The sequence below is a fragment of the Pipistrellus kuhlii genome, unplaced genomic scaffold (genome assembly GCF_014108245.1).
Source record: "Pipistrellus kuhlii isolate mPipKuh1 unplaced genomic scaffold, mPipKuh1.p scaffold_m20_p_23, whole genome shotgun sequence".
NCBI classification, from domain to species: Eukaryota; Metazoa; Chordata; class Mammalia; order Chiroptera; family Vespertilionidae; genus Pipistrellus; species Pipistrellus kuhlii.
In genome coordinates, this window is record NW_023425522.1 from 12,226,234 (window position 1) to 12,472,842 (window position 246,609).

Consider the following 246,609-nt stretch of genomic DNA (forward strand, 5'->3'; position numbering starts at 1 on the left):
ACTAGAGCCCAGTGCATGAAATATATATGCATAAATATTTATATATATATTTATATATATTGATTTGTGTGTGCATATATATATATATATATATATATATATATTGATTTCAGAGAGGAAGGGAGAGAGAGATAGAAACATCAATGATGACAGAGAATCATTGATCAGCTGCCTCCTATACGCTCCACACTGAGGATCAAGTCCACAACCTGGGTGTTCCCTGACCGGGAATTGAACCGTGACCTCCTGGTTCATAGGTCGATGCTCAACCACTGAGCCATGCCAGCCAGGCCAGGAAGCTTCTCTTTAAGGCAAATCTGACCCCATCTCTTCATTACTCAGAAAGCCTTCAGTACAAAATCCAGGCTACTATAGAGCAATCAAGTTCTCAGTGCCCTAGCCGTGCCTCTCTGACCTGCTCCTGATCCTGTGCTCATGCTCCTTGTGGTCCAGCTGTGCTGAGGAACTGAATCACTGTCCCTGGCACATAGCTGAGGTTTCCCACTTTCATCCCAGGCTGCTTTTTCTGCCTGCAACCCCTTCATCTTCCTGCGTCCCAATCTTTCCAGGGAAGAGCTAGCTAGCTGTGCCCCCATGCTCCACCCTGGCCCCCTCAGGTGAGGTGCCCTATGCCAGAGAGAGGGTAAGTTTCACCACCACCTGTTCTGTGAGGAAGTTGGAAAGAGCTGGGATGGGGTTTCAAGCTTGCAGCCCTCTGTATATGGCAGTGGGGAGGGGGAAAGATAGAATGCCCTTTGGACAGCACGTCCGGGGCCGTGTCACGCTGGCCACCAACTATGTGTCCAAGTACAGAGAGAGGCCACCAGCAACTAGACAGGTGGCTTGAGTGTGACATGACCGAGTGTGATTCTGTGGAGCTTGGAGGCACGCCCAGAAATCGTCATGAGGGCAGCCAAGCAGGTGGGCATGCTGACAGGTGTGTGAGCCTGCCAGGTGGGGGCTACCGTTTGCCCTGGGTGTGGTGGTTTGGAGGCAGAGTGGGCTGGGGTGGGCTGGGGTGGGGTGGACCAGAGAAAGGGAACGTAGGCTAGCCTGCCAGAGCAAACAGGCAGCCGACCGGCCCTACCTTCTAGCACACACCCTCAAACCTGAGCGTAGGGTATATGGGAAAGGCTTAGGGTTAAGGTGCCTGGGCCGGCCAAGGGGCTTCGGCCCCAGGATGTGTCTGGAGGAGGGGCATTGGGCTCCCACCTGCTTGAATTTCCTGGGACAGAGACTCTGGTGGGAGCCACAGGGCCCTGTCCTCACCCAGCCCTGGCTAACAGTTTTTCCTGGCAACTGGGGAATGCAGGTGGGGCTGTAGGGACTGAGTGGGGAGAGAAGAGAGGGACAGGGGGAAATGACAGGGATATTGGACTGGAAGGAGCCTCAGCCAAAAAACCAGCATTCCCCTACCTCCCAGGCGCAGGCCGACACCCAGCGGGGCCCTGGGAGTCAGTCTGGGTGACCCCACCAAGGCAGAGCGAAAGGCAGGGTCATTCTGTCCACCAGCCCCATGGAGTGTCTGTGCTCAAGGAGGCGTGGCCAAGGGGACACAGTGAGCCCTGCAGCCCTGGCCTGCAAGGAGGAGGTCAGAATCGGGGCACACACAGCTGGGCAGTCAGCAACAGGGCCAGGCTGGTGCATGTGTGTGTGTGGGGGGAGGGGGGAGGTATGTATGTGGTGTGCATGAAGTATGTGTTGTGTGTGTGTCATATGTGCATGCATGAGGTGTGTGGAGTGTGAGTGTGAGGTGTGTGCATATTGTGTGTGTATGTATGTTGTGCATGTGTGGTGTGTGTATGTGGTGTGTGTAGTTGCTGTGTCGGGGAAGGCTTTCTGGCTGCAGAGGCACTGAAGGGTTTGGGTTTTGAACAGCTGGCCGGGTGGGCTCAGTCCTGGAATCTCTGACCCTGTGCCGCCAGGGCGGACAGCAGAGGCCAGCTGGTGGGGGTAAGACTGCCCCTGGGTGAGGGCTGGGTCTCTCACCCTGGAGGGGTGCCAAGCAGACTGTTCTCTGCTTCCCTGACCTGCAGCCCTGGACCTAGGAGCTCAGGGGCGCCGGAGGTCCTGCTGGCCCCCCTCTCCCGGCCAGAGGCCTCCACCCGCCCTCAGCTCTCCAGGGAGCCCCACCCACCCGCAGCCACATTTCCTGCTGGGATGAGGGTGTGTGTCTGGGGTGACAAGACTGGTCTGCATTCTCACGTACTGGCTCATTGTTAGAGGTCTGCTTGTAGGGGGGACCCGCCAATCACTGGACGTTTGGAGAAGAAGGGGAAAGCACAAACATCAAGGAGGAGGAGACGGGCTTGTTCTCGGCCTCTGGGTTTCCTCCAGACCTGCCTGCAGAGTTCGGGGGTGGGGGAGTGGGGGGAGGGAACCCCGCTAAGGACAACTCCATTTGGCAACCTCCCAGGGCAGAGAGGACTCAGAGCCCCGTGCTCCGAAGCCCACCGGCGTTTGGCCCTTGGAGGCGCCCTGAGCCCTACGACTTGGGCCAGGGTGCCTCGGGCCACGCTCGGGGCGATCCCCTGCGGCGGCCTCGGTTCCCTCTTCTGCGGAATGGGCGGGCGGCGGCCTGGGCGCCCCTGGGCGCCGCGGGGGCGGGGCGCGGGCTCGGCGGGCGGCCGGAAGGGGTGTCAGTGCGGGGGCGGGCCCCGCGCCGCCCCGCCCCGGGAGGGAGGCAGCCCAGCCCCGGGCGCAGCATCCTGGCGCGGCCTCGGCGGCCGCTGTCACTGCCGTCGGGGAAGGTCCCGGCGCGGACATGGCCCTTCGCGGCGGCCGCCCGGGCCGCAGCCGCCGCTGCTCCGCGCAGTAGCCCCGCAGCCCCGCACGGAGGCCGCCTCGACGGAGCCCGCGGCGCGGACGGCCGGGCGGGCGGGCGGCATGGAGGCGGCGCACCTGCTCCCGGCCGCCGACGTGCTGCGCCGCTTCTCGGTGACGGCGGAGGGCGGCCTGAGCCCCGCGCAGGTGACCAGCGCGCGGGAGCGCTACGGCCCCAATGGTGAGCGCGGGCCGGGGCCGGGGCCGGGGCCGGGGCCGGGGCCGGGGGGCCGGGGGGCCGGGGCCGGGGCCGCCCAGGTCTCCCCAGCCCCGCAGCGGCCGCGGGGGCCCCCACCCCACCCCACCCCACCCCCAGCTCTCGGCCTCCGCGGGCGGGCAGGAAGCGAGGGCTCCGGAAACCCCTGCAGATGTTCTTGGGGCGCCCGGCGGGGCTGCGAGGCCACCTTCGCGGCGGGTTCCGGGTCTGGAGCCCGGACGGCAGGCTCCCCTCTCTCCGCGTCCCCCTCCCTGCAGCCCCGGACCCACACCGTCCTCCCCGCCAGCCCCCAGCCCCATGCGCCCCTGCACGCTCACCCCGCCGGCCGCCAGCGACGGTCCCGCGCGGCAGGGCACCCCCCCTCCCCATAGTGCAGGTGCACCCCCAGACCGGGGCGAGGGGCCCGCGGGGACTCAGCCTGCCGCCGCCCAGCGTCCCCAGAGCCTCCTCCGAGGGCTCCATAAAGTGCCCAGAGGGTGCAGCATGTCAGCTGGCGGCCGCGGGGGCCCCCGCCCCCACGCCACCCCCGCCCCCACACCCAGGTCTTCCTCTTTCTGCACCCGAGGCGGATGTGGCTGGCGGGAGCTGGTGGGGGCTTTGAACTGCCGAGGCGAGATCCTCCCCCTGAGGGTGGCAGGTTCAAGTCCTCACTTCAGGGAGCTTGCCTGGAGCCTTTCACGCCTCCTGGACCCCAAGGCGGGGACCCCAAGCCGTGCTGCCCACCGCTGGGCAGGGAGGGAGCCTTCCGCTGTTGCTGTCTGCAGGGGGGTGGCATGGGGGGGGAAGAGGTATCATTTCTTCCTCGTCTTCAAAGGAATGTGGGGTTCTCCATCTACCCCAAGGCACAGCAAGTGCCAGGGGCGGTGTGCCCCCGCCCTCGGAGGCCTGGGTACAGGTGGCAGGTGCTTGCCGGGCAGGGCTGTGCACACCTTCCCCGCAGGCTGCTGGAGGCCCATGTGGACATGGCCCCGACCCCAAAGCTCGTGCTGGAGCCCCTCGGGGCTTGGAGCTCGCCCTCCCGGGACTCCCCTCGCTCTCCCGGGGTTCCCAGGCGGCCAGAGGGGAAGGCGCCCCGGCCTGAGTGCCTCGCTGCTCCCAACTGGCTGCAGATTAAGAAGAGCTGTCAGGAAGGGAGCTGGGGGTTTTGTATTGGTTTATAGAAACCACCTCTTACATAAATATTATCTTTCTGGAGCAGAAATCCTTTTTCAAAAAAAATTAGTTGCTATATTTAGTGGCGCTGTGGGAGGAACTGGGGAGATAAATATTATTTAATGCCCCCATTAGTGACTTGGCAGGGAGGGTGTCCGCTGCCGCGGGACGGAGGGCGGCAGGGAGGGGTGGAGGTGGAGGCAGAGGTGGGGTCCGGGGGTCCACAGCCTCTTCTGTGCTGCTGTGGCCCCCGAGAGCGAGTCCCGAGTCCCAGCGGAAACTGGAGACCCAGCCCTTGGTTCTGCCTCCAGAGTCGCACAGATTCTGTCCGGTGGGACCCTGGCCGCTACCCCTCTCCTTTCTGACCCCATGGCTTTGTTGGCAGAGGAGGGTGTGCACTGGGGGCAGGGGTGTGTGTGCCTCTCGGGGTATATGCATTAGGAAAATTTGGGGGGCCACCGAGGGCTCCCCTGCTTCTTCTGTGCGTGGACAGCAGTCATGGTGAAAGCTAATGTTCGCTGAGCACTCCTATGTGCCAGGCTCTGTCCTCAGGACTTGCCGCTCCCATTTCTTCCTGAGAACAGCTGTTGCCACCCGCATGCCACTGAGGAGCAGCTGAGGCACCAGGAGCGCAGTCCGCTTGCCCCAGGCCACGGAGCAGTGCTGGAGCTGGGACTGGGTGCCTGTCCCCGTCGGGGGACGGCGGGGGGCCTGGCTTTCCCTATCTGTACAAGGGGCTCATAGTTTCTGGGACCTGGCGGGGGTGCCTGTGCTAGGAGTTGGGGTCAGTTAGGCAGGAGCTATTCCAGCTTGTCCCCCAGCCCCTGCCGAGCCCCAGAGGGCTCTCCTGATGACTTTTCCCAGGAGGCCTCAGGGCCCTGGACATGGTCAGGTGAGGAGTGGAGAGCCAGCTGCCCCTTCCCGCCTCCTGCTTTCCCTGCCCAGCTGCCGCCTGAGGGGGTGTCCTGCTGCCTCTCCCGGCACAGCCTCTGAAGGGGGACCGCTAGGGGCTTGGACCCTGTCTCTGCCCCTTCATAGCTGTGGGACTCTGGATAAGACTCTGCCTCTCGGTGCCTCCCTTTATTCATCCTGAGTGAGGCTGCACTAGGCTCCACGTCTCGGCGTTGTTTGTGGGTGTTCGTTACACCAAACCATCCCTCTTTGTAGCAGAAGAGGCTGCCTGGCTTTGGGCCAGAAACTGGATGGCAGGGGGGGGGGGGGCCTGAGCCTGCTGGTGGAGGGGAACACCCCGGGGACTAGCGTCCCCACAACCCCAGGAATCTATGCACCTGCAAGGTCGTTAGCGCTAGAAACCACAAGGAAGTCATTTGCTTACGTCCTGAAGTTTGCAAATTCTGCCAGCGGGAGGCAGGGCCTGGGGATCCCGCCCTCCGGCCTCAGAGCTGGGGGAGGGGGCCTCCGCTGTGCCCTCAGCGAGTACACCAGCCAGGAGCCTGCCATGCACACAAACACCGCCTGTCCCGACCGCAGCCTGGCGGGGTGTCCTCTGAGGCCCAGCCGGGCGGTGAGCGGCAGGCTCCATGCCCACGGCCGCTCTCTGCAGGTCCCAGGGGTGCTCAGGACTCGGCGTCCTCAGGGGAAGGATTTTCTACATCCTCTCAGCTTACTTTTTGAATAAAAATGAAAGTGTGCACACAGGAGGACACATGCTCAGAGGGGGAAAAGGATACACCGTCATGCCTCCCCAGCCCTGTCCCCACACAGGAACTCCCGGTGTCCCCGGGTCTTAGGCCTCCTTCCCAGGACATTCTGCGCATCTAGACCTGCGGTCCATGTCTTTTTACACGGAAGAGCCATTGCTGCGGCTGCTTCGCCCCTGCTTCCCCCGGGGCCGTGCCGCGCGGAGCTTCCTTGGGGTCCCCGTGGCTTTATCGTGTGGCCGTTCTAGCGCCTCCTGTCCGGCCCCTGACGGGCGCTGGGGCTGTCCGCAGCCTCTGCAGTCTCACACGTTCCAAGGCCCCGTGTCATTTCCCTCCTGAGAACATCACCCAAGGACAGGTTCCTAGAAGTGGAACTGCTGGGTTTAACGTTCGCCGGTTGTTGCCAAACGGTTCTCCGTAGAGTCGCACCGGCTGACCCGCCGGCTGCCACCTCCCGGAGGCGGCGGCATGCTGCTGGCCATTGCCGCCGCGCCAGCCCGCCGAGAAACGCGTCCTCTCGCGGCCTCACGTTACATGTCTCTGCTTCCGAGTCCGCTTGGGCGTTTTCTCCGGCGGAGACGTAGGAGCCACCTGATTTCCTAATGTCCATGAACCCGCTGCCCTTCGCCTTTCTGGGCGTGGGAGGCAGGAGGCAGGAGCCAAGGCCGGGCATGTCCTGTTACGTGGTCCCGGGAAAGCCCAGTGACGTGGGCATCGGGAGGGGTCCCGGGTCCCAGGGTTGGTATCTTTTTAGGGACACTAACTTCCTGGGTGCAGGCAGCCATCTGTGCGGTGGGTGTGCCAGCCAGCCGGCCGCAGGGCTGCCAGATGGAACGGCCGGTTCCGAGTCAGATTCCCGCCTGCGCGCGGTGTCAGCTGCGGCCTTCTCTCCTGCCCCGAGCCCAGGCCCCAGGTGGCCGCTGGAGTTTTTCGGAAACCCGCAGAAACCAGGCCAGGAGGGCTGGGGCCAGGCAGGAGGAGGAGGGAGGGAGATCCGAGTTGCCAGCCTCCCGCAGATATGTCCTCCGTGGTCTCCGCGTCAGAGGCAGAGCAGAGATGGACTCTGAGACCCCCTCAGGGCCTGGCGGGGTGGGGGGTGGGGGAGCAGGACTCCTGGATCTGAGGGGCGCGGCTCTGCAGGGATTTACAAGCTCCAAGTCTCTCGGGCTTCACTCTGGTTTCCACAGCCTCATTGGGCAAACTCAGTGCCCCCTTCCAGGGATGGCCTCAGGCCCAGTCCCCTCCGAGCTCCCCAGCCCCCTGCACCAGGAGCTGCCTGAGGTGGGGCAGGTCTGCCCACAGCACAGCTGGCACCCGATGCTGAGCAAAGCCTTCCCCGGTACGTTAGTGCCAGGTCAGCCTGGCGGGCGTGGGCCCCCGGAGAGCAGGCTGCGCACCCAGGCCCCCCGCAGTGCAGGGCCAGGCTGCCCTCTCTAGGGGGGCCCTGGAGACCGGGCAGGGCCAGGTGGGTTGGGCGGGGCGGCCGGGCAAGGTCTCTCCTTTATTCTGCAGGTGACAATTTAATTGCTCTGTAAATTTACCTTTGAGGAAGACCTCGGTGAGCACTGGCCTCTCCCAGCTGGAACTGACATTTAGAAGCTGAAATACCAGTTTCCAATGTTGTGAGAAGGAAGGAGTCCAGAGAGGGGTGATGAAGGGAGCAGGTGGTACTTGGAGCATGGGGGCAGCCCTGGCCCTGAACCCCCTTCTCTGGGGCTCTGGGCTGTGGGTAACTGAGTAAACAGTCTGACAGCTGTGTGGACGCAGGGGTGACTCAGTGCCTGGGGCCCCAAAGGTGCTCAGCCAGGCCCGGCCAGGCGGGGCGGCTCCCTCACCGAGGACTGGCCAGGGCAGGGTGATCCCGGGAGGGGACTTTTCCCTGGAAGCCCTCCTGGAAGGCCGAGTTCAGATGAGGAGATGGGAAGGGCACCCTGCACAGAAGGAACGGCCCCAGCAACATCTTGGAGGCGGCCCCAGCGGAGGTGGTGGCAATGCCGAGGTACCTCACTTGGCTGGCGGATGGATGTCTAAGATACGGGGTGATTCCGGAAGCTGGCTGGGCGGATCGAGGCAGGCCTTGAAGACCAGGCTCAGGGTGGTCTTTGTTCTGCAGGCCAGGGACAGCCACTGACCTATAAACCAGGCAGAGATGGGGTCATTCATTCGCTTATAGAAGTTAAGTTAATGGAGCGCCGACACATTATTCCAGGTGCTGGGAACACAGACCGTCACAAAGCCCACAATCTAATACCTATTATGGCTGATGTTTCCTGAGCATGTACTGTGCGCCGTGCATAGTCTAAGTATAATATTTCATGCGTAGCATGCCATTTCATCTCCACACCACCCCTCGGACATAGCTACTGCGATGATCCATTCCCATTGTGCAGATGGTGAAACTGAGGCACAGAAGGGGTCACAGAACTGCCAAGAGATAGAACAGGATTTGAATTCAAGTCCTCTGGACCAGACTCCTTGCTCTAACCCTGACGTTTCTCTGATCACATTCTCTTTTGCCCCCTAGGACCCACAGCTAACTCCCAACATCTCCTTCACCCCCCTACCCCCGCCTCCTCCGGCAGCCCAGCCCCACATCAGGCACCTGTGGGCATGGGCCAGAGCAGAGGCCGGTGAAGAGGCCGTCAGTGGGCGGACCAGAGGTCCATTCCAGAAGGGCAGTGGGGCTGCGTGCCCCAGGCTGGCCCAGCCGGGGGCCTTGGAGGGAGCACTCCTCCTGTGCAGCCTGGCAGGGGGCACCTCCAGGTGGGCAGGGTGGGGCATTCTCCTCACTTAACAAATGGGCATCTGGCACTGCCGAGAGCCCAATGCCACCATCTCAGGGGGAACTGGTCCAGCCCTCCCCCACTATGTGCAGCCTGGTCGGACAGCAACGGGGAGCCAGCATCATGCAGGGATGCCTGGGGAGGGGCTAGGTGCTCCATGGCCCCTGGACTCGGTCACATGAGAGGAGAATTGGTCGTCTAAGGCAGTGGTCACCAAACTGCGGCTCAAGAGCCACATGTGGCTCTTTGGCCCCTTGAGGGTGGCTCTTCCACAAAATACCATGGCCTGGGAGAGTCTATGTTGAAGAAGTAGCGTTAGAAGAAATTTAAGTTTAAAAGATTTGACTCTCCAAAGAAATTTCAATCGTTGTTGATACTTGGCTCTGTTGACTAATGAGTTTGCCGACCACTGGTCTAGGGTTTTGGCAGGATTGGAGTTTGGAACAGACCAGGCCTGAGCTGGCAGAACCTAGTAACCCCCAGACAATCCCTGTGAGGAAGGACAGCAGAGCCTTGGGGCAGGGATGGTTTTGGCTGGTGGCTCTGGGGCCACAGTAGAGGGATAAGTCCATTGATAGAAGGACATGAGACACCAAGTTTTCCCAGGTGACCTTGGCTGGGAGAGGCAGAGGGCCCAGGAAGGCAGGACAGCCTAGGAGTTAGTGCAGGAGGTCCTGTGTAGAGGGTTGAGAACCAGACTACCTGAGCTCAAAACCCTTCTTGCCACTCCCACTTCCTGCTGGGTGACCATAGACTGGTCACCCAACCTCTCTGGGCTCCAGTTGTCTCTCTGTAAAACGGGAATAATCATTGAATGCTCCTTCTCAGGTTGTTGGAGAGTCACAGGAGTAATGCACATGAGGCGTTAGCATGGCATCTGGCGTGTGGCGAGCCAGCACGGCCATGGCATACTCAGCCCCACGTTGGGCGACGTATGTGCCGAGCCAGCTAGCTCAGCCAGGTTCGGTGAGCCTGAGAGGGGGCGGTGGAGGATTGAGAAAAGACAGACAAGAGAAGAAAGCTGGGTCTCGGCGGGTCGCTGTCCTCTCTGATGGAGAGCTAGCGACAGCGCCACAGCCCCGAAGCCGTGTCTTTATTTTACAGCCAGATTCCGAGGCAAAGTACGTAAGGGCAAGTGGTCAAGATGTTCACAGCATTCTCGTGGGTTTCAAACCTGCTCAATGACATGCACCTGAATTCTATCAAGCCCACATCACTCAGCCACGTGGGGCCACAGGTTCGACCATAGGTTCAAGCTGACAGCGATAGCCTTTGGCTATGATTGTGCCGGAGGACTCTGCCCTCCAGGCTGGGACTGCACGTGGCCATGAGAGGACTGTGCCCTCTCATTAGTCCGAGGCTTGAACCTGTTGTCCAAACACTGTGGCCGCTCTCCACGCTGGCGCACTCAACTCTAATGGTCCTGCGGTGATTTATCGCTATCGTGAGCCTCCTCGTTGTGCTCGGCACACAGTGCCCTCCCACTGACCTTGGGAGATAATGGGGGGAAAGCACCTGGCTCGCTGCTTGGTACACACTAGGTGCCCAGTAAGTGGGGCTCTTATTAACATTAGCGACGGTCTTCACAGCAGCCCTCCAGGGTAGGGTGGACCCCATCTTCCAAACTTATTCGGGGTCCCCGGGGAGCCAGCTGCTCAGGCGGGACAGAAGCACACGTATGTGCATGTGCAGGGTAGGCAGGTTGTCCGCTGTGATTGCATGGCGGGCTGGGCCTCCCCCAGGGCCAGTGAGTGGGGGTGAAAGGGGAGCCTGTGGTAGAAGCCAGGTTTGGGGGGAAGAGGGTATCAGTCAGGCTGACTAGGCGGCTGTAACCACCCCCAGATCTCAATGGCTTAAAACAATGGGGGTCCTGTCGCACCTACTCTGAACATGTGTATGTCAGCGGCAGGCCCCCGGGGCTGTGTCTCCTGCACCCCGGGACTTGGGGGCACACACCAGACACATCTTGCCGGTTGCTGGTTTCTGCAGCAGAGGGACAAAGAGCGCCTGACCTGTGCCGTCCAGTACGGCAACCCCTGGCCTCTGTGGCTACTGAAATGTAAATGAATGAAAATTAGGTAAAATCTAAAAGTTAGCTCCTCAGTCACGCTAGCCAGCCGCCAGCCGCATTCCCAGTGCTCAGAGCTGCCTGTGGCGGGTGGCTGGTGGCTGCCGAGCGGGACAGCAGCTGCAGGACACTCGGTCTCAGAGAAGTTCTGGGAGCGCATGCTTCCCAAGTCCCTCACCACCGTTCAGTGCCGCAGCCTGGAACTGACGCAGGTCCCTCTTTTCCCACCTCCCGTGGAGGCCGGGAATGCCTACAGGTGGGAGAATCGGAAATGAGTTCTCACCTAACGATACGGGTTCTTGAAACAGTTGCAAAACGATTTATAACAAAACGAATTAGAGGCTCATGGACAGGAACTGGTTAAGTTCCTGCGGCATCTCATCAACATTATGAAGAAATGACACTGAGTGAAATGTTAGTTGAGGACCTGCTGTAGTTGGGGGACAGCATGGGTCCTGGGTCAGAGAGCGGAAGGGGGGACCCATATGGAGGGGTAGAGAGAGAACTCGAGAGGCAGGGAGAAGGTGGCTTGAGAGGAACTAGCTTCCCAACCCCAGGCCTTGCCCCTGAGGAATATGGTGGCAGAGGCGCCGAGTGCCTAGTGGAGGGGTGAGGGAGGCGGTGGAGGGGTTCAGGTGAGACTTCCAGGTGAGCTCCCTCTGGTCAGGGGCCCTGAAGACCCCCGGGGGTGAGGGCTGGGACTCTCGTGGGCGGGGCGCGGAGAGGCAGGCTGATGTGTGCCCAAGGCTGGCACTGTGCTGGGCTGAGGTGGGCATGGCTGAGCCGACCTCTCAAGGACCCTCGTCCATGAGGGACTTGGCCCAGAAACCCGCCTCGCCCTCCCCCCGCCTTTCCTGTCCACTCCGGCTAAATGGATCAGAAGGAAAACGTCTGTTTGATTTTAATCTCAACGCAGGACACTGGAGATTACATTTTCCACGGAAAATGTCAGCCGCTGCCTAAAATAGGACTTCGGTGAAAATGCTAGAAAGTGTATTTTTAGGTTCTATGTTTCCCTCCTGGGTTCCTGCAGCCAAACCATCCGGGGCTGCCTGATACTCTTCACGGTCTGGCTGCCAGGTGCAGGCCCCGGATCTTCCAAACAGGTGGTCTGCGAGGAAAATGGTGGGCGGGCACTTGAGCCCAAAACAGGTGGACAATGCAAAGACTGGTGTCCAGGAGGAGGGAGGGGGAGGAAGAGGAAGGGGAAGAGGAGGAGGGGAGGAGGAGAGCCAGCCTGGGGTGGAGCCTCAGAGTCTGACCCAGCTCCTGAGCGATGCTGATGCTGCTGGCCTAGCCTGTCCTCCAAGGAGCAGGGACAGGGAGGCAGGGCTTAGGCAGGCTGGGCCTCCGGGAGCTGAGTGTGCAGGGTCCCCCTTGCCTGGCTGCTGTGCTGTGTCCAGGGGAAGCCCTGGGGGTGTGGGGCTCAGACCTCGTCCTGGTGCAGCAGGTGCATCAGAGGCAGCCCAAGTCCATGTTCAAAATTCGAGGAGTCGGGGTGGGGGACATTGGTCAGGTCTGGGCAGCCATGGAGAAGGAGCCACCTCGGGGTCCCTATGTGACTGGGGGAGGGGCTAGCCTGGAGGCTCTGGAAGGACTCTCCTGGCTGGTCTTGTCCTGGGGGAGCCAGGCCACACCAGGCTGTGCTTAGAGGAGGCGTGGGGGGATGGGAGGTGGTGGTGGGGACATGGTGTGGGGGTTGTGGAGTCCATTCTATGACTCCGGAGAGCTGTGGGCATGTCTCAACCATCGTGGGGGTCCAGGCGGGCACAGAGGGAGGGGCCCCACTGCTTAACCCAATGTCTCTTGTCTCCGCATGGCTCCCACGGCTGCTGGATCCCACAGAGCTCCCGACCGAGGAAGGTGAGGCGTGCGCCAGGGCATTTGTGGGTGGCATCCTTGGGCCGTTCGTGGTCACGTGTGTCCTCCCCTCCCGGGCACAGTGAGGCCCTGCCGAGTCCCCGGGCGTCGCCCACCTGCGCCTCTCCCGGCCTCAGGCTCTGCCTCGGAATGGTGAGGGTGGGGGTGGGGGCGGGGAGAGCAGGCCAGGCGGTCTCCGAGGTTGTCCCAGCTCTGCGTGGGGGCAGGCCAGCTGGTCAGGGCCTGGGCCTCACACGTGTTCCTGTCCCAGGGAAGTCCCTGTGGGAACTGGTGCTGGAGCAGTTCGAGGACCTGCTGGTGCGGATCCTGCTGCTGGCCGCCCTGGTCTCCTTTGTAAGTGGGGCCCCGTCCCCCAGCCTCAGGCAGCCCGTGGGAGGCGGGGAGCCTGGCCGGGCCAGTGCCCAGAGTCCCAGGCTCCGAACACAGGGCTGTCCTCCCGGCCGCTGGCACCCCTGGGCCCCTGCCCGCCTGCCCTGCTCCGAGGTCACTTCCCCTGTGAATCCTCGCAGCCCCCACTGCGCCCCACTCCCATCTGTCCCCCCGGCTGCCAGCCCCTGCCCCCTTTAGCTCAGGTTCCTCAGCCTCAGCAGTACGGACATCTGGACCAGCTGATCTTTGCTTGGGGGCGGTCTTAGGCACCCCTGGCCTCCGCCCACCAGGTCCAGTGGCACCCTCTGTTGTGACAAGCGAGTCCCCAGAGATTGCCAAATGTCCCCAGGAGACACCGTCACCCTGGTTGAGAGCCCCTCTGGCTCCCTGTGCCCTCAGAGGACTTCAGGCCGGAACCTCTTGCCGCCCCCCAGGGCTGCTGCCTCCCTTTGCTCTTGCCCCTGCCCGCTGCCCGGGCCCCTCCTGGACCCACGGGGTCATGGGGTCGGGATGGAGTGGGGAGGGGACAGTGGCTGTCATTGGGGACTGAGCAGCAGAGTCCCAAGGGTGGTGCAGGCACATGGCTGCCCGGAGGGTAGACAGGACCCCTGCTCCCACCCAGGACCCAGCAGGGCCGGGGGGGGAGGGGTAAGGATGGGGGGGGACCTGGTCCTGTGACTGGGAGAGGAGGAGCAGCAGGGGCCCTTCCTCTCCAGCCAGCTGTGTCTGGCTCTCCTGGCCGCTCCCCGTGCCTGTGGAGACTGAGGACTCTTACTAGTAGAAAGTCTACCCTAAAACGGCTGAGCCGAATGGGTGCTGGTACCAACAGGCCCCCTTGAGGCAGTGGAGGGGAGTGACCAGGTCCCAGTTAGGCCGAGGGGTGGGAGTGAGACGTGAACCGGGCCTCCTGCTTCAGGCCCGGGCTCTGGCTGGAATCTGTGTCTGGCCACCGGCCTCTGGGTGGGTGGGAGCCTGAAGCGGGGTCAGCTGGGCTTGTTCAAACAGACTGGGGGGTTTCTGACTCCGGAGGTCTGGGGTGGAAATCCGAGAATCGCATTTCTAGCAAGTTCCCAGGTGGTGCTGCTGCTTGTAGGGGGGGGGGGGGGGGGGGGGGGCGGGAACCACGCTTGGAAAACCGCAGCGAGGCAGACAGTGGGGCCCGCCGCCGCTGTCAGCTGTGCAACGGGCCCACGTCCCTGAGAGCTGGCGGTGGGACTGGGCTGTGGTGGTCGCTACCCACAGAGGCTGCGCGCCCGAAGCCATGCCCTCTCCCAGCGGCCCTCTCCCAGGTCCCTCCCGCCCCGGGCATCTTCCCCCAAAGCAGGGAGCAGAAGGAGACCTGTGTACAGAGGAAGCGGTCAGCAGAGCCCCAGTTCACCAGCTTGGGTCCCGGCAGGTGCTGGCCTGGTTCGAGGAGGGCGAGGAGACCATGACGGCCTTCGTGGAGCCGCTGGTCATCGTGCTGATCCTGGTGGCCAACGCGGTCGTGGGCGTGTGGCAGGTGGGAGCCGCGGGGGTGGGGCTGGGCTGCAGGGGGTGACCTCTCCCCGGTGCTGGGGTCCTGCCTCCAGCTCCATCCCGAGCCCCGAGGGTGTCCCTCCAGGAGGGGGGCCTGCTGGGGCCGGGAGTACAGACCGCGCCTGCCCCCCGTGCTGCAGGAGCGCAACGCCGAGAGTGCCATCGAGGCCCTGAAGGAGTACGAGCCGGAGATGGGCAAGGTGCTGCGCTCGGACCGCGCCGGCGTGCAGAGGATCCGTGCGCGGGACATCGTCCCCGGGGACATCGTGGAGGTGGCGGGTACAGTGGGGTCCCTCTTCCCCAGGGGCGAGGCTCCGAGCCCATCCCCCTCTGCGCTCCCGTCTCTGGCTGTGTATGTAGATCTCTCCTCAGCTCTTGGCCCAAACCCTGCTGGACAGGTGAGGCCAGAGGCCAGAGGCCAGGGCCTCCCTCCCTGAGGAATCCCAGCTGGGTTCCTGCCTCCCAGCCCAGCCTTGAGTCCTGGGCGCCCTCCTGGCTTTTGGGGGGTGGTGCCCAAAGCCACCCTCAGCCCAGCTCTTCTCCCTCCGCAGTGGGAGACAAAGTGCCTGCCGATCTTCGCCTCGTGGAGATCAAGTCCACCGCGCTGAGAGTGGACCAGTCCATCCTGACAGGTGAGGCCGGGGGCCGTGCCGAGCGGGGCTGGGTCAGGGGGTGGGGGTGTCTGCACGTGGGGCTTCTCATCTTTTGATTCCATGAGCAGGTGAGTCCGTGTCCGTGACCAAGCACACAGATGCCATCCCGGACCCCAGAGCTGTGAACCAGGACAAGAAGAACATGCTGTTTTCTGTAAGTCCGCGGCCCTCTGCCTGGACAGTCTGTACTAATAAAAGGGTAATATACTAATGAGACTGGGAGACCTTGCAGGAGACCTTCCGGACATCCTTCCAGACAAAGCCACGGTGGCAGGACCGAGGCCAAGGAGGTTAGGGATGATCAGGCCAGGAGGGGAGGGCAATTAGGGGTGATCAGGCTGGTGGAGGGGCAGTTGGGGTGAGCATGCCAGCAGGGAGGGCAGTTGGGGGCAAGCAGGTCGGCAACAGGGGGAAATTGGGGGTGAGAAGGCTGGTGGAGGGGGGCAGTTGGGGGTGAGCAGGCTGGCAGGCAGAGTGGTTAGGGGCGATCAGGCAGGCAGGCAGGCAGGTGAGCAGTTAGGAGCCAGTGGTTCTGAATTGTGAGAGGGATGTCCAACTAAACCGGCAGTCAGACATCCCCCGAGGGGTCCCAGATTGCAGGCCAGGCAGAGGGACAACCCCCTCCCCACCCCACAATGCACAGATTTCATGCACTGGGCCACTAGTGATAATAGAAAGAATAACATTTAGATGAATCAGTTAAAGCCCTCATTGATTATCAACAACACGTATAAGTTTGTAGTGAAATAATAGCTGTGCCTGTATTAGTTTACTTAATCTTCACAAGACACCACCTTTGTTATCTGCGTTTTCCAGCAAGGAAACAGGCCCAGAGATGTTAGGTAAGTGGCCCAAGGTCACACAGCCAGTGACTGGCAGGGCTGGGATGTGAACTTAGACATTTCCAACTCCAGAGCGTTTCCTCTCACCTGCTAGGTTTATCCTGCCTTAAACCGGAGAGGGGTTGAGTTTGCCTATAGTCATTCAACGGAGAATCTTCTAGAGGAAGAGGGTTGCTAAAGTGGTGGAGGATGGCAGGAATAGTCATTTCTCCTCGGGGCAAACCAACCCCCCACATCACCATGTTAGCCGCTCTTCCCTCCCCATACCCCCCCCACCCTGCTCTTTTCAGGGGGATTGATGGATTCAACTCTGGGGAGTGGCCTTCCCCTGGGGCTCAGAGGGACTTAACTAGTGATGCTCCTGGGCTGCCCGGAAGCAGCCTGAGGCCGAGCACGGAAGCCACAGGGCAGGGATGGCTCAGGGATGGTGGGCAGGCCCAGGGCATCAAGTGGCAGAAGCCGGAGAATGACCTTCACCCAGCTCTCCGGAGGACAGTGCCCCGCCTCGAGGCAGTGAAGCCTTGGAGTGGGAGGGGACTCCGAGGGTGAACCCACTAGGATGTTAAGTGTTGAGTGTTAAGCAGGTCGCTGTGGCTCACTGCAGGCCATTTCCTCAGCGAAGGGCCTGCCCGTGGGGGCGGGGCTGCAGGCTCGGGGCAGAAGAGGGGCTGAGGCTGCGGCCAGCACCCCCTCGCTCCGTCCCCCGCACAGCCGCCCGCCTGAGGGGTACTGAGCCGTGAGCCTCCGGGAGCAGCCGCCTTGGGCCTCTGTCGAACCATTTTCCAGGAGAGGACATGGAAGGTCAAGGCTGGCCGCCCTGGCACCGGCCCCTGAAGTCCTGGCTGCCCAGGATTTGACGTGGGCCTTGAAAATGGGTGGACTTCTAAGGGTTGCATACTTTACTGGACTAAATCGGAATGACCCCACTCCTTGGGAACAAACAGTGCTTACTGGTTTCCAGGTGTATTTAGCTTTGGGTTGAAATTTGAAAAATGAAAACCTAAATAAAATAGGTTAAGTTCCCTGATGATGCAGGTGAACACACAACAACAACAACAACAACAACAACAAAAAACAAAACAAACAAACAAAAAAAGAAAATGGGCGGACGTAAGGCCAAGTTTTCCGGGTTCGTTCGTAAACGTGTACGGGAGGTTCACCTGTGACCACAGTCCGTCACATTCCCGCGTGGCCACTTGGTTGTGTGTGGATCTTACTTTGATGGGCTGCTGCTGTGCTGTGCTGTGCTGGTTGATCATACAGTCAACATTGGCCTGGCGCCCGGGAGGTGTGGCTCAGTGGCCCAGCGCCGACCCATAACCCAGGAGGCCATGGTTCGATTCCCGGTCAGAGTGATCCCCAGTAGAGGGTGTGAAGGAGGCAGGTGACCGATGATTTTTCTCTCATCGTTGATGTTTCCATCTCTCTCTCTCCTTCTCCCTTCCTCTCTCTGAAATAAAGAAAAGCATAGCTTTAACAGTATTGGCCTGGAGCTTTCTCTGTGCCAGGCCCCAGGATAGGCACTAGGGATATGGTGCTGAACAAAGCCCCTGGCATCGTGGAGATGGCACTGTCATGGAGGTGGCAGCAGTAACGGCACTGTATAGCTGCGCACGTCCAGGAGCGCTGAGCGACAGGGAGAAAGAGAGCCACTCGGGGGCTAGGAGCCCCACCCTGCAGGGGCAGGGGTGCTGGGCCTTTCCCGGGGGCTAACCAGCACTCCCCTCCTCCCTGGCAGGGCACCAACATCGCCTCGGGCAAGGCCGTGGGTGTGGCCGTGGCCACGGGCCTGAGCACGGAGCTGGGGAAGATCCGGAGCCAGATGGCGGCCGTGGAGCCCGAGCGGACGCCGCTGCAGCAGAAACTGGACGAGTTCGGGCGGCAGCTGTCCCACGCCATCTCCGTCATCTGCGTGGCCGTGTGGGTCATCAACATCGGCCACTTCGCCGACCCGGCGCACGGCGGCTCCTGGCTCCGGGGCGCCGTGTACTACTTCAAGATCGCCGTGGCCCTGGCCGTGGCCGCCATCCCCGAGGGCCTCCCGGCCGTCATCACCACGTGCCTGGCGCTGGGCACGCGGCGCATGGCGCGCAAGCACGCCATCGTGCGGAGCCTGCCCTCCGTGGAGACCCTGGGCTGCACCTCCGTCATCTGCTCCGACAAGACGGGCACGCTCACCACCAACCAGATGTCGGTCTGCCGGGTGAGTGTGCCCCGACCATGGAGCTGGTGCTGCTCTGTGGTGCTCAGCTCCTCTCTGGATTGTGTCCTGGCTCCTTGTTGGCTGGGGGGTGGAGGACAGAGCCTGTAGGATGCCCCCTGGTGGGGAACAGAGTCAGGTCTTCGAGGGGCAGAGCAGCATTGTCTGGCCGGACACGTGTCACCAGGCAGGTCATTGCCCACCTGGGAACCTCAGTTTCCTCCTCTGACGCCTGAGTATGTCAGCCCTGCCCCGTCACCATCAAGGACCCAGGCAAGGGTCAAGTACAGCCTTGAGGCGTCTGAGCCAGGCTGGGCCCGGACCCAGGCTCTATCCTGTTCTCCCGTGACTCGCTATGGGCAACGCCCGTCATCAGATCCGCCGGCTCCAGTGTCCTGGGAAGAGCCAGAGCAGGAATTATTCATTCCCTGCAACCCGATCCCAGATGCCGGCCCTGCTGCCCACATGCTCCCGGGATTCCGGCTGGGGCTCTGGCAGGTGCAGAGGGCAGACGGGTGGGTGAGGTGATGGAGAAGGTTGTGGATTTCCCACCTGTCTCAAGTCCGCCCCCCTTCCTCCCCCAACACTCCTGCCCCACCCCTCTGCTCCCACAGCCTGCCCACTGGGCCTTGGCCACCCAGGCTCTGAGTCTGAGACTTCAGAGCCCTATGGAAGCCCATCGGAGGCCGCCTCAGGGGAGGGGGCACCTGACACGCTAAAATCCCCAGTGGGACTTCATTGGAGCGGTGTCCTTGACTGAGAAGCACAGGGCAGGGCTCTGCTGGCTGGAGGGCTGCCCGGGAGCAGGGAGGGGCGTGTGAAGAAAGGGGCATTGATTGAGCACCTGCTGGATGCCAGGCTGGCCATTGGTGTGGGAATGTGCGGCGAGGCGGTTTCCAGGAAGCAGGAACTGTCTCCCTGGCAGAGCCGGCTGGCAGGCAGGAAATGGGCTGCCCAGGGCCGGGAGAGGCCCGTCTCCACGAGGCACAGGCAGGGGCTGGGGGACCCAGCTGGCCCTCTGGGTGGAGCTCACTGTGTGTGGACACCTTTGGGCAGAGGGTCTGTGCCCCAGAACAGGCTGTGGGGTTTCTCCCTTGGAGGCCAGGAACCCATCCCCTTCTGGAAGCTGGTCCCACTTTCTCTCCAAGTCACCCGTGGAGGGACAGGCTCAGTGCTCAGCCAGGGGTCACACTGCAAGACGGCAGGACCCGGGCCTCCTGCCCCAGCTCAGGGCATATCAAGCTCCCAGGGGCCCCCAGAACATTGAGGAGTCTGCTGTAAACCCCTCAGGGGTCTAGAGCCAGAGTTTGCCACTCTGTTGACTAACGAGTTTGCCGACGACTGGGAGAGGGGCTTAATCACAAGGAACAACAGCAGCCTGTAATTATTGGAATCGAAGGTCTAGGTCAGTGGCGGGCAAACTCATTAGTCAACAGAGAGGCAAACCGCGGCTCTCAAGCCTCATTGTGGCTCTGGAGCCACAGTTTGCCGACCGCTGCTCTGGACACACCTGGGCAGAGCAGAGGCTCCCGCCTCAGCCTGGACTCTGTACTACACACAGCACCTCTGTGAGCCTGTGGGGGGAAGGCGGTGGCTCCCATGGGGGCCCACAGGACCCCAGCCTGGGGCCAGGCTTTGTTCAGACTGGCTGCCGGGGAGGAGGGAGGAGGGAGGTGAGGGCCCTTCTCAGCAGGCCCCTGTGCTCCCGTCCTCAGATGTTCGTGGTCGCTGAGGCAGAAGCTGGCGCGTGCCGCCTGCACGAGTTCACCATCTCCGGCACCACCTACACCCCGGAGGGCCAAGTGTGAGTGCCGGGCGAGGGGCCGTGGGGGGGGCGGGGCTTCCCGGCGGCAGGGCCAGGCCCTGGTGCTGACCGCCCGGCTCCTCAGGCTGCAGGGGGAGCAGCCGGTGCGCTGCGGGCAGTTCGATGGGCTGGTGGAGCTGGCGACCATCTGTGCCCTGTGCAACGACTCTGCCCTGGACTACAACGAGGTGGGCCACTGCTCCGCGTTACGGTCTCCCCGGGACAGACCTCCTCCCAGGGTCTCAGCGCTCCCAGGACAGGTGGCACCTGCCCAGGAGCACTGCCACCCCTACACACACACACACACACACACACACACACACACCAACACACACCAACTGCTTTCTTGACTGGATGTGGAACCCTGGGCCTCTTGGACTGTGGGGGTCTGTAATGTCAGGGGCTGCAGGGCCAGGGAGGGTGTCGAAAGCAGAAGGAGCAGCTCAGAAAAGGAAACAGACCGACCACACCAGCCTGGAGAGATGTAGCGTGAGTGCCCCTCCCGGTGGCTGGCAGGCGGCTGATCCTGTTTGTGGGGAGGGACATGGCCACACCAGGCCAGGCCCAGTGCCAGGCTGAGGCCAGTCGGTAGCCACCGAAGGGCTTTCGCCAGGGGAGTGGCATGGTCAGATTTACCTTTACAAACGCCACCCATGCTTCTGTGTGGAGGATGGGACAAGCAGGGCAGGACTGGAGCCAGGGAGCCCGAGGCTGCAGCCTCAGGAAGAGGCGGGGGCCGGAGAGAGACTGAGGACCAAGGTCCTGGGACTTGGTCACTGGCTCGATGAACAAGAGGTGGAAGTCAGGACTTGCTTCCCGGCTGGGACTGTAACTATAGTGACTAAGGCAGCATCTCCAGGGAGAGAAGAGGTGGCCTGACGGTCCCCGAAGGGCTAAGTCCAGCAGGCAGCACCTGGACAGGTGGGCTGGGAGCTCAGGGGGGCTGAGAGCTTGGGGGCGGTCTCGGCTGGCTGGGCTCCAGCATTCGAGAGCACGTGAAGGGTGGTGGAGGCAGGGCCACGTGAGACCTCCGGGAGAAGTGAGAGGGAAGGAGCGCGATTGGAGAGCAGTATTTACAAGGAGGAAGGAATTGGGAAGGAGGCTGAGGAGAAGCCAGGAGAGAGGGGCGGAGGGCAGGGACGGTACAAGGTGGGGTTATGGCTCAGGGGAGAGGTCTTGGTGCCGGAGAAGGGAAGGTCGGAAGGGAAGGTGAGCGTCAGCGCCAGGTCCCACTCAGACCCCAGGCTAGCTGGGCTGGGAAGGGTCCACAGGTCTGATGCCAAAGAGGCTCCAGGTATCCGGCAGAGGGAGCTCCAGGGACAGGAAGTGGGGGGGGGGGGGTAAGGTTGCTAGCCCTCCGGGGGCCGCCCTTCCCTTACCCCTGTGCCCCGGGCCCCGCCAGGCCAAGGGCGTGTATGAGAAGGTGGGAGAGGCCACGGAGACGGCGCTGACGTGCCTGGTGGAGAAGATGAACGTGTTTGACACCAGCCTGCAGGGCCTGTCCCGGGTGGAGCGAGCCGGCGCCTGCAACGCGGTGAGCGGGGTGGGGCTGGGCCTCCTGGGCACCCGGGGAGGGGTGAGAGGCAGACATAGTCCTGGGAGGCTTCTGGGAGGAGGAAGGACCTCAGACCCTCGTGCTGCTTGGCCGGGAAGAAAATGGAGGAAAACGCCGAGTGAGGCCAGAGACTCGGGGTTGGGAAATGCACAGCCTGGCGGGGAAGTGGCAACTTGATGGCACTTCTGGGGCTTGAGAGGGAGGCCCCCGATGCCCGGTCAGAGGAGAGACGCCATCCCTCCACTGCAAGGGGCTCCATAGGGGGCTGAGCGGCTGGGGAGAAGGCGGGCCGTCGCTGGCTCTGCCCTCCCGCCCTGACCCGCCCGGGCCCCACAGGTCATCCGCCAGCTGATGCGGAAGGAGTTCACCCTGGAGTTCTCCCGAGACCGCAAGTCCATGTCGGTGTACTGCACGCCCACCCGCCCCGGCTCGGCGGCCCAGGGCAGCAAGATGTTTGTGAAGGTGCGAGCTGCCTGCCCGGCGGGGCCCTCTCCGTGCTGGGGACCCTGGTCTCCCGTCCTCTGAAGAGCACAGGCTGCAGCTGAGGGGGACTGAGGGAGGCCTGAGGCCCACCGTCCAGCAATGGACCCGGGACCAGGGTGGCTGCCTGCCTGGGGCGGGGGGGGGGGGGGGGGGGTGTGCTGGGAGCGGATCCAGACGAGGTGGAGCTGCAGCCAGGGACCGGGGCTGAGGCGTGCCCCTCGCCATGGTCCCCGCTCTGGGCTGAGAGGCACTGCTTGGCCACACGACCTTGGGGTCACCCAGGCTCTGCTGTGGAGCTCAGTCTCCCCATCTGAATAGCAGGGCTGGGCTGGAAGCCCCGTGCCTCTGACTGGGGTGTGGAGGTGGGTGGTGCTCCTTCCCAGAGGGAGAGGAACCCCCCCCATCCCACCCAGACCTCCTGTCGCCGCTTCGGAGCCTGGAGGAGGAATCGCAGCCCTGACTTCCCCTGCGGTGGCGCTCGGCCCCTGTGGGCGGCTTGGAGAACACAGCCCCGTCTTTGGGGAGAGGGAGAAGCACTGATGGAATGTTCAGCGTGATTCCCAGGCGTGGGGGGAGGTCTGAGGTGCAACCTCGGGATCACTGAGGAGCCTGCCACCCCCAGGTCACCTTCTCAGAGCCAGCCCTCCACACCCTCAGCGTGGCTCCATTCTGGCCGAGCAGGGCCCAGCCTGCCTCCTGCTGCTGAACCCCCTACAGAACTGGGGTCCCCCTTTCTCCCAAAATGCTGCAGTCAGTGCAGGCCCATGGCGGCCATGACCCGCCCATCCCCTTGGGGTCTTCTCACCAGGGGCCCCTCGGTCCCCACCCTGAGCTTCCAGGGGAGATTCTGGGCCTTGCTTGGCTGTGTGTCCCCTCGAGTGGCCTCTCCCCTTATCAGGGCCTCAGTTTCCTCGGTCGGCCGGTTGGTCGGTCGGTCGGTCGGTCGGAGGGGGTCCTGACTGACAGAGCTGCCCCTCCCCATGCTGCAGGGGGCTCCGGAGAGTGTGATCGAACGCTGCTCCTCAGTCCGAGTGGGGAGCCGCACAGTACCCCTGAGCGCCACCTCCAGGGAGCAGATTCTGGCCAAGATCCGGGACTGGGGCTCGGGCTCGGACACGCTGCGCTGCCTGGCGCTGGCCACGCGGGACGCGCCCCCGAGGAGGGAAGACATGCAGCTGGACGACTGCAGCAAGTTCGTGCAGTACGAGGTGCGTGCCCGCGGCCCGGAGCATGTGTGTGTGTGCAAAGGCGGGGGCAGGCGTCTGCCCGGGCAGCCAGGGGAGGAGGGGCCCGGCCCCACCGGCTTCTGCCCCTCCCTGCAGACGGACCTGACCTTCGTGGGCTGCGTGGGCATGCTGGACCCTCCGAGGCCGGAGGTGGCCGCCTGCATCGAACGCTGCCGCCGGGCGGGCATCCGTGTGGTCATGATCACAGGGGACAACAAGGGCACGGCCGTGGCCATCTGCCGCCGGCTGGGCATCTTCCAGGCCGCGGAGGACGTGGCGGGCAAGGCCTACACGGGCCGCGAGTTCGACGACCTCGGCCCCGAGCAGCAGCGCCACGCCTGCCGCACCGCCCGCTGCTTCGCCCGCGTGGAGCCCGCGCACAAGTCCCGCATCGTGGAGTTCCTGCAGTCCTTCAACGAGATCACCGCCATGGTGAGGCCTCCGCGGGCGCTGGGGGAGAGGGGCTGCTGGGGGGGGGGGGGGGGGAGGTGCGGGGGGAGCACAGGCCACGCGGCCGGAAGGAGCCACCGTGAACCCCTGCCTCGGCCTCATGCTTACTTTTCCCGGCGTTGTCTGACCCACACACACATCTCCACACAAAGGCACATGGAGGTGACGGGACCGCGGAGCTTCTCTGCCTGCCATCCAGATGCTGCCAGTCACCTTCTGCTATCGCGGCTCTAGCGCGTACCTGCCCGTCGGTCCCTCCTCAACCCATCTTGGTTAGACGCCTTTCTGAGTTGTAGGCATATCCGCACCCTTCGCCCTCGCGTGCTTCAGGACGCGTCCTCAGAGAGCAGTGCTTGCGGCTCCATCTCTCTCCTTTTTGAAGGTAAAACGTGCGTGCAGGGAAATGCACGCGTGTTAGGCAACGCCGTTCCTTTGGTGAGTGCTGGCAAATGACACGCCCGTGTCATCCAAACCCTTCCGGGGAGCACTGCCATCAGCGCTCCTCCCGCAGGCCCCTCTCCCGAAACAAGCAACAGGCAGCCGCTGCGCTGATTCCTCCGAGGTAGTTGGAGAATCTCCTGGGTTTTCACAGGAATGGAGTCACGCAGCATGGACCCCTCTGTGTCTGGCTTCTTCCTCTGGAGATTTATCCGTGTTGCTGAGGTTACAGTAGATGATTGCTTTTTTTTTAATTTTTATTGATTTTTTTACAGAGGAGAAAGGAGAGGGAGAGACTCAGAAACATGGATGAGAGAGAAACATCTATCAGCTACCTCCTGCACACCCCCTACTGGGGATGTGCCCGAAACCAAGGTACATGTGCCCTTGACCGGAATCGAACCTGGGATCCTTGAGTCTGCAGGCCGATGCTCTATCCACTGAGCCAAACTGGTTAGGGCAATGATTGCTTTTTAAATTGTTGAGTAGCATTCCATTGTGTGACTACACCACAGTTTATTCGTTCCCCTGTGCATGGACATGGGATGTGAGCCCAGTTTTCTCTCTCATTTTTTTTTAATATGTATTTTCATTGATTTCAGAGAGGAAGGAAAAGGGAGAGGGGGAGAGAGATAGAAACAGCCGTGATGAGAGAGAATCATTGACCAGCTGCCTCCTGCACGCCCCCTACTGGAGATCGAGCCTGCAATCTGGGCATGTGCCCCTCTCATTCTTAATTGCTGACCCATTCATCAACACTGTCTCACTTTTGACTGAAACCTTGTCCCTGACTTGGCCTCTGCTATTAATTTTGACCTCAGCCTAACCCAGTCCTTTACTTTCACCTTAATCCTGACCTGTGGCTCAGCCTGGACTTGGATATTGAACTGGGCACCAACCTTGACTTGAATACTGGAAGCCTTGCTCTTGACTGTATTCTTGACCTTGACCTTGACCATCTGAATCTGATTCTTTACTTTTAGCTCAACTCTGGTATGTGTTTCAGTTTTTACTTGAACCCTGACCTGATCCCTGACATTGATCTTGATTTCCCCAACCCAATACTTCATGTTGACTTCAACTTTGATCTGGCTTCCAATATTGGCTTTGACTAAATGCCAACTTCGGCCATCACATCACTCCTGATATGGGCCATAGCCTTGATTTGGCCTCTGACTTTGACTTGACCTCTACCTTAATCTAATTTTTAATCTTGAGCCTGAGTCCAGTCTTAACCCTGGCCTTCCCCTTGACTACAGTACTTACCTGGTCCTTGACCTGAGCCACAACCTTGACCTCATTCCTGACTTGCCCTTAACTTTGTCCTTAACAGAAACTTTATCTTCTGCTCTCCATCCAAACTAAATTTCATCCCCACCCTCATTGTTGACCCACCCTCCTGCCCATCCCCACCTCACCATCTCCTCTGGCCTTAGACCTGGTCTGCTCCCCAACTTTGCCCTTCCCTTCCCTTCAGCCTCATCCTCAGCCCCGTTTCTAAGCTCATGACCCCACATTTGTTCCGTCCAGCTGTCCGCTTCCGTGGGGACATCCTTTGAGCTTGGGGATAGGCTGAGTGGAAGGGAGCTGGGGAGATAGAAAGGAGCGGTCTCAGGTGTGAACCCCCCCTAACCTGGTCTCCAGACTGGAGATGGGGTGAATGACGCCCCAGCCCTGAAGAAAGCAGAGATCGGCATCGCCATGGGCTCCGGCACAGCCGTGGCCAAGTCGGCAGCAGAGATGGTCCTGTCAGATGACAACTTCGCCTCCATTGTGGCTGCGGTGGAGGAGGGCCGGGCCATCTACAGCAACATGAAGCAATTCATCCGCTACCTCATCTCCTCCAACGTGGGCGAGGTCGTCTGGTGAGGCCCCGCCCCCTCTTCCCAGCCCTCTAGACCCGGGAAAGGCCTGTTCCTGGGATGGGGCTGCTGGGACGGAGGAGCATGTGACTTGCCCCGGCTGGGGCCTTCTGGGTCTCCCCTCAGGTGAGCCAGGATGGGGACACCGAGTCACTCTCGAGGCCCTGGTGTACCCAGCCCCCAAGGAGGTGCCTGAAAAGTCCTCTGTCATCCCTCCAGCCCTAACCTTCCCACGTTCAGAGTCATGCAAATGGGAGAACTAGCCCCACCTCTGGGCAGTGATGTGTTTGTGTGTGTCCGTGGTGAGTGTGCATGCTGTGTGTGCCTTAGTGAGAAGTGTGTGTGTGTGTGTGTGCACCTGTGTTCTGTTGCATCTTTGGGGTGAGTACAAGCACAGGGACTTGTGCGGGTGTATAGCTGTGTACACGCTTAGGTTAGCATGTGAGAGATGGCTGTGGGGAATGGGAGCTCATGTTTGCCTGGACACGTGAATTCTGCATCTCTGTATGTGGGGCAAGCGTATAGGTGTATGCTTGTGTTTGTGGGGTTCTATAGGCTGTGCTGGGTGTTTGCTCGTGTCTGTGGACAAATGTGTCTATGCGTGGGCTTCACCGTCCACCTGTGTATGCCCCAAAGAGGACTCTGTCCTAGCAAAAGAGGCCTGAGGAGCAGCTATGCCCCGGCTCCAGAGCTGGGACGGGGGAAGCCAGGGGGGCCCAGGGCGAGGCAGAGCTGTGCACAACACACACACACACACACACACACACACACACACATGCACACACACACGTCAGCACTAGCAGGGCAAGGCTGGGCTGCTGAGGAGGGCGGGAGCTGGGCCCTCCATTGGCGGGGGCTGGAGCCTACGACTCTGGTTCCAGCATCTTCCTCACGGCCATCCTGGGCCTGCCCGAAGCCCTGATCCCCGTGCAGCTGCTCTGGGTGAACCTGGTGACGGACGGCTTGCCTGCCACCGCCCTGGGCTTCAACCCTCCAGACCTGGACATCATGGAGAAGCTGCCCCGCAACCCCCGAGAGGCCCTCATCAGCGGCTGGCTCTTCTTCCGGTATCTGGCTATTGGAGGTAAATGGGGGACCCCAGCTCGCAGTGGGGTTCCAGGAGTCTCCTAAGACCCTTTACCAAGGTAGGCTTGCAAACTGCAGACAGTATGACTCAGCCTGGCTTGTGCCAAAAGAAACTGTGTGAGCTCACCTAACTGAAAAGCCTGCTTCAGGCATGGCTGGACCCAGGCCTCAGGTTGTAGTAGCACTGGCATATTTTGGCTCTGCCTCAGCTCCACTCTCAGGCAGGTACCTCTGTGGTTGGCAGAATGGCTATGGCAGCTCCAGCCCTCGTGCTTGCTCCATTGCAACCCCAAATTCAATAGGAGAAAGAGCTCGTTATCATACCACTCCCTCGGTAGCAGGATAAAAGTCTGGCCTGTTCTCATTGGTCCACGATGGTTTACCTGCTTATCTCCTGTGGCCAGGGGTGTGACACGCCGATTGCCAGTCAGGGCCCACCACTGGCTCCTGTGGCCTAGAGAGGGGGAGATGGTGACGGGAAGTTATTGGGGAGGGGACAGGGATGCCGGAAAACCACAGCTGTCCGTTGTAGCTGGTTTCCTCCCTCCTTCCCTGCAGTGTACGTGGGCCTGGCCACCGTGGCCGCCGCCACCTGGTGGTTCCTGTATGATGCCGACGGACCTCACATCACCTTCTACCAGCTGGTGAGTGACAGCCAGGGAGCCTGTTGGGGGGATTTCCGAGTTGGAGTTTCAGGGGTAGGGGGTCCAGAACCCTGGGATGGCCCATGGCTATCCCTTCCCACCCCCATTCACACAGTCAGACATGCACCACCTGGGGAGCCACGCTCAGAGGGCAGCCCGGCCCCCGAGTGGACACGAGGCTGTTCCCTCTCTCAGGCTTTCAGTTAGGGGGGACCAGGGGCATGACTGCCCACGAGTGTCTTACCTTTATTGGGGAGCCCCCAAAATAGTGAAGGCTCAGAAAGATGAGCCCCTAAAGGATGCAACTTCAGGCAGAGGGTCAAACTGAGGAGGCCAGGAACCTGCCGGGTCCCCCCCCACCGAACCTATTTCTCAGAGAAGGGACCCCCTGGCCTCTCGAAGCCCCCTGGCTGGCAGGTGCACTCACAGGGCTCTCTTAGCTCAGCACAGTTCTGGAAGCAGGCAAGGAGACGCCTCAGCCTCTGTCCGTCAGTCTGGCCAGGGTATCTGCTCTGCTTGCGAGAGCCTTCCGGCGGTTCTGTGGGTTTGTCGCTGAAAGTCGAGAGCCGCGGGGACGCAGGATTTCCTCCTGAGCGCTGCCTGTGCTACTTCCCTGCAGACAGAAGATCCTGCGGGAGGGGCCATGACTCCTGCCCCCTCCCTGGAGTGGCAGCGGACCGCCCGAGGGCAGTGCCAGGGCTGGGCCACCATCACGGCCCTCCGTGGGGAGCCTGTGATTTCGGGGGCTCTCCGGTGTCCCCATCCAGGTTGGGGCAGCCCAGGGACATGTGGGCAGCAGTGTAGGGCATGGGCCCAGCTCTCACCCAGAGGCTGGTGCCCCCAGCCCTCAGCAGGTGGCAGATGCTCGGGCACCTCAGCCAGTGGGAGCTCCAGGGTGGAGATGGGGCTGTGCTGACCATCCCTCAGCTGCCTTCTCCCAGCCCCGTCTATTACCACCCTTACCACCCTTTATACTGCGGACCCCAAATCTCCAAGGACCTACATCCCCCCTCCCCACCTTCTGACCCAGACCCACATGTCCAGCTGGCTGTCTCCTCCAGGATATCCCACAGACCCATGACGCTCACCACTTCCAAAACCAGATCTGTCCTCCTCCCCCAAATAATCTCTCTCCTCCCTCCCCATCTCAGGTTCCCTCTCTGCCTGTCACCCAAGCCAGACACCTGGGAGTCACGCCAGGCACATGTTAATTACCCATCTTCTCGGTGACACCTTCCCCACAGTCCTCCCCCACCCCAGTTCTCACTATCCACGTTGCCAACTAATGGCTGGTGGGCTCCGCCTGTGCCGGGCACAGAGGCCCCAGGCCGTGGCGGTGCCCGAGCAGGCGGAGTCTGCGGAGAGCTCCTGCCTGCAGCGGGAGAGCCTTGGAAACAGGCAGTTACGTGTCAGGGCGGGCAGCCTTGCAGCAGAGACAAGGCAGTGGCAGTGGGACTGAGAGGCTAGACCTAAGCTAGAACTCTCAGCTCTGGTTGTTGGAGGTTCGGGAGAGGAGCTCAGAGCCCCCGACTTCCTGGAATAAGCCGCCCAAAGGCAGCAGGGTGGTTCGGAGCGCGGAGCACAGAGCATGGAGCACAGAGTGGTTTGGAGCGCGGAGCACGGAGCGCGGAGCCGGAGGCAGTCCCGCCGCACACCCTCCTGCTCCCACAGGCTGGCTGTGTGACGTGCACTGACGGCTCCTTAACCTCCAGCTGCCTTCCTAGTCTGCGAAGGGGAGAGCAGTCCCTGTCTCACAGCGTGGAGAGGATTGATGGCAAAGTGTTTAGACCCACAGAGCACATATATACATACGTGTTGATTACGTTTACAAAGCCCAGAGGAGCCTCGCAGGGGAAGGCAAAAGGGAAATAGAGGCAAAGGCAAGGGGGACGCAGGGCAGTGGCTTCACCCAAAGAAACAGGCCCCACTTCCCCAGGGGCTCCCTGCGAGCCTGTGTGAGAGTGCCAGGCCCAGGCACCTTCTGAGAAACGGTTTGGAGGCCTCCCTGTGACCCGGGTACCGTCACAAGTGCTTGCAGGTGAAACCCCGCAGGTCTGCACTGCCCCCCTCACCCCCCCCGTTGCTCTTGCCTTAAGTACCTCCCCTGTACTAAGGCAAGAGCAGCAGAGTCATTGAAACGTGTGCTGTGACCTGTTCCGGTTTCCTCCCTGCGCATGCACAGAAGGGCCAAGAGGGAGGCCGCACGTGTCCTGCCCGCGTGCACGTGTGCCCCTGGGCCACTGCGGTGGCCGGAGCGTCTGGCCCTCTTGGCCACTGGGTGGGTTAAGGTACTATATGTTCAAAGCAAGGAAAACATGCCCTTGTCCCAAATCCCGGAGCCAGCTTTTTGGGAAAATCACTTTTGACATAAGACTCTCTTTTTACTTATTTATTTTATTTTTTTTAAAAATTTGTTAATCCTCTCCCAAGGATATTTTTTTCCATTGAGCTTTTTTTTTTTTTTTTTTTTTGAGAGTAGAAGGGGGGAGGGGGAGAGAGAGAAACATGGTTGTAAGAGAGGCATGTGAATCGGTTGCCTCCTGCACGAGCCCTGAATGGGGTGGGGATCGAACCTGTGACCGAGGTACCTGCTCTTGACCGGATATCCAACCCTTGACCCTTTGGTGTGCAAGACCACGCCCTAACCACTTACCCACACCAGCCAGGGCTACCTCTTTTTACTAAACTAAGACATCTAGCCAGGCCACAGACGTTTGTCATTTCTCACCCTGCGGCAGCCAGTGCCTGCTGAGTCAGCTCCCCTGTGGTCGTGCAGTGTGGGAAAGTGGAGGTCAGACGGCTGTCATCTCACAGGTTTCTCTTTCTCTCTGAGGGTTATTCTCACAGCCATGGCCCCAGTTTCTAAACCCTTAGCTCCGAAGATCTGCATTCAGATGAAGCTCTGGAGGACAGACTTACGTTACAGGACACGCTTGTTCACACTCACGGGGACGGAAGGGGAGCGAGCCAGGCTCTCCCGGTGTGTGTGTGTATGGGGGGGGGGGAGTAGGAAGGTGTGTCGGGGGCGCCTCGGTTCTGCACCTGTCGCAGCGGCTCGGTGAGCGAGGTTTCGGGTGGAGGAAGCCCCCCGGGGGCCGCGCGGGCCAGGGCCACTTCCTTAGCCACCCTGAGCGCTTCTTGCCGATGACGAGGGGGGCAGACGGTGAGCCAATACCTTAGTTCAAAAGCCAAGGACAGGGCAGGCGGGGCCCAGTGCCAGTGGCATACATGGAGGAGGGATGGACGGAATCGAACGGATCAGTGCTGAACAGGGCACGTGCACTCGTTTCTACCCACCAAAGGTGGGCTCCGTTCAAGCATCATTTTACTCATTTCCCGAATGTTGACATGTTCGGTGTTCTCAGTTCATCGCCAGCCCCGCTCCCGGACCTCCTCCCCCTGAGCCCAGCTCCCTTCCCCCACTGTCCTCCCAGCCTCCTGCCACCCGCGCTCTCTGTCCCAGACGGTCTGCCCTTCTCCCTGGCACAGTGCTGGCCGTCTGCTCCCCCCCGCCCCCCGGGGCCAGCCTCCCTCCCTGAGCCGCCCTGGGGCAGCCCTTGCTCCCTGGTGGTGTGGACTCAGCCCTCAGATGTGGGCGAGAAGTGGGTGAGGCTTCCTTCTCCCCACCACCAGCGCCATCCGTCCCTGACCGCTGTTCTCCCAGACCCCGCCTGACCTCACCTGACCCCGCCTGACCTCACCTGACCCCGCCTGACCTCACCTGTCGACCCCGCCTGACCCCGCCTGACCCCACCACCGCTCCCCCAGCGGAACTTCCTGAAGTGCTCTGAGGACAACCCGCTCTTCGCCGGCATCGACTGCGAGGTTTTCGAGTCGCGCTTCCCCACGACCATGGCCTTGTCTGTGCTGGTGACCATCGAGATGTGCAACGCCCTCAACAGGTGAGTGGGCAGAGGGGCCCGGTGCTGGGGGTGAGGGTGTGGCGGCCGAGGCTTCAGACGAGGGGGCTGAGGGTCAGGTGAGGCCCAAGATTGGGGTCAGAGGTGTCCAGGATTGTAGCGTGAGGGCTAGGGGGCCCAGGATTGGGTCTGAGGGTCAGATTTGTCCAGGATTGGGGCCTGGGAGTCAGAGGGATCCAGAAGAGGGTTCTGCGAGTCAACAGGGCCGCAATTGGGACCCAGAGAACAAGTCTGGGGTCTGAAGAAACAGAGGGGCTGGAGTTGGGTTTGAGGGACAGAAAGGGGGATCCAGGCCCCTGTGGGCTGAGCGGGCAGCAGTGACTCACCCCGTTCGGGCGCACTGACCGCCCAGAAGTGCTCTGTCCTCAGACCCCGTTAGGGGCGCGTGGAGGCTCAGCCACCCCTGCACCCCCCGCCCCCCCGGGGTGGACGGTGCCCACGGCGGGGCTGCCTGCATCCTGGCCCCAGGTGAGCGCCCGTGTCCTCGGCAGCGTCTCCGAGAACCAGTCGCTGCTGCGGATGCCGCCCTGGCTGAACCCCTGGCTGCTGGCAGCTGTGATCATGTCCATGGCCCTGCACTTCCTCATCCTGCTCGTGCCGCCCCTGCCGGTGAGTGGGGTGCCCCCCGACTCCCTTCTGCGGCTCCCGGGGTGACCAGGTCCACGTCCTCGGACCTCCAGCCCGGGGCCGGGGGCCGGGCCTCCTGGGCCCTTTGCCCCGGAGCACTGGGTGGGGCGCGGGTCTGAGAGGGTCGCCGCGCGGGGCCTGTCTCAGCCCAGGACAAGCCCCGGTCCTCCAGAGAGGTCCCCACATCGGGGGCCACAGACTCGGGGAACAGAAGGGGCGGGGTCCCCCAAGGGAGGGGCAGGAAGGCAGATTACACTCTTCCCTGGTGTGGAACCCCTCTCACTGCCCACACGCCCAGGGGGATCGGTCCTGGGGGGGGTGGGGAGGAGGCTGGGAAGGCACTTCCAGCAGAGAAAGCGGGTCCGCGGGGGGCCTGGGGCGGGTCCTCGGGGGGAGGGAGTCCCCGCGGCCTGGGGGATGAGCCCTCCTCTAACCAGCCTCCCCCGCAGCTCATTTTCCAGGTGACCCCCCTGAGCGGGCGCCAGTGGGGGGTGGTGCTCCAGATATCTCTGCCCGTCATCCTGCTGGACGAGGCCCTCAAGTACCTGTCCCGGCACCACGTGGACGGTGAGCGGAGCCAGCCCCCCTCCCTGCCCTCCTCTGCCATCCGGCTGCCGCCAGCGGTGCCAGCGTCAGCCTCCGAGGCTGTGGGGGACCTGAGGGCTCTGATGGCTGGCCCGAGGGGTCTGCAGTGGGAGGGACCCTGGGACGCTGCCTCGCTCGCCTTCCTGCCGCCAGCCCTGCCCCGCCGGGCTCGCTGGGCCCTCCCTGGCCCGGCCTCGCCTCCGACGTCTCTGGACATGGCCTCGCTCTCTCCGGACGGCCTCCCGGCCTCTGTGGGCAGCTGCCGACCCACCAGACCCCACCCCGCACCGGGCTGGCCTCTCGGGTGCCACCTTGTGGGCGGGCAGAGGGTGGCTCTCTGTTTCCGAACTTACAGCTCTAGGTCTGCCTTTGCCTCTGAATGGAGGGCAGGCTGGCATGGTGAGGGTGGGGGCAGCGAGTAGAGGAGCAGCCCGGAGCCTGAGGGCCGCGGAGGGGGTGGCTCTGCCTTGGGTATCGCCTCGCTGCCCTCAGCCGGCCTGGAGAGCGAGGAAGCTGGAGCGAGAAATTCCTGGTTCCCGGGACCCGGAGCCAAGGAGGTAGTGGCCTGGCCAGGCCGCTGGAAGCCGGGGTTAGACCCCGCGATGGCAGTGGCCAGGCCTGGCTGGCAGCTGGGTCCCTGGGGCCACCCCGGCAGGAATGTGCCCCGGCCCCAGGGGAGGGATCCGGGAGGGCTAGAAATAGAGCTGTGCTGTCACGGCCGATCCCCCATCTCCCACGCCGCCCGCCCCCCTGGGTGGTGCTGCACATACTTCGTTTTATTAGAAAGGCTGAGACACGCTGTCCTCCTCTCCGGAGACGCTGGCCCCCCGCAGATCTGGGCAGAGGGGGGCCCGGCCTGTGGGGGGTGGGGGAGCCCGCGGGTGCTCAGACAATGGGGGAGGGGCAGCCGTGTCTGGGGTGGGAGGAGCCGTACGAGGCATTCTGCGCCTGGGGTAGGTCTTTCTGGCCCACCCTCCATGGGCACTCCTGGGGGGGGGGGGTGCAGATAGGGGAACGGGACTGTGGCCTAAAACCCGGTCCACGGGAGCCCATGGCTCCCCGGCTCTGGCCGCAGCACAGGGCGGTCTCACCAGGAGACCCTCGGGCCACCTGGACCACGGACTCCCCCGCGAAGCCTCACGTCCTGGGCCTGTGGCCGGCCCGGGCCGCTCCTCTGTCTTCCTCAAGAGCCTTCCCCGCTCGGCCACCGCGGCCCAGGGGCTCGGCACGCTTTCTTGACAAAACTCAAAGGTGAGAACACGCCTCGGCCGACAGGGACAGACAGCCGGGGTCCTGGGCACTGCCCGGCGCGGGCTGCTGGAGGAAGGACGCTGGGCCCAGGCCCAGGGAGCGGGGCCCTGGCCGAGGGGACGGGTTGGGAAGGACGGAGAGGGGGGAGGGCGGGAGGAGCAGGTCGGCGTCCCTCGTGGGGCTGGAGCTTGGAGAGCAGGGGAGAGAGGTGAGGCCAGAGGTGAGACACGGCCTCCAGTGCCGAGGGGAGGGCCCTGGACATTATCCTCTGGGCCCTGGGAGCCACGAGGGGGGCAGCACGGAAGGATGGGGCGAGCATGGAGGATGGGCGGACAGATGGTGAAACCAAAGGCAGGAGGGGTCGGTCAGGGGACAAGGCCAGGCCCAGCCCAGGACGAGCTAGTCCCAGGCCACAGCCCCATGTCCACCGTTAACCTGAGATGCTGGCCCCGGTCCCCGAGAGGCTTGGCTTTAAAAGGTGGTGCCTGCTGTCGCTGGAAGCCCAGACTGCTCTCCTTGGGCGGCTGCAGTCCCTGGGGCCTCCTCAAGCCGACGGGGCGGGGGTGAGAGAGGGGACCCTGTTACGTTCCCAAGCCAGGCTGGTGGCCTTTTAGGGAAATTTTGCTGAGGCCCGATGCTCATGGCTTCCCGTGGTTTGTGGGGTGTGTCCTGGGGAGAACTGTGGACCCTGGGTCAGCACCAGGGGTTGTGGGGGCGGGGGGGGGGGGTCTTGCGCCACCCACTGGCTCTCCCAGGTGTGGCTGAGCAGCTGTCAGGCAGAGGCCGCGGGTGGGGCTGAGGGGAGGGGACTCCTGAGAAGCCGAGTGGGTCTCACCTGGGAGGTCCCAGCAGCCTGGCCTTTGCTCTGAGGGCTGTGGGGAACCCCAAGGGGCTGATGGGGTGAATCTGAGGTGTGACGCCAGGGGTGGGGGGTTGGGGGGGTGGGGGTGAGGTAAGATGGCGGCTGAGGGCAGGCTGAGAGGCCTTGTACCTGGGGCAGCTAAGAGAGAGAGAGAGAGAGAGAGAGAGTGAGAGAGGGGAGCAGGTGAGATGAGGGTGGGGAAATCAGCAGGTCTGGGTTTATGAGCTAGGGAGGGTCAAGGCCGCCATGGTGTCATGATGCTGGACTGTGGTTCTTAAAATTAAAAACAAGAAGCGAAAAAAATAATAATTAAAAAAAATTAAAAACAAGAAGCGATGCACTGGGGTGGGCTGGGAGCTGATGGGACACGTGGCGTGCAGGCGCCAGGGCGTCCGGGGGAGCGTGGGCTGCAGCTCAGGAGACGCAGGGGCTGGGGCTGCTGAGCGGGGTGGTGGGGAATCGGAGGGTGGTGGGGGTGGTGGCGGAAAGGCAGAAAGAACCAGCTGGATGTATGCTCTCACCGCGCAGCCTAACACGCGCTCCGGCTTGTCTTCCAGAAGAGAAGGGCCGGCAGTGAGCCCGGGGCAGAGTGGAGAACTCCAGCGCGGACCTCAGACTGACGGCGCCCAAGCATTCGCCCGCTCCCGCCTGCACCACGCCGGCCACCACGCTCATGAGCCCCACCGACCGAGGCTGCGACGGCCAGGTCCCCTCTCCGTCTGCCCCTGAAGCTCTGGCCCAGAGTGCCCAGAAGCCAGAGCTGGTGGCCAATCCTGAGACGCAGAGCCCCGCACCCCAAACCCAGGAGCACCCCCTTGCTTGGCGGCTGGGCTTTCCGTGGTGCCAGGCTCTCCAGGCGGAGAGAGGACTCCTCCAGGCCCCGCCCTTGCTGTGACCTCTCCCTCAGTGCCTGGCCTGGGAGCTGGTCAGCTGGAGGGGGAGGGGGGACATCTGGGCCCAGCTGTGCACAGGCCACCCCCACACACACTCGGCTCCGCTTCCACCAAGTCGGCTCCTGAGAGCGCGGGCCTCTCTCTCTGTTTATGGCGCCGGGAGCTGAGGGGTCAGAGAGAGACAGGAGCGGGGGAAGGAGACCCGGCCAGGACCTCTCCTGGGAGACAGCCGGCCTGCCCGCCTCTGCTCGGCTCCCTCCTGGACTCGGTTCTCTGTCCTCAGCAGACGACGCGGGTCCTCTCGCCGCTGGGCCCGGGTCCGCCCTCTGTGTGCCTGGCAGCGGAGACCTCGGGAGGCCCTCCCACCCAGGCCCACGCCGCCGGCCCCTCTCGTGGTCCGCTCGGCTGGGTGATCCTGAGTCCCTGGGCTCTTGGCCCCCAAACCCACACGACGTGGCTCCGAATGGCTCTGAGCAAGGCCCTTCTCTCCCTCTGAGATCGGGCGAGGGAGAGCCTCTTATGGACAGAGTGTTCCTGTAACCCGGCTTGTGCCCCTCTGGCAAGAATTAGTTGTAGAAGAAAGCCCTGAGTAAATGACTGTGTCCTCTCCCCACGCCTGTACAAAGTGATTATTTATATGCAATCGAGACTCACATTCCTGTCCTGCCCGCTCACCGCCCCCCCCCCCCCACAACCCCAATCCAGCCCCTTGCCGGCCTTGATGACTAGTGGGCTCCAGGTTCTGTGGCCCCTTCCCCACCCCTTCCCTCGCTCCCAGGTTCTGGCGGGGCTGAGAGAGGCAGAGCTGGGTGGGCCCGCCTGGTGCTGGGAGGGCCGGGGGGGGGGGGGGTGGTGGTGGTGGTGGTGGTGGTGGTGGTGGTGGTGGTGAGGGAGATCTTAGCGGGAGGAGGGAGGGGGCAGGACTTTGCCTGCCTGCTGACGTGCAGTTTGGTGAAATAAAGGTTGAGTGCCTGGGACACAGGAGGACGTCGGTGTCTGTGTTCCCGGAAAGTGGTCCCACCATCTGCCCTCATCTACCCAAGGTCCCCCTCCTGTCACCCACCCCCACCCCCAGGAAGCCTCAGCGAAGGTCAGAGGCGCCCCTGTCACCAGCAGGGATCCTTGTCTTCCTCGGAAACCAGGCCCGGGAGAGGCTGGCTTCCCACGGCCTGCTCTTCCCTGGGGCTGCACCTGCCCAGTGTGTCCAAAGCCCTTCGCACAAACGACCGTTCCCAGGTCACCAGGGGGAGCCTGAGGCTGGGAGGCGCTCACAGCTTGCCTGGGGCAGGGCTGGGCCTGGAGCCTGACTATCGGGGACACAGAGGGCTCCAGGCTTGGCTGCTCTGTCGGCCTGTGACTCCCTGGGTTTTCTCTCACTCGGTTTCCTTGCCCTCCTCCTCCTCCTCCTCCTCCTCGAGTCCCGGATGCCATCGGCTTCTTGCCCTTCTGAGCCAGCTCAGCCCAGGGGCCTCCTCAGCCCAGAGTCTGGAGGCTCAGCTCCCGAGGCGGGAGGCCCACTCCTGACTCCGCGGGGCCTGCAAACAGCCTGCCCCCCATCCCCCGGGACCCCCTGCCAGGAGGACTCACTAGGGAAGGTTCCATTCCTTTTCAGCTGCCCTGGGAAGGGGACCCAGGTGCAGACGGACCACAGGATGTGCTGGGCTCAGTGCCCACTGAGAATGGGGAGCCCCTTGCTCCGAGAGGAGGAATCCCATGACTGACAGCGGCCAGCCAGCCAGGCGCAGGCCCTTCTGAGCACGGGGTCCCAGAGGCCACACGCCCACCAGGCCAGCTGTGCCCGCAGAAGACAGGCCGGCCCTCGGGGGTGCCCAGGGTTTTGTTGGGGGGGGGGGGCAGGCAGAAAGGCCCTCCAGACCTCTCCTACCACAACACCTCTCCATCCTCCTCGTCCAGCTCCACGCGACGGGCCAGGCAGGGTCAGGGCGCCCCTTACGGCCGGGGAGCCCGAGGCCCCCTGAGATCCTGGCGCTGGCCGGCCGCTCGGAGGGCACAGGCGGGCGTGGAGGTGAGAGGAGCCCTGGGGGCTTTGGGAGGCGGTGGGCCCCCTCGGGTGCTCCCAGCAGCCGCCGGGGCTCAGGGCCAGGCCGCCTGGGTCTGGCCTTGTCCAGCCCCAGCCCAGAGCCCGACGGGCCGGGACGGAGCAGCCAAGGTAAACAGAGGCTGCCCACCTCACCGCCGCGCCAGGGGCAGGAGGGAATTCCGGGGCAGGCCCGGCACGCTCCCGCAGGCTCAGAGGTGCAGCTGCCAAATCGCTCGCGGCCTCCCCCCACCCCTCAGCCGCCAGGACCTGGTGCTCCCCATGTCCCCACGCTGCTCCCTCACCGGTGGGAGGGACCCCAGGTGGCGCTGCACTGGGAGCAATGAAAGCACAAAAACAGAAAATGATGGCCGAAACTGGTTTGGCTCAGTGGAAAGAGCGTTGGCCTGCGGACTGAAAGGTCCCGGGTTCGATTCCGGTCAAGGACATGTACCTTGGTTGCGGGCACATCCCAGTAGGGGGTGTGCAAGAGGCAGCTGATCTATGATTCTCATCGATGTTTCTAACTCTCTATCCCTCTCTCTTCCTCTCTGTAAAAAAATCAATTATATATATATATATATATATATATATATATATATATATTTAAAAACAAAACAAAACAAAAAAAAACAGAAAATGAAGACCTATGCCCAGACTAGATCCAAATCCAGGTGACCTAGCAGCTTTCTTCACGGCAGCCCCAATCTGGAAACAGCCCAGATGTCTGTCCGCAGGGGAAGGACAGACGGACAGCCGCGTGTCCATGCCACGGAACGGGCGGCAATAAAAAGGAGCATGCCCATATATGCAGCGGTACGGAGGGCGCCGAAAACCCTGATGCTGAGTAAGAGAAGCCAGGCACCGGGAGAGCGGATCCTGTGCGAGTCCACCCCCTTGAGGGTCCAGAACAGCCTGCAGGAGCACGCAGACCCCGGGGGCTGGGGCTGGAGAGGGGCTGGCGGGGCAGAGGGAGCATCCAGGAGACGAGTAGGAGGGTCACATGCATTTGTCAAAACTCATGCCTTGTGCCAAAACCGGTTTGGCTCAGTGGATAGAGTTCAGCTTGGGGACTGAAGGGTCCCGGGTTCGATTCTGGTCACGGACATGTACCTTGGTTGCGGGCACATCCCCAGTGGGGGGTGTGCAAGAGGCAGCTGATCGATGACTCTCATCGATGTTTCTAACTCTCTATCTCTCTCCCTTCCTCTCTGTAAAAAAATCAATATTTTTAAAAAACACACACAAAAAAAACTCATGCCTTGTGTCTGAAATGCGCACTTTTAAGCTGCATGGGAAGTATCCCTTCAGACAGTTTGGTTTGGAAGAAAGAACAAGAGGAAGAGGGGGAGGTGGGGGAGGCCTGTGGGTGCCAGGGAGCTGGCATCCTCAGTCAACGGGAGGCCGCCAACCTCCCGAGGGAGCACAGTGTGTGAGGGGCAGTGAGGAACCCACACCCTGGGGCAGGAAGAGGCTGGGACCAAGAGGAGGAGCATTCCAGGGCTGGGTGGGGGGCGATGCCTCAGCCACTCAGGAGGAGAGGCTCCTGCCAGCCCTGGTCATGGTGGGGGCATAAAGGAAGCCAGAGAGGCAGTACAAGGTCTGAGCAACGGGGAGAAGTCAACCTTGGGGACCCCCGCTGCAGCCACACCTCCCAGGTGCCCACTCCCCCACCGCCCCCCGCAGTCTCTGTTAGGCTGGCTCGGGGTCCTGCTCCAGGCTGAGGGGTGCGGCACTGGGTGGTAACAGATGAAATAAAGAGGGCCGGAGACCGGGATGCCAGGACACAGGCTTTATTGAAGAGAAGAGGACCACTGCCGGCTGCTTCCACAGAGAGGGGCGGAGGAGAGCGAGGGCCGGGATACAAGCACCTTTAAGGACAGGGGACGGGGCTTAGGGCACTCAGCACATGCTGATTGGTGATTAGGGACCTAGGGACTTAGTAATGGGGGGGGGGCGGAGCTTAGGGTATTTGGCAGGTGCTGATTGGTGGTTCAGGGCTCAGGAATGTCTGGCTGCAGGTGCAGTTTACGTCTGTCCATCAATTGGAGGAAGGGAGGATCTATCAGGTGGCTCCCTGGGACAGGAGGGGAGGCCCAGGTGGTGGTGGGGGGCGGGGGTCGTTGCACTGAACTCTGCGGGCAGAGGTGTGGCCCCCGCAGCGATGGAGCTCTCCGAGGCTAAGGAGACCCGGTGGAGCCGGTGCTGACCCCCGAGGGCCCGGGCCGGCCTCCAGGAGGGCACACGGCCCGTCCACGCTCCCGGGGCCGCTAAATTTAGCCAGGCAGGGGAGGCTGTCCTGCGGCCGAGCGCTTGGCAGCACAGCCTTGTCTCCCTACAAGGCCTGGCCGGTGCCCAAGCTGGACACCCAGCCTTTGGGCTTATAAGGCTGGTCTGGAGACACCCAAGTGCCAGAGTCTTGGGGTGGGCTCCGGGCCAAGCTCTCAGACTTTGGGGAGCTTCCTTCGTGGCGACCAGCGGACACGGGAGCTACTTGCTGCGTGTTCGTGGGCCAGGCACTCGGCTTGCAGAGCCCCGGTTTCCTGGTCTGTGAAACGAGGGTCGTCGTGCCTGTCTCCCAGGGCTGGTTTTACAACACCTACTGGTGGTGAAGGAACCGTGTCCCCATAAACTCTACCCCCTGCCCAGGCTGCTCTTCCCCACGGCCAGAATAAGCACAGGTGTCTGACCTGGGGAGGCTGGGGCTGGGGCCAGAGGCAAGAAAGCACAGGCCTCAGACCGAAACATGCATCGTAGAACCAGTGAAGATAGCCGAAACCGGTGTGGCTCAGTGGATAGAGCATCGGCCTGTGGACTGAAGGGTCCCAGGTTCGATTCCTGTCAAGGGCATGTACCTTGGTTGTGGCCACATCCCCAGTAGGGGATGTGCAGGGGGCAGCTGATGGATGTTACTCTCTCATCAATGTTTCTAACTCTCTCTCCTTCTCCCTTCCTCTCTGTAAAAAATCAATAAAATATATTTTTTAAAAAAAAAGAACCAGTAAAGATAGACATTGATCTCATCAGTGACTCTTGAGACTTATTAGCAAGAAAATTAGTTTGTCCCTAGCTGGTTAGCTCAGTGGTTATAGCATCAGCCCGCAGACTGAAGGGTCTCGGGTTCCATTCCAGGTACCTAAGTTGTGGCTCAATCCCTGGTCTGGATCAGGATGGGTGTGGGAGGTAACCAATCGATGTGTCTCTCTCACATTAATGTACCTCTCCCTTCCACTCTCTCTAAAAATCAAGGAAAACATATCCTTGGGTGAGGATTAACAACAATAACAAACATTTTAAAAATATATTTAAAAAAAAAATTAAAAAGAAAACTAATGTGGGGAGAGAAAAGTTATTGCTTTTCTTTCTTTTTCCTCTGGGCGTGATAATATCCCGGATGAGACAGTCCTCCTTCCCAGTCTGTTGTGGGTTGTTTGTTGTTGTTGTTTTTTTGTTAATCCTCACCTGAGAATATTTTCATTGATTTAAAGAGAGTGGAGGGGAGATGGAGAGACAGAGGGTGACACATATCAATTGTTTGCCTCCCACACAACATCTCAACCAGGACTGGGATCGAGCCTGCAGCCAGGGTACGTGCCCTTGAACAGAATCGAACCCAGGACCCTTCAGTCCGCATGCCGATACTTTATCCACTGAGCCAAACCGGCTAGGGCCTTGCCAGTCTGTTTTCTGAGTGTCAGGGTCAGAACTGAGGCCATAACAGCAGCATGTGTGTGTGCCTCAAGCAAATATGTCTGAGTGGCTATGGGGCCCCCCTGGAGCCTGGGCCCACCCCCCCTTAAAGGCCTGGGCACAGGCCCCTCCACACTCCGCAGTGCTGTTAAATTTAGCCAGGCAGGGAGGCCGTCAGCCCATTTGTCCATCTGCCCATCAGCAAGCCTGGATCCTTGGAGGAGAAGGAGAAGGGGAAGAAGGAGGGGAGGGAGGAGGGGGGCAGAGGAGGAAGGGGGGAGGGAGGAGGAGGTGGTAGAGAAGAAGGAGGAGAAGGTGATAGAGGAGAAGGAGCAGGAGGTGGAGGTAATGGAGGAAGAGGAGGAGGAGGAGGAGGAGGAGGAGGAGGAGGAGGAGGAGGAGGGGGAGGCGGCGGCCAAGGTAATGGTATGAAAGGGACAGGCACAGATTGGAGGATGACTGCCTGACTTCCCTCCCTCTCCCCCTCCCCTTTGCCCCTTCCTCCCTTATTTAGCACCCGCCGCCCTCCAGAGCGTGGTGTGCCAGTGGGGACGTGAGTGGAGTGGGACACAGATGGCTCAGACACAGTGTCAGCTTCCTCCCCACTCCCCATTGCAAGCAGTTCGTGTCCTGAGCCTGCTCCTCCCAGTGCCATAGGGTCAGCTGGGAAGGCGACGGGCCCTTTTGTCCGGGGTCATGACCGGACCAAGGGGATGCGACCGCCACAGCTCTGACTCCCAGCATCTCTGGATTTTTTTCTTAGAAAAAAAAAACCCAGGATGTGGCTCTCGCTGGCCCTCTTGGAGATGGCGTCCGGCAGACTGTCGAGCTTGAGATGGGCAGGAACTCGGTGTGGGGTGAGGCGGAGCTAGTGGACAGGGTGACTGGCCCGGGGTGCGGGATGGGGCCCCTTGTTGCCCAGAAAGTAGCTCTGCTCAGACAGGCAGCTGGGGTTCCCAGCCCGGGCCTGGCTCCTCGCCCAGAGCAATTTCCCAGCTCCAGGCCTGCCAGGAAGAAGACTCCTATCAGCCTTCAGGCCGAGGCAGCTCAGACGTGGAGGACACAGCGGCTCCCAGGACACCCAGCCTCGCCTCCCAGCTTCCATGGAGGGAGCCCGGGGACCTGCGGGGCAGGCAGCGGGGATTGCAGGCTGGCCTGGAGGCTTTCTTGCTTCCAGCCGGGTCCTTCAGCACAGCCCGGGGTGAGCCTGGGCAACTCCCGTGTCCTCTCTGAGCTCCTTGCTCTTTGTTTCTTGTTCTTAAAATGTATGTTTATTAGCGTTAGAGACAGAGGAAGACCCGTTTGTGGTTTCACTTATTTATGCGTTCATGGGCCTGGCGGGGAATTGAACCAGCAGCACTTGGGGGCCCAGGGTGATGCCCAGCCAGCCGAGGCACCCCGGCCAGGGCAGCTCCACGTTCTTCATCTGCAACAGGAGGTGGGGATGAGGGAGGCCTCCGGTTCTAAGGACTCAGAGCTAACGGGGATCCCCCACCCTAACCCAGTCCTGGGGGCCCCTGCCTGCGGGGCCTGCACTGGGGTGAAGGGCGGAAGCTGAAGAGGGGCTGCACCCCAAGCTGCACAGTGGCCTCAGGCTCTCTGAACTCAGTGTCATCAGGACACATCCCCCCCGGGAAATCCCGTCATGGTCCCCATTTCTCAGATAAGGAAGCGGGCTCAGAGAGGGGCTCAGAGAGGACGGGCAAGCCCCCCAAGCCCCCCAGGCAGCACGTGGCAGAGCCAGGGATGGTAACCGAGCCCGTTTGATGCCAGGCTTTCTGGCTGGGTCTCGGGGCGCCCATGGCGGTGTGCACCAGATGTGGCCCTCGCCTGGCCTGGCCTGGCCCCTGCCCCTGCCCCCCTCTGCTCATCCGGGAGGTGGAGGTGTGGCTGGGGCAGGACCGACAGTGGAAGGGGCCAGGGGTGGAGATGCCAGCCTGACGCTGAGGGTGCCAGGGCCGGGCCAGGCTTGGATGCAGGGACGGGTGGATGGATAGCCGAGGACAGGGGTCGGGGGTCCTGCTGGGGGCACAGGAAGTGTCAGGCTGCTGGACCGGAAGGGCCCCCTTCCTCGTCTGCGGTCCTGCCTGCAGGCCCCGGGGCTGAAGGTGGGGAGGATGTTTGGCTCTGGGGCTGGGTCCCCGGTGTGGGGAGGGCTCGGCCTGCAGCCACTCCGCCCAGCCCGCCTCGCGGGGGGCTGACGGCTTATCTGCGCCTTGTGATGGGTGGCCGTGGTTTCCTGCCAACAGCTTCTGTTTCCGGAGGCCCCGCGGGGCCGGCGGGCCGGGGCGGAGCCAGCGGGGCAGCGCCGGGCCTGGTGACCCTGCCAGCTCCGCCCCCGTCCATCTTTGGGAATTTATTTGTCCACAGGCTCGGCTGTCCCTCAGACCATTGCCTGCCAGGGACCCAAAGCTGCTCTGGTCACCCAAGGGTCCTCCCTCCCAGCCCAAGCGCCTGCCGCTGACCTCTGACTCCTGACCTCCGGCCCCACCTGCCCGGCCTGCCCCTGGACACCGCGGGAGCCGTGGTGGTTGCGCACCCAGGGAGCCGGGGCTGCGCGGGGCCCGGCCCCCGCCCCGGCCGCCATGGCGCGGCGGCTGCAGGACGAGCTGGCCGCCTTCTTCTTCGAGTATGACACGCCCCGCATGGTGCTGGTGCGCAACAAGAAGGTGGGCATCATCTTCCGCCTCATCCAGCTCGTGGTGCTGGTCTACGTGGTCGGGTGAGTCCGGGCCCCTCCCTGCCGCCCTCTGTGCCAGGCCTGTGCCCTCTGGGCTCCGGGAGGCCCCCCCTGGGAACCCCCGGGAGCCCCTTGTCCTTTCCACTAGTGGTCATCCTTCCCGACAAACCTGGGCCGGCGAGATAGAATGGGAGCCAGTGGGAGACACTGAGTGAGGTACAGAGTGGGGGACCCCCCCCCAGGCCCCCAGTGCTGGGTCACCTGGGCAACGAGGGCAAACCCGCTGGATTCTGTGGGACAGACTCGCTAGGACCGGTTCCCTGAAGCGAGGTGTGTGTGTGTGTGTGTGTGTGTGTGTGTGTGTGGCTTCGGGGGCCAGGTCCCTCTACCCCGGACCCCACAGCGGAGCCAGGCCATCCTGAGGCAGAGACACTCCCACCGGCCCTGCCTCAAGGAGAGGCCCTGGGGCATGTGAGAACGCCTGTGCCTGAATGGGGGCATGCCAGGCAAAGGTTGGAGGTCATTCTGGCCCAGGGATGGCAGCTCCTTTCTGGGCCTCTTGGGCCTGTCCATTGTCCCAGGAGTTCAAGGGCGGAAGCAGGGGCAGCCCCCCCTGCAGCCTGGGTGTTCCAGGGGCCGTGCATGGCCGTCTTCCCGAAATCAGTTTGGCTGCCCGGGAGCCAAGGCCGGCTGGCAGGGGCTTGCACACATGTGTGCTTGTGTGAACACATGTGTGTGTGTGTGTGTGTGTGGATGCATGTGTCATACCCAGAGCTCTGTGTGGGTACATGTGCCCTCATGTGTCAGTGTGTGCCCAATGGGTGTGTCTGCTGGGTGTGTCCCTGGGACCAGGCGCCCACCTGTGCATGCCCCGTGGCTGAGGTGGCTGGATGCCTAGTGCATGTGCCCCTGATGGGGGTGGGGGGTGGCCATCATGTCAGTCTTCAGAGGGCTCTGAGGGGAACACAGCCTCTGCTGGGGAGTCTGGGGGCGCCTGGCAGCCCCGGCTGACTTTGCTGTGTGTCCGGAGGGCCCTGCCCCTCTGGGCTCCGTGTCCCCATGTTTGCTGGGACCAAACCAGGACTGCTGACTGAGCCCAGGAAGCTTAAGAGGCCCGTTCCCCCAGGGCCTCTGGCATCCAGCAGCCTTCCCTCTGCCCCACCCGGACCCCAAGGCCTGAGAGCCGTCAGGTGCAGCCAGGGCTGGCGAAGGACCCCTTCCGGCTCCTCGCTCCTGTTCCCACCAGTTTGGCATCTGCAGTGTCGTCTGAGCTTGTGGGGGAAATCAGAGAGGAGCAGTGGGGGTTCCTGTGAGAGCTGAGGCCTGCTGACCCCCGGGCCCAGCTTTGCCTCCCTGTTCCCACCTCCCAAGGGCCCCTTTCTAACGGGCCCTGATGGCGTGCTGCCCGGCACAAGCCGGGCCTGAGCATCCACCGCAGGGAAGAGAGCGGTGGCTTGCCCAGCCCTCACCCGGAGGCAGGGAGAATGCTGTCCGCTGTGGCCTGTGGCGCCCCCTGTCTGCCAGAACCCACTGGTGTGACTGTCAGAGGGAAAGGGACGGTCCTCCCACACCCCACACCCCATCCCTGATGCAGCGTACGCCTCAAGCCTCCCTCAGTCCTGAACACAGACCTCCAGTGATGGGGCCTCACCACCTCCCTCTCCCCTCCCCCCCTTTCCTGCTCCTAAGACAGGCGACTCCGTTTCCAAATAGGTGTGGCCTCGTCAGCAACAGTGAGGCTCAGAGACACTGAGTGACTTAGCCTGGACCTACCTCACGGCTAGAAAGGGCTGAACCAGGACATGAATCCAACTGTGTGATCCAAAGTCGGCCTTGATATCCTGGAAGGGAAACCCACTCAGGGACAGGGACTGACCACCGAGTCACAGAGCAGAGCAGGCAGGCAGGGTCCCCCCTGCATCCCTCAGGCCCACCCTCAAGTCCAGAGGTCCAGCCTTCCACCCTTCCACCAGCCCTGCTTGGGCTGGGGCTCCTGCTGTCTCTGGCGCCCTCGTCTGGCCAATGCCCACAGCTGCAGACTGAGGGCTCTGGATTTGGTTTTACGTACTCTCAGTCTTCAATTTCCCAACTGTCCCAGGGAGCTGGGGTGGGGAACACCCTTCTCAAGGCATGCACCGAGGTTCAACGGTTTCTCTCTCCTGAGAAAGGATGGACTTTCTTCAATCACACACACACACACACACACACACACACACACACCGCTCTCCAAGGCCCCTGTCTGTGTGTGTCTGGTCCTGAGGGTGTTGCAGGAGAAATGCCAGGCTCTGGACACCAGAGACAGCGACGCAGCCCGGGTGGGGGATGGGAGGCCACAGAGACAGAGCCAGACAGAGGGACCTTGGAGGACGACCACTCAGATGAAGAGAGAGGTTCTGAGCCTTAGAAACGGGGAGAGTTACTGAGAAACAGGCAGGGAGGCCGAGGTGCTGAGAAGCAGACCGGGAGCCGAGGTGCGGAACAGAGGCTGTGTTCTCTCTCCGGCACCCTGCTGGGGAAGCCCGGGGCAGGCGGAGGGAGCAGGTGGGCCTGAGGCCCCGAAAGGCTGTGCAAAGACTGGTTTGTGGGTTTTTTTGGTGTTTTTTTTTTTTGCTCAAATTTGGTTAATTGGTCGTAGCATTTCTCCTGGGCAGCAATGAGCGCTCCATAACTGGAGGTGTGCAGGCAGAGCGGCTGCCGTCCACGATCTCGCAGGCCCATAAAAGGGTGTGCTGAAACATGTCCCCGCCTGGGGTGTTCTGGTCAAGCGGGGAGAACGATCTTTCCGGGGCACACAGGACAGTCCGAGGGGACTTGTGAATGCTGCTTGGGGAGGGGAGCATGGAAAGCTTCCTGGAGGAGGTGACCCAGTGGTAGAACCAGCCTTGAACTTTTCCTCAGGCCCCCCCTGGGCCTCCTCTCACCTCAGCCCTCACCCCTTCCCTGTGCACCCACAGACAGCTCTTACGTCAAGCGCTCCTGAGACCCCCAAATGGATCCCGGAGCACACCGGCGAGGGGTGAGAGCAGATACCAACCCATACCGGGAGAAATGTGTCTGGAGACATTTCTTTTTTGTTGTTAGTCCTCCAAGGACATTTTTTTCTACTGGTTTTTTAGAGAGAGTGGAAGGGAAGGAGGGGAGAGAAAGAGAGAAAGGTGTGAAGAGGCAGCAGTGATGAGGTTGCCTCCCGTACACACCCTGGCCCAGGCTGGAGTCAGGCCTGCAACCCAGGTACATGCCCTTGACCAGGAATCAAACATGGAGCCTTCGGTCTGAGGGCCAACACTCTAACCACTGAGCAACCCAGCCAGGGCTGAAGACATTTCTGCAGCACCTTTTCCATGCCCGGTGCTGTGTCGGGCTTCCTGGGACGGAGGTGGGGGCAGGGCAGGCAGAGGGAGAACAAGGAGATGAACTGGGACTTACCGGTGAAAGGAACTAGCCAGAACTCCTTTGGTTCCTAGAGAGCGAAACGGATCCAGCTGTATGAGTGTAGCTGAGAAGTCGATGCGGGCTTCAGGCCTGCCGGGTCCTCCATGGAGGCCCCAGGGGGAGCAGGCTCTGCCTCTCCCATCCAGGAGGCGAGGCATTCAGGCTGGTCCCGTCTGGGCTCTCCAGGGAAGCTAGCCAGGACCCGCTCCTTCGGCCCCGGCTCTGCTCCCCTCCGCAGGCTTCAGCCTCAGCCGGCTCTGTCCTTCAGGCAGAACGGCCCCCAGCTGACATCCCAGCAGCTTAGCCTCCCCTGGGGCACATCTCCTTCCCCGAGTTCCAGCGCAAGTCCTGGGGCCTCCACTTCCTGGCCTCGGTTGGGTCATGACCCAACTCAGAAACAATTGCGGTGGCCAAGGGAGTGAATGCCCTGATTGGTGAGCCGGCTGTGTGCCCGCCGCATCCAAGCAGGGCTGCTGGGAAGTGTGACCAAAGGTCCTAGCGGCTCAGTAGCTAGAGTGTCAGCGGGAGGACTGAAGGGCCTGGGGTTTGATTCCCAGTCAAGGGCACCTACCTCAGCTGCAGGTTTGATCCCTGGCCCCAGTTGGGGTGTGATCAGGAAGCAGGAGGCAACCAATCGATGTTTCTCTCTCTCTCTCTCCCTCTCCTCTCCTCTCCCTTCCTCTCCTCTCCCTTGTCCTACCTCCCTTTCATTCTCTCTAAAAAATTAATGGGAAAAATATCCTCAGGTGAGGATTAAAAATAATAATAATAAAGAAAGGAGCTAAGGGAGAGGAAATGGAGGAATGAGTGGGGCCACTGGCTCAGGCCTCTGAACCCGGCTGAGCAGCGTGGGCTTTCTCCCGCCGGCAGCTTTCTCTGGACGGGGAAGGCCTGGGGTGGGCAGGTGCTGGGGCCCAGGTGGAGGCCAGAGGCAGGACAGCTGTGAAGAGGCAGCAGTGCTGAGAGGATGAGGCCAAGGCAGAGGCAGTGAGTGTGGACAACAGAGGTCATCACCCTGGCAGGCCCCACAGCGGGGTGGCCACACTCAGCCCCCTGCCCCTCGCTGCCGCAGGGGGCATGTGCCCAGCATGGCCAGAGTTTCCGCCTTCTTAGGAGCAGTGGGAAACTGGAACTTACAGGTGAAAGGAGCCTCTTTATTTTCGGAGGTTGGAAACTCATTCAAAAAATTAAAAACAAATTATCAGCATGACTTGCCTGTAGACTGCATGCTGATCAGCCTCTGAACCCCAGCTCGGGCCCCAGCTCTGAACTCAGCTCCTCCCCGGCTCAGAGTCTGCTCTGCCCCACGGCTCCTGTGAGGTCTGGTCAGCTGCTGCCTGTGGCTGAGCTACACCATGCCCTCCCAGCCCACAGCCAGAGCTGCCCCAGCTCCTCCCAGCTCCTCCCAGCTCCCACAACAAACCCCTCCGGCCCTCAGGGAAAAGCCAGGGGCGGCCAGGAGAGACCAGAGAATGGGCATGAAGGACAGGAAGGCGGGAGGATGATGCCTGGGTTTTGGGCCTGGGGACGGGGCACCAGAGGAGCAAGTTCTGTGGACGCATGAGGCATTCTCGTTGGTCCTTCTCGTTGAATTTTTACTTTGAGATATAATTCACATGCTATCACATTCACCATTTTTAAACCATACCGTTTGGTGGGTTTTAGCGTAGTCACCAATTTGTGCAGCCATCACCGCGATCCAATTCAGACATTTCCGCTATTCAACCTCCCCCCACCCCCGCCCCTGTGCCCCTCAGCAACCACTCCACTCCCCTCCCCTCCCATGCCCCTTGCCTACCCTGGACCTTCTCCAGAAGTACAGTCATACAATGCGCGGTCTTTTGTGCTGGCTCTGCCCCCTCGCGCTCCCTCTGGGAGGTCCGTCGGGTTGTAGGGTGAGTCGGTCCTCCCTTCCCGCTGCGGCTGGACGAGGTCCCACGGGCGGTGCCACGCGCCCGCGTTGTTTATCCACTCGTTGTGGGTCAAGGACATCTGGGTTGTTTCCCGCGAAGAATGTTGCTGTGAACATTCGTGTGCATGTTTTCGCTTGGCCATACGTTGTCAGGATACCTACAAATGGAAGGAACCGCTGGGTCAGGTGGAAATTCCATGTCGACCTTTACGAGGGAAAGCTGACTTTTCCAGAGGGTCGGCTTAGGTCGGAGGACGCTGTGCGGTGCCTGGGGTGGGGCCGGGGCAGAGGGGAGGGATGTGCGTCGCCCAGCAGGGAGTGCAGACTTTTGGGTTGTTTTGTTCACGTCTGTATTTTTAGCGCCTAGAGAAGTGCTTGGCACAGAGTAGGGCAGGGGTGGGGGTCCTCCCTCCTGCCGAGGGCCACGTGGACATTGACAGCGTCATTCGGGGGCCATGCAAATTTATCAGTGCAAACACTAGCCTGCTATAATGGGTCAGACATTAATTGGCTCGCCCCTAATGCCATGGCAGGGCCAGACAAAATGATTTACCGGCCTTACACGGCACGAGGGCCTGAGGTTCCGTGTCCGTCCCTTCCCCATACCCCCTCCCACCCCATAATAGGGGCTTCTGCTCCATAAGTAAATATTTGTCACAAATGAATGCGTGGCATTGCATTTCAGGGGAGAGTAAACAAGTGGAGGCGGGAACCCTGGGGCACGATGGGTCTGTGAGAGCTCGCAGGGGGTTCTGCCTGGGCTGGGGGTGGAGGCCAGGCCGATGGGGCAGGTGGACATTTAAAGAATGAGTGAGGGAAGAGCAGGGACCGTGAAGACGGGAGACTGGTTTGCTGTGTGCCTGTGCCTGCTAACTCATCGAACGGAACTCACGGGGATCCCCAAACAACCAAACAACCACCCCCTCAAGCGTGGCCGGGCCCTGCTTGTGTTTGCTGAATGAACCGTCTTGGTGGGAGGTGTCACCACCCCCGTTTTACGGAGGACGCCAGGGCTCAGCGAGGGTCCGTCTGCGGCCAGAAGCCACGCAGCGGCGAGTGGCAGAGCTGGTGCCGGAACCTCGGCCCCCAGGCCGTTCCCACGGGCGGCCTCTCCCATGAGCGGCCCCCGGAGGAGAGAGAGAGAGGGTGTTGCTGAGCTTGAGGTGGGTAGAACAGGAAAGAGGACTTCTGGGAGGGGAGGAGCTTCAAAAACTGCCCGAGTTTTGGGCATGAGGTGCCCATGGCTTCCCAGAGTGGAGACAGCAAGGCTGAGTGTGGGTTTGGGGGAGTAGGCCTGGCACCGAGGGCATTCTGCTCTCAGAACTGAGGTCACAGGTGCCAGGTTTTATCTTTCCCATTGACCCCCCAAGACTGACGGCCCCAGGGCATAAAACCAAGAGTGTCTGCACCAGCCCCAGCGTGCAGCCTCCTGTGCCTCTGCTTCCTCCCCCAGCCCCGCACTTCTGGCTCCTGGCCACACCTGACCCTCAGCGGAGGGGCAGAGTCCCGGGCTGCGGGCCCTGAGCCTGGGGCTCCCTCTGACGGGGGAGATGTTCCCCGGGCCTTCATTTTCTCATCTATGTTGTAAGGAGGTGGCGTGGGGCAAAGAGAGAAATGCTGCTGGACACTGGGGGTCCGGGTGCCCAGAGAGAGGCCAGAGGCCTCCGCTGCAGCTTGGGCACAAAGCCAGAGGCCATCCTGAAAGAAGCAGTCGGAGGAGGGCGGGGCCTAGGTGATGGAGGCAGTGAGACAGGTTCAGGACACAGAACTGGGAGGCTTTGTCATGTCCCTGTTGCCTCCTGGGACCTGCAGGGGGCAGCAGTGACCCTGCTTGGGCATGGGGTTGGGGAGGAGGGATTGGCTCCAGGGCCTGGCAGGGTGAGGGGCCTGCAGAGAGAGGAATGCACTATGGGAGGAGAGAGGAGGATGTTGGTGGGCTGCCTTCCTGCAGCCTGGATCAGGGAGCCAGCTCCTAGAGAACTAGCAGTGACCCTGGGACCAGGAGGCCTGGAGAATTCCGTTACCGGGCACGGGAGAGGGGCTTGGAGCTCTGCTTGGACAGGCAGACCGAGGGTAGAGTGATAGAGTGAGGGGTGAAGAAGGCTTAAATAGACCTGCCCATAGGTGCGCTCACAGATTTGTCCTGGGGATACGAAGCCACAAACTCTGATGGGCACCATGGACACCACACACACACACACACACACACACACACACACACACACACACACAGACACACAGACACACACACAGATACACAGACACACACAGACACACACACACACACAGACACACACACAGACACACACACACACAGACACACAGACACACACACACACACACACAGACACACACACAGACACACAGACACACACACAGACACACACACACAGACACACAGACACACACACAGAGACACACACACAGACACACACACACAGACAACCCCCCCCCTACAACCCCCCCTACACACACACACACACACACACACACACACACACACACGTGTACAGGAATCTGAGGAAGAGAACCACACTCCGGACACAAGTGTTTCCAGGACTGTTGGTTGTAAGATACAGAAGCCAAAACCAAACTGGCTTACATAAAGGAAGGGGATTTATTAGCTCATCTATAATAATAAAAGCGTAATATGCGGATGAAGCCAGGGCTGCGGGGGAAGCCCTGGTCCCGGGGGCCGGAGGGAAGCCGGTGCCGGCAGCCGGGGGAAGGAAGGCCTATGCTTGCACCCGGATTTTGTGCTTCGGGCCTCTCGTGCAACTGAAAAGTCCAGAAGTAGATGGCTCATGCTTTAGGTATGGCTGGGTCCAGGTGCTAAAACAACCTGGTAGGGGTCTGCCACCCCCCACCATCTCCTGGCCTGGCTTTCTCTACGTTGGCTTCATGCTCACGCTTGCTCTGTGAGGTAGCAGAGATAACTCACCACAGTTTGCTCTTGGAGCCACCTTGCTTAGCAGAGAGGATGTCTTTTCCCCAATAATTCTCAGAAAAAACCCTGGCCTCCCTGCTGGCACTCCCAGGGCACGTGCTCATCCTTAGACCCATCGCCGTTGCTAGGGTGACGGGACATGGATTGGCATGTGCCTACCCCTGGGGCTAAGAGGGAGGTGGGCCCCGCAGAACCTTCCGGATTGAAAGTGGAGAATGCATAGGAAGAGGGGTTTTCGGTGCTGGGAAGAGAAGGCAGGATTCCCCAGGAAAGCTGGGCGGCCTCCAGCCTGAGCCACTCCCAGGAGGTCCGTGACTGGGGCCGGAGGCTGCCAGGCGTTCCGTGTCACGCTCTGCTGTCTCTGGGGGAGGGCCTCAGGGAAGAAGGAGAACTCTCCTGAGGACTGGGGTTCAAGATGCTTGGCCTTCAGGCACCAGCAAATTCTGCTCTTGGAAAAGGACCTGACAGAGTCCTTCAGTGGGTCTCCGCCCGGGAATAAGTGTTTTCAGAATGAAAAGAATGGTGGAACTTAAAAAAAAAAAAATGCATCTTTTTAAAAATATAATTTTATTGATTTCAGAGAGGAAGGGGGAGGGAGAGAACCATCAATAATGAGAGAATCATTGATCAGCTGCCTCCCGCACAACTCACACTGGGGATTGAGCAACCCAAGATGTGCCCTCCTGGTTCATAGGTTGACGCTCAACCACTGGGCCACGCCGGCCATCTTGAGAGGCCAAGGGAAAGGCCTCGGCCTGTCCAGCTGGTGCCAGCTCATGCCGTCCTCGAGCGACCCCTTTGCCCCACTCTCCGCAGGTGGGTCTTTGTCTATGAGAAGGGCTACCAGACCTCGAGTGGCCTCATCAGCAGCGTGTCTGTGAAACTCAAGGGTATGGCCATGACGCAGCTCCCGGGCCTGGGCCCCCAGGTCTGGGACGTGGCTGACTACGTCTTCCCAGCCCAGGTGAGCTGGGTCGGTCCAGGGATGCACCTTCTGCCCAGAAGTCCTGGCTCAGAGCTGGGCTGGGCTCCCCCCCCGCCACCTCCCTCTTATCCCACCCCCACCCCCACCCCGTGGGACCATCAGATCCCACCTCGCTTGGGCTTCCATGTCCCTAAGGTGGATGCCGGGCACACGCAGCCTGCTCCACTCACCGCACGCTGATCGGGGGTGGGGGTGGGGGCAGTATGGAGGATTGTGCTGTGTGTGGTGTGGGCGCTGGGAGCTCTGGGCGGTGCTTGGTTCTTGGGGCCGTTCTCCCAGCTCAGAGCCCTGCCGCTCCCTTCCAGGGCGACAGCTCCTTCGTGGTCATGACCAATTTCATCGTGACCCCCCACCAGGCCCAAGGCCACTGTGCAGAGGTGAGGCGGCCGACCACCCCCCTCCTTCACCCCAAGGGGAAGGTCACCGGGAAGAGGAGGGGAAGCTGGGGGGGGGGGTCCCTGCGGGGGGGGGGGGGGCGCAGTGGGGGGGGGGGTCTCAGGCACAGGTTCACACAGAGGAACAGGCCACCTTTGACCCCGCCGGGGCTCCCCTCCCAGCTGCGTGCCCCGCAGGATGCTGAGCCTCTGTGCCGGCCCAACCCCAAGCCCCCTCCTCCCACCCCTGCCCGCTGGCATCAGCAGCTGGGCCTGAGCCCCGAGGGGGATGGAGGCCACCAGCCAGGGTCACCCCAAAGGTACCTTTGACGCCGCCCCACGCCCTCCCTAGGGCCCCGGGAGTGGGAGGGGCTCTTCTCAGGACCCCAGCCCAGGGGCCTGGAGCCAGTAGCTCTCCCCTCCCCCAGCATCCGGAAGTGGGCGTGTGCACGAGCGACAGTAACTGCACGTCAGGGAAGGCGGAAAGGAAGGCCCAGGGTAAGGAGCCTCCTCCCACCGCTCCTCAGCCCCTTCCAGCTCAGGGCTGCCCCCACCAGGCCGCCCTTTCCGCCCTCCCACGTCCCGCCATCCTGCCCTGGGCCTGCCCTGTCCCAGACCCCGCCGCACTTCTGTCCTCGGGCTTCTGCTTTGGGGAGCCTCATCCAGGGGGAGTCCTAGGGAGGGAGGCTGGGGGCGGGGGGGGAGTCTCCCCTGCCCCCAGCTGCACCCAGGACTTTCTCCCTCCCTCCAGGCATCCGCACAGGCAAGTGCGTGGCCTTCAATAACACCGTGAAGACGTGCGAGATCTTCGGCTGGTGCCCCGTGGAAGTGGATGACAGCATCCCACGGTAACGCCCGCTCCTTCCAGGGAGCTGGGAGCCCAGACAGAGGGGATCTGTACCCTCCAGAGGACCAGCCCCCCCCCCCCCCCCCTTCCAACCCTCCCCTCTCTCCGTCTGTGCAGCCCAGGCCAAAGACCCCCTTGGCCCCTGGTCAGAGGGCCTGAGAGTCCATCATTCCAGCACCCACCCCACCCCAAAGCCACTGGAGGGTGAACCCCCCCCCCCCCCCCACACACACACACACACCTTGCTAAGCTCTGCTGGGCGCACGGGGGTTCTGCTGGGGAGGGGTGGTGAGTAGGTGTGGTCTCCTTCAGCCCCGCCCTTCTCCGAGAGGCCGAGAACTTCACGCTCTTCATCAAGAACAGCATCAGCTTCCCGCGCTTCCAGGTCAACAGGTGCGTGGGAGAGCGAGCGGCGGGCAGGGGCCTCCAGGAGGCTGCGTCTGCCGGCCTCGGCCACCTGGCACCCCTGCCCCTGCCGCTTCCTCTCCGGGCCCCCGGGGTGGAAGGGGCCTTTCCTGGGCCCACTAGGGATCCGCGGGGCTTCGGGGAGCGGAGGGATCCGCGGGGCTTCGGGGAGCGGAGGGATCCGCCGGGCTTCGGGGAGCGGAGGGATCCGCAGGGCTTCGGAAGCGGTGGGCACCTCCCAGCTGGCACCGTGCTGCTGCCAACGCCCTCTGCCTCATAGGCGCAACCTGGTGGACGAGGTGAATGCCACCTACCTGAAGCACTGCCTCTACCACAAGACCTCCCACCCGCTGTGCCCCATCTTCCACCTCGGCTACGTGGCGCGCGAGTCGGGCCAGAGCTTCAGCACGCTGGCCGAGAAGGTACTGTGCCAGGCGAGCGGGGAGGGCTGGGCCCGGGATCGGCCAGCCAATCGAGGCTTCTCAGGCCCAGTTAACCCGCCCCCAGCTCCCTGTGTGGGATGAGGATGGTGGCTTATCCTTTAATGCCGGGAGGCAGGATCAGGCCTGTCTCCTCAGCGGGGCCTGGCGTGGGGTGGCACCAAGGAGGCGCCCAGAATGAACGGGCTTGGGCAGATGTGGACATTGGGGTGTCTGCTGAGGTCCCGCTGTTTTTAAATTAGCAGATTAAAGCAGCTTGAGCCGAAACTGGTTTGGCTCAGTGGATAGAGCATTGGCCTGCAGACTGAAAGGTCCCAGGTTCGATTCTGGTCAAGGGCATGTACCTTGGTTGCGAGCACGTCCCCAGTAGGGGGTGTGCAAGAGGCAGCTGATCGATGATTCTCTCTCATTGATGTTTCTAACTCTCTATCCCTCTCTTTTCCTCTCTGTAAAAAATCAATAAAATATATTTTTTAAAAAATGCAGCTCGAATCCCATGGCCCTTGGCCCTGGGAGACCCTGGGAATTCCAGAGGGCCAGCTCCCCACCGACCCCTGGTTCTGAGAAGCATGAGGAAGAGCCGGTCTCGTGGGAAACTGGGGGAACTGCTGTGCAAAGGCCCCAAAGTGGGGGAGACTCCGTGTGTTCTAGAAAAGCTGGAGGGTGGTGGGCGGGAGGCGGGGCCAGAGAGGGTGACAGGCCTCGCACGGAAGCCGTTTCTCAGCATCTCTTGCCAAGCCCTGGCACGTTCCCTCTTCAAGAGGCAGCGTCCCGCCCCGAACCCCCAGGGCTAAGCGCCGTGTCTCCGCAGGGCGGCGTCATCGGCATCACCATCGACTGGAACTGCGACCTGGACTGGCACGTGCGGCACTGCAAGCCAGTCTACCAGTTCCACGGGCTCTACGAAGAGAAGAACCTGTCTCAAGGCTTCAATTTCAGGTGCCGGCCCGCCCCCCTCCCCCCCGGGCACGTCCCTGGGGGTCCTCAGGGCGTTTCTGTTCCCAGAACCCTCAGGGCCAAGCAAGTGGGGGCCAGGAGCCCGGGGAGCTCCCGTCGTCCGGGGGGGGGGGCATGCAGGGAGCCGGCAGGGAGCAAGACCTCGGAGGCCTGAGCCCTGCCCTGCTCTTGGTCCCCAGGAGGCCCCCTGGGCAGGACCGGCTGGGGAAGTGGCTGCCCGAGGAGCCAGGGGGAGTGGGAGCACAGCATTCCTGGCACGAGGCCCGGGGTCCCCCTCTCTATAATGTGGGGGGACTATCCTCATGGGCCCCGAAGGCCCTGCATCCCTGATGCTCTGGGAGCTCCCCACCAAGGATGCTTCTCCATCATCCCCGCTGCACCCTCCCTTCTCCCCCAGGTTTGCCAGGTACTTCGTGGAGAACGGGACCAACCACCGGCACCTCTTCAAGGTGTTTGGGATTCGCTTCGACATCCTCGTGGACGGCAAGGTGAGTGGCGGGCAGAGTGAGGGACAGCCAGGACACGCTCCGGGCCCTGGGAGAGCCGGCTGGGCCTCTGTGGTTCCAGGCGACTGGAGGTGGTGGGCGGTCTTCGGCAGTTCTCCCAATAGCATATGGGTGGGTGCAGTTGATGGTGGCCTTCGGCTGTGACCACACCTCCCGCACTGTCTCCCTGAGTCCAGCTAGGCAGAGCCAAGGTCAACCCCAGGCCTCTGACCAGCCTCTGAGCCGCCATGTAGAGGCAGACCCTGGGCAGCAGGCAGTGGGCCAGCGGACAGTGGAAGGGACACCGCCTGACCCCAGGCCTGGCCTTAGGGCTTCTGAGAAAAGACCTTTCCACCTGGGCCCCTGCTGACTGCTAACCCTTCTCCCTCTCCCCCCAATCCCTGGCCCCCCACCAGGCTGGGAAGTTTGACATCATCCCCACAATGACTACCATCGGCTCTGGGATTGGCATCTTCGGGGTGGTAAGTGCTGGGGACACTGTGCTGGGGTCAGGTCCCCTCTTCCACATCTCAGTGGCAGCAACAAGTCGCTCACCCCATAACTTGACTGTAATTGTCCATCTTTACTGAGCCTGCCCCCCACCCCAGACACACAGTGTGTCTGAAGAAACTGAGGCCCACAGTGGGCAGGACCCAGGGGGGTGGGCAGTCTCGGCTCCCCGAGGGGCTTCAGGGCCTCACCCCCTCCAGGACCCAGTCTGGATAGGACAGGATTGGGTCAGGGCCTCACCCCCCTCCAGAACCCCCAGTCTGGATAGGACAGGATTGGTCAGGGCCTCACCCCCTCCAGGACCCAGTCTGGATAGGACAGGATTGGGTCAGGGCCTCACACCCCTCCAGAACCCCCGGTCTGGATAGGACAGGATTGGTCAGGGCCTCACCCTCTCCAGGACCCGGTCTGGATAGGGTAGGATTGGGTCAGGGCCTCATGGACAGTAGGGATTCCCACGCTCTAGCCACCACCTTCCTGCCCCCAGGCCACGGTTCTCTGTGACCTGCTGCTGCTCCACATCCTGCCCAAGAGGCACTACTACAAGCAGAAGAAGTTCAAGTACGCGGAGGACATGGGGCCAGAGGCGGTAAGAGGTGCCTCCCCTCCCCCCGAGTCAGGCCCTTCAGAGGCCTCGGCCCCTAAGTCTGCGGTGGGGAGGCAGCTGCTCCCCTGAGGCTGACTTTCACCCTCCTTTCCCCCCCAATGCTCACACAGCGGGAGCGGGACCCCGCGGCCACCAGCTCCACCCTGGGCCTGCAGGAGAACATGAGGACGTCCTGACCTCGGCCCCGCTCCTGACTGGATGCAGCCTGAGGCTTCAGGGGGGCCATGGTGGGGCCCCAGCCAGGGTAGAGGGGTCTCCCCTGCCCTCCCAGCCAGAAAGACACCCGTGTGCCGGCAGCTCAGGGTGGACCCGGGAGAGACCTGCGTAGCTCTGAGCTCTGGCTCCACCTCTGCACCCCGCCGAGCGCACCCCACCCAGCCCCAGCCTCTCTGGGCGCGGAGGGGGTGCGGGCGCTGGGTGGCCCTCGCACACTTCCCAGCTGGAGCTTCGTGCTTCCCTCTCTGGGTCCACATCCCCCTCTCTAGGCCTGTGCTCTCCCGTACGACACACACTAGCCACGGTGACTATTGAAATTTAAATTAATGAACATGGAATAAAATAAAGAGCAATTCCTCAGACCAGCCACATTATAACCATCAAGGAGACCCGGGCTGTGGCTGCCAAATGAGACAGTACAGACATTTCAGCACCACAGAGAGTTCTCTGGGACCGCCTGGTTCTCCCTGGGGAGCTTAGCCACCTGGCAGGCCCCTGGGCCATCCCAGAGCCCCCCTCACCAGTATCTCCAAGGCGAGCAAACTCCCCAGGCCGTTTTAAGGACCTTCGCTTAAAAGGTTCCTGATCAGGCATCAGACGTAGCCTGGGCCCGCAGCACCTGGCAGGTACCGGTAGCGAGCAGGTGTGTGGTGTGCTCACAAGCCCCCAGTGCGCCGTGCACACGCCTTCCTGTGCACACTCACCTGGATGCACACCCCCTTCTGCCCACACTCTGTATTGGAACAGCTTGGGCCTTGCAAACACAACCATCTGATCACACCCACATCCCCAGGCACAGACACCTGGTCCATACCGTGTCCCCTCCGCCCCACGCGGGTCAGGCCAGGACAGCCCTTCAGCCATGAACCCTTACTCAGCTACCTCTGGCCCGGAGGGAGCCTTGGCCAAACTCTGGGCTCCCTGCCCGTGGCCCAGCCCCAGCCCCCAAGGCCTGCCCGGCTCTGTCTGAACACGAGGTCTGGGGAAAGCGCGGGTGAGTACAATAAAAGGAATGAGGACGAACCTCTGCCTCTGTTCTTTCTTCTCGGCCCTCTCTGATCCCATCTGTGCCCTGTGGGTGGAGCTGGGTGACCTCGGAGGTCCTTCTGGGTCTGTCGGTGGGCAGTGGTGAGCCGATGCTTTGCCCTTAGACCAGCAGGGTCAGTGCTGGGGGCTAGCTCCCCCCTGAACATCAGAGCTCTCCCCAACCCCCCACAAGCCCCTCCCATGCACAGGAGGCCTGGCACTGGGACAAGCAGAGAACCAGGCTCAGGAGGGGCCTCATGAAAGCAGAGGTGAGGAGGGGGCTGGCTGCCCCAGGAGGGAGGGCTGCGGGAACCCCAAAGAGGGGAGGAAGGTCATGAGTGAAGGTCATGAGTGTGGAAGGATTCCCCAGGGCCCTGCTGTGGGCATGGCCACTAGTCTGAACTTGGAACCACGCAGGGTCTCTGGGGACCCCATCACCATGCTTTGTCTAGATCCGTGCCGTCCAACAGGCCAATACAGTGGTCACCAACCCATGTGGCCATTGAGGACTTAAAATGTGGCCAGTGCAACCAAGGAACGGAATGTTTTATTTTATCCACTTTTAATGAATTGAAATCACCACACATGGCTAGTGGCTACCACATTGGACAGGCTAGCCGATTGGCCTTCTGCTCTCTTCCCCAGCCAGGGACCATACGTCAGAGTTTGTAACACAGGAACTCGCTCTTCTTTCCTCTCTTCCTTCTCCAGCCCTCCCTGCTTCTGCACCCCCTGCCCCCTTCCCTCCCAGATGAGTAGAGGATTCCAACTTTGAACCCAACCCAATCCAGAGACCTCCCAGCAGAGGCCCCCTCTCCCCTCTCACTCCTGCACTTGCTCCCCTCTTGTGCCTCCTCCCTCCCATGGCCCATGTTCCCCTGCAGCTAGCTCTGCCTGCCCCTTCACTGCTACCTTTCCAGAAAGACCAGTTTCCCCTGTCCCACCCTCCGCGGTTGGCCTCCAGTCCCCGCCCCCACTTCTCGGAGATGCCCTTGCCAAGTTACCAGCAGCACCTTTGTTGCCAAATCCAAGTAGACACTTGGCTGTCTCCTGCTTGGCCTGTCTGCCTCTGATACTGTTGAGCAAGTCCTCCTTTATCGAAAGATTTCCTTCCAGCAGCTCCTAGGACTCACCCTCTCCTGACTTTCCAGTAAGCTTGGCGTGCAGGGTAAGTACAGGTTTCAACTGCAGCTCTGGCCTGGGTCACTGTGTGCCCTTGGGCAGGTTGCTTAACACTCTGAGCCTCCTCTTGTGTGTGTGTGTCAGGGACAATAATAGCCCTTACTCAGGTTGGGATAAGATAAGATGTGAACGTGCCTAGCACAGAGCCTGGCACACTAGTAATGCCCTATCTTCTCTTTCAATAGTGGAATCGCCTAGTTGTCCCCAGATATCTGTTCTCTCTACAGGGATACAGCACGGATCTGGAGATTATGTGGCTGCCTAGAATGAAAGCTGCATTTCCCAACCTCCTCTTGCAGCTGGGTCTGGTGTAACTAAGTTTCAGCTAATGAAATAAATATGAAAGTGTCAAGTGACACCTTCTGGGAACTTTTCTGAAAAGCAGCTGGTGCAAACCCTTTACCCTCTTCTTCCTCATCCTTGTCTTCATCCCACTGCCTGGAACATACGTGTGATGGCTGGAGCTCTAGCCACCATCCTGAGCCATGAAGACGAGTGTCATGCCCAGAGGCTGCTGGAGCAGTGAGTGGAAGGAGCCACGTCTGGAAGCCTGTGGAGCACATCGGACTTACCAGCTCAGGACTGTCTTCCCTGAGGTTCTTCTGTGGGATGTCTGTTCCCTAAGTCAAAACTCGTTCAGAAATCTTTCCTCCTTCAAATTGAATGTTCTGGCCCTCGCTGGTTTGGCTCAGTGGATAGAGAGTCAGCCTGCGGACTGATTTGATTCCGGTCAAGGGTACATGGCTGGGCTGCGGGCTTGATCCCCAGTAGATGGCATGCACGAGGCAGCTGATCAGTGATTCTCATCGCTGATGTTTCTATCTCTCCCTCTCCCTTCCTCTCTAAAATTATATATATATATATATATATATATATATATATATATATATATATATATTTAAGTGAATATTCTGTCCTTGGACCTTGCTTTATTTGCTCTGTGTTATCTCACCTTTTCCCATTGCTTTACTTACAGCTATGGATCCTTTTGGACAACTTCCAAAACTGTCTGCTGGCCCAACCCTCTTTCCTGAACTCCAAACCCACACATCCCTCCCCCTAATTATCATACCTAATTAGTTATGCACTTAACAAACATCTTTTGAGTGCTGCCTGAATCAGGCACAGCCCCCCCCCCCCCCCCCATGAAGCTCCCAGTCCAAATGGGGAACAGGCAGATAAACAGATGCTCATACAAGGAAGTCCCTCGCAGGGGCTGGTAACCCACACTGGGCCCTGGGTGGTGAGGAGGTCAGAGGGAAGGGTTCCAGACAGAGGGGTATTGAAATGAGGTAGGCAGATGGTTAGGACAGGTCATGGAGCGCTTGGTTGAACCTATTGGGATATTGGTGAGCCATGGACAATTCCTAAGCGGGAGCTGACGAGCTGGGTTTGTGTTTCTGAGAGGTCTCTGGCTGCCAGGTAGAGAAAGGCTCCTGGGATGGGGCAGTAAGACTGGACGGGGATGGGAGGCTAATGAGGATGCTGCTTGCAGCAATCCAGGTAGGTGCAGAGCCATGGTGGCCTGTGTTGAGGGAGGGGCAGAGAGGTGGGGAGAAGTGGCTGGGTTCCAGGGCCACTTAAGAGGCAGCATGGGCAGGGCTTGGTGATGGACTGGTTAGGCGGGAAAGGGGTAAGCCCTACAGCAACTCCCAAGTTTCTGGCTCCCAGATGGAAACAGAAACTCAAGAAGAAGCCAGGATTGGGGGAGATACGGGGCTGTGTCTTGGACAAAGTGGCAAGGTGAGGTGCCAGAGGATTCACATTTGGAGAACAGCATAACCGATCCAAGAGCTGGTGAGTTCGCCAGGTGAGAGTCCCCAGAAACAGCTGCCTTGAGGCTCAGGCTGCACTGGAGAGTCCCCTCCATCCCCTTCTGGCCCAGCGAAGCCGGTCCTGCCGGCTGCTCGGAGCCCTTCCCCAAATACGACATTGCTTCCGTGTCCCTGACGCACCCAGCAGATGGCTAACCCCTGGGCTGCCATTCAAGGCCTTTCTCCCCGGCTGTCAACCTCGACCCGGGTTCTAGTCGCCCACCTCTCCCGGACCCTCCCCTAGTGCGCACCTCGCTTCAGCCCCGCGCCCCCGGGAAGGAGGGGCGCTCGTGCCCAGGCCAGGTCGAAACTGCAGGGGACAAAGGGCTTTCTGGGGGAAGCACCGGCCCCCGATAGGAAGCCCAGGTTGCGGGCTGGAAGGATTTGGGGGGGACTCCAGCCAGACTGCTTCGGGGCGCCGGGGGCGTCGAAGGCTCGGCCCCGCTGCAGGGGGAAAGGCCCCTCGGGAGCCACCGGCCCGCCGCGGCCCCGCCCCTCCAGGAGCAGGGCGGGAATCCCTGGCTCTGATTGGGCGGCGCCGGGGAGGCCGCGCGGCCTGGCCAATGAGCGTGGGTCCGGTGCGGCGGTGGGCGGGGCAGCGAGCGCCGCCTGGAGCCCGGGCGCCGGCGGTCTGAGCTGGGCGATCCCGGCCCCGGCGTGGCGGGCAGGGCGGGGCGCGCGCCGCGGGAGCGAGCCTGGCCTCCCCCAGGGCCGCGGAGACCGTCGCCCGGCGGCGCCGAGGTAGGGGTCTGCTGGGGGGTGGGGGTGGGGGGGGACCTGGATCGGGGAGCGGGAGGAAAGGGGAAGCCCGGACGTCAGCTGGAAGCCTGCACGGGAGGGGGGGGCGGTGTCTGCGAGGCCGAGTCTACGAGGAAAGCTGGGACCTCTACCCTGCGGGGTCCCCCCACCCCCCGCTTCTATCTGCGGGGCCGGCCGTGGCTGCGCGGTGTCCCCCAGAACCTGCTTCTCTTGCACCGGCAGCAGGACCGCAGCTACGCGGGCGCCCCGCCATCTGCGTCCTCTCCCCGGCTCAGGTCTGCGGAGCTGCGTGCACGCCCGGCGCCCCACCCGCCGCCGCCCCAGTTCCTGGTGGGAGGCCGTGTCTCCGCGGGGTGGGCCCGGACGGGGCACCCACGTGTGGATCTGCGCGGAGCGCTCCTCCCACACGGCCCTCCCCTGTCTCTTCGTTCAAGAGCTGGGGGGTGTGGGGACGGGGCCTGAATGGGGCGGTTGGGGAGTGTGGCCTCAGCTGCGCAGTCCTCCCCGGCCCAGGGCGGGGTGGAAGGGGGTGGAGCAGGGCGGTGCCGGTGGGCGCTGCGGCTTCTGGGGCCCAGATGGGCACAGAACCATCGGCTCGGAGGGCGTACACGTGCGCGGGGACCTGTGTGTGGTGTTTGGAGGCGGGTGTGCGGGTGTCACGTGGACACGAGTGTGCCTCTGTATGTGTGTGTTGGGGAGGGGGGGAGTGGATTACAGGGATAAGTGGTGTGTGAGGGCTGGTTACAGGGATGTTGGCATCCCCTTCTCCCAGAGAGGGTGTGTGTGTCTTGAGGGTACAGGAGTGTGGAGAGAAAGTTAGGTCCCAGGTCCTAGGACTGCACCTCGGTGGGTGCAGAGGGGGGTTGCTGTCTGCCCAGTGGGCCGAGGAGCACAGGAGGAGCACACAGCTTGTGTCTTTGAGGGTCCCAGGGAAAATGCACTGGCTTCCCCCACAGCTCGCACTCCTTCATTCAGCACGTAAGATTGTGCACCCACTGTGTGCCAAACCGCGTCCTAGGCCCCCAGACTCTGGTGACACTTAACTCCTCTTGATCTCTCACCCTCAGCCCCACAGCAGGCAGAGGTATCATTTCGAAGCTCGTTGGACTGAGTCATTGCCCTGCTCAGAATCCTCCCCTGGCCTTAGAGACCCTTCTGGTTTCTGTCTTCCCCCCTCTCCCCCTCCTGCAGGCCAGCCCCTGAGTCCCAGCCAGGAAATGGCACTCTGTCTTGGACAGGGTGAACTTCCATCCTCTCCCCCTCTGAAATCCTTACTCCGTGTTCTTGAAAGAGCTGAAGTGCCACCTCTTCCAGGAAGCCATCCTGAGGCCAGGCACCGTGAATGAATGACGGGGCCTTTTCACCCAGGTGTAACTGATCGCTGCCAGGCCCCTCTCTCAGTGGCTTCAGACAGTGAGCTCTGTCCCCCTTCACAGCCTGTGTAGTTGCTGTTCCTCTGCCTGAAATGCCCTTCCAAGGTGCCCACACCGCTTTGTCCCTCACTTCAGATCCCGCTCAGACAGCGCATCAGAGAGGCCTTTCCTGACCACACTGCAAAAATACACCCCCAGCCCCTCACGATTTCCCTTGCGCTGTTGTACTGCTCCATAGCGGGTACCACTTGACGGGTCATCTGTTAATGGCAGGCTTTCTTGTTTGTTCCTTCTTGCCCTCAGTAGAAATGAAACTGCATGGAAGCAGGGCCTTGATCTTTTTGGTTCGCTGCTTTATTTCCCAGCAAGCTCAGTGAGTGTTGGCTGCATGAATGAATGGCTCTGGATTTGCATCCAGGAGTCTGTGTCCCTGGCTGCTCCCCAGCCTCTGAGCCCCCAGTCTGAGAGTCTCCTGCCCTTCTGTCCTCCAGATTCCAAGTTCCTGGTCCAGGAGAATGGTGACCATCTATCTGTATAAAAGGCTCCTATGCTAAGTTGTCCTTCCCTCTGTCCTGGTAAAGGACGTCACATAGCAACGCCCAGCTTCCTCTCCCTAGCGACCACTAGCCTTCTTGCAGGTCCTCAGCCCAGGAACACGACTTGCTTTATAACCAGGTGCAAACACTTTACACTTTAACCAAGTGTCTGTGGAATGTCTTCCCATGCCTCATCTCATTTGATCCTCACAGAAGTCCTGGAGTAGGTAGATAGGAGACTCGGTGGAATCCTATTTTCTTTTCATTAGCCGGAAAAATGGAGATTTAGAAAGCTTAGAAACTTGACCCCACTGAAAAGAGGTAAGAAATGGTGGACCTTGAAAATGACTTCAGATTTTCTCACTGTGCCGAATATAGTCAAACCCTGCTACAGATAAATATTTCACTCTTTGTTCTCCCTGCGTGATCTACAATAATAATCTGCTTTGGCTGATATTTACTGCTGTGTGGCAGACAATTACCTGAAAGAGAAGTTGGGTTGCTTCACTGGGCTGGAAAAAGTTTAGCTAAATCAGAAAGCAGGTATAATTAAGCAAGTTCTATATCTATAAAAGGCTAAGCTGACTCGCGCATGTGTGACATATATATATAAAACTCTTGCTGGCACCAGTAGCATGCATGTGTTTCCATCTGTCATTGTCGATTGTGAATTTGGTTGACACTTATAGAGAAAGGGCGAATAGCGATATTAAAATGTCGCTTCAATTCATTTCCTTTCGTGCACGCATTTGTGCACTGGGCCACTAGTATTTGCATGATAGAGATGTTCCCTCTAGGAACTGGTGCGGAGGATGGGATGGGGTTCGGTCAGGATGTGAACCTAGAGTGGGGAGACCTGTGTGGCCGAAGCAGTTGGGAAAGAAAGTGGAGGCTGGCTCTGGGTTTTTAGAGAGAATCACCTTGGTGACCTCCTCCCCCCGCAGTGGGGAGATTCGGGAGGGAGGACTCCCAGGGGACATGTCCGAGTTGTCCTCCGGCAACAAAGGAGGGGAGGTGTGCTGCTGGCAGAAGGCACAGCTTGTTCAAAGGCCTGGCAGCAGAGCCCGGTCTGCCGTTCAGGAAGCTGGGGGTAGCATGGTGCGGCCAGAGTGGAGTGTGAGTGGGGGTGGGTGATGGGGAGGGCTCCTGGGTTCCTGGCCTGGGAGAACTGGGAGGGTGGCAGTGCCATCACTGCAATGGGAACGGAGGAGAAAGGGCAGACTTGGGGGACATGCCGAGTTACATCGGGGCCCTGTGGAGTCTGAGCGGCCCAGGAGCATGGAGGGGAGGAGACAGCTGGTTGAGGAGAGCTGGGCTGGAGGAGGTGCACTGGCAGAGGGTGAGGTCTGGACACCATCAGCCGAGGGCACTGCGGCTGCGCTGAGGGCTGCTGTGCAGCATTGGGCAGAGCCCACCTCGGTGCGTGGGGCCTCCCCGGGGACGGTGCAAGGGGGTGTCCTCGCCGCAGGCATCCTCAAGCATGACTTGGCAGCCGATGACGCCCGGGCCTCCCTCGAGGGGAGTGAGTCATCCCAGGCAGAGGCGGGGAACGGGAGCCGCCAAGGGCACCCGTTCTGGGGCCATCCAAACACTCGTCAGGAGCATAAACACGGCTCGGGCGGACGAGGTCGGGGCCACCTTCTGTGTCTGGCCCCGGGTGGCTAGACCGCCTCCTCATATCTTTCCCATCTGGCTAGTCCTCTGCCCAGCAAGGCCCTGTGCTCTCTGGATTGCAGCTGGTCCCCTGCTCAACCTGGCCCTGGCGTCCACTGCAGCCTTCCAGGACTCAGACTGTGGCCGTCCCAGCCAGCGATGCTTACCCAGCTGTGATGAGGGCGGGAGCTGCCTGCTCTGTCCTGCTCTGGGCCTTCTCTCGGGGGCCCGGGTGAATGGGACTCATCTTAAGGAGGAGGTTTGGCCAAGCAGGATCTGGAGCCAGAGTCTGCATCCCTTGGGAATAGCCAGACACCTGGGGGGTGGGGGCATTTCCTGATGGGGGCAATGGGCCAGGCCTTGCCAGAGCCAGGGGGCAGAAAAGAGGCTCTTGCTTGGTGGCTTCCTGCCAGCAGCACATCCCAGTGCCATGTTGCCCGGGCACAAACTGCTTCATTTCCACGTCCTTCTATAGCTGTGGGAGTTGGCAGGATGGGAGCCGTCCATCTGGTTCACATATGGGGAAACTGAGGCTCTAACACCCTCAGTGACTTAAGACAGCACAGCCCCAGCCTGTGAGGACAGGATTGGGGTAGCTTTTCCCAGTGCGTGAAGGCCTGAGCCTGACCATTCGCAGCAGCGGGCCTAGGCTGGACCCCGGGAGGCTCCGCGTACCCAGAGGAGTCCTTGCTCTGACCTGGGCCTGGGTCCCAGCCACTCTTGTGTGTCTCTTTGCCCGTGTGGTGTCCCCTAGTTATCTGCCGAATCCGTTGCTACAAAGCATCTTTCAGGGCCCAAGGCTGGGGCGGGCCTGGAGTGACCCCTCAGGGGAGCCCCCAGAGAGACCTGGGGCCTCCCCAAGACACACAGCCCAGCCCAGCCCAGCCAGCAGCCTCAGGATGGCGAGCAGGTGACGGTGTGGGAAGTTCAAACGTGACCTGTCCTCAGGTTCCCATGGCCCCCACGGGGCACGTGGTCACATGTACACACCCATACAGACTGCATGGATGGATTTCTGTCTCCATGCAAATGTGTGCCTACGTGTGGGTCCCCAACCCCCCGCACACACAGACACACAGACACATGCCGCCGCCCCAGGCCCACAGCCCTGCTCGTGCACATCGTCTCACGTGTGGACACGTGCCCTCTGGTGCACAGGCTGGGGCGCCAGGCCCTGTCGCCTGGACACGAGGCAGGAGCCCGGGGCCTCCCTCCCCGGCCTCCTCCTGCACAGACGTGCTTAGTCACCTGAATGTGATCCAGGCGGGAGGGAGGGTGGAGGGCCTGACGTCAGCCCTCGCAGCCGCCCCGTGCCGCCCGCGCATCCATCTGGGCGACAGCGTGTGCCAGGCCATCACAACAGCAGCAGCAGCAGCAGCACAACTCGCTTTTACGGGGCTTCCTCCGTGGCAGGCCCCGCTCTGAGCCCCGCATGGCGTTCACTCCTTCCTGCTCACAGCCTCCGGCTCGGGGAGCTGGGACGGCGCGTCCCCCCCATTCTGCAGGAGAGGAAAACCCAGGCGCATGGTGCAGGCCCCGGCCCCTGGGCTTGCAGCCAAGAAGGTGCGGAGCCTAAACCGGGTCCAGGCCCCAGGCCGAGGCAAGAAGGCTCTGCCCTGACTGGCTGTGTGACCCCAGGGCCATCCCTGACCCTGGCTGGGCCTCTTTCCCCTCCGAGAAAAGGGAAAGGGAGATGACAGCAGGATGGCCTCAGGCTGGGACCACAGCCTCCCTCAGGAAAATCATGCAAATTATATGGGCGAGCGCCACCTTTGCCTCTGCCCTTTGCCCTCTGCCGGCGGGGGCTCGGTCCCACGGTGCCTGCCCTGGTCCGGAGGGCAGGAGCTCCTGAGGCCCATTCATTCCCTACTGTGGGCTGGGCCTTCGGTTGGTTGGGGTCCCTTCTCCGAGGCTGTTTCCCCATCAAATGGGGATGGGGCTGTCATGATCACTATGGCAACCATTCGTTCATTCATTCATTCAGCAGACACTTGCCAAGCTCCCGCTCTGTGCCAGGCACTGCTGCAGACACCCATGGTTTTACGGAGACAAGGCAGACAAGAGCCTCAGCGTATGGAGTTTGTGTTCTGATGGGAGGACGGGGGCCACAGAGTGAGGGGGACAGGCTTGGGGGGCTCCCTTCAACGCTGGCCTCTTCCTTCCTGTAAAGGGCCTGGTTCCCAAAGCCTCCCTGACACTGGAGCCCCATTCACTGCCCCCTTCCCTTCCTCCAGGGAGGCCTCTCGTGTCCCGACCACTCACTCATTCCTTCTCTGCTCTTCCAGCGAGCCGCCCTGATGCTCCAGCTCTTCTCCTTCCTCATCTCCTTAAGGGAGACCTGGGCCTCTAGCCTCCTCAGCACCCCCCCCCCCAGACCCCCTCCCCTGCACCCCCCTCCCCACACACACTCCCTCCTCCAAGTGCAGCCTCCTCTCTGCCTGTTACCAGCCTGGTTCCCTTCCCCCTTCCTTTCCGCATGTCAACAGCAGCTCCGCCTCCTCCAGGCTTCCACTCACCCCACCCGGGGTGCCAGGCACAGGGCTCTGGGATGCCCCCTTACCCACGATCCTTTCCCAAGCCTTGCTGTGTCCCTAGGGAATCTGGGAAGGGAGGGTCTGCATCCCTGGTACAGATGGAGAGACTGAGGCTCTGAGTCAGGAGGGAGCCTGCCCGCAGCCCCACAGGAGCTTGGCAAGGGGGACTGGAAGCCAGCCCGGGCTCCTCTGTGGCCAGTGGGCTCCGGTGAGCTCTGCCTCCTTGACAGCTGTCAAAGCAAGGTGCCGGCGGGGGGGCGGGGGGGGAATGAGGGGGTGAAACAGCGAGACCCGTGTTCTCCAAGTTGCTCTACTGGGTCAGAGGAAGTTACCGCCAAACAGGAAGGGCAGAGGGTCGGGGGTCACTCACTTCCTATTCTCGAGAAGATGCCTCTGCTTGGCCCAGGAAGGGGGTGGGGCGTCGAGCTGGGGTGGGGCCGGTGCTTGGCCTGAGGAGGAAATGGAGCCCCAGCCTGCGTGTCTGCGGCGTTCAGCTTGGGGTCCAGCTGCAGCCCAGGGCTGTGGTCAAGGGTAAGGGCGAGGGCTGGAGGTTGGAGGCTGATTCGGGGTTCAGGTTCTTGGCCTCCGGCCTGGTTTGGGGCCCAGACGGCAGGAGGGCCAGGGAGGGGAGGGGGTAAGGCCGGGCCAGGGGGAGCATCTCAGCCTGAGCAGGTGGCATACATTGTGGCCACACAAATAAACTGGGAAAAATAAGTGAAGTCTCTTGACAGCCACCAAAGCAGCAGCCCCTCCCCTGATGGGCCCTGTTCTGGGCCGCAGGCTCTGCGGGGCCGGAGAAGGGGCTGATGGGAGGCTTGCCCTGTGGGCCTGGAGAGGCCTCTCAGCAGGAACGAGAGAGGCTGGAGCCCCAGGGTGAGGGCTGAGGGTGAGGGGCTCGGATGTCCACAAGGCCTCCCTGGAGGAGGTGAGTGGGCCCGGAGCATCAGGGGGCCCCTGCATTTGCCAGCGCCCAGCTCAGCTTCCGGGCAGCAGCCTTGGAATGCTCTTCTGTCTACTGTCGAGGGGTGAGGCTGGTGAGTCACTGGGCTGTCGGCTGGATGCCGGCCTCAGCTGACCCTGCACTCTGCTTCTCCCGAGGCTGCTGGGCCTGCGGGGTTCTGCCCGGGTCCGTCTGTCCGGGCTCCAGACCATCAGATCCTCCCTGCTTCCCTGGGAAGCCAGCAAGGCGGACACGAATGTGCCTGTTTTGCGGGTGGGAACGCTGAGGTCTAGAGGGCTGGTGTGCAGCAGAGCCAGATTCCAGAGTTCCTGGAAATCCTCCCGTGTGCGGGGACGGGTCCACGTTTGGCTACTGGCAACCCAGGCAGAGGGAATAGGAATGGAGACGGGACTCCTAGGGTTGTGGCTACAGTGGGAGAAGGGCCTAGAAATCTGACCTCCTGGCTCCATGGCCGGAACGGAAGCCTTTTCCGCCCTCATTTCTCAGGTTCCCAGTAAGGCTGCACGGAGGACCCCCTTGACCGTGGCCATGGAGGGGGGGCCCGCGGTCTGCTGCCAGGATCCTCGGGCAGAGCTGGTGGAGCGAGTGGCAGCCATCGATGTGGCCCGCTTGGAGGAGGCGGACGGTGGCCCCGGGCCCGCCAGGAACGGTGTGGAGCCCCCACCACGGCCCAGAGCGGCCTCCGTGATCCCCGGCAGCGCCTCAGGACTCCCCCTGCCCCGACCCAGCCTCTCCGCCAGGAAGCTGTCCCTGCAGGAGCGGCCGGCGGGAAGCTGCCTGGAGGCCCAGGCTGGGCCTTACACCACCGGGCCTGCCAGCCACATCTCCCCGCGGGCCTGGCGGAGGCCCACCATCGAGTCCCACCACGTGGCCATCTCGGATGCAGAGGTCGGTGGGGCAGCGCTGGGGGGCGCTCACGAGCTTTTCGGCAGTCTTCCGGGAAGACCCTCACTATTCCTTTCCCTGGGGTAGCTTTTGGTTTTGCATACCCTCAGAGTGGAGGAGCTCACTACCTCACAATAAGGCCTCTTCCCACCCGGGGAAGCCCCAACTGAGCCAACCTCTGCAATCTATACCTCCCACCCTCCCCGGCCCCACCCAGTCCCGGCTCTGGACTGGGAGTAAACCCGCCCCTGTCCCCCCTGAGAGATCTGAGGACAGACACAGGGTCCTCCCACCCCGAGGCTTCCCCAGCTTGAACCCCGCCTGGAGTCCTGCCTTCTGGAGTCTACTCTGACTCAGAAGCCGCCAGGCTCTGCGCTCCCCCCGGCTCTGTCCTTGCCACTTAGATCTGAACGTGAACCTGAGGACGGAGCCATCTGTATCCTCCAGGGGCTGAGCCTTTTCTGCCTGAGCGAGGGCTCCGGCCTCTTGCCCCTCTTCCCATCCTTGTTCGTGCAGTCCAGACCTCCCCTTCAGCGCCCCCGGGAATGCTTGCTCGTGGCTTCCTTACAGACGCGGGTCTCCCAGACCTCGGCGTCCAGGCGGGAGTCCGTGCGTGTTTCCTTAGCCACGGCTCCCCATTCCTGAGGGTGCCTGTCCCTCTCGGTGGTCTTGTCACCACCAAGTTTCTGCCCTCCCAACTGGAAAGGTTGCTGAAAACGCCTGGGGTCTGGGAGTAAAGGGGCCTGGGCCCAGGATTGATTCCTAAACAGGATCCCGAGGTGAGAACAGTGCTGCCTCTGGTTCAAGCTTTACCTGATGCTTCCTCTCCCCCAGGACTGTGTGCAGTTGAACCAGTACAAGCTGCAGAGTGAGATTGGCAAGGTAGGACTGAGACTGGCCGGGAGCGGCAGGAGTTTAGTTCGGGATTTTGCGAAGGCAGGCTGCCAGGACACTCTGCTCGGGCAGTCCCTTGTCCTCTGGGAATGTGAGGCAGACAGGAAGGCCCAGGCCTGGGGGTGAGGAGAATATTGTCTCTTGTAGGAAATGACTGGTGTGGGTGGGGCAGATGGGAGATGAGTCCTGATTCCTGACTCCCCAGAATTGTGTTTTTTTTATTTTTTTTTATTTAAATATGTTTGTATTGACTTTTTTATTTTTATTTTTATTTTTTTTTAGAAAGAGAGGGAGAGAGAGGAAAAAAATAAAAAACAAAAAAAACATTGATTGGTTGCCTCCTGCATGCCTCCTACCAGATATTGAGCCCTTAACCTGGGCATATGTCCCTGACCAGGAGTCAAACTGGCGACCTCTCGGTACATGAGATGATGCTCAATCACCGAGCCACACTGGCCAGGGCTCCTCAGAGCTTTGATGGAAGACTAGAGGGGCTGGGGGAGGCATGGAGTGGCATTGAGGCAGGCAGGGGCAGTTACCAGGGCATAGAACCCCCTGTCTGTCTGAAATTTAAGCCCATTGGTGGTGGGAGTGGAGATAGAATGCAGGAGGAGGGGGCCAGCGCTGTTCAGACTCCCCTTAGCCTGAGCTAGCCCTGGAGGAGGGTGTCCACCCAGCGGGGCTGATCGGGGCCTATTCGCAGGGAGCCTACGGCGTGGTGAGGCTGGCCTATAACGAAAGTGAAGACAGGCACTACGTGAGTAAAGGGATGGGAGGGAGGTGTCGCCCGAGCCTGGCCCGAGGAACCTGGGGGGTGGGCAGGAGCTGTGCTGGGAAGACAGCGGACCACGCTGTCTCTGAAGGGAGTGGACTTCCTGTCCCTAGGGGCATGCAGAGGAAGTGACCTTCTTGACCCTGGTCACAGGCAGCCAGAGGCTGCTGCCTCTGCGGGGAGAGCTCCAGGAAGGCATTTCGGAGAGGAGGGGTAAGGCCCAGACTCAGATGTGGCCACCTGCTCACCCGGCTTCACCACTCCCAGCCACACCCTCGGTGGCCCTGCAGGTGCCCCATGTGGCCAGCCTGGACTGCCCCCTGGTGGCTGCACACCAGTGACATGCCTGCCCCTCCCTCCTCAGGCCATGAAAGTTCTTTCCAAAAAGAAGTTACTGAAGCAGTATGGCTTTCCACGTATGTACCTATTGGGTCCTTTTGCTTGGGGGCCCCCTAGCTGGGGTTGTGGGGGGCGGGCAGGGGGTGACAGAGGAGGAGGAGACCTCAGGCCCTAGCTAGTTTTTGGTAGGACTGGGAGTGGAGGTGGGACAGCGTGAGCAAAGGCCTGGTGGCGGGCATGTGCTTGGTGGGTTGGCGACAAGACCATGGTCTTGCAAGATTTTGCTTGAGGCTGGTTGCCGGGCGACAGTGAGGCCCAGACTCCTGCAGCTGAGGCCTGCCTCTCCTTCCTGGCCGCAGGTCGCCCTCCCCCGAGAGGGTCCCAGGCTGCCCAGGGAGGACCAGCCAAGCAGCTGCTGCCCCTGGAGCGGGTGTACCAGGAGATCGCCATCCTGAAGAAGCTGGACCACGTGAATGTGGTGAAGCTGATCGAGGTAGGAGGTGGCGGTGAGCGGGTGGGTACCCCTGCCAAGTCCCGTACAGCACAGACCCAGGGGTCCTGCCAAGAGACAGGTGTGGCTGAGGCCTCCACATCCTTGGGACAGGGACTGCAAGGAGGCTTCAGGGGTCAGTTCAGTTGGTCTGGAATATTCTTGAGGCCTCACGGAGGGTGAGCGTCCGTGATTCCTGAGGCCGCATCTGCCGGTGGATAGCTGCAAAGTATCCTGGGGGCGCTGGGGCTGGGGAGGACGAGGAGGCTTGGCGCTTCATGCCTCCTCAAGCCCTCCCCCCGTGTCCGCTCCCTCTGACCAGGTCCTGGATGACCCAGCGGAGGACAATCTCTATTTGGGTGAGTGACCCAGCTCATTCCCAAAGCAGCTTCCCTGGGGTGGGTCCACGGGCTCCTCGGGGAGAAAACGGCCTTCAGGGGGCCAGGGAGGAAATAACACATCTCCGCCCTGGACCCCCTTGCCCAGCCCCGCTGAGCCAGGCTCACAATATCCAGGTAGAGTCCAACTGACATCTCCAAGTCCCCGCTCTGCTGATCAGAGAGACCATGGGCCAAGTAGACTCAGGAAGCAGGCTCCCTGATGTGGGCTCCCAGGCCCTATCTGCTGGCTCTGTAGGTGATAATGGTACCTACCTCATGGAGTTGATGCGAGGAGCGAATGAGTCATCACATGCAAGAAGACGTGCTTGCCATGAATGCTAACGTTGCTGTTAAATTAAGTGCCTGGTGCCTGGTTCATGCTTGGGCTCCAGAGGCCACAGGAAAAGGGACAGAAGGAATGAGCACTGGCTTACAGATGAGAGGCCCAGGCTTTAGTCTCCACTCCCTCTTCTATGTGCCTATCGGTTAGGACCTTTAGGGACGTTTCTGCCCCTTCTGAGCCTCAGTTATCCCCCCTTTCCCCGTCAAAGGGGTCCATGTTGTATCAGATGAGGCAGGTCCATAGTAGACCCCACTCTTACCCGTTCACCTCCTCTCACACTATGGGCCCCCCATCCTGTCCCTCCCTCAAGGTTGCCTGCCCCCTCGCCCACCCTCCCGAGCAGGGAGGGGCCTTGGCATCACTTGCTCTGCTAGCCTGGCTGCAGCTTACCTTCTTCTCTTTTCTTTTCTTCCAGTGTTTGACCTCCTGAGAAAGGGGTGAGTTCCCCATTCCGATCAGGCAGGTCAAGTCTCACCCAGGCCTTCCTTTCCCTTCCTGTGTCCCTAGTCCCAGGGTCAGCTGCTCTGGGGGAAGGCGGAGGCCCAGGCCCTGCTTTGGGAAGCTCTGGCGTGAGGGGGGCGGGGGCTCGATGAGAGACCAAGAGGTCATTGAGGCCAGAATAGTCAGGGAGCCTCTGGAAGGGGGGCAGGCCCGGAAGAAGTGGAAAGAAGACTCTGATGGAAGAGGAGTAGAATGGAGTGTTTCTCAAGCAAAAGTGTAGAGAAGGGGCTCAACTCTAACCTCTCGTACCCGTATTCACATTGCACACAGTTTCCTCGGCTTGATACGTGTGTGAGCTGGGTGGGTGGGACTCCGTTCACTCCCGTTTACACGAGGGGAAGCTGAGGTTTTCAGAGCGGGGGAAGTGGCTTGCCCGGCAAGAGACCTGGCAAGTCACTGATGAAACCCAGGGATCTAACTCGTGTCTGCCTTACTTGGCCACAGGTTATTTGCAAAGCAGCAGCCATGGAACTGTGGCTGTGGGCCTGGGTGGTCTGGAAGCCCTAATTCCTGAGGCCTTGAACCCAGGCTATCACTTGTCGCTCTGCTGGGGGACTCCTAAAGACCTATTTGGGGAGGAGACAGGCAGGGGTGTCCCTTTAAGGCTCGGGGGCTTTCAAATGTGTGTGTTTTTGTAATTTATTGATCTGAGAGAGAGACATCAATTTGTTGCTCCACTTATTGATGCATTCATTGGTTGATTCTCGTATGTGCCCTGCCCGGGGAATCGAACCTGCCACCTTGGGGTATCGGGACAACTGAGCTGCTCGCCCAGGGCCTTTCATGTGTTTTTGACCTCCATTCCAATGTTTCACAATGCCATTTATATCTGTAACTGAAACCAAAGTTTTACAAAACAGCACCTCTCCTTATTACACGTGATATACTGGGCTATATTCTACTTCATCAGGGAAAAGGCAGTGTCAGGGTCCAGCTTGGGGTAGTCGCCCACTAAACTGACTTCATGACTCTCTATTGGGTCTGGACCTGCCATTTGAAAAAGGTTGCTCTCTATGGCATCTTTACAGCTGTTTGATGATAGACAATACAGTACTTAGAAGAAGGAATATGCCCATCAGAAATTAAGACAAAGCTAATTTGAAATTACAGTGACCGTGAAGGGGTCTTGGTGTCTGTGTATTTTTAAATGTTTATCACCTATGGGAGGAAAAGCTACTGTCTTAGGTTTTGGGGACCCGTTTGAGGATAGAGGGCTCCTGGGAGGACTCAAGTGGCCCGAAGGTCCCCGCCCCTGTTCCCCTTCACCTGCTGTCTGCCTCTGCTCAACACCCCTCGCCCCGCCCTCCGCAGGCCCGTCATGGAGGTGCCCTGCGACAAGCCCTTCCCCGAGGAACAAGCTCGCCTCTACCTGCGGGACATCATCCTGGGCCTGGAGTACTGTGAGTGAGGGCAGCCTGCCTGCTGCCTGGGACAGGGGACAGGGGACAGGGGACAGGGGACAGGGGACAGGGGACAGGGGGCAGGGGGCAGAGGTGGAAGACACCGGAGAGGGCGGAGCCCAAGCTGAGAAGGCTCTGAGCAGGTGTTGTCAGTCAGTGCTGATCTGCCAATCAGCTTCAGCTGGGGGTGAGGCCATGGACCTGGGGGCGGGGCCTAAACCTCCTTAAAGGCTAGTGGGGTGGCGTCAGACTTGACGTGGCTTGCGCCAGGTCTTTCCTGATGCCTGGTCGTCATCAAGTCATCCTGCGCCGCGGGTGTTCTGTCTGCATCTCTCCCCTGCTGAGTTCTCAGCCACGCCCAGCCTCTCTGCAGGGCCTCTAGAGGTTTGGGAGGGAAGAGATGTGTGTCCAGCCGCTCCTCCGAGCCTGTCTGTTATGGAGCCTGTGGGCGGTGGCCGTGTGGGTTTAAGGGACAAGAGCTCAGGAGGGAGGATGTTATCTTAGCCTCTAACTCCAAGTCCCTTTGTTCCTATCGACTCACTCCCTTAGGAGGACCTGCTGAGTGGCAGCTGGGGCAGGGGGTTGACAAGGACCTAGATGTGAGCTCTAGGATCTCATGGCCTAGCAGGAGGGACAGGAATCTAAGGAGGCAGCTGGTACAGTGCAGGGCCTGCCTAAGCTGGGGAGGCACGGGAGGCTTCTGGAGGATGCCACTTGGGACCAGGGCCCCGAAGATGAGGAGGAGTTCGTTGGCCAGGCTTGCGGGATGGGTGGGAGAAGTACAGCAGGCAGGGAGAACCAGGTGGGCAGAGGCAGGGAGACCGGGTGGGCAGAGGCACAGAGGGGGTGGGTGCGGACTCTTTGAGAAAGAGAGGAACTTCAGTCTGGTGGAGGCACGAGGGCCGGGAATGCCTCCATGGAGGACATTCGTGACTTCATCCTGGCGTGCTGTGAACTCGCAGGCTTTGAGTAGCAGAGAGGCGGGATAGGGTTACACCTCAGAAAGCTCTGTCCGGCAGCTGTGTGGTGGCCGGCGAAAAGGCGGGAGGCAGCCAGCTGGTCAGGTACGAGGCTGTTTCCGCAGCCAAGTGACAGATGGTGAGTCCTGGATTAGGGCAGTGGCGGTGGGGAGGAGACACGCAGGAGGTGGGGTGGCCAGCACCAGTCCTGGGGAGGGCCCCCAGACACCTGGGCTTCTGGCCTGGTTTGGGGAGCAGGAGTGGGACCCGTCTCTTTTAAGATCTTAGCTTGGTTTGTCAGGAGCATGGTCTTGCCCTGGGGGGGGACAGATGAGGGCCCAGTGGAGGTGACAGGAATCAGGACTGTCTTCATTGCATCTGGGCCACTCAGATGCCCCCAGATTAATATTCTCTTCATGCTGGACGGGTGAGCCCAGGGGCTGGACAGGCAGGAGAACGGAGCCTCGGGGTGCTGAGGACTGCCTCGTGGTTCTGGCCCCTCGAAGGCAGACTTGAGGCCGCCCAGGAAGGCTCTGGCGGGAGTGTCCAGCCTGGTGCTTCTGGATGGAGCACGTTCGGTGGTGCGGCTGTGAGAGCAGCTGGATCTGGAATAGATCTTAGCGTTGGCTCCATGGGACTTGCTGATGAGCTGGCTGTGGGGTCTGAGAGAGCGACCTGAGCAACGGGCAATACGCTGTTAACGGGAAGGAAAGGACTAGAGGAGGAGCAGGGGTCTTCTGTTTTGTTTGTTTGGTGGGGATTCCCGGCAGGGAAATGGAGTTCTGGATTAGACAGACGTCTTCTTGAGAAAGATTGAGGTGCCTACTGGATATCCATGTGGACAGGGAGCCTGCGTTCCGGGCAGAGGCCAGGGTTTGAGAGAAGGGTTTGAGACACTTTCCATGGCCAAATACACAGCCTCCTGAGACGGATAGGTATACGTCACATCCCTGTGCTCACCTGGTGCCATCACTGTGGGACCATTGGTGGTGTTGTTGTTACAGAACACTCTCTCACTCCGTCCCTTGGCCCCCAGCCTTCCTCCCCTCCTCCGCTCCCCTCTCCTGCTTCCCAGCATCCTGGGTCTGTCTGTCCAGGGGAAAGTGTTTGCCGAGGAAGGAGCCTTCAGTGCATGGCAGTGGGGCGGGCTCAGTGCCTTCTCCCAGCCTGAGCTGCCTGTCCCTTCCCAGCCGTGCTGAGCCCAAGAAGCAGGTTGAGTTCCCAGCCCACTAGAGAAGGCTGACTCTTCTCCAGCCATGTGCACCCTGCAGGCCCGAGGCCTGGGATGTCCCCTTCCCTGGATCTCCTTCAGCCCAGAGTCCATAGGGCTCAGGCAGTGCCTCTGCAGGATGCCCTGCAGTCCCACCCCGAGTCCAAGGAGGGAGCATCTCTGACCGTCTGGGCGGGGGGATGGGACTGGGAAAGACTGGTAGGCTTTGGGCCTGCAGACAGTACCCACGTTATCTCTGGGAGAGCCAGAGATGGCCTGTGAACTCCCCTCCCCCAGTTTCCTCTGACCTTCCCGCAGTAACAGGTGCCTTGATTGCCATAGAGAGAGCACTGGACTTGGGGTCCCAAGGCCCCTAAGAGTCCATTCCTGAGTCTGGACCGCCTGGCTTGGCCTCAGTGCCTTCCCTGCAGAGCAGAGCAGAGCAGAGCAGAGGGCCCTGCAGTCCTCCTCTGAGGTCCTCCGGCTTGAGACAGGCTTCCCAGGCCGGGCGGCAGGTTGTGGGCCGTGGGCCTGGGCCGCAGCCGGTCGGTCGGCGCTCCAGCTGCCTCTCTCTGCAGTGCACTGCCAGAAGATCGTGCACAGGGACATCAAGCCATCCAACCTGCTCCTGGGGGACGACGGGCACGTGAAGATCGCCGACTTCGGCGTCAGCAACCAGTTCGAGGGGAACGACGCCCAGCTGTCCAGCACGGCTGGCACCCCGGCGTTCATGGCCCCCGAGGCCATCTCCGATACCGGCCAGAGCTTCAGTGGCAAGGTGGCTCCCAGGGCCGGGGCTGGGGTGGGGCTCAATGGAAGGGGTGGAGTAGCTCGCAGCGAGGCCTCGTTTCCAAACTGAGGATGCCAGGGTTCTATATCTCGGGGGTGACACCGAACGCAGTCCCCGCCTTCATAAATACTCCTTCCTAGAGTCCGACAGACCCCCCAACTTTGGCCTCCTCTCGTGTCCCAGCAAAATGTCCCCAAGGCGCCCCGGCCAGCTGCTCTGCGCTGAGTTCTGGACGGGGCTGTGGAGCAGACAGAGCCCAGACAGCCAGCTCTCTGCCCTTCTGGACATGGCAGGGTTTGAACTAGGCTTTGAAGAATGGGGAGGACTTGAGGAGGAGGTGGGGCCCAGAGAACATGGGGACACAGGCTTAGGGCACCGTGGGGCTTGGGCAGTGCTAAGGCCTGGAAGTTCAGGTTTCCTCCTGAGTGAGAGGCAGCGGGCAAAGCTTTCTGAGCTGGGCCTGCAGTTCCGTGTGTCCCCAAACGTGCCCGTTCTCAGGGCATTTGGATGCCCGTGTGGGGGGTGGGTGTGGAGCTCAAGAGAGAGGTCAGGGGTGTAGTTGGAGATTTTTTTTTTAATTTAAAAAAACACACATATATTTATTTTAGAGAGAGAAGAAGGGAGAGGGAGAGGAGATAGGAACATCAATCAGCTGCCTCCTGCATGCCCCCAACTGGGGACCAAGCCTGCAACCCAGGCCTGTGCCCTGACCGGGAATCGAACCAGTAACCTCTTGGCCTGGGATAACGCTCAATCCACTGAGCCATGCCAGCTGGGCTAATTTTCAATTTTATGTAATTCCAAACTTACTGAAAAAAGTCACAAGAATAATACCATATATAATGTGTGTGTGTGTGTGTGTGTGTGTAATTTTTTACCCAGATTCACAAATTACTGACATTTTGACCTATATGCCTTCTCACCACTCTCCCTATAGTTATGTGGAAGTGAATGACATTCTTCTTAACCACTGGAGAGCTAAGTTGGAGACCTCCTCCTCCTTTATCGTTAAATACCTCAGCAAATATATATATATTTTTTAAGAACAAGGACATTCTCTTATATAACCTCAGTACAGTGATCACATTAGGAAACGTATCGCTGATGGAAGACTGTTATCTAACCAGCCTTGTTCAGATCTCACCCCTTGTCCTGATGCCTCCTCAGAGCCTGTCTTGTTCTGGTTCAGGACCGGATCCAGCGCCCGTCGCGTAATCCCCTTGTCACATCTCTGGTGTCCTTTCATCTGGAAGAGCTTGGCTCCTGTCTCTTCCCTGACCTTGACATTTGGAAGAGAACAGGCCTGTTACTTTGCAGGATGATGTCAGTGTGCGTCTGTTTGTGTTCTTGGATTGGATTCAGATGAGGCATCTGTAGCGAGAATATGTAGGTAGAGGTTTGAGAATATACTCCCGTACGAGATAAAGCCGATACCAGCAGAGGAGGTGGGGCTCCAGAAAGGGAAACGGAGCACATGCTAGAACCAGAGCGTGGGGGGTCTGGGGAGGTACGGACTAGGCCTTGGCGTGGGCAGGGTCCGAAAGAAGGTCTATGGCGGCTTCTCCAGGGGATCACTGGGATGAGGGATGACGAGCTGGTCTAGCACCTGTACGTTCAGTGCACCATCGTTTCCGGCCGCATCTGTGTGACGGGCACAGCACGTGTGGCCTGTGGCTAAAAGAGGTCTGCGTCTGTTGAGTTGAAAGTGTATCTAGCTTGGGCCTGTTCCAAAGAAACCTGGAATCCCTGGAGGGCAGGGGCCCTGTTCTGATCACCTCCGGGTCCCAGGGCTCCGCACAGAGCCGGGCGTGGAGCCCGGGCCTGGGAGTGTGTGCTGAGCGAGCACATGACCGAGGAAGGAGGTGCCCTGCATGCCCTCTGCCACAGCCCACCGGAACTGGCAGGCAAGGGGTGTTGGTTCGTCTTAAGGGGACTGATGGGAGCTGTTCTCTTTCCAGGCCTTGGACGTGTGGGCCACGGGGGTCACGCTGTACTGCTTTGTCTACGGGAAGGTGAGTGCTGGGTGGGTCCGGCCGAGCCAGGATGGCAGACAGGAGCGGGCCCTTCCTCTGTGTGCTAACGTGACATGAGATTTGAAAGAGGCCACTTGTCTCAGACAAGATCGAGGGGAAAAAGGCTTTTTCTGTGTCTCTCTTATTCCCTTGGGAGGGGATTCATGTGGAAGCATCCCGGGATGGCAGGTACGGACGGTGGAGTCACCACCACTCCAGCCGAGTGCTCAGTTGACCTGTCCTGTTTTGTTTTGTTTTGTTTTTAAATATATTTTATTGATTTTTTACAGAGAGGAAGAGAGAGGGATAGAGAATTAGAAGCATCAATGAGAGGGAATCATCAATCAGCTGCCTCTTGCACACCCCCTACTGGAGATGTGCCCGCAACCAAGGTATATGCCCTTGACCGGAATCGAACCCGGGACCTTTCAGTCTGCAGGCTGATGCTCTATCCACTAAGCCAAACCAGTTTCGGCTCCTGTCCCTTGATGCCATTTGTTTACACACATTCACTCAGTCATTCATTCAACCGATCGGTTTCGACTCCTGCTCTGGGTCAGGCTGGGCCTCGGGGACACCCAACACTGACTCGGCCGAGATCCCCGTCCCCAGGTGCTCCCCCTCTAGTGACCACCCTGAGAGGCAGGCGGAACCTCGGTGAGCGTGTTCCCAGACCCCAGGCCTGGCGGTGGAGGCTACCATGCAGGCAGCATAACACCAGTGGGGACACCCTGCCCCAGGGTCTCCCCGGTGACTGATTTGGTCAGTCAGTGTTTGTTGAGCTTCCGCTGTGTGCCAGGCCCTGCACAAGGGAGACTGGGTTCCTCCCGGCCAATGGGGTCCTAGAGGGTGGGGGCCGGCCTCCAGCGCGAGTGAAGGCTCTGGGCCTACACCCTTCGTCCGCTCCCTCCCCGCAGTGCCCATTCATCGATGACTACATCCTGGCCCTGCACAGGAAGATCAAGGAGGAGGACGTGGTGTTTCCCGAGGAGTGAGTAGTCTGCCCGGCGCCGAGGCTCCTGCCCACCCCGGGGAGGCAGGTCTCTGGCAGAGCTTCTGCCCTCCGAAGGCCCCGGCTCCGCCTGCAAATCTGGAGGTGGGGGCACTGCTCCTGGGAGGGCCCCGAGCAGCCAGAGGAGGGACTGGCTCAGGGCCTCTGAGACATCGAGTCGGATGGATCTCTGTGCAGCCAGCGGGAGCTCTGAGGCTGGGGAGGGCGACCATGTCACACATTTACACTGCTCCTTCACAGAAGGCCTTGGGGTGCGGGGGTCTCCAGGGCATCCCCCAATCAGACCCTGGACCCATGGGGAACCTCCACTGCCCCCTCCCCCACAGGGGGGGGCAGGGGTTCCCAGATGCCGGTGTGCTGCCCGTTTCACAGATGGAAAAAATGGAGTCCTGGGGGAAAGTTATCAGTGGGGCCTGGGATTTGAAGCCAGTCCCTCCTCCCTCCCTCCCTTTGTGACTGAGGTCTCTGAGCCCAGAGGGACTGGATAGAGAGGCCGCCCCGCCCATCCACAGTTATTCTGATAATGACGCTGGCTACCAAGGTGCCTCAGTCTTCAGGGCCTTCTGCCATCTGCCCAAGGTGCCCAAGGCAGATCACAAGCCAACCTAGGGTTTTCCTCAGTGATCTCTGCTCTCCCATGCCCACTGCCTGCCTGGTCCCCAGGCCCTCTGAAGTCCACCTCTTTTCATCTCTTGGCTGCATTGCCACCTGGGCGCCTGCCGAGGTCTCCCGGCTGCCAGCCTCCATCCAGTCCAGCCACCAGAGTCGGGCCAGGTTGACCCCGATAAAGCACAACAAATCTCACCGTATGTTCAGCTTTGTGCGAGGCTTCCCAACGCCCACAGGCAGAGGCCCCGCCCGGCCCCGGCCCCGGCATTCCGGGCTGCCTGGGTCCTGCCACTGCACAGCCTCCTTGCCCCGCAGCCCCAGGCAGCTGCATTCCCATGCTCCCTGCCATTGCCTGCCAGGCCAGCGTTCTCCCTGCCAGGATTCAGGACCTAGGACAGCAGAGGGCACCAGGGCCAGCAGTCCCAAGAGTGGGTTCCCTCTGCAGGCTGGTAGGGATGGGCTCCCCAAGAATGGAAGCAAAGAAGCCCAGAGTTTGGGCAGAGACGGTCCTGGCCCCCCGGCACCTGAGTCCCTCCTCCCTGCCCTCACTCTGCTGGGCAGCCACATGCTAACCTGCTCACCTCTCGGGCCTCGGTCTCCTCTGTCATGTGAGAATCTTTCCTGCCACCTCCCAGGTGGAGGAGGGGCTAAGACGGCGAGTGGCGGTAAAGGTGTCCTGGTGTCTTTTTTTTTTCTCGTCTTTTTTTAAAAATATATATTTTATTTATTTTTTACAGAGAGGAAGGGAGAGGGATAGAAAGCTAGAAACATCGATGAGAGAGAAACATCCATCAGCTGCCTCCTGAACACCCCACACTGGGGATGTGCCCTCAACCAAGGTACATGCCCTTGACCGGAATCGAACCTGGGACCCTTCAGTCCGCAGGCCGAAGCTCTATCCACTGAGCCAATCCGGTTTCGGCTGTCCTGGTGTCTTATAAAGTGACTCTTTTCACATTATTCCAGGGGGCATCCCTGGGGGTGCCCCCCTGCTGTCTGAGCAATGAGGGTTGGGTGTGTCTCCGCCCTGGGGTGCTAGTCAGGGAACCCCTGAAGCAGGATGGGGAGGGAGAGGTGGGAAGGAAAGGATCCTCACCAACCATCTCCCCCTCATCTCCTTCCTTCCTCTCTTCAGGCCAAAGGTCAGCGAGGAGCTCAAGGACCTGATCCTGAAGATGCTAGACAAGAACCCCGAAAGGAGAATCGGGGTGCCAGACATCAAGGTGGGGGAGTCATGGGCCTCCGTTTCTCCTGTGAAGAGCCCTACCCCAGGCCTTGTGGGTGGGTGGGCATTGGGCTCCTGCAAGGCTATTGTTGGTGGCATGCCCATGGGCCTCTGCTCACTGGGTGTCTGTGCGTGTGTCCCTGACCCGCCCCCTCCCGACTTTGCAGCTGCACCCATGGGTGACCAAGAATGGGGAGGAGCCCCTCCCCTCAGAGGAGGAGCACTGCAGCGTGGTGGAGGTGACCGAGGAGGAGGTGAAGAACTCAGTCAAGCTCATCCCCAGCTGGACCACAGTGGTAAGAGGGTGAGGGGCCTCCATCGCCTGAGACTAGCTCTCTGCTGGGCCCCGTGGGGGTTTAGGAGGCCACCTGGTGGGCCAGCCCGATGCTAGGCCAGAGGCCACTGTTCTGCAGGCTTTCCCGGGACCGTCCTTGCTGCAGGAGGAGGAACGGAGTCGGAGAGCCCGGGTGCAGCCGTCTCTCCCGCATGCCCCTCAGGCCGCTGCACATCTTCCTCTGCGCTGCCTGGCATAGCACTCCTTACTCCGTCCTTCCCGCCTCCGCTCGAAGGCTTTTCCCAGGCCCTCAGGATAAAGCCCCACTTTCAGCTTGGCATCCCAGGCCCCTCAAGGTCTCCTTCTGGCCTCTGAGCCCCCCAGGCGCCAGCTGCACCGGGTTCCTGCCAAATCCCGGAATTCACCCTCAGCCATCCTCTTCCCTGCCCTTGTCCTTCCCTCTGCTGGAATGCTCTTCCTTTCCCTGCCCACTGAAAGCAGCTGCCCCCCAGGGGGTCCGCGCAGAGGTCTGGCCTGTGTCCCTCCTGCTGACTGACGTGCCCTCCCTAGATCCTGGTTAAGTCCATGCTGAGAAAGCGTTCCTTTGGGAACCCATTTGAGCCCCAAGCACGGAAGGAAGAGCGATCCACGTCTGCTCCAGGGAACGTACTGTTGTAAGTACCGGTGGTCTGAGGCCTGCAGGGCACCCCCTGGGATGGGGTGGGGGGGCGGGCACATTCTCCCACGGTCACTATCCCTGGGCTGTGCAGGCTGAGCTCAAACCAAACTGTAGATGGAGTCGCAGACAAAAGGGGTCAGTGGAAGCAGAGTTTATTGAGAGAAGCCAGTCCTGGAAAAGGTACAGCTGGGGTCCCCGAAGCAGGCCAGGGTCCAGAGCCTCTGCTCCATGTGGCAGGGGGGTGTAGTTCAGCATCCAAGTGGGTGAAAATCTGTTAGTCCTATGAGTAGAGTCCCAGGTGGCTCACCGCCCAGGAGCCAGGAACCTAGCAGGCTGGAGAACGAGAGAGAGAGAGAGAGAGAGAGAGAGAGAGAGAGGGGGGGGGGGGGGGGGGGGGAGAGAGAGAGAGAGAGTGCGCAAGCGCAAGCGCGAGCATGAGCGCACACTCTTTTGTACAATGCTTGCTAGCTTCTGATTGGCTCAAAGACTTCTGCTTTAGTAATCTTCTTGGGATTAGCCGTACGCCTTGCTGCCTTGTGATTGGTTATTTGCAAGCTGCCTGTCTTGGTGATATCTATACATGTCTCCCGCATGTGCCCTCCTTTCCCGCCCAGCTGGGCTGTCTTAGGAACTGCGCCTGGCTGGGTTCCCTGGTTCTGTCTCCCCCTCCCTGGTCCTGGTCCTGGTCCCTGTCTACCTCGCTTCCCTCTGTCTCCTCAGCGGGAGACTCCACTGGGCCTCGGAGGTGCCCCGTTTGCACCTCGTTCCTCAGCCCCCGGTGGAGTTTGCAGCAAGGCCTCATGTCTGCTCCTCACAGAAGGGCGGCTCGGCTGTGGAGGGAGGGCGCCTCTGCCCACTTCCGGGCGTGGGGCAGTGCTGGCTGCTTTCCTGAGGGGCCCACGCTCCCTCCAGCCATTGCTGGGGCCCTGTGCCTGGTCAGCGCCCTGGAAACGCTTGTTCAGTAAGTGAGCATGGACAGGCCAGCTGCCCGGGCTCCTCTGCTGAAGGCTCCCCACTGTGAGCCAGGCATGTGCGGTCACCACCTGCTAGAAGTCAGAAAAGCAGTTCCTCCAACCTCCGAGAGCCTAGTCTTCAGCTTGTCCATCTTCTCCCACTAAAATGAAATAAAAGCCAGTTGGGGGTGCCAACAGGGAGTTTGCGCACAGAGCTGCAGACAGAAAGCCAGGCGAGGGTCCTGGGCCCGCATTTGGCCCTGGGACGCGGGTGCCTTCCTCTGGCTGGGAAGGGAGCTGCCAGGAAGAGGAGCTGTGTCTCCAGCCTGCTGTGTGGGGAAAGCGTGCTCCCCTGAGAGGGAGCCAGACACAGTGCAGGTACCTCGGCCTCTCAGGAAGGAGCATGTTCGCTTGTGCTGTCCAGGGGCCCAGACAAGGACGCTGGGAGGCCGCCCTTTCGTGAGTGGGCCCTTCAGAAGTGCCGGGTCCCCTCATCATGGACAAGCTGGTGTCTGCTCCCTGCCAGAGGCTGCTTACCCTCAGGGATGTCCATATACCAACCTCTTTTCCTCCTCATGACAAACTTCCTGGTCAGGGAGGGGTGAGGGGTAGAGTCTGGGCGAGGCATCGATGTCACTGAACTTCCCATTCCCTTGTCTCTTCAGTAAGTTGGCCAGGGCTGGGAAGGGGCTCCTCTGACTCCTCTAGGTCTGCAAGCCTCGGTGATAGAATTGGGCTTAGTGCAGGGGATCACATACTTAGCATCCAATGCAGCCACTTCTGAGAGTGAGAGAGGAAGCTATATGCATAGTCACATGCATAGTCAAAGCCATGCCAGCAAACCTGGCCATCTGGACAGCCAAGCTCAGTGCCTGTGACTCAGCGCCCCCTAGTGGTGGGACAGGCCAGTCACAGGCGAAAGACATTCTGTACCCACCTAGTCTATGCCTGGCACAGGGCTGGAGTGCAAGTGAGGAAGGGAATCATTGTCCTTTTATATACATGTTAATGGGGAGACAGACCAGGTCCCTTTCTTAAGTTTTGGGCCTAATACTCTCCAGCTATGAAATTCTATAATTCTGTGACCCAAGTTTAATTTTGAAAGGCAGGTTTTACATCTTAATAGAGTCCCAAATTTGCCCCCGATTGACTCCGTTTTGCATGCCTTGGGATCATTGTTGAAGCTCTACAGTTAAGTTAAATGGGATGGATCCTTTTTTAAGACATCAAACCCGTTCATTGGTCATTTTAAAAAGTGAGGTCTTGAGGGGGAAGTCAGATACTGGAATCTGTTGAACGTGTGACATCATCCCAAGATGGACGGGTCACTCTATCTGTGCACAAGACAAAGAAAACGTACACCCAAAGCCCCCCTCCTGAGACTGTGGGGGCTGATCTAGGCCACCATGGAGGGCCTGTGAGGGCGCAGGGAGGTCAGCCAGGTCAGATCGTGTGAGGCTCCAGACTTCATCTCTGGGCAACAGGGAGCCATGGAGTGCTGTAAGCCACAATTTGGGGTAGGGAGACCAGCAGGGGGCCACGATGCAGGAAGGTGAGCTTGGGATGCCCGTGAGTGTGTGGGGGGGTGTCCTTTAGGAGTGTGTGTTCTGACCCCTGAGGTCCCTCTGCCCCTTGGGTCCCCCGAACAGGAAAAACGGGTGTGGCGAAGGCATCAAGAGCCCGGAGCTCCCTGGCGTCCAAGAAGACGAGACTGCGTCCTGAGTCCCTGCATGCGCCCAGGGCCAGCCAGCAGCACGCTCATCCTACGCCTCCAAAGGCCCCTGCACTCATGCCGACCGCCGCCCCTGCAGGCAGGGGGCTGGGGCCGTGGACCCTCTCCTGGCTCCCCTCCCCCGTCATGCTGCATGACCTCTGCGCGTGTCTGAGACAGGATGGGAAGGCGCGTCATCTGGTGTTTGGAGGGCAGGGCTCCCTCGAGCCTTCCTCCTAGTCTTGGCTCCCCCCACGGAGCCTGTGGCTCACCGGCAAGGCCCAGAGGCGGAAGGCAAGAAACCAAGATGGCAGGAGGAGGCCTGGCTTACCCCGGCTGCAGAGACATCCTGCTGGGGCTGGGCAGGTCCGGCTCAGCTGCCACGCGCACGGAGGGGTGTGCCCTGCCACCTCGGCGGGGATGGGGGGCGCTGCTGAGAACGCTGGTGTGGAGTCTCTGAATCCCCGGTGGGTGTTCCGGGGCCTCGCGGGGGCCCGGGCCGGTATTGGAGAATTCCCGTTCTCCTTTTTGTTATCTTTTGCTTTTGTTTGTAACGTGGGGGCAAGGGGCTACCAAGACCTGCTTGGGAACGGCAAATGACCTCTCCAAAGCTGTGGGCGGTTCCTAGTGCACCCCACCCTTACATGCACCCAGGTGAGCTGAGCTGACCTTGCTGGATGGTGTTGCACACCCAGCACTAGCCAGAGAAAGGGCTGAATTAGACTCTGAGCTGAGACCTGAGCCAGGAACACCACGTCTTCCCTGCCCGCATCCCTCCCTCTGTGGCTCCTCGGAGCCGTGGCAGCAGAAGGGACACCAGGGACCAACGTGGCGTGAGAGCCCTGGACTCCCAGGGCCGTGGCCTTGCAGATGCCGAAGCAACTGGAGCCCAGCCTCCAGCCCCGGAACCAGCTTCCCCCTCTGGGAAGCACAAACTGCCCACGGTGAAGGCCACCCTAGAGCGGGGCCTTGGTGGGGCGTGCAGCTGGCAGGCGGCCATGGAGAGGCAGGCCACTGCCTCACCCGGACGGTCATCATCCAGCCTGCCCCGAGCCCGAGGGCTGGAGGGTGTGTGCGCGTGTCGGCTCGACCAGGCGGGGGGCCGACATACGGGCACCCGCGGGAGTACTCGATGGCTCGGTGTGCGCTGATTGACCTCGAGATGCTCCAGAGATTGACCTCCGAAGGAAAGCTAAGCAGGACTCAGATACCTCCCCTGCACACGTGGGCCAGCCCAGGGTGACAGCGGCGCCGGCGTGGGCTTCATCTCACAGGAGGACTTGTGCCCAGAAGGAAAGGGAGGCCGGGCCGGAGGAGGCTCCCCCGCGCGTCCCCGTGCCCGTGGGTGCCCGCCGCGCCTCCGCACACGCATGTGCGCGCCCATCTGCTGCACAGCACACTCGCATGTCTTGCCCTGGCACATGCATCTGTAACATAGTTTCTACGTCTGTTTAAGACCAGGAGCGGCATGTGGCCCGTAGTCACCGGGTCCACGTTCCTCCCCGGCTCCTCTCCACAAGGCATGGCAACCAGGGCTTACGGAGACGGCTCGGTACTGTTTGTAAGAAAACTTCATCACAGAGTTCACGGAGGCCGGTCACCGACCTGCACGCTGCTTCTGAGCGTCTCTGCGCTGGGGCCCGGCGGGCGGGGTCTCCAGGGGGCGATGTCCATCGGACTCGCCCTGGCAGAGCTCCAAGGGGAGCCCAGCTCTTGAATGTAGCACAAGCGATGAGTAAACTCCGTAAGAGTGTTTTAAAAATTAACTTCTCAGGAAGTGAGTTTAAAAAACAATAAAAAGCCCTTTCTTGAGTTAAGACAACAGCACTTGGCGTGAATATTCTGTGCCTCTGGGTGTGTTTTCTCACCGGCTGGCTGTGCTTGCATTTCTGGGAAGGTCTGAGCAGGACCGCGGTGGGAGGGGCTCTGGGGAATGAGAGGGAAGGAGGGGAGGAGGGAGGATTGGCTCAGGCTGCTGAGCAAGTCCAGTGGCTCCTGCTTGGAGCAGCAGGGTGTTTGGGAGCCAATGGGCTGCCCGTGCGGCACCAGCCTGTTTCACAGGGGCCCAGGGTGCTGGGGTCTGGTCCTGGGGGGCTGTCTGCTCCCCATGTGGCCGGGGTCCTGGTGGAGCCTTACCGGAGCCCTGTGATGCGGGCCCCGTGTCCTCCCTGTGCCCCCTTAGCCTTGGGCCCCGGCCTGGGGTTTTTGGACCCCGCAGCTTCCTGCCGATCCCAGGGCCCTCACGGCCACGATGAGAAGAGTCATCGCTGAGGTCAGGCAGCCTTGAACTTGGATCCAGCTCTGCCATTTAATCGTCCTGTGGCCTCGGCAAGTCGTTGGAGGAGTCTCAGTTTCCTTATCGATCGAAAGCGGATAATAGCGCCTCCTCGGGGTTCTCTGAGGTTAAACGAAGTCCCGTGCCAAGCGTCTGACAGCGCCTGGCACAGCATGGGCACTCGGAGACCCTGCAAAGGAAAGCAGGACGTCCTGCCCCGGGGCTGCCCGGAACCAGCCTCGGGGGCCGTGGGTTCGGCACAGGCCGAGTGTTTGCCCGTCTGTGGAGCGCCAAGCAGAGGGAGACGGTGCCAGAGGCTGCCTGGCGTGAGGATTGGCTTTTCCATCGGAGAGAGGAGGCCAGAGCTGCTTCTGCCCTCTCCCTGGGCATCTTGGGAAGGTCTCTCCAGGAGCAGTGCTGGAGGCGAGGCAGAAATTCCCCACCGCCAGAAGCGATGAGTAGGGTTCCCGTACCCCCTTGCTCCCCACCACTTGGGGCCCCACCACCTCTCACTGCCTCACCGGTCTCCTGGCCTTGGTCCTCAGCTCTCCACCCACCCTCTTGCCAGCTGCCACGTGATCCTGGTGCTCACCTGAGCTTACCCAGCCCTCTCAGAACCCTGTGCTCCCAACAGTGCTCTGCCTGGCATCTGAGGCCCCGGCCAGCAGCCCTGCTGCTCTCTCTGCAAGATCCCTCAGGCACTCGGCCTGCTCTCTGCTCCCCCGACACGATCATCCTATGAGGTCTCAGCCTGTTGGAGAGTGGTCAGGGCCACTGAGGGTTCCAATTTTCCCAAGAGGACATGCTGACACATACTGGGACTCATGTAAACACCCACAGGGCACCCCTCTCCTCCCACACTGCCCCCCCTCCCTTCCTCCACACACACAGGCTGGCACACCTACACAGCCTCTCCTCGGGCACGTAAGCAGGCCTGGGCTTGAGGGGCCCACTGAGGCCCAGGACAGCCGGCCAAGGGGGCCTGCCTTTGGTCTCACCGACAGGGCAGTCCCCGGCCTGCAGGGACTCCCTGCACCGCTTCAGCCTCCTGCTGGCCTGGGCATCCACAGCCTAAATGACGCTCTCCTGCTCCTGGTCCCCTCCCCCACACACATACAGACCTGGCTCTGCCCTCGGGGTCTCAGCCACATCTGTTTCTCCAGCGAGGATGGCTCAGGAAATACAGTCTGGGTCCCGGCTCACCCTCCAGGGCAGCTGCCAGTCCCCACGCAGGTTGGACTGACCCATTTGTCATTAGCCCGTCTGGCTTTGCAGTCCCTCTCCCTGCCTTCCCCGCTGCCCAGGCCCCCACTCTCTCCAACTCACCTCCTCCAGGTCGTCTTCCCTGGCCCACAGCCCCAGAGGCACCCTGGGCATGTGGTCCGGAGTCTGGCCCACCTCCTCCAAGGCTGTTATCAGGGACCGGGAACTAGAACTTGCACAACTTCCATCTGCCCGCTCAAGGCTCCGTCGCAGTGGAGGCCATCTGAAGAGACTCGGCGGGATCACAGGAATGGCGCCTTCCCTCTGGGAACCCCATTCTCTCCAACGGATCCCTGTGAGCTCCTTCTCGGGCCTGCATATCTCTGGCCTTTTCCGGTCCTCTGTTCCTGCTCCTCCGCCTATAACCTAGCTCAGGCCCAGATTTCCACCACCACCGCTTTCCAACGACCCCTGTCCCACTCTCCTGGCATGCAGGAGGCAGCCCCCCTGCCTTCGCTCTCGGATGCTCTCGGCACTGGCTCTGTGCCATCTCCAGCAGGACTGGTCACTGTCTGTGCTAGCCGCAGCTCACTGCGTGCCCTTTGACCCCCGCCGTCCTTTGGTCTCCCCACGACCTTCTCCTCATGAGCTAGGCGCAGGTCTATGCTGAAGAATGAACCAGAACAATGCAGGACCGAAACACAGGCAGGGGCTGGTTACACTCCAGGCGTGGCCTCCCCGAGTCCGCGCACCAGCCTCAAGGTGCGGGAGCTTTCCCGGGAGGGACCCCTGGCCCTCAGGAGCGCCCCTCTCTTGCTTTCAGGCAATCTGTGCCGACTTCCACCCATCCCAAAGCTGAGAGGGCTCCCGGCTGTGGTCTGCCCCTCCTAATTCAGTCTCAACAGTAGTTGTCAACCTGGCTGTCTGCTAGCATCGCCTAGGCCAGGTGTCGGCAACCTGCGGCTCCAGAGCCGCATGCGGCTCTTTTGAAGCTTCACCGCGGCTCCGACAACGTGCAAGCCCGTGTGAAAATGAAGGTAACGTCTTACAGCCCTGATGTGCTGACACTGTGCACTGAGGTTCAGGAGCAACAATCCCATTAACCGGGTAAATTAAATATTTTAATTAGCTATTAATTTGCAAACATATATTTTACATTGTTAAGTGAAAAAGTCCTTTTTTTCCTTCAGATTGACAGCTAACTGCACGATCCGGTATACAGCATTAAGGTAAGAAACAATATATGCAGTGTTATATTTGTTTTAAATGTCGCAATGGTTTTGCGGCTCCCAGGTCTTTTTTTTTTTCCCTTCGGAAATGGGTCCAAGTGGCTCTTTATGTCTTAAAGGTTGTAGACCCCTGGCCTAGGCCCTAGGGCGCTTTTAAAAAATCCTGATTCTGGAACCGATATGGGCAACACTACAGGAAAGGCCGGTGGTGGCGGCTCTCTGAGAGTAGTTAGGGGGCTTTCCAGCCAAAGGGAAGAACTCTCTAGGCCAAGGAGGAGGAGAGAAAACTCCAAGTGGAGAGACCAGCTTGTGCAAAGGCCCTGTGGTTAGCAGGGACAGAGCTTTCCAAGAAGGGAAGTGGTGGTGCTGAGAGTGAGCAGGAGAGGAGCGCAAAGTGAAGCTGGCGCGGGTGGCAGGGCTGCACAATGTGCTGAAGAGGTCACTCTGGCTGCAGTGCGTAGAGGAGGGATGGGGGCGGAGGACGGGGGAAGCAGAGAAACCAGCGAGGAGGCCACTCCAGTGTCCAGACCAGAGGTGACATGATGGCGGACGGGACGGAAAAAAGCTGAGGGGTGGCAGCTGAGAGGATGGGAAGGAACAGGTGGACACAAGAGAGATGTGGGAGGCCAGACAAGAATTCTGAGTGGCCTGGCCTTGGGGGCGGGGGAAGAAGGGGTCCGGGGTGGCTCCTCGCTTTCCAGGCTTGCACACCTGGATTGACTCTGGTGCTAATCAGGGAAGCTGGGAACATACTAGGAAAGGACTTGGCTTGGAAGGGGGAGTCTGAGTCTCAGGTGAGGTGCGTCTGAGGTGCCTTGAGGAGTTCCAAGGAAGAAGTGAGGGAGGCATTTAGACAGACGGGCTGGAGCTCAGAGGAGAGGGGAGAACTGGCCACAGAGAGCGGGAGGTCCGCAGGGGAGGGATGGCAGTGGACCTGGAAGCCATGGGTGTGATGATGGCCTCGGGGGTGTGTCTGGGGTGAGAAGAAAGAGGACCCAGGAGTGAGTCCTGGGGGACTGTGAATGCTGGGGGAAGAGGAAGAACTGAAGATGCACCGGAGCAGGGGCCGCTGGGAGGTGAGAGGGAAGCCCAGGGTGACCATATAAGGAGTGTGTGTGGTTTCGGAACTGGGGAGTGGCCTTCCGTGTCAATGATGCCGAGTGGTCAGGTCACACGCAGAAAGCGAGGGAGGACAGTCCTCTCAATAATTTACTGCGTGGGGTTGTGCAGAGCACAGATACCCTCCTGAGGCAGGGTCAGCGGCCTTCTCTTTAGCTGGAGACGTGTTTCCTTAACCATCGACCTGCGAATAGGCCAAGGACATGAACGGGGGGCGTGGGTTTGTGGGTGTCCGATTTAAAATCGCATCGAAGAGCACTCCTGCGTGAGTCAGCAGGACACCGCCTCGGGCCAGTGGACCGTGTTACCAGTCCTCCGCCAGCATCTGATTTCACCACGGGAGCTTATATTACCGTTTAGCGACTTTTCCCTGTGTTATCCCAGGAGAGGTAGGATTCCATTATGTATTCCCCTCCTCCCTGCGAGGGAAAGGGTGAGAGAAAGGAGAGGGACTGGTCAATTTCAGCCAAACATTTAGAAGACCCTCAATGCCCTCCTTGGCCCCTAGCCCCCATCTTCACAAATTTCTAAGAGAGTTGTCCACACTTTCCTCCAATTCCATCTCTAAGCTACCTCCCCCTTCGTGCACATTGGTCTCGTCCCCGAGGGTTAACCAACTTATAGACCTCAGTCAAGTCCCACTGTGAACTGGTGGCTACACTTACCTCATTTCACCTCCACGGCCTCCTTTGGGGTGCGTGACATTGTCCCGTACGGCTGCTGAGGGCACTGAGGTGCTGATGGGTAAGGGGCAGTGTAAGGGGCAGGCTCTGCCCCCTTGAAACCCAGGTGTGTCTGATGCTGGTCATGTTCTCGCTTGGTTTATAATTGCGCCAAAACGGGTTTCGCTCAGTGGATAGAGCGTCAGCCTGTGGACTGAAAGGTCCCGGGTTCGATTCCAGTCAAGGGCATGTACCTTGGTTGTGGGCACAACCCCAGTAGGGGGTGTGCAAGAGGCAGCTGATCGATGATTCTCTCTCATCGATGTTTCTAACTCTTTATCTCTCTCTCTTCCTCTCTGTAAAAAAATCAATAAAATATATTTTAAAAATATATAATCGACTGTTTCTCCATGGTCAGAGCTCATAGGGCTTCTGAGACCCTATGACCCCATCTACACCCTCCTGAGGTGGGAAGACAGGCCCAGAAAGGGGCCAGACTAGCCCAAGGTAACATAGGGTGCAAAGTCAGGGCTCAAAGGAAAAACTGACCAGTGGAGCCCTCTGGGAGCCTACAGACACCCCCTTGCTCCCCACCAGGCTCTTGTTAGAACATGCCAGAAACCATGTTCAGAACTTCACAGACAGTGGTTCTTGGCCCTCAAGAGTCAGGAAGGTTCTGGCCTTTGGGCAGCTCACTACGCTCTTGGAGCCTCCATTTCTGTGTATGTAAAATGGGTCCATTATTGGGAGACTTGAAAGAGACATAGGTTGGCAAGGCAAGTACACTGCTGAACCTACAGACTGCTCAGACGTCATAGACCAAAGCTCATTCTGGTCTCTGGAGCCTCATTGCCTAGGCTGAGATTCAGGTTTGATCCCTTATATTAGAGGCCTGGTGCACAAATTCATGCACAGGCGGGGTCCAGCAGGCCTGCCCTGATGGGGAATGATGATGGGGAGAGCCCTGCCCCCTGGTCTCCCAGTGGAGGGGACAATTTGCATATTACCCTTTTATTATATTGGATAGCCTGTCATCTTGGGTAAATTTGTGTGCCTCAGTTTCTTTCCATGTGAAATGGGATTAACAGTACCTACTTAATAGGGCTGTTGTAGGAGTGAAGGGTTTGGAATAGTCACTGGCACATAATGACCACAGTAAAACTAGCTTTCATTACAGGTTTAAAGCGTTTTCTAAATCCAGACTACCCGATTTTTTCCATGCCCCGCCCCTCTAACAGGCCCCTCCCTCGTCCCCATTCGGTCCAGCCTCCTCCTTCCCAGGTCCTACTGCAGACCGCCGGGTTCCTCCCGACACAAGGGGGCGCGGCGCTGCAGCGGAGTGGGGGGAAGGGAGGGGGCCTTCTAGCGAAGCGGGCGACGCTCTAGGCAGCGGAGGCGGCTGCTCGGTGGCAGTAGCGACGGCGCTCTAGCCTTCGAGTGTGCGGGGCGGGCTCTCAGTGGTGCGGCCGGCGGGCGGGAGGCGATGGCGGCCGTCCGGGGCCTGCGAGTGTCGGTGAAGGCTGAGGCCTCGGCGGGGCTGGCCTTGGGGCTCCCGTCGCCTGAGGCGGAGTCCGGTTTGGAGCGTGGCGAGCCGGAGCCCATGGAGGTGGAGGAGGGCGAGCTGGAGATGGTGCCGGTGCGGCGCTCGCTGAAAGAACTGATCCCGGTACGGGAGGCGAGGGGGGAGGTCGCCGGGCGAGCGATCGTCCCGCGCCTGGACGGGCCGGAAGGGGAGGCGGCCGGCTGCCCGGCCGGGGGAAAGTCGGGGGAAGGAGAGAGGGGAGCGAGCGCCCGGGGGGCGGGGACGCCTGGCTGGGGAGACCCGGAGCGAGAGGAAGGACGCGGGGCGCCCGGAAATGGGTGCTGAGGGGCTGCGAGGGGTGGGAGCGCTGGAGGGTGGTGAGGGACGTTCCCTTCCCGCCCCCCTGAGCCAGCCTGTGCCCGGGGATGAGCGCGGAGGGGCCGGGCTGTCTGGGCGGGAACCGAACCCCGAGCGGCCCGGACCGCGGGGCACCGTCAGCGGCCGGCACCCCGGGCTCCTGGCGGTCCCGCTGCGGGCGGCTGGTGTCTGGTAGACGGAGCGCTCCGGGTTTCTCCCGGGTCGGCTGGGCTTGACAGCGATGGGAGCTCCGTGTTGCCGGGGTGGCCTGAGGGTCATCTTGCCCCCGGGCAGCCCCCCCCGGCTCTGGAGCCCCTACACGCCGGCCCCGACACCTGACCTTTCCTGGAACCAAAACATCCGCCAATGCGCAGTGGATCTCGGTCCGCCTTTTATCACCTGCGGGGGATGGTGCGCGGCGTTGTTGTTGTTGTTGTTTTAAATATATTTTATTGATTTTTTTTTTTTCAGAGAGAAAGAGAGAGGGATAGAGAGTTAGAAACATCGATGAGAGAGAAGCATCAACCAGCTGCCTCTTGCACACACCCCCACTGGGGATGTGCCTGCAACCAAGGTACATGCCCTTGACCGAAATCGAACCTGGGACCCTTCAGTCTGCAGGCCGAGGCTCTATCCACTGAGCCAAACCGGTTTTGGCGGTGCGCGGCGTTTTGCTTGTGTTTCCGGGGTACTTTGCCCGCTTCTTGGGGCCAGTCTCAGGCCTGCATGGCCCTTCTCAGGCCTTTCATGGCTCACCTGACACGAAGGAACGACTTTTTTTTTTCTTCTTTTTTTTTTTTTAATCAAGTCAGCAAGCCTTGGTGTTAAACTGAAATTATGGGGAAAGGTGAAAGTGGATCACTGATGCCTTTTGGTAACAATAATTAACAGTGTCATTTTTACCATTTACTACATGATGCCATTTCAATATCACCGCAGCTGTGAAGTATGTGTGTCCTCCCTGTGTTCATTCAGTCGGACACCCATGGCCTCCCCTACTGTGTGCCAGGCACAGTCCTAGGCACTTGATCAAGATTAAACGCCCTCCCGAAGTTTATGTTCCAGTTGGGGAGCACAAGTAAACAAGTAATTTTGGACAGTGGTGGATGCTGTGACAAAAATAAAGCATGCGAATGGCATAGAGAGTGCAGAGGGCAGGGAGGGTGTGCAGGGCGGGAAGCTGCATGGGATAGGATGGTCCGGGAAGTCCTCTGAGATGGTGATATTTAAGGCAAACCCTCAGTGACTCGAAGGACCCAGCCATGTGCAGATTTGGAAGAAAGTGTCTCCAGTAGGGGCCACAGTAAGCAGAAGGCTCTGAGACAGGCACAAGATTGTCTTGTTGGGGGAACAGATATGAGAGCAGTGAGAGGTCGGGAAGGTGGGCAGGTACCATGGAGGACACCTAGGCCCAGAGCGGCCAAAGGAACTGTGAAGTGTCATGTCGTCTGTGAACATCAGAGCTGCCTTCTCAGTCCCGGGTTTCCCCGATCCCACCCTCTTTTCATGGCCCTGTGCTGTGTTTTCCGAAGGTCTGGGCCAGTCTGGATTGTCTGCATTTTGATGAAGACTTGTGCTTCATCTACCTCGTGGCCTGGCATGATGAATAGGGCCCGGCCGGGTTGGGGAGAGAGGTGACTGCGCCTCATCTTGGATGCTTTTCACAAAAGCTTGTAGATTTCCACTTACATGACACCTTCAGTGGATGGCATTGTTTAAGGTTTGGACAGGCTCTAAGCTAGAAGTGACTTCTCCTTAGCGTGGTGATTGCTACGACAGTCCCTGCGATGGGTTTCCTCGGGGGAAGGGGGGGGTGTGTGTGTGGAGGATTGCTCGAGAGAAGGACTATCCCAAAGGCATCAGCTGTTTTTATCATGAATTTTTCTTCGTCACTTGCTGTCAGCATTTCTTACTCTTCCCCCTCGTGTTAGGACACAAGCAGAAGATATGAAAACAAGGCTGGCAGTTTCATCACCGGGATTGATGTCACCTCCAAGGTAAGGCGGACCGTGATTTACTCCTTTTGACAAGCGGCTGAACCTGGTTCCTAGGATTGGCGGAACTGCAATTATTCTGTCCCACCTGTTTTCTTTAGTTGGTGGATTAAAATGTATTTAACTTAAATTTTATGTTACACAATGATGCTTTTGTGCATTCTGGAAACATCCAGGCAGTATTTGTGTATTCTCGTGTTCACGATAAGATAAAATCACTATACCTGTGCTTAATCATATCCAAGAAAAAGTTCTGCACTGCAAATGCTTTTTTATGCTGTATACATTCTTTAAAAGTGATATAAACTATTTTTTACTTTAACTGAAACATGAAAAGTGCCTGGCACACAGTAGGCTTTTAGGAAATGTCTTTTGTGGCTCACTGGCCGCAGGCTTAGGAAAATAGGGTCTCCCGCCCTGGCTGATGTGGCTCAGTTGGTTGGAGCGTCATCCTGTGCAACAAGGTCGCAGCTTCAGCTCCCGGTCAGGGCACATCCTTAGGTTGTGGGGTTTGATCCCTGATTGGGGTGCGTGCAGGAGGCAGCCAATTGATGTATTTCTCTCACATCGAAGTTACTTTTTCTCTTTCTTCCTTCCTAAAAAAACAAAAACAAAAAACAACACACAACCTTTCTCCCCTCCCCCCCTGGAAAAATAGGATTTCCTTACTCTGTGGCTATCTAAACTTTGAAGACCAAGTCAGCTGAATTATTCTCAGTATCTGGGAATATTATCTTTTATCTAGTGATTACTGTTACTAGATTACCAACTTCACTGTAATTCCTCACAGAGCTAAACCTATTATTTTCCTTATTATAAATAGTGCATATTATTGCTTATGTTGGTGATATCCAGTTTAGACATTCTTTCTGCTTTAACGTGTGCAATTGAGTTTGGAATAGAATCTTGAATTCTGAATAGTAGCACTATGTTGCTATATTGGATGTGTAAAATAAAAAATAAAAATGTCATGCTTACATTTTTATATCTTATTTGGGACTCAATCTGGCGTAGATGGCTTAAAGGCCAAAAGAAAGAAATGATCTTTTAGACAAACAGGAAAATTAAGTGAAGATGTTTTCTTACTGTAATTGAACCAGAAGTAGACTGCACTGTTCTTAATCCAACACAGTTTGCCATTATATAAACAAATATAATGGGGGAAAGAGTGGTAGTCCCAGAATTGGTACTTAAACTGTTACTAAAGAAAGGTAGATTAGCTCTTTGCACTGGGAAGATTTGAGGGAAGAAAATTAGCATAACTGTTGGGAAATAACAGAAGTGTTGCTGCTTTACCAGTCCCCACAAGCATTCTGTGTAGTCAGACCTTCAATTAGCGTGCAAAGTCAATGTGTAATTAGCGAGGGCTCCCAAGAGCCGTCAGAAACCCACGGATCTGGATTTATTTTAGGTCTTGGGGAGAAAAAAACTTACGAAGCTGATTATTTTGTTTTTCAATGAAGCATCAATGCTTGTCACTTAATTTGAAAACTGGCAATTGCATGGATACAAGCCTGGATGATAGAGAGCTTCTTTGCCTCAAAGCTATTTTTAAACCAGGAAAAAGCCTTCGGGAGTGGACTGCTCATGCAGACATAATGTGGATGAGCGTGATAGGTGTGATTACCATGCACACAGACAGTGAAATGGGGGTGAGGGGGGAGGGGACTCCTGGAAATAGCACTGAGATCAGAAATTCTGTCCCACTTACTGCTGAAGTACCTCCAGCAAACCTTTTAACTTTTTTTGTGCTTCAGTTTCTGCACCTGGAAAATTGAGATTTGAGATTGTTTAGTTGTAATTTGTTTGAATCTTGACTGCTAATAAATGAAATGTCAGAGAATTAAGCGTTACTTATTACTCATTGGATCAACTAATATTCATTGAATTCCTACTCTGCCTCAGACACAGTGATAGGCATTGAATCATCATGGAGATTATTACAAATTATAGCAGCATTAATGTACACCCTCCCAGTCATTGACTTTGAGTATCCAGTTCTCTGCAAAAATTATTAAAGGTACATTGTTGCTTATTTCTTCTGATTTATTTTAGGGTTGTCACTGATGCCTTATGTTATATTTGTGATTGTGTGTGCCATCTAACTTTTCTCGTTCGTTGAAACTCGGCTTTTACTGTACCTTCTAGGAAGCAATTGAAAAGAAAGAACAACGAGCTAAGCGCTTCCATTTACGATCAGAAGTAAATCTTGCCCAAAGAAATATCGCCTTGGACCGAGACATGATGAAGAAAGGTACTGGGTGTTTGGGGGGACTTTTTCCACATTTCCCCAGATAGTAACGTTTCCTGCCATGGCTGGTGCTTCTGGCCTTGCCTTGCATGTCCAGTCCTCATTCAAATACTCCCAAAGGAAAGAGACGTGTGATGTCTCCATTTTTGAGGAGGTCTGTTTAAAGTTGTGTTAGCCGTGTCTCAGATGTTAGAGCTGGGAAAAAAAGATTGTCTTGTCAGAGGAGGCCCAATGAAAGTCACCCAGTTAGTGGCAGAGCTGAGATTAGAACCTGTGCTTCTACGGAAGCTTACCCATTTCTGCTCTTATCATAGGAAGCTTAACTTTTCTTTGTCTTCAAATGTATTGGAAGTAGCCAGAGCCAGTTTGGCTCAGTGGCTAGATTGTCTGCCTGCAGAGAGAAGGGTGCCGGGTTCCATTCTGGTCAAGGGCACATAACTCAGTTGCAGGCTCCTGGCCCTGGTTGGGGGCATGCAGGAGGCAACCAATTGATATGTCTCTCTCACATTGTTGTCTCTCCCTCCCTCCCTCCTTCCCTCCCTCCTTTTACTCTGTAAAAATTAATGGAAAAAACATCCTTGCCTGAGGATAATAAAATAAAATAAACGTATTAGAAGAATATCACAGCGAGACCTCTTTAAGGGGAGTCAGAGCAGTATTGGATTGGTAGGGAAAAGTTGTCATTCTTCTTTAGATGCAGGCTTGTGGTTTTATCTTATTTTTCTATTTTATTAGGATAATTGTTTTGCTGCTTGGAACTCACCCTGAATTAAAAAGAGTAATCTGCCCCAGTCTTCTGACACAATTTATAAAATAAAGAGAAATTTTTTACTGAGTTCATAGCCATACTTATTATTCCACGCTAATATAAAATAAATCCATGAGTACAAAAGGTCTCCCTCTGTTGTATTTGCAAATTTGGGTATTTCTGAAGGACTTAATAGGCAGACCTCTGCATGTTAAATGTCTGTGCTCTGCTCTATGAGTTTCTCTAGGCTTGCTTGATTGATAAAAGTATGTTGAATGAACGAAAGAATAGCTACTGTTTTGAGGAACTTGCTGTCTTACCTGGCACTATGTTTGTTGGCATATTGCACATTCGTTTCTTATTTGTTTCTCACAACAACCCTATGAAGAATATATTTTGTATTCCTGTTTTACAGAGAAGTAGAAATAGGCTCAAAGAAGTTTAATAAATGCCTGAGGTTATGCAGCTAGTAAAAGTGGAGTCAGGATTTCAGGGGTTCAATTCCTGGTCAAGGGGATGTACCTTGCTTACAGGTTCCCTGGCCCTGGTGGGGACTCATGCAGGAGGCGACCAGTTGCTTGGTGTCTGTGATATGACAGCACAGACTCAAATCTCCTCAGTCTGTCCCAGTGGGTAGAGTAGCTTGGATACAGAGCTCAACTCTGAATCCTGCTTTACAGTTTTTTCTGCCTCATGAGTTCAAGTTGGAAATAGGACCTTGCTTCCCTTGCAGGCTGGGTTTCCAGGCATCTATCTGGGTGGACTTCAGTTTCAGGAAAAGCCCTATGAGGGCCAAGGATAGCTGTGCAGCTTGGCATTCCTGTGCCTGCTCAGTCTGGGCCCAAGCAGAGCTCTGACTCCTCTCATAGCTGCAGCTGGCTAACTTCTAGCCTGTGAGCGTTCACTGTGGCAATTCGTGCCTTTTCATTCTGCTCATTTTGCCCTTCCTTGTCCCATGCTTTGTCTTGTCAGATGTCATTTTCTCCATGAAGCCCTAATCACCCACTCACATTTCTTTCCTCTGTTGCAGCTCTTTGATGTGCTGTGTCCTCCTGGAATCTTTCTCCCAGACCCCTTGTGAATGTGGATAAGTTATTGAACCTTGTTAGGTCTCAATCTCCTTGTTTATAACGTGAGAATATGATACCTACCTGAATAGTATAACTTTTGGGGTTAAATTAAAAAAAAAATTTTTTGTTTTTGAAAAGCAATTTTAATCTTATGGTTCTTAAGATATTCCTAAAAAGCAATAGATGTGCTGAAACCGGTTTGGCTCAGTGGATAGAGTGTTGGTCTGTGGACTGAAAGGTCCCAGGTTTGATTCCTGTCAAGGGCATGTACATTGGTTGCAGGCACATCCCAAGTAGGGGGTGTGCAGGAGGCAGCTGGTCGATGTTTCTCTCTCATCGATGTTTCTAGCTCTCTATCCCTCTCTCTTCCTCTCTGTAAAAAATCAATAAAATATATTATTTAAAAAAAAAAAAAAAAAAAGCAATAGATGTGCCTGGATGAGCAGGGACACGTTGCTCATTATAATCTGTTTTTTATCCAGAAGGCAGCATGGTCTAGGGTAGTATTCCTGAACTCTGGAGAACCCTGCTGCCTATCCCAGATCAGTTTAAATAAGGATGGGAGGTACGCGAGGGGTTTGAATAGGTCCCAGCAATAGTTATTTTTATATCTCGCTAAATAATTCTAATGTACAGTCAAGATTGAGAACCATTAGTGTGGTGATTAAGAGTGTGGGTTCTGGCCCTGGCCTGTTGGTTCCATGGTTACAACGTTGGCCCATGGACCGGAGAGCTGGGCCCATCCTGGCCAAGGGGCTGTGCCTCGGTTGCCGGTCCCCTGGCCCTGGGGGGGCTCACGCTTGTGGTGACCAGTTGATATCGTGTCTCTTTCATGTTGATCCCCCCCCGCTCTCTTCCTTCCTCTAAAATCAGTTTTTTAAAAAAGAAAAGAGTGTGGGTTCTGAAGCCTAGCTGTCTATATTCGAATCCTGACCTGTTCCTTTCTAGCTCTGTGCCTTGGGGAAGTTACTTAGGCTCTAAGAAACTCAGTTTCTTCCTGTGGAGAGGCAGAGCACGGTGCTTTTACTAGGGTTGTTGGGAGGCTCTAGCATAATGTACAGTTCTTATGTCTGGTACATAGTAAGTCCCCAATAAATGTTAGTTGTTATTTTCATTATCTGGCATTTTCCATCTCCCAAGCAGTCTTCTAAGTGGCTAGCCTCTTGGGAGAATGGGAACATTGGAATAAACATCTTGACTCCTGCAGCCACATTAGGTGTCAAATTATTGCTTCTTAATATCAATGATACCGTTTGGTAAATGCTTGCTATATGCCACTCAGCCCTGTGAAGGGAAGGTAATCGCCATTTCTGTTTTACTGATGGGGAAACTGAGGTGCTGAGAGGTAGAGAACCTTGCCTGAGGTCCCAGTAGCAAGTAGCTAGGTAAGTAGCAAAGCTGGGATTTGCAGGCTGGCCTGGCTGAAGCCTGTGCTCCTAACCTCTCTGCCAGCTCTCAGGGGGAGTGTGCGATGTGCTGCCTGATCATTCTGCCTCAGAAGTGACTTGCTGCTTACTTACTCTTAGCGACTGCTTTCCTTTCCTTACCCCCAAGATCAAAGCTTTCAGGGTTGGAAGGAACCTCAGAGGTCATCAAAGGTCACCTCCTGCCCCGGGCTGCAGGCCTTTTGGCAAAGTTCCCAGTGGTCTTTTGGCTTCTGCTTGAACATTGCAGAAGGACTATTTATGAAGCAGCTAATTTTGGTTTTGGATACATGTTAATACATGTTCCTTATGTTGAACAGAAATTGCTTTCTTAAAATTTCTGTCCATTAGTTAGTTATTGTGTGACCCTTAGAACAACATTATGTTCTCTCCTCATTCAATAATAATCCTTCAGGTGAATGAGCAGTAAGCCCATTTCCTACACTTTATTTATGTAAATTGACTTTCTAGCCTCTCGCCTCTAAACTCTTTTTCAGTTTCTAAATGTCCTTCATAAGGTGAGGAGTAGATTCCAGATATTGTTGGATTCCCGGAGAGAATGGCAGGGCTCTACCTCGATTTCTTTCTTAGCCGTTGCGTAGTGTACTCACCTGCTAGTCAACCGAAGCACGCAGGTCTTCTCCTTGGAAATTCTCCCCATCAAACAGTCTTGTCTGGTACTTGAGGCACTGTTTAAGAATTACTTTATTTACCTTTACCAAATTATATCTTATTAATTTCAAAACTCCATTTCAGTCTGTCGAGTTCATTTTCATCTTACCTGCACCTTTTAGCATTTTAGCTATATTCCTCACTTTGGTATGCCAGTCTTCTGCATCTTTATCCAGCTGTTGGTAAATGTTGATCATGAAAATCCCATATCATGCCATGAGACATAGATCCGTGAATTATAAGTCTTAGTTTATTATCAGGTCCACATTTCACTTTATTGTCACGACGAGCTAAATTACATGCCTTAATGGTCTCGAGATAGAACTTGAATTTCTTGGTGTGAGGAATTGCTGCCAAAAAAAAGAAAAGAGGTTTGTGTGGCTTGCTTCTTAGAGAACTCACATCATTTCCAAGGGAAAGACTTGGTTTTATTTTTTGTTTGTTTCGTTACTCTTCACCCGAAGATATTTTCAGTGATTTTTTTTTTTTTTTTAAGAGAGTGAAAGGGAGGGGGAGAGACAGATAGAGAGAAACATCTCTGTAAGAGACACCCATCGATTGGTTGCCTCCCGTGCACACCCTGACCAAGGACAGGGATGAAGCCTGCAACCAAGGCACATGTTCTTGACCAGAATCGAACCTGCATCCTTTCATTCCACAGGCCGACATTCTGTCCACTGAGTCAAACCGGCTAGAGTGAGACTTGGTTTCTTAAGGGATTGTAGATTCTGTTTGATCAGCTCCTTTTAAAAATTCCAGAGAATTACATTAAATTAAAAAAAAAAAATATATATATATATATATATATATATATATATATATATATATGTATATATATATATATATATATATTTTTTACCTGGGGATATGTTTTATTGATTTAGGGAGGAAGGAAAGGGTGGGAGGAGAGAAAGAGAGATATTACATCTATCAACTGCCTGACTGCGGATCAAACCTGTAACTTTTTGGTGTATGGGGGGGGGAAAGCCATTGGCATTTTTGATGAGCCTATATACTCTGAACTGTACCCTTTTCTTCATTACACATTTCACAACTCACGTTCACCAAAGAAAACTTGGGAAGGAGAGTAAGAAAAGTTGCCCAGAGTCTAACATAAAACCCAGTCATTGTCAGCATTTTGTGTATTTCCTTCTAATCTTTTCTGCATGCGGATTTTATTTTGTTTCTCCCTTTCCTTTTCACTTGACAATCTGCCATCTGCATTTTCCAGATCATTATATAGGCTGCTGTTAGTCTTTTAGATCTTATATTTGTTCTTTTACCTTTGTCATTAGTCATTTACCCTTTGTCTGTCTCCCATATGTGTTATTTGGCAGAGTGTCTCACCCAAGCTTTGCTGCCTGTTCTTTCCTTGGGAATCACCTCTCATATTCTGAGTAACTATATTTAATGTCTTACAAATTTTTTCAACATCTTAGTGTGAGGCCTTGGGATTGGCTTCTTTTTCTCTGGATTTTCAGAAATCTACTTTCCTACTCCCTGTCATTCATTGTTTTCTTTCCTGGTAAAAACAAGCAAGATGATGCCCTTACCACCTTGCTGGTAGTCAGCACTCGGTAAATGGCCAGTTCTCATCCCCTCATCCATCTGTTCACCGCCATCTCAGCAGTTAGCCTTCCTCACTGATTGGACACAGATCTAGGCTCCTGCTTTGTTTTATTTTAAGCAGTGACATTGTCAGCAAGGTGAGGAAGTATTGAGCATTCTCCTTTGGCAGTCTTCCATCACATTTTGAGCTTAACAAGGTTTCATCTCCAGTGCATCTTGCCACAGTTGGTTTGGTTCTCTTTTGAGAATGAACTTTTCTCCCAGCTCATTGAAACGTTTACCTTTGTAGTGATAATGGCTTTTGTATCCATACCGGCTTCTTTTGAACAAGACTGTTGATTGCCCATTTCTAGATGTGTATACCATTCTCTGTACATTAAAATAAAGCCCAGCCGGCGTGGCTCAGTGGTTGAGCATCACCCCATGAGCCAGGAGGTCACGGTTTGATTCTCAGTCAGGGCTCATGCCCAGGTTGCAGGCTCGATCCCTATGGGGTTGGGTGTAGGAGGCAGCCCATCAATGACTCTCTCATCATTGATGTTTCTATCTCTATCCCTTTCCCTTCCTCTTTATAAATATCAATTTAAATAAAGACAACTGAAGCCAGAAGTTTTATTCCTTATTGTCTTTTGTTTATAAGCTATTTCTGCAGGTTTGTGTCTTTGTTTTTGTAATAAAAGCATTATAATGTTAGAACAGTGCTATGATGCTCTTGGTATTTATTTACTTAGGTATTTCCTTATTGCTTGTCTTATTTATAAATAAACCCCGTTATCAGGTCAACAAGTGTTCCTCAGACTTTTTCCCCGGTCTGTTTTCTCTGCCATCTCCAGGAGCTCTTCCTGTTGTTTGTTCCCTCTCTACTTCCCCTGGGACCCTTTTCATCCATACTCATGGCCTTTAGCTCCAAGAACTGAAAAGGCCCCCTGGTCTGACTCCTTCAGTTTCCCAGCCTGGATGTCCACTGTGAACACCTGGCTCATTTGGGCTTGTTCAGTGTTGTACCGCTGGTCACTAGTAAGGATTTGCAGAGATTCAAAGGTCTTAACAGTATCTCCATCTTCATAATCTGGGTGGCAGGAAGGTATCACCTGATTTACCAGGTAGTCTGGACACACCTATGTGGGCTCCCCTTAAACCTTTTACTCTTCAAAATGATAAAACAGATATCTTTGTGTGAGCTACTGTATGAACCCACATGAGGAGTAACTAGGCCTAAAGGTCACGTGCTAAATTACATTTATAGCAGGCACTTCCAATTTGTTCTTGAGTGGCTGTGCCACTTCTCAATCCCGCCAGCAGAGGGAGGAGGGCTCTTTTCTCCACCCTACCAACAATTGATAGTAAAATACATAAATTTAAAAAAATTCTAGTAATTGAAAAGTGGTATCTTGTTTTAGTGTGTGTTTTTCTGATTGTGAGGTCAGCCATCTTTTCATATATTTATTGTATTTCCTGTTGTGTGAATTGTCTAGTACTCATGTTCTTTGCCGGTTTTTATTTTAAGCTGTCATTTTATCAGTATTTATAAGATTTCATTACTTTAGTTTCCTTCTTTGCTTTATATCCAGGGGCAGCGTCTCTTCTTTTTCAGAAATGGCCTGAACTGTTCCACATTTTTCTTCCATAAATATTTAAAACCTGGTGACCATGTGCCCTCTTTTGTGCACATTGAAAGGAAATTAATTCGAAGGTGGCCAGTGAGGCAGGACTGGGTGTGATGGGCTGGACAGACCCTGGAGGCAGCCTCCCGTGTCCCTCCCTGGTGTCTGTGGAGTGAGTAGGGTCCCTCGGGCTGGCCTGTGGGGGTCAGGCCAGAACTGGCTCTCTGACATCCCCCGAGGGGTCCCGGAGAGGGAGAGGGCACTCTGCAAAGTTGCTGTCATGCAGGGTGTGGAACACAAACACAAGTGCGCAGTAAACCAGATTTGGGGCCTAGAGTGCCCCAGCAACAACATAACCCACGGCTGAAGGTGAAACCGCGCAGCACCATGAGGAATCGGGCTCCCTCCTCTCTGGTTTCGGGGTGTGTCACCCAAGGACCGCCGCTGCCAAGTCACTGCAGCTTGGCAGCTCCCTGGTGATCAGTATGTGTCATAGCGACCGGATGGTCAGCCGGTTGATGGGCTACATAGGCTTTTTTATATATAGATTTTAGAATCAGCTTGCCTAGTTTAATGAAAAAGCCTATTGAATTTGGCATTGCTTAATTGCAGGTTAATTTGGGGAAAGGTATTGTGTATTTTATCAACATTAATTGTTCAATCTTTCTTAGCCTAAAAACCTGTTCTGACTTAAATAATTGATTTAATGCTGTTTGGTCTGTGATAAAAAGCAAAACAATACCTTGCTGTCATCTCTCCTTTTCTTTTAAAATAAATGCCATCTCTTTCAGCATATTTCTTTCTAAACACACGTTACCTGAACTGTGTAATAGGGTGGAGTGTGCAGTAGTGGGTGGGAAAATCCTATCATCTTTTCTGTGTCCTGTGTTTTTAGCAATCCCCAAAGTGAGACTGGAGACAATCTACATTTGCGGAGTAGATGAGATGAGTACCCAGGATATCTTTTCCTATTTTAAAGAATATCCTCCGGCTCACATTGAATGGTTGGATGATACCTCCTGTAAGTATACCCAAGTTTTCTGTTAAATATGTTTTTGCTTATGATTTTGAAATTATTCTTGCCACCTCAGATGGTGAATGACTATGGCAGATACTTGTCTGTGTCTAACCTCTGCCATTAGTGTAGAAGAGGAAAAAAATCCCCATTGATGAGAACCAGATACATTAACTAATCTACCAGATTATACCCCATGAGTATTCTAAGTCAGCTCAGAGTGGTGACCAAGGCTTATGAAGCTCGTTGCTAGCATCTGAGCCCAGTGTACGATTAAGGCCTCTTGAATTCCCACAATTTCCCAACAAAGGGGTGGATCCAGCTGTGTGGACGGGCTGAGGGCTGTGTTTTCAGAGCTTTAGACTTTGTCATTGCAACTTGCCATACAGTTGATTATCCAGGTGCTGGCTCTGCCTCAGTGTCTCTAATTAGAACTATATCAGAAACCCTGCCACTTTACCAGACCTGTGAGCTGTTAAACTTGTGAGCCAACTGTAATTTTTAACTTGCCTTCCCACTCCAAGTCTGTTCTGACTGGTGATCACGCTACTGGCTTTTTGTCTCGATTCATTTCTAGTCTGGCTTCCCTTACTGCTAGCTTGCTGGCCTACCAGGTTGTGCTCGGTATAGCAGCCTGGTTTTTCTGGCTGCTTTCTTTAAAAGATGTTGATTCAGCCAGGACCGGTTTGGCTCAGTGGATAGAGGTCGGCCTTCGGATTCAAGGGTCCCAGGTTCGATCCCGGTCAAGGGCATGTACCTTGGTTGCGGGCATGTCCCCAGTAGGGGGTGTGCAAGAGGCAGCTGATCAATGTTTCTCTCTCATCGATGTTTCTAACTCTCTCTTCCTCTCTGTAAATGTCAATAAAATATATTTTTTAAAAAATAAAATAAAAGATGTTGATTCAGTGTTTTCATTGAAAGAAGAAACATGACTGAGTAAAATATTTTTTTCCTGTTTCCTTTTTCCTTAACCTGTTAACCGAACGGGACCTATAAATACGTCAAACGTAAACAATATCGGGAACGGGTAGGACGTATGAATACGTCCTTGAAATATATGTTGCGCCCCGAGAGGGACGGTATATATTTTTTGTAATCTTTTTTTTTTTTAATATTTTATTGATTTTTTACAGAGAGGAAGGAAAGGGGAGGGATAGAGAGTTAGAAATATCGATGAGATGAGAGAGAAACATCGATCAGCTGCCTCTTGCACACCCTCACTGGGGATGTGCCGGCAACCAAAGTACATGCCCTTGACCAGAATCGAACCCAGGACCTTTAGGTCCGAAGGCCGACGCTCTATCCCCTGAGCCAAACCTGTTTCGGCTATTTTTTGTAATCTTTATCATTGTTTGTAAAATTTATAATTTTTTAATTTAACGTGTCCATTTTTATTTGTCGGTATTCTATTTTTTTTGTAATTTTGTATTTTCCTTTGTGCTTTATATATATAAATAAATGAATATATATACATATATATTCATTTATTTTCATTAATTATAAATAAAAAAAATAATATGAAATTACGTCCTCCGGGCGTGACGTACTGACACGTCCTAGTGAAAGAGTACGCACCCGTTACAGGTTGCGTCATTAAAAAGGGCTGGGTTGTAAATATTTTAGGCTTTGCAGGTCGTATAGTCTCTGTCATTTATTCAGCTCTGCCATAGAGCATGAGAAAAGCCATCGACGGTATGTAGTTGAACGAGCCTGGCTATTTTCTATAGAGCTTTATTTTACAAAAACAGCCAGAACCAGTTTGGCTCAGTGGATAGAGTGTCAGCCTGTGGACTGAAAGGTCCCAGGTTCAATTCCAATCACGGGCATATACCTTGGTTGCAGGCACATCCCCAGTAGGGGGTGTGCAGGAGGCAGCTGGTCGATGTTTCTCTCTCTTCGATGTTTATAACTATCTGTCTCCCTTACTCTCTGTAAAAAAAATCAATAAAATATTTTTTTAAATTTATTTTACAAAAACAGGCAGTGGATGTGTAGTTTATTGTACATTAATTAAACCTAAGTAAATCTGGTACACATCTAAACAAATAAATGACAAATGATGGGCTGGATTTGACCTGCAGGTTTTAGTTTGCTATCCACTGGTTTAAGTCATTAAAACTAGATAAGGGATATTGCAGTTGGAGAGACCTTTAGAATTATCCAGTTCAGCTACTTTATATTGTGCATCAGAAACCAAGAAACTGAGAAACAGAGAAGGTAAATTGTCCAAGGCCACATGGTGTGTTAGTAACAAAGGTGAGACTCTATAAGAAGTCTCAAAATCTTTTTTCTTTTTGGCTAAATTCTTTCTTTAAAGAAGCAAATTCAGTTAGTTGCTACAAAGCCAAGAGTCTGTTATGTCTCCATTGTATATATCCATGATGGTACCATCCTCATTGGGAGAGCATCATTTAAAAGCATGTCTGGATGATAAGGAATAGCATAGGGCTTCCTTGGAGGGGCAGTGGTATAGAGGGCAATCCACATTTATTTGATAACCAGAGGCCTGGTGCACAAAAATTTGATTTCACCTTCAGCCCGGCCTGCTCCTCTCAGCCTGGCCTGCCCCCTCTCAGTCTGGAGCCCTCAGGGGATGTGCTGCTGACGACTTAGGCCCGCTTCACATGGGGAGCCCGCCTAACCTGCAGTCTGGCCTCCCTCTGCAGGAGGCGACTGGGCTGATCAGGGGAAGGCGCCATCCCCATCACCCCACTGCTGCTGCTGGCCATAGCGGCTGCCTGAGCCCATGGCTGCCTGAGCCCCGGGCCTCGCATCTGCTGTGGCTTGGACCGGATGGATGTCCAGAGGGACATCTGGAAGATGTCCAGACTAATTAGCATATTATATTCCCTTTTATTACTATAGATTATCATCATCCTCATCAAGAACTAACACATAGCACTAAGTGCCAGGCAGTTTTATTATGTAAACACTTTTGCATGGAATCTTTGACCATTATTTCGTGGAACCCAGTTGGGGAATGCAGTTTAAGGCCACTTTCATCAAAGAGGTTTTACTACTACTTCCTATTCTTTTCATTTGTTGGTTTGTATATTTATTGCTCTCAATCTGTACCTAGATGAGGTTTAACAATGAATATGGTTATGGATAATAAAGAACATTATAAACTGATGGACCAAAAGATAGATATAGAGACAGTAAAGCAACAAGCAGACTGTCAAATTACAGCGGGGCGGGTAGGGAGGTCTGGGGGAAATAATAGATGAACCGAAGGATTTGTATACATGCATATAAGTACAACCAATGGACACAAAACTCTGGGGAGGGAGGGTATGAATGAGAGGGGAGGAGAATGGTAAGATATGTACACAGATAATAATTTAATTAAAAAAAAAAAAAGCCAACTCATTGGCACAGAAGTATAAAGGTAACCAGTATCCCCCTGGTTTCTCTGATTTTTGAACATGATTCTCCTGTCATTAAACAATGTGTTACACATAAAAAAAAAGAAAAAAAAGAAAAAACACACGCCAAGATTGGTTTGGCTCAATGGATAGAGCGTCGGCTTGGGGACTGAAAGGTCCCGGGTTCGATTCCGGTCAAGGGCATGTACCTTGGTTGTGGGCATATCCCCAGTAGGAGGTGTGCAAGAGGCAGCTGATCGATGTCTATCTCTCATCGATGTTTCTAACTATCTCTCTCCCTTCCTCTCTGTACAAAATCAATAAAAAAATGTATTTAAAAAAAACAAAAAAAAACCAACAATGAATCTGATGCAGTTTCTGCTCTCAGGAAACTTAACCATTTGGATGTGATGATGTTGTTTTATTTTACATTTTATTTTAGGTAATGTGGTTTGGCTGGATGAAATGACAGCCACACGAGCCCTTATCAATATGAGCTCTCTGCCAGACCTGGATAAGATAAAAAGCAGGGATGCCAATGAGGACAAGTCATCTGAGAAAAGCAAAAAAGGTAACTGAACACAAAGAGGGGACTTTTGGGCTGAAAGTCCTATTATTTACTCAGTTGGTCTGGGTTTCTGTGCAAAGTGTTATATAGTATCTCAGCGCTAGTTATTTCTGAAAAAGGCTTTGATGTTTTGGAATATTAGTAAGTAGATGGAGAAAATAATCGGACTTTTAAATGATATGAGATGGAGTTATTTTAAAGATCATCTTGTCCTGCACATTCCATTTTAGACAAGCAGGAAGACAGTTCAGATGATGAGGCTGAAGAAGGAGAAGTTGAAGATGAAAACTCAAGTGACGTAGAGGTTAGTAATAGGGAAAATACATGTGTAAGGTTTCACTGTAAGAAACTGTTTTTATTTAAGGCTTAAAGACTTAAGTTGCGTTCTTCCTCTGGCTCTCACCGCTAGACTTCCTGAGGGCGCACCAGACCCTTGCTTTTTAAGTTTGTGTGAGAATAATGCACGATTTATCTTGAGATCTTAGAATAGTACTCACATTTCTGTAAGAGAAAATGATTTTGTTAAATACTTTGAAGTGTTACATAATAAGTAAAATTTGGAAAAAGCAAGAAATGGCATATTTCCTAACAGATTATATACTACTGTTGGAAAAATTAAAGTGTATTCATATAAAAAGATGCATTATACAGCTTCAAGCCAAGCAAAGTCTTTGCTCTCTTGGAGCTTACATTCTAGTGGGGAAAACAGATAATACAGATACACTGATGCAGGTATATAAAACAATGTCAGGCATTGATAATTGCCATGAGGGAAATTAAGAAGGGTCAGTGGATAGCGTGATGGAAACCATTGTTTGACAAAGTGGTCAGGGAAGACCTCTGACTTAGAACCTAGTGCAGTAATACTGAGAGTGTTATTAAAGGCAGAATGCTTTCTTAATCAATGGTAACTGCTTCTGAATAAAAGAGAAAATGGCTTTAATTTTTTATATTGAAATGCTCTTTTTTCTTAAGTTGGAAACATTATCTCAGGTAGAAGAAGAGTCTCTGCTAAGAAACGATCTTCGTCCAGCTAATAAACTTGCTAAAGGAAATAAGTTGTTCATGAGATTTGCTACAAAAGGTAAATATGGTATTTGCTCTTGATTTTTATTATTAATCAAAGTGATTTATTATTGAATGACATCCTTCTCTTTTGAATCAGAGGTTAGATCAAGTAATCTCAAACTGTAATATTTTGTGCTTATGAAATGATGGCTTGTTGCCCGAGTTGGAATTTCTGACCTGGAAAGTAAATACTAACTATTTGTGCTCTTTTGTGATTTCTGGCTAAAGAAGTTATTTTCTGTTAAAGCTCGTTTGTCCATGTGCTTTTTAGCCAATTTATCATCTGAACCATGAAAACCTTTTAAAATTTTATATTTTTATTTATCACAGTAATAACCTCTTGGACATTGCTCATAGTGCCCTTCAGGTCTAATTCTCTAAGGCCATGGTTGGCGAACTATGGCTCGAGAGCCACATGCGACTTTTTAGTTCCTTGAGTGTGGCTCTTCCATAAAATACCACGGCCTGGGCGAGTCTGTTTTAAAGAAGTGGCATTAGAAGAAGTTTAAGCTTAAAAAATTTGACTCAAAAGAAATTTCAATAGTTGTACTGTTGATATTTGGCTCTGTTGACTAATGAGTTTGCTGACCACTGCTCTAAGTAATTATTGTCAAGCCTATAATTTGTAAGGCTTTTTATACACAGTGATTTTCGGTGCACATTAAACCCCCACACTGTTTCTTTTTAATTGTTTGACAGTTAATTAGAAATGACCCTTCATTTTTTAATACTTCAATATGTATTCATGAAGAATGAGGATTTTGTCTTACACAGAGCACACTTATCAAAATCGAGAAATTTAGCATTAATACACAATAATCCATAATCCACATTCAGATTTCATTAGTTGTTCCAGGAATTCCTCATTCTGACATTAAACTGCCTGACACACAGTGAGTGCTGTTTGTAGCAGTGTTTGATGACAACGACGATGATAATTGTCAAATAAATTTGGACTTTCCTTTTACTGCTCCCTCTTCCTCTCCTCCCCTCTCTCCTCCCCCCACCCCCCAACCTGGGGTCCACTCCAGAGCGAGTGTTCAACTAATCCATGTCTCCTCAATCTCCCTGGATCTGGACCTGCTCTGTTTTCCTTGACTGAACCATTTCTTTCTTTTTCTTTTTTTTCTTTTTTTTAAAATATATTTTATTGATTTTTCACAGAGAGAAAGAGAGAGGGGTAGAGAATTAGAAACATCAATGAGAGAGAATCATTGATCAGCTGCCTCCCGCACACCCCCTACTGGGGATGTGGATGTGCCCACAACCAAGGTACATGCCCTTGCCCAGAATCGAACCCGGGACCTTTCAGTCCACAGGCCGACGCTCTATCCACTGAGCCAAACCGGTCCCGGCTGAACCATTTCTTAAAAAGATAGGTTCATTATTTTATAGACAACCCTTTGGTTTGGTTTTGTCTTGTGTTTCTTTCTGATTTGGGTTGTGCATTTTAGGCAGGAATACCACAGAAGTGATAATGTGTTGTTCTCAGTGCCTCATGTCAGGAGGCACGTGATACTGTCCCATACCGGGATGGTATCTTTCATCACTGGGTTAAGGTGATGATCACCAGGTTTCTCCAAACCGTCAAGTTGCTGTTTTTCCATTTGTGATTTAAAAATTTGTGGGAAGATACTTTGAGATTATGTAAGGAGCCTATTGCTCATCAGGCTTTCATGCAGTCACTTTAGCATCTGTTGATTTATTAACTGCATCATTTATTAGTTAGCCGTCTGCTATAAGGAAGAGCTTTTCCTTTTACCCATTTATTTATTTACTTATATCAGTTTAGGCTCATGTAGTTTTGTTTTATTCATTGGGTTATCATCCATTGTTGTCATTATCTTGATTCGAGAATTGCCTTTGATTTGGCCAGTAGAGCCCCTTCCACTGTGTGCTTCTGACATGTCTCCATGATTCTTGGACCACTTTCTCTATGGCACACTAAAACATCTTGTTTTTCCAGACCCAACTTGTATTTTCCCCGCCTCTGATCTGGAACTAGCTGATTCTCGTCAGGCACGTTTTTTTTTTTTTTTTTTTTTTTGTAGGGGGGCATACTAGTTTGTGTGACTAAGTTTACCCATGGCACTGATACTTTCATATTGGGGTTTGTCCTTTGCAGTCAGTGAGTGCCCAAAGAGCTGTTCAAGTCCTTTATATTATGAAAAGTATGTGTGATCACTGACCACCTTTCTTTCCTACTAATGGGTCTTTTAACCTGACAAAGGGATCTTCTCTGCATTTACTGATTTGAGTGGTGGAGAGCATTCTAGATATATATATATATATATATATAGTACTTTAAGCCATTTTGAGGAAATCACGATAAACTGGAAAAAATGGTTTATCAAATATATGGAATTCTGTATAGTCTGCTTCTTTAATCCTGATTCTGTGTTATTGGTATGTTATGAATCAGAAATGAATATAAGCCCTAGCCAGTTTGGCTCAGTGAATAGAGCGTTGGCCTACGGACTGAAGGGTCCCGGGTTTGATTCTGGTCATATGCCCGGGTTGTGGCTCGATTCCCAATGCAGGAGGCAGCTGGTCAATGATTCTCTCTCATTACTGATGTTTCTGACTTTCTATCCCTCTCCCTTCCTCTCTGAAATAAACAATATATATATTTACAAAAAAAAAAAAAAAAGAAAGAAATGAATATCACCTTTCAGGGGGCAGTGAAAATGCCACCTTTTCTAAAAAGCCCATTTGATGCCTGAGCACTTGTAATGATTGAAGCTCTGTCATGCTTCTTAGAACCTTATGTCTTGTATTGTTGGGGTTTAATAGTGGTATTTCCTCTATGAAGTATTTCCTCCTTGACAGCTGCTTCACCTCATTCATCTCTGTTTTGCTTCCCCTTCATGTCCTTCCCCTCCCCTACACACACACACACACACACACACACACACTGCCTTAGTGGGCACAGAGAGAGGGAATGTTTGCAGTGCATCTTTCCCTTCTGTTGGCTGATTGTGCTGACCTATCCCAGCTAAGCAAAACAGTCTTATTTATTTATTTTTAACTCTAACACATTGTTTTCACACCCACAGGAAATCCTAGGTAACTGTTGTAATTAATTTTTAGATGACAAAAAAGAACTTGGAGCAGCCAGAAGAAGTCAGTATTACATGAAATATGGGAATCCAAATTACGGAGGCATGAAAGGAATTCTTAGTAATTCTTGGTGAGTCCAAAAGTATAAAACACAGTAGTTAAACTTTGCTTAACCCTTTAGTTGGTATTCTGCAGTGGAATGTCAACTCCATGTGTGGATTCGAAGGAAGACAGGAGGGAAGAGTGCAGGATTCTTAACTGTGGTAAAGGTGTGAGAATATGAGCTTCAGTTTCATTTCAGATGTCTGTCTCAGCACCGGACATTTGTCATTGTGAAGTTGAAATTAATCAGTGGGTTTCGTGGTCCTTCCTGTTGGTCTTTGATTATGTGCTTATTTTGACAATGTTGCAGGAAGCGGAGATATCATTCCCGTCGCATTCAGCGGGATGTGATCAAGAAGAGAGCCATGATTGGGGATGATGTTGGCTTGACGTCCTATAAACATCGACATTCCGGTAGTTGCCTGCTCAGCTCTTGGGTAGACACATGTTTGGCTCCCGAAATCATATTTTTACTCTTAATACAGTCTTTTAAGGTTCCAAACTTTATCATCCTCTCTTCCTTGCCCTCACCCTCTGCCAACATATAGGAAAGTAAGTCAAGTCACAATTAATTTTAAATTGCCCATACAAAGAGGTCAAATGATTTTATAAAAGCTGTTCTAATAAAAAAGATCAAATGTGACATAGGGAGAATGAAAATAAAACTATTCTTAGGAATCTTAATTTTTCCTTTTTATATCAAAAGCTGTATGAAAAATTTTTTTTTAAATATTTTATCAGATGAGCTGATTTTATTGTTCCTTTATCTGAAAATGAAAATAGACTGCTATAGCTAGTGTTTTATGCGTATTGGCTTGTGCACATGAATGTCTCCAGAAAAATAGGATATCATGACTTGGGTTTTTTTTTTCTTTCTTCTCGTCTTTCTTTGCTTATTGTTAAAGAACCATTTTCATTATGTTTTATAAAGATTTGTTTTTTATTTTGAACCTAAGCTGTGGGATCTTCCACATGCTTGGTAGAACAAGAACTAGCTGAGTGAACATATAAACATGGAGTAACATGCATACATGTTTATCATTGTAACAAGGACAGGAGAGGTCACATCCATACATTTTTATTTAATGTATATATAGAAAATTATATGTGTGAAATTTGCATTTTATGCAGTTACAGTTTTCCAGTTTCAGTTACATTAAGATATTTAAGATATTTTCATCATGTAATCTTCATAATTATATTAAAAATATTAAAAAGAGAATTGCCCCTAATTCTAGCACTATAATATACTGACTTCATTTTACATTTTTCCTTTTTTTTTTTTTTTATAATAAATGTTACAATTTTTGTAAACATATATTCTATATTCTGCTTTTTCCACTATTTATATGTGTTTTTTCATGAACTTTAAAGTTGCAGTTGATTTTCATTATTTCTAGTGATTATGGTCTGTAAAGTCACCATGACCCTTGAAGGAGTAAATACTGAACCATTGAGAATCTGGTCATACCATTTAGTCAGCTGATCAATATATAACCTTGTCTTTCTGTTTAAAGACACTTTATTTTAATACATACATTTAATACAATCATCAGCATGAATTCACAGTCAGCCAACAGCAATGTAATTCATGTCTGAACAAAGCTGATATAATACACATATTTTCCTCTCCTCTTAAGGTACACTACATCCTCCTTCCATTTAGGAACACTAGACAGTTTTGGCATTACTAAATACTGAAATCACCAACAAACACCACATAAATGTGGAAAATGTGGCACTCGCTAGACTGCAAAAGGACACTTAAGTGTGAGGTGAGCAAGAGGAAAGCGCGGCCTCGTTTGGCCTCTGCTGGGAAGATGCATGTATGGCGGCTCATTTTGCCACGCTGCACAGTCCACTAATGACCGTGAACGCACTGCGACCATTGGTTTTGGAGTTAGAAATAAGTTTGGCAAAGTCAAAAATATAGAATCTGAATAATGGCAGTTGACTGTATTTTAGATAATTTTGTAATCCATGGGTTGCTAGATCACACTTGACCTAGCCATTCTTCTGTTGTAGGTGTCAGAATGGCAGCCAGGTTGGCACTGTGAGAGAGAATGCGTCAATAAAATCTTGGGCATGGGAGCCTTTCTTTTAAAGAAGTCAGTGAAGTAAATAGAAAATTAGACTTGTCATTGTTTTCCCTAATGTTTTTGGTAAAATTCCTTAGGACTAGTGAATGTTCCTGAGGAGCCCATTGAAGAGGAGGAGGAGGAGGAGGAGGAGGAGGACCAGGACATGGATGCCGACGACAGGGTGGTAGTGGAGTACCATGAGGAGCTCCCGGCTCTCAAGCAGACCCGGGAGCGGAGCTCATCCAGGAGGTCCAGTGCCAGCAGCTCAGACTCCGATGAAATGGACTATGATCTAGAACTGAAAATGATTTCCACTCCTTCACCAAAGAAAAGCATGAAAATGACTATGTACGCCGATGAAGTGGAATCTCAGTTGAAAAATATTAGGTAAGATGATTATTCTGTCAGTGATAGCTTTTAATTTGGTTTTAAATACTAATTACTAACTTGGTTTTAATTTCTCTTAGTTTTATAATCTCCTTATCTGTTCTAATTCTAGTCCTTTGTAGAGTTTGAATAAAAGTGTTTGATTTTGCCGGAACCGGTTTGGCTCAGTGGATAGAGCGTCGGCCTGCGGACTGAAAGGTCCTGGGTTCGATTCCGGGCAAGGGCATGTACCTTGGTTGCGGGCACACCCCCAGGGGTGTGCAAGAGGCAGCTGATTGATGATTCTCTCTCGTCGATGTTTCTAACTCTCTATCCCTCTCTCTTCCTCTCTGTGAAAAATCAATAAAATATATTTTTTAAAAAAAAGTGTTTGATTTTTCCTCAAAATATACAAGAAGAGATCCTTGTTATAGACAGTATAAAAGGTGAAAATCACTTGTATAGTCATCCTCTCCTGGACAAGGACGGTTAGCATCTGGGTGAATAACCTTCCCACTAATTCCATGCATACACAGAACACATGGAGAAATTATAGGCATAGTTGTACAAAAGTGAAGTTATGCTACTTACATTGTTTTGCAGTATGCCTTTTCCATTTAACATGTTATAGAGATTCACTATTTTTTCAGCTGTATGTAATTCATTGTTTGAAAGTATCATGGTTTATTTAACCCAATCTCTTATTGATGGATACTTAGGTTTCTATTTTTTTACTATCGCACTAATAGATAAATTCCTTAAATTACAATTATTGCATATGTTTTAAAATATGGTATGCGAAATTTCACTCCAGAAAGGTTTTATTCACTCACATTGCCACCTGAAACCTACATACTCATCAATGTTAGGTATTATTATTTTCTAATTTTTGCTAATTTTATGAACCAGAAAAATAGTTGTGTTTTTGTGTGTTTTTTTTAATCATTACCGAGGATATTTTTTCCATAGATTGCTAGAGTGGAAAGGAGGGAGAAGGGAAGGGATAGAGAAACATCAGCATGAGAGAGACACATCAGTTGGTTGCTCCCTTATGAGCTCCTGCCTGGGCTGGTGAACTTGCAACCAAGCTACTTGGCCTACCGGGAATCGAACCCAAGGCCCTTTGGTCTCAGGCCGACGCTGTAACCACTGAGCAACCAGCCAGGGCAAAAAAACCCCAGTTATTTATTTATTTAAAAAAATATATATTTTATTGGTTTTTTACAGAGAGGAAGAGAGAGGGATAGAGAGTTAGAAATATCGATGAGAGAGAATCATCGATCAGCTGCCTCTTGCACATCCCCTACTGGGGATGTGCCCGCAACCAAGGTACATGCCCTTGACCGGAATCGAACCCGGGACCTTTCAGTCCACAGGCCGACGCTCTATCCACTGAGCCAAACCGGTTTCGGCAAAACCCCAGTTATTTTAATGAGCTTTTCTTTGATGACTAGTGGTGATGAGGATGAGCACATTCCTCAGAGCAGACAGCATATGTACAACTGGAAGGGTTGGAATCTAGGGATGCTTTCTCTAAGTGTTCTTGGTGGTGTATTTGAGAAAAGGAAGGAACCATTCGAGCTGGTTTGTATGGCTTTGTTCACATCCTTATTTTTAGTTTTCACAGAACTTTGTAACGACAAATGCTGCCAAAATAACGCTGATTCCTAGCATGGTAGCAGATGTCTTTGACGGAGAAGTGGGCCCTTAAAGAAAGGGATTGCAGACTCTGTTGTATCTGTCTGCGGCCTGGGTGAGCAGAGGCCTCTCATTGTTTGTCCCAGGAGAAGGGGACTCATAGTTACATGCTCGTGATGGCTGACAGACATCAGGTGTGGAAACCTTGGAACCTGCTCACCTGGCTGGTCTCATTACATCAGGCTGATCATGATTTTTGTAAATAAATAATTACCAGTGTGTAGTATTTGTAAGTGAATGTTAGATTGGGTTTTTGCATGGGTATTGTCCCATAGTTGAAGTTGGTTAGCTGTGTCTTGTTTTGTTTTGTTTTTTCTTAAGGAACTCCATGAGGTCAGATACTACATCAGCAAGCAATATCAAACACCGAATCGGTAACAAATTGCCACCTGAGAAATTTGCGGACGTCCGACATTTATTAGATGAAAAACGTCAGCACACACGCCCACGGCCATCAGGCAGCAGCACTAAATCAGGTATTGTTGTTCAGTCCTGTGTCTGGGCTTCATTCTGAGCTCCAGAGGCAAATGGCCAGGGATAGGGTTTTAGATTAAATGATGTCATTTGTGGACAGATTTAGTTGTTTCGGTTCATTACTTCTAAATTTTGGGTTAGGCATTCGATTTCAGGACATGAAAAATCCGACTTTTCAATACGAGCTTTCAGTATTTTTGAACCTAACGATTATTTTACTACGTATGTCTTTGGTATTTTTTAAAATATATTTTTATTGACTTCAGAGGAAGCGAGAGGGAGAGACTGAAACATCACTGATGAGAGAATCATTGATCGTCTGCCTCCTGCAAGCCCCACGCTGGGGATCAAGCCCGCAGCCTGGGCAGGTGCCCTGACTGGGAATCGAACGGTGACCTCCTAGCTTATAAGTTGACACTCAAAATCATTGGTATTTTTTTATATGTAAGGGTAATAGAAATTATTGTATTTTATTTACTTATAAGTTCAGTAAGCATTTGTGGTCAGGGACCACAGAGGCAGTGGACAAGAATGTCAAGCCTTGTGCAGCACTGGGATGTGAGGGAGGACAGGAAGAGGAGCAGCGGCCCAGCCAAAGGGACTGGGATGCTGGGTGCTGCTCTCCGAGAATAAGCGAGGTGGTGAGAGCCCAGCAGAGTGACTTGCTGACAGAGGTGGTGTTGTTGCTGTAATTGTGTTACTGTTAGAAGGAGCTCAGGAGGAAAGGCAGGTTCCGGGGGTGGAAGGGGGTATAGAGGAAGAACAAATTTGACTTGGGACATCTTCTCTTAATCCTTTGTTTTTCACCACTCTCATTACATTTATTGTTAAGTGTAATAAGTTTATTGAGAACTTCTATGTTCAAAGATTGTGACTTTTGCCCTCGGCTTTTGAATTATTGCTTCTTAACTAAAATGTTTGTCAATCATTTGGTCTGCTTAAAAAAAAAAAAAAAAAAAAAAAAGATAATTGATTCTGTCTCAGAAATTCCTTTCTGGAGCAGTCAACTGAGAAACCCCACCCCCACCCCATCCCCCTCTCACCCACTGGGAACCCTTACATCTGAATTTTCCTAAGGAAATCTATATTACATACAGCAGCCATTTTCAACCGGTGTGCCGCAAGAATTTTTAAAATATGCAGTACCTGACTATTTAGTCAGGGGCACTGACCTCTTTTCTCTTAGATTGTCAAATAAAAGAACGACGACAGCCAGCGTGATGTCACATGTGGATGAATCAAAATTATAACTTTTTTTGGTCTGCCACTGAACTTTGGTAATTAGTTTATGTGTGCCATGAGATGAAAAAGGTTGGAAATCACCGGCATAGCCCTAGCCAGCTTGCCTCAGTGGATAGAGCGTTGGCCTTCGGACTGAAGGTCCCAGGTTCGATTCTGGCCAAGGGCACATGCCTGGGTTGCGGGCTCGATCCCCAGTGGCGGGTGTGCAGGAGGCAGCCATCAGTGATTCTCTCTCATCATTGATGTTTCTCTCTCTCCTCACTTCCTCTCTGAAATCAATAAAGAAATATATTTAAAAGGAAAAAGAAAGAAAGAAAATCACTGGCATAGAGAGATGTTGAGAAGCTGGTGTGTTGGCCCTTTGTGCTCATCGGGGAGATCTGGAGCAGGTCCTGTGAGGATCTCAGGTTGACAGTACAGAGAGCAAAGCGCACACACGTGGTAACAGCAGTACTTTTCCCCCCCTAGATATTCGCCAGCGGTTGGGAAAAAGGCCACATTCTCCAGAAAAGGCTTGTAGCCCCGTTGTCCGGAGAGAACCCTTTTCCGATGTCCACAGTCGGCTCGGTGTTCCCAGGCAGGACATTAAAGGCCTGTATTCGGACACCCGGGAGAAGAAGTCAGGTGGGTGACACTGAACACTGCGGGGATGGGATCGGGTAAGAAGAGCAAGGACAGTGGATGAAGCATTGAAATGTTTTTTTTTCTTCCATAATAATTGTAATAACAACAATAATAATGGTAGTAATATGGACATTTTAGTAAATAGATAAAAAGACCCATCTTTGGTCCTTACAGTTTAGCACAAAAACTTTTTAGTTTCATCTATGCTATTCCAGTCTTTGTCCATATATGTATCCTACCTTTTCATATAGTGTTTCACCATAGTCACTTTACTACATGGTTATATTCTTTATAAATAAAACTTTATTGCCTTATAGTGTGGCTATACTATGAAATTCTAAACATATTTCTCTATTATTAGATATTGATAAAGTGTATTTTTAAAATTAATGGAGGGTGGGCAGAATCTCTAAAAGTTGGCAGTGATGCAGGCCCATCAGTCTGTAGAACGTTGATCTGGGGATGGCCCTCTCCTGGCAGAATGCAGCTGTGCACCGGGCGGTGAGTTCCACCAGGCAGGGGGCAGGTGTAGCAGAGACTCCCTGGTGATTCTCATATGCTCAGCGTGGAGGCACATGTGCCTTGGCTGTGAGAATCTCCCCGTGGGTCCAGATCCCTCAGTTTGCAGGCAGGGGATTGCAGCCAGGGAGATGAGATTACCTGTGCGAGGCTGCACAGTGGTTGCAAGTGCCACAGACCCTCCCCCCTCCCCCCACCACCACTGTTGCCTGCTCATCAGGAGTCGGCAGTACCCCTGCTTCCTCAGTACTACCCTGCTTCTCAGCATTGACTACCAAAACTAAGATGCCTTCTCATCCAAACAGGTAGCTTATGGACTCGCTTAGGATCTGCATCCAAGACCAAAGAAAAGAACACGAAGAAAGTGGATCATAGGGCTCCTGGCACTGAGGAGGATGACTCCGAGCTGCAGAGGGCATGGGGGGCTCTGATTAAGGAGAAAGAACAGTCTCGCCAAAAGAAGAGCCGGTTAGATCACTTACCGTCTCTCCAGATTGAAGTTAGTCGGGAAAGCAGCTCTGGTTCAGAGGCAGAGTCCTGACGCCCTTGGGGCCGATGGCAGCTGCCCTGGAGCCTGACGTTCTTGCGCAGGGTGGGTGCGCAGTAGAGCCCCCCCTGCAGGCGCTGGTGCCCCCGCTTTTACTCAGACCGTCACCCTCAGCTCTTGCTGCTTTAGCAAGGCCTCTTAAGAATGTGACATGTTTGAAGGGCATCTGTCTATCTTTTGCTGCAGAATTAGAATTCTGGGCCCTGATTTTTTTTCCTACCACCCCACAAGCTTTACCCTTTGAGAAAAAGGCAGCCCTCCAGATTTTGTAGATGTTTTTCTTAATATTTTTAACATTGTGTCTTTAAAAAAAAAAAAAATGTTTTACACAGTTCATCCAAAGAGCAGAGAACTGAACTTCTCACTATTGCCTTGGCCCTGACAGCTGTTACCAGCACCCTTTTCCCAAGAAAAGTCAATTCCCAGGTGCTTATTGGACAGCCTTCGAGGGGGAAGATGAGGGAAGCGGCCAGCTCACTCTTCCAGGACCCTAGTGTGGGGCCGAATCTCACGGACCTGACCTCAGAGGCGCCAGTGCTGCCCAGGTAGATCCCAGACACAGCGCCGGCCGTGCTTCCGCTCCTCCCGGGGATGCCTGTTGGGGACCTCTTGTTAGCAATCGGCTTGCCGTGAAGATCAAGTTCAGTACTGGGCGATTTTTAGGAACAAAAACTGTGACTTCTGGATTTGGGATGGATTTTTTTGTGCTAGGGGTGGGGTCATGGGGTCAAGTTGAACAATTTCTAAGTCTGTATTATGTTTAAAAAATATTAATGATTTAAGGTTTAAATTTTTAATTTTTATATGTGAAAATACTTCCTGTTGGCTATCAGGGAAGCTCAAGTGGTGTCTAATGTGCTGTTAAATATATATTATATACTTTGGAAGAAGGCAAAGAGAGGAGTCTCATTATTTTTAAATGATCCTAATTGTACCTAGAGTTCAGCTTGCCTTTGCCCACTGCAGGAAACCCCCCCCAACCCCCCACCCCCACCCCACCCCCGTCCGAGATGGGGTCCTGTTCATTGTCCCGTTAGCAGTGATGCATTGACCTGTTTTCTGGCACCTGGAGACATCTTCAAAACTGGCAAATGACTTAGTGATAGAAGTTTCAGTTCATTTATCTCTAGTATTTGTTCGATTATTTTAACTAAAAGGCAGTAGATTAATTTGTTTTCCTGTCTGATGTCTGTTTTGAAGTATTTAATGTTTGCATTCCCCTGCAGCGTAAAAAGGGTGTTTCACTTCAGTCCACCAGCACTTGGGAGCTAGGGAGAGTGAGCCTTGTCCCTTTAGTGATGTCACAGCTCTCCTCCTGCCTGCAGCGCCCCAGTGCCGGCGCAGCCCTGCATTCTGACGCCCCTTCTGGTCTGTGGCTGAGCTCATCCGCGTCCCCGGAGAGCTGGCCGAGCGCCGAGCGCTGTGGTTCATCACGGGAAGGGCCGTGGGACGTGAGGCTGCAGCAGAGCCTGCGTTGTCCGTATTTTGTTGCTTTACCTGCTTTTTTCTCTCCCTTCAGAAAGATTAGAACAACAGGCCATGATACGTTTCACCTTCCTAATAGGGTTCCGGGAAAGAGATAGTTTAGGCTCCTCTGCCAGGTGAGACCTAATGTTGCTGAGGTTCTCAGCTCCTCTTGCTTTGAAGCACACTGAGAGCCAGGTTCTTGAGGCGGGTTTGGGAGTTGATCGAGTGAGAAATATGAGGCCCTGAGAGTCAGACCTGGGCGCCACCCCTGCCTGTGTTCCATGAGTGGGGGCCTTGGTTTCCCCATTTAGCAAATGAATGGGCTGGAACCAGAGCTGCTGGCTTTGTTGGTGTGTCTCAGTGGTGCTTGACTTTTTGCCCCAGTTATGGCTGCAGTAAGCTGGCCAGCACTGGCTTCTGTTGTAGGGGGGGGAAGTCAGGGAGTCAACTGAGGTTGTGCGTGAGGTTGTGGACAGGGACTAACCCCATCCATTCCAGGCTCTGGGTGGGACAGAGTCTTAGTGGCCAGGGCCCCGACTGACAAGGTCTGTGGAGTGTTCAGAAAAGGCCCCTCCTCGGTTTTCCTTTGCGCTTCCCAGCAGTGGGGCAGGCCGTTTGGTCCTCCCTGGTCCCTGGTAGAGACCAGGGCAGACTTTCAGGTGAGCGGTGGTTTGTAGTCAAAACTTGGTCTTCAGTTTAACCAAGAAAAGTGCCCACTTTAGCAGCTTGGCAATTCTCACAGCCACACAGAACCCAGAAAAGGATCTTAAAAGATTTTCAGTGTGTTTCTGAAAGTTGTTGGTCCCAGCCCCTCTTGCTCTCCAGCCTGTGCTCAGAGCCTCAGATGGTGCAATATGTTCGCCATGCCCCGAGTGCTCAGGCCTTCCTGTGGGGTTTGGGGGTGAGGACGGACAGGACAGTCCCCTGGCGGGAGCTCAGTGCTCTTCATGGACGTGGGCAGCAGGACTACCCACTTTTCACATTTCTCTTCGTCTTTATACGTACAAGATTTTAAATACATTTATGCTGCTTGATGATAATTAGATACCTCATTCGTTTCCCACTCTACCTCTTGGGAGAGGTACCAGCTACCCAGGGGAACTCACCGAGGCTCCGCAGATGCAAACTCTCCTCACCTGGCCTCGTCTAGTTCGGCTCCTTCCAACCCTCCCCGAAGTTCAGCCACTGTCTCCCGCTGCATCTCCATAGCAGCTCCTCCCTGGTCTCCGCCTCAGCTCTCCCTCTCTGTTCTGCACCGTCCCCAGCGTGAACTCTTGTTGTTAGCAGTTTATTGATATAGAATTTATGTATCGTACACGTCAGTGGCTTTCTGTATGGTCACAGAGACGTGCAGCCATCATCATACTCAGTTTTAGAATATTGCATCACTAGAAAGAATACTTGTACCATTAGCAGTCACTCCTCATTCCCTGTCCCCGTACCCCACACCCCACCCCCTGCCCCCTCCCCCCGCCGGCAAACCACTGTTTCGCTATGGATTTTCCTGTTCTGCACATGTCATATAAATGGAATCATATTACTTTGTATAATTTGTGACTGGCTTCTTTCACTAAACGTATTTTCAAGTTTCATCCATGTTGTAGCATGTATCAGGTCTTTATTTCTTTCTGTTGCTGAATAATGTTCCATTGTATGGCTGTGCCACATTTTATTTATCTGTTCACCTGTTAACAGACATTTGGGTTGTTTATGCTTTGAGGCTACTCTGAATAGTGCTCCTATGAACATTTATGTACAATTTAAAAATATATATATTTTATTGATTTTTTACAGAGAGGAAGGGAGAGAGATAGAGAGCTAGAAACGTTGATGAAAGAGAAACCTCGACCAGCTGCCTCTTGCACACCCCCTACCGGGGATGTGCCTGCAACCAACGTACATGCCCTTGACCGGAATCGAACCTGGGACTTTTCAGTTTGCAGACCAACGCTCTACCACTGAGCCAAACCGGTTTCGGCTATGTACAAGTTTTATGTGGAATATGTTTTCATTACTCCTGGGTTGTATACCTAGAGGTGGGATTGCTGGGTCATATTATAACTCTGTCTCTCACCTTTTGGAGAACTGCCAGGCTGTTTTCCCATGTGGTTACATCATTTTTCATCTCTCCCTCCTCCCCAGCAATATACAAGCGTTCCAGTTTTTCTACATCTTTGACAGCAACTTATTTTCTGATATAAATTAGTATCTTGCGGTTTTGATTTGCATTTCCCTGATGACTATGGATGTCGGCTACCTTTTCATGTGCTTCAGGATGAGTTTCTGTTATTTCTCTGTGAAGACCTTTTCCTAAGCGTCACCATTGCCCTTGGAATAAATCCCAGACTCCTCTGATACTCACACGGCTGGTCAGGACCTGGTCTCTGGCAGTGTTTCTGCCTGTTGGCCCGCCCGCCCCTGCCTTCTGCTCACTACTTCCCTGGGCTCATCGCTGTCTTCCCAGCCTTCCAGGCTCTGCTCAGAGCTGCCTCCCGCACTGACACCCTCCCCTCCCAGCCCTGTCCCCTCCTGCCTGGCCTTCTCTTTTCCCTCATGCTCAAGGACTTAGCAAACCCTCCCGCCCCCCCCACCCCCCTCCCCCATGAAGCTCCCCCAGCTCCCGAGCCAGGGTCTGGGTCCTCCTTTGTGCCCCACGGGACTGCCATGTGAAAGTCTTGGCTCACTCCAGGGTTAGAGTGGAAGGTCATGCCCAGGGGAACATGGCGTGTAGTCACAGTTCCTCTTGGAAACCCGAGGGCGTGCTCAGTTGAAGGCCAGCACCAGGAGGTCCACAGCGAGTGCAGCTGCTCCTGGCCGTGTGGAAACGGCACAGCTCCTTTGGCGGAGCCCCAGGTGAAGAGTCTGGTCTGCGGTTTAGGGCCATGTTACATGAAAGACACTTCCTCCGGTGTCATAGTCCCACCCGGGCGAGAAGAGGCGCTTGGGAGCTGAGAGGCCACAGGAGCCAGAGCTTGAGCTTGGCACCGGCCCTCCTGCCCGCTGCTGGGTGAGTGGAAGGCAGGGAATGGGCCAAAGACTTAAAATTATTTCCCTTTTTCCTCGTCTCTTCTCCCCAGACAAATGCCGTAGTGTTTGCCTAAGTGAGGTATGTGTATGATACCAAATCTCTATCCGCTCCCAAGCCTGCCACCTCTACACTGGATTGTATAATAGTTCCCTGTTTCTGGCTTGTCTTTTTGCTAGACTGTAAGCTCCGTGAGGGCAGGGCCATGTCTGGCTTGTTCCTGGGGTTTCCCCAGTCCTGGCACCTGACAGGCCCCCCACGGACAGGCGCTGGGTGTGCACAACCCCCACTGCAGGAGCAGCTCCCTCCGCTGAGGCCTGGCTAGTACACGCTTTGTCTTTGTGTTACTGTCCCCGCCAGCCTGTGAGCTCCCAGGGAGCAGGTGTCTTCTGCTGTCGCCTCTGTGTCCTCCCAGCACGCCAGAGAGCGGCGCCTAATGCGCGGTTGGTAAATGGATTGTGGGACCTAACCCAGCTCTGGTGCCTTTGTCTACACGTCAGTCTACTGTCCGTCAAGACCACCAGGTGCAGAAGAGGAAGGTTGCTCAGCAGCACGTACTTTATAACAAAAACATCCCATTGAAACCGCGATAAAATTCCCATTTTGGAGATTTGGCCATAGCTGAGCAGAAACTTACCCAGCTTGCCCAAACCGGTTTGGCTCAGTGGAAAGAGCGTCGGCCTGCAGACTGAAAGGTCCCGGGTTCGATTCCGGTCAAGGGCATGTACATTGGTTGCAGGCACATCCCCAGTGGGGGGTGTGCAGGAGGCAGCTGGTCGATGTTTCTCTCTCATCGATGTTTCTAGCTCTCTATCCCTCTCTCTTCCTCTCTGTAAAAAAATCAATAAAATATATTTTTTTAAAAAGAAAGAAAGAAAGAAAAACTTGCCCAGCTCTGTGAAGAGTTTGCTAGAGAATTCCGTAGGTAAGAAGGCAGGAGAGCGGGACAGGAAGAGGGCAGGTGGACGGAACCCCAGAGCAGGACTGCTGGGACGGCCCAGCCTCAGGTCCCGATGGGGAGGGACGGGCGGCAGCCCAGGGGAGGCGGAAGCAGCACTCGCCGCAGCTCCCTTGGCCTCAGCAGCACTCCAGCTCTCACACGGAGCGTCCTAATCTGACAGCCTCTGTGGGTTAAAGTTAACAGCAACTTGAGGCTTCACAGATTCACTAATTGCTGCACAGATAAGCTGATGCACAATTATTTGTGTTTAAACCTTATAAGAAGTAAATTAGAGGTTAAACCATTTTTTTCTTTTAAGAACTAAAAAAGACCGATTTTTTTTTTTTTTAATAATCTTGAGAATAGCACACTTCAAGGCAGATTACTATTGAGTTCAGTAACCTAGAACTTTTCTTACATGTTGATAAAGTAAGTCTTAGGAGAAAACCTACGGTAGCATTTTAAAAAAAGAAAAAAAAGAAAAGAAATTTAGGAAAATTTCACAGACTTTGGATGTTCCAGGAGCAATTAGGCAAATGCCAACTCCAAGCCTGTTTTCAGTAGTTGTGAGGCACTGGAGTGGGGTTCGGCTGGGGTGTAAGTAAAACTCCAGAGTACAAACGGGTAGTGTTGAATCTACCACAGTCATCCCCTGCCTGGGGCCCTTAGAGCGATTCCAGAGGCCCTAGCAGGCGTCTTCAAACTACGGCCTGCTGGCCACATGCGGCCCGCAGAGGAGTCTGATCCGGCCCGCCAGGTTTTTTGGGCAGTGAGCGCAGCCGAGGTGTTACAGTAGGAATTAGTAGTTCATATAGTCCGGCCCTCCAGCTCTCTGAGGGACCGTGATCTGGCCCCCACTTTAAAAAGTTTGAGGACCCCTGCCTAGACCATGTGGGTCAGTGAGGGCAGGAGGCCCCGCAGCTGGCAGGAGACAAGAGGTGGCCCTCCCAGCTCTTCCCAGGGTGGCTGTGTGTTTAATCCTGTGATGTGTCCTTGTCATGGGTAAGGGTCCTCGGGGGCCTGTGAGCGGGATGCAGCACAGGTAGCTCAGGTAGAGTGTCGTTTGGAGAGTCACACAGTATGGAGGCTACGGCTGGGGCTGGAGCCCAGGGGACTCCCTTTGTCCCAGGGAGCTCTAAGCAAGGGCCTCAGGTTCCCCATCTGTCACATGAAGGGATCCCCAGTTTTAGAGTTCATGTAAGTTGTGAGCTCTTTGTTTTGTTTTTGTTTGTTTTTTTAAAATATATTTTATTGATATTTTATAGAGCGGAAGAGAGAGTGATAGAGAGTTAGAAGCATCGATGAGAGAGAATCATCGATCAGCTGTCTCTTGCACACACCCCTACTGGGGATGTGTCTGCAACCAAAGTACATGCTCTTGATCGGAATCGAACCCGGGACCTTTCAGTCCGCAGTCTGACGCTCTATCCACTGAGCCAAACCGGTTTCGGCTGTGAGCTCTTTGCTGTACTTTCCCAGGGTGTGTCGGGACTGTAAGCTGGACAGGAAGGAGGTGAGGGCAAGCAAGAGGTCTAAGACCTTGGACCCTTGGTTCCATGACTCAAGTGCAGCCCCCAACCCCCCCTCCCAGCCCCTCAGTTATGAAAAGCCAAGAGGATCCTCTCTCTTGCTCCCTATCCACTAAGCCCCCTTCCCCAGCACACCATTCAGGGTTTTATTTATAAGGGAGGTTTTTTAGGAGGTGGCCCAATGGATTGGCTTGAGCTGCCATAGCAAACTACCATAGACATGGTGGCTTCAGCAACAGATTGATTTTCTCACAGACTGGAGGCCAAGATCAGGGAGCCAGCATGGTGGGTTCTGGTGAGGCCTCTCCTGGCTCACAGAGAGCCGCCTTCTCATGTGTCCTCAACATGGCTTTTCCCTGTTGCCTGCACTTGGCGAGGGGCATCACTTCCTCTTCTAAGCCTGTTGGATTAGGGCCCTACCTTTATGACCTTAAATATCTCCTAAGGCCCTATCCCCAGATATAGTCAAATTTGGTGTTATGGCTTCAACATATTAACTTGGGGGTTCAGGGAGGCACAGTTCAGTGCATGGTACCCAGGGATGCAAGGATCCCAGTATGTTTGTGGAATGAGGGTCCTGCTTTTTAATAGCTCGCGATAGACCCTTGGGTCTGAAGGCACCAGCTTTGACTGGTTCAGGGTCCTGGGTCTGGAGGAGATAGACCCGTTTGAATCCCAACTCTGCCACTTAGTGGCCATTTGCCTTGGGCAGGTTCCTTCACCGCCTTCTCGGAGCCACACCCTCGGTGAGATGGGATGACCCAGCAGGGTGGCCCTGAGGGCCCGGGGAGGGCTCCACAAAGGCCCTGGACACTGAGCCTGCGGCTTCCATTGAGTGCGTTCCACAGGGCTGGTGACTGCTGCCTTCAGCCGTCCCCCAGCCCCCCTGCCAGCCCTGGCCTCCACTGCAGCCCTCTGGTCCCTGTAACATCCTCACTCTCCACATGCTCCCCCGGGACTCAGAAGGCAAGCGGGGGATTGGAACATATCCTGAGGCTGGGCCCTGAGGCAGGGCTGCGGGAACACCCTCATCCTGGTGCTTGGACTCTCAGGACAGAGTGGCCAGTCCTGTCACGTCATGCCAAACACGGCCCCTTTGGCCCTAAAGCTTTTCCGTTTGAAATTACAGGATAGTTTTAAGGGTAGAATAAAGATCACTGGCCACATTTTATCATTTATTCTCTCCCCGCCTCTCCCCCTTCTTCCCTCTCTGAACCATGAATTATTTGAGGGTTACTTACATGGTCGTTCCCCTTACTCCCCAAATATTTTAGTGAGCATTTCCTGAGAACAAAGACATTCATAGTTATGAAAGAATAGTATAGTATAGTTATCAAATTTTAATTTGATAAATGTATAATTTTATCTAGCCAGTACCGTAGTTTCTAACCTATAGTTCATGTTACAATTTTGTATACTGTTCCAATAATGTGGTTTCCCACTCTGTTTTTTTTTTTTTATTATTTTTCTTTTTAAAAATATTTTTTTATTGATTTCAGAGAAGAAGGGAGGGGGAGAAAGAAAGAGAATCACCAGTGATGAGAGAGAATCATTGATTGGCTGCCTCCTTCACGCCCCACACTGGGGACCAAGCTGCAATGCAGGCGTGTGCCCTCCACCAGAATCAAACCGTGACCTCCTGGTTCATAGATCGATGCTCCACCACTGAGCCACGCCCACTGCTTTTAATGAAAATACTAGTAAATTTCAGCTCGAGTTGATGCCTTTTGTGTAACTCTACACAGTCATACCCTTCACCTCTCATCTTTCTGCCCAGAACCAGACACTTGACTTTCTGGTTACCATTCCCAGGAAGGGTATATTTTGCTAAGTCAATAATGTTTTTTAAAACAAATTTTTTGGTGTGTTTTTTTGTTGTTGTTTTTGGTCTAGGATCCAATCCAGTGTCACACACTACATTTCTCCTTCTTTAACCTGGAACAATTCTTCAGCCTTTCTCTGTCTTTTATGATATGAACGTTTTTGAAGAGTTCAGTCCATTTGTGTTGTGGAATATCCCTGGAGTTGGCCCTCTAACATTTGTCTACAGTCAATTTCCACATTCCTTTTGGATACGCATGTTCTTGCCAGGTTTGTACACAGTCCTTGGGACCTTCAGTTGGGTTTGTGGGGATAGCGACTGCTGCCAGGTGGGATTGAAGGGCCCCTGTGTGTGCCCATGACTAGGGCTCTGCCATGCCGGCACAGGCAAGCTTGGATGAAACCTCATTCTGGACATCTCCAAAGACGCAGAAGATGGCCCTGTGCCTGGTCGCACCAACCTCGCCTGGCCGCCTGCGGTGCCCAGAGCTCACACTCCAGATGCGAAGTCCTGCTTCCCAGCAGCCTCGAGCAGGCGCAGTCCTGGGTCCAGCCTGCCCGCTGCTGGTCTGCTCCGGCTCAGTGCAGCGGGCTTCCTGTGTCTCTGCCAGGGGCCCCTGACTGACCCTCCGAGCTGGTGTGGGGAGGGGAGTCCCTGCGCCCTGCGGTGTGGACACGGCCCAGGCCTCCCCTATGCCATGGGTGATTTGATAAATGTATACTTTTGTCTAATCATTACAGTAGTATCTAATCTGTAGTTCATGTTTCAATTTTGTCAACTATTCAAATATTGTGGTTTCCTGCTGTTTTCATTTTTCTTTTTTCTTTTTTTAAAACATATTTGTACTGATTTCAGAGAGGAAGGGAGAGGGGAAAAGAGAAAGGATCATCAGTGATGAGAGAGAATCATTGATTGGCTGCCTCCTGCACGCCCCCCACTGGGGACCGAGCTGTGATGGGCTGGTCTTCATCGTGGTCTGGGAGGGAGATTGCCAGACCTGGAGCTTTGCCTTCTGAGCTGATTAACGCCTCTGTTCGATGGCATGTGGTGAAGATGGTGAATTGTCATCCGTGTAACAGCCATGTAACATCAGGGAGCTATCTTACTAGTAGGCATTTGGTCAGACCAGACAAAGCAGACAAATGTCTTTAAGTGTCATCAAACTTTACAAGACTCTGGCAAAGCGAGCTTGTACTGTAAGAAATGAAATAAAATTGATTTTCACCATCATTGAGTCAACACCATTGTCCTCTGTGCTTTAACACTTAAATCCACACTTCAGAGTGCTCTCCCTCAAGATAACGGTCTTTTCTATGAGAAGAGACATCGAGTCCCCTTCCTTTTTGAATGTAAATTAAATTTAAAAGTCCGGTCCTTGGCGGCACTGGTGACAGGGCAGGGCTCTGTTGCCACCTGTGGCTGGTGACTGCGACGGGGACTGCTCTGCACGGCAGCCCGGGAGGCCGGCCGGGGGTGGGGGGTGGGGAGGTGGCGAGAGAAGCTTTGTTCCCCGACAGAAGTCGCAGGGAACATCTGACAGCTGGTGGAGCTGGCGTCACACTGACTGCGGGCTGCCGTGTGTCCTCCAGACGCTGGGTGGGATGGGGTGGGATGGGGTGAGGGGGTGGATGGGAGATCAGGGTGCTGAGAGGTTGGTGGGATCTTACAGGGGCCCTTGTTCCCTAGCCCAGAGCTCTGGTAAACCACTTCTGGCATCGGCGCTGTGGCCGGACTTACTGGTAAGAGCAGCCACAGCTGAATTGAGGAAGTGATTGCAGCCAGGGCGCTGGATCTTCCCCTCACCTGGCCCTCCGTGGCCCCGGCCGGAGTGCGGGCCTGGTCAGGAGCCCAGCGCTGCTGTGCAGGCACTTCCTGTGCAGGGGCTGTGACTGCCCCGGAGCCACACCAAGGGCCCCGAGGGCTGCTGGCCGAGGTGCCCTGGGGTGTGTCTGGCGGGGCTGGGACTCACATGGATGTTAACAGCCGGTGAAGGAGCTGTTTGAGGCCTCTGCTCGGCTCACCGTGTCAGGAAACGTGGTGACAGGTGTCCCAGCTCCCCGGGCTCCGCCAGGACTGCCGAGGACGCCAGGCCACGAGCCGTGCGGTGGGAGCGCCTGCCTGCCCGTGGCCTTGCTGTCTGTGCCCTGGCCCCGCCCCCTGGCCCGCCTGGGAGGGGAAGCTGAGCTGGCCCAGGCCAGGCCCACTCCGCGCTCGGACGCTGCCGGGATGTGGCTCTTCCACACGCTGCTCTGCGTGACCAGTAAGTGCGCCTGCTGCCCTCCTGCAGCCTGTCGGCCCCTGGTCTACTCGTGGCTGTCAGAGCCAGGGGCCAGAGAGAGGGTGAGGCCGTCACAGGAGTCTCTTCCTCCGAGGGGCAGGGTCCCGGCCTCCTCAGAGGACATGGGGGCTCTGTCGGCAGTGCTGACCGTCAGCCTGTGGCTTCGGCCTCCAGAGCTCTGCTACCCCGTCCCTTCCCCACCCAGCCTCCCCCACCCAACCTCCCTCCCACCCAGCCTCCCTCCCACCCAGCCTCCCTCCCCACCCAGGCCCTCTCCCCACCCAGCCTCCATCCCCACCCAGCCTCCCCCACCCAGCCTCCATCCCACCCAGCCTCCCTCCCCACCCAGCCTCCGTCCCCACCCAGCCTCCATCCCCACCCAGCCTCCATCCCCACCCAGCCTCCCTCCCACCCAGCCTCCGTCCCCACCCAGCCTCCATCCCCACCCAGCCTCCTTCCCACCCAGCCTCCGTCCCCACCCAGCCTCCCTCCCACCCAGCCTCCGTCCCCACCCAGCCTCCATCCCCACCCAGGCCCTCTCCCCACCCAGCCTCCATCCCCACCCAGCCTCCCTCCCACCCAGCCTCCGCCCCCACCCAGGCCCTCTCCCTATGGCACCCACTCGGGGCAGGTGCTCGGGTCTGTGCCGAGTTGGGTCTCAGTGGAGGTACCATCAGGCACCTCCCTCCCCAGCAGAGCACCCTCTGCAGACCGGGGTTCCTGATGAGGGAGGACCCTGTGAGGCTGTGCTGACGAGAGCATGGGGTCGTGTCTGTGGCAGAGACAAAGGCGCTGGGGGAGCCCCCTTCCGGTTGTGCTGTTGGGGCCAGGGTGAGAGTGTGTGTGTGGGGGGTGGCGGGGGGAGAGTGTGTGTGGGGGGGGGGAGAGGGGGACACTGCCTCTTCCCACTCACTCCCTGCAAGTCCCGCTCTGGCCTCCAAACCTCCCGTGGAGGCCGCTGGGGCCAGCCAGCCCTGAGCCTGCGCCTGCCACAGGCCGCGGGCATGGAGATTGCGGGCCCAGCGTGAGGCGGGGTGGTCCTGCCCGGGGATCGGCAGGCTTCCCGGGCCTCCTGCCTGGGCAGCAGAGGGACGGGGTGAGGCGGCATCAGCAGGAGCCGGTCCCCCCGAGGGCGGGCCCGGGCTGCGAGGGAGCCGGGTCTGCGCGCGAGGCCACACTGGGAGGGGCGCAGGCCGAGCACCCGCCACGGGCTGGGCGCCCGGAGGCAGGCCGGGCATGTGCAAGGCCCCAGCGAAGCAAGTGTTTGGAGACACGTTTTAACACACGATATTACAAAAACATCCAAGTCCTGGGAAGGTCAGAACGTTGCTGGACTTTCGTTTCCTTGAATCACAGTTCGCACTTCTATTTTCAGTTACATACGGGGTGCAGAGGGCTCCGACCCCCTTCTCCAAGAATGTCCGGAGAAGGTGCTTAGATCATGGTTCACCCCCTGCCCCCTCCCCGCAGGCAGGAGGAGGTAGCTGAGGCCAGAGGAGCTGTGACCGTCCAGGGTTACAAGCAAGTAGTGGACACAAGAGCCCAGCTCAGGCCTCCTGTCCTGTCTCCCAGCTCTGGAACACCCCATGGCCTGGGGCCTTTGTCAGACACGTCAACCCAGATGGCATTTATTGAACCCCCCTCCTGAGGCCTAGCCACTCCCGGGCTGATGGACAGCAGAGAGCAAGATGGAGTGGGCTTGCCGTGAGGTCACGTGGCCCACAACTCGGCTACGTTATGGGAAGGATGGGAGCAGGGTCCCAGCTGCTCCCATTTGGGTGAGGGAAGTGAAATTGTGACAGTTCTACTCGTAAGCTGTGATGTCCTGAGATAGGACCGACTAATCCTGGAGAGCTTCCTGGAGGAGGTGACACTAGCCCCGAGCCTGGAGAATGGGGGGAAGTCTGAGAAAGTGACAAGGAGGTGCTGGGGCGACTGGGAGGAACCCCCTCAGACCACAAAGGACCCAGGCTCAGCGCCCTGAATCCTGTGCCTGGCTGGGCCTCCCTAGGCCACTGGCCTGACCTTGACTTCCCACTCTTCCCAGGCCGCCCACTGTGGGGAAGTCCATGTCTCACCCGAGGGAGCCAATGAGATGGCATTGACTGTCTGAGAGGTTTCAAGTCAGGCGATGAGACGCAGCTCAGACATACTGAAACTGCAGCTGCCCAGCCCCCCGCGTCTGGCCCAGCCACTGCTCCCCAGTGGCTGCTGTCCCGGTCACTGACCCCTGACTCACTCCGACCACAGCCCTCCCTGTTCCTCCTGGCTCTGAGGTCGAGTCCACATCCCCATGTCGAGAAGGGAACGCCGCTGTCAGCCTGCAGAGCCTTCCGGGGGCCGAGGAGCCGAGTCCCGGCCGCGCCTTGGTCCCCTGTGGGGCGCACCTTCAGGCTGCGGCCTGGGCCCCTCTGGGGAGAGGGGGGCAGCAGGCCCGGCTCTGCCTGGGGCACAACCCCAGCCCTTAGTCGTGGCGGGTGGGGGACTATAGAGTCCGAGGTGGCCTGAGGGTGGGAGATCTTTAGCAAGTACAGATGCGGGGGGTCGGGGGTGGGAGGTAGGGGGGCTCTCTGTGTAGGAAAAACGGTGTGGACAAAGAGGGGGTGCGAGGAGTCTACGAGGAGAATGCAGGGGGAGCTGTGAGTGGCAGCAGAAAGCTGTCCACTGTGACACTGCCTGTCCCCCCACAACCAGGACCCGGTACAATCCCTGTCCTGGAGCTTCTGCGTGAAAAGAGAGCAGGACACACACCACACACACACACTCACACACACTCACACACACACACACACACTCACACACACTCACACACATACACACTCATACACACACTCACACACACACACACTCACACACACACACACTCACATCACACACACACACACTCACACACCACACACACACCACACACACTCACACACACACTCACACTCACACACACTCACACACACACAAACACACTCACACACACTCACACACATACACACTCATACACACACTCACACACACACACCACACACACACACACACACTCACACACACACTCACACACACTCACACACACACACACTCACACACACACACACTCACACACACACACACTCACACACATACACACTCATACACACACTCACACACACACTCATATACACACACTCACACACACACACACACACACACACACACACACTCACACACTCACACACACACACACACACACACACACACTCACACACTCACACACTGCCTTCAGGACTCACATCAGGGAGGGGAAGGGCCTTGCAGGCAGAGGTAAAATGTCAGAGACGTGTGTGCCTGTGGGAACCCCGAGTCTCCCGCCATCTCTGGGGGTTGTCTTGTAGGCCGTGTACGGGGGCCTGTGGGTGGCCGCAGGGCCAGGCGGAGGGCGCTGGGACCTGGCCTGGGGCCGTGGAGGCCAGGCAGCAGCGCTGGGGGTAGTGACAGAGAGATCGGCGTGCTGTGTGAGCGAGTCCTGGGGAAAGGGCAGGCCAGGAGGCCAGCCGGAGGACAGTGCTGCTGGCGAGACGACGCTGGGTGCTGCCTGGAGGACCGGGGTGCTGGGCAGGTGGGCATGTGGAGGAGGAGGACTCATGAGAAACAGGAGGAAAATCAGAAAGTCCTGGAGCGCCGAACACAGGGAGCGCCCAGACTGCATGGCCGCTGCTATGTGGACTGCGGGTGTCTGAGGCCTGGGGAAGGCCAAGGGGGTGGGCCGGGGGTGAGCTGCAGGGATGGGTGCTCTGCAGGCCCCTCTGAGGCATCGCCTCCCCCACGCCCCCCGGGGGTGTTCTGGGTGGGTGTCAGGACACCTGAGTCTACACCCAGGTCCATGCTGGCTCCATGTATAACTTCGGGCAGACTGTGCCCCTGGGACCTCAGTTTGCTAAAGCAGAAATGGGGCTGTGAGGATGTATATTTAAAATGCCTAGGGCGGCCCTGGCTGGTTTGCCTCAGTGGACAGAGCGTCGGCCTGCAGACTGAAGGAGTCCTGGGTTCGATGCTGATCAAGGGCACATGCCCGGGTTGTAGGCTCGATCTCCAATGGGGGGCGGGGGGCGGGGCGGTGTGCAGGAGGCAGCCAGTCAATGATTCTCTCTCATCATTGATGTTTCTAGCTTGCTCTCTCCCACTCCCTCTCCCTTCCTCTCTGAAACCAATAAAAATATATTTAAAATAAAAAATAAGTTTTAAAAAAATGAAATGCCAGTGTGGGGGGAGGCGGGCGGGGCCGGCAGTGGGGGCTGACAGGATGGAGGGTCGCGGTCTGACTCAGCAGGCGTGGGGGCGGCCGCTGTGGGCGGTGTGGTGACAGACGCCGGCAGTGGGGCTCAGTCTGACGGGCTGCGGGGGGCTCAGTCTGACGGGCTGAGGCGAGGCTGTCGGAGCCGGGGCAGGCCTGCCTGTGGTCACAGCCCGGAGCATCCACGCCCACATAGCGTGCGCCTCGCTCAGGGCCTGAGGCTGGGCCTGCACAGCCCCGTCACAGATGGGGAAACTGAGGCGGGTGACCGGGCCTGGGGTCCTTCAGCAATTCTGTAGCAAAGCCAGGATTTGAACCCAGGACTGTCCCCCTCTGTGTTTCCTGAGCCCCAGAGAGAAGCGGGAAGGGAGACGGCGGGCCTGGGAGAGACGATGTGGGCCAGCCTGAGCAGAGGTTGTCAGAGACAATTGGCGAGATGACTCACCCCTGGCAGAGCTGGCACGGAGCGGTTGGCGGCCGGTGCCTGGGAGAGCTCAGCAAATATGGGACACCCCCCCACCCCCCCCACACACACAGGTTCTCACTGACCTACTTGCCAGCCCCTAAAACAGAGCTCTGCCCGGCTCGGTGAGCTGCTGGCACCATTGGGGCCGTGCCCAGCCGTGGGCTCCTATGACCAGCTCTCAGATCCCATCCCTCAGGCTTTTACTGGGGCTCTGGAATCAGGCAGACCTGGGCCCAGACACAAATATTTAATTTACCCACCGGCCACAGCACATCATGGGTCCCCGAGCCCAGCACCAGCTCAGGCCCTGGGAGAGGGCGGGGCTGGGAGACGGGGCTGGGGGACAAGGGGGCTGGGGGACAGGGGGCTGGGGGACAGGGGGGCTGGGGGACAAGGGGGCTGGGGGACAGGGGGCTGGGGGACAGGGGGGCTGGGGGACAAGGGGGCTGGGGGACAGGGGGCTGGGGGACAGGGGGGCTGGGGGACAGGGGGGCTGGGGGACAAGGGGGCTGGGGGACAGGGGGCTGGGGGACAGGGGGGCTGGGGAACAGGGGGCCTGGGGGTCAGGGGGTTGGGGGACAGGGGGCTGGGGGACAAGGGGGCTGGGGGACAGGGGGCTGGGGGACAGGGGGGCTGGGGGTCAGGGGGGCTGGGGGACAGGGGGCTGGGGGACAGGGGGGCTGGGAGAGCTCTGATTGTCTGCTCCCCGTTCCGGCCCTCCGGTCTTGCAGCAAGGTCCTGAACAGTGACAGTGGGGTGGGATGGGGTGGGGGGTGTCAGGGTTGTAATGGGGTTGGGGGGGGATGGGTGGAATGGGGTGGGGGGTGGAGTGGGATGGGGTGAGGTGGGATCAGGAATCAACCCGCTGACATTTTCTGACATGGCACTGGGCCTGCCTCTGAGCTGAGCTTTGCCTCAGTGGGGGGTGTCAGGGTGACTCAGAGCCGATCACCGTTTAGGGGACACAGACTTAATCACAGAACGCTCTGACCCGGACAGGACTTAGTCAGAGCCAGACGGGGACACCACAGGATCCCGGGGTGCTCGGAAGGGGAGCCCCCTCAGGGAATTCCCTGGCTGGGGAGCAGGGCTGGCCCCTGGCCTGAGCGGGGCCCCAGGGGTGCAGAGTGGGCGGGTGCTGAGGAAGGTGGGACGTGTGAGGTGGTGTTCAGGGGGAAGGGGGGAGAGGAGCCGGGCAGGGAGGGGCCGTGGATGCCGGGACGAGGACCCTGGACTATCTCGGGGTTTGTCATGTCCCCGTTGCATAGACAGTAAGAAGAGCGCGGACATCACTCTCACCCGGCCTGGCCGACCGGGAGCCACGGAGCTGGGCCCAGGCCGAGCACCCTGAGTCCCAATTCCCCGTGGACGTCCTTGGTCCAAACTCTGTGCAGAGAGGACAGGGCTCCCCGTTCCCCACGTGGGGTCTTGCTCTGGACCCCTTGAGGGCACATGGATAGGCCACAGAGGGTCTGTGAGCCCCGTCACCGTCCACACCCAGCCACACAGCCAGGCCCTCGGGGGTTCCTGGTGGGAGGGGGGCAGGGGATGAACATGTCATTTCCCGCTGGAGGAAGGCTTGGGGGGTACCGAGCGGCCGGGCTGGGGCCTGGGGCCCAGGGCAGCTTCCGAGAGGAGGTGCATGGTGAGGATGAGGAGGGGCGGGGGCCAGCCTCCACGCACAGCCCTCCGGAGGCCGAGGTTTGAGCACGTGGGCACTGGAGGGGCTGGGAGGGTTCCGACGCTCCCCTCACATCTGCAAAGGGACACAAGGCCCCACACGGAAGAGCTCACGCTGGTTACCCCGTCTGTGTCCTACTTCGGGCATGGCGGGAGGACAGGAAGACAGTGCCGGGAGCTTGGGGTGCAGGTTTGTTCACTCGGTGTCTTTTCCCCCCACCCGCCCCCTGTCCTAGTTCATTCAGTGTTCTTGCTAGGAGAATTTTTGTTCCCCCCTGTTTTTGTTGTTGTTGTTGTTGTTGTGTGTTATTTTTGGCTGCACTAGAATAGCTTTGGCTCCTCTCTCCCCTCAGTTCTGTGGATGCTGTGAATGACATAATAGATCCTTTTAGTCCTTAGGTTGGCTTCGAGAAAGATCAATTATTTATGCATTTATTCAACAAATAATTGTATTACGTGCCTACCGTGTGCCATGCAGTGTGCAGAGGCGAAAGTGCCCATCACAGAAGGTGCTGCTCTTTGATACACAGGTTAGCTCTTAGCCTCCTTCTGTTTTGATCATCCCCCTTTCCCCTCCTCCTCCTCCTCCTCCTCCTCCTCCTCCTCCTCCTCCTCTTCCTCCTCTTCCTCCTCCTCCTCTTCTTCTTTTTCTTCTTCCTTTTTTTCTATCGATTATTTTCCTTCTGTCATTTTTAAAAATTCCACCTGCCCCATTATTTCAAAACACGCCTCACCTTAGTGCAGTGTGTCTCTAATGAGCCACCACAGCCGTCCTGGGGAAGGCAGCGGCATGAAGGGCAGGATGAGGTCCAGGCGCCCGCGATGTGCCGGCTCGGGAGAGACCTGCCCCAGGCCTCTCACCCCGCCTCCTCCCTGAGCCCAGAATCTGGGTTTTATAACAGATGCTAAGCCTGAACCAAAGTACAGAAAACAGCGATTAGCCCAGGATACCATCACGCTGATGTCCTCGTTACCAAGCGTTTGCTACACTGCTGCACGCATTTCAATGTCTCCTGCTGTTTTCTTTACCAAGCAGGTTTTTTAAAATTGAGAGAGAGAGAGAGAGAGAGAGAGAGAGAGAGAGAGAGAGAGAGAGAGAGAGAGAGAGAGAGAGAAGAGAGAAACATCGCTGTGAGAGAAAAATATCAATCAATTCCCTCCCGTACGTACATGCCCCCAATTGGGGCCCAAACCCACTGCCTGGGCATGTGCCCCGACCGGGAATCAAACCGACGACCTTACAGTTCACAGGATGACGCCCAATCGCTGAGCAACACCGGCCAGGGCTCGCGCCAAAGGTTCTAAGGCCTTGCTGCCCAAAACCTGGTGTGGGGGCCGGCACATGGCATCACGTAGGAGCTGGTTAGGCCACACTCCCTGACCCACTGAAGCGGAGGCTGCATGTTAACAGGAGGCGGTGATTCATTTGCACACGAATGTCTCAGAAGCATTACTTCACCCACGTCCCCGGCACCTGCCATTTCCCCCGGCCTGCTTCAGCGCGCCTTTCTGCACGGTGGTTAGAGAGAGAGTACCGTTCACCCATCCTCTCCCAGAGCCTCCTGCCTTCCTCCGTTTGCTGAGCGAAGCCCACAGGGGTGCCTCCCCGCAGGGTAGCTGCTGTGCCTTCCTAAGGCCTGGCTTCCCTCGGAGCCCGGCACCTCTCGAAGGCCATTTCCTTCAGGACTCGCGTGTGGCTTCCCCTCCTTCTGGCCCCTGCCCGTCCCCAAACCTGGGAGCTGGTGCTAAGGACGTCAATTAAATTCAGGGTGGGCATTTCTGGCAAGCATACTCGAACAGCTGGGAGGGTTTTGCCATCCTTCCTGCTGCTTCTTGTTTCCTATGCCAAAACAAAGCCTTTGACACGCTTGCTGCTCCGAATGTGGTCTGCTGACCAGCAGCCTCGGTGTCATTGAGCACTGGCGGGAAGTGTAGCCTGGGTCCCTGCGTCTTTCCGAGGGTGTCACACCAGGAGGCACACGTGCTGGGAACCCACGGGGGACACTAGGTTTACTAGGAGGCTGGGCAGGGGGTGGGGGCGGGGGTGTTGGCCTAATTGCCAAGTGCTCTACCAAACTCGTCAGTAGCTTCACCCGTTGAGATCATGGCCTGCGTTAATTATGTAATGGCTTGCAAAATTGTGGGGGTTTTTTATTTTTTATTTTATTATGCCTCCCACATTCGTTAGCAATAATTCTTCTGTAAAGAACTTTTCCTCGTCAACTAGGACTATTTGGTGACCCTGAAATGCAGTTTATAGGAAAGGCAAGACAATTGCTTAGTACTTTCCTTCTAACAGTCAGTTTTCAGAATAAGGGGATGGTTCCCTCATCACTTCCAACGCAGTGTTTGATTTCTTCTCTCTCTCTATGGGGGAGGGGAGCAGTGGTGGGGGAGAGGCTCTGGGGAGAGAGCTGAGGGGACAGCGGCCAGGATCCCTGTGCTGAGCCACCCCCCACACTCCAGAAGCCTCCCCCAAATTTCCATTTGTCACATCTTAATTCTCATTCAGTTCAAGATATTTTAGAGTTTCTGTTGTGATTTCATCTTTGACCCTCTGTTATTTTAAAGCGCATTAATTTCTAAGACAGGTTTTTAAAGTTTTCTTTGTGCTATTGATTTCTAGTTTAATTCCAGTAGAGACTGAGAGTATATTCTAAATTATTTCAAGCTTTTGAAATTTATTGAGGCCAGCATGTGGTCAGTTTGGGTAAGTGTTCTTATGTGCATGTCAAAAACTGTTTATTTTACCATTGCCAGGTACAGTGTTCTGTTAGTCAATTAACCCAAGCTTGTTAACTGTGTTGTTCAGCTCTTTTATATCCTTACTGATTTTTTTTTTTTTTTTTTTTTGGTCTGCTTTTAGAGCTAATATGAAAGACTTGTTAAAACATTGAAGTCTCAGGGGGAGGGGTATAAAAAAATAAAAAACAAACAAACAAACCCAAAACATTAAAGTCTCCCACATTAGTTGTTGATTTTAATATTTTCCTTTTAACTCAGTCGATTTTTGCTATGTATATTTTCAAGCAATGTAATTGGTTAATACATATTTTAAATTGTTATTACTTCTTGATGGATGAAGAACAACATGTTCATATGTGTATATTTCCTTCTCTTATATGAAATACTAGAGGCCTAGTGTGCAGATCCGTGCACCGGCGGGTCCCTCAGCAGGGCCTGCACTCTCTCCGGTCTGGGACCCCTGGGGGGATGTAGTGCGCAGACTGCCACTCCCCCTCATCCGGCCCTGCTGCGCCTGCGCCGCCCCTGCTCAGCAGCGTGCTGCCACAGAGGCAGGAGAGGCTCACGCTGCAGCTGCACTTGCCAGCAGTGGGCCCGTGTCTGGCACCTGTCAGTCCGCTGAGCAGCGCTCCCACTGTGGGAGCACACTGACCACCAGGGGGCAGCTCCTGCATTGAGCACCTGCCCCCTGGTGGTCAGTGTGCATCACAGCAACTGGTTGACAGGTCATTAAGTCATTCAGTCACTGAGGCTTTTATATATATAGATAGCATAATCCATAAACATGCACGTTGCTTGCTTACTTTTATTTGTGCCTAAAACTATGCTAAGTGAAAAGGCATCCTCTGAAAAAAATACTTCCTTCAATTTCAATGAAAAATTGTGATGCAGTCCATCCAACCCAATAGCCAAACAATTGTTACTGATGGAAAAATTTATTAATTGACCAACAAATCAAGTTTCTATTTTAAAAAAACCAGTAATAAGAATATAAAGATACAGTTAATATATAAACCTTATTGTAATGAAGGTTTATTGTGCTCATTAAAGAAATGATGAAGACTTTTAACATGGGTGGTGAAGGATGGCTGTGAGGGAATCATTATTGAGAAGGTACATAGTTCTCTCTAAGAGGGGGTATAGCTCAATGGTAGAGCATTTGACTGCATAGTTCTCTCTACACTATTTCTTCACTGTTTCTCAAGCTTCTGAAGACTTATGGCTATCTTAGAGTTTTTACTTAAAAATTAAGTTATAGCACAGAAAAATATCTTGAGGACCAAGTAAGCTCTTTGAAACACATGGAAATAGCTTGTGTACCCAGCAGGGCACAGAACTGTGGACGCTGCCCCTGCAGCCCCCCAGATTGGCATGGTGTGCAAAACAAGGCGTACGGGGTTTATCCGAACCTGGCAAGCGAGGCAGATTTGTCCCTTAGGCCATCATTGGGCGAAAACCGTTATATTCAGGTACATCGGTGAGTGTGTTTACTCCCTGAAAGTGTGATGTCAGAACATCATTCGTTATGGCATGTTTATTTGGCATATTCAGGGAAGAAAAAGTCATTATACTATAGTGGTATAGGTTTTTAAGAGCCATTATGGCAAAAAGTTAATTGAACAGGGAAGTCTATAGACTGAACTTCACCTGCCTTTCTCTACATATGTGGAAAGTTTTAAGCAGTGGAGTAGCATTGCCGGACATGATTTTAAGAATTCTTTCTGGCAAGCCCTGGCTGGGCAGCTCAGTTGGTTAGAGCATTGTCCCATACAACAAGGTTGTGAGTTTGATCTCCAGTCAAGGCACATGTAAGAGCTAACCAATGAATGCATAAATAATGGGACAACAAACCCATGTCTCTCCTCCCCGCCCCTCCCTGCTTCTCTTTCTCTCTCTCAAAAAAAAAAAAAAAAAATCAAGAAATTTAAAAAGAAAAAGAAAAAGAATTATTTCTGGCAGCTGGTTTAGAGAGGATGTAGCCAGAGGGACAGGTCTTAGAAGAAAAAGGTCAGGGGACTAACGAACATGTCCAAGTAAGAAACAATGTGGTCAGTGGGCAGAACTGAGTCCCGACAGAGGCCCAGGTGTCTATGAGAATTCTGAGGATGAGAGAGGTTGTGTTTCAAACCTGTGGGAATTATGTTGAGATCATTTCATTTGGGGGAAGGAGTAAAGCTGAATCTCTGTTTCAGTCTACGCACAGAAATAAAATCCAGATGAATCAAAGATTCCAGCAAAGAAATAAAACAAAATATCAAAGAAACATCGAGTGAATTGAAAAAAACAAACCTCTGAGTAGGGCAGCAGGACACAAAACTCAAGGGTCAGAAAGGAAAAAATAAATTGACTCCGTAAGAAGTGTAGACGTGGAAAAAATATAATATGCTAGTCAAAGGGCTAAGTGAGAAACACTAACTGTGACATTGACCATTTCTTACACATGGATAAGAACACAATAAATGCCTCATAAAAATAGATAACGTATATGAATAGGCATTAAATGAGCTGATAAGAGGTTTGACCTCACTCACAATTAAAAATTGGTTTTTAATTGCTCAGTGGTTGAGCAACCTATAGCTCCTGTCCCCCTGCCCTCCCCCTCATAGCAGGCACCCCTTGCCCCACCCAGCCACTCTGTGCCTACATGCATGCTGCCCAGAGCTGCTGGGGGGTGGGGCCGCCACCATCTTTGTCGGGTTAATTTGCATAGTCACTCCTGATTGGCTAGTGGGTGTCGTGAAGTGATGATCAATTTGGATGTTTCTCTTTTATTAGTGTAATTTACAAATTACATAAAACGTATCTGTGTATGTATATCCACCCATATATGTATCTATATCCATCTATCCACCCATCAGCTATCTTATATTTCAACATATATATCAACTAGAGTTCAATATTTACATAGGGTTGTTGTTTTTTTAGGTAAAATTCACATACAGTAAAACACACAGATTTTAAGTGGACGACTCCAAGTGTTTTTGACAAATGCACACACCTTTGTAATCCAACCTCTCCAATAAGATATAGGATATTTGCATCACCCCAGAAAGTTCCTTTCTGTCCCATCCCTGTTAATTCCCACAGGCTATTTTTTTAAAAAAATATGTGTTTATTAATTTCAGAGAGAGAGATAGAAACATCAGCGATGAGAGAGAATTATTGATCAGCTGCCTCCTGCACACCCTCTACTGAGGATCGAGCCCACAACCCGGACATGTGCCCTGACCGGGATCGAACCCTGGTTCTTGAGTAGACACTTAACCCCTGAGCCACACCCGCTGGGCAGTATTTTCCACGGCAGGCTCGTTTGGCTGGTCCTAGAGCATTGTACAAGTGGAATCATACATGTAAGGGTCCTGTCGCTCTGCATAATGATGTCTGCGATCCACCTGCGTGGCTGTGTGTGTCGGCTGTCCATTCCTTTTCACTCCTGAGTAGGGTTCCGTTGTGTGGATACCCCAGTTATTTTATCCCTGCCCTCGTGGGTGGACATTTTGGTTGTTCCCAGTTTGGGACTGTTACAAAGAAAGCTGCTATAACCATTCTAGTGCAGGTATTTTTGAGGACATATGTTTTCTCCTGAGTCCCTTGGGGGTACATAGTCTGAATGTGCCCTGGGACTCACTGTCTACTTTTGCTTCGATACAAAGACTCAGTGAGCGGAAACCAGTTTGGCTCAGTGGACAGAGCGCCAGTCTGTGGACTGAAGGTTCCAGGGTTCGATTCTGGTCAAGGGCACCTACCTTGGTTGTGGGCACATCCCTGGTAGGGAGTGTGCAGGGGGCAGCTGATCGATGGTTCTCTCTCATCGATGTTTTTAACTCTCTATCCCTCTCTCTTCCTCTCTGTAAAAAATTAATTATATATATATATATATATATATATATATATATATATATATACACACACACACACACACATACACTCAGTGATGAGCGTGTGCTCGGTGACCGGTACGGGAAGCGGGGGTGGGATGGGGGGGAGGTGGGTAGTGTTTCTGGGGTGAGGCCGGGGAAGACCTCCTGGAGAAGGGGGCTGGCATAGCAGGTTCAGCAGGAGAGTCAGGGGCTCTGGGTCAGACACACCTGTTCCAGGCCAGTTCCAGTGTGTTTGTGTGTGTGTTAGAGGGTGGGGGGTAGAGGGACCTTGGGAATCTTGCTTTTCTCATCTGTACAGCGGGGTCGATGACACTGCAGGGCGTGATGGGATAACAGGCAGAAAGGCCAGGGGCATGTTTTGTTAAATATCCCTCTCTTCCTCACAGGCCTGGCTCCTCTGGGGGCCTTCAACGTGGATGTGAGCTGGCCCTGGGTGACTCCCGAGGAGCACGGGCCGTATGTGCTCAGCTCCCTTTTGCACCAAGACCCCAGCAGCAAGCAGACCTGGTGAGTGGGGCCGGCACAGGTGCCGGAGGACGGAGGGGGCCCCGGAGACGGCCTTGGCACCTGCCCCCCACCCCGCCCCAGTCTGGGGAGAGCCTCCTCGCACTTTCCCCTGGGCATGGAGGAGAGAGAGGAGGGAGAGGCTGTGAGCCCCGGCCCTGTCTGTCTTCACTGCTGAGGTGAGGGGGGGAAGGGAGGGAGGGGGGCGGGGGCGGGACTTCAAAACTATTTTAAAACTAGAGGCCTGATGCACGAAGCTCATGCAAGGGCCCGGCTTCCTCTGGAAGGTCGTCCGGAAGGTCATCTGGATGGTTGTTCCGCTGTTTGGCCGTCCAGTCTAATGAGCATTTTACGCTTTTATTATTATAGATAATGTTTTTAAAATATGTTTTTTAAAATTTATTTCAGAGAGGAAGGGAGAGGGGGAGAGAGAGAGAGAGAGAGAGAGAGAGAGAGAGAGAGAGAGAGAGAGAGAGAGAGAGAGAGAGATCAATGATGAGGGAGAATCATTGATCGGTGTCTCCCGCATGCCCCTTACGAGGGATCAAGCCTGCAACCTGGGCCTGTGCCCTTGACCGGAATTGTATCTGGGACCCTTCAGTCCACAGGCCGATGCTCTATCCACTGAGCCACACCGGCTAGGGCTAGATACCTTTTTTAAAGACTCTTTTATCTCTTACAAAAGTACCACATGCTCAGTGTAGGGATTTTGGACAGTGACAAAAATATTAAAAAAACAAACAAACAACAAAACAAAACAGGAAATTCTGAACGTCAACCCATGAACCAAGAGATCGCTCTTTCAATTATGCCCAGGTTGCGGGCTCGATCCCCAGGAAGGGGCGTGCAGGAGGCGGCTGATAGATGTTTCTCTCTCATTATTGAAGTTTCTGTCTCTCTGTCCTTCTCCTTTCTTCTCTCTCTAATACCAACCAAAACATAATTTAAAAAAATAAAATAAAATAGAGACGGAAATTCTGAAGCAGGAGGGGGAGGCGGCCAGGAGGCCGCTGTGGTCAGGTGGCCCGGCGGCAGCTCCCCTCCACATTCGTAGCGACGCCTCCCCCGTGATGCCTCACGTCTCCTCTCTCCCACGGCCAGGGTCCCCCCGCCTCGCCCGGCTGATGCAAGGACTTCTGAGCTCACGCCCGTTTTAAAGGGGTTAGCATAGCTTCTGGCCAAATTGAAGCTCAACCACGATATCTTATCTTTTGAAAATATCACCTGTGCCCACTCATGAGACACACAAAATGCTAAATCTGACGACGCTCTGTTAGTAGGGATGTGACTGGACAGAAACTTGCGAGGACGAAGGCTGGTGTAACCACCGCGGAGAACAAGTTTGCCGCGTGTGGTTCAACTGAAGGTGCCCGTGGCCTTGGGCTCAGTGATTCCACTGCCAGAGCCCAGCCCCGGAGGACTCTCAGGGCGGGTGTGTCTGGCAGCCCGGCGTGGAATGGCGGCAGGCTGGGCACGCTCGTTGTTCCGAAAAGGGAAGAGATATGCCGTGAATCATACGATCAGTACCAGCAGCGGGTCAAACGAACGAGGGGTGCGCCGTGGTTACTTTTTATTTTTTTACATCTATATTTTTATTGATTTCAGAGAGGAAGGGAGAGGAGGAGAGAGAGATAGAAACATCAATGACGAGAGAGAATCGTGGGCCGGCTGCCTCCTGCACACCCCACACTGGGGATCCAGCCTGCAACCCGGGCTTGTGCCCTGACAAGGAATGGAACCCCGACTTCCTGGTTCTCAGATCGATGCTCAACCTCTGAGCCAGGCCAGCTGGGCCGTTCTGCTTGTTCTTTTTTCCCCTCTGTACATGGCTTTTATTATTTACTGTATATAATACAATATAGCATCGATGCTGAATAGCATGATTATGTGCAATACATAAATATGAACTATCTGTACACATCTGCAAATCTAACTCAGAACTAAGGTACAAAGACTGGAAAGCAACCGTTCTGCTTGTTCTTGAACGCAGGATAAGCCAGGCGCACAGTAGGCGCACTATTATGTTAGGCCTCTCTCCCTCCACAGCCTGTGAATTCCCCCGGGGGCTTGCCTGAGGCTGGGGGCTCAGTCTCGTCGCTAGGGTAACCAGTGCTGATGAAGCCATTTGGGCTGTTCCCAGTGGACCAGTGCCCGCCCTCCCCCCAGCATGTGCCCAGCGCTGGGGTTGCTGGATCAGGCTAATGCGTGGGCCTGGCATTTGGTCTCTCAAACTTCACACTGGTCCTCACCGGGTCTCAGTCTGAGTGGTTTATGCCCATCTCCCCCTCATCCCCTGGCACCGATGCCGCAGTGGGCCCGCCCCGGCTCCAGGCCTGGCAGGCGTAGGGCTCCCTCGCTCAGCAGCTGACAGGCCTCCACGGAGGAGGGAAGCTTGAAGCCCGGAGCAGGAGCTCTGAGCCCACCCAGGCCGGTCTCACGAAGGCCCTGCACACCTGCTGGGGTGGAGGGGCTCAGGAGGATGTGGTGGGAGGGCTCCTGGGCTCCTGCCGCAGTGACGGAGCCGGAGACCACGCCGACTGTGGGGCAGGAAGTGCTCGGCGGGCCCCCAGCCGCAGAGGGGAGCAGGCCTCCTGCCCGCGTGTGAGGGCAGGTCCCCTCTCCCTCATGCTGCGTCCCCCTGAAATACAGCAGCCAGGCTGGCAGCATCGCAGGGATGCAGTGGGGCAGAAGGAAGGCCTTGGGGGCAGGGGGGGGGGAAGGTGTGGAATAGGCTGAGAGACAGGCTCCAGTTGGGTGAAGCCATCAGGTGGGCTGTCGGCTGATGGCAGGTTCTGTTATTGCTTAGGTGGTTCATCAGTCGCTCAGTCAGCAAACCTGGAGACCGGAGACCGCCCACCTCGGTGGGGCGATAAGGAGGCGGCGGCAGAGGCAGCTCAAACTGAGCCGCAGGCCGCAGCCTCGCGTGACTGATGGGAACGGCGACCTTGGGTTCCGCAGGGCACGGCCTGGCAGCTGCCCTCGTGGTCTCTGCGGGAACAAAAGCCAGGGGTGGGCCAAAACCGGTGTGGCTCAGTGGATAGAGCGTCGGCCTGCGGACTGAAAGGTCCCAGGTTCAATTCCGGTCAGGGGCATGTACCTGGATTGCGGGCACATCCCCGGTGGGGGGTGTGCAAGAGGCAGCTGGTCGATGATACTCTCATATCGATGTTTCTAACTCTCTATCCCTCTCTCTTCCTCTCTGTAAAAAATCAATAAAATATATTAAAAAAAAAAAAAAAAAAGCCAGGGGTGGGATGGGTTCTAGTCAGGCCACCTGGCCCGCTCGGAGGGAGGGTCTCGTTGCTCCTTCATTTGGGGAAGGCTTCCCGAGGAGCTGGTGGTGGGAAGACTCTCAGCAGGAAGAGGGAGGGGAGGGCTGCAGGCAGAGCAGGCAGCTGGGGCGGCAGAGCGCAGTCTGAGCCGCGCGGGGCCCGGGCTGAGGCTCAGGCTGGGGAGGAGCCCAGGGAGGAGCCCGGGGAGGGAGGAGAGGCAGGGGTGCGGAGCAGGTGACCTAATTTGGGGGCTCAGCTACGGAGCCTACAGAGTTCAGCTGCACCCAGCTCTCCACCCCTCAGTCCTGCCCGAGGTTAGTCCCCTCGCCTGCGCCTGGGCTGTCAGTTCGTCCTCACTCAGCAGATACCCCCTGAGGCCCTGCTCTGGGCCGGGCACTGTCCAGACCCTGGGAACAACGAGATAGACGAGATCCTTGGGGAGCTTGCAGGCCGCTGGGAGGGACAGATAGGAGCATGTGAACATGTAGGCAGGATACTACAGTGGGGACAGGCTCCGGAGGAAATAAAACGGGGTGACTGGAGGCAGAGGGACTGGCGATGAGGTTGGAGAAGGCATCTGTGGAGAAGGAGCCAGCCTTGGGCATGGGAGGCAGAGATGAGGCAGAGGGCAGGGCAGCAGCCAGCTGGTACGGAGTGGGGCTTGGAGGGGGAAGGAGCGGGAGGGGCCGTCTCAGAGGCAGGAGGGGCGGGATCGCGGAGGGAGGGCCCTGTGGGCGGCAGAGAGGGGTATTTTCTAAGTGAGCGGGAAGCTACTGCAGCAGGGGAATGACTGTGTCAATTACAAGTCGATTTTAAAACACAAAACCACAGTTTGGATGGCATTACCACAGATGAGGCGAGAGCACGGGGGTCAGGATGGCTGCGGGGAGGAGGGAAGGAAGGCGCTCTGTTGCTGCCGCTCGCCAGGCTCCCGTCTCCAGCCACACGCCCTCGGTCCCTCCATGACCCACCAATTTTTTTTTTATAAGTTTTTATTGTTCATATTATTACAAATGTTCCTTTTCCCCCCCCCACCATTGCTCTCCTCCACCAGGTTCCCACCCCACCCTCTGCCCTTTCCCCTCTCCCCATTGTCCTCATCCATAGGTGCACAGTTTATGTTCAGTCTCTTCCCACGCCCCTCTCTCCCCTTTTCCCCAAGAATCGTCAGTTCACTCCCCTTCCATACCTCTGATTCTATTATATTCAACAGTTAATATTGTTCATCAGATTTTTTTAATTTCCTTGGTTTTTAGATTCACTTGTTGATAGTTACGTATTTGTTGTTCATAATTTTTATCTTTGTTTACTTTCTCTTCTGAAAGAACCCCCTTCAGCAATTCATATAATTCTGGTTTGACAGTGATGAACTCCTTTAGCTTTTTTTTTTATTAGTGAAGCTCTTTATCTGGCCTTCGATTCTGAGTGATAGCTTTGCTGGGTAGATTATTTTTGGCTGTAGGTTCTTGCTATTCATCACCTTGAATATTTCTTGTCATTCCCGTCTGGCCTGCATGGTTTCTGTTGAGAAGTCAGCTGACAATCGTATAGGTGCTCCTTTATAGATTACTACCTTCTTTGCTCTTGCTTCTTTTAATATTCTCTCTTTGTCTTTTGCTCTTGGAATTTTAATAATGATGTGTCTCGGTGTGGTCCTCTTTGGATTCCTTTTGTTTGGGGTTCTATGCGCTTCCTGGACTTGTAAGTCTAATTCTTTCACCAGGTGGGGGAAGTTTTCTGTCACTATTTCTTTCAGTATGTTTTCGATATCTTGCTCTCTCTCATCTTCTGGGACCCCAATAATTCTGATGTTGGTTCGCTTGAAGTTGTCCCAGAGGTTTCTTACACCAATTGATGTGTCTCTCACATTGATGTTCCTCCCCCTTTCTGCCCTCCCTCTCTTTCCCTCCCCTTTTCTCTCTCTCAAAAAAAAAAAAAAAAAAAAAAAAAAAATCAATGGGAAAAATATTTCTGCTTCCTACGGCCATGCTGGTCTGCCCTCTGCTGGAAGGATGCGAGGGCCGCAGATGCAGAGGTGGGACTCTCAGCATCGGTGGGTGGATGGAAGCCATGGGTTGGTGGTGAGGGTCACTAGGGAAGGTGTGCTGGCAAGGAAGCAAGACCAAGCCTCAGGACTCCGGTGAGAAGTCAGCCGGCGAAGGGGCCTGGGGAGGAGTCACAGAAAGGCCGGAGAGGTCAAGGAGAAAGGGTTCCGGGAGGGGACTGTCACTTAGGCCCAGGCTGCTGAGAGGCTGAGGAAGAAGGTGTCGGGAAGGTGTCCACTGGCTCTGGCAGTGGGGGGCCTGGGGTGGAAGTCAGCCTGGGTCAGTTAGGCTGGTGGGGCACACACATGGGCATAGATGCTCTCATTAGCCTATCAACCGTGGAGATAGTGAAGGAGGTATTTTATACTTTTTAAAATTTAATAAAGTTTTACTTTTCAAAATGTACGGCTGGTGGGGCCTGGTGCTCACACATCTTCGCCAGTGGCGGGGTGCCCCCTCCCTCGGTGTTTCCGGTGTGCATGACTGGAGCTCTGTGTGCTGAAGCTAGTTTAGCAAGTCCTTCCTGAGAAGCTCCCGGGCCGTCCTGGCGAGGAGCTGGGGTCTCCCGTCTCTCAGAGACAATGGCGGGGCCATGATAAGCCCATCACTGGGGACTTCCTTTCAGTTTGCCATGTGGTGCTTTGTCAGACAAGACTGGGTGATTGAGCTTGCCCCGACTCTCCCTTTGGACCACGCCTTCTTTCTGGCCTTGCCCCAGGTTTGTTCACTGGGCCTTTGTCTTTCCCGGCCGGCCTTCCAGCAGCTTTCTTCTTGTCGTCCTGGGCCGGCGAAGAGGCACTCGAAGAGCAGCAGCTGCCACTGCTGCCTCAATGAGATGACAGACAGAAGGGCCATTTTATTTTATTTATTTATTTTTAAATATATTTTATCGATTTTTTTTTTACAGAGAGGAAGAGAGAGGGATAGAGAGCTAGAAACATCGATGAGAGAATCATCGATTAGCTGCCTCCTGCACAATCCCAACTGGGGATGTGCCTGCAACCAAGGTGCCTCCTGCACACCCCCAACTGGGGATGTGCCCTTGACTGGAATCGATCCCGGGACCTTTCAGTCTGCAGGCCAACGATGCTCTATCCACTGAGCCAAACCGGTTTTGGCAAAAGGGCCGTTGTATAACTTTGGAAGATGTAGATGGATGGGGGGGAAGGGGGAGAAGTGGAGATGTACCTCCTTCCTGCCCTCCCCCCAACCCATAGCCCCGTTATGACCTTTCGAGCCATAGACTGATTTCGTTCTTCCCTTTTGGGAAGCCCTCCGCTGCCCTCACACGGAGACCTTGAACTTGGCTGGTTGTCGCCAAGCCCGGCCTCAGGGCCCCTGCCCCAGCACTGCTTCCTCACAGCCCCAGGCTGGTCGCTCACTGCCTGCCTCCGGCAGCCCCGCCTGCCCAGGCAGCATGGGGAGTGGGGAGGCTTAGGCTGAGCTTGGGGTGGGTGGTGTGAGGGGCAGAGTTTGCTGTTGGGCATCACATCTTCTGAGGCTTAATTAGGTGGAGGTACCCACTCCCACCTCTGATTCTGACTGACTCATAGGATGGGGCACCAGCTGGGTGGCCCTCGCTGCCTGTGAGCTCGTGGGCCTGGGGCGGGCAGACTGTGCGTGGGCGGCCAGGGAGGGGGAAGGTATCGGCAAGCTGCAACTCTGCGGTCCGCCCTCCCACTCAGGCTCCTGGTCACCAGCCCTACAACCCGCAGGACGGCAGGGCCCCTGCATCGGTGTTTCCTCACCTGGGACGAGATCCTTTGCCAGCCCGTAGGTGAGTCAGGCCCAGCTCCAGGGAATGCTCCCTGGACCTCTTTCTAGAGACCTCCTCCCTCCCCGCCAGCTCACTTTCTATCCCAATGCCCAATCCCATCCCAACCCAACCCTAATCCCCGCCCACCTCTCCTGACCCAATCCAACAGCAAAAACATGCCTAACATGTATTGCGTGTTCCCCATGCTTAGTACTTCCTCATCCTCTTAACCCTCAAAACCGTACCATTGGACAGAAGAGGAACCGCCGGCTCAGAGAAGTCCTCTGGTTACCAGTATGACTAAGGTCACACACACACTATTGGGGGCACCACAGATCCAAACCCAGTTTCACCTGGTTCCAAAACCTAACCTATCCCAACTGATCACACCCCAGTGGCATCTGTCCCTCCCCTCCCAATCTAACTGTGGCCACCCCGATGTCCCACAGGGGACCTGGCACCTACTAGGCGCTCAATAGATGCTGTTTGAATGAATGAATGAATGAATGAACCATACTCATTTATTAACCAAACTCTGTCCATCCCCCTCAGTCCTCCTCAAGGCACACACTTGCCGGTGGCCCCTCCGCTGTGAGTGGCAGAAACCTTGTCTCTGTGAGAGACACCGTGTTGAACAACCTCAGAAGGGGGCACAGTCCAGCAGAGTGACAGGGTGATCTAGTGCTTCCAAATGAGACCGTTGCCCTGGTCTGTTTGGCTCAGTGGATAGAGCGTCAGCCTGTAGACCATAGGGTCTGGGTTCGAATCCCGGTCAGGGCACATGCCCAGGTTTCGGGCTCAATTCCCCCTAGGGGGCATGCCGGAGGTAGCCAATCCATGATTCTCTCTCCTCATGAATGTTTCTCTCTCTCTCTCTCTCTCTCTCTCTCTCTCTCTCTCTCTCTCTCTCTCTCTCTCTCTCTCTCTCTCTCTCTCCCCCCCCCCCCCTCTCTGAAATCAATACAAGTAAAAATAAATTAAAAAAAAAAAAAACACAAAAATGAGACCGTGCCCGAGGCCCACATGGGGAGAGAGAGGAAGGAGTGACCGCATCTGCCCCTAGGGTTGTGGGGCAGTAGGATTCCCCAGAGACGGTCTGGAGGGCCCATCGTTCCATATAGCCAGTCCCTCAGCATCCTGCACACCTCCCCGCACTGCACACCCCCCCTCCTGCTCCTCTTCCCGCCGGCCCCACCAGACGGGGGCCCTGGAGGAGAGCCCAGTCTCAGTTATTTCTAGGTGCCCACCACCATCTGGCCAAGCCCTGTGCCCTCGCTGACCTTGGCTCCAGGGTGGCCTCCCTGTGTCCCTCCCACCTCACCTGGACTTCGCTGTTTCAGAGCACGTCCCCGTCCCGAAGGGCAGGCACCGGGGAGTGACAGTTGCCCGGAACCACCACGGTGTTTTGGTGAGTGTGCCCGGGCAGGAGGCCGGAGGGCTCGGGGCGGCTGGGACAGACCCCTATGGCAAACCCGTATTCATGCCGGTCCTGACTGGCACCCTCTTCTCAGAGCCAAGGCCGGGTGTCTCCCTGGTGCCAACGCCAGGGCTCATCTCAGCTCTGACCCTGGCACCAGTGTCTGCCTCTGGTGAGGGCTGAGCCAGCTGTTCCTGCATCCCCTGCCTGGTTGAGGCATGTGGCTCTGGGTAGCTGTGACTCAGGGGCCTGGGCTGGGGGTGACCCAGATTTTCCCTCCTCCTTTCTCCCTCTCCCCCCCAGGTCTGCATTCAAGAGGTGGCCCGGCGGCCCCACAGCCTCAGCTCGGAACTCACAGGCACCTGCAGCCTGCTGGCCTCCAACCTCAGTCACCAGGCCCTGGTCTCTTTCAATGACATTGGTGAGGATACTCCCTGGCCTTGGACAGCCTTAGGGAGGTTTCCTTGAGTCTCCAAAAAGGGGCACCTGCCCATGGCAGAGAGAGAAGGACACAGGCCACGGGCTAAGTGTGGGCTTGCCTGAGGTGAACAAGGAGGCTGTCTGATGCTGAGCTCTTTCGTGTGTATTTTTAAAGAAAATCTCCTAAACCCTGAGGCACATGTGGATGCTGGAGACTGCTACAGGAACAAAAAGGGAAGCCCTGAGAATACAGCCAGGCAGCGCCGGGCTCTGGAGGCAAAGGAAGAGGAAGAAGTGGAGGTGGAGGAGGAGGAAGGAGCTGGTGAGTAGAGACAGATTTGTGTTGCTCTCTGAGGCTCTCAGAGCTGATTGATGCCTAGGTTGGCAACTCCAGGGATGAGAGGTGCCTAGGTCCAGGAGATGGGCAATAGTGGCTGGATTCTACTGTCTGGATTCTACAGGCCTAACCACCCCCAGCTCTGCCCCCTCCATCTTACTGATGTGGAAACTGAGGCCCAGAGAGTAGGAGATGGGAGTGGCTCACAGAGTCAGCTGGAGCAGGTCCTGGCTCTTTCGCTGCCTCTGAGACAAGGCTTCACTGTCGGGAGCTTCACCAACTTCTTCCCTGAACTGAGACCTTGGGGCTTGAATGGGGTGAGCGTCCTATACGAGAGGACATGCCACCCTCACTCCTGCCCCAGTTCCATGCCCACTGCTGACCTGCTCCCTGTTTTGGCCCAGGCACCGAGATCGCCATCGTCCTGGATGGCTCGGGAAGCATTGATCCCCCAGACTTCCAGAGAGCCAAAGACTTCATCTCCAACATGATGAGGAAGATCTATGAGAAGTGCTTTGAGGTGGGCTTCCCTAGGAGCCAGATGCACACAGTCTGTTGCTCTCTATATCGCTATGAACAAACACCCCAAAACAGCTACCATTGATCTGCTCACAGTCTTATGGGTCAGCTCTTCGGGCTGGGCTCAGCTGGGTGGTTCTTCTGCTGCTGGTCTTGCCTGAATTTTTTCCTGCAGCTGCAGATGTCTGGTTACTTGGCTGGGACTGGTTGGCCTCACTTGTCTGGCCATGTGTCTCCAGCAGGTCAGCCCAACGATTTCATGGCTGCAACATTCCAAGAGGGCAAGACCTAATGCACACAAGCACTTTTCATGTCTCTGGTTGTTTTCCATTTGCTGGTTTCCCAAAGACCAAAGAAAGTCACATGGTGAATAGGCAGGGGAGAGGGCAGACACAAGGACATGGGTTCAGGGAGAAGTCTGCGATCCACTGGGAGCTGTCACTGTCACATCTTTCTCTGCCTTAGCACCGCCTCTTGCCTTAAGCAAAGAGGAATGAGTGGATTCTTCCTCAGCATCCCTCACTCCCCAGGGCATGGTGACTCTGCCAGCCTCCTCTTCTCTCTGCCCCTCCCTCCAGTGCAGCTTTGCCCTGGTGCAGTACGGAGCCGTGATACAGACTGAGTTTGACCTTTGGTACAGCCAGGATGCGATGGCCTCCCTCAGCAAAGTCCAGAACATCACTCAAGTGAAGAATGTCACCAAGACAGCCTCCGCCATGCAGCATGTCCTGTGAGTGTGAGGGCAGCGGGAATGACCTGAACACCTACTGGGCACTGGCTGGCATCCCTACCCAGAGGCTTTGAGGCGTCATGCCTGGAGAGGTGGCAGGACAGACCTGTAAAGAGAAGAGGAGAGGATCAGGGTCCTAGCTCCTCCTCGGTTAAGAGGAGAATGTGAGGTCTTTCAATCCAGCCTTGGCTGATGAATGACACCTCGGGACAGTCCTCCAAAGAGTCTTCTGAGGACGTCTCTTGAGGGCGGCAGTAGAGCTCAGTGCAGACAGCGCTGTGCTTGGTGGCTGGGCTGCCTGGGTCCACACCCCAGCGCCAGTCTGTACTTGGGGACCTGGGTGCCTGTCCTCTCCATGCTTGGTTCTCGCTTTTACAATGAGAATGATAATAGCCCTTGCCTTAGACTCTAGGGGTGTCGAACTCAATCAGAGAAGGGGCCAAAATCTAAAATCCAGCCTAAATCGCGGGCCGAATGGTTTACTGAACAGTCATAAACTGTCATTGTGATGGAAACGCAGCGGAGTGCAGTGATGACAGCGCGGTGCGGGCCACATTGCAAGGCCTGGCGGGACGGATTTGGCCCGAGGGCCTTGTGTTTGACACATGTGCCTTAGAGGATTCTGTGAGGATTAAAGGGATTAGATTACATAAAGTGCCTATGACAGTGCCTGGCACATACGTGCTTTGTAAATATTAGCCCCTGTTCATAATGTCCTGGTTATTCCCACACAAATCTATTCCCTGTGCGGCCCAGCACCTTTCTGTTGGGAGCAGGTGCCCCACCCCCACCCAGCCCTGCCGTGTGCCATAGGTGCATCCCCACCCTCCCTAGGCCTTGGTTTCCCTGGGAGGGCACCTCAATCCTCTCCAATTCCAAAACAGGTTTGTGAATCACATCTCCCCAAGCTCGGCCATCTCTCTGGCCAAGTCCCCCACTCCCTGCACTCTCCCTCCTTAGAGACAACATCTTCTCACCGATCCACGGCTCCAGAAAAGAGGCCAAGAAGGTCATGGTGGTGCTCACCGATGGGGAGATATTCATGGACCCCCTCGACCTCACCACTGTCATCAGCTCCCCAAAGATGCAAGGTGTTGAGCGCTTTGCCATTGGGGTAAGAGCTGGGAGCAGGCGGAGGAGCCGGGGTTCCTGGAAGGGGCTTCTGTGAGCAGTTTACCAAACCCTGTTCCATTCACACTCCCAACTCCTTTTCTCCCTGCCTCGTGTCCCGGGTACCACACCCCTCCCACAGAGGCTCGTTTCCCCAGTGTGGGCATAGCTCACTGGCTTAGCGGGGATGGGGAGAGCCGTGGTAACTCCGGGAGCCACATCAGGGCGGGGTGGGGGGTGGTCCTGGAGGAGACGGTGGTGAGCTGAGTCTTGGAGGACAGACTGGCCGGGGCTCGGGGGAGGAGGGAAGAGTGCTGCAGGCAGAGGGAGCAGAGTGTGCAGAGGTGAGGGGGAGGACAGCACATATAGATTGGGAAAACGACGGTGTGTGTTTGGGGGAGAACAGGGAGCCCGGGAAGTAGGGGGCAGGAGGTGTAGGCCCTGAAGGCCAGGCGGCGAGGCCGGCCCCCTCCCTGGGCCTGGAGAGGCCTCGGGCCTCAGGAGGATCCTCACGGTGTGGATCCATGGATCCGGGGCCTCTATGCAGGTGGGAGAGGCATTCACAAAGCCTAAGACTGAGGAGGAACTGAAGTTGATCGCCTCGGAGCCCACGGAGACCCACGCCTTCAAGGTGACCAACTACGCGGCGCTGGATGGGCTGCTGAGCCAACTGCAGCAAAGGATCGTTCCCATGGAAGGTGAGGGCTCCGGGGGCCGAGGTCCAAGCCCCGCCCTCCAGCCCCACCCCTGGCCTCCCTCCACCTGACACTCAGGGCAACACTTTTTTTTTTTTTAATTAAATATATTTTATTGATTTTTTACAGAGAGGAAGGGGAAGGGATAGAGAGTTAGAAACATCGATGAGAGAGAAACATCCATCAGCTGCCTCTTGCACACCCCCCACTGGGGATATGTCCCCAACCAAGGTACATGCCCTTGACGGGAATCAAACCTGGGACCTTTCAGTCCGCAAGCCGACGCTCTATCCACTGAGCCAAACCAATTTCGGCTCAGGGCAGCTCTTATCACCTCTTTGAGCTGTTCCATCTCTAAAAAGGCAGCCATCTCCCCAGGCCTGTGCACTTCCCTTAATCTCCATGCAGCTCGGACGAGCTGACCAGGTACGGGAGAAAGAAGGATGACTGGATGTGGTTCCTGCTCCCAGATGAGGAGTCCGAGGTCCCCCCGAAGGAGGGAGGGAACTGCCCAAGCTCTTGTCCGGTGGCTGCTAAAGCAGGACCCACATCTCTGCTCTCCGCTTGGATCTGATCCCATCCCACCAAACCCAGTTCTGTCTGGGAGCAAGGCCAGGCTGGATGGACCCTTCCCTGGCTCGGTTGCTCCCTCCACCTTGCCCAGAGCAGCATCTCACTGGGCGTCTTGGCTTCCAGGCACGGTCGGAGAAGCCCTCCACTTCCAGCTGGCACAGGTCGGGTTCAGCGCCCGGATCCTGAATGAGGTACGTGGCCGCCTCAGCACGAGGCAGGCTCGCCGTGGAGGGGGGCCCAGCAGTGCCCGGGGACTCGGGGCCTGGGCCACAGAGCAGCTCTGCTTCCTGGCCGTGCCTCTGAAGGAGCCACGTTAGGGTAACCTCATCTGGAGCCCCGAAAGGCCGTATTCATCATGGGGTCATCTTGTTCTGTGTGCTCAAGGATGGATCTCTTCTTAAAACACACACTGGGAGCAGGCTTTGGCCTGGGCCAGCTTGCCGAGTTGCCTACTTCTCCCCACCAGAGACACTGTTCCCACAGGGGGGCCGAGCCGCAGGCACGGAGGGCAGGGCGGGGCCCTCGTGCATGGGAGAAGCACGGCTAGAACTGTCACTCAGCCCGGGCTGGGCAACCTGGGAAGAAGGAGACGAGCACTCTCTTCTCAGTCTCTTCTTTCCGTGCTTCCTTCACGCCTGGGCCTGGGCCGGCTTCTGCTCCGGGGTTGTTGGTATTAGAGGGACGGTGTCATGGGTATAAGGCAGGAACCAGTGTTTGCCAGCTCACCTTCCTCCTGCAAGGCTGGCCAGCTGGGCCCAGGGCGGCGGAGCGCCCCTCTCCCCCCACAGCACACGGTTCGCTGTGCTGGCCGGTAGACCCGAGGTCACAGTGGCTGACCCCGGGCACTGCCAGCTCAAACAGCCTCTAATCCTGGTCCCCTGCAGGGGCAGCTGCTGCTCGGTGCTGTGGGGGCCTTTGATTGGTCCGGGGGCGTGTTGCTCTATGACAGGCACAGCTGCCGGGGCCGCTTCCTGAACCAGACGGTGGTGGACAACAAGGCTGGAAAGCACAGCTACCTGGGTGAGGGCGGGGCCCGGGGACCACCTGGGTGAGGGCGGGGCCCAGGACCACCTGGGTGAGGGCGGGGCCTGGGGACCACCTGGGAGAGGGCGGGGTCTGGGGACCACCTGGGGGAGGGCGGGGCCTGGGGACCACCTGGGAGAGGGCGGGGTCTGGGGACCATCTGGGGGAGGGCGGGGCCTGGGACCACCTGGGTGAGGGCGGGGCCTGGGACCACCTGGGTGAGGGTGGGACCTGGGACCACATGGGTGAGGGTGGGGCCGGAGACCACCTGGGTGAGGGCGGGACCTGGGACCACCTGAGAGAGGGCGGGGCCTGGGGACCACCTGGGAGAGGGTGGGGTGTGGAGACCACCTGGGTGAGGGCGGGGCCTGGGACCACCTGGGTGAGGGCGGGGCGTGGAGACCACCTGGGTGGGTGAGGGCGGAGGCTCGGGGGAACACCTGGGTGAGGGTGGGTGTGGGGACCACCTGGGTGAGGGCGGGGCCTGGGGACCACTTGGGTGAGGGCGGGGCGTGGAGACCACTTGGGAGAGGGCGGGGCGTGGAGACCACCTGGGGACACTGAGGTTTCGCCTTGTGCTGCACGAGGCTTCCGTGGACTGAGGGATGGACCCTGGTTAGGGATCTGGAAGCTGAAAATTAGGGCTCCTGGGAGGGGACAGGGCCTGCTCAGTACCGGATTCCTGGGAGGGCCCTGGATGGCTGCCTAGGGAAGGCGGGGCCTCCCTCCACCCCTCACCTCAGCTCTTCTATACGGGTGGGCCTGCGGATGCATGTGTTTAGAGCGTGATGTGTGCCTATCAGCTCTGTGTGGTGGGCACGTGTATGTGACCAGCAGCAGTGGGCAAGTGGGCGAGCTCCCTGATGCCAATTGTAAGAGGATAAGACGGACAGTCTCCTTGTTTGTCCTCCTGCGAGGGCCACTCCGAAGGCCTGGCTGGAAGGTGGTGGGGCAGGGGCAAGGGGGGCGGGCAAAGGCGGGGCCCAGGGGAGCTCCTGGTCACGGCCACGCCCCTGCCCCAGGTTACTCGCTGGCGGAGCTGCACAAGGCCCGTGGGCCTGCCTACGTGGCCGGCGCGCCCCGGCACAAGCACCGAGGGGCCGTGTTTGAGCTCCGGAAGGAGGGCAGGGAGGACAACTTCGTGCAAGTGCTGGAGGGAGAGCAGGTACTTGCCGGGGAAGGACCGGACCGCCCACCCTCCATCGCTACAGATGGGGATCGGAGGCCCGAGGGGAAGGGAGGGGCTCCAGGCACACCGCGGCTGGGTGGGTGTGGGTGGGTAGGGGGCCCAGCCTGGGCGGAACGCAGCGCCTCTGCCCTGGCCCTGCGTGTCGGATGGCCAGCGGTGCCCCGCGGGGCGGGGGCGGGCTGCTCTCCGGCCTCCTGTGTGCCCTGGTGAGCAGATCCACCTGGAATGCCCCAGAGCGGTGGCCTCAGTGGGGGTTGGGGGAGGACCCTCTGCACCCTGTGAGCCAGCTCTCCCTGGGCTGCAGATGGGCTCGTATTTCGGCTCTGAGCTGTGCCCCGTGGACATCGACATGGACGGAACCACGGACCTCTTGCTGGTGGCGGCTCCGTTCTACCACGTCCGCGGGCAGGAAGGCCGAGTCTACGTGTACCGCCTGCATGAGCAGGTGGGGTGCACACGGGGCTGGCAGGCTGTGCCCAGTGCCCGGTATCTGGGGTTATCCTGGTTCCTGGTGGGCAGACGGGCCCAGAGGAGCCACGGGTCTCAGGGGGAGAGGCTGCTTTCCGTTGGGCAGAGAGGAGGGACCTGCTTCAGGCCCCACCCCCAGGCGAGGGGCTCAGGAGGCAGCTGGACATACAGGTCCGAAGCTGAGGAGAGAAACCAGTGGGAGGGGGCGGAAATGCCATAAAAGATATATGATGAGCCCCGCAGGGTTGGGCAGGCTGCGGCCACCGGCCTGGTGCAGGGGTGGCGAAGGTGGAATCGCCAAGGCGGTGATGGGGCGATGCTCAGGGAAGACAGCGGCTCCCTCCCCCCTGCACCCCACTTCCTCATCTCCCCATCTCATCACCTCACATCGGTGGTGGCGACTCCACCCCCCGGCGGTAGCCAGGCAGTAACGCAGGCTTCGTCCAGCATCTCACCGGCTTCTCTAGCACCTGGGAGGGAGCAGCCATCCCACTTCACAGGCCGGAAGCTGAGGCTCGGTGATGTTAGGACTTGTCCAAGTTCACAATCAAGTGTGGGGAAGAGCCAAGACCAGAAGCCAGGCCTCCCAGCGGCCAGCCCAGTGCTGCCCACTGCGGGAGCAGAGGGCACAGGAGCCAGCTCTTCTGCTCGCTCACTGTGCCAGCTGGGGAGGGCCCCTGCCTGCTCTGAGCCCAGGGAGCATGCCTCCCCGGGGGGCGATGGGGAGGGCACCCTGCGTCCCTGTCTCCAGGGCTGAGCCGCCCGTTTGCTTCACAGGATGGTTCCTTCTCCTTGGCACGCACGCTGAGCGGGCAGCCTGGGTTCCCTGATGCCCGCTTTGGCTTTGCCATGGCAACAGTGGGGGACCTCAGTCAGGATTCACTCACGGACGTGGCCATCGGCGCCCCCCTGGAGGGCTCGGGGGCCGATGACGGCGCCAGCTTCGGCAGCGTGTACATTTACAACGGGCTCCCAGACGGCCTGTCCGCCAGCCCCTCGCAGGTAACCCGCGGGCCCTCTCCGCCTCTCCTCTGGGACAGCGACCCCCCAGGCGCAATGGCCTGAGCCCCAAGTTAGTTCCTGGGCTGAGTGCCAGGCAGTCCCGTAGGGCTGGGGTCCCCAGCGAAGGGCAGAGGTCACTCAGGCTGGTGGGAGGTTCCCGGGCCGTCAGGTGGGGCAAGAGCTAGCGACAACCTCTGTCTACCTGACCTGTTCCGCCCTCCCTGGCATTCGCGCGTGGCCCTGCTCAGATCCTCCTCCCTCCTCTGCGGTCCCTCCTCCGGCTCCTAACCCCGCCCAAGCCTCCGTGCCTGAGTGCTCACCCCCAGCGCTCTACTGCCAACCTCTCATGCTATATCTCTTTTCTTTTTTAGTAAAATGATAGACACATACTTCTTTTTTTTAAAAAAATATATATATATTTCAGAGAGGAAGGAAGAGAGAGAGAGAAACATCCATGATGAGAGAGAATCATGGATTGGCTGCCTCCTGCAAGTCCCCCACTGGGGATGGAGCTTACAACTGGGCATGTGCCCTTGACCGGAATCCAACCTGGGCCCCTTCAAGTCCGCAGGCTGACGCTCTATCCACTGAGCCAAGCCGGGGAGGGCTCATGCTATATCTTTTATGGCACTTCCGCCCCCTCTAACTGGTTTCTCTCCTCAGCTTCTGTCCTGTTTATCCAGCTGCCTCCGGAGCCCCTCGCCTGGGGGGGGCGGGGGCTGAACCAGGTCCCTCCCCACCGCCCAACGGAAAGCAGCCTCTTCCCCCGAGACCCGTGGCTCCTCTGGGCCCGTCTGCCCACCAGGAACCCGGGATAATCCCAGACGCCGGGCACTGGGCGCAGCCTGTCAGCCCCGTGTGCACCCCAACATTCCCGCTGTCTCCCAGCTCTGTCCCTCCTGCCACCTCCCCATCCTCCGCCCTGTGTTTGATTAGACACCCGGCCTCACATCAAGCCTCCTTACACCCAACTGCCCTCCCGTTTCCTTAGACCGCCCTGCTCTGCCCACCCACCCCCACTCCCCATCTCCCCTGTTCAGGCCCACACGTCTTCCATTCAGACGCCTCTTCTCTGGGAGACCCTGCCCTGCTCTTCCCAGCTAACTGCGGGCTCCCCTTGAGAGGTGGGGACCGGTGTTGATTTGCTCATTTGAACCAAGTCCGAAGGACTCCCCTTTCCCTCCCCGATGCCTGTCTCTCCCTCCCCAGCACATCCGAGCCGCGGCTGTGGCCCCCGGACTCCGCTACTTCGGCGTGTCTGTGGACGGTGGCCTGGACGTGACCAGCGATGGCCTGGCTGACATCACCGTGGGCAGCCTGGGCCGGGCGGCTGTGCTCCGGTAGGGGTCTGCCCTGCCTCCTGGGGTCCCGAGCCAAGCACCGATACAGAAGACCTGCAGCCACATCTCATGGTCCACTTCGCTGTCTTATTTAGCTCAAGGCCTGTGGTTCGCCTGGAGGTGTCCATGACCTTCACGCCCGAGGCGCTGCCCATCGGCTTCAACAGCAGTGTGCACGTGAGGCTGTGCTTTGACGTCAGCTCTGAGACCACAGCCACCACGTCAGGTAACAGGCAGCCTGGCCGGCCCACGCAGCCGTGGGGTCCTTCCTGGTTGGCTTCGGGGCAGGGGAAGAGGATCGGGTGGGGCTGGGCTCCGGGAGTGACAGGTTCTGGTGTTTGAAAGCCCTCTGTTGGGAGCCTCGCTCCTTGGACGTTAGGTTCTGTTCTGGGTGAAGTGCCCTCGAAAAGGGGGACCTGCTGGGGAGTCCGCACTCCCCAGGGGTGTCTCTGCCCCTGGCCCTGTTGGGAAGAAGGACATTGGGGTCCTTCCTCAGGTGTGAAGGGTTGAGTGTCTGAAAAAGGACTCAGGAAAGGGCGGCCGCTTCTCCATCTCCATCCACAGTGCCTGGGGGTGTGCAGGGGACCCTGAGAGGTGCCCTTCCTCGTTCTCTCTGATTACGTCTTCTCCCTGCCCTCCTCGCTGTCCCCCTGGCCCAGGCAGAGGCCTGGCCGCTCCTCCCACCCCCTCCTGGCACCATTTGGGAGACTGTTTCCAGGAGGCAGAGGGTGGGCCCGGCACTCACAGCCCAGGAACTTCCTGGCACCCCACGAGCCCCCCTCCAGAGCAGCCCATCAGCAACAGTCCCCAAGGTGTCGAGTCTCCGTAGCAATCCCTGAAATGTCTCTCTGGTTCCTGCAAATAAGGAAGCCCTCTCCCGGGTGGGTGGCTTTCCTGCAGGAGGAGGCCATTATCGAATGCGGAGAGGAAATGAAGGGCCTTAGGGGTCCCACTGTGCAGGTGGGACGATTCAGGCCATGGAGCCTGGACGGCTGCTGCTGAGCAGCTGTGTGACACTAGGCAGGTGTCTTTCCCTCTCTGGTCCTGGTTTCTGTTCTGTACAGTAAGGGAGTTGGCCCAGGGAGTCTGTAAGGTGCTTCCAGCTCTGCTGTCCTCAGGTGTTACTCTCCATTCCGTGTTGTTTCCCCTCCTCCTCCTTTTCTCCCTGAATCCCAGCCATGTGCTGCTCTGGGTTTGGGTTGGGACCCTGAGGGACGTTAGCCAGGGGCCAGAAGACATGAGAAAAGTACCTTCGAAGTGAAGAAACTCAGCGTCCAGCCCCAGGGAAGCGCCTGGCAGGGCCACACGCTGGAGAGCTCCCGGGAGCCTCCGGCGGGCTGGGGGTGCTGTGTCTGGGGCTTGCCCCTCCCAGCCTCATCGGGAGGGTCTGGTCTTCACTCCCAGGCCTCAGAGGGACGTCTCTGAACTTCACGTTGGACGTGGATGTGCTGAAGGAGAGGAAGAGGCTCCAGTGTGCGGACCAGAGGGCTTGTCAGAGCTGCCTTCGGGAGTGGAACAGTGGGTCCCCTCTCTGTGAGTCCCGTCTGCTCAGCCCCACCGACGGAGAGGTGAGTGAGGAAAATTCAGAGGGGTCTGTGCAATGATGGGTATGTACCAGTCCATACAAACTAGACAATTAACATAATAGCCCATTGGTGTGGCTCAGTGGTTGAGCATTGACCTATGAATCAGGAGGTCATGGTTAGATTCCCGGTCAGGGCACATGCCCAGGTTGCAGGCTTAATCCCCAGTAGGGGGTGTGCAGGAGGCAGCTGATCAAAGATTCTCTCTTATCATTTATGTTTCTATCCCTCTCTTCCTTTCCCGTCCTCTATGAAATCAATTTTAAAATATTTAAATAAATATTGTATATTAAAAAACTATAAAAGACCAGGAACCACATAATGGCATGGGTGAGGAAGTTAATTATATTAGAAATCCAAATTAATTTGAACACTAACTGTATCTCTGAGCTTCCTAGCATCTGAACAGAAAGTGAAATGTTCTAATTGCTGTTTATTCTTTTCTCTTGTCAGCTGACCTAAGAGTGGGGCTGGCGGTCCTTCTTCAAACCATTATCAGAAAAACTGAATGAGAGAAAGTAGGAATAGAAAGACAAAAGTTATCATTTATGAAGGTTTACACCTAACAAAGGTGTCTACAAATACACACAGAAAACGTATTTGTCAGGACTCAGGCCCTAGAACTTTAAACCTACAAAGGCCATTTATTCCAACAACCTCATACATTATGCTTCTAACTACACATCTGCCCCCACATCTGTTCCAGTTGTTAATAGGATTAAGAAAGAGTTTCCAGTGAGTCTGTGGCTTCTTTAAATAAAAGCATAACTACTCTTTCCACCTGGGATCATGCTCACCTACTCTCCTAGCTCAAAGCTTCTTCCATGGCTCACTCAGAGAGAAGGATGGCTTTTTGTTTTTTCCCCTCTAATATGTCCTTCATGCTGTTTTGTAAATACAGATGTGACCATGAGTCATCCCTCAGTGCCTCCCATTTGCTCTCTGAATAAAATCATCAGGTTTTTAAAGAATATGTTATTTTCTTAAAATATATTTTTATTGGTTTCAGAGAAGGGAGAGGGAGAGATAGAAACATCAATGATGAGAATCATTGATCTGTTGCCTCCTGCACACCTCCCACCAGAGATCAAGCCCTGAGCATGTGACCAGAAATTGAACCGCCACCTTCTGGTTCATAGGTCGATGCTCAACCACTGAGCCACACAGGCTGGGCAAAGTCGTCAGTTTTTAACTCACGATGGCCAGACCCCTTAGGATTGGGGTGGAAACCATAAGGAGCTATGAGATTTGAGAGCAGATCCAGGGATATTTCCAATGCTCCTGGCAGCTTGGTTACATGACAGCTTCCCTTCAGCCTGGCTTGTTTGGAAGAGGCTTAGGACCTCTGGCTCACCACTTGCATGTTTATGTCATGACTACGCCGAATTAAAGGTGTTCTCCTTGTCACCTTCTGCCCCACATCCAACTGCACCTCCGCCTCCCTGGTGGCTGCAGCTCTGCGAAGAGGACTGCTTCTCCAGCATCAGTGTCAAGGTCAGCTACCAACTCCAGCACTCCAAGGACCGGAGGAGCCATCCCCACCCTGTCCTGGACATCTACAGTGAGCCCTCCGCCATCTTCCAGGTGACTCCAGCCACGGCTAGGCCTGGACCCTCCAGGGAACCATCCCCCCCAAAGTACCTGCTCCCCTAACTTCAAAGAATGTTAGAATTGGGAGGGTCTTCAGACAGCATCTGGGCCCCTGACTGCACAAAGGGGCCTCACTGGTGGGTAATCACGCCTCCAAACTACCACCCAAGGCTAGTCCTTCATGTTCACGGAGTGCTTGCTACATGTTTAATGAAGCATTTGAACACACTGCCTGACTTGGCAAGGGTGTCTGATGACCGTGCAGTGGGGGTCCCATGTGGGGGCTGGACTGGAGCCACCCTGTCCTGCTGGCAGAGAGGATGCCCTTTGGCACAGCTGTCTGCCCAGGTCCTGCTCAGGGCCTTCGGGCTGAATGTCTGGCCCACCAAACTTGCCCCCTTCGGGCAGGTAGTGTCACCAGAAACTTTTCTCATTGCTAAGGGAAGTCAGAGGGGGAAAGCAAACAGTCATATTCCCTGACTCTATGATATCTAAGGTGATCTTGCTTGTATCCAGGCTCTGGAATATTCTGTCTACATTTAAAGTGTGGTATGGGGTATAGAAAAATCAGCAGGATCAAAGAAGTGACAATGTGAGCCTTAAAGAGTAAAAATTACAGTTAGTTGGGATGAGTTGAGTCTCCAAAATTTAAACTAAAAAGCCAATACTAGTTCATGCGGGCACAGAAAAGCTCAGTAACATATTTCCTGACTGTCCAATATTTTTTTTACCCAAATGCTCTGTTAATTAGACAAGCTTTTAGCTCCAGTTTTGGTCAATATCTAATGTATTAATCACAAATAGTAAATAAAGCCCTGTCTGGGTAGCTGAGTTGGTTAGAGAGTCATTATGATAGTCCAAGGTTGCAGGTTCGATCCCTGGTCAGGGCATATATAAAACCAACCAATGAATACATAAATAAGAGGAACAACAAATTGATGTCTCTCTCTCCCAAAACACTAAACAAATAGTAAATAGAAATGAGAGCAGCACAATTAGGGTGACTGTTTTCACTGCTCATCTGCCCAGGAAGAGGGAATGAGGGTCCTCCACTAGTATGAACAAAGACTGACATCTTAAATTTTTAGGCAAGAGACTTTATTTTAAATTTATAATAGTATATTTATTTTGTAAGAAATTAAAAATTTTAATATATTTTTATTTATTTCAGAGAGGAAGTGAGAGAGAGAGGGAGAGAGAGAAACATCAATGATGGGAGAGAATCATTCATCGGCCTTCTGCAGGTCCAGTATGTCCTGACCTGAAATCGAACCGTGACCTCCTGGTTCATAGGTTGATGCTCAAGCACTGAGCCACGCCAACCAGGCAAAAGAATTTTTTAAAAATTGGTATTGACAGCAAGTTAGTTGAAAAAAGATTAGGAGAATCTTTTTTAGGAGAATTAATGTAATAAAGTTTTGTCAATAAGCAGATGATCACTAATTATATATATTGTTTAAAAAACTTTATTTTGAAATAGTTGGTTTACTATAAAGTTATAAGCACACTCCAAAATAATCCCTATGCATTCTTTTTTTAAAATATATATATTTTTTATGGATTTCAGAGAGGGAGGGATAGGGAGATAGAAACCTCAATGATGAGAGAGAATCATTGATTAGCTGCCTCCTGCATGCCCCACACTGAAGATCAATCCTGCAACCTGGGCATGTGCCCTGACCAGGAATCAAACCATGACCTCCCGGTTCATAGGTTGATGCTCAACCACTGAGCCATGCTGGCTGGGCTCCCCATGCATTCTTTATCCAGATTTCCAAAACGTTAACATTTATCCATTTTATTATTCACATTGCTTTAGCATTCTTTCTCGATACATGTAGAGTACATATACATATATACAAATTACACACATATACACACATTTATATTTATGAACCATTTTAGAGTTATAGATTTGATGCCTTACTCTCAGTATTCAGTATATATTTCCTAAAAACAAGGACATTCTCTTACAAAACCTCAGTGCAATGATCAAAACCAGGAAATAATAATAAAATACTATTACCTAATTTATTTCAATTTCATCAGTTGTCCTATAAACATCCTTTATTGCAAAAGAAAAAACTTTTCCTGCCAGTCCAGCATCATTTATTGCATTTTGTCATCACTTGTCTTTGGTCTCCTTTAATTTGGAGCAGTTTCTCAGTCTTTCTGTGTTTAATGACTTCAACATTTTCAAAGGATACAGGCCAGTTATTTTGTAGAATGTTTCTCAACTTGAATTTGTCCAGTGTTTCCTCACGATTAGATTGTGTGTCTGGGGAAAAAATATCATAGAAGTGAAGTCGGTCCTTCGAGGTGTCACATCAGGGCACACTGCTTTGCCCATGACTGGTGCTATCTCCCGTTCATGAATACGTATCTTATAGGCGATGCTTGGAGATTATGAATGTATCCTGTTTAACATCCACTCATGATGTTTACCTGCATCAATTATTACTTTGATGGTTTGGCAAAGACATTTTTTATTCCATTGGTAAAATGGATGAGGAGGCGTGATTTGGTATTAGTTTGAGTACACAGATGTTTCCAGAAAATGAGTTCTAGCTAGGAGCTTATAGTTTAACCTTGCTCGCTCTCACTGGCTTTGGGTGAAAGAGAGCAGGCTACCTGTCTATATGAAAAACAAAACTAAAGAAAATCCAAAAAAACTTTGCCCCAAACTTTGCCCCAGTCGGAGTCAAGCTCTGACTTCTGCAAATCGCATCTCCAGTCTGCAGGAAGTGGGAGGCTTCCTTTCTAACTCCGGGCTCCATTCCCGCTTCAGGCCTCGGGCAGAGTCCTTGAGTAAGCTGCTGGTGCGGTCACTGGCTGCTGGGGAGATAAATGCAGAGATTTCCCAGTTAAGAAGCTGGCTGTGTTTCCTTCATAATAAAAATCAACCCACCCCTAGCTGGTTTGGCTCAATGGATAGAGCGTCGGCCTACGAGATGAAGGGGCCCAGATTAGATTCTGGTCAAGGGCATATGCCTAGTTGCAGGCTCCGTTCCCAGTGGGGGGCCTGCCTGTAGGAGGCAGCTGACCAATGATTTTCTCTCATTATTGAGGTTTCTATCTCTTTCCCTCTCCCTTCCTCTCTGAAATTAATAAAACAAGCAAACAAAAACACCCAGATTCTTTAGAAACTTTGATTTTTCAACCTGAATTAGGGCTTTTCAACTTTGACTGGGCCTGTGGCCCCACTGTGACTCTGAATTAGTTTGGTTTAGTGTAGGCACGATTACAAGGAGAATATTTAACCCCCAAAGACTACCCACGGAATCAGAGGGTGTGCAGGACTGGATCCTGACAATAATTGATTAGTATCTTCCATTTGTGCCTCTGCTGTTCCTACCTCTGCTTCAAAGGATTAAGAAAACTTCTTCATGTAGGTTTTCCTCCCCAAAATTTCAAAGTACTCACTGAGTTGTGAGTGTTGGTGCTTAATTCTGGTAATAGAAATGTGACAGGCCCTCCTACCATCCCAGGAAGGTCACCCCATTTTTTACCTTGGCCAGAAGCCTGACTCATGGTATACCTGTGTTGTAGGACCAAGCACACCTCCTACCTGACAGACTGTCACTTGCCATCTGTTACCCAACTGTCCCTCCTACTCCTGCCAGATGAAGAAATGTCAGTCACAGCCATGTGGACACCACCCAGCCTGCCCAGCATGCCCTAAGGAGATCACAGGCAAGCTGCTGGGGCTGCAGCGTCCCTGGGCTAATCCTGCCCTTGTCTCGTTACAGCTGCCCTACGAGAAGGCCTGCAAGAATAAGCTGTTCTGTGTTGCCGAGTTACAGCTGGCCACCACCACTCAGTGAGTCCAATCCAGTCATCAGTTTCTGTAGTAAACTTCCTCCTGACTTACCTGAACCAGCCTCTCATCAGGATCAGTTGCTCATTCCCTCTCCTTCCCCTCATGGCCCACAAAGTGCTTTGCACTTATTATCCACTAGAGGCCTGGTGAATGAAAATCCAGGCACTGGATGGGGGGGTCCCTCAGCCCAGCCTGCCCCTTCTCACAGTCTGAGAACCCTCAGGGGTCTGGAGGCGACCCAGCGATAAGAGGAAGGCGACACCTTTGATGGCAGCACATGCCTCAGCCAGCCCTGGTTACCTGAGCCTTGGGCGGCCCTGGGCAGCTAGGCAGCCAACATCCAAGGCTTGCCTGCGCCTCGGGCGGGCCCTGGGAGGCTGGGGGGCTGAGGGAACTGGGGGACTCTGGAGGCAGGTGCGCAGAGCGCCGCCATCTTGTGGCTGTGGGCACCGCCATCTTTGAGGGCATGGCAGTCATTAGCATATTCCCTCTTTATTAGATAGTCTTGCTTCCCCAGCCATCCCATAAAGGAGGCGACACAGATATCTGCTTTCCCATTTTATAGATTAGAGAGCAGACTCGGTAGTTGGGAGCCTGCATGGGGTCACAGGGGTCATCTGGTAGACTTGAATCCAGGTCTCTGACATCCTGGGCAATGCTATTTTCATAAGCCAGTGTCAAATTACTTAATTCAGTAAATGTTTATGGAGCATCTACTCTGTGCAAAGCACTCCAGGTGCTGCAGATACAGCAGCGAGCAGCACAAAGAGCCCTGCCTTCCTGCTGCTTTTAGGGGGAGAAGATAACAAATGAGTAAATATTATGCTGTCAAGTTTACTATGAAGATAATGCAGGGCAGGTGGGAGGGAGTACGGGTGGAGTGGGGTGGCAGTTTTAAACGAGTGGTCAGGAAAGGGCTGGCTGGGGAGGCATTTTGGTACACGCTGGAGGTAAAGGAAGGAACTATGTGGGTATTGGAAGGAAGATTAAGTGCAAATGCTCTGGATGGTGGGTGGAATGGCCCGGACAGGAGTGGTCGCAGTAGCATGAGGAGGGAGAGGCAATGTGTGGACAGGGAGGGCTGCACAGGCCTTCCATGGGGCTGTTACTGGGAGCTGGAAAGCCAGAGGAATGGATGATCTTTCATTTTTCACCGGGTCATTCTTGCTGCTGTGTTGAAAACAGATTGTAGGAGCAAAGGTGGAAGCAGGGAGCTAGCAGGGGGCTCTTACAATAACTCGGGTGAGAAGGAACGGTGCCTTGGGCAAGGGTGGTAGCAGAGAAGTAAAGCCATAGGATTTGATGACAGATTGAAGGTGGGGAGTGAGGGAAAGAGTGGGGTCTAAGAAATCTTTCAAGGCTTCAGCCTGAGCATCTATCGTAGAACTGTGCTGTCCAATTTTAATTTAAATTAAATTAAAACTTTAGCCCCTCAGTTGTACTGTGCGCATTTCAGGTGTGCAATACCCACATATGGCTATTGATACTGCACAGCACAGCGATAACCACTTCTGTGACCGCAAAGTTCTAGGACAGCAGTGATGCCAACAACTGAAGTGGGGAAGCCTTTGAAAAAATGACTTTGGAAGGCAGGAAGAGGTCACAAGTTCGGTTTGGAACGTATGGTGGTCTTAAATGCCCTCCCGGCTACCAGTGCTGCGTGTGTAACATGGTACCGAAGGCCAGTGCTTCTAGACGTTTGCAAGACTGGTGTTTCAGATGTGCATGGCTCAGCGCTGCCCATCTCAATCGATAAGGATCCAATTCAAGGCTTTTGAGTGCTTTGGAATCCAGCCTAACAAGCAAGCGCAACTGCTTCCAACAGGGAATTAATGAAACCAAGCACTGCCCTCTGGGCCAATCTGTGTGAACTAAGAAACATATAGCACACATAGCTGGCCCTACATCACCCCCTAGTGTACATACATAGCAAGCACTATCTTTTTCTCCCCAAGATTATTGTCAAGGCTAATCTTTAGCATCCAAACACTTCAGTGGTTTTTGACCTTGTGGACATAGATCTCCCAAACAATCTAAGGAAAACTACAGACTCTTCTCCCTAGAAGATCACGTGTGCACACATCCGTGTTTGCATTCGGGGCCTCTGAAACTATCTCTGTTAAAATAGTCTGACAACTCTCAGATCTCTTCCCTGGGTTCTGAAACAGTGCATCCAACTCACATTTCAACACCTCTACCTTGAACACCTCTCATCGTGTCCCAACTCTGTTGACTTCCTCGGCCCTTCCTCTTGTGGTCTCTCCCTCATCAGTCATCCAGGCTGTAACCTTGGAGGTCATCCTTGAGTCCTCTCTCCCCGTGCTCTGTTCACAACTACAGCCTTACCATGTCTGGTTTCTACTCCTTCCCTCCATCTCAACCACTACTGTCTTATTTCAGACATGTGCCATCCCTCAGATGGATCTCCACAGCAGGCTGGCTCTGACCCTCTCTCCCTCCAATCAATCTTTCCTCTTTTCAGCTGTGAGAAAAACAATACAACAAAGCACACGGTTTCTTCCCAGAGCTACATATCCCGTCTTTGACTATGTCAGATGGTGGAAAGTTTTCTTTGTACTGGTGACACATTTTCCTACAGATTTCAATTACTGGTAGTTATTCTGCACTTTGGGGCCCCAATGCACCTCAGCAGACTGAAGGAAGCTCCCACAGAGCCCCAAGCCTTCTCTTCACCTGGTTTAAACCAAAGCCTTTACATTAGAATGGGCTGAATGACTTTGTGGGAGGGAAAGCTAAGGCCAGGAAAGGGGCAGGGATGGAGTCTGTCTCACACACCACTGTTACTCTAGCGTTGAGTAGGGTATCTGGCACAGGGAAGCTACTCCATAAACACACGTGAAATGGATGGATTTGTGTAAGGGAGTGCCTTGTCTACAGTCACAGAGAATTGGTAACAGAAAGAGGATTTAGACCAATTCTCCCAATTCCTTTTTGAGGTTGCTAGACCTTAGGCAAATTAGTGAGCCTCTTTTGGTTTCTGTTTCCTTCTCTAGAAGATGAAGAATAACCATCCTATTTCATAGGATTATTATGAGGATAAATTGAGCATGTGAAGCATTTAGCACAGACCCTGGCGCATGGAAAGGACTAAATAAATGGTAGCCATTATTATTATATCGCACAGCCACTGAGGTGGGTGTGGAGGTCCAGGTGTTTGCTTATGTTAAGGGGGAAGAAAATCTAGGCTAAATGTATACTTTAGGCCAGTGTTTCCCAAAGTGTGGTACTCGTGCCCCCAGGGGTACGGGAAGAGTTTGGTGGGGGTACGTGTTGCACCGGAGTTTGGTGGGAATATGCACTGCACTGTGCTTAGCTGCGCCGAATTCTGCGTTCTCATGAATACGAGGGGTACTCAGCGTTACGAAAATTATAGAAGGGGTACACATATGTCAAAAGTTTGGGAAACACTGCTTTAGGCAATTTATCTAAGAAGTTAGTTGAATGTGCTATTGCATTGCATCGAGGATTTTACAGAATAATAAACTGCTAACGCTTATCTACTTGCTGCCCTGTGCAGGATGGAATTGGTGGTGGGTGTCACAAAGGAGCTGACAATGAACATTAGCCTCACTAATTCTGGGGAAGATTCCTACATGACAAATATGGCTTTGACTTACCCGAGGAACTTACAGTTTAAGAGGATACAAAAGGTAACTATGACAGCAGTTTTGGGAAACATGCCACTTATGGCTTTTCCTCCCTGCATACTCTTTTTTTTTTATGGCAACCTCCAAACTACCTCCAGCCTCATCTTGGTCCCTTCAATAAATGATTTAAATTAATGGGAGTGGCTCAGTGGTTGAGTGTCAACCTATGAACCAGGAGGTCATGGTTCGATTCCCAGTCAGGGCACATGCCCGGGTTGTGGGCCTGATCCCAGTAGAGGGCATGCAGGAGGTGGCCGATCAATGATCCTCTTTCATCACTGATGTTTCTATCTCTCTCTCCCTCTCCCTTCCTCTCTGAAATCAATAAAAATATACTTAAAAATAAATTAACTGGATGAAGCCCCTCCATCCAACTACATGCCATGGAATCCAGTCATGCCATTCTCTGTCTCACAAACCTTCGATGCTGCCATTTTGCCGCACAATCACTCCTCCCTGCCTGCAGCTTTCCCTAACCCAGGTTCTGAGAGAGAAATAATCTCTAATAAATTAGCTAGGACTAAAATGTAAAGTCTGCCCTGCCACTCATCAGCCTGGGATTGCAGACAGGAAGCCAGCTGCAAGATACTAGGAAACGGTATTGTTGCCAAGGACACCCTGCAGCTATAAAGTATCATAACATTGAGCAATTGTGTTCTCTAAAGTCTTTGGAAATCAGAAACTTTGCTGCTTGAAGTTGTATCTGTAATTATGGAACCATCTCAACCTTGCCTGGAGAATCTGTCACTTTGACAAGGAGAAGCAGTCCATATCCTTCTGAGGTACACAGCTGCACATACAGCATTTCTGGACAAAGCTGCCCACATCCATCTGAATAGTCCCCAAGGACATGGGTCCCTGGGTCCACTCTGCAGTGCAAACATGATGCTGGTGACCCTTCTACTCACAGCCCTGATTTTTAACTTATCGAAACACTGCCTCATTTGTATCTCACCTCCACACCACCCTTCCCCGGAGTCCTTCAGTGACTGTCTTTCCCTTTGGTAAGACAGCAGTGAAGTTTCCCTCTATAATGAATCAACAAACCTGGCTTTGTCAGACTATGGTCTGTCCCTGAAGGTCTTAGGCTATTCGGGCTAAGACAACATCCATTATATGGAAAGAATGAAATGACCTCCTAAGCATCCAGAATGGAACTGGTGATGCACCCTCCGTGGGAGAATTTAGAAAATAGTAGTTAAAAAAAGAAGAAAAAAAGTAGTTGCTCAAATCATTCTCTGTATTCAGTGGTCCAGATGAGGAACCAGGATTGAAAAGGGCAGCATGGTGGTGCTGGGCTCAAGCTCGCCTTCCAGTCTATCTCAGTATGTGAAATTTGCAGTGGCCTGAGGCGCAATTCAAATGTCTCCTTCCCTATAAAGACTTTTTGTCCAAGGTGAAATTCATCTTTCTCTGCTGCTGTTCTCTGTACCTCTCTCCCAGAACCACTCCTTAGGCCTTGTATTTAAATTCCTCAACCATCTACCACTGAGCTCTCCTGCCCCGCTTGTTAGTAGGAACTAGTTCCAATTGTGAGGAAGTCAGGGACCAAGTATGATTTGTGTCCTCAGCTCTGGGCAAAGTGTCTTGAATGTGGGGGGAGGGGGGGGAAGCAAATTATGCTAAATTGGTGTGAGAAAACTGCTCTTCTTCTTTTTTGCCTTTTAAGAACAGTCTTTTCTGTGTTAACAGCCTCCTTCCCCAAATATTCAGTGTGATGACCCTAAGCCAGCTGCTTCTATCCTGGTCATGAAGTGCAAGATTGGTCACCCTATACTCAGGAGGGCATCTGTGAGTGTTTTGATTGGCTGACTTGTCTTACTACCCTAGCGTTGGTAACTTCTACTTTTTAGTCTCATTGGAATCTCAGTTGTGGTCCCATGCTTCCTTTCACTGTACAGTCAATCCACAGTGTGCTTACAATTGCCAAGTCCGCTCTGAAAGTAGGGAGAGATGTGTGGGGGAATACAGCCAGACAAATTGTTGGCTCACCACAGAGTGAAACAGCAGGTAGTATGGAAGGGTCATCAGACCCAAAGTTATTAGTCCTGAGCTGAGTGCCTGATTCTTCGTGCTGTAAGAATCTCAGGAATGTGTGCTCAGTTGTAAAGAGGAATAAGAAGGTTACATGGAATAACAAATGTGGAAGCCTGCTATGATACAAAAATGTGAGCAATATAAATTATTTCTCAGGTCTGTCTTATTAGTAGGAAGTAGTTTAAATTGTGAGTGGTATAGAGAAGAATGAAGTGACTTTGTTTTCTCTCTCTTTTTTTCAAAATAGGCAAACTTTTCAGTAGTTTGGCAGCTAGAGGAGAGTGCCTTTCCAGACAGGACAGCTGACATCACGGTGACAGTCACAAAGTAAGTAGTGCCTGTGCCACAGCAGACCCAGGCTGCGCCCTGGAAGAAACCTCCCTCCCACACGCGAGAAAGGAACTTCAGTGAAGCCCAACGAAGGCACCTGTGGCCCGTGTTAGCAAATATTGTATATCTGAAAGTCTTTCATCGACACACAAAGTAGAACCATGGTATAGTCTGGTAAAATGAGCCTTGACTGGAGTTCTAATTCTGGTTCATTTAATTCTGGGGAAGCTTTTGCCTGCAAAACCTCTATGTTTGGGGGTAGGATGGGATACGGTGTTGGGAAAGGGTTCTCAAATAAGGGTGATTCTGCCCCTCAGGGGCAATACCTGAAGATATATATTTTTTAAAAATATATTTTTATTGATTTCACAGAGGAAGGAAGAGGGAGATAGAAACATCAGTGCCGAGAGACTCATTGACTGGCTGTCTCTTGCACGCCCCACACTGGGGACTGAGCCCGTAGCAACTGGGCATGTGCCCTGACCGGGAATTGAACTGTGAGGTCCTGGCTCATAGGTCGATGCTCAACCACTGAGCCATGCCGGCCAGGCTACATAAAGAAATTTAATGTACACGACTTGGGGGGCCTACTGGCATCTAGCAGGTAGAGACCAGGGATGCTGCTAAACATCTTACAATATACAGGACAGCCTCTCACAATGGATTATCTCGCCCAAAATGTTAATATTGTTGAGGTTGAGAAATCCTTCTAAACCACTATTTCTTAAATCTGGACTTCTAGCAACTCTTCTGCACTCTGCTTATTTCCAAGAGTTTTTTCTTATCTGGCCCCTGATAACCTTGGGAAGCAAAGGTATATAATAGAAGCAGCCATATGTACAAAGCAGGTGTGCTGTGCACTAACACTCTTATTTCTCAGTGCCAATGAAAGAAGCTCTCTGGTCAGAAAGACCCACAGACTTCACTTCAGGCATGCCTTCACTGCAGTGCTTCCCAAGTAAGTACCTCCAAGGGGCCAACAGCTGGGGGACAGTTTTGAGCATTCTCTCTTGTGGGTGGAGTTGGTGGGCATCCTGGGTATGGGTACTGCCTTTCGGTGAGCGGAGGCTGCTTAAAACCCAGGCTCCCATCAATCTCTAGGACACTAACAGTTGGTTCCTAGAAACGCACAGTAGTAATCAAAGTGGTAATGTCAACTGGTCTTGCTACAAAAGGGTCCTGACATGATGTTAAAAAGGGAAGGAGTGGGCTGTAGGATTGAAAAGGAAGGAAGGAAGGAGAAAAGTAAGACCACTTTGAAGAATGATATTAGATAAAGAATCAGCCCAAATATATACTATTCAAATATTCTGCCTGCTCCTAACTGCCCTACCACCAATTTATATTTTGATATTTAGCTTTGATTCCTCTTAAGGATCTGGTGCCCTCTGTCCTAGTGTACCCAACTAGTAGCATTCAGGTTCACTTAAAACAAGGGGGCCTTGAGGCCTAACACGTGTCCACTCATTTGCAGACCAGCAGTGATGTACATTAACACAAGCCAGGGGCTTTCTGACCACAAAGAATTCTCCTTCAATGTAAGTGCTTAGCATTTATTATTGCAAAGCTACAAGTGGCAAAGCAACACCAACTCTGACTTCCTACTCTTTACTCTGCAGATCCATGGGGAAAATTTCTTTGGAGCCGAATTCCAGCTGCAAGTCTGTGTTCCAATTAAATTACAAGGGCTCCGGCTTTTAAGAGTGAAGAAGCTGACAAAGACTCAGGTACTTAGAGGCGATTCTTGACTCTATCACAATTGCAACTCTTTTCAGAGTGACTACAGATTCTCAAAGATATAAAAACTAGAGTTCTAGAAAAAGAGTAAATACAAGATTAGTTAACCCAAGAACACATTAGGAGTAAATTATCCAAGTCATGTTCAGAAGGAATATCAACCACCCATCTCTTAAAGCAATATTTACTTCCCTTGATAACAAATAAGCAAAAACTCACAACTTTTTTAGTAGCCATGGAGACATTTATTTTCCTGTTGAAAATTGTTAAATTCTACTTCTCTGTGACTGGTAAATGAGCTTGATAAATATATGGCGTTTCTTGCATGTCTCCCTATAAACTGTCTACCATCTTCCTTTTCTCTCTCCCTCCATTCTGTCTTGGTCTCTGCTTTGCTACAGCCCCTATGCTCTCGGCTGACTCCTGAGCTGTAGCATGGTTCCCAAAGCCAGCCTGCCAATACCTATAGGCTCTGATGAGTAGGACAGCTGAGACCTTGGGCTGAATTTTTTTTTTCCTGAAAATTTCCCCCCTTAGGCTACATAAAGTGTCAAGGCTCAAAATGAAAATATGGAAACTTACAGAATAGACTCTGCTGACAGAAAGAGGGCTTAAAAGTTATAAACACTTGTCCTCGTGTGTAGTTCATTTTAAAGAATGTTTGTCGTCTAAAGATTTCCACAAACATTTCAGTTTCCACTTGGAAACAACTCTTGTTTGAAAAGCTGATTAGAAGAGGAATTTCAGCCTTCCCTGGGGATAGAGATGGAAAACAACACTTTCCAGGCTACTGGCCTCTCCCGCTTTGGGGCGGTCAGGCGCCTGTGACTTACTTAAACAGACTGTGTTGGCAGAGCAGGTCGGTGGCAGAGCTGAAGTTCAGCATTGTCTGATGGAAATGTTCGATGTTTTTCTTTATTTGCTTCAAGGCAGTGGTGTTACATTTCTTCTTGAAGACCATTTCCTTCAGAATCTTATCTGTGAGGTAATGCAGCCAGAGCACATTGCTGTAAGGGTGGTATTCACCCCAGCAGTTGTTGTTCTCCCTCTTCATGAGCCTGTAGATCTCAAACTGGTAGTCACCTTCACCTGTAAAAAGGCCCTCATCCATGGAAATGTCACAGAAAACCACCACCCCATCCCGCTCCAAGCGTGACAGGGTGTAGTCAATGATGTTGACTTGCAGCCCACAGGTGGGGATAGCGCCCGTCTTCCCGCTGAGGGTGTAGTGGACTTCCTTGAGGCTGGTTTTCTTTAAGAGCACGTTCCCCCAGTGTAAGTCTCGGTGCTCAAAGTGCAGCGATGCCTCTGCAACGGCAAGGGATGCGGTGATCTGGTGCAGAATGCTCTTCGCAGTAGCTATGGAGGACAGCGTCTTTTTCCTTTGCTCTAAGTCAATTCCTCCAAATTCAAATTCAAGTATAATGAAGAGCTGGTCTCGGCCGAAAAAGTCAGGCCGGTCATTTGCAGACCCTTTGGTTGAGTGATAGTGATCCCAGGCTCTGAGGAGCAAGGGCGGGTAAGGCCCACGCACACAGTGCACCGAGTTCAGCCCAATAAAGCCTTCCGTGCGGTGGCACACAGCATCAGACAGGAGGCTCAACTCTTTGGAGATGATGATCTCTGGAAGGATTTCCTCAAAAGTTTTCTGCTGGGCTCCATTGACTAAATCCGGCCCTTCAATGGCGATGATTTTTAGGGCTACTGGTGCACAATCATCAACTGTTTGGAACACTTCCCCAAACACTCCTTCCCCGATCTTCTCGCAGCATTCCAGTCTTTCCGTGGAAAGGCAAGAGCTAAAGGGGATAGGACCCTCCTGGTTGCATTCCCTATAAACCTTTTCGGCATCAGATGCCTTTTGGTCTGCGACACGTGGCGTCTTTAAGGGGGTTAGCAAATACATGGAAGAGGAGTGCCAAGGGGATGGAGCACTGCTTGTCTTGTTCAGGACGGGAGAGTTTGGATATTCCGATATGAAGGACCCCGAGGGAGAGCTGGTGGTGGCGCTGTTGCACACGTCTGACACCGCAGTCACGATCTTCTTCTTGTGGAAACTGAAGGAAGCCCTGGCTTTGGTCCAAGAGCAGTCATTCTGTAACTGAGTCAGATCCTGGGCAAGGAATGAATCTTTTCCCATCCTCTGGCCCTTTTTAAACGGGTTGTAAGGGAGGAGAGAGGTTTCTACTGCCTCCTGGTGTTTCCTTTTCTGGCTCGGCCCAGTTCTCTCAGGCCTGTAGGTTTTCCCAGGTCTTTTACGGAGCTTGCAACCACTGGCCTCATATTCTGTCTGGACAGCCCCTGGAGCCCCAGTCTCTTGACAAGAGACCTTGTCTGTGACCCTCTTCTTTCGCATCCTTGATAAACCTGGGTTCTCCAGCCTTTTCCCCATCAGTTCCCTTTCACAGTAGGACTCCCTCCTATCCTTCGCACCTGTCCCAAACTCAGAATCCTCCGGGTTTCCCGAGTCCATAAGGCTAAAGAGAGCTGGCGTGAGGCTTGAACGAGCTTGGCGGGCCAATCTGGTGAGCCTGCCTCGGCCTGTTGCTGCCTCTTGGGAGCAGGAACCAGGTGCCTGGTCCAGAGAGGTGGCATCCAGAGAGACAGAGGGGCCGGTACCTATGACACTGTCTCCGGGCGCTGGGGACCCAGGGCCGGGGCCCGGAGAAGCTGGGGGACTAAACAAGGAGGCACTGGTGCCCAGCTGGCCGCCGTCGCTGGGCTGGCTGCACACACTGAGGTCCGGGCTGAGGCGGCCCGGGCTGCCGCCGGGGAAGGGCGGCGGCGGGCCGAGCGGGCTGCAGGGGGTGCTGCACTTCCGCGGCGGCCGCGCTCGCAGCCTCAGGCGCCTTGGAGTCATGGTCAGGCTCGGCCGGGCCTTGGAGACTCGCCCGCCGGGTCGCCTCCGCCGCCGACCCACCTCGCAGCAGAAGTCGGGGTCATCGGAATCTTCGGAGGCGACGGACGGCGAGGGGTCGTCGCTGCTGGCGTTGCTGCTACTGGTGCTGCTGAAGAAACGCTTTGAGTCTTGAGGCGCGAACCACTGCGCGCCCGCCCGGGCCGCCCGGCCCCGAGGTCCCCGGCCGCCCACAGGCCCGTACGTTCGTAAGAGCCGGTTCCGGGGTCGCGGGGCTAGCTCCGCCATGGCTCTCACCCGCCAAACTGTTCAAATGCAAGCATCGCGAGACTTCTGGAGGACGCTGACGGGAACGCAGACACGCCCACCGGCCGGCCGGCACGTCGGGTCCTAGCGCCCCCCTCTCCTGCGCGCATGCGTATCTCCAGGGGCTCGCGGGTTTGGGCACAGGGTGCTGGACGGCGGCGTCCTCATCCGGCGCGGGGATGGCTCTCGTTTCAGGCTCACACCGTGTGCACCCAGCGTCTGGAGCGCGCTTGTGGGAGCCAGGCGGTCCAGGTGAGCGCGGCGGTCCCACCGGCTAAGCCTAGGGAAGGAGGAGGGTCTGGAGCGGGTGACCAGAAGGGCCCGGATACAGCTTTCCCGAAGTTTCCCCCGAAAGTCCGTGCAGGGCGGCCCCAGCGCCCTCCTTAGTCTCTTCACCGGGTCTTGTGGGCCAAGGTTGCGGCAAGGTTTCCGCTAAGGTGAGCGAGGAAACTGCTCACATCTGTTCTGGGATCTCTTTTTTTTTTTTTTTTTTAATAACATTTTATTGACTTTTTTACATTGAGGAAGGGAAAGAGATAGTTAGAAACATCGATGAGAGAGAAACATCGACCAGCTGCCTCCTGCAGCTGTGCCCGCAACGAAGGTACATACCCCTGACCGGGATCCAACCTCGGACCCTTCAGTCCGCAGGCTGATGCTCTATCCACTGAGCCAAACCGGTTTCGGCTGTTCTGGGATCCTAAGGTGTCCTGTGTGCTGAGAGGTACAGCAGCAGCCTTTCCGCACGCAGGGGGACGGTGCTAACTAGACTTCCCTATCCCAGCCCGTGGAGGAGTGGCATTCGGTGAGCTGTGCCATCACTTCGGACAGAGAAAACGTCACGGTGGCAGCGGAGCTCTCCATGAGTCAGGCCAAGCAGGTACTTGAGACTGCGAAATGCTCCGGATTTGATTCTCCTGCAGCTCACAGGCATAGAAAGGTTCACAGCTGGATACGGGCATCTCACATATCACATGTCTCCTGGCCCACCGTCTGCCCCAACCTGTTCCTGACCCAGTTCCTCGGGGTAACTCACCACTCCAGCTACTTTCTAGGAATTTCCCGGGACTCCTCCCTTCCTTACTTGCGCATATCAATTCCCACGGCAAACTCTTATTCCCCCCTCCAAAATATGTTCTAAATCCATTCCCTTCTCTGCTTGGCCAGTGCTACTCTGTCGATCAGGCTGCCCCCTTTTGCCCACACTGTTGTCACAACCTTCTGTCTGCTCGTCCTCCTCCTCCTCCTCTTCTTCTTCTTCTTTAATATATTTTATTGATTTTTTACAGAGAGGAAGAGAGAGGGATAGGGAGTTAGAAACATCGATGAGAGAGAATCATGGATCAGCTGCCTCTTGCACACCCCCTACTGGGGATGTGCCGACAACGGAGGTACATGCCCTTGACCAGAATCGAACCTGGGACCTTTCAGGGACCTTTCAGTCCGCAGGCCGATGCTCTATCCACTGAGCCAAACTGGTTTCGGCTGTCTGCTCTTCTTCTCTCTGCTCTTGCCATGCCGTCTCCGAACTTTCCTCACACAGCTACCTTTTATTTTATTTTTAAAAATTTTTTGTTAATCCCCACCCTAGGATATTTTTTTAAATTTATTTTTAGAGAGAGTGGGAGAGAGAGGGACAGAAGTATCGATGTGAGAGAAACACATTGATTAGTTACCTCCTGCATGCACCCTGACCAGGGCCTTGGCCAGGGAGGAGCCTGCCACCGAGGTACGTGCCCTTGACCAGAATCGAAACCAGGACCCTTGGGTCCACAAGCCGACGCTCTATCCACTGAGCCAAACTGGCTAGGGCAACAGCTACCTTTTAGAAACAAGCATTATGCTTTTTAATACATTTATCCTAAAACTCATAGCTTTTCAGTAATCTGCAAGGCCCTGCATGATCTGGTCTCTGATCTCTTCTTCGACTTCATCTCCTGGTACTCTCCTCGGCCCAACTTCTTACACTCCAGCTGTTCTGTCCTTTCTGTTCCTCCATGTTGTTCTGGCCACAGGCCTTTGTACTTGCCGTTCCTTCTCCATGACAGTGTTCTTCACCCAGGTCTTCATGTGTGTGCTTTCTTACATTTAGCTCACATGTAACCTTCTTGGAGAGACCTTCTTTGATTACTCATTCAAAAGTGGGAACTACAGCCCAGTTTAATGTCATGCAGTGATCCGGATGACTGATGAGATCTGAACTGAAGAACTAGCTATGGGAATGGAGGAAAAGGGACAGGTGTAAGAGAGGCTCAAAAAAGAAAAATGGCCCTGACCAGTGTGGCTCATAGAGCATAGTGCATAGAGCATCGGCACTACCAAAGGGTGGCAGGTTCGATTCCTGGTCAAGAGCACGTACCTGGGTTGCAGGTTCAATCCTGAGTCCCAGTTTCTCGCACATTAATGTTTCTCTCCTCCCCCTTTCTCCCCTTGTTTCCCTCTCCTACCTCCTTCACTCCCTTCCCCTCTCTAAAAACCAATGGGAAAAATACCTTCAGGTGAAGATTAACCAAACGAAAGGAAAAATGGTTAAGAAAACTGACTGGGGGAGAGGGGGTGAGGGTGTGACATGAGGTAGAGGGAAAAGTTGAGAATAACCACAGGTTTTTTGCTTGGGTAACTTGGTGGTTGCTGAGCTCCTTAACTAAGCTAAGGAATTCATAGGATGGAACGCATATAAAGGAAGGATGGTGAATGCAGTACAGAAACAGTAAGTCCACGACTAAAACATGTTTCCTCCCCCCTCTCCCCTTATAGTTCCTAAGAGATGTAGCTGAACTGCAGATCCTCGGTGAAATTTCTTTCAACAAATCTCTGTATGAGGGTCTGAATGCAGAGAACCACAGAACTAAGGTAATCCCTGTCCCCGGGGTGGTATCCGAGAGCTGTGCTCAGCCTTAGGGCCCCTGAACGGCACGCTGCTGTGACCCTGTTCCTGTTTCATCCTTACACTTCTGATCTTGACTCTGCCACCATCTGCCTCTGTGACCTTGAGCTAGTCAGCTTCTGCCTCAATTTTTCCATCTGTGAAATGAGGCAATTAAATGAGAGGTGTAAGCTGAGGAAGTCTAAACTGAAATAGCTAAGCTGGAACCAAAAGCTACATATGCTTTGATTTGAAAGGTATTTAAATTTTTTTCCCAGAAGTGAGAAATTATTGTTTTTATGCATGAACTCTCTAGTGCACATGTGTCAAACACAAGGCCCGCGGGCCATATCTGGGCCGCCAGGCCTTGCAATGTGGCCCGCACCGCGCTGTCATCACTGCACTCTGCTGCGTTTCCATCACAATGACAGTTTATGACTGTTCAGTAAACCATTTGGCCCGCGATTTAGGCTGGATTTTAGATTTTGGCCCCTTCTCTGATTGAGTTCGACACCCCTACTCTAGTGTGTAGTATCAGAGTTTAATTATAATATTAACCAATTACAACACTCAGAGTGCATACTTCTTTGACAAGTCTTAGACTAAACACTGGAACCCCTGGGGTTGGTATTGCTGAAGTGTGACCACAGGTCTAACGGATGTCTGTGACCTATGGGCCAGATGCTGTGTGTGCTTCCCTGAGTTGTCATTCTTGTTGACACTCACCTAGATGTGCTGCTGGCTTTTGAGATGCTCCATCTGTGAGCTCTTTAGTTAGGCATGATTCACTATTAGGAGGAATGTTAAGAGAGTGAGACTGGAATGCTAAATACTGGATCCTCTGATTTTCTTTCTGGAGGAGGAGGAAAAAAGAACAGTTCTCTAGACTGTCAGCAATAACATTTCTCTTTATTTTTAGGCATTTCTAATAGGGAAAATGATACGGAAGAAAGAGAAGTGCCCCATTATCCCACTGTCCAGATTTTTAGAAAATCCAGTAATGTTAGAAGAAGATCCAAGCCTTATGGAAGGATACCAAATGAAAAATGATGGTTCCTTTACTTCCCCTCTTCCCAACCCCAACTTCCTTTTCCCAAAAGGAGTTTATGTTAACAGTTTCTGATATGCACATTCTTAAATTTATTTAGGTACTTCCTCCTCTTATTGACATTTTTATTCTACAGTATAGATTCCTTATAATTATTTTCTTTAAATTTGACACCCTAAGCAAAGTATTAAATAGTTCCTGACAATAAGCACCTGACTTACGATGAATCTATGAGTATAAATAGCAGTATATCCAAGTGCATATCAGCTGTGAGTAAGGGAAGACTCCCACTTATGTACCATAAAAGGATCTGCTGTTTATCCAGTAAGGGAGGCAAACCAGGGTCAGTGTCTCATTGGCAAAGGGGGCAACCAGGCTTTGCTTGATTAGTTTGGGCTGATCATAGTTTCTGAACAGAATCTAAAAGGAGATATTGAATAGCCCTAACCGATTTGGCTCAGTGGATAGAGCATTGGCCTGCATACTAAAGGGTCCTAGATTCGATTTTGGTCAAGGGCATGTACCTTGGTTGTGGGCACATTCCCAGTGGGAGGTTTGCAGGAGGCACCTCATTGATGTTTCTCTCTCATTGATGTTTCTAGCTCTCTATCCCTCTCCCTTCCTCTCTGTAAAAAAAAATAAATAAATAAATAAATAAATAATCAATAAAATACTTTAAATGAAATAAAAGGAGAAGATAGCTGAGGATGGTGCCCCCACCGATATATGCTACAAGCAGTGGTGTCCTGCTTCTCCCTTCACCTCTACCCACAGCCCTGGGGCACCTTGGAAACCTGTGGGCTTGGGAGAGAGGAAAGGGAAGAGACTTTGAGAAATAGGAGTGTTACTTCTACTCAGTTCTGGTCTGGTAAACACTGTCACCTTGGGGCTTTTATCACTTTCCTTGCCCCCTCCCCTCCTCCCCCTGCTTCCATAGGAGAAAAACAGGCTGCCTTCCTGTTCTTCCTCTCTGTTGCTTTGCTCTTTCCTAGCTGTCGATGCTAGGATTAGAACCTAACCTTTTAAGGTCAGCTACGTAAATAGTGCCTGGAGGGTCAACTTAGGGAGTAACCACCATCTGTAGCTTAATTAGAAGAGGCCTCAAAGATAAATTTGTCCAGCCTTCTACCCCATAAGAATTTCTCTCTCAAGCATTGCTGACCTTGGTGCTTAAATATTTCTATGAAAGGAGCTCATTGTTTTGGGCAGGCAGAGGGTTTTTTTGTGTGTGTGTGTGTGTGTTTTTCTTTCTTCTTTCCTGTTTTGTTTTATATGTTTTTTTAAAAAAATGATTTTATAGGGAAAAAGAGAGAGAAGCATCAATCTGGTGCCCTTACCAAGAGTGGAACCCACAACCTTTCAGTGCATGGAATGTTGCTCCAAACAACTGAGCCACCTGGCTGGGAGGTTTGGATGGCCCTTGGGCCCCACTGAAGTCCTGGCACCATGCTCTGTGTGTGTGCTGGCCAACTCGGGACGTCCATATCTGGGTCTCACTTGGGAAGCACATCCCCTAAGCTCCCAGCTGGTCCTGTTGGTGAAAGGACAGCTTACACTGAAGTTGAGATGGCAAAGCTGGGGATCGCTTCCATAGGAAGAGCTCTGCAGGCTGTTCGCATGGACGCTGTTTTGCATTTATTTTCCCGTTTCAAAGTACCACATACTTTAGTCTGGTGAGGAGCAGACAGTGTGTTTGCCATATATTTCGGGTGGGGAAAGTGTGTTATCAGACTTTAGGGATTTGTGGAAGCTCAAAAAGAGCCGTCAGAACAGAGCTGGAAGATCATTTACAGAAAGTCATTTTGAAGGTGAAGCTTGGGAATCAAGGATGTATAATGGCATAGCTGGATGTAGAATCTCAATTTTCTGTCAGTCTTTAAAACCTGAAGACCTCAATCCTGTGGGACCCCCTGTTAAACTCAGAGAATCCTTAACAGAAGGTCACGGTGTCCTGACAGACTTAGCTCTATTTTTGTATTACAAATCAAAATAGTTGCTGTAAAGTATTTTAGTCATTAGATCATGTTACTGCGCTCTTTTTCCCCCTTCAATTTTTGTTCAGTTTGCTTTTTGAGGATTGTATTGATTATCTAGCTCAGAGATCTTTGCTTAGCCAAGTTCTGTCTACAAATGAGCCATCAAAGGCATTCTTCATTTCGTTACAGTGTTTTATCTTGAGCATTTCTTTTTGGTTCTTGGGATTCCATCTTTCCACTTACATTGTCTATTCTTTATCTTTGTTCTTCGTGCTGTCTGCTTTATCCATTAGAGCCCTTAGCATATTGATCATAGTTGTCTTAAATTCCCCATCTGATAATTCTAACATCTTGCTGTCTAGTTCTCATGCTTGCTCTGTCTCTTCAAATTGTGTTTTTTTGCCTTTAGGAACTGCTATAAATAGGCCTTCAGTAATGTGGTGAGGTATGGGGGAAGGTAAGAGTATATCATCCTATAAGTAGGTCTCAGTCTGTTAGTGAGCCAGTGGTCTGCTCTCACACTGCTGTTTCTCTCTCTCCCCCTCACCCTTCCTCTCTCAAAATCAATGAATTATCAAACATGAGTAATGTTGCTTAAAAAAAGTATAGAGTGCTCTGGTGTGTTTCAAAATGGCGTATTTCCTGTTGGGAAGCCAAAAGGTTTTTCTCCAGTATTTACTGTGGGAACCTGGCCAAGCTCCTGGAGGTAAATCTTAGTGTGTGTGTGGGGTGGGGGGGGGCTTTATGACTGGGTTTCCTGGCGTTTTTAATTTTCAGAGTTGTCCACACTGAGCCTCCATCAGTTATATTTCAGGTTTTCTTTCCTTTTTTTTTTTTTAAATCCTCATTCAAGGATATTTTTCCCATTGATTTTTAGCGAGAGTGGAAGAGAGAGGGAAAGACAAAGTGAGAGAAACACATCGATTGGTTGCCTCCTACTCAAGCCCCAACCAGGGCCCGGGCTGAGGAGGAGCTTGCAACTAAGGTATGTGCCCTTGACTGGAATCGAACCCGGGACCCTTCGGTCTGCAGGTCGTCACTCTATCCACTGAGCCTAGCTGGCTAGGCGTAGTTCAGGCTTTCTATCCCAGCACTGTAAGCTTCTACTCATATTTTGCTCCTTAACATAATGAGTGGCACTTCCCCCCATTTGCTTACTGACACATCTTTGTCTTGTTCTAGATCACTGTCATCTTCCTGAAAGAGGAGGCAGACCCTCCTTTGCCCCTCATCATCGGAAGCAGTGTCGCTGGCTTTCTGGTTTTGATAGTGATTGTAGTCCTGCTATTCAAGGTCAGTTCCACCGTGTTTATACAGGCCCTGGGGTTGGGCACAGTACTTTCTGTGACAGCCAGCCCCTGCCTGTCTGTGTGGCCACTTTACCTTCTTCCTTCAACCACACATCTGTGCAGGCAAATAAGACGGGTTTTGTCTGGAAAAAATAAAAACCTAATTGAAGTATCGGAGTAAAGAGAGATTTTCCTGAAACAGATTTAGTTGTTGTTCCCTGTTTAAATCCTTTCCTTCCCTTCCCCTCTCTTAATATCAAACTTTCTTTACTGTTCAAGATTCTCCCTGGCTTCTGCCCGCTCACCCTAAGTCTTGTTGTTTTCTCCAGAGTTGAACTAAAAGGCTTGTGTCTTTGTGCTGTCAGTCAAGCTATCCGCCCCCACCCCCAGGCTCTTCCCCATGTTTTCACCTTGCTCACCCTCTTCCCTTAAAACCCAGCCCAGGGACCCCGGAGTCCTTTGAGCTGAGGTGTATGCTTTTCCTGTGAGTTCCTGCTGGGAATCCAGAAGTGGCACTGGATTTAAATAACTGTGTGTCAGTTATTTCTCTCTCTACTAGATTGTGAGTTTCTTGCTGTAGGACACCAGGCTTGGTCATCTCGCCTCAGCATAGTGGGCTGAGTACTTTTATATAAATAAGACCCAGTACAGCCAAAACTGTAAAACTTTGCACAATTAAACGTTAAAAAGGTTAAAGAGCTCTGGTTTCAGAGAAAGGTCAGAAACCACTTCTGACTGGGGAATGCGCACCAGGAAGGCTGTGGAAGGCAGCATTGAGGACGGGTCTTGGGAGACTGGGTTAACTGGGAGAGATTCAGAGGGAGCCTGAGAGGCCAAGGAGTGTAAGGGGCTCTTTTGGCAACAGCCAGGCGAGCGGTTTCCTAAGACAGGTGGGCGTCTTTGGTCTGAAATTGGGCTCCCCGCCCCTTTGTTTCAGTGTGGCTTTTTTAAAAGAAAATACCGACAACTGAACTTGGAGAGCATAAGGAAGGCCCAGCTGGAGCCAGAGAATCTGTTCACAGAAGGTGAGGACCAGCCTCCTTGTCCCCTGGGAGAGAGCGGCAGCTAGTCCTCAGCTCGCAGAGACTTGGTGTCGCACTGGTGGCCTGCTCTTCTAGGAGGATGCAGGGCAGAACCTGACAGATTGTCAACAGAACATTGTTTTCAAGAACACATCGTCCCAAAGTGTCTCTGCATGTGCAAAAAATAAACCTGGGCAAGATCCGGTACTAAATGGTATTAAACTGTTTTCTTTACAGAAGCGCCTTTAACATGCACATATAATATACTTTGTGGTTCTTTTTTTCCTCCCAAGAGATTATATAGCATTTCTCAACATTTTCTAAGAATGAGTTTTTCTTTCTTTTCTTTTCTTTTCTTTTCTTTTCTTTTCTTTTCTTTTCTTTTTTCTTTTCTTTTTTAAGAATGCGTTTTTCTCGCCATTACTGTTGATGTCTCCAAAATAGTGTGCCAGGAAATTCATCCTGCAGACAGTGTTGAAAGTGGTTCCTAGCTGAAACCAGTTTGGCTCAGTGGATAGAGCATTGGTCTACGGACTGAAAGGTCCCAGGTTTGATTCCGGTCAAGGGCATGTACTTTGGTTGCGGGCACATCCCCGGAAGGGGGTGTGCAGGAGGCAATTGGTCGATGTTTCTAGCTCTCTCTTCCTCTCTGTAAAAAATCAATAAAGTATATTTAAAAATAAAATAAAATAAGAAAGAGCCGAAACCGGTTTGGCTCAATGGATAGAGCGTCGGCTTGGGGACTGAAAGGTGAAGGGCATGTACCTTGGTTGCAGGCATATCCCCAGTAGGGGGTGTGCAAGAGGCAGCTGATCGATGACTCTCTCTCATCGATGTTCCTTACTTTCTATCTCTCTCCCTTCCTCTCTGTACAAAATCAATAAAATATATTTAAAAAAAAAATAAGAAAGTGGTTCCTAGTCTGGTATTTCAAGATCCTCAGCTATTGCCTGTTATTTCAAATAAGGTTACAAAAAAAGCCCCCAGAACAAATGTAAAAAGTATAAAAACAAAAGTCATTAAAACAGGCACTAGGTAGGAGAGGAGAAGATAAGACCAGGATTTTATTCTGTAGCTTCATTTTTATTGTATGCATGAACATGTCTATTTACTAACATTGCCACACCTTTGCCTGGCTTCCTGCTTCGTGAATTGCTCAGAGAGACTTCATTCCTTAGTAAAGATGGTCGCCAGAAGAGAGCACTGGTCCACAGGGGATGGAACCAGGCCTGGGAGAGGGTGGGGCCCCAGTTATAGGCAACCCTTGTTCATAGCATCTCATTTTATGTTTATGGCTGCAAAAGCTTGACCACATCTTTCCACTCCTAAAAACATGGATTATAATCATTTTCATGGATTATAACATTATTGCAAAAATGTAAACAGTGCAGGAGTATATAATGTAGAACGTAATTTATATGACCCCCCCCCCAGTCTTCTTTGTCTAATTGAGATGCTTTCATTATTATTCCCTTTAAATTTTATTTTTTTTCTGACATTTATGAGTATATAAGTTGTGAATTTAAGGATTTAACCTGAGTATGTGTTTTTCCCAGAAGCATAAGTGACTTCACAGCACCACTTACTGAAGTACCTAACCACTTCCTCTGCTTATCCACGTTGTCCCAGAATCACAGGGTCCAAAAGGCTTTAACCATCTGAACTGCTGAAATGGGCTTGGCTCAATGGATAGAGCTTCGGCCTACAGACTCAAGGGTCCCGAGTTCGATTCTGGTCAAGGGCATGTACCTGGGTTGCAGGCACATCCCCAGTAGGGGGTGTGCAGGAGACAGCTAATTGATGTTTCTCTCTCATCGAAGTTTCTATCTTTCTATCCCTCTCCCTTTCTCTCTGTAAAAAATTAATAAAATATATTAAAAGTAAATAAAGAGAAAATATTTAAAAAGAAGTTCCCCTTTTCTCTCCCACTTTTAATCTCTTTTTCCAAAAGCAACCACTGTTAATAGTTTTTCAGACATTTAAAAAAATATTTCTGTGTGTATCAGCATAAACTTTTTAAATGTGCAAGTGGGATTAGATTGTTTATAGTGTTTTGCCCATAGATTTTTTTCATCTAATGGACTTTAGTCATCTATTTTTAAATAGCAACTTCTGCAGACCTACCCCATTCTTTTAACAGATCTGTAATAGACTCTATGTTATACGTGGACGTGTCAGAATTTTTATTCAAAGAAAATATGTGATAAACATTTTTAAACGTGTCCCGAGATGCTTTTCAGGTATATCGATGGGTGAGTCCTAGCGCAATTATTGGCCCGAAATTGTTATGGACATTTACAGTTTTGATAGATGATGTCAACTTGACCTTCAAAATGTTTTTACCAGTTTATACTCCCACTTAAAATATGTTTAAGTGTCACTCTATGCCCTGGGCACCACCAAATTAAGTATTTTGCTAATCTAATCAGTGTGATAGCTAGTATTCTGTTTTGGATACCAGCTTTCATTTGTAACTTTGTAGCCCAGGTATGTGCCTTTGACTGGGAAGAGACCGTTTGGTCTGCAGGCCAGTTCTCTAACCATTGAGCAATGCCGGTCAGGGCTGGGTATTCTATTTTTTAAAATTGTTTTTATTGATTTCAGGGTGGAAGGGAAAGGGAGAGAGAGATAGAAACATCACTGATGAGAGAGAAGCATTGATCAGCTGCCTCTTGCATGACTCCTACTAGGGATAGAGCCTGCAACCTAGGCAAACGCCCCGACTGAGATTCGAACCGTGACCTCCTGGTTCATAGGTCAATGCTCAACCACTGAGTCACATTGGCCTGGCTACTCTGCCAGACTTTAATGGGAGCTCTGCACACCCTCCTCTGCATGCCTCACAGCCTGCCCTCGGCCCCAGTCCCTTTGGGAAGTTTCTCCCTCCCTCCCTCTTTTCCTCCCTCCCTCTCTCTCTTTTCCTTTCTCTAATCATGTCCTATGGAGTGAGGATTTTTTAAAAAGTCTAGTTAACTGAGATACACACACACACACACACACACACACATGTATATACATACATACACAACACTTTTTTTGTTTTTGGTTATTTTAGGATCATATATTCTACCATTTCTGACCATTTTCAAGGAATGGTTTCAGGAAAAAAAAATGCTGGGTGAGAGTGGGTTGGGGAGGTAGTACCTTGGGTTAACATGTCTATGGGGAATTAATACATTTGTATGGTTCTTTACAATTTGTAAAGAAGCCCTCTCAGCTTTTTCCAAGAGTGGACTGGGAGCTATTTTTGTCATCGCTGTGCTGTGCCAGATAGCTTCCCAGAAGGACCGAACCACGGGAGATGGGTACCAGCCACGAGGACATGTCCTGGGACCTGCGTTTCACTTCCCTTCTTTGCTTAGTGGGTGTGTGATCATAGCTTCAGTTTGTTTTGATTGACAGCAAGACCATGTACCTTCCTATGAAATAAGATGACTTTTTTTTTTTTTTTTTTTTTTTGCTTGAGGCTTTACTTTTCCTTCCTTGTCCAGGTAAAATGTGGCCTTAGCCGAAACTGGTTTGGCTCAGTGGATAGAGTGTCGCCCTGCGGACTGAAAGGTCCCAGTTCGATTCCGGTCAAGGGCATGTACATGGGTTACGGGCACATCCCCAGTAGGAGGTGTGCAAGAGGCAGCCGATCGATGATTCTCTCTCATCGATGTTTCTAACTCTCTATCTCTCTTTCTTCCTCTCTGTAAAAACTCAATAAAATATATATTTTTTAAAAATGTGGCCTTGGCTTCCCAGCTCTTTCTGAACTGAGTCGTCTGGTGTAGGAGTGCGTTTTTCCTTCTGAACTTCAGAGCCTCTGGGCAAGTGAGGGATTTGGCCTGAGTAGAACCAGAGAGCGGTGCTCCCTCCAGGATGGGGTTCTGGCAGAGGTGCTGCTGGGCGTGAGGAAGCAGTGGGTGCGGTTCCTGTCCGGGGCCTGGACAGCCCTGCCCAGAGCTTGGCAGGTGTTCTCGGGCTCCGGTTAGCGTCCTACCCTGGGATCTTTCCTCTCTAGAGCCCTGGGGTCTGCGACTAAGGTGGGGATGTTGGAGGGAGAAAACACGCCCACGTGGGTTCTGCTAGCTTTCCTAGCCTAGGAAAAGGCTACCCGGCTAATTCCTGGAAGTCCACACTGCAGTTTGGGGCCCTTTGCATCCTGGATGAAGGACTCCCCGGTGGACTGGTTAGCTTGTTAGCGCCACTCGTACCTCTATGTGAGGGGTTTCTATAATAACTCGTGTGTGTGCCATAGGTCCCTTTGGTGGTCTGGTGAAGACTAGGGTTGGACCCCTTCTCATGATTTCCCAGCATTGTACTATGAAAATGTCCAAATATACAGAAGAGTCGAATTTTACGGTGAAGACCTGTCTACCCACCACCTGGTTTCCTCCGTTAACATTTTACTATGCTTGCTTTATTACATACTTTCCCATCTCTTCATCCATCAGCTTGTTTTTAAAGACATGGAAGTTTACAAAGAACCAATTACGTTGAACACAATGATCAGAATATTAAGAAATTACGATATGGAGATACATGTGCTTCTTCATTACTGCATTAAGCAGCAGGTCTCATAACTATGCTGCTTCCAACGTTGTGATGACCTTAAAGTGTGTTTTAATACCTCTAATTCCTATTGATGTTAAATATAAGTACTGCTAATCCTGTGATGGTTTGTTGCCTACACTTTTAATTGAGGAAATGTTAAGTTTCCGTTAAAGGGTAGCAAAACCAAAGAAGGAACATTTTTTCCATCCAACTTTGCATACTTCCTTCTCTACATACTCTGGTCCATTTAGTAAAAGCACGTGTCCTGCCCGGTCTTTGTACGCTTGCAGCTGACCTTGGTCACTCAGGCAGTATTCCCTCTGTTTTATAGAGGAGGATGCCACTTGCCCAAGGCCACTGGGCTTGATAAGGCAGGGCCATCTTCCAGTAGGACATTTTTGGATCTCCAGGTCTAATAGCTTTTCCACAGAAGCCGTATGTCACACCGGCGGGGGTGGGGTGTGGTGGTTCTCAGGCTTCGCTGGGCAGAAGAGTCAGAGTGGAGCTGAGCTCTTCAGGTTCCTGGCCTCACACACAACGACGCTGATGCTCAAGCCTGGCCTGGGCCCGGGCACCTTTTTTGGCAAGCACACCAGGTGACTGATGCACGAGCCACACCCTGTGAGATGCTAGCTATGAGATTACGCTTGGAGTCTTGATGACTAAGAAGTTGTTTCAGGTGACAAATTTAACTTCATTCTCTGGTAGAATTATTTCTTGAGATCTTATATGAATACTGGAGACCTGGTGCATGAAAATTCATACACTCGGCAGCGGGATGGGGGTGGGAGTAGGGGTCCCTCAGTCCAGCCTGTGCCCTCTTGCAGTCCAGGAGCCCTCAGGGGATGTCTGACTGACAGCATAGGCCCGCTCCCTAGGGAGTGGCCTAAGCCAGGGAGTGGCCTACCGGTAAGCTGCAGTCTGGCCTCCTCCTGCCTGCTGGCACCCACCTTGGCTGGCCTGGTGCCACCCACTTGCTGCCTCTGACTCAGTCAATGTGCATATCAGTCTTTTATTATATAGGATACACACAAAAATAAATGCTCAGTCACCCTATCCCTGACACTTTAAATACTCAGGCTAGTGGCAGAGGTAGGATGATCAGAAATCAATCCAACCTCCCTTCCTTCCTCTGCTCCTTCCCCTTTCCATCTCCTTCCTTCCCCCCTCGCTCCCTCCCTCCCTCCCTCCCTCCTCTTTACTCTTTTAAATATATTTGATTGATTTTTTACAGAGGAAGGGAGAGGGATAGATAGTTAGAAACATAATTGAGAGAGAAACATTGATCAGCTGCCTCCTGCACATACTGGGGATTTGCCTGCAACCAAGGTGCATGCCCTGGACCAGAATCAAACCTGGGACCCCTCAGTCCGCAGACGCTGTATCCACTGAGCCAAACCGGTTAGGGCTCCTCCCTCCTCTTATTCTACAAGCTTCCCCAATTGCCTGCTTCAAGGTCCGGTGGCAGAGTGGTAAAGCCCTTTCCTGGCCTCATGGCCCTAAACAGCCAATCAGATACATACCCAATGGTGACTGTAAACCACACAGGTCCTGTCCTTTGGAGATTTAGAAAAAGAGGGATCTAGCCAAAACCGGTTTGGCTCAATGGATGGAGCGTCGGCCTGCAGACTGTAGGGTCCCGGGTTCGATGCCAGTCAAGGGCATTCTCTATCTCTCTTCCTCTCTGTAAAAAATCAATAAAATATATTTTTAAAAAAATGAAGAAGAAGAAAAAGAAAAGAAAAAGAGGGATCCAGGAGGCTTTCATGGAGCTAGACCCCTGTAAGCTGAGCCTCGAAGCCATGAAGGGCTGAGGGGAGACCCGCCTGTGCAAAGGCACGGAGGTTGGGAAGGGAAGGATGTGATGAAGCTTGTGAGCCACACCTGAAGCCGCGTGTGTGTCCCGGGGCAGGTGGGGACAGAAGTCGCAATGGAAAATGAGCATCTGCAGAACTGTGTACAAGGAATCATGGCTACACCCCTTGCAGTGTTTATGTGAAGATTTCCTGCTCATTCTTGTTTCATTACCACCACAGCCCTGTGGTCTTGAAGTGGAGAGCAGGGGGTGGGAGGAAGGGATTTCATGAAGTCTCTGTAGGAAACTGCTACAAGAAGCAGGAGGAAGAACAAGGTGAGCTTGTGCCGAGGTGTCCATGTCAAGAGTGGTTGCTACTCTGTGGGTGTGGTTGGCCTGACTTTGAATCTTTATCCTTTTCAGAGGCCAGTGGAGAAGCAATCTTTACTCTTCAAGTGTTTGAAGCCTCGGGAGAGTGTTCCCCTGGTAGAGTGAGAGCTAAATAATGAGTAACAACCCATCAGTTAAGATGGGCCGCGGGCGCTTTGATGGGCTTGGAAATGCGCCCCACTGAGAGGAGCTTCTCTTTTTCCTGTTGACTGCATCGAAATGACATTAATAATGCATCTGCTACTTCTTAAATGGCCCAGTAATGTCTATTAATGGAATGTGTTGATCATAGCAGGACTGCCAGAGCTGAAGAAAAATTAAAGGATCATTCGTGAAACCCTTTCCACACCTCGCCTTGCCCACTCTTGTCCCTCTGGGCCACCCGGCTCTCAGGCCTGCAGAGCGCGGCTCTGCGCCTGGTGCTGGGGGCCTGTGATGACCTCCTGGTGGGGCCTCGGAGACTCAGCTCCTCCCTCCTGGCCTCGCACGACCCCTCCTCCTCTGGGGCGAAACAGAGGCACAGTCACTGTGTGTCCGTAACGTTGAACCTCCACCCCAAGCACCACAGCGTTCGATGGGGTTTCTGTTTTCTTCATTTTGCTTCCTTTGGTTAGTGGAGAACCTTTGTGGAGTTTGTTAGCTCTCAGGCTAAGGGGAAGGCTGAAGGAGGAACACGTGTGTCTCTGAGGATGCAGGGTGACCAAGTGCCAGCTCCAAGCTGCTGATGGAAACACAGTGGAGCCATTGGCCACTGTCCTACAGCCACCAGGTTTCCTCTTAGAAGCTTCCTCTCAGCCCCCGGAGTGGGGGTTGAGGGAGTGCTCTTACGGTTCTCCTGCCTCCAAAGGCTCACCCCATTGCTCTCTATTTCCTCCTTTGAAATCCATAAAATTCATAGAAGGAATAGAATGGTATGGGGGGAGGTTGGAGTCAGAGGCAGCAGGGTCTGTTTCCCCTAAGCAGGCTGGCAGCACATTTCTTAGCGGGGAGAAGGGGGAGGGAGAGACCCTGGAGGAGCCACCATGGTTCTTACTAGGACTGGGCCAGACCCAGAGCAGACCAAGTTGGCTCTCCAAGTGTATCCAGACCACACAGAACAACAGACTTAGAATGTTGGCATATCTTAGCAGCAAGGGAGATAAGTAAAGGGAGGAACACTCTTTTTTTCTTTTTAAAAAAAATATATTTTATTGATTTTTCACAGAGAGGGAGAGAGATAGAGAGCTAGAAACATCGATGCGAGAGAACCATCGACCAGCTGCCTCCTACACACCCCCTACTGGGGTTGTGCCCGAAACCCATGTACATGCCCTTGACCAGAATCTAACCTGGGACCTTTCAGTCCGCAGACCGACGCTCTATCCACTGAGCCAAACCGGTTTCGGCGGGAGGAACACTTTCTAAGTTTACTTCATAATTCCCTGTCACTTCACCACTGGTGCCTTACTCTGCCCACCATCTGTGAACCAGATGAGAACGGTTCACCGTCAATCCTTTTCTTTCATGTGGAAAACTTCCAATGAAGTGTGATGTGGACTCCGTTGGGAGAGGGGAGGGGAGGGGCACAGTGGTGAGGCCAGAGGGGGCTTTGACTACTTTGAAGATTAGCCAGTCACCCCTGACCCCTGACCCCTGACCCAAGGAGTGAAGTTGCAAGGCATCCAGTCAGTTCCTGGCAGACCAGGTGGAGCTCTCGGCCCTGCAGCACCTGCAGAAGGTGCCCGTCTCTTGGTTGACCCTCACTCATGAGGCATCACGAGAGCCCATTTCCCTCCAGGGGAATTTCCCTCCAGGGGAAACTTACTGTACGGCCAGTAAGACGGTTTTGTTCAGGCCCCAGCAGGGCAGACGTGTGAGCTACACACGAAACGTCATCTGGAGGCAGCCAAGGGCTCTAGAGGACTGATCCCTTCAGCGCATGGCCCAGAACCTACCAGTCCTAGCTTCTCAGCTGACCTCCGCCTCCGTCCAGCCAGTGTGAAATGGACGGCACAGTTACATCTCTGGCTGGGCTCACAGCCAGGTGACGTGGAAACTAGGGCACTTCCTGGCTGGAGTGGCTCAGTTGGTTGAGCATCATCCCATGAGTCAAAAAGTTACCAGTTTGATTCCTGGTCAGGGCACCTGCCTGGGTTATGAGCTTGATCCCGAGTGAGGGGCCTGCAGGGTGCAGCAGATTGATGTTTCTCTCTCTCCCTCCCTCTCTCTCTAAAACCAATAAAGGGTACTTTCGGTGGGTGGTGATAAGAACAAGCCTTTTTGAGGAAATGGCATTTGAGTTGAAATTGATGAAAAGGTACCAGGATCTGTGCTTCTAAATGTCAGTTGAGAGCGAAATACAGATTTCCAGGCCCTATTTAGCAAATAAAAACATTAGGGCCAGGGCCCAGGAATCTGCATGTTCCTTCCGACCGATTCCCATAAACACTGAACCTGGAGACAGTACCTGGTGCGCTTCAGGGTTCTTTCCCACGCCCAGAGCCCATGGTTCAGGGAGAGGAAGCTCTTGTGTGTATGTGTGTGTGTGTGGGGGGGGGGGGGGGACCTGCTAGGGAGAGGGGCAGTGTTCCGGGATGGCAGGAGGCAGAAAAGGAGCAAGCACAGCTCCTCACACAAAGAGAGAGCTCCCAGAGGGCCCCTCTCTGAGGTGGATCACCGAGGTGACCTCCCTCATCCCGGCCCCACTCGCTCAGTTAGCTCCAGGGCCATGAGGCCTGCAGTCTTGGCGGCCTAGCTTAGGTCTCTGTCGTGCTTTGGACCGTTTCAGACGGCTGGCACAGGCCCTCTCCGCAGATGTACGTGATGCTCCGGGGCCTTGGTTGCCTGTGTCCCCCACCCCAGCCCACCTGCCCCGGGTGGTGCAGAGATCCTGGCTGCGTGGGGGCGCTGACTCCTGGGCGAGGCGTTACCACCGGCCGCAGCTGCGATGAGATGCCCGCTGGGCTCGGAGCTGGCGTGTTCTGTCAAACCCTTCCTCTCCCCCAGCCTGTGTGGTGGGCCGGGTGCTCCCGGGAGCCAGAAACACCTGTTGGCGTTTACCTACAAATGCTTTTCGTCCCTTTTCACATCCGCTTCCCGGGCGCAGGTCCCTCCTCCCCAGGCCTCCGTTTCCCCATCCACTCCAGGAGGCGCCAGTGCAGAGGGGGAGGGAGATTGCTTTAGGAGAGTCCTCCCTCCTCCCCAGGCCTCCGTTTCCCCGTCCACTCCAGGAGGCGCCAGTGCAGCGGGGGAGGGAGATTGCTTTAGGAGAGCCCTCCTCCTCCTCCTCTCACCCTGGCGCTCACTCCTCCTGCGCCGCCTGCCCGCGCACTGGCGGGGGCACTCCGGGCGGCTCTGGCGGTCCAGTCCGCTGGTGTCACCGTGCCAGCTCGGAGGCGGCGGCGGCGGCAAGGTCGCGGTCCCCTGGGCGCCGTCCCCGCCTCCGCAGTGCCTTCCCGGCTCCGGGCGCCGCAGCGGGGCGGGCGCCCACGGCGAGGGGCGGGCGGCGCCCATGAGACACACGCGCCGCGGCGCCGAGCCCGGGCCCCGGTGAGCCGGCGCCATGGGGCAGGCGAGCTGCAAGGGGCTCTACCAGTCGCTGTTCGACTACAAGACGGAGAAGTATGTCATCGCCAAGAACAAGAAGGTGGGCCTGCTCTACCGGCTGCTGCAGCTCTCCATCCTGACCTACCTGGTGGTGTGAGTGCGGGGCTGGGGAAGGGGCGGGGCGGGCCTCCCGGGGGTCGGGAACTGGCCTGTGTCACCTCGTGTCCCCTGGGTGGGGGTGGGGGTAAGGGTGGGCCTAAGGAGGGAGCCCTCTGCTCCGGGGACACCGGCTCCCGAGGTGCCAAGATGCGGCAGGGGATCTGGGCGGCTTTCCCAGGCGGCTCCCTCCTCCGGGCCTGGGCCGGTGGGAAGGGGCAAGGTGGCAGGGGGCTGGCTGGGCTGCAGCTGTCTTCCCGGAAGCCACCCACACAGGGAGGTTATTTATAATCACTGAGCTCAGAGCCAAGCCTCCCGCTGGGGCCGCTCAGGAGGCTGGCATGTCCCTCTGGTCAGCTCACCCCACCTGGCTAGCCTCTCCGGTGTCCAGCTGGGGGGCCTCTGTCCCCCCACATCTCCCTCCCACCTGGCAGAAGCTGGTGCCAGCAGCAGAGGGGCAGCTCCTTGGGGTGGTTCCGCTGCCGGGCACTGCCCAGAGCCCTGGCCCCTGAGTAGGGAGGGGAAAAGCGGGGGAGGAAATGGCCACAGAGGACTGGGATGCAGGTGCGCCTCTTTCACTCCTTCAGTGGCCCGCCCCTCCCATTTCCTGACTGGGGGAGGAGCAGACGCTCCAGCTGGAGGGCGGCCCTGATCACCGGGGCCTTTCCCCAGTTTCGCCCTTATGTCTCCCACCTGACGGCCTTTAAACTGTTGCTAAGCCAGGAGTGCCCTTCCTCCTCCACCTGGGCGGTATCTGCTCCTCCTTCAGATCTGGGACCTCCCCCAGCTCCCTCTCCTTTCCTCCCACATGTCAAATAAGCCCCCACAGTGTAATTACATGCCTGCTTGGAGGCTCCTTTGCTTGATGTCTGTGTCTGAGTCCCTGTGAGGCTGGGAACATCATGCGGAAGGGGCCTGGCATCACTAACCACTCGGGCAATGGTGTGAATGAATGAGGGAATGAATGCTCCTGAGTATTTGCTGGGTGTTTCTGTCCAGGTGGAGCCCAGCGTGACCCTTCCAAAATGGCTGGTTGGCTCAAGGGTCACAGCCCTCTCAGAGTTCCTGAGAGACAGGCCAGTCTAGGGCCCAGGACGTGCCCCCAGAGAGGAAGAGGGTGGACACATGCTGGTTGACACCAGCTCTGCAGAGAACCCTTACTGGCATCCCACACCACTACTGCATGACCTCCCTGGCCTCAGTTTCCCCAGCTTTCCCAAGGTTCAGTTAGCCTGAACAGTCTCTAATATTAACAGTAACATCAGCAACAAACTGGTGAGCTGCATTCAATGAGCTCTTGCTCTGTGCCAGGCACTCTTCTGTGCTAAACAATGTATAGGCACCATCTCAGTGTTTAAATTTTTTTTGTTTTGTATTTTGACATAATTTTAGACTTATAGAAAAGTACATTAGTAAAAATACTTTTTAAATGCCCTTCAACTGTTGTGGGCGACCCGCGAATGACGACCACCAGACAGCCAAGTTGAAATTTAGGAAGCCTTTATTACGGTCTCGAGTCCGGGCTCACGTCTCAACTGATAACAGCAGAGAGCCACGAGAGCCCTGAACCTTGGCAACAAGCAGTTTTTATCTCCAACACAGGGAGATTTAGCAGTTTGTGATTGGCTAACATCTTTAACAAAGAAAGGTTAGTTACAAAAGCAATGGGGAAAATTTTTTTTAAAAAATATATATTTTATTGATTTTTTACAGAGAGGAAGGGAGAGAGAGAGAGAGAGAGAGTTAGAAATGTTGATGAGAGAGAAACATCGACCAAGCTGCCTCTTGCACACCCCCCACCGGAGATGCAGTACAGTGCCCTTGATCGGAATTGAACCTGGGACCTTTCAGTCCGCAGGCCAACGCTCTACCACTGAGCCAAACTGGTTTCGGGGGGGGGAAAATTTTTTTTTTCTTTAAGTAACACCTGGGCTTGGGTTCCTGTTATCTTAGTTTTTCTGTTTCTTTTTTTCTGCCTTGCGGTTACAGTGAGCAGGATATGCCTGGGGTGAAGTCAGGTAACAGAACTGTTCTCAGAAAAGCAGAAGTTATGCTTGGCTAAGGTATATCAACCCACGTCCTCTACCAGGGGGGTACTGTAGACCATCACACAACTAAATCCTCCAAATGTCATTTTACTACATTTGTGCTGTCCTGCTTTCTCTCTCCAGATACATAGGGATTTTTTTTCTGTTTGAGTAGATAGCAAACACAATCCCTCTTTGCTCATTGTGTATTTCTTAAAAATAAGGAATTCTCTTATTTAACCAAGTACAAGTAGGAAAATTAGGAAAATTAGCATTGAAATGTCATTGTTGTTTAAACTATTGACATTTTGTAAATTGTCCCAATAATGTGGGCTCATGCCTTGCACTCATTGTCATGTTTCCTTCAATCTGGAATTGTTCCTGAGTCTTTCTCTGTGATTCATGACACTGCCATTTTCTGAAGAATATAGAATTTTTAAAAATCCATTTTTAAATTCAGGTAAAATATACATAGCATATAATTCACCATTTTTATCATTCTAAATTATACAATTAAGTGGTTTTTAGAATATTCACAATATTGTACAACCATCACCACTACCTAATTCCAGCACACTTATATCATCCTCCCCCCCAAAAAAAACTTGTATCTATTAACAGTCAGTCATAATTCTCCCCTATCCCTAAGCCCTTGGCAACCACGAACCTACTTTTTGTTTCTATATGTTTGCCCATTCTGGCCATTTCTTAGAAATCAAATCTACATTGTATGGCTTTTGTTTTTCTGACTTCTTTTATTTGGCATAATGTGTTCAAGGTTCATCCATGTTGAAGCATGTGTCAGTACTTCAATCCTTTTATGACTGAACTAGTGGCCCGGGGCACAAAATTTGTGCAGGGGTGGGGGTGTTCCCTCAGCCCAGCCTGTACCCTCTCCAATCAGGGACCCCTTGGGTAATGTCCAACAATTGGACATCCCTCTTGCAATCTGGGACTGCTGGCACCTAACTGCTCACCTGCCTGCCTGATTACCTCTAACTGCCATCCCCTGCTGGCCTGAGCTCACCCCCAACTGCCCTCCCCTGCTGGCCTGATCACCCCTAACTGCCTCTGCATCGGCCCCCACCACCATGGCTTTGTCGGGAAGAAGTCAGATGTCTGGAAGATGATTGGTCAACTGCTCTAATTAGTATATATCCTTTTATTAGTACAGATAGATTATATAAGATAGGATTGCTTAAATGGGGTGGGAGGAGCCTTTTTTAGCAGGAGGAGATGCTCTTAGCAGACAAAAAAACATAATCCCTATATCTGGACTGATAGCCAGACATATGCACTATATAGCCAAACTGGTCACTAAAAAGTTTAACCACTTTCTTATACCTTACATCAAGCAACTGTTGCCCTTAAAACCCATCCTCAACCCCATACCTTAGGTTCTGCCTTCGCAGTTCACCCATATTAGGTTCTGATTGGTTGGTTTCTATGTCAGTCAGCATCAAAAGGTCTGCCTCCTAGGCAGCCATTGGCTCCTTGCAGTTCACCCAGATTTAGTTCTGATTGGTCAGTTTCTATGTCAGTCAGCATCTCTGGGCATTTCTCCAGGTCTGATCAGAGAAGTGGGGCTGATCGGCAGCCCCCACAGCTGCTGGCAAGAACGGGAGAGGCAAGAACTGATCAACAGCTGCCATGGAGGCTGATGATCAGATCCTGCCTCTGTCTCTGGTCCTCTCTCCTGGCCTGATCCGCAGCCCCCTTGGCAGTCAGTGCTGGGTGGACATGCCCACAGCTGCAGCAGTCAATGCTGGGTCGCTGTGACTGCAGGACTGAGTTCTGGTGTTCATTCGGTCATTTTGGACTTATAGACCCTGGCTCTTTATATATATAGATGATATTCCATTGTATGCATATACCACATTTTGTTCATCTATTCATTGGTTGGTTGGCATTTGGACTGTTTCTACTTTTTGGCTATTATGAATAATGCTGCTAAGAATATTAATGTACACTTCTTATGTAAACATGTTTTCAATTCTCTTGGGTTTACACTTAGGAGTAGCATTGCTGGGTTATAAGGTAAGCTTTTTGAGGAACTGCAAACCATTTTCTACAGCAGCTATACCATTTTACATTCCCATCACCAGTACCAGTTGTTCCACATTTTCACCATTTATTATTTTCCATTTTTTTTATTATAGCCATTTTATTGGGTGTGAAGTGATATCTCATTGTGGTTTGTATTTGCATTTCCCTAATGACTAATGATGTTAAGCATCTTTTCATGTGCTTATTGGCTATTTTTATATCTTTTTGGAGAAATGTCTATTCAAATCCTTGGCACAATTTTAAACTGGGTTATTTGTCTTCTGTACTGTTGAGTTGTAAGACTTCTTTATATATTCTGGGTACTAGGTCTTTACTAGTTATATAATTCACAATTATTTTCTCCTATCTTGTGAATTATCTTTTCACTTTCTTGATAGTGTATTTTGATGCATAAAAGTTCTTAATTTTGGTAAAGCCCAACTTACCTATTTTTTCTTGCTCTCAAATTTTATGGACTGCCCCTTAGTTTGGGTTTGACTGAGGTCCCCCCTGTGATTGGTTCAGGTTATGCACCATGACCTTTAACCTTCCTTACACCTGGAGGAAGGTGCTGTTGTCCTGTTAACCCCAGAGGTCATTGGCTTGCTTGAAGGCCTATAGCCAGTTTGAGGTGAGCAGGTTTCATCCCAGCCCCACTGAGAGCAGCACACTCACCTGGGATTGTCACCTCTGCTGCTTGCAGGATGGGCTCCAGGCAGCAGTGGGAGTTGTGACCCAGTCCAGGAGTGTGGGCAGGGTGGAGCCTAACCTGGGCTGACACCCACCTATTGGCCCTTCCGCAGTTGGGTATTCCTAGTGAAGAAGAGTTATCAAGACACTGACACCTCCCTGCAGAGCAGCATCATCACCAAAGTCAAGGGTGTGATCTTCACCAACACCTCGGAGCTGGGGGAGCGGCTTTGGGACGTTGCTGACTACGTCATCCCACCCCAGGTCTGAACCCCGGCTGGCAGAGTGCTGGGACCCAAGGACCTCCATTCATTGTCTCCCGTGGCCCAGAACAGCTGCCAGGGTTTGCACAGAGAGATCCTATACCGATCCTACCCCAAGTCCAACTCCTGCCCTCCTTTTCTGTGCCTCATGGGACTGCTCTGTTCCCAGCAAACCCTGAACCTGTTGAAACCAATGGGGCTCAGAGAATTTCCAAGTTGGTGTGAGTCCCTTAGATCAGCTCCCTGGCCGGATCACAGTCTCCCTGGGCCAGGGCGAAGCTGCCCCATTACTGCTTTCCTCCTGGATCCGTGCTTGGACCCCAGGGGCTGAGGTCAGAACAGGGATTTGTGGGGCAGGGGCGATTTGTAGGTGTGGGTCTGGGAGGAACCCATTCAAGGACTAGGACAGTGGGCAGATGGGTGGGATGGGAGCCACTGATTTTATGGCTCCACTGTCCCCAATGCCATGCAGAGGCCCCGCCCTGCCAGGCAGCCCTGGGAGGGAGGGTTCCAAGAGAGCAGGCGGTTCCTTAACTCCTCTCTGGTTGCTCAGGGGGAGAACGTCTTCTTCGTCATCACCAACCTGATTGTGACCCCCAACCAGCGGCAGGAAACCTGTGCTGAGGTTTGCTTTGGCACCAGAGCTGGGAGGTGGAGGAAGACCCTGGCACGGGGCAGGGGCTGGGGGAAGGGTGGGGAGGGCTGTGCCATCTCCAGAAGCAGTTCTGTGCCCCCCAGGGCCCTGGGCGGGGGGACGTACACGGTGCATGTACCTGTTCTCTGGGGGAGAAAGGTTCTCAAAGGGTGTGTGGCCCCAGGCAGGGAGGAGCCTCTGTCCGACCCCTGGGGTGGGACTGGCTGAGCTGGGAACCTGCAGGGGAGCCCTCCACACAGGCCCCCTTCTCTCCTGGCAGAATGAAAGCATTCCCGACGCCGTGTGCTCCGAGGACAGTGACTGTCCTCCTGGGGAGCCTGTCGTGACTGGAAATGGTGAGGCCTGGATGGCCGGGGCGGGGCGTGGGGGGTAGAGAGAAGGCTGGGGCCTGGAGGCTCCTGGCACCACCCTTGTCCCCACCTGCAGGAGTGAGGACCGGCCGCTGCCTGCGGGCGGAGAACATGCAAAGAGGCACCTGCGAGATCTTCGCCTGGTGCCCGGTGGAAACAAGGTCCAGGCCGGAGTACGTGGCTGTGGTTTGGGACCTCAAGGGGTTTCCCAGTCCTGGGCAGCGGGTCCAAGTCTGATGGCAGAGGCATGTCCACTCCCAGATCCTCATTCCAAGGACCCCCCGCAAAGGCCTGAACTCCACCCCACCATGAACTGCCCTTGGCAAAGGCTCCAGGGGATCCTGGGAGTGCAGGGGGCGGGGCCGCGGCGTGAAGGGCAGGGCTTCCTAAGCAGGCTGTCCTGGCTGGGTTTTCAGGAAGCCTCTCCTGGGCAAGGCCGAAGACTTCACCATTTACATCAAGAACTTCATTCGTTTCCCCAAATTCAACTTCTCCAAGTATGTGGGGCGTGGCTTCTGGGGACCCAGGGCTGGGGCCATGGCTGGCCCCTGCGTGTGTGTGTGTGTGTGTGTGTGTGAGACACTGGGTGTGAATGGACCGCAGGGGGAGGCTGGGTGCCCTCCCTGCTGTGGGGTGGGGGTCTGTTCTTGAAAGCGGTGGGATGTCAGCGTGGATGTGGTTGGGGCTCCAGCTGAGAGCTATAGTCAGGAACTCAGCCTGGAAACAGCAAGTGTGCCTTCATTTCACCGTCTGTTCCTGGCCGCCCCCAGGACCAATGTGCTGGACACCGAGGACAGAGCTTACCTGAAGTCCTGTCGGTTTGGCCCCAAGGACCCCTACTGCCCCATCTTCCGACTGGGGTCTGTGGTCAGGTGGGCTGGGAGCAACTTCCAGGAGATAGCTGTGCAGGTGGGTGCGAGCCTCGGGGCTCTGAATGAGGAGGGGTGTGTGGGGGAACCCATGGGGTGGGGTGGCTCTGCAAAGTCACCTGCCCCAGGGACTTCCTGTTTTCAGAATTCGCTGTGACACAGCCTGTGCCTGCGCTCGGACCTCGGGCACTCGGTGAGGGGCACACTCAGCACCTGCCGTTTGGTTCTTAGTCGCTGGGGCAGCAGCTGAAACTGCACCCAAAGGAGCCCCACGGGCACATCCTGGCTGTGTAAGGTGACTGCCCATAGTGTAGTAGGTGCTCAGCAGGTAGTTCTCTCGGAGGCAGGAGGCAGGAGGCGGCGGGGCTGGGGGCTGCCGGCCACACTTCTCCCAGCCCCTCCTGGGCCTCCCGCCTTCCTTCCAGGACGCTCCAGTGGGCTGACCCCTGGCCTCAAGGCGTCCCCAGTCTTGTCCAGCTGTCGGTGGAGAGCGGGTCTGTAACTGCTGTCCATCTCCCAGACACAGATTCCTCTCTCCCACCCAGGGCGGTGTGATAGGGATCCAGATCGAGTGGGACTGTGATCTTGACAAAGCTCCCTCTGAATGCAACCCTCGCTATTATTTTAGCCGGCTGGACCGCAGGTTTTCCGGAAACTCTGTCTCCTCCGGGTATAACTTCAGGTAATGGGCTGGGCCTGCTGCCTTATGACTCTATCCATGTTTCGTGTCCTTTCCTGGGTGCCAGCATTATGACACCCTTTCCTGGTAAGTGTCAGAGCGGAGGTGCAGGGAGAGACAGCTGAGGAGGGATGGCCGCTGGAGAGGAGGGCGAGTCACCGCTCAGCTGGCTCAGCTCCACCAGGTTGGCCAGCGTGCAGTGGGAAAGCACGTGCCTCTTGGGGAGTGTCTGACAAGGACTTCAAAGATGAATCTTAGGCATGTCAGAGAGGGTCTGCAACCTCTCCCAGGGCTGCTGAGAGCGAGGTCCTGGGGATGCTTCTAGATCTCAAAAGCAGCTGAGATCTCCCCTGGGCTGTCTCCCCAGGTTTGCCAAATATTACCGCGATGAAGCTGGGGTGGAGTTCCGCACCCTGATCAAAGCCTACGGGATCCGCTTTGATGTCCTGGTGAATGGCAGGGTAGGTGAGCTGCGTCTCCCCTTGGGAGGCTGGGCAGGTCCAGGGCCGGGCAGGCATGTTGGGAGGGACCCTGCTACCCACCTGCTCCCTCACCCTGCCTTGTCTCTCTCTGTGCTTCAGGCAGGGAAGTTCAACATCATCCCCACAATCATCAACGTGGGCTCAGGGGTGGCACTCATGGGTGTTGTGAGTACCTCCCCCCTCCCTCCCCTTTACCCTCTGCACACTGGTGGGGGGGGGGGGCGGGGATTCCACCCCAGGGGAGTTGTCCAAATGCCTCAGAAACAACTGGCAGGTCAGCGCAGGTGCCAGTAAAGAGGACTTTCTGGACTTCACACCCTGCCAGGGGCCCCAGGGGGCAGAGGACTGCCTGAGTTTCTCTTTCTGGAGCCACAGGCACCTGCCTATTGCTCCGGAGCTGGGGTTTAGGGCTGGGGGTTCTCTGGGATACAGGATTACCACTGAATTTTAATTTTTATTCTATTATGACAGTTACAGATGTCCCCATTCTCCCTGCCATTTGCCCATCTCTAGTCAGCCTCCACCACCCAGCCCTCCTTCTGGCCTTCACCCTACTGTTGTCTGTGTCCACGGGTTATGCAATGTGTTCTTTGGCTAATCTCTTCACCATCTTTCATCTAGTCCCTCCCACCACCCTTCCCTCTGACACCTATCACTCTGCTTCAAGTATCCATGCCTGTAGTTCTATTTTGTTCATCAGTGTATTTTGTTCATTAGATTCTACATATAAGTGAGACCATATGGTATTTGTCTTTCTCTGACTGGCTTACTTTGCTTAGCATAATGCTCTCCAGGTCCATCCATGCTGTCGAAGAGGGTAAGAGTTCCTTCTTTCTTAGAGCTGCATAGTATTCCACGGGGTAAATATACAACAACTGGATTAGTCCCTGAACTTGTTTTATTAAAAAAAAAAATATTTTATTGATTTTTTATAGAGAGGAAGGGAGAGGAATAGAGAGTCAGAAACATCAATGAGAGAGGAACATTGACCAGCTGCCTCCTGCACACCTCCCACCGGGGATGTGCCCGCAACCAGTGTACATTGCCCTTGTCTGGAATAGACCCTGGGACCTCTCAGTCCGCAGGCTGATGCTCTATCCACTGAGCCAAACCAGTTTCGGCTAGCCCCTGAACTTTTAAAGCCTCATCTCTACTTCTAAAGAGGCAGGATGCACCTGTATATAGGGTTTCTCAACTGTGGCTCTGTGGAACAAGGGATTGCTAAAAAAAAACAAACACAAACATTTCTAGCATCTGGGAAAAGAAACAGAAAACAAACAAAAAAAGTATGCAGAGCCCAGAGTCAGAGGACCAGGTTCACCTGTGGGCCCATCCATCAACTCTTCCCATCCCGACCCTTACTCATCTTGTTTGTCAGTGTATTTTGTTCTGGGAACCTTACTCTGAAACCAGCTGTTGCGGTGGATTCGCCCTCTGGTGGAAGAGACAGGCGGTGCTCCATGCACTTTGCCAGAAGTGCATGTGCTCAGGCGTCAGCGGGCTCCAGCTGGGTTAGCGCAGGCTGCCTCATCTTTCCTTGGCCACCACTGCAGCATCCTTGTTATCCGCATCCCCTACACCCATCTCTTACGCTGATTCCCAGAGGGATCTTTTTAAAATGCCACAGTTCTGCGTTCTGCCCTATTCAGCGCCCTCAGAGAGGATGAGAACCAGTGCCTTGAAGACATTTCAGTCCCTACCCAGCTCTCCAGAGTGTCTTTACTCTTCCCCCACAGCCCTGTGGAATTTCCCAGGCACGACAAGCTTGTTCCTGCTCTGCAATGCCCTTCCTGAGCTTTTTGTATTAATTCCTATAAGCCCTCAAGACTCAACCCAGACTGAGTCAAGTCCTGCCTTCTCTCTCCTTCTCCTCCTAAGACACATCACCATGGGCCATAAGTTACATGCCTGTCTCTTACACCAGAGAGTCCCCAGCGGGTCTCATGGTCTCAGTCCTCCCTGGCACGTGTGAGTGCTCAGCAAGTGTTTGTTAAACACGATTGGATGAACGTCAGGCTCTCCTGTGGACCAGCCTCGTGACCTGAGAGGTGCCTCTTTCTGATCCCACGTCCCCATCTGTGAATGGGGACAAGGATGCACGCTTCTGGTATTGCTACAGAATGAAACAGGATGCAGTGGTCACGTGCCTGTGGGCTCTCCAGAAGTGAAAGGTCTGAGTCAGGGACCCCCAACTCTTTTGCAGGGGTCTTTCTTCTGTGACCTGATACTCATCTACCTGATCAAAAAGAGCCACTTTTACCGCAACAAGAAGTTCGAGGAAGTACTGTGAGTTATGCATCCTCCCAGTGGTCCCCCGGGAGCCCTGTGGAGCCAGCCCCCCTCCCTGTCTTAGGACCTTTACCCTGGGTGGATGGCCATGCCTGGTGTGTGAGGGGTGAACGTGGGGAGCCGCCCCGGAAGGGAGGGAAGGTAGACTGTTCGGAGTACAGGCTCTATAAAACCAGACTCCTCCTCAGAGCAGCTGGCAGAGGGAAAAGCCACCACATACCTGGTTTCCAGGCCTCTCTGGGCCTCCGTTTCTCTCTGCAAAACGAGAGAACTGGTTTATATTCAGGGCCTTCTTGCACTTATGATTTAGTATACGTGGACTTGGTGGTCCTGGGGCTGGGTTGAGGGAGGCTGGAGTGGCAAGGGAAGAAAGAAAATGGATTTCCTCTTTTACTACACAGGCCTGTTTCCAGGCTCTCCTGGCTGTGGGCTTGTTGGGCTGTGTCTGTGGGCAGGAAGGAAGGGGAAGGGGCTCTGGCCCAGGCCTTGGGAAGGCTCCCTGGGATTAGAATGGGGAATTTTAAAGCGGCGATCCCTCAGACCCACCACAACCTAAGACAGCAGGTGGCCAGCTTGCATCATTCACCTGGCTTGAACCCCAGCCCGGTTCAGAGGCTGAGCCCCAAGCCCTGACTGCTTGTGCCACCCCAGCTGAGCTGCTGGAGGAAGAGGGACCTTCTGCAGGGCCTGCCCCACCCGTCCTTGGGGGAGGCCAGGCTGTGCAGGCCAGCGTGAATGGCAAGTCCTGCCCAGGTACCTAGAGATCCCTGCCCTGCGGGCAGAGTCCTTGCAGCAGAACAGGGTCACAGAGGCTGGAGACGAAGCAGAGGGGCCTGGGCTGCTGGGCACAGGATGAAGGTGGTGGCCAGAATGGCTGAGTGAGCCGGCACCTCCTGAGCAGGGTGCTGAGGTCCCTGGAACGCCCAACCAAGGATCCTGGAACGGCAGGATCCAGGAACACCCACCCAAGCTGGACTCTGTGGGGAGAGGGTGCTAGTCGTGCTTTAGCCCCTCCATGACCCTCATTAGCTCCCCAGTCCCATTTAGCAACCACAAGGCAGTCTGCTTGCTGTGCTATCCCAGTGTTAAGACAACAGGGCTGTCATTTACTCGGGCTTACTCTCTGCCCAGCATGGCTCTGAGCAATTTGTATATGTGAACTCATTTCAGCAACTTTAATGAGCTGGGCACTAACTTTCTCTATTCCACTAATGAGGAAACAGAGGCACAGAAAGGTTAAGTCAGTCATACAGCTAATAAATGGCAGAGCTGGGGTTTGAATCCAGGCAGTGTGTCTAGAATCAGTTCTTTTCCATCAGGTTATTCTGTTTTATCAAGCCCCACCCCCCCACCCAGTCAAACGCCTTCCCTAAGTGCCTCTCCGTGGGAATTCTGCAGCTGCCCTAGGCTGGCAGGGTGGTGGCTGTGCCGACAGGCAGTCCCTCCTGGGGCTCTGCCCTGGGCAGCAGCTGGCTCTGCAGCTGAAACCTCAGCCTGGTGCAGGAGGGACCCCTGGGCTGTCAGGAGGTGGCCTTCAGGTCCGCCTGGTCCTCTGCCTTGCTTTGTGTCTTCGAGAGGGGCCTTGCCTTTTCTGGGCCCGCCCCTCCCCCCTTCTTTCCCCAGTGGGGGCTGCCCAGAGGCCCTCATGTTCAGCCAGGCTATGATTCTTCTGTGACTCTCCTCTTGTAAACCACATCCCAGGAGTTCACTGGCCTGGGTGGACTTTCCTCCCACCCCAGCTTTCATTCTTGGCCAACTCAGGAGTTGGCATCCTCTAACCAGAAGCTGGGACTGGGCAGGAAAGGATGATGTTAAAAGGGCTGTGGCAGAGAGAAAGGCAGAGGGTGGAGAGGAGTGAAGAGAGGTGGTAGGAACTGCAGCAGGAGGCAGTGGAGGCTAGGGATCTGCTGGGGGGCTGGGCACTTAGCAGCCCCCACACGCTCCCTGAGCAGACTGTCACTTGTTGGGTGCTTGCCTGAGCTCCTTAGCCTGTGAGAGGGAAGAATGGCCACCATGCTGGTCATGTGGTGGCTGCTGTCATCACTGGGCAGCTCCAGAGGCCTCGGCCTGAACAGCTGAGTGCCTGGGCTGCAGGAGGGACCCCGGCACACTGCCCCTCTCTGTGGATGCTCTGCCTGTGTGCTGCCTGAGAGGCTGTCACTGTCCATAGGGTTCCCAACCACCCTCTGCCCTCTGTGCACTCACCACCACCCACACACAGGTCTGGCCACCCGGGGAACGGAAAGGTGACCTCGGAGCAGCTGCAGAACCTGCAGACGGTGGAGGCGTAGCCAGAGGCGGCTGAGAGCAGATTTGGTGAAGACGGCTGCAGCTCTGAACGGGAAGAGGGAAGAGCCTGTGTCTGCATGGATTGGGGCTTCAGGCGCCACCACCCCACCTCCTGCACTTTGGGATCTTGCTACAAGCTTTTTGTTGTGTGTGGGGGAGGGGAGCCTCCCAGTGTCAGAGCTCAGGGCTGGGAGGAGAGATGCTAGAGAAGGAAGGGGCAGGCCGGGGTGTAAATGATACCAAGTGTTTCCATGTTGTCTGAGAGCCTAGTTGGATATTCACACATTCATACATGCAGTAAACATTTTTTGCTGTGGGCTGGGCCCTATCGAAGACATGCTTAAATGAGATGCTGAACTGGCCCTCAGGGAGTGGAGCACCGTGTAATTTCCTCTGGAGACTACAGACTCAGAGCCAGGCTCAGCCATCTGGCCCTCCTCCAGCCTCCAGCTGACTTTCACAGAGAGGGCAGGGAGGCCTCCCACCAGTCTGACCTGCCCAGCCTGGGGAGGCTCCGGGATAGCAACTTGCCCAGATGGGAGACACTGCCTTTTTTTGGCTCTTGCTATTTGGTGGGGTTGGTTGTCCTTAACCAGCTCCCCTCCCCCTCTCCTCAAAGGCTGGCTGGGTCTGAAGGGCTAAGGACAGGGTGCTCCCTCAGCAGGTAGGAACAGTTGTTAGGGAGGCCCTCACCCTCCTTCCCACCCCACCCCGCTGCTCCCTCCCTCACTGTCTGTAGAACTCTCCTCAAGCTGTGGTCCCCGGACCAGCAGCCTTGGCATCACCCGGGAGCTTGTTAGCTCTTCCTTCTCCTAAATCAGGGCTGGCGTGGCAGTGGGGCTCAGGGGCTCCTTACACTCCGAGAAGCCCTGCCCGGGTGAGGAGCTCTGCAAAGCCTGATTCTGAGGGAGAAAAGAGCCAGCTTGGTGGGTGTCGCCAATTTCCAGGCCAGACTTACTAGTACACACCTTCTCCCTTGACACCATAGGACCCCCTTCCGGCCCCAGGGAAAGGAGCATTACACTCAGAATATTTTAACAAGGCAACACTTATAGGATTCAAAATTTTAAAGGTACAAAAGAATAGACAGCAAAAGCTTTCCTCCCACCTGTTCTCGAGGCAGCCTGTGTCACCAATTCCGAGAGGCTCCTTCGTTTTCAAACGAGTCCACTTGTTACTCAGGACGTGAACTTTTCCTCATGCCTGCAACATCAGACCTGACGCCTGTCAGAGAGGGGCACGATGGAATGGCCTAGAACTCTGAACTACGGCAGTAAAGGCCCGCAGTGCCCGATGCACAGCCGCCAGGACCCCGGGGAGCTCCCTCTCTGGAAGTGCGCTCTCGACCTCCCCGGAGTCAGGGGAGCCTGGTTCTCTGCACGCAGAGGGGTGAGCATCCTTCCCCTGAGGCCTTGGGAGAGGGTCAGAGGGGTCTGGAAGGCTCCGCCACCAGGGCCGAAGGCTGTGGTCCCCAGAACAGGAACCCCTTTGGAACAAGCAGCTCCCTCGCCTTGGGCTGCCTGCTAACCAGTCAACAGCCCACCTGCTCTCTGAATAGAAAGTGAAAAACCAGGGCGATCCATTATGATGTTTCACTTAATCACTAAAGCCAACTCTTAAGAGTGGACAATCTAGCCTCTTATGTTTGGCAGGAAGTAACAAGGGCAGGGGCATGGCTGCTCAGAGTTGATCTGGTTTCTCTTAACCTATTTTTGGAATTGCCTGGCAGGAGCCATAAATCACAGGAACAGTTGTACTGTTTATTTTATATTGGAATGAAATGTCTTCCTACATTATTCAGTCAGTAAATATTTATTAAATACCTACTGTGTCAAGTGTTGGATTAAATGCTAGCGACACAGTGGCAAGCAACAAAGAGTCCCTGCTGGAGTGTTTCCAGCCCTGTGCGCTAAACTTTATTTTTATTTACTTTTTAAAAAATATTTTTTATTGAGTTTTTACAGAGAGGAAGAGAGGAACAGAGTTAGAAACAACGATGAGAGAGAATCATCGATTAGCTGTCTCCTGAACACCCCCTACTGGGGATGTGCCCACAACCACGGTACATGCCCTTGACCGGAATCGAACCTGGGACCAACCTTTCAGTCCGCAGGCCGAGGCTCTATCCATTGAGCCAAACCGGTTTTGGCCTGGGCGCTAAACTTTAATAACTGGTAGTCACACACATCACAGACTGAACTGAGTTTTCAGTGGAGTAGCCAGAGTTTCCCCAAGAAAGCGAGGTATTAGCTCAAATCTGAATGGTTAGTAGCAGTCTAAATAGGTGACTGAGGAAGCATTCCAGTAAGGGAATCACACTTAAAAGAGAACCTTGACATGAGGAGCAACCAAGGACCTGGATGAAGACTGTGACTGGAGCTGTGAGGCTTTCTTTTCAACTTACTTTAAGCCTTGCCCCATTAAGTAGTAAGAAGGCCACCTAGACAGCCATAGAGGACTTAACCTAATAATTTCTTCAACTCCAGAAAAGCTGTCTAGGTGGCCTTCTTACTACTGCCAGGGACACCATGCTCAGGAAAGCCAGTAACCCACCACAGCACTGGATAGTAGCACATTGTACCAAATTCCCTTGCTTTTGCACAGTCCCCCGTTGCTTCTGTTTTTACTCATTGCCTCCAGAGTACCATGCTGCAGCTCAAAACTACATTTGTAAACTGCGTGCCATCAATATGATATCACAGGGACCAGCCAGGAAAGAGCCCCATGCACTCCACTCCTGATGCAGGGTCATTAGGACTGACCAATCACAGCTGCCTTTTTTCCTGCCACCTCCTCAGTTCTTTCTTCTTAATGGCTGATTGAAAACTGGGGAACCAGCTGTAAAGGGGAAATGTGACTTCCTCCAGGAGCCTCGAAGCACCAGTTAAGGACTAGAGTGCTCTTAGACTCCAGAGTCTAAGTCATTCCACTGGGAATGGCACCTTGTGTATCTGGAAAAGGGCCCTACTTGGTTCCAATCCACCCCCTGCACCAAGTGATGCACCTTTCCTCGCAGCATACTGTCCAGTGGACACACAACGCTCTCCCCAAAAGGTACACCTTTCTTCTAGTTGTGTGTTTCCCCTAAGGCCGGTCCACAGAATCAAAGGAAGGGGGAGGGAGCTGGCACATTTTCTGGGACTGCCCAGAGTCCATGTTCTCTGACATTTTTATTTGGTTATAAAACAACACAAAGGTTAACTTTAGATGTGTCATGATTTTTCTCCCTTCCTGTCTTCATGGTCACCATGTTTTAGATTAAAATGTAAGGAGAAAATGAGCCCAAAAGAGGCAGACACAGAAATCATTAGTGGACAATATATTACATTCCTTATTATCTTGCAAAGAAATTAAAATGAAAGGAAACTCTTTAAATGAGCAAACATTAAGACTAAAAAGGTTGAGAAACAAAGATGGTGGCCTAGGTAAGCACCTAAACTGCTGCCTTGCACAACAATTTCAAAACAACAACTAAAAGACAGAACGGACATCATCCAGAAGCACAGGAAAGCTGGCCGAGTAGAAATTCTACAACTAGAAGGAGCCACAAAGTGCTGAGGTACAGAGATGTACACACAGAGGGGAAGGGCAGCTGAGTGCCTGGCTGGCGGGAGGGGAAAGGAAGCCCCCAACTGCACTGAACCCCAGTTCCGACTGCACTGAACCCCAACCCTGGCCAAAACCCCGCAAACCCAGGCTCATATGCGTGGAGTCTGGACTGTAGAGAAAGACACTTGGAGACTCGGGGGAGCCGCAGCAGGTGTGTGTGCGCGAGAGAGCATGCAGAGAGGTCTGACTGCGAAGGTTGCCACAGGCTTTCCATAGTGGAAGGAGTTGGAAGCTCCTGACTGCACTGAATCCCAGTTCCAGGCGAGCCCCTAGGGGACTCACTCTCTTTCAGGGGAAACCTGGACTGTCAGGCAGAAACTCAGGGGAGCCACGCAAGGCAGAGGTTTGGAGGCAAGTATGCAAGGGCAGGGCAGATGGGAAGCTGACACTGTCTGCTCAGCCTTGAAACTCCGCCCCATCCAAACTGAGCACTGAGGCTTTTGCAATTTTTGCAAGTCTGGTCCTATAAGGCTATCTCCAATTCAGAAGATATCCTGATGTAGACACAGCTGATACTCACATTCAATTGGCCTAGAGGTCTATTCCTCCCAGTGATACCAACAACAATCAAGACTTAATTACAAAAAAAAAAAAAAAAAAAAAAAAGAATTACAACAAGGCTGTCCACAAAGGGGAGCACCAAGAGTGTCCACCCTCAGGTAACTGGGAGTCTGACCCACTGGACCATATAGGACACCTAGCACACAAAGCTACCCTACCAACTCAGGGAAGCAGTGAAAATGCGGAGTCAAAGAAACGGACCACAAATGAAAGAAATGGAGGAGAACAAAGAAGCAAAAAACACTCAACTAGAAAAGAAAAAAAGAAAAAAGAAAAAAAAAAGAATCCAAAAAGTTGAAGATAATGTAAGAACAACATCAAAATTATGGGGGGGGTGCCAGAAGAAGAGAGCGAGCAAGATACTGAAAACCTATTTGAAGAAATAGTGACAGAAAACTTCCCCCACTTGGTGAAAATAATAGACTTACAAGTCCAGGAAGTGCACAGAATCCCAAACAAAAGGAATCCAAAGAGGACCACACCAAGACACATCATAATGAAAATGCCAGAAGACAGAGAATATTAAAAGCATCAAGAGAAAAACAGTTAATTACCTACAAGGGAGCACCCATACGATTGTCAGCTGGTTTCTCAACAGAAACTATGCAGGCCAGACGAGAGTGGCAAGAAATATTCCAAGTGATGAATAGCAAGAACCTATAACCAAGATTACCCAGCAATGGAAGATCAGATAAAGAGCTTCACAGATAAGAAAAAGCTAAAGGAGTTCATCACCACCAAACCAGTATTATATGACATGTTGAAAGGTATATTCTTTAAGAAGAGGAAGAAGAAAAAAGTAAAGATAAAAATTATGAACAACAAATACATATCTATAACAAGTGAATCTAAAAATCAAGTGAATTAAAAATCTGAAGAACAGAATAAACTGGTGAATACAATATAATGAGGGGCAAGGAAAGAGAGTGGGTTGATAATTATCAGGGAGAAAGGGGTGTTTGGGGTGCAGGAAGAGACTGGAATAAATCGTACACCTACGGTTGAAGACAATGGGGGGGAGGTAAGGGCATAGGGTGGGGTGGGAACCGGACGGATGGGAGCTATGGGGGAGAAAAAGGAAAACTGTAATAATCTGAACAATAAAGATTAAATAAAACTAAGAAGGCACTGATAAAACTGGCACTTTTCATTCAATGAGTAATCTGGTAATACTCTGGAAAGCATTTGAAATTAAGTTTTAATCTTCTGTTCCAGCCTATTAAATTCTCAAAACAATATAGATATGTAGACATTCATTGCAGTACTTTTATAATAATGAACATTTCAAACAACTTTACTGCCTAATGACAGAGGAATGGTTAGGTAAATCAGCTCATTTACCTTCTTCTCCCTACTCCTCCAAGGACCCACTGCTTCAGGAATGAACTCCCCCTTCCCACTCAAAAAGGCCCTGAGAGGATTGGGGATGCAAACCATTAAAGCGAGTATCTTCAGTGGTGGACAGAGTGGGTTCAGAGGAAGCACTGGGGGAGAGGGAGGCGAAGCTGTGGCCTCAGCTTCTTGGCTTCCTGTGCAAGCATGTAGCCCAGGACCCGAAATGGGATTCAGGCAGTCTGGGTCCCAGACCCATTTCCATTATTGGCCATGGCGCAATACTGTCTGCAAAAGGGGACTTGGATTCAATCTATTTTCCTTCTGTCAGGGGAATCTAAAATTGATTCTGGTCCAGATCTATCTCGTAGCTTCTCTCTCCCCTCAGATACAGGCCAAACTCCTTCCTGCCCAATTTGAGTACTTGGCTTTCTTCCAAGTACCCCTTCTCCACACTTGACTTGGTTGTTTTTCAGCCTTCGGTTCTCTAATGTTTATTTCCTCAAAGAAGACTTTCTGGACCCCTCACCTCCCAACCTGGGTTCAGTTTGGAGTTCCTATGTACTCTTCATAGCACTTACCACAATTTAAACATCTGTGAAATTAGGTAATGCTGGTCTTCCCAGGTAAGACTATAAATTCCATGAGCAACGTGTTCACTACTATAACTTTAACGCAACATTTATTCCTCAATTAAGATATGAATTTTATTATAAGATAACCCTCCTGATAAGCAATCACAGATTAGCATATAGACAGAGGCACTGACCACCTAGGCAAGCCCATGGATTATTTTAGAAGACAGCTTGAGTTTTTGAAATGGAAATGACAGCCAGCTGTAACTAGGTGAAATGGAACTGATAGGACACCACTCACACCTGAAAGCAGTGGTTAGTGGAAGGGAAAGAGGAGCTCTGCAAAGGTCCACTCAGCCAACACAGCAAGAGCAATTAAGAGACCTACACGTGGCCCAGCTGGCGTGGCTCAGGGGTTGAGAGTGCACCTACGAACCAGGAGGTCACATGCCCAGATGTGGCTGGAACCCCAGTAGGAAGCATGTAGAAAGCAGCCAATCAATGATTCTCTCTCATCACTGATATTTCTCTCTCTCTCCCTCTCTCTGAAGTCAAGAAAAATATATTGGGGGGGGCGGTGGGAAGGAGGAAGAAGAGACCTACATGTGAATCCAGGCTCTGACCTTTCCGAGCTGTGCCTCCTCTGGAGCCTTAGGTTCATCAATGGGGACAATGATCACATCTATTCCATAAGGATATTGCTAGAATCAAATGAGATAATGGGTGTGAAACACACGCGGCATAGTGCCCAGTATATAGGGCACACAATAAACATCAACTGTTCCTAGTTCCACAGGTGCTAACAAGTTCTCTCCGTTGATAGGCCCCAGTGTCAACACAAGGAAATTACCGAAGGCCAAGCCTCACTCCCAGCTCTCCAGGAGTCATCAAAACTTGGCGATTTTGCACCTACCACAGACGGGGGGTGGAAGGGGGGCGGCGCGGAGTCGGGAGGACGAGGTCGGGGAGGACGCGTTAAAGCAGGAAAAACTCCGTCAAGTGTCTCACGCTTCATTTAATCTGAAGAATATTACAGGCTCTCCGTCTTCTGGCATAAGTTATAACGTTACAGAACAAGCAGTGAATCCAGCAATTTAAAAACTAAGTTAAGTCTACACGTTGTTCCTGCCTGGCAACGGTCTTCCCCGTCTGGTTTTCTAAAAAAAGTGACCCCGCCGCGTTTCAGTAGACGTGCACCATGCCGTAGAGGAACGTCCAGAACAGGACGTAGGTGAAGAGGCCTCCGATGAGGCCTCCGGTAAAGAGAGGTCTCCGTGACTTAAAGTATTTGTTCCACCTCCTGCCCGCCTTGAGGATCAGGAGCAGGGAGAGCAGGATGGAGGCCAGCAGGTAGAAGATGAAGCCGTAGAGGCCGGTGAGGCCGAGGATGCCGGCCGTGGCCCCCGACAGCGCCGACACCGAGGTCCGGCAGTAATCCAGGACCGCGGCGTTGCCTCGCACGGCCGCCTCGCTAATGAACGGCGGCCCTTCCCGCTTGGCCACCACCGCGGCCATCGCACCCGCTGGGGACTCGGCCTCTGCTTTCCCGCGGAGCTGCGGAGAAAACCAAGGTGCCAGTGGCGCCCGGCGAGTTGGGTTCACGCCGCTCCTCTCCCCTCCCCCCCCCCCCCGGGGGCTTCACCTTTCCAGCCGGGGTTCGGGGAGCCGCAGCACGTCCGCATTCCCCGCCCGGGCTCGCCCGCTTACCTGGAACACGGTGGCAGTCCCTCGGCGTGTCCTCAGACAGTCGGCGGTACGGTCCCCTGCGGCGCCATCTTGCCCTGGAGCCTGCTGGGAGGGCCCGGACTGCGCATGCGTCAGGACCGCGCTCCCGCCCTCTGGCGCATGCGCAGCGGGGCGCCCGAGCACGCTCCACCTCCTCCCCGCTTTACTACTCACCCACCGGGACTTCCGAAAGCGCAGCAGCGACCCGGCGGGTGATTGGCTGGAGACTTGTTAACTATTCATGAGGGGGCAGGCCGAGCCCGGCGGCCTTTGTTAACCGGAGAGGGCGCGGTCGCCGGGGTTTTCGCTGCGGGCTTCGCTGAGCGGTTCCTGGCTCCCAGATTGGGGTCAAGATGTCCTACATCCCGGGCCAGCCCGTCACGGCCGTGGTGGTGAGTGTTCTCGCGGCGGCTCCTCTTCCTCTTGGCTTGCTCCCACTTTGCAGAGCGGTAAACTGATACCCCACACAGGTTGGCAAAGCGTCGAACCCAGGGCTCCCAGCCATAACCGGAAAGGCTGGGACCCAGGAGCCTCAGATCCTGGACCTGGCCAGTCCCTGCCCGCCGCTGCGTTGGACCTCGTTTCAGCCGGCCGGGGCGGAGGACTGAGGAGAAAGGCCGGGTTGTGGGGATCTAGTAAAGCACCCAGGGCCTTCCCGGACCTGTGATCTCGGCTGGGTAGCTGCGGGGGGGGCGGGCGCCGGTCTGGACATCCGTGAGTCGCAGCCTCTGGAATGAGGAAGTGCTTCCTCCACTCCAGTGGGCGCCGCCGCCCCTGACCCCTCCTTACGTCCGATTTTGCTTCCTCGGACTCACCACCGCCCAGTCCGGAGTGAAGGCTCCTACAACTGGCGTGGTCCCGCTCGGAACTTTCTCTGGATCCCCAGCCCTGGGGGCAAAGTCCAGGTCCTCCGGCCTGGCACTTGGGGCCTGAGAGACCCTTTGGGGTCAGCTCAGGCACCAGGACCCCCATTACTCCCCTCCCCCTGGCTTGTCTTGGGTGTCGGGTGCAATTAGAGCAAAGGAAGGGAGGGAGGCTGGGACATTAGACCTAGAGGTGCCACAGCTGGATGGGACCTGGAGGCCTGGAGGTGGGAAAGGGAGTCCCCGTGAGGTCTGGCCATGGGCAGCCACATAAAGAAGCCCTCAGGAAGGATCCAGATCCCCGAGAAGAAGTGCCTGCTGGGCAGGCATTGGGTCAGGTGGAAGTCCCAGCTCTGGGGTCATGATCTCAGATGGGTGTGCTGGGAGTCAGGTGGTGTGGTGTGAAGTCACTGATAAGGTGAACACAGAGCAGCAGCCCAGGCCTGGGCTAGGAGGAAACATTGCTGGGCTTGCTGAGCTGTGCTAACCTTCAGCCTGCTACACCAGCCTGACTTCCAGATCCCTCCCTGCCCAGAGAGGAGGGGGGGCCAGGCTTGCTCCTTACCTGGAAAAAAAAAAAAAAAGGAGGGGGGGGGTGCAGGCAGGGAGCCAGAGAGGGAGCAGTAACCGCCCTGATTTCACCCAAGTCAGTGACAGGGCCTGTCTCCCAGCCCAAGGCCCTGCGCTTTTTCTTTTCTTTTTTTGACTTTGAAGGTGGGTCAGGCCTGGAGGGTCTAGGGCACATGTGTCAAACACAAGGCCCGCGGGCCAAATCTGTCCCGCCAGGCCTTGCAATGTGGCCCGCACCGCGCTGTCATCACTGCACTCCGCTGCGTTTCCATCACAATGACAGTTTATGACTGTTCAGTAAACCATTCGGCCCGCAATTTAGGCTGGATTTTAGATTTTGGCCCCTTCTCTGATTGAGTTCGACACCCCTAGTCTAGGGCATGAGGATCTAGGCCTGGTGGGCCTCAGGGATTATGCTTCTTGTTCCCCCTCTAACATGTCATGGCTGGTCCCTGGGCCTTCCTCGAAGCTGTAGGACCATGACCTCCCAATTCTTCTAACACATGTCTGAATATGGTGGGTGGAGTTTGGCCTCTCCCGTGTATTTGACTAGGGATGGGTGGGAGAGGCTTCCCCCCTGGCCCTTGTCATCTTCCATGTAGTTATCTTTTTTAAAAAGTATGTTTTTATTGATTTCAGAGAGAAAGGAAGAGGGAGAGCTAGATAGGAACATCAATGATGAGAGAATTCTTGATCGGCTGCCTCCCGCATGCCCCACACTGGGGATCGAGCCCACAACCCAGGCATGTGCCCTGACCAGGAATCGGACCCTGACCTCCTGGTTCATAGGTCGATGCTCAGCCCCTGAGCCACTGGCTGGGTGTAGTTAACATCTTGAGAATATTGAAACCATTTTGGCCCCTTGGAACTCTGGCTCCCTAGGCCCATCTGCCTTCTGGATATTTGCCTGAATGGCTCCTGGCACTCAAAACTCAACATGAGGTGGCTGTATTCAGCCAGGCCAGGTGGCCAGGTGCGCCCCTTGACTCCTCTGTGCTATGAACAGCCCTCAGGTCTGCTGATGTCATTTAGGTCCAGATCAAGTCACCTTTTGGAGGGGGGTGATCTGATCTGATGCCCAGTATTTGGTGACTGGAGCATGTCAGCTGAGGGCTTTGAAAAGAGCCCGGCACAGTTGGGGATCACAGCCCCAGATATGGAAGGAGAACCCTAGGCCTCTCCTCCACCTCCTCCACTGCACAAGAGCAGGGCCTGGGGCTTAGGGAAAAGACCCCTCGCTGGGGCCCAGTCTCCAGGGCCTTCCTGTCTGGCCCCAGCCTCTTAGCCTCATCTCACCTCCCAGTTCCGGTTCTGTGCTATACACCCTGGTTTCGTGGACCTTTAGGTATGGCATCCTCAAGGCTCTGTTCCTATTCCCTCAGCCAGGACAGCCCCTCCTCTCCTTTCTGTGTGATCTCCGCTTTTCCTGAGCATCTTCTGTCTTGCCCTTACCTGGGCTGGCTCGGCAGTCTGCCTGCAGTCTTTCTAGGGCCTGACCCCTTCTGCCCTGAGTGATCCCTCCCTGGGATATAGCCCCCCATCCATAGTGACCATAGCAACGGGGGCTTAGAGCACCTGTTGACTGAGGCTGATGCCTGAGACAGAGGAAGTGGAGAGAGGTTGGGACAGAATGTTGTGCAGGTGAATTGATGTGGCTCCCAGGTTGGTGACCAGCTGGATTTCTGCAGATTTCCGCCCTGGTCTCCACCCTCTTGGCATGGCCGAGCTGTTCCAGCAACCTGGGGCGGCTACAGGAGATACAGACCAGATTTATGCTCTACTCACCCCCAACTCACTCTCTTCTTTGCCAGCAAAGAGTTGAAATTCATAAGCTGCGTCAAGGCGAGAATTTAATCCTGGGCTTCAGCATTGGAGGTGGAATTGACCAGGATCCCTCCCAGAATCCTTTCTCAGAAGATAAGACGGATAAGGTGAGGACCAGAGTCCTGGGGCCTCTCCGTGCAGCAGAGATGGTGGTCTCTGCTTCCTGGGCCTTTGCGGAAGGAGCAGACCTAATCTCTCGCCAGCAGTCCCCTCTAAGATCTAAGAAACGATCTGGTGGGAATAAATGGGGGTGGGTGGGAGGGTGAGGAGTGTGGGCTGCCCAGCCCTAGGAAGGGCTGTGTAGACAGAGCCCAGGAGCAGCAGGGGCTGGAGCATCCCTGGGGCAGCCAGCTGTCTCCTTGGCTGTCCTGCGCCTGAGGGTGGAGGCTGGAGGGTGGCTCAGTGCAGGGATAGACAGACGGGCAGCTGGGCGTGTGCTTTACTGGACTTTGCTCTGTGGATAAGGGGCCAGCCCGGTGAACCCAGGGCTTGACGTGGGCTGTCTGTTTCCAGGGCATCTATGTCACACGGGTATCGGAAGGAGGCCCCGCTGAAATTGCTGGGCTACAGATTGGAGACAAGATCATGCAGGTAACGGAAGTCCCAAAGGAGGGAGACAGGCTTGGGTTGGAGAGGCTGAAGCATTGGGGAGTGGGGCTGAGGCGGCCCCTGCCTCCTGGGACTCACCCCAGCCGTTTTGGAGCCCACGCTGGCCTTGCCCCCAGAGGAAGCTGGCTCTCTTCTCTGTGTGGTAACTGGTGCTTGGCACCCCCTGTCCAGGGGCCATCCGCTTGGGGCCTGTTTGGGTAGCCCAGCTCCCCAAAGCCCATCCTACTTCCAGATCCCAGGGGCTGGGGAGCTCAGGTGGCTGTATTTTCTCTCTGGGTCAGGTGAACGGCTGGGACATGACCATGGTCACACACGATCAGGCCCGGAAGCGGCTCACCAAGCGCTCGGAGGAGGTGGTGCGCCTGCTGGTGACGCGGCAGTCGCTGCAGAAGGCCGTGCACCAGTCCATGCTGTCCTAGCATCCCGCCGAGGTCCCGAGTCGAGCCTGCGCCTCTTTGTACAGTGACACTACTTCCACATCTGCCCCCCCGTCCTGGCTTCTGCCGAGTGCTGGGCCCCCACTCAGACGGGCAAGAGCTGGTCCCAGAGGCCTGCCTGGCCTGCCTTCCCCTCTCACCCGTGGCCTGAGGCTCTGGGACTAGCCCTCCCTTGGACACCGAGGACTGGAAACAATGGCCTGGAGCTGAGTTGTAGTCAGTCTGTAGTGACCACAAGCTCAGCCCCCAGACCTTGCTGCCTGGTCTCAGCCATGCCCAGGTGAGCAGGGTCCCCACTCCCTGAGCGGCACAAAGCAGAACCATGCCTGGTGGGCCAGCCCTGCCCTCTGTCTCAGCTCCAAAGTGCCTGTGTCCCACGCGTTCCCGTTGCTCAGAGGGGACTGGACACTTCCAGAGGCAGAAGCCCGGATGGAAGTCAGCAGGCTCAGTTCACCCATCGCTCCCCCACTCCTCCGAGGGATGCTAGCCTTCCAGGGTTCACCAGCTTACAAGATTTAGGCAAGATTTGAGGCTGACTTTTGAGGGCAATTTTCAGGATTGAAAATCTCTATGCCTGTGCATTTAACTTTTGTACTTTTTGAAAATCACTTTGATACAAAGGGTTTTTATCTTACTATTTGGAGATGCCAATTCTACTTTGAATTTAACTAATTCAATCTGGGAATGACTCTTAGCAAATCTGAAAACCTTATTTTGGTTTTGTTACTGTGGAAATGGGGCAGTATGAAGCCCCCTCTCCTAGGTTCCCCCCATCCCCCATCTTGTGCCCAATAAACAGTGCTGGGACTCACGGGGGTCTTTGCTGAGGTGCAGGGCGGGGGTCCTTGGGGGTGGATTACGGGGACAGCTTTTTCAGGCTGGCTGACCTGGCCCTGGCTGCTCTGGGAAAAAGCCTCACTGCGCCTAGGCCCACGGGACATGTGCTTGGCCTGGCTACACCCACCTTCTCTTGTGAATCTGGTCTCAGTCCCTGCCCAGGAGGAGCCTCGTGGAGACCAAGGGGTTCATGGGAAAAATACCCTCCCACTAAGGCCCCTGAGAGCACTCAGTGATCACAGCCAGGGATGCAACCCCAAATGTTTCCAGAGGCTGCCATCTGACAAAGTGGGGTGACTGGAACCTTCCAGGCCTCTGGCTGGCTCACCATGGGCTGCACCACCAGCTCTGGGGATTGCTGCCACTCACTTGGAATCTCCCACTTTTAAAGTGTGGCACCTGGTAACATACCGGGTGGGTGGCCCAGCAGGTATGCATACTTGGTCAGGCTGCAATCTGCTTTGGGGAGACAAGAGCCTAAACTGGTATTTTTACCCCTGGACTGATGAAGAATCTGGAAAGATCAGACATCCCTCTGCTCCCAGTGGTGGCCTGCCCTTGGGAATGCAGGCGCGGGACCTGTGGGACCTACCTGGTCCTGACAAGCAGGCATCTTGCACTACCCAAGCAGGGTCCCCTGATGAAGAGCCAGGTCGGCACGCAGTCACCTTGGGGGCCATCTCCCCAAGCCCCCAGGACTTGGTTCTGAAGGCAACACACCTGCCTCCTGCATCTGGCAAATGCTCCTCACACAGAAGGAAACAGGTTTTAATCCAGGATACAGGCCCCTCATTGAACTGGTAGTAAAAAGTTGGGAGAGTGGATAGATAATCTCCAGGCATGTACAAGGCACGTTTCCAGAGGCTGCCATCTGGTGTCCACTGGTTGAGTTAGGAGGGAAGGGGTTTTGGGATCAGAGTTGGCCTGTGGGTCTTACGTGAGGTGGTCTCAGTCCTTCTCTGAGGCTACAGAACGGCCCAAAATTGGCGAGTCTCAGGTCTGGGGGATGTGAGAGAAGGCAGGCCTGCCCTCCAGCGGAGCTGGTCCAACAGGCCTCTAAGGCACGAGTGAGTGAGTGTGTGTATCCTGTATCCAGGCACAGGGTAAGGAGCAGCTAAGGGTGTCACGTGGGCCCTTGACTGGAAAGTGGAGATAGGCAGGCAGACAGCCACTCACTTCCAAAACACCTTCCAACAAAACCCAAAAGGGGGGTTAGTGTGATAGAGAGCCACAGGGTGTTGGGAGTGAGCCCAGTTCAGAACCAATCTGTTGGGCACCTCAAGACCCAGAAATACTGCTTCTTTACTAGGCGCTGGCCTGGGCCACCTGTGCCTGCAGTCATGGAGGTCAGGTTTTGTAGAATAAGTGTCAGGAAGGGGAGTGTTCAGACTCAGAGAGGGGACCCCAAGGCCTAATCCCAAAGTCCTAGCCCCTCTGCCACCAGCACCCCTCAGTCCACTGGCCACAGCACCTGGCTGCTTGGTTTCTGGGAACAGCAGTGGCACCAAAGCTGCAAGGTCAGTCAGTCCTTCAAGCTGCTCCCAGAAACACTGATTGCTCGAGGCAAGGCCTGCTCCCAGCTCCACGTCCAGTCCTGCATGGCATGGCTGTCAGAACCTGTGGGTGCTGCCTGAAGCCTTAAAGAAAATAGAAATGGCAGCATCAAGTTGCAGGGGGGCCAGATGACTGGCCAGCCAGACCCGAGAGGGGCCGAGAGCAGTCAGCTTTTTAATCTCGGAGCAGAGTCAGGGTCTGTCTCAGTGGGAGGCTTCTCCCGGGCCCTGGAAAGTCCTGGACGAAGGCAGGCTGGTTCCTGTTTAAGGCGTTTGGCCCCGAGGAAGAGAACGCTTCTCTGATGTTGCACACCGAGCCAGCCCTGCACTCCAGATCGCTCTCCGGCCTCCTGATTGGGCACAGGGCCCGGGCCACTGACCCTGGGGCCCTGGGTGCTAGTTCACCTGCTCATACCCGGGCTTCTTTCTGTACAAGCAGAAGTGCTGGATGAAGAAGACGATGTCGAAGAAGATGGAGAAGATGCCGAGTCCAAACTTGGTTGGGTCTCCAAAGATCAGTGTCCAATGGTCTGTTAACAGCCAGAGGGGACAGAATCTGGTTTTAAGTTGGCAGCTCCTGGGGTTGTGGAGGGTGGGGGGTCCTCACCTGTCCAGGAAACCACCATCCCTGCCCTTGCAGATGCCCCTGGGGGATCTAGGGCTGGCACTGCTTGGATACCCAAGCTGCGGGGCGAGCGTGGGGGGTGGGGCTAGTCCGGCCCACCGCTGACAGACTCACCATTGTTGTAGGACTGGAGGAACATCTGCAGGAGGCTGAAGCAGCCCCCAGTGAAGTCCAGGAGCACGTTGCCAATGCTCCAGCCCTCGGTGCTTTTGTAGGCAAAGTTCATGTAGGCCTGGGCAGCCAGACAGAGACATGGAGGGCGGTGAGGGGGCTGGGTGGCTGCCTCAGGCGCCTCGTGACCGCCGCTCCAAACAAGAGCGGTTCTAATTCCTCCCACTCCCGTGCTCCGGCCTCGGCTCCAAAGAGCACGGTGACCTCTGGGCTCTGACGAGTTGGCGGAGAACAGCTTGGGTGGTCCTGGGGTCTCGTCCGCGCACACAGTGAACAGGGCCCTCTGCCTCCCCTCCCTGCATCACACAACCCTGATGGAGGAGGCTGCCATACTGCTTCTCCATCTTCTTCCTCCTGCCCTGCTCCAGGACAAGCCCTCTCGTGGTTTTCCAGCCACTCGGGTTTTCCTCCTCATCTCCCAGGAGGACTCGCACTCAGCCTGGACTTTGTGCAGTGCTTGCGACCCGGGCTGGGAGAAACACCTGGTCTGGACCACCAGCCCCACCACTGGCGCCCGGTGCCCTGGGCGTTCTAGCCTAACTTTCTTCCGCTGCAGACGGCTTACCTCCCGCCTCAGCCCTGTTTGGGCGCCGGGGTCTCTGTCTCAGGCTTCCCAGGTCTAGCGGGGTAGACCTACTGGACACCCCTTCCTCCTGCTGCCAGTGCCACGCCTCCTCCCTCCAGCGCCAGCACCCTCTGGGTTCCTCTGGCTAGGCCTCTGGAGGGGCCTTCTCCCAGCCAGCCATCAGCCAGGTCCCCTTTTTTGTCCTCTCCCCTCCTCTCCATATTTGCTGCCACCTCTCCAGTCTTGGACAGTCTCCAAATTGGGACTCCTGCCTCATAGGTTTCCCATCCCCAAGCTATCCCACATTCAGGGACCGGGGCCCCACTTCCCTCAAGACCTGCCCCCACCCCAAAGCCTTCTTCCCAAGCTCCTGGCCCCACCTTCCTTTAGCTCCACCCTCCTCGGCCAGCCAGGTGTCCTTGCTGCATTTTCACTTTTCTGCCTGCGCCCTGCGTAAGCGGCCCCCAGCCTGGAATTCCCCTCCTCTCGTGTCCACAGAACCGAGTCTTGTTTATCCTTCAGGTCTGGCTCTGCTTCCAGGCCCCTGAGGAGACTGGCCTTGACTCTGGCCAAAACGTTCTCTTTTCTGAGCCCAGGGCATGAAGTTCCCTGTGCTGGGGAAGCTGAAAAAGGGCTTCTCCACAGAGAGCGAGGTGAGAACGAGGACTACACTCATAAATGGAGTCTGCAGCTGGCACTTAGGTCATAAGCGATGCCCTCCCGGGCCACTCCAGCAATGGGCAGGCATGCTTGTCCCTGGGTCTGCATAGGCCCGAGTGCTCGAGGGAGGCTGCTGAGGGCCCACAAGGAAGGCCTGGATGGCAATGGAGGTCACAGTAGTGGGTTCCCTCCTCGCACCTGATCTTTCAGGGCTGTGGGCTGTGGTAACAGAGCAGAACTGAAGCCACTAGGACACATGTGTCAAACACAAGGCCCACGGGCCAAATCCGTCCCGCCAGGCCTTGCAATGTGGCCCGCACCGCGCTGTCATCACTGCACTCCGCTGCGTTTCCATCACAATGACAGTTTATGACTGTTCAGTAAACCATTCGGCCCGCGATTTAGGCTGGATTTTAGATTTTGGCCCCTTCTCTGATTGAGTTCGACACCCCTACACTAGGAAATCGGGATGGACACCTGCATCACCTGACCCTCAGAGCTGTGAGCTCAGAGACTCCGCTGAAGTCTTCGTGAGATTTTGGCGCCAGGGAAGAGCAGGCGGCAGTGTGGCCAGCTTCCACCTGGTCCCGTCCTGCTGGGCCCATGGCTTCCGCTGCGGCTTCCCATGCCTGGTCCTCGCCCTCCTCCCCGCAATGGCCACCTGGAAAGTGAGGAAGGCCCCAGAGGTACCTGTGGAAAATACTTGACCAGTGTCACCGCGAGCTTGATGTAGGAGAAGAAGAAGAGAAACTTCAGCCACGTGGTTACCCCGGTTGCGGCCAGAATCAAGATGACAAGCACGAAGAGCCACGAGAGTGCCAGGAAGCCGATGGCGGGCCAGGACACCCGCTGGTCGCCGCACTGGGGACGAGAGGGGCACAGGGGTGGGAGGTGGGTATGGGTGGGGGCAGTGCTGCCACCATCAGCAATGCTCTTGTCACTCTCGGGACCTCTAGTTCAGTGTTTCTTGGACTTTCCAGAGCCCAACTGCTTCTTGTTTCCACAATGCAGAACTGGGGGCCTCTCAGAGCCCCCCAGGAGCGAAGGATGTTGGGGATGGGACCCAGCACCATCCTAGCCCAGGCCTGTTCCGTGATGCAGAGGGAGCCTGATCACTCTGGAACCTGTCCCCACCCTACCCTTCCCCAAAGAAGGCTCCTTCACCCAAGCTCCACAGCAAAGAGCAAGAACACCTGGAAGGCGGGGCCCACGCCACGTGGCTGGCCTTGCGTGTGTGAAGGGAACTCCGTGAGGGAAGTGGTGCACCCACGGGGAAGCGAAAGAAAACGCCACGTCAGCGACCAGACACATGGCCCTCAGGACCTCTCGGGGCCTGTGAGCCTCTTCCTCACACTGAACCCCAGCTACCTCCATCGGCTCACGGCTGCTCTCATTGCCCCTTGGCCTTCAGTGGGTGCCCCAGCTGGGGTGCCCCCCCTGTCCCTCTTCCCCATGGCCACAGGAACTTTCCTCTCCCCCGAACCACACTAGACACCAATTCCTTGATGCCCTCCTTCCCCCTCCTCGCTGGCTGGGCCATGCTCTCCCCTCAGCTCTCTGCCTGCTGGGCCATCATGCCTCTCTCTGTCCCCCACTCCAGACCTGGGGGGAGGGGCCAAGATCTTGGGCTCGCGGTGTGGTTCCTGTGCCCAGCACAGGGCCTGGCCTATTATCTGGCCCAACAATCAATCAGATGCTGAGTGATCAAACACGTGCCCTTTCTGAGGGGCTCTGTGGTAAAACAGCAGGTGTGGGTAGCAGGTGGCGGTGGTGGGTGCTGCCTGGCAGCTTCAGGGGGCAGGTGCCACCCCACCTCTCACCTCATATAGGAGGCACTGCAGCAGGACAACCAGGGTGAGGGCCACGGCGTGCAGGCTGAAGAAGACATCGTTAATCTCCACGGGGTTCACTCCGTTCGGGTGTTGGAGGAAAAACTGCTCCTGTTGGGGGTGAGGGTGGGTGGTGAAACTGAGTGAGGGCCAGCCAGGCCACGAACTGCTCGGGCTGGGCTGCGGCGGGCGGCAGGGCCATACCTTGATGTGTGGTATCCAGAAGAGGCCGACATTGAACACGCTGTAGGCCACGAAGCCCATAAGGTTCAGGGTGACGAAGTCAAAGCTCAGACCAACAACACTGGGAGGGGAGATGGAGACAGGGCAGCTGAGCCGGCCAGTGAAGGCATGGGAGGGGAGGAGAGGGGAAAGAGCTCCCAGGACATGGAAGGACGGCCCGGCTCCTCCAAGCAGAGCACGGGCCTTGGGTCCCCCTTCATGCCACAGTCAATCCCCCTTCATGCCACCCTCTTGGGAACCAGTTTTTTTCTGCCGCAAGTCCTGGCCCCTGAGGGAAGCTTGGGCCTCCTGCAGAAAGGAGGCGTCTCCCCTCCCTGGCTTTCTGCTCAGCAGCCCTGCAGGAGGCCACATGGTGAGGGTGATTGTGGGAAAATTGTATCCTTGCTGCATGAAGATGCAATCGCAGGCCCGCTTGTCTTCCTTTCCTCCCAGGGATGTAGAACTGTCACACAATATCCTATTCGTTTAAGAAATACACCATAGTGATTTGATATTTATGTACATTACAAAATGATCCCCACAACAGGTCACTCTACAGTCATTACAATATTACTGACTATATTCCCTGTGCTATGCGTCACATCCTCATGACTTATTTATTTTACGCCTGGAAGTTTGTACCTCTCAATCCCATTCACCTACGGCACCTACTGCCCAATCTCTGCCCACGACCCCGCTCTGGTAACCACCAGTTTGTTACCTATACCAATGAGTCTGTTTCTGTTTTATTTATTTTCAGATTTCATATAAATAAAATAATCCAATATTTCTTTTTTCTATTTCACTTAGCATACACCTTATAGGTCCATCCATAAGGTTGTTGAAAATGGCACGATTTCATTCTTTATTACGGCTGAGAAATATTCCATTGTATATATGTACCACATCTTTATCCATTTGCCTATCAAATGGACATTTGGGTTGCTTCCATATTGCAAATGCTGCTGCAATGAACCCAGGGGTGCATATATCTTCTCATAAATTAGTGTTTCTGTCATCTTTGGATAAATACCAGGTAGAATTGCTGGATCACATGATAGTCCTATTTTTAATGTTTTGAGGAACCTCCATACTGTTTTGCACAGTGGCTTCATCATTTTAAATTGCCACCAGTGTATGAGGGTTCCCTTTTCTCCATATCCTTTACAACACTTACTACTTTTTGTCTTTTGAATGACAGCCATTCTCACAGGCGTGAGGTACTATCTCGGGGTTTTGAACTGCATTTCCCTGGTAATTAGTGATGCTGAGCATCTTTTCATGTGCCTGTTGGCCATCTGTATGCCTTTTTGTGAAAAAAGGTCTGTTCAAGTCCTCTACCCACTTTTTAATAAAGTAGCTTTACTTTAAAAAAAAAATATTTGATTGATTTTTACAGAGAGAAAGGAAGAGGGATAGAGAGTTAGAAATATCAATGAGAGAGAAACATTGATCACCTGCCTCCTGCACTCCCCCTCCCCCTTTCCCCCGGGATGTGCCCACAAGCAAGGTACATGCCCTTGACTGGAACCGAACCTGGAACCCTTCAGTCTGCAGGCCGACGCTCTATCTACTGAGCCAATCCATTTAGGACAAGCTTACTTTTCTTGATACTTACTTATACATGTATAAATTCTTTGTATATTTTGGCTATTAACCTCTTATCAGATATGACTTGCAAATATCTTCTTGTTCAGTAGGTTGCCCTTTCATTTCGTTGGTTTCCTTTGCTATGCAAAAAGCTTTTTAGTTTGATGGAATTCCATTTGTTTATTTTTGTTTTGTTGCCCTTGTCCGAGATGACATATCCAAGAAAATGTTGAGACTGATATCAAAGAGCTTACGGCCCATGTTTTCTTCTAGTTTTATGGTTTCAGGTCTTACATTCAAGTCTTTAATCAAAGTGGTGTAAGACAGTAGCCCAGTTTCATTCTTTTGCAGGTAGCTGTCCAGTTTCCTCAACATCATTTATTGAAGAGCTGTCTTTAACCCATTGCATATTCTTAACCCCTTTGTTATAGATTGACTGTATATGTGTGAGCTTATTCTAGTCGACCAGTGTTTCCCAAACTTTTGACATATGTGTACCCCTTCTATAATTTTCGTAACTCTGAGTACCCCTCGTACTCGAGAACGTAGAATTAGGCGCAGCTAAGCACGGTGAGTGCATATCCCCACCAAACTCCGGTGCAATGCGTACCCCCACCAAACTCTTCCCGTACCCCTGGGGGTACACATACCACACTTTGGGAAACACTGTATTGGTCTCTGTGTCTGTTTTTGTGCCAAGATGGTGCTGTTTTGATTACTATAGCTTTGTAGTATAGTTTGATATCAGGGAATATGATGCCTCTTCTTTTTTAAGATTGCTTTGGTTATTTGGGGTCTTTGTGGTTTTTATACCAATTTTAGGATTCTTTGTTGTAGTTCTGTAAAAAATGCCCTTGGTAATTTGATGGGGATTGCATCGAATCTGCTATTCCTTTGGGTAAGTATGAACATTTAAATAATATTAATTCTTCCAATCTGTGAGTATGGTATATCTTTCTATTATTTGTATCTTCGTCAATTTCTTTCAGTGATGTCTGTTTTCAGAATACAGGTCTTTCACCTCCTTAAATTTATTCCTAGGTATTTTACTTTTTTAGATGCAACTAACTATAAATAGGATTTTCTTTCTCTTTCTGAAACATTGTTATTTGTGTATAGAAATGTGCTTTAAATGGATTTGCTCCACATATAGTCTAGGTGCCTTTAAAATGAGTTTTGCTGTGCCCAGGGTGGGCGAGTCCTTGCACAGGCCCTCGTAATATCCCTCCCTGCTGCAGGCCTCCGTGTGGGGAGATGGATGCCCTTCTTTGCCATGTCTCCATCTCTCCTACCCTTCTGTACGTGGTCCCTCTACGGGTTGTGCAGAAGCTGTTCAATAGGCCCTCAGTTTTCTCTCTTTTTAAAAACATATTTTTATTGATTTCAGAGAGGAAGGCAGAGGAAGGGAGAAACATGAATGATGAGCGAGAATCATTGATGGACTGCCTCCTGAACACCCCCTACTGGGGATTGAGCTTGAAACAATGCATGTGCTCTTGACCGGAATTGAACCCCAGGCCCTTCAGTCTGCAGGCCAATGCTTTATCCATTGAGTCAAACCGGCTAGGGCTAGGCCCCAATTCTTTAGCAGGAGCTGCTCTATATGTAGCACATATTCCATATGTCTGGGAGGAAGTGAATTCAGGGCCTTCCACTTTGTTTTTATAATCAAGGTGGGAAGGTTTAATCCCCAAGGCTGAAGGATCCACCTCCGGTACTATAACACAACTTGACATTAATTCCTCCAGGGCTGGACGAACCGAGATAAGGGAATATTTGGTGGACTTCGCCTGCACCCAGCCCATTCTCCACTCTCTGAGAAGCCCCATGGTGTTGCTTTCACAGGGAGGAGCTGAATCGGGCAAGAGACCAACTGCCCAGCAGTACAAGTGCCATCACAGGCTCTTAGAGCTCTCACCTCAACAACTTTCTAGAAAGGGCAGGAAAGGAGATAAGCAGAGCGAGAAAGGCTGAACCCCTGCTACCTACTGCCTCATGGGAATGCCCGTCATACGGGCACCAAATGAACCTGAACACACAGCTCAGCAAGTTACCTTTTCCGCCTCCAGTTCAAGATCACCTGCGGGTAGAAGGAGACGGACCAGGCTGCAAAGTAGATCCAGCCAATCACCTGGTTTATGATACTGACGACGTTGCTGCGGATCACCAAGAAGTGTATCCTCGGGCTGGAAAGGATTTGGGGACCAGGATGAGCTGAAACGGGGCTCCCAAGGGAAACCCCCATGTGCCAGCGCTGCCTTCCTACCCACCATTTAAACCCCAGCTTACCCGGTTTGGTTGGAATGATTTTTGTGCAGAAAAACAGTAATTTGTCCCACATTTCGAGATGTCACTTGAAAAGAGGACTCTGTCACTCCGGGAGGCACCACAACCTATAGAAAAACTGAATTTGATTCAGTGCCATGTACTTGTTGGGACCTGAGTGCCCAGCTGCAGACTATGCACTAGGAAATGTAGGGACAGATCACACAGGGTCCCTGCCTTCTGGGAGCTTACTAGCCAAAGGGAGAAACATGACCCACCAGCCAAATGGGACCCCCCATACACTTATGTGTTATGTTAGACTTTCTGAGCAGAACTTGGTTCTGCCCTTGGGCCTATCCCTGGCTCATCTCTGAGGGAAGGTGGGACGGCGCCCTTCCTCTCACCAGCCACGTGATCTGTGGATCAAGCCAGACCTCAGAGAGCTGAATGCCAGGATCTGCTGTCAGAACCACTGGCTTTTCTTAGCCTGCAGCAGGAGACACCAGGGGTGGGAGGAGTTGTGTCTAATGATGTGTGTGTTCACCGTGGGATGAGATGAGTTTTCCTTCTCACAGGAAGCCCATGCTTCCACACGGTCTGCTTGCTAAGGGGCTCAGAGCCAGTTTGCAGCCCATTTCTACAATCACACAGGGCCTCGTGGCATGGCATGCCTTACGGTCATCAGTTTCATCCCTGTGTTCATCTTGGCTGTTTTTTTGTTAAAACCCTCGTTTACTTTATTTTATTTTTTAAAATATATATATTTATTGATTTCAGAGAGGAAGAAAGGAGAGAGAGATAGAAACATCCATGATGAGAGAGAATCATGGATTAGCTGCCTCCTGGAGATTGAGCCTACAACCCGGCCATGTGCCACTGACCAGAATCGAACCCGACCCTTCAGTTCGCAGGCCGACACTCCATCTATTGAGCTAAACCGGCTAGGGTCCTTGTTTACTTTATACTGTCTCCCCTACTGATTTTTAAAAAAATCTAATTTATCAGTAATTGGCTCAAATCCTTCATAAGGCAGAAGCAGGTTGCATATTAACAGGGCTATGAATAGTTATTGCTGTAATACCAGGCAGACTCTGGCACTGGATTTTGGAAATAACACTCAACCAATGGGCTCTCAGAACAGTGCTTTGCAAACCTTAACGTGGATCCAAATCATCCCAGGGTCACGCTCAGGTGCAGATTTTGAATCAGTGGATCTGGAGCGGGGCCTGGTAGTCTGCATTTCTAAAAGGTCTCCAGCAGGGACAAAAGTCTCCTTTGCGGAGCAAAGTCTTAGAAAACGACCTTAAGAATTTCTTCTACATTCGCAGAACCATTTTCTGCCTCACATTTCTTACCATCACCTTCCTAATTCCGTCTACACGGCATAAGACGCCCGTCCTCAAGGAGACCAACAAAGCCAAAACCAGAGACTTCTAGAGGGATGGGACAGGGGCAGCCCACGACCTAAAGACATGGTGGCCTACTTCCAGAAGCACTTAATTAGAATGTGTTTTGTTACCCAGCAGGGCTCTATCCACCAGTGATGGGTCATTACTTACTTCATCCGGCAGCTCAAGGATAGTGATGTTTTTTGATTGAAATGTGATTTCAAAAGTGATCGCCAAGGTTGCATTCAGCGGATGCCTATGGGGGACAAGAGTGTGATTACTACTGAGGAGTACGACACTGTGCGATCTCAGCCCCCTCTGGATTTCACACAGGGCCTGCCCTTGCTCAAGCAGTTAGGGTGAGGCAGTGCTATGGGCTCAGTCTGAGGGGGGAGAAGGTGGGCTCCCTGCTCCTAAGGAGTTTTCTTTTTTAAAATATGTATTTTTTTTGCCGAAACCAGTTTGGCTCAGTGGATAGACTGTCGGCCTGTGGACTGAAGGGTCCCAGGTTCGATTCCGGTCAAGGGCATGTACCTTGATTGCGGGCACATCCCCGGCGGGGTGCGTACAGGAGGCAGCTGGTCGATGTTTCTCTCTCATCGATGTTTCTAGCTCTCTGTCTCTCTCCATTCCTCTCTGTGAAAAATCAATAAAAAAAATATATAAAAAAATATATTTTTATTGATTTCAGAGAGTAAGGGAGAGGGAGAGAGAGAGATACAAACATCAATGATGAGAGAGAATCACTGACAGGCCACCTCCTGCACACCCTCTGCCAGGGATGGAGCCCACAAACCAGGCATCAAACCGTGACTATCTGGTTCCTAGGTCAACGCTCAACCACGGAGCCATACTGGCTAGGCAGGAGTTTTCTATCTTTATCAGAGGAGATGTCCCCTACTGGAGCTGACTGAGAACATGAGAAGGTTTGAAACTGGCTGTGAATGCCAAAGAAGGTGTCCAGGGGCCGACTGGACCATGACACCTGCTCTGGTGGGAAAGGCACGAGACTCAGGTCTGAGCAGGGAGCTTTGTGTCCCCAGAAAGCCATGAGACAGTCTGAGCAGCCCCTGGGGGCTCAGGTCTGCACTGAGAGGCCTGGCGTTAATGTAGAAGACTGTGGAAAGCCACTCCAGGGTTCTGGAGAGGGGAGAGCTGTGGTGAGGAGATTCACAAGGTCTGGGTGCAAGTGGCCAGGCTATAGACAGAATGTAGGTCTGTTGGGGAGCCTTGGTACCAAAGCTTTGGTTTGAGAACAGACTTCTCAGGAGGGGTGAGGGAAGGGAGATGGAAAGAGAGAGAAGACAGGGCTCCAGACCTTCCTCTACAGCACATGTGTCAAACACAAGGCCCGTGGGCCAAATCCGTCCCGCCAGGCCTTGCAATGTGGCCCGCACCGCACTGTCATCACTGCACTCCGCTGCGTTTCCATCACAATGACAGTTTATGACTGTTCAGTAAACCATTCGGCCCGCGATTTAGGCTGGATTTTAGATTTTGGCCCCTTCTCTGATTGAGTTCGACACCCCTACTCTACAGGATCCATGTGACTGGAAGGCAGGTGCAGGGTGAAGCAGGGAAGGATACACCAGGAGGCTCTCAGCACAGTCTGAACTAGGTCGGCACCCTCATGCGGAGGTCAGCAAGAAAGACCCTCGGTCAAGGCTAAGTGTGAGGGTCACACAAACGAGATCCACCCGATGGAGACACTTCTGCTTTGGAAGTGATCTAACAAGAGCTCAGCTCCTTACCCCGGACCTCAGGGCTCTCCTCAAATACTCAGAGCCTTGGAAAGGGCCACTCTGAAGTCTGGCATCAACTGCTGGTCACTCAAGGACTCTTTTCGGCTGGGCAAAAGGCTCATGACTGGGGAGAAGCCCCCTTCCTGCTCCGCCCACCGGAAGCAAGGGTTCTGTGAGTGGGGGAAGAGAGACTCTGGGACCTCGGTCTGCAGCCCAGGGCTAGTGCCTCTCTTCCTCTGGCTTCTCTGAAAGTGACGAGGCATGAGCATCACACTTGAAATATGAAGGGACTGAGCCACCATGGGGTGACGAGCTAGGCCGAGGGCAGTTCCGGGCCTGGGGACTTACTGAAGGGTGATGCTGACGTTGGTTGAGCTCCCATTTTCCAGCTTCACAGTGGGAGGAACAGCAAGGTCGACCGTCGACTCTGGAAGGACCCGAATCAGTGGCCTTAGTCATGAGGTCAGAGACTTAGGACCACAAGGAGAGACGGACAAGGGCCCCTGCCATCTGAGCTCAAGAACTATGCCTCATGATGACCCCTATCTTCCAGGTGAAGACACGGAGGTTCTGAGGGACTAAGTGATGTGACTGGAAACCAAAGCCCTCCTTATGCTCTTTCACCTCCTCCTGCCATTGGAGGGAGACACAGGCCTGAGCAGGAGACGCTGCTGCTTCCTCCTCTCCAGCATCACAGGCTCTGAAGGTGTGCAGCCAAGTTATCCAGAGATAGTTTTAGAAACTAAAGGAATTCAAGCCACAACCCGGGACTGGAAAACGGGGACTTGAACCACCTCTTCAGACGGAAGTCACAGGAGTCTCCTCTGTTTGTGGGGCTTCAATGGCCTGCAGAAGGGGTCCAGTCTATCCTTGAGCATTTCTTTGATTATTGCCAGCTGAGTTCAGTGGCATCGGTAGAGCCACGTCCTGGAAACATACTGTGCCACAGGCAGCTATGTTGTCAGCCTGACCCTTAGCTCAGGTGCCAGGGGGTGGGTTTCTTTATCTAAGTTCAGCCAGGAGCAAGGGACGGATGCAATTATCTGGGTTCAGCCAAGAGTGACAATTACAAAAAAGCCATAAGAACAGCCAAAACCGGTTTGGCTCAGTGGTAGAGCGTCGGTCTGCGGACTGAAAGGTCCCAGGTTCGATTCCGGTCAGGGGCATGTACGCTGGTTGTGGGCACATCCCCAGTAGGGGGTGTGCAAGAGGCAGCTGGTCGGTGTTTCTCTCTCATCGACGTTTCTAGCTCTCTAGCTCTCTCCCTTCCTCTCTGTAAAAAATCAATAAAATATATTTAAAAAAAAAGAATGAAGTATTACAGCTTGATTTTACCATGATTTCACATAATTCCTTTGTCTTAAACTCTAGTAAAACTTCCTATAATTATACTGTATAAAATGAACGCGCTGCACCAGCTTTGGGGTCACTGTCTCTCCATCAGAGGGCCAGCTGTCCACCTGGTCCCAGCTTTCCCTACTGTCTCGTGTCTGTCTCTTTCTTTTTCTCAATCCCCTGTCGCCCCTACTCAGGACTTGTGTCCGCTCTCTAGCCGTGCTGGTCGCGGTCCAAGAGAGAAATACTGGATGTGAGGGCGATCTGGCTGCGACATGTGTCACCCCATTGATCGCCAGGGTTGATTCGGCTGATCTGGCTGGCTAGGCGGGTGTCCCACTCCTCCCTCACTGATCCATGTGTGTCCCTCCCGAAGCTGCGCGCTCGGTCGAAGAGGACGACTTTCCCCCAAGAGGAGAGGACCGGTCTTCGGTCAAGGGTATACGAGTAGCTGCGCTCCCCTGCTAGAACCTCCAAACAAGCTCCCAAGAGAGAAATACTTATATGCAGACACATGGGCCCAGTTAACTTGTTTCTCAGAATACTCTGTTGGGTTCCCATATGAACCTGAACCCAGCTCAACCCATTCACTGATCCCCTTCCTGAGGCTGACTCTGCTGGGGACTAGGGGAGACTGATTTCTTCTTGGCTTTGAGGTGTTAGCTTAGGATGAGGTAGACAAACAGGCGTCCAGGGTGAGGGGAGAAGCAAGTTTGGGAAATACCCCAGAGCAATTTGGCTACAGAACATGAGTGAGTCAGCCACTCTCTGCCCTCTTCCTGTGTTCTTAGGGCCGCACCCCCACCCCCATCCCAGGTGTGCTCACAGATCCGGCACCTGTCCACCTCCCCTCCCTCCCCACCAGGCCTTCAGGATTACGCACAGCCTAAGGTATGGGCATGAATCTAGAATGGAAGTGGAAGGGGGCCCACAGCGGGAAAGCAAACTTTCAGCCTGATGAAGTTGGTCCTTGCTGGGTAGCAGCCGCAGGCAGGGCCCAGGTCTCCCTCTCCCCAGACCATGAAAGGCCGAAGGTAAAGAATGAGTTTAGGTGCCCAGGTGGGAAGGTGCCCAGGGGCCTTCAATGTCTGATCCCCCTTCTCAATACTCTGCCTGTCATCCTGGAGTAAGCTCCTCCCCTCCAAGGGAATGGGCCAGCCTGGAACTTGCACTCCTGGGCCTGGCTCTGCTCCCCAGGGCCTCTCAGACCCTATCGGAGCCACCTTCCTCAGGCTGACCCTGCATGTGTGAGTGCAGATGCAGACTCTGTCCCGTGTCTGCAAGTCTCCAGCTGACTCCCACCAGGGTCGCTCTGAGTGGCATGTCCCCCCTGGCCCTTGCAGAGGCCAAGCTGCACAGAGTAGGAAGGTCCCTCCCTTACGTGTAGCCTTGGGGCTCGGAGGCAGCTTTGCCAACTCTTCCTCTTCTTTTTCACTCCCGCTTCCATAAACAGCCTGCGGCTTTCTTCTGGGCTTGCACAGCTCCGGCAGGTCCTTGCTGTTACTTTCCACTAGAGCTGAGGACCATACCAGATAAGCAACACTGTGACAAGATAGTACCCAGGTCAGGGTACTGAAAGTGATGCCAGCCCTAACTGGGTGGGCTCAGTGGATAGAGTGCCCACCTGTGGACTCAAGGGTCCCGGGTTCGATTCCGGTTGGGGGCATGTGCCTTGGTTGCGGGCACATCCCCAGTGGGGGGTGTGCAAGAGGCGGCTGATCGATGTTTCTCTCTCATTGATGTTTCTAACTATCTATCCCTCTCATTTCTTCCCTGTAAAAAAAAAAAAAAAAAAAAAATCATTTTTTTTTTTTAAGAAAGTGATGCCAGGCAGCCACCAATACCACTGGGTCCCCAGGGCTCTGCCGGGACTGTGATCAGGGTGAGTGAGAGATCCCCATGGCCTCTGCTCTTCTGCAGTCTTTCTATTTTAAAAGTGGAATCTGTGCCAAAACCGGTTTGGCTCAGTGAATGGAGCGTCGGTCTGTGGACTGAAGGGTCCTGGGTTTGATTCCGGTCAAGGGCATGTACATTGGTTGCGGGCACATCCCCGGTAGGGGGTGTGCTGGTCGATGTTTCTCTCTCATCGATGTTTCTGGCTCTCTATCCCTCTCCCTTCCTCTCTGTAAAAAATCAATAAAATATATTAAAAAAAAAAAAAGTGGAGTCTGTGAATGCTCGACAAATCAGATCAAGGGATGTTTACTTCCCTCTCACTCAGTGCCTCGAAGACAGCAGTGCTCAGTAGCCGAGAGACTGGGCTCTGAGGTCAAACAGATCCATCATGGCTCTGTCGCCTCCTAGCTGTGTGACTCTGGGTGTACTTAAGCCTGTTTCCTCAGCTGTGAAACGGGGAGAATAGTACTACCCATCTCACAGGGCTCTGTAAAGAGAAAGTGATGTTTGCGACTTTCCACACTGAGCGCTGAACAATTGCTGTTGACTATTCTTATCATGTAAACAAGGCAGGACATTCTTTTTTTTTTTTTTTTTTTTTTTTTTTTTTTTTTTTTAAGTGGGAGGCAGTTAGAAAACTGGCATCAATCCTGGGAAAGCACACTTTAAAGTTTGCCCTGGGGCAGGAGTCTCTGGACACACAACATTGGAATTACCAAATGAATCTTAATGAGACCACCCCAAGTTTCCTCTAAGGAGAGTCTGTTTTCATATCTATCTATCTATCTATCTATCTATCTATGTTTTTATTGATTTCAGACAGAGGAAGGGATAAGGAGAGAGAGAGAAACATCAGTGGTAAAAGAGAATCCTCTATTGGTTCTCCTACCTGCCTCCTACCAGGGATGCAGCCCACAAGCTGGGCATGTGCCCTGACAGGGAATTGAACCAGGGCCTTCTGGTTCATGGGTAAATACTCAACCACTGAGCCAACCTAAGGTCCCCGGTGACTACTCCCCAGAGCAAAGAGAAGACAGGCCTGCCAGATATTAGAAAGCCAATCCCAGTTACTTGATTTTATGGTAGTTTCCACTGTTTATGACACTCAGGAAAGGAGGCAGAATGGTAGAATGGAGTAGACCTTGCTCAGGTCCCATCTTTTTACTTTCTAGCTCTGTCTTTCTAGGTCTTTGGGGAAGACCTTTACCCTCTCTGGGCCTAAATTCCCCCTCTGTATAATTGAGGTGGATTTGTTGTTCTCTAGAGCAATGCATTACCATTGCTAATGGAGCTTTATTTAAAGCCTGCCAATGCATGTGTGTCCCAGAGAATGTGACCCAGCAGGTCTGGAGTGGGGCTCTGGCATCTGTACCAAGAAATACCAGGCTGCAAATGGAAATTGCTTATCCACAAGGTATGATTATAAAGTAACATGGCTGACTTTTTAACAAACCTGGAAGAGCTGGTCAGGTACGTATGTTCTCAGATATCTAAGAGGCCGGATAACTGGAATGGTGCAACTGGAAAGATTTGCATTGTTTGACAAGGTTCATTTGAAATCTTTGGTCAGGGATTGTAAGATCTGATTTTTGATGATGGCCAAAATAATGGGTCTGGGGTCCTAGAAGTGCTCAGCACAAATTCCTTTTGTGGAAGGAATTTCAGCCATGTTTTGGGCAGTGGGAGAATTATTGGAATGATACAGGCCTCTAAGAGCCCTGCACTAAAAGTCATGCCCTATAAGGATATACAGACCCTTATGTGTTTTTTTGGACAATGAGCCAGTGTTCTGCGAAGCCCCTAGCCCTGTTCCTCCGTCCCTCTGGAAGGGAACGGTTTTCTCATCTTACGAGGGGACGCTGGGCAGACTCTTTAAGAGTTTGTGGCGTGGCAGACCCAGGCACAAGGTGGCCACACCACGCTTCTGCAACATCTCCTAGAAGCCATAACTCCCTCTGTGAGGTCCACAGGGCAGGAACACAAACCCTTCTTTACAGGTAATACCCCAGATTGTTGGAGCTCCACAGTTCGATTTTGGTAATACAGATAAGGTAATAAGGTTCCAGCACAGAAGGCC

At 54.3% G+C, this 246,609-nt stretch overlaps 10 protein-coding genes and 1 long non-coding RNA gene across 30 annotated transcripts; 7 read left to right on the plus strand and 4 right to left on the minus strand.

Moving 5' to 3' along the window:
* The first annotated feature begins 2,696 nt into the window (after positions 1–2,696).
* On the plus strand, positions 2,697–35,654 carry ATP2A3 (ATPase sarcoplasmic/endoplasmic reticulum Ca2+ transporting 3). 2 transcript variants are annotated; one of them, XM_045586672.1, is made up of 21 exons: positions 2,697–3,004; positions 12,550–12,567; positions 12,836–12,918; positions 14,351–14,455; positions 14,613–14,751; positions 15,024–15,104; positions 15,194–15,279; positions 17,706–18,170; positions 19,883–19,971; positions 20,057–20,159; positions 21,374–21,505; positions 21,863–21,988; positions 22,999–23,217; positions 23,332–23,667; positions 25,768–25,988; positions 26,867–27,069; positions 27,630–27,715; positions 31,484–31,617; positions 32,127–32,244; positions 32,712–32,829; positions 35,518–35,654. In XM_045586672.1, exons 1-21 carry the CDS (start codon positions 2,887–2,889, stop codon positions 35,535–35,537), a joined length of 3,000 nt encoding a protein of 999 aa, XP_045442628.1. In that variant the 5' UTR covers positions 2,697–2,886; the 3' UTR covers positions 35,538–35,654. The 2 variants fall into 2 exon arrangements, with proteins under 2 accessions (XP_045442628.1, XP_045442629.1); XM_045586673.1 differs by having other exon boundaries at positions 35,521–35,654.
* Positions 35,655–43,943: 8,289 nt separating this feature from the next.
* P2RX1 (purinergic receptor P2X 1) lies at positions 43,944–59,398 on the plus strand. Its single transcript, XM_036452379.2, has 12 exons — positions 43,944–44,303; positions 53,369–53,516; positions 53,843–53,914; positions 54,340–54,409; positions 54,663–54,759; positions 55,071–55,151; positions 55,444–55,585; positions 56,415–56,542; positions 56,958–57,048; positions 57,462–57,527; positions 58,043–58,144; positions 58,273–59,398. Exons 1-12 carry the CDS (start codon positions 44,167–44,169, stop codon positions 58,336–58,338), a joined length of 1,200 nt encoding a protein of 399 aa, XP_036308272.1. The 5' UTR covers positions 43,944–44,166; the 3' UTR covers positions 58,339–59,398.
* A 2,960-nt stretch (positions 59,399–62,358) lies between these two features.
* CAMKK1 (calcium/calmodulin dependent protein kinase kinase 1) lies at positions 62,359–89,471 on the plus strand. 5 transcript variants are annotated; one of them, XM_036452076.2, is made up of 16 exons: positions 62,359–62,383; positions 70,703–71,104; positions 71,936–71,983; positions 72,699–72,752; positions 73,132–73,183; positions 73,466–73,599; positions 73,919–73,955; positions 74,735–74,756; positions 76,132–76,220; positions 78,968–79,167; positions 81,138–81,191; positions 82,109–82,182; positions 83,948–84,035; positions 84,205–84,333; positions 84,882–84,985; positions 87,593–89,471. In XM_036452076.2, the coding sequence occupies exons 2-16, from the start codon at positions 70,745–70,747 to the stop codon at positions 87,663–87,665; spliced, it is 1,518 nt and encodes a 505-aa protein (XP_036307969.1). In that variant the 5' UTR covers positions 62,359–62,383; positions 70,703–70,744; the 3' UTR covers positions 87,666–89,471. The 5 variants fall into 5 exon arrangements, with proteins under 5 accessions (XP_036307969.1, XP_036307970.1, XP_045442631.1 ...); XM_036452077.2 differs by lacking the exon at positions 62,359–62,383 and adding an exon at positions 62,983–63,141; XM_045586675.1 differs by lacking the exon at positions 62,359–62,383 and adding an exon at positions 69,686–69,786.
* Positions 89,472–95,569: 6,098 nt separating this feature from the next.
* Positions 95,570–124,973, plus strand: NCBP3 (nuclear cap binding subunit 3). Of its 10 annotated transcripts, XM_036451809.2 has the most exons (16): positions 95,732–95,808; positions 97,953–98,018; positions 99,921–100,035; positions 100,164–100,269; positions 108,249–108,374; positions 112,176–112,304; positions 112,532–112,605; positions 113,277–113,385; positions 116,460–116,559; positions 116,842–116,968; positions 117,080–117,083; positions 118,708–118,999; positions 120,998–121,152; positions 122,861–123,016; positions 123,841–124,003; positions 124,415–124,973. In XM_036451809.2, the coding sequence occupies exons 4-16, from the start codon at positions 100,257–100,259 to the stop codon at positions 124,629–124,631; spliced, it is 1,665 nt and encodes a 554-aa protein (XP_036307702.1). In that variant the 5' UTR covers positions 95,732–95,808; positions 97,953–98,018; positions 99,921–100,035; positions 100,164–100,256; the 3' UTR covers positions 124,632–124,973. The 10 variants fall into 10 exon arrangements, with proteins under 10 accessions (XP_036307697.1, XP_036307692.1, XP_036307700.1 ...); XM_036451799.2 differs by lacking the exon at positions 99,921–100,035 and having other exon boundaries at positions 95,571–95,808; XM_036451801.2 differs by lacking the exon at positions 99,921–100,035 and having other exon boundaries at positions 95,572–95,808; positions 124,468–124,973.
* Positions 124,974–134,967: 9,994 nt separating this feature from the next.
* On the plus strand, positions 134,968–193,019 carry ITGAE (integrin subunit alpha E). The gene is made up of 31 exons (XM_036451795.2): positions 134,968–135,125; positions 148,563–148,683; positions 155,683–155,774; positions 157,094–157,161; positions 157,474–157,591; positions 157,766–157,912; positions 158,332–158,447; positions 159,025–159,176; positions 160,137–160,290; positions 160,834–160,984; positions 161,678–161,745; positions 162,439–162,574; positions 163,600–163,742; positions 164,071–164,211; positions 165,012–165,236; positions 166,446–166,576; positions 166,672–166,802; positions 167,981–168,144; positions 169,615–169,743; positions 173,499–173,569; positions 177,108–177,240; positions 178,930–179,028; positions 179,522–179,601; positions 180,485–180,562; positions 181,079–181,142; positions 181,224–181,331; positions 184,700–184,756; positions 185,289–185,384; positions 187,262–187,357; positions 191,577–191,687; positions 192,621–193,019. The coding sequence occupies exons 1-31, from the start codon at positions 135,092–135,094 to the stop codon at positions 192,750–192,752; spliced, it is 3,546 nt and encodes a 1,181-aa protein (XP_036307688.1). The 5' UTR covers positions 134,968–135,091; the 3' UTR covers positions 192,753–193,019.
* Positions 171,049–184,972, minus strand: HASPIN (histone H3 associated protein kinase). Of its 2 annotated transcripts, none has more exons than XM_036451798.2 (2): positions 182,175–184,972; positions 171,049–172,581 (listed from the first exon to the last, which is right to left on the minus strand). In XM_036451798.2, the coding sequence occupies exons 1-2, from the start codon at positions 184,484–184,486 to the stop codon at positions 172,575–172,577; spliced, it is 2,319 nt and encodes a 772-aa protein (XP_036307691.1). In that variant the 5' UTR covers positions 184,487–184,972; the 3' UTR covers positions 171,049–172,574. The 2 variants fall into 2 exon arrangements, with proteins under 2 accessions (XP_036307691.1, XP_036307690.1); XM_036451797.2 differs by having other exon boundaries at positions 171,050–172,584.
* A 9,856-nt stretch (positions 193,020–202,875) lies between the features above and the next one.
* P2RX5 (purinergic receptor P2X 5) lies at positions 202,876–217,571 on the plus strand. 3 transcript variants are annotated; one of them, XM_036451811.2, is made up of 12 exons: positions 202,876–203,107; positions 207,987–208,137; positions 208,690–208,761; positions 209,051–209,126; positions 209,218–209,314; positions 209,558–209,638; positions 209,912–210,050; positions 210,556–210,692; positions 211,057–211,150; positions 211,271–211,336; positions 213,375–213,457; positions 215,682–217,571. In XM_036451811.2, exons 1-12 carry the CDS (start codon positions 202,971–202,973, stop codon positions 215,749–215,751), a joined length of 1,203 nt encoding a protein of 400 aa, XP_036307704.1. In that variant the 5' UTR covers positions 202,876–202,970; the 3' UTR covers positions 215,752–217,571. The 3 variants fall into 3 exon arrangements, with proteins under 3 accessions (XP_036307704.1, XP_036307707.1, XP_045442633.1); XM_045586677.1 differs by having other exon boundaries at positions 202,891–203,054; XM_036451814.2 differs by lacking the exon at positions 211,271–211,336.
* A 1,335-nt stretch (positions 217,572–218,906) lies between these two features.
* On the minus strand, positions 218,907–219,158 carry LOC123652956. The gene is made up of 2 exons (XR_006742547.1): positions 219,066–219,158; positions 218,907–218,980 (listed from the first exon to the last, which is right to left on the minus strand). It is a non-coding gene; the product is annotated as an uncharacterized LOC123652956 (long non-coding RNA).
* Positions 219,159–222,821: 3,663 nt separating this feature from the next.
* EMC6 (ER membrane protein complex subunit 6) lies at positions 222,822–223,688 on the minus strand. Its single transcript, XM_036451822.1, has 2 exons — positions 223,534–223,688; positions 222,822–223,380 (listed from the first exon to the last, which is right to left on the minus strand). Exon 2 carries the CDS (start codon positions 223,339–223,341, stop codon positions 223,009–223,011), a length of 333 nt encoding a protein of 110 aa, XP_036307715.1. The 5' UTR covers positions 223,342–223,380; positions 223,534–223,688; the 3' UTR covers positions 222,822–223,008.
* Positions 223,689–223,758: 70 nt separating this feature from the next.
* Positions 223,759–228,488, plus strand: TAX1BP3 (Tax1 binding protein 3). Its single transcript, XM_036451819.2, has 4 exons — positions 223,759–223,943; positions 226,796–226,915; positions 227,322–227,399; positions 227,699–228,488. The coding sequence occupies exons 1-4, from the start codon at positions 223,905–223,907 to the stop codon at positions 227,834–227,836; spliced, it is 375 nt and encodes a 124-aa protein (XP_036307712.1). The 5' UTR covers positions 223,759–223,904; the 3' UTR covers positions 227,837–228,488.
* CTNS (cystinosin, lysosomal cystine transporter) lies at positions 228,458–242,231 on the minus strand. 3 transcript variants are annotated; one of them, XM_036451815.2, is made up of 11 exons: positions 241,926–242,225; positions 241,650–241,728; positions 239,731–239,815; positions 238,196–238,299; positions 237,961–238,092; positions 234,299–234,398; positions 234,086–234,205; positions 232,956–233,126; positions 230,984–231,101; positions 230,660–230,774; positions 228,458–230,328 (listed from the first exon to the last, which is right to left on the minus strand). In XM_036451815.2, exons 1-11 carry the CDS (start codon positions 241,936–241,938, stop codon positions 230,214–230,216), a joined length of 1,152 nt encoding a protein of 383 aa, XP_036307708.1. In that variant the 5' UTR covers positions 241,939–242,225; the 3' UTR covers positions 228,458–230,213. The 3 variants fall into 3 exon arrangements, with proteins under 3 accessions (XP_036307708.1, XP_036307711.1, XP_036307709.1); XM_036451818.2 differs by lacking the exon at positions 230,660–230,774 and having other exon boundaries at positions 241,926–242,231; XM_036451816.2 differs by lacking the exon at positions 239,731–239,815.
* Between the last annotated feature and the right edge of the window lie 4,378 nt (positions 242,232–246,609).

What these genes read in the sequence shown, in the direction of transcription:
- ATP2A3 (XM_045586672.1), top strand. Translation starts at nt 2,887, where the DNA reads ATGGAGGCGGCGCACCTGCTCCCGGCCGCCGACGTGCTGCGCCGCTTC. An exon ending in ACCAGATGTCGGTCTGCCGG is followed by an intron (nt 18,171 to 19,882) that starts GTGAGTGTGCCC and finishes TCCCGTCCTCAG; the next exon opens with ATGTTCGTGGTCGCTGAGGC. An exon ending in GCAAGTTCGTGCAGTACGAG is followed by an intron (nt 23,218 to 23,331) that starts GTGCGTGCCCGC and finishes CCCTCCCTGCAG; the next exon opens with ACGGACCTGACCTTCGTGGG.
- P2RX1 (XM_036452379.2), top strand. Translation starts at nt 44,167, where the DNA reads ATGGCGCGGCGGCTGCAGGACGAGCTGGCCGCCTTCTTCTTCGAGTAT. An exon ending in ACATCCTCGTGGACGGCAAG is followed by an intron (nt 57,049 to 57,461) that starts GTGAGTGGCGGG and finishes GCCCCCCACCAG; the next exon opens with GCTGGGAAGTTTGACATCAT. An exon ending in AGGACATGGGGCCAGAGGCG is followed by an intron (nt 58,145 to 58,272) that starts GTAAGAGGTGCC and finishes ATGCTCACACAG; the next exon opens with CGGGAGCGGGACCCCGCGGC.
- CAMKK1 (XM_036452076.2), top strand. Translation starts at nt 70,745, where the DNA reads ATGGAGGGGGGGCCCGCGGTCTGCTGCCAGGATCCTCGGGCAGAGCTG. An exon ending in GGAGGACAATCTCTATTTGG is followed by an intron (nt 73,956 to 74,734) that starts GTGAGTGACCCA and finishes CTTTTCTTCCAG; the next exon opens with TGTTTGACCTCCTGAGAAAG. An exon ending in TCCCCAGCTGGACCACAGTG is followed by an intron (nt 84,334 to 84,881) that starts GTAAGAGGGTGA and finishes TGCCCTCCCTAG; the next exon opens with ATCCTGGTTAAGTCCATGCT.
- NCBP3 (XM_036451799.2), top strand. Translation starts at nt 95,626, where the DNA reads ATGGCGGCCGTCCGGGGCCTGCGAGTGTCGGTGAAGGCTGAGGCCTCG. An exon ending in ATGGTTGGATGATACCTCCT is followed by an intron (nt 108,375 to 112,175) that starts GTAAGTATACCC and finishes ATTTTATTTTAG; the next exon opens with GTAATGTGGTTTGGCTGGAT. An exon ending in TCTCGCCAAAAGAAGAGCCG is followed by an intron (nt 124,004 to 124,414) that starts GTTAGATCACTT and finishes TGTTTTACACAG; the next exon opens with TTCATCCAAAGAGCAGAGAA.
- ITGAE (XM_036451795.2), top strand. Translation starts at nt 135,092, where the DNA reads ATGTGGCTCTTCCACACGCTGCTCTGCGTGACCA. An exon ending in GGTCTCTTTCAATGACATTG is followed by an intron (nt 157,592 to 157,765) that starts GTGAGGATACTC and finishes GTATTTTTAAAG; the next exon opens with AAAATCTCCTAAACCCTGAG. An exon ending in GGAGGAGGAGGAAGGAGCTG is followed by an intron (nt 157,913 to 158,331) that starts GTGAGTAGAGAC and finishes GTTTTGGCCCAG; the next exon opens with GCACCGAGATCGCCATCGTC.
- HASPIN (XM_036451797.2), bottom strand. Translation starts at nt 184,486, where the DNA reads ATGGCGGAGCTAGCCCCGCGACCCCGGAACCGGCTCTTACGAACGTAC.
- P2RX5 (XM_036451811.2), top strand. Translation starts at nt 202,971, where the DNA reads ATGGGGCAGGCGAGCTGCAAGGGGCTCTACCAGTCGCTGTTCGACTAC. An exon ending in GAAACAAGGTCCAGGCCGGA is followed by an intron (nt 209,315 to 209,557) that starts GTACGTGGCTGT and finishes CTGGGTTTTCAG; the next exon opens with GAAGCCTCTCCTGGGCAAGG. An exon ending in GGGTGGCACTCATGGGTGTT is followed by an intron (nt 211,337 to 213,374) that starts GTGAGTACCTCC and finishes ACTCTTTTGCAG; the next exon opens with GGGTCTTTCTTCTGTGACCT.
- EMC6 (XM_036451822.1), bottom strand. Translation starts at nt 223,341, where the DNA reads ATGGCCGCGGTGGTGGCCAAGCGGGAAGGGCCGCCGTTCATTAGCGAG.
- TAX1BP3 (XM_036451819.2), top strand. Translation starts at nt 223,905, where the DNA reads ATGTCCTACATCCCGGGCCAGCCCGTCACGGCCGTGGTG. An exon ending in AGCCCGTCACGGCCGTGGTG is followed by an intron (nt 223,944 to 226,795) that starts GTGAGTGTTCTC and finishes CTTCTTTGCCAG; the next exon opens with CAAAGAGTTGAAATTCATAA. An exon ending in CAGAAGATAAGACGGATAAG is followed by an intron (nt 226,916 to 227,321) that starts GTGAGGACCAGA and finishes GTCTGTTTCCAG; the next exon opens with GGCATCTATGTCACACGGGT.
- CTNS (XM_036451815.2), bottom strand. An exon ending in AACGTCAGCATCACCCTTCA is followed by an intron (nt 239,816 to 241,649) that starts GTAAGTCCCCAG and finishes TGTCCCCCATAG; the next exon opens with GCATCCGCTGAATGCAACCT. An exon ending in AATCATTCCAACCAAACCGG is followed by an intron (nt 238,093 to 238,195) that starts GTAAGCTGGGGT and finishes AATCCTTTCCAG; the next exon opens with CCCGAGGATACACTTCTTGG.